This window comes from Micropterus salmoides, unplaced genomic scaffold, assembly GCF_014851395.1.
Source record: "Micropterus salmoides isolate LMB-PRFRI ecotype aquatic unplaced genomic scaffold, ASM1485139v1 Ms_hic_scaffold_2, whole genome shotgun sequence".
In the NCBI taxonomy this organism is placed as follows: Eukaryota; Metazoa; Chordata; class Actinopteri; order Centrarchiformes; family Centrarchidae; genus Micropterus; species Micropterus salmoides.
Genome location: NW_024041150.1, coordinates 37,085,876 through 37,289,840, shown reverse-complemented (window position 1 = coordinate 37,289,840; position 203,965 = coordinate 37,085,876). Strand labels below are relative to the sequence as shown.

Here is a 203,965-nt window from a genome sequence, read left to right as displayed (position 1 = left end):
TGTTATCATTAACACTACTATAAATATCTGTACCATTTTTCATTTAGTCTATAGCAACATCACCTTTACTGTCTGTACCTCTGTGTGTATATTGTGTAGGCTGCCTCCCTCCCCTCTCTCTCCTTCCATCCCTCTCTTTTTCTCTCTGTTCCTCTCCCCTCTCTCTCTCTCTCTCTCTCTCCGTGAAGGAGAGACCGGCGGTTTTATTTTGATTTAATACTTTTGTGTCGCTATTTTCCTCTCTCTTTCTCTCTAAATGAGACCAAACTTTACCAAAGGAACATCATGCTGTGTTGAAAAGGACGTGAAACTGATGACTGAGATCATAAAGGAAAGTGTTTACTGACGGAATTAGTCAGGTGAGAAGTAGCCTCATTTTACGATTACTTCAAATTGAACTTCTTTTTCAAGAATGCAGGACTAATCTGCACTCAATTGCTCTTCCTGTACGACCTTGAAGCGTCTTTGAAACAAGATCTTGTGGACTGAAATGAAAATGAGAGAGACGAAATTGAGAGAAATGAAAGTGAAGGTATATAAAGAGTTGCATTTATAGTGAAGCTCAAATTCAGTTTCATTTATGAGATGATATCTGGCTGAAAACAAAAGCAAGATAAATATATGCAGGAATGCTACAGTACGAGTAATCGTAACTCTCTTCATGGTTATAGATCAGAACAAAAACTTTTTAGCTCCTCCCTCTTTCTCTTCTTTTGTTCCACTGAACAACCAAACCAGTGTGGATGTCTCTAAACTTGTGAATGACTAAATACAGGCCTGACAACTTTTAAATTTAGTTTGAAGTGAGATTCTGTCACGCTCTGCCGGTTGGCCATCCTTTGTGTTTACTTTTGAGTTTGGTATCTGCCTTGGTATGTTGAGTTTTGGGTTCTGTCCTGTCTAGTGTCCAGTATCTGTTATATAGTCTGCTTGTCATGTCTAGTCTCTCTGTTTTCCTCTGCTCTCTCTCTCTGCCTCGTTAGTCTCATGTCTTTCACCTGTGTTGCTCCCGCCCTGCTCGTTAGTCCCTGTGTATATATACCTGGTGTTTCTGTCTTGTCCTTGTCCGGTCATTGTTCATGTTACCCCCCAGTCTGTCGTGTGTGTACTCTCTGCCTGTAACCAGCCTTGCTTGTCTCGTCTTGTCTCGTCTTGTCTCGTCTCCCGGTACTTTTGGATTTTGGATTTCAGTTATTCGGCCACTCACCTGTAAGTGTGCTCGCTTTTGTTTGTTTATTAAAACCCTTCGTTGTACCATACCTGCCCCGCTCTGTGTCCTGCGTTTGGGTTCTCCAACCTGCCTCCACACCACGATCGTGACAGAATGACCGGACCAATTAAGAGCCCAGCAGACACTCTGAGGAACAGACTGACGTGCTGAGGGAGCTTATGGTGCTGAGGAATATGTGGTATGGGGCTAGTCATGTTAGCCATAAGGCAGCTATTGTGTCCCTTGCCTGGAAGAGCCTGGCTGCTCAGCCAGGAGCAGCAGACTCTCTCCCTGGGTGGGTTTGTGACTTCCTCCACACCTCAGCCAATCCCCCAGCCAAGTCCTCATCAGATCCTCAATCTGTTAGCCTGGAAATGGCTAACACCCGGACCGCTAGCCTCCGGCCGTCATCTCTCCGGCCTGCTAGCCCTCTGCCTGTCCTGCCTGTTACCTGTTTGGCTGGCGCCGCTAGCCCTCCGCCTGTCCTGCCTGTTACCTGTTTGGCTAGCGCCGCTAGCCCTCCACCTGTCCTGCCTGTTATCTGTTCGGCTGGCGCTGCTAGCCCTCCGCCTGTCCTGCCTGTTGTCTCTTCGGCTGGCGCTGCTAGCCCTCCGCCTGTCCTGCCTGTATCCTGCTCGCCTAGCACCGCTAGCCCTCCGCCTGTCCTGCCTGTATCCTGCTCGGTTAGCGCCGCTAGTCCTCCGCCTAGCCTGTCCGTCCGCCTGCCTGCCCTACCTACCAAGGACTCAGGGACTATGACTCTCCTGGCCTACCTGACCATGAAGGCCAGGGAGTCAGAGGCAGCACGGGCAGCTAGGCTATGGCCTGATAGCCTGGAGGCTAGGCTTTCCCTGGAGTCGTCTTTTGAAGGGAGTCGCCTAGCCATCTTTTCGGGTTCCCGTGGTGGTCATCGGAGGCGACGAGGTCACCATCAGCGACCCGTCGGCAACAAACCTGTACCCTGGCTTGCTAAAACGGCTAGCCGCCTGCCTGATCCCCGGCCCGCTAGCGCTGCTAGCTCCACATCAGACCTGCCTGATCCCCGGCCTGCTAGCGCTGCTAGCCGCCTGCCTGATCCCTGGCCTACTCCTGCTCCCAGGTCTCACTCGGTCGTCCTACCGACACCTGTTACTGGTCCCTCATCGAAGGTCCGACTGACACCAGTTCCAAGGTCTCCGTCGGTGGCCAGACCGGTTCCCATTCCTCGTGCTCCGTCGGTGGTCCGACCGGCACCTGCTTCGCCGGTGGCCCAGCTTACTCCTGTTCCCTCGTCGGTCGTCCGACCAACACCAGCTTCGTTGGTGGCCCAGCCGACTCCCATTCCTCGTGCTCCGTCGGTGGTCCGACCGGCACCTGCTTCGCCGGTGGCCCAGCTGACTCCTGTTCCCTCGTCGGTGGTCCGACCAACACCAGCTCCGTTGGTGGCCCAGCCGACTCCCATTCCTCGTGCTCCGTCGGTGGTCCGACCAACACCAGCTTCGTTGGTGGCCCAGCCGACTCCTGTTCCTCATGCTCAGTCGGTGGTCCGACCGGCACCTGCTTCGCCGGTGGCCCGACCGGCACCTGCTTCGCCGGTGGCCCAGCCGACTCCTGTTCCCTCGTCGGTGGTCCGACCAACACCAGCTCCGTTGGTGGCCCAGCCGACTCCTGTTCTCCCGTCAGTGGTCTGACCAACACCAGCTCCGTTGGTGGCCCAGCCTGTTCCTCGTGTTCTGTCGGCAGACGGACCGGCTTCAGCCCCGCCGGTGGTCCGGCCGACCCCTGTTCCTCGTGTTCTGTCAGCGGATGGACCGGCTTCAGCCCCGCCGGTGGTCCGGCCGACCCCTGCTCCTCGTGTCCTGTCGGCGGATGGACCGGCTTCAGCCCCGCCGGTGGTCAGGCCGACCCCTGCTCCTCGTGTTCGGTCCATGGTCCCCAGCCCAGCTGTCCAGTCGGTGGTCAGGCCGACCCCTGCTCCTCGTGTCCGGTCCATGGTCTCCAGCCCAGCTGTCCAGTCGGTGGTCAGGCCGACTCCAGCTCCTCGTGTCCGGTCCATGGTCTCCAGCCCAGCTGTCCAGTCGGTGGTCAGGCCGACTCCAGCTCCTCGTGTCCGGTCCATGGTTCCCAGCCCAGCTGTCCAGTCGGTGGTCAGGCCGACTCCAGCTCCTCATGTCCGGTCCATGGTTCCCAGCCCAGCTCTCTCGCCGGTGGTCCTCAGCCCAGCTGTGCCTCCAGAGCACCCAAGCTTTGGGTGCCGACCTCCGGAGAGGTCTTGCCGTAGGCCTCCTGCTCGGCCCCCAGTGGGGTTGCTGCCTCACTGTTGGCCGTCCTGCCAACCCCTTGAACTCTGTGGCCCCCTTGTTCTGCCCTGCCTCATGGGTCGTCCCACGGGACGCCCACCTGAACTGTTTTGCCCTCCTGGTCTACTCGGTCGACCTCCGGGTCTGCCTCCTGAACTTTTGTTCACCTCTGGCCACCCGGGACGGCCTCCTGAACTGTGTTTACCCCCTGATTTGCCCGGCCTGTCGGGTCATCCCCCGGGACGACCTCCTGTACTCCGTGATCTCTTTGGTCTGCACGGCCTCCTGGGTCGCCCTCCAGGACGGCCTCCTGAACAGTGTTTTCCCCCTGATTTGCTCGGCCTTTCGGGTCATCCCCCGGGACGGCCTCCTGAACTCCGTGATCCCTTTGGTCTGCACGGCCTCCTGAGTCGCCCTCCGGGACGGCCTCCTGAACTGTTCTGTCTCTCTGCCCTGCCCTGCATGTTAGGCCAAGTGCCTTACCTGCCCTGTTTCCTGGGCATGATCTGCCTGTTGGGTGGTTCCCCCGGACTGTTTTGTCCCCTTGGCCTGCTTGTGCGACCTCCCGAACTCTGTCGCTCCCTTGCCTTGCCCTCTGGCCACCCTCCTGAGAGTTCCTGGTCTGGCCCTCCTCCTATCCTCCCTCTGCCCACCCTGGCTCGACTTGCCCTCCTCCTGTCCTCCCTCCGCCCACCCTGGGCCGGCTTGTGCCTTGATTTTGTGCTGTTTTGGGTTTTGTTGACCGTCTGGAGACGCTCGTCGGGGGGGGGGGGTACTGTCACGCTCTGCCGGTTGGCCATCCTTTGTGTTTACTTTTGAGTTTGGTATCTGCCTTGGTATGTTGAGTTTTGGGTTCTGTCCTGTCTAGTGTCCAGTATCTGTTATATAGTCTGCTTGTCATGTCTAGTCTCTCTGTTTTCCTCTGCTCTCTCTCTCTGCCTCGTTAGTCTCATGTCTTTCACCTGTGTTGCTCCCGCCCTGCTCGTTAGTCCCTGTGTGTGTGTATATATACCTGGTGTTTCTGTCTTGTCCTTGTCCGGTCATTGTTCATGTTACCCCCCAGTCTGTCGTGTGTGTACTCTCTGCCTGTAACCAGCCTTGCTTGTCTCGTCTTGTCTCGTCTCCCGGTACTTTTGGATTTTGGATTTCAGTTATTCGGCCACTCACCTGTAAGTGTGCTCGCTTTTGTTTGTTTATTAAAACCCTTCGTTGTACCATACCTGCCCCGCTCTGTGTCCTGCGTTTGGGTTCTCCAACCTGCCTCCACACCACGATCGTGACAGATTCAGTATTTGCTGAGGTCGTTGCATTTTATGACTAGCATTCTTGCCAACTTCCAGACATCAAAGCCTAAACTGGGAGACAAACCTAACCTGGTCTCTAAGAATATATAACAAATATAATATAAATATAAAATACATACAGAATATAATGTAGTATCATATATAAGACTTTCAAGCATTATGTATTTCTTTCTTTCATGATTTAGTATTCCCTCCTCTTTTGTGTCTTTTATTTGGGGAAGTAGCCTCTTTAAACACGATTGTGGCATCTTTTCACCTCAATGATGAATTAATTGACTCCACGACTTTAATAGCTTCTGCTCATGCTCAGGTTTTCTGCTCATGTTCAAAATGTGTTTGTTGTCATGTTGAGAAAAGTCATAATATTACATAACTAACATTCTCATTGAATGAAATTCATAATACGTGGTTGCTCCACCTGTAGGATCCCCTTCAGACCGTCTGGCAGACACAGAACCCCGTTTGGGACTGGACTTAGTAGGCTAAGAAAAAATTGGTTTCTGCATTGCAGTGTTTTAAACCCAACCATTTTGGCGTGCCGTTAATTGTCCACTTAACCAGCAGCAGCTCTAGCACAGGAAGCTTTTTTCTATAATATCAAGCAGGAGAGCCTCAGGCGCGTCCCAGTGTCTCGCATGCACCAAACATGACATCTAGACTTTTCTCAAAGAACATAAAAGTTGAGTCCGTCACAGTACAGCCACAGTCCGTTAGACCTGTAGACTGCCATTCTTTTTTGTAGTAGTAGTAGTATTATTATGATTGTCAAGTGTCTCATATACAGGATATATGTCCCTCTTTATATCCTCCTGGTTGTTGTTTCTTTGTGTTTTGTCCCTTCTCAATCTGGTTCCTTGGCCCTCAAATCAGGATCTACATACAAGCTTTTTCTAAAGCTTTCTACTGTAGCACACAGTCTTTCTCAAACGACTATTTCCAAGGTCAAGCATTAAAGTGATTAAAGTAAGACTGTGTCAATCATGAAAGAAAAAATTAATTTCTTGTTGAACTCTTGCTCAGTTCAACACACTCAGGTTCTTTGCTGCCTTTTGCAGCATTCAGACCAACAGCGAATGTTCTCCTCGCGACGCTTTCCTCGCGTGAGTACATTTGCTGCAAGTGTTCACACACAACGCGAGAAGGCGATTTTAACGCGACAATGTCAACAAACACAACTTGCCATTACTACAGCTGTATGAACCCAAAGTAAACATTTTGCTGTGATTAAATAGCAATAAACGGATTAAACTGATGCCAAAATAACTACAACACGATGCAGATTTGTTAAACATATGAATTCATGCTTTGTCAGATCTGTCAGCAAGACAGCAGGACAACAACTTCTAAAATGTTTGTTTTCTGAATGGAGTTTGGATCGATCAGGGCTATGCTATGCTAACTTGGTCACAGTAAAGTACAACGATGGCTGTAATAAAGTTACACACACATGTTTTCTGAACTCACCAGGTAGTTCAACTTCCTCACTTTCTTTTCTCCAAGTAATGTCCAGTTTTGTCCGTATTTTTGCGCATGCGTAAGACCCACAAGCGTGGTCTGTTTCCACGCCCATAAATCTGTGCAACTTTGCTGTTAGGAATGCCGTCGAGACAGTGGCTGATCGTCAGTATCATCAAAAAACAAAAAAGTCATCACAATACGCTACCCTTGATATCTTAAATAAAGATGTTATAATATAGTATTTCAACATGCTCCCCATCTCTTTACAGTACACATGGAGTGAGTAGTGGTGCAATATAAAATTTTTCTGTAATGGAATACGCTACCCCTGAAATAATGTTATAATATAATCAAAAAACAGAATATGTCATAATACTGTGAGAGTTATAACTTTATGGGATTGGAAAAGGGAACACATAAGGTAGCATTTTTCGATAGGGCAGCATAGATCGTCAGAACACCGGCCAGCAGATTTTTAATCCCCCGCTCTGCCCGGCCCTCTCCACACAACACACTGAAGCCGTTGGTTATGTACGGACAATCTCAGCACTGAGCTATTGTGACTCAGCGTCATGCGACTTCTTCGCTTGAGTTGAAAATATTCAACTCATGTGAATTCCTTCGCATTGCCTTCACGTTGCCTTCGCGTCGCTTCACACAGCACGACAGGAAATCGCGGCTCTACGTGTCTTTGCATTGACTTTGTATGTAAACTCACCGCCCCGAAAGGGTCTGAAAGAACCATTACTTCGTCTGGTATGGTGGCTAGTCAGTGAGATCTAATTGTGTCACACCCACACAGTCTGATGAAACTGATTACTATCTTAAGAAATCATCAATAAATTTAATAATATTATTATTATACATTAATAAATGTAAATTATAGATATTTTACTAATTTTTACTCAGGTTATCAAGAAATACTACAATTTCTAGGTCTTTAATCAATATTGAGGTAATTTGCGACAACTTCAAAGAATAACTTTGGTAAACCTTTATTGTTTTTATGCAATAACAGACAAAAAGCAGATTCACACACAACCCTCTGAATCAGAACATTACAGAGTCCTCCAATCAAAGAAGTTTTGATTAATTATAGACACCTCCATCAGAGACACGTGTGATGACATATCAGAGATCAGCATTTACAAACACACTCCACACTGCATGTCGGTCTGGCCTTGTTGGTCTCACAACCATCTGTGCTGGATGGGGTTGTTGGTCTAGCTGTGCTGGTATCACAAGATGCGGGTGTGGGTGTGGGTGTGGGTGTGATTGTGGGTGTGGGTGTGGGTGTGTCTGTTTGTGTGGTTGGTGGTGCTGCTGTTGTTGTTAGTGCAGCCGTGGTGGTTCTGGTTGTTGGTGCAGCCGTGGTGGTTCTGGTTGTTGGTGCAGCCGTGGTGGTTCTGGTTGTGGTCTGTGCGTTGCCAGAGGCTGTTTTGTGCGGAAAATGTCAAATCAGATTTACATTAAGTCTCGAGGCAAGTTTAGATCTTTATTTGGAATGAAAGTTTCTCTTACCAACAAACAGAAGAAGGACGACACAAATCTTTGCAATCATGGTGATGCAGTGATAGTTTCTCCTGTGTGGTGACTGAAAAATATAATTGGTAAATTTAAAAAGTAAATTAAAAGCTGAAAATGGTTATTTGCATTTTAAACAGGAGGAAAAATTGACTTAAATTGTTTGCTCATATTTTTGGCACACCTGTCTTTCACTGAAATACCAAATAAAATAAAACCTTAAAGCTTCTGAATCAGTAATTAAAAGAAACACAACAAATAAAACGTCTCCAACCTCTCCTGGTTCTGCCCTGCTAGATAACAGTTAAGGAATGACTATTATCGTTTCCTCTTTGGCTGACTATTAATTTAATTTATTGCCAAATATCTTTACAAAAAGGTATCTGCAGCAGCTTTCGATAACTTTATAATAATTTGAATGCTCTGAACACAAATTAAATTGTTTACAAGATAAACTAAAGTTATAATAGCTGTGAACACCTGTACTTGTATTTCAATGTGTGTTGAAACATGTAACTTACCTTTTACAATATTATAAATGTATTTTATTTTAAAACAATCTACAAGTTCCCTTCCTATCCCGACAGATTTCTCAAAAGTATTTACATTTTTTGATAAATAAAAAGTTGTGTTTAAATAATAATACTATAGTATTATGGCAAACTGTATTTGTATAGCACTTTTCATGCATTCGATGTGGCTCAGTGTTTCATATAAAATTGTGTTAAAACTTCTAATCTAACTAAACTTACTAAACAGTACTAATAATAACTCGGTACCGAGTAATAATAACTTTCTTCATTGTTAAAGGTGAGCACAAAAACATGTTTCTCTACTCATGTTCCACCCAACCGGTGTGGATTTCTCAGAATTTGTCATTTTACATTTAATTCATTCACACCAGTGTCTGCATTCCAGTGCATTAAACCCAACCTATCCTCATACCATAAAGACAGATAGGTTGATTGCCAGTTAATCTTAAACAAAACTGGCAATTAAAAAGTTCCAGTGACAGGCGTGCCAGACCTTATGTTACGTGTCTTGTTTTATATAAACATGTTTGGCCAGAAGCAGTGTTGTAACCCCACCATGCCACTCTCAGACACATTGTATAACAGGGTTCTTGCAACTTTCAGTCAAATTCAGACCTTTTAAGACCTCAACAAAATACTTTAAGACCCCAAAATGTTCAAACAATTTCTTTGAAAGAAAAGAAATGCGCAATACATCTCTTTTAAAGGTGACCTATTATTCTGCATGTATGTTAACTTGGCATGATTCAAAGTTCATAATTTTCTATCCTATACTGGCCCTTCTTACAGACCATTGTTGCAAAAACTCCACATGGCGGCGCCCTATCAGCCAAACTCAAGGTTTCAAAACGGCAGCCCACAAACCAACGGGTGACGTCACGATGGCTACGTCCATTTCTTACATACAGTTTATGGTATGAACAGGCTGTAGATGTTCCTGTAGGTCTCCTTTAAAACATATCAGCTTTGACTTTCTTCCACACAGGACTCAAATGTCGGTCTCATTTGTGAAAGTCCTGAGTTTACTTGACAAATCCATCCATCCCACCCTCCTAGTCACACTTACTACATACTATGTCCCCTGACTTCCTCTGCCAATGTGATATTATGGGATTCCATGTCAACAGATTTTAAGCTTTTCGCGTGTGATTTAACGGCATTAAGTCCCCACAGACCGCAGCAACAGAAAGGACCTAAATGCTACTCAAAACAAAATGGTTTGGGTTACAATTATGGCGTCACTTAACTTACGCAACCTAAATAAATCTAGTCTTTTTGTTTTATTTTTATTTCAAATGGCATCCGAACGCCTGTCTCTTGGGTCAAAGTCTGGTTTATTATTCACCTAAATCACCTTTCCCAAGCTTTGTCTGAGGGGAGACCCCCCTGGTCTACCACAAAAGAAAAGAAATCGTTGTATGGTGACACCAGGCTGCCTCTGCCACTAGAGGTTGTGGCCTAACAAAAAGTCTAAATATGGGTTGTAATTAGCCATTCAATATTCAACCTTTGCAGTTTTTCTGGTGAGGGCTGGCTGTGATTACAATACGGCACCAAACAAACCAACAAACAGTACGTTAATAAAGCCGAACATCTTTTTGTTTGTTTCTTTCTGCATTAATGAGCAGACTACTGACAGAAGTGTACTTTCTCTCACACACTTCCCAAGCACTTTATTGGTTTGTGTGCGGCATTTCGACAAAAAGGAAGTGGATAAAATATTTACCACCAGTGATATGTAGAGAGCTGCTGTCTTCTCTGCTCCACTTCAAAAACTGGAAGTGCAACAACGTGAGTATAACTGACTCTCTCCTACTGATGATCCACCACTGACTGGTAGCACCGCTGGATACGACTGATTATAATCAATATTTTTTACCTAACACAGGACTGTAAAGAGTAGTATTAGCAGTAGACTGTTGTAGTAATACCAGTGGTAGAAGTAATAGTAGTAATTAACCATAGTACTTCAAGCAGTAACAGCAGTAAAAGTAATATGAGTAACAGTTACATGAATTGTATGGTAGTAGTAGGCCTATTACTTTTGATAACATTGCAGTACAGGCAGCAGAAGTAGTAGTATTGCCTTGGGACAAAGAGTATTATATCAGTATGAGTTGTTTCGCTAATATAAAAGTGTAATGTTACAATTTGGTTGTATAACTAAAATTCATGATCATATCACTATGATCAGAAAACTGAAATCATATAAAAGAAGTTTCCAATTCTGAGAAATCCTGAGTAATTAGCATCTGTTTGTTTTTTCAGAAATACAGTTATTCGCCGTGTATATCAATCAGCTGACTAGGCTTTCACCAAAGTTCACCCATACACCTTCTTTGTTTTATGTGTACACAAACATACAGGTAAAAATTGAAATGCGAAATTGTGTTGTCAGTGGGATCCACAGGCGCAGGCTGATTTCCTCCGCTAAGCTTATGCTAAGCTAAGCTAGTCGCCTCCTGGTCTCAGCTCAATTCTTAAGGCAACGGATAGGTGGTATCTTTTAGTCTAGCTCTCTAAAAAAGGCAAAAAAGCATAGTTCATCAAATATTGAACAATATCTTTAAATTAATGTATGTAGTATTGTGACACCCCTCTGTGGTCTGCGCAAAATATAGCCTCCAAGTTTATTCATGTATTTAAGGAAATGGCTTAAAAAGAGTTAAAACAAGGCTGCAGCTAAGAAAGCTAAAAGTCTCCGGGTCAATTAAATTAAAAAAAGAATCAGTCTCTTTGTGGCTGGGTCTGCTCAACTTTGTTTCCCTGTGTGTGGCGAAACGAAACAACACGACAAGGACTGGTGTGCTGCCGTTGGTCACACAGGCTGGTCGGTTGTGGCCTCCTCACTGTTTGGGGCCTCTGGTAACTCCACTAAGTGGCTGTTGCTCTACACCATGCAACTCTACAGACTGCTACCCAGCCGTGTGCCACACTTTCTGGGATCTAAATTAAATCTGTGTTAAGGTGTGTTAAAAACTACACCTGACTGAAAGCAAAGGCAAGATAAATATGCGCAGGAACGGTTACTTTATTAATGGTAACAGGTGAGAGCGAAAACATTTTAATTCCTCTCTCTGCTTTTGTTCCACTGATCAACCCAACCAGTGTGGATGAGAACCTTCAGACATTATAGCCTAAATTGGGAGAGCAAACCTAACCGGTTACTAGGAAACGCAAAATTCATACAGTAGGTGGTCAAAATATAAAATAACAGAATATAATGTAGTAGCCTATACAAGGCTTTCAAGCATTCTGTATTTCTTTATTTCATGGTTTATTATTCCCACCTCTTTTGCTTTAAACATGATTGTGGCACCTTTTCACCTCATTGATTAATACATTTATTTATAAACTCCAGGACTTTAAAAGCTCTGCTTCAACAGGTTTTCTGTTCATGTTCAAAACATGTTTGTTCTCTGACATGGTGAGAAAAAAGTCATAATATTACAAGACTGACATCCTCATTAAATGGAGTTCATGATATTTTTTAAAAGTCTATCTGCCCTACAGTTGGCTGTGCATTATGTTGTTGCTCCGCTGGTAGGATCCCCTTGAGACCATCTGGCAGACACAGAACCCCGTTTGGGACTGGAACGTTACTGGATGATGATGTTAACTTCAGCAGCTCCAATAAAGTGCAGCTCACAGTCCCAGACACAGCAAGGTTGCACTTTAGTTTTATCAGCATCAGCTGGGTGGAGTTGATTCGCAGTTATCAGTTATACATTTCCACTTTGTGAAACCCAACCTGACCTCATACCCACTATTGGACTGGCTGTCGGAAGCACCAGAAGATTTCTTGGTGGCTTGAGCGCTGTTTTGGCCTGCCATTCCAACTTGACCAACTATACCATAGTGAGCTGTTTTATTTAATATTAAGAAGGAGAGCCTCAGACACGTCTCACTCTCTTGGTGCATGCAAGTGGAAGTGCACTTGACTTACTCTTGAAAGTGAGCTTGAATTGTTTTAGCTATTTGTGCTTTTTAAACTGAAAGTAAAATCCATGTTACATTTCATAAACAGAAAATATTTCAACCAAATGCTTAAAGTATACTTGGTCTATTGTGAAAGTGGAGATTAGTCTGGACTGTTGTTAGACTCCTGGCCTTAATTATTATCTCAGTCTGCCCCTTCTCATACCTAAAAAAACAGACAGGTCGAGTGCCAATGACTCCCAAAACAACATTGGCAGTTTTCCAGCAACAGGCAACAAGTCCCTGCAACAGGCATACCAGACATTATGTTACATAACATGACATAAATGTAATAAATGTAAATAGATGTTTTATTTATCAGCTTATCAAGAAAGACTACAATATCTACCAAAGGTCTTTAGCAAGTAATTTGCTAAACTTTAAAGAATAACTTTGGTAAACCTTTATTGTAGATCATCTTTTTTATGTAATTACAGACAAAAAGCAGATTCACTCGCAATCCTCTGAACCAGAACATTACAGAATCCTCCAATCACAGACAGTTTGATTATTTCCATCAGGGACACATGTGATGACATATCAGAGATTAACATTTACAAACACACTCCACGCTACATGTTGGCCTAGCCGTGCTGGTATCACAACCAGCCGTGCTGGTTGTAGTTGGTGGTGGTCCAGCCGTGCTGGTATCACAACCAGCCGTGCTGGTTGTAGTTGGTGGTGGTCCAGCCGTGCTGGTTGTAGTTGGTGGTGGTCCAGCCGTGCTGGTTGTAGTTGGTGGTGGTCCAGCCGTGCTGGTATCACAACCAGCCGTGCTGGTTGTGGTTGTTGCTTCAGTAGTGGTTGCGGATGTGGTTGTTGCTTCAGTAGTGGTTGCGGATGTGGTTGTTGCTTCAGTAGTGGTTGCGGATGTGGTTGCTACTGTATTAGTGGCTGCGGCTCTGGTTGTTGGTGCAGTAGCGGGTGCGGATGAGGTTGTTGGTGCAGTAGCGGCTGCGGATGAGGTTGTTGGTGCAGTAGCGGCTGCGGATGTGGTTGCTACTGTAGTAGTGGCTGCGGCTGTGGTTTCTGCTACAGTAGTGGCTGCGGCTCTGGTTGTTGCTGCAGTAGCGGCTGTGGATGTGGTTGCTACTGTAGTAGTGGCTGCGGCTGCGGCTCTGGTTGTTGCTGCAGTAGTGGCTGCGGCTCTGGTTGTTGCTGCAGTAGTGGCTGCGGCTCTGGTTGTTGCTGCAGTAGTGGCTGTGGATATGGGTGCTACTGTAGTAGTGGCTGCGGCTCTGGTTGTTGCTGCAGTAGTGGCTGTGGATATGGGTGCTACTGTAGTAGTGGCTGCGGCTGCGGCTCTGGTTGTTGCTGCAGTAGTGGCTGCGGCTCTGGTTGTTGCTGCAGTAGTGGCTGCGGCTCTGGTTGTTGCTGCAGTAGCGGCTGTGGATGTGGTTGCTACTGTAGTAGTGGCTGCGGCTGCGGCTCTGGTTGTTGCTGCAGTAGTGGCTGTGGATATGGGTGCTACTGTAGTAGTGGCTGCGGCTCTGGTTTCTGCTGTAGTAGTGGCTGCGGCTCTGGTTGTTGCTGCAGTAGTGGCTGCGAATGTGGTTGGTGCAGCCGTGGTGGTTCTGGTTGTGGTCTGTGCGTTGCCAGAGGCTGTTTTGAGCGGTAAATGTCAAATCAGATTTACATTAAGTCTCACATTCCAAACTGATTTTAGGCAAGATGAGGCAAGTTTAGATGTTTATTTGGAATGAAAGTTTCTCTTACCAACAAACAGAACAAGGACGACACAAATCTTTGCAATCATGGTGATGCAGTGATAGTTTCTCCTCTGTGCTCACTGAAAAATAAAATTTGTGATTTTCAGCAAGTAAATGAAAAGCTGGAAATGGTTATTTGCATTTTAAACAGAGGAGTGAAAGCTGTATTAAATTGTTTGCTCATATTTTCAGCACACCTGTCTTTCACTGAACTGCCAAATAAAATAAATAAATAAATAAAACCTTAAAGCTTCTGAACCAGTACATAAAAGAAACACAACAATTAAAACGCCTTCAACCTCTCTGGTTCTGCCCTGCTAGATAACAGTTGAGGAATGACTATTGACTATGTAATTTCTTCTTTGGCTGACCAAATATCACTACAAAAAGGTATCTACAGCAGCTTTCTGATAACTTCAGAAATATTGTCAACAATAACTAAAATTGTTTACACCTGTACTTGTATGTTTGTTGAACCATTTATCTTACCTTTTACAATATTATAAATGTATTTTTAATTTTAGAACAGTCTACACCCTAAAAGGTTCACTTACTGCCCCGTTCTCAGAAGTATTTGCATTTTTTGATAAATAAAAAGTCATTTTTTAAATGAAAGTTTAAATAATAATACTATAGTATTATGGTAAACTCAGTGCTTGAAGTGGTACGCAGTACTGGCACCTCAACATTTTACTCTTTGGCACAGCCTACCGGGCCATTTTCTTGCATACCGGGACTTCTCCCAAGCTGCCGGTACTCTCCTCTGCCCTCTCCATATCAGGTTCTCTGGGCGCTACGTGACGCTCACCTGTTCACGTTCTCGCTTGCCTGCTAAACTCTGTCGGCGGAAAGAGATGAGGGAGAAGAGAAGCTTGGGTGCCTTTCAAGTAGCAGTATGCTGAATATAGCTCGTCAATGTCACTTGTCGTGAATCGACCAATCACAGCCTGGATGGGGTGGGACATTTAAAAGTTTTGACAGATGGTGTCACTTACACTGATGACACTGAGGAAAGGTCAGAATCAGAATGTCTCCATCACTTTTTCAAAGGGGGTGGGTACAGGCACCTATTTGTTTCCACTTCAAGCACTGGGTAAACTGTATTTGTATAGCACTTTTCATACATTCGATGTGGCTCAGTGCTTCATATAAAATTGTGTGAAAACTTCTAAACCAGCTAAACATCAAACTTGCCTTGAGGACATAAAAACCTGGATGACCTGCATTTTCTGATGTTAAACTCAGACAAAAGTGAAGTTATTACGCCTGGCGTCAAACATTTCTAAAATACATTATCTAAAGATATAGTACTCTAGATGAGAATTTAAATTCTTGCAAAAACAAGCAAATTACATTGCTTTATAGTAAAGTAATATAAGTAGTACTTACATGTTATTCTCTTATGTAATATTCTCTGTGTAAATGTTGTTCACTGCTGTGAATGAAGCTGTGATCTTTCTTATTTCAGGTCCTTTATATAAGCATGTTCGAGATGACATCAGACTGAAAACAAAGGCAAAAAAAATTGTGCAGGAATGCTACAGTACGAGTAATAATAACTCTCTTCATTGTTAAAGCTGAGAGGAAAAACATTTGAATTACTTCTCTTTGTCTCCTTCTGTTCCACTGATACAAGCAACCCAACCGGTGTGGATTTCTCAGAACTTGTCAACTTACTATTAATTATGTAGTGAACCAGCCAGTGTTGGTGTTAATTATTTTATATCAAAAATGGTTAATCCAGAATCTCTCTTTGTCTCTTCCTCTCTTGGACCATAAAACCGACCACCTCCGGTGAAGTTGAGATCACAGAATCTATGCATGAGTATCAAAATGACAATATTAACCTTGTCCAGAGACTAACCTCATCCTGAACTAGACTATCAGGACCTCTTCGGACAGGGGTCATGAAACTCTATACTGCCTCTCCTTAATTTAAATTACTCTGTGTTTTATTGTTTGTAATCTGATGCCATGTCCTTCTAACTTTCTTATAAATTTTCTAAGTAAGAATGTTTAACAATCAGTATTCACCTGGAAGTTAAGTTTAGTTAAGATGCTCCTATGAAATATTTTTAACTGGTAACTATCATAATTGTTATGGACGATTAACAATAACTTTCCTTTTCCTTTTATCAGATGCTTAAAATTAAGAACTTGAAGAGTTGATTATGGAAAGGTATTAAGGTAGTAGACTTTAAGAACTTATTAAATTAAGACACAGAAGTCTCCGGGGAAACAAAGCCCTCCCCCTTCGAACACGCCCCAGGCAACAAAAACATTGGCATTGTCCATCAAATTTTCTTTGTCTTCCAGCAACGTAGCCATATTCATGCGAGCCTTTGTTGAATTTACTTTTTTGTGTTTTGTTTGTTAAGAGTTATCAGACCGTTTAAGCCACGCAACTTTGAATCCAGGTACAACCAAGTTCCCTTTTTAAGCGTTATATCAGTCGAATTAACTTCTGCTGCTCCCACCAAAGCTCGGACCCAGCCACTTGGGTTAGTTACGCTAGCTGTAACACTGAGGACACCAACACGTGCAGTAAGGCCAGAACAAACTACATTCTGTGTATGGTTTAAATCAGAGGCACTGGACGGAGGATTCACAACTTTGATATGAGAATGACTGATTGATTAAACTGATTCAAAATGATTGGCAATTATTAACTAAGAAAGAAAATTAGAAAATTGATGACTACAGCTGACGTGGCTACTGTGCTACAGGACTTTGTGGAACCCTGCAAAGTAGTGTTATATTTTATTCTTCTGTTAATTACGTGCAAGGCAATGTAACTTTTGAACTTGCAACTAATGTCCGTTGTTTGTTTGTTTTTAAAGGCGGACCAGGCCAGCCCCTGTTTTCTATTGTTTTATCTTTTGTTTCTTATTTTCCAGTCCAGTGTTAAGATGTCTGTTGTCGGGTTGCCCCACTGTAATTGGAATTGATGTTCCATACTGTCCATCTACTGGGGTTCATAGTTTGGATGGTGGTTTAAACACAGGTTGCTCTCCTCTCTCTGTATATCCACAGCTTGACTCTGTACAAGGGTGTCAGCACACTGCATCCCTTTCTGTGGTGAGACTGCACTGGGTGACATTCTGTAGTGGTGTTTATACTCAACTTCGACACTGCATGGTATTTTGTAGTGAATAGTATAGATTCTGAGTGTCTAGTGACTAGTATAGATGTTAAGTGTATAGTGCATGTACTTGTTGCTACTGAACATAGACTGTTTCTGCTGCTCCCTGATAAAAGAAAAATGTTTCTGCTGATACCTGCTCAGAAAAAATCCAGAGAAAACTGGACTCTGATGGTAACTTGTTTTAACAAGCTAGATACAGTAAAAGGTAATTCCCTGGCAGTGGCAAATAGCTTTGGTTTAATATTTGATTTGATTACATTAATGTTTAAGTTACAAGAAATATTTTATTGCTACTGTGTAAAGGGAATACTGCTGGTAAATGTGTTTGCAAACCACATGTTATTGCACTTTTGTGTATATAGCAGTACATTTAAATCAAAAGTGCGCAATACACCACTTTAGAATTCATTATTCAATTTTGTGCGTAACAATGCGATTAATCGTGATTAAAAATTTTAATAGTTGCCCAGCACTACTAATTTTTAAAGCTATACCCAAGGAGTCCTAAAGCCTTGGGCGGACAGCAAATTTTAGGTGGTGCCCCAAAACGAGTGTTTACGAGTGCAAAAATAATATTTCCAAATATTATTCATAACTTTTTTATCAGTAAGTAGTTTTGCTACAATTAATTCACACCGGTTTCTGCATTCCAATGCATTAAACCCAACCAGTCCTCATACCATAAGGCCCGTGTCCACCATGTGGACTTTTATGATGCCAGCGTCTTTTTAAATTCATTACAATGGGAACGCCGCATTTTTAGAATATGGTAAAAATGTCAGCAGCGTGACGAGGCGCTAAGCGTCTTTTCCCGGTCCCTGTCACTTTTTCCAATCACAGTGCAGGAGGGGTGGGACAAACACCACACTGAGCACATCCGATCTTGAACAAAATGATGTACCTACTCGCCGAGGAGTTTCCTCGCCCGCGAAATCTCGTGGACACACGTAAGCAGAGTCTGTCCCCTCATGTTTTAGTCTTTCAGCCTGCCCTGCTTTGTGGTGACATTTTCTACACAGTAAAATTAGGTAACCTACTTGCAACACATCATCTCCACGGAAATCATAGCAACCACAGCACCTCGAAAAAAATGCTGCGCCTCCAAAGCGCACCCTAGCGCTCCCAGCTAGGCGTTTTCAGTACAGCAGCTGGCGTTTTCAGCTGGTAAAAAACACTTTGGTGGACACAGTGCCTAAAGACATCGATTGGGGGGGGGGGCTAAGAACACTACAACAATAATATAATATGTCACATAAAGGTGGATCAAACATAGCTAATCTCAAATGTTAAATGGGGTACAGACGAGCGTAGTATTTATTTTCATTCTTACACAAGACGAATAGGGTATGCAGACAGTGGAAAAAAATGTTATTTACATTTACTCATTTGGCAGACGCTTTTATCCAAAGCGACTTACATTTGAGGAACAACATACAAGCATGAGCTAATAGCACATATGACAACAATGGGGTAAATACCTAGGGAAAGAAGTTATCCTGCTACACAGTAATACCAGGTGTGGGCAGTAATAAAAGTATCCACTGTTCTCCCATGCTCTATAATCACACATCAATATATATACTGCTCTCCCATTCTTACTCTTTACACATAAACAATAAAGAGGCATGTAATATATATATATATTTATATACAGTGCCTTGCGAAAGTATTCGGCCCCCTTGAACTTTTCGACCTTTTGCCACATTGCAGGCTTCAAACATAAAGATATAAAACTAATTTTTTGTGAAGAACCAACAACAAGTGGGACACAATCATGAAGTGGAACGAAAGTTATTGGATATTTCAAACTTTTTAACAAATAAAAAACTGAAAAATTGGGCGTGCAAAATTATCGCCGATCAAAGGAGTTAACTTTCCATCTTAGACGAGTTCAATCTCAAAACGTTTTGTAGGGGCTGAACTCGGTATGTCCAAAACAAAGAAAGCGGAAAAAGAAATGTGAGGTGCCGAAAAACTAAGAATTAAGGAGAAAAATTGTTGGCACAAGAGGCAGCTAAATGCGCCAAATTAGCCAACCTCTTCCTTGGTGAAAGGTGCTGTGGCAGCACAGGTGAGGCAAGACCCAGTACAGAGACAGGTGCACGAGTAATGCATTTATTACCTAAATGATTTATATATGCATTTATGTATAGTCATATGGGCTATATTATATATGATAAACAGCAATGTGTTATCACACATTGACAACATTGTTCTGTAAGTGAGGAATCTCTTTGTATGTATATTAGCTGTTAAGGTCAGTGGAGGTGATGCAGACAGAGAGGGTGATAATGACCAGAGTCATGTTGATGAGGAGGGAAAGAACAGGAACAGGAGGATCGGGAGGAGCTGCAAGACAAGGAGGAGCAGCAGGAGGAGGAGGTCAATGGAACCAGACAAAACAGTGACAGGTACAGAGACAGTGTGCAGGGATGGGTAGGCATTCATATTATGCATAGATAGAATTAGAAAATGGATTACATTTACATTTACACGTTTACATTCACTCATTTGGCAGACGCTTTTATCCAAAGCAACTTACATTTGAGGAACAACATACAAGCATCAACAGAGCATCAACTACAGATCTACAACTGACAATACATACTAGTAAGAGCAGCAATAAATACTAGTAAGAGCTCACAGTACATATCACATCAATGGGGTAGATACCTAGGGAAGGAAGTAAGAGTTAACAGAAAGTGCAATCAAAACAAGATCATTGTAGGGGATAGAAGAAGAAGAGCACAGGAAGTGCATGTTAGAGGTGAATTATTGTTAGTTATATTTATTACTGATGTTCTTGTACATATGTAGCTGGACAATCAATACAAACAGAGTGGGATTCAGCATAAAGGAATCTGAGCCAGAGATAGGCCTTCTCAGAGCTGAAGATGAGGGATTTGATTTTTATGCACACACACTGCTCTTTTTTATGGGACTGCATTGTTTTGATTATATTTGAGTATTTTAGCACTGTGAATGACTCAGGCTTGCCTGACCTGGTCTTGTTCGGTGCAGTGGTGCCTTGTTTATACAAACTGAGGAAGTTTGTATAAACAATACCAGGTTTGTAATCTTTTCGCATAAAAGGCTGAATTTCAGTCCCATTAGATCCCTGGAAACATTAATCGCCTCTGTCCGTCTCTCTCACCCACTAGTACAGCCATTCTTGTTCACACACTTGTTACATCCTGCATTGATTATAGTTATTCTCCTCTCTTTGGTCTCACTCTCAAATTCATACATTAACTTCAACTGGTTCAGAACTCTGCAGCCCGTATCATCACCAGAACACCCTATAGTAATCATATCACTCCTGTCCTTCAGCAGTTTCATTGGCTCCCAGTTAAATACCGCATTGATTTCAAGACTCTGCTCTTTTGAAATCCCACCTGAAAACACATCTATATCTAACACAATCACTGTTTATCTGGGCACAGCAATCTTTTGTTTCCAGTTGTTTATGTACCCTGATTTTATTTTCATGTTTTGTTAGGTGACCATGAGTGTTCTGAAATGCGCCTATAAATAAAATGTATTATTATTATTACAACGTTGATTTATCTTCACTCGAGCTTCTCAGAAGGAAGCTTCCCTGTTGGACTATTACTTATAATTATATCAAAACTGGAATTTACTTGGAGAAAAGAAAGCGAGGATGTTGAACTACCTGGTGAGTTCTGAAAATATGTGTCCGTTACTTTATTCCAGCTGTTGTTGTACTTTACATGAATTCATTTAGCTGACACTTTTATTCAAAGCAACTGAGCAAAATTCTGCTATGGGGCCGTAGTAGCTGACTTGTGAGCAATATAAACTATTTGCCATTGTTGCACACCTCACTACAATCCTCCCTCCTTTAAAACAGCCTGAATGGAAACCTCTTCTAGAAAAGCTTTGAACAGACCTCTGCGCACCAACATAATCTTCATAAAGTCTGTTAAGACTGGGGGCCAATCTGCTGGGTCATTTGGTGGAGCATCAACTGTTCTATGAGAGTCCGAGCTGCTTGTGTCTGATGCTGCCCGTACATCTCTGGCTGTGCTCGTTCTGGCTGAGGCTGCCTGTGTTTCACCTGGGTCTGTGTGACCTGCTAAAGACGTCTAGACTGGGTCTGTGCTTGTACTGGCTGATGTTCCAGCATCTAATCTACTGACAAACTTAAGCATAGCCCCTGTAAACTATGGATAACAATACTAGATATTAATATTAATTAATTTATAAATTCCAAGCTGCAGTTTATAAACACTGTTGCCCGTCAGCAGTCATCAAACGTAATAAATAATTGTAATTCTCTCAACCATTGTTCAAAAACAAAATCTGGCAAGAGAGAGACTCACTGCAAGCTAGCACAAACCTTTGCTGACATCAGACTTTGAAAGGAGAAGAGGGAAGAGGCTGAGGAGAGAGCACAAATTTTACCTGATTCATGTTGCCGAAAGTCAGTCGAGTTTTTTTCACTTCTCATGACCAGAAGGAGAGTCCCTCTTCATCCTCTCATTAAAATTGCTTCATACTTCCTTTAGGCAATATTATCAGGAAATATTCCATAAACTTTCATTGTTATGCAGATGATACTCGGTTATATCTATCAATCAAGCCAGATGAAACTCATCAGTTAGCTAAACTTCAAATGTGCCTTCAGGATGTTAAAACCTGGATGACCTGTAATTTTCTAATGTTAAACTCAGATAAAACTGAAGTTATTGTTCTGGGCCCTAAGCACCTCCGTGACGCATTATCTAAAGATATAGTTTCCCTGGATGGCATCGCCCTGGCCTCCAGCACCACTGTGAGGAATCTTGGAGTCTATTGTTATTATAACATTACGATTGTTATCATTAACACTATAACACATTAACACTACATTTTACGATTACTTCAAATGGAACTTCTTTTTCGTCTTTGAAACAAGATCTTGTGGACTGAAATGAAAATGAGAGAGACGAAATTGAGAGAAATGAAAGTGAAGGTATATAAAGAGTTGCATTTATAGTGAAGCTCAAATTCAGTTTCATTTATGAGATGATATCTGGCTGAAAACAAAAGCAAGATAAATATATGCAGGAATGCTACAGTACAAGTAATCGTAACTCTCTTCATGGTTATAGATCAGAACAAAAACTTTTTAGCTCCTCCCTCTTTCTCTTCTTTTGTTCCACTGAACAACCAAACCAGTGTGGATGTCTCTAAACTTGTGAATGACTAAATACAGGCCTGACAACTTTTAAATTTAGTTTGAAGTGAGATTCAGTATTTGCTGAGGTCGTTGCATTTTATGACTAGCATTCTTGCCAACTTCCAGACATCAAAGCCTAAACTGGGAGACAAACCTAACCTGGTCTCTAAGAATATATAACAATATAATATAAATATAAAATATATAATATAACAAAATATAACATAACAGAATATAATGTAGTATCATATATAAGACTTTCAAACATTATGTATTTCTTTCTTTCATGATTTAGTATTCCCTCCTCTTTTGTGTCTTTTATTTGGGGAAGTAGCCTCTTTAAACATGATTGTGGCATCTTTTCACCTCAATGATGAATTAATTGACTCCAGGACTTTAATAGCTTCTGCTCATGCTCAGGTTTTCTGCTCATGTTCAAAATGTGTTTGTTGTCATGTTGAGAAAAAAGTCATAATATTACATAACTAACGTTCTCATTGAATGAAATTCATAATACGTGGTTGCTCCACCTGTAGGATCCCCTTCAGACCGTCTGGCAGACACAGAACCCCGTTTGGGACTGGACTTATAAATAGTAGGCTAAGAAAAAATTGGTTTCTGCATTGCAGTGTTTTAAACCCAACCATTTTGGCGTGCCGTTAATTGTCCACTTAACCAGCAGCAGCTCTAGCACAGGAAGCTTTTTTCTATAATATCAAGCAGGAGAGCCTCAGGCGCGTCCCAGTGTCTCGCATGCACCAAACATGACATCTAGACTTTTCTCAAAGAACATAAAAGTTGAGTCCGTCACAGTACAGCCACAGTCCGTTAGACCTGTAGACTGCCATTCTTTTTTGTAGTAGTAGTAGTATTATTGTGTTTTATTGTGACATGTATTATGTCAAGTGTCTCATATACAGGATATATGTCCCTCTTTATATCCTCCTGGTTGTTGTTTCTTTGTGTTTTGTCCCTTCTCAATCTGGTTCCTTGGCCCTCAAATCAGGATCTACATACAAGCTTTTTCTAAAGCTTTCTACTGTAGCACACAGTCTTTCTCAAACGACTATTTCCAAGGTCAAGCATTAAAGTGATTAAAGTAAGACTGTGTCAATCATGAAAGAAAAAATTAATTTCTTGTCCTCTTACAAAAGTTGAACTCTTGCTCAGTTCAACACACTCAGGTTCTTTGCTGCCTTTTGCAGCATTCAGACCAACAGCGAATGTTCTCCTCGCGACGCTTTCCTCGCGTGAGTACATTCGCTGCAAGTGTTCACACACAACGCGAGAAGGCGATTTTAACGCGACAATGTCAACAAACACAACTTGCCATTACTACAGCTGTATGAACCCAAAGTAAACATTTTGCTGTGATTAAATAGCAATAAACAGATTAAACTGATGCCAAAATAACTACAACACGATGCAGATTTGTTAAACATATGAATTCATGCTTTGTCAGGTCTGTCAGCAAGACAGCAACTTCTAAAATGTTTGTTTTCTGAATGGAGTTTGGATCGATCAGGGCTATGCTATGCTAACTTGGTCACAGTAAAGTACAACGATGGCTGTAATAAAGTTACACACACATGTTTTCTGAACTCACCAGGTAGTTCAACTTCCTCACTTTCTTTTCTCCAAGTAATGTCCAGTTTTGTCCGTATTTTTGCGCATGCGTAAGACCCACAAGCGTGGTCTGTTTCCACGCCCATAAATCTGTGCAACCTTGCTGTTAGGAATGCCGTCGAGACAGTGGCTCATCGTCAGTATCATAAAAAAACAAAAAGTCATCACAATACGCTACCCTTGATATCTTAAATAAAGATGTTATAATATAGTATTTCAACATGCTCCCCATCTCTTTACAGTACACATGGAGTGAGTAGTGGTGCAATATAAAATTTTTCTGTAATGGAATACGCTACCCCTGAAATAATGTTATAATATAATCAAAAAACAGAATATGTCATAATACTGTGAGAGTTATAACTTTATGGGATTGGAAAAGGGAACACATAAGGTAGCATTTTTCGATAGGGCAGCATAGATCGTCAGAACACCGGCCAGCAGATTTTTAATCCCCCGCTCTGCCCGGCCCTCTCCACACAACGCACTGAAGCCGTTGGTTATGTACGGACAATCTCAGCACTGAGCTATTGTGACTCAGCGTCATGCGACTTCTTCGCTTGAGTTGAAAATATTCAACTCATGTGAATTCCTTTGCATTGCCTTCACGTTGCCTTCGTGTTGCCCACGCCCCGCCCCCTTCGCGTCGCTTCACACAGCACGACAGGAAATCGCGGCTCTACGTGTCTTTGCATTGACTTTGTATGTAAACTCACCGCCCCGAAAGGGTCTGAAAGAACCATTACTTCGTCTGGTATGGTGGCTAGTCAGTGAGATCTAATTGTGTCACACCCACACAGTCTGATGAAACTGATTACTATCTTATGAAATCATCAATAAATTTAATAATATTATTATTATACATTAATAAATGTAAATTATAGATATTTTAATAATTTTTACTCAGGTTATCAAGAAATACTACAATTTCTAGGTCTTTAATCAATATTGAGGTAATTTGCAACAACTTCAAAGAATAACTTTGGTAAACCTTTATTGTTTTTATGCAATAACAGACAAAAAGCAGATTCACACACAACCCTTTGAATCAGAACATTACAGAGTCCTCCAATCACAGAAGTTTTGATTAATTATAGACACCTCCATCAGAGACACGTGTGATGACATATCAGAGATCAGCATTTACAAACACACTCCACACTACATGTCGGTCTAGCCTTGTTGGTCTCACAACCAGCTGTGCTGGATGGGGTTGTTGGTCTAGCTGTGCTGGTATCACAAGATGCGGGTGTGGGTGTGGGTGTGGATGTGATTGTGGGTGTGGGTGTGGGTGTGGGTGTGGGTGTGGGTGTGGATGTGGATGTGGATGTGATTGTGGGTGTGGGTGTGGGTGTGGGTGTGGGTGTCGGTGTGATTGTGGGTGTGGGTGTGGGTGGGGCTGTTTGTGTGGTTGGTGGTGCTGCTGTTGTTGTTAGTGCAGCCGTGGTGGTTCTGGTTGTTTGAGCCGTGGTGGTTCTGGTTGTTGGTGCAGCCGTTGTGGTTCTGGTTGTTTGAGCCGTGGTGGTTCTGGTTGTTGGTGCAGCCGTGGTGGTTCTGGTTGTTGGTGCAGCCGTGGTGGTTCTGGTTGTGATCTGTGCGTTGCCAGAGGCTGTTTTGTGCGGAAAATGTCAAATCAGATTTACATTAAGTCTCGAGGCAAGTTTAGATCTTTATTTGGAATGAAAGTTTCTCTTACCAACAAACAGAAGAAGGACGACACAAATCTTTGCAATCATGGTGATGCAGTGATAGTTTCTCCTGTGTGGTGACTGAAAAATATAATTGGTAAATTTAAAAAGTAAATTAAAAGCTGAAAATGGTTATTTGCATTTTAAACAGGAGGAAAAATTTACTTAAATTGTTTGCTCATATTTTCTGCAAACCTGTCTTTCACTGAAATACCAAATAAAATAAAACCTTAAAGCTTCTGAACCAGTAAATAAAAGAAAGACAACAAATAAAACGTCTCCAACCTCTCCTGGTTCTGCCCTGCTAGATAACAGTTAAGGAATGACTATTATCGTTTCTTCTTTGGCTGACTATTAATTTAATTTATTGCATATCTTTACAAAAAGGTATCTACAGCAAAAAGTTATGTTTAAATAATAATACTATACTATTACGGTAAACTGTATTTGTATAGCACTTTTCATACATTCGATGCGGCTCAGTGCTTCATGTCAAATTGTGTGAAAACTTCTAAACTAGCTGAATATCAGGCTTGCCTTGAGGACATAATAACCTGGATGACCTGCGATTTTCTGATGTTAAACTCAGACAAAACTGAGTTATTACAAAGTCATTATACCTGGCGCCAAACATTTCTGAAGCACATTCTCTAAAGATATGGTACTCTACATGACAATTCTAAATTCTTGCAAAAGCAAATTGGATTGCTTTATAGTGAAGTAATATTAGAAGTACTTACATATTATTATTCTCTGCTTAAATGTTGTTCGCTGCTGTGAATGAAGCTGTGATCTCTCTGGTTTCAGCTCCTCTATATAAGCATGTTCGAGATGACATCAAAATCTTTTTGTTCTCACCTTTAACAATGAAGAGAGTCATCGTTACTCGTACTGTAGCATTCCTGCACAGTTTTTTTTACCTTTATTTGTGTAATGATGTGTAACTCTCTTCATTGTTGAAGGTGAGAACAAAAAACACTTTGATTCCGCTCTCTTTCTCTGCTTTTGTTCCACTAATACAACCAACCCAACCGGTGTGGATTTCTCGAAACTTGTCAACTTACTATTAATTCATTCACACCGGTTTCTACATTCCAGTGCATTAAGCCCAACCTGTCCTCATACCTAAAAGACAGATATGTTGCTTGCCAATGAATTGTGAAATAGTTGTAGTTTGGTTTGGTCTGGGAAGAAAACAACTCGGTTGGGTTGAGGAAAATATTGTGGTTTGGGTTAGAATCAAACCAAATTTATTATGTAAGTTCAAACTTAACTTTCACATGGAACACAAACCCCAATCTATTGGGGGAAATTCCTGTGTTTTCCATTCACCCCATCTAACTTCTTACAAAGACTTTTGCACTCTTCATTGTCACCTGTCTTCCTCCTTTGCTCCCGTCAAACAAAATATGCTTGTTGCAATGTTGACCTATACAGTTGTTTTTTTGATGAGGACAGGCTTGTTAAACCTGATGACTCTTCCTGGTTTTCTGATGTCTCAGTTTTACCACAACACAGCAACTTCACAGACACATCATGTCAGTAAGATAAGACACAAAACTAGATGGCCATAAGTGTTGTTGTAACCCCACCATGCAACACTCGTTCAAATTAGATGACCTGCTATTTTTTGACGATCAAGTCAGACAAAGCTGAAGTTATTATGCCTGGCACCAAACATCTCTGAAACACATTATCTAAAGACATCTTACTCTAGATGACAGTTTTTGCAATGCTCATTGCAAATAAAAAAATCTAATCCAAAACAAATTTAATTGCTTCATAGTGATATAACAACCTTTACTTATTCAGAGAATAAGACTGAGACCAGGGTCTCTTTTACAGCTGAGCTGTGTATAGAGCAAACAAACAGATACAGATATTATAAAAAATTATCTAAATATATATAATAAAAAAAACACAGAATTTACAGGTAATAATTACATTACACAGTTATGAAAAAAATATAAATATCTAGGTTAACCTTGTACCTGTTATTTCTTCTAAGAATGAGCAGCGTTGTATTCAAAGGCACAATCTTTAGGACTAACCAATCTTTGGAACAATTCTGCCGACTTTCCCATTTATTTTAGAGGATAGATAGCTGAGAGGTTTAAGCATTATAGCCTTATGGATAAATAATAACCTGTCCCTGGTACTCCCGACGAACAAAGAATCCCACCCCACTAGAGGTGGAGCTGGCCCTACACCTTCAGGACCCTAAATCAAAATTTGCCGTGCGTACTCCCTACATCTGGCAAAGAAACATCACATCTCTTGTTGTAAGTATGACCTGAAGAATCTTTCTTATATTTTTCAACCTGCCATGTTTATTATTTAGCACCAAAACACCAAACCAAATTGCTTAAACCTACATGGCAACAAATCTGATTCCTAGAAAAACAATAACTAGACTATACTCTGTATTATTATATCTATTATGTTTGATGTCAAACAGGTCAATTTTAATATGCTACTGAGCTGAACTGCAGCTCAAGACACACTGATGATGAACTTAGCTCTGAATACACAGACTGATAACGTGATTATGACTGACCCAAGATAAATCTTTCACAACAGACGAACAAGAGTTTGAGACATAAACTACAAAACAGTAGACTGCAAACATTCTTTGAATATGTCAACAAACTTTCTTATGTGTGAACTGAACATGTAATGATGATGATCCTCATGGGACTCTTTCTGGTTTGGAACCCATACATCTTTTTTATTACAGCCAACTACTGACGAAACTACGCTTGCTGTAGCCTGGTTTATTCGCTCCAAAGCAGCTGATGGAAACGCACCATCTTTCACATTTACTTTCTTTTTTGTTTTCATTTTTGCAACATTTCAAAAGTCTGCTTAAAATTTACATGACACTTAGATGGAAACATGGCAAGTGTAGTATAAAAGGAAATGATCTCCATCTACACCAACGTTCAGCTGCGGATCAGAATTGATCTCCATCTATATTAAAATGACAGAAAAGAAACATCTAGTGCCGTTCACGTATACTGAGCATGCGCGAGCCGGTTTAAACAGGAAGCAGATTGTCTGCTCTGCAGTTGTAGAAGATTCAGCGAAAGTAGAAAGTCCTACTACAGACGAATGAAGAATTGCAATGGCTAAGAACCACACTAGAGATGTTTGTGCATTGACAAACAAAGAGGTGGAACTATTACTGAAAGTATCACGGCAGTACAAAGCATCTATGGCCTATAAACTAGGTGTGTATTAAATTGATTTTCATATGTTCTTTGTACCATTTTAATTTTATGTTAACTTTTCAAAACGTCCACAAGAGGAAGTTAATTTGTTAACTTAGGTTCGGGAGCGGGACCACACCTCATCCACGCCTCCAATCACCTGTCAAGGCTACATATAACCCCCCCCATGCTTCCCTCATCCCATCATCCCCCATCCCTTCCTATTCAATCAGCGCACAGCTCTCTCATGTCTCATGAGATGCCAACCGTCTGGGGGGGCTTGAAATAGGCTCAGGCGAAAACACTTCCGAGACGGAACCCCGACACTGACAACCAAATTAAAAACTAGTGTGCTGATGATGCATAATATAGAGACAGAGCCAGGCCTGACCTCCTAAGCAAAACTCTGCTATTGGGTCCTCCCACCTGACTCGTGAGCCATTGCTGCATTCACACCTGACAACCCAGTGCTCTCACTACCATTCTCTCTCCTTTAATACAGTCTGTAAATGTTCCATACTTGTATAGCACCTTTCTAGTCTTTCTGACCACTCAAAGCGCTTTTACACTACATCTACATTCATCTACACCATTCCCACACTGAGCCTAAGTGCTCAAACAGAAACTAACATGGCGGAACAGCCGCCAGGGGCAATTCGGGGTTCAGTATCTTGCCCAAGGACACTTGGGGGAGCCGGGATTGAACCGCCGACCTTCCAATTAACGGCTAACCCGCTCTACCTGAGCCACAGCCGCCCGTTCTGTCTGTGATAAGCCTGAATGAAACTTTTCTAGAGAAATCCTGTGCTGGTTTGAATGGACCTCTGCGTACTGACTCAGTCTTCATAAAGTCTGTTAAGACTGGGGGCCAATCTGCTGGGCCATTTGGTGGAGCAGCAACTGTTCAGGGGGTCTGAGCTGCTTGTATCTGAAGCTGGCTGTACATCTCTAGCTGAGGCTGCCTGTGTTTCACTTGGGTCTGTGATGTGGTAAAGATGTCTGTACAGGGTCTGTACCCGTACTGGCTGATGATCCAGCATCTGCCGTACTGGCTGATGATCCAGCATCTGCTGTACTGACAAATGTCAGCATAGCCCCTGTAAATTCACCTGCTAGATATTAGTCTGGTGTTGTTACTAAACCTTGACTGAGAGACAGATCATCATTGTCTGGTTTTAAAATGAGGAGGGCCATGAAGCCCACACATTGTCTGGACTATTATTCAAAGAGATTTTCATCAGATGTGCATATATACACATGTTCACGCACAACGCAATTTTATTTTCCAAGCTGCAGTTTATAAACTGTTGCCCATCAGCGGTTATCATCTCATCCATCCATCCATCGTCAACCGATCCTGCGTACAGGGTTGCGGGCTGCTGGGGCTAATCCCAGTTTACATTGGGGTACACCCTGGACAGGTCACCAGTCCATCGCAGCAGCGGTTATCAAACGTAATAAAAAGTTGTATTTCACTCTAACATTGTTCAGACACAAAGTCTGGCAAGAGACTGCAAACTAGCACAAACGTCACGTTAGTTGTTTTCTGACATCAGACTTTGAAAGGAGCACAAATATACCAGATTTTTATTAATTTTGTGACTATATTGTCTATTTTCCTCTAAATTACACCAAAATTTACTAAAGGAACATCATGCTGTGTTGAAAAGGACGTGAAGCTGACGACTGAGATCATAGGTTGCTGACGTTGCTGACGTACTGCGGTAAGCGTGTTGACTCATTTCCGTTTCCGGTGCTTGTGTTTTGGTACCGTGTTGTGCTGCTCTCGCTAAATACCAGTTACATTTGTTAGATTACAGCGGCCAACTGTCTGCTAAACACTTATTCTTACAGTAATTTTGCCTAAGCACTCACAGTTCTTTCCATCTTTTAGTGACTGCTATTCAATCTCATAGTTGTTTAAAAGTTTTTGTAGCTAATGCTACAGTACTTTAGCTTAGCTGGTAGCGACATTAACTTAGCAGCTAGCGATGGCTTCTCCCTCTCACACTCCTACTTTCTCCTGCTCGGTGTATCAGATGTTTAGTTACTCCTCTGCCTTCTTTAGCGGTAATGGTACGTGTAATAACTGTAGTTTATTTTTAGACATGGAGGTGAGGCTCATTGATTTAGAAGTCCGGCTCCGCACCTTGGTAGATCAGACTTTAGCTACTGTAGCTAGCCAGTCCCCGGTAGTCGGTGCGGAACGGCCTGAGTTAGCCTCTGGTAGCCGTCCCCCGGCATCCCCTGTGCAGCCAGGAAGGTGTGGCTGGGTGACTGTCCGAAGGAGGAATAGTCGTAAGCATTCAAAGCCAACGGGGCACCATCAACCTGTTCACATCTGTAGCACCCTGCTAAATATATAGATTGTTTCCTTTGTGTTCTGCTAATAGAATTACAGTATATCCTGAAATATGGGCCAGTTCAATTGTCCCTGGTGTGTAATACATTTTTGTATTAATATGTATTAATTAAGTTATGATATCCAGCTATATCCTATGTTGTGAGTAGCCCTTGAACCTCCCAGGTCATTTTCTTTTGTATTGGGTGGCCAGGTGTCAGTTTTGTTCATTATCCAATCAGTGCCAATCACAAAGCAGTTTTGCAGCCTACCGGGCTTTGAGGGGGCGGGACTAAAAAAAGGGAAAAATGGAAAAGAAACGGGGACGGGAAAAAATAAAAAGACGAAGACGAGGAAAGAACACAGATACGCTCAGAGCTGTAAGAGGTTGTAAATTCCGTAGGATTAATAATATTACTTGTCCTACAAGTTAAGAGCCAGGAGATTTTTTTGTCAGTGTGAAACCTGTTAACGCGGGAGAGTGAGCTGTGTTTTGGAGCTGGTTAAATCGGATTCTACTGAAGTGGAGCTAACGCCATAGCCACGTGCAAACTGCTACTACATAGCCAGAAACCTATTCTTGTCGCCGAGTTTCTGAGTGAGTCAGGACATTGCGAATTGTAATGGAATTGACATGTTATAGATATACTAAAGCTCATTAGCGTTTGTGAATTTCTGGCCAGTGTGTGTCGGATGCTGCCACCCATGCCGCTGCAGTAGATTTGCTCAGGACTTGCCGTTGCAGGGCGGAGGTGTCTGTGTTTTGCGCACTGACGGAGCCTCAGGACGGGTTTCTTCTTTGTGCATCTCTCCACTGGACAGAAGGGTTCGGAAGGACTGTCATTATAAGCTTTCTGTTACCAAGGAGTAACAGTGAGTTAGAGGCTCACTACAGAAAAGTGAGTACAGACAGTATCTTTCTGGGAGGTTGCAACTGAGCTCCAACAATCGCGCCAACGTTGTGGTACCACAAACTGAGAAAAAACCTGGGTATTGTTAAGTCATTTCATTTGGACCATGGGGACATTTTGAAAGGAGGACATTATACAACATCTGAAATCCTCCTCATGCTGCCTTAATATTCTGCCAACAGGTTTTTTCAAAAATGTTTCTAAATGCATGGCCTCAGATCTACTACAAATTGTCAACATGTCTCTCCTCTCAGGTTTTTTCCCACAGGCCCCGAAAACTGCAGTCATTAGGTCACTCTTAAAAAAGAGCAATCTTGACAGGTCACTAATGAGCAATTATAGGCCCATATTAAATCTCCCATTTTTAAGTAAAATCATTGAAAAGGCTGTTTTTCAACAGCTTAGTGCTTTCTTGACACTAAATAACTGTTTTGATGTCTTCCAGTCAGGTTTTCGACCACACCACAGCACTGAGACAGCTCTTGTTAAGGTCTTCAATGACATCCATTTAAACACAGAAAGTGGCAGAATTTCAGTCTTAGTATTATTGGATCTCAGTGCTGCATTCAACACGGTCGACCACAACATATTACTAGACAGAGTTGAAAACTGGGTTGGACTTTCTGGCACAGTACTAAACTGGTTTGAATCCTACTTAAAGGACAGGGACTACTTTGTGTCTATAGGTAATCAAAAAATTACATGCGGAGTTCCCCAAGGCTCCATTCTGGGACCTCTTTTGTTTTACATGCTTCCACTGGCTCAGATTCTGAAAAACCACAAAATATATTACCATAATTATGCAGATGACACACAGATTTACATAACCATTTCACCAGGGGTCTATGATCCCATACAGGCGCTGAGTAACTGTATTGAGCAGGTCAACGGCTGGATGTGCCGGAATTTTCTTCAATTGAACAAAGATAAAACTGAAGTTATTGTTTTTGGAGCCAGGGAGGAATGATTGAAAGTCGACTTCAATCAGTAATGTTAAGAACCACAAATCAAGCCAGAAATCTTGGTGTAGTCATGGACTCTCTCATTAAGACAATTACAAAGTCAGCATACTATCACCTGAAGAATATATCACGGATTAAAGGACTTATGTCTCAGCAAGACCTGGAAAAACTTATCCATGCATTTATCTTCAGTTGACTCGACTACTGTAACAGCGTCCTTACAGGTCTCCCTAAGAAATCCATCAGACAGCTGCAGCTGATTCAGAATGCTGCTGCACGAGTCCTCACTAAGACCAAAAAGGTGGATCACATCACTCCAGTTCTGAGGTCTTTACATTGGCTTCCTGTATGTCAAAGAATTGATTTCAAAATCCAACTGTTAGTTTATCAAGCACTAAATGGTTTAGGGCCAAAATACATTTCTGATCTTCTGCTTTGTTACGAACCATCCAGACCTCTCAGGTCGTCTTGGGCAGGTTTGCTTCTTGTCCGATGATGGTATGTAATACTTATTTTGGCCAGCTCAGGTTACATGAGGAAAGCTTAGATTAATCCAAAACAACCTTTCCTTAGGAACTGGGGAATTTAGTTATCCAGCCTTAAATTCAAGCTTGACAATTAATTAAGTATAGTATGACATTTCTTTATCATCATTTCTAAAGGAATTGTGTGAGAAAGTATTGTGAACAAGTATTGGTTACACATAAGATGAAGGAGTGTCCTCAATCTTGCTGAAAATAAAAACACTGCAAAAGTAACTTATTTAGATTCTTTTCAGCAATAATAACAACAGATAGCAACAACATGGTAACATAACTACTCAAATAGAGGAAAACGTAATCAAGTAACTAAAAGATTTAATTAAACAGTTAATGCTTTGGGGTCTTTTTGGGTTTATTTAAAGTTCGGCTGTCACAAGTGGGTGTGACAAGGGGTATCCCTTTGATGGGGTAATGAAACACAAAGCAAGGCCAGTTGCCACGGTTACGTGTGTGTGTGGGGGGGCAGTTTAGGATTTCCTGCCCCCCTCCAAGAAGAGTTCCGATAGTTTGTAATCTCTGGTTAATTTCCCTTTTGTCAGTTTAACAGTCAGGCGCCGCGTTATCAGGCTGTAGAATCAAAAGGTGCCAGTTTTACGATCAACTGCTCATGAATAGCACTTAGAGAAAGCAACTTTTCCACCCCCCCTTCCGTTGAGGTCTCTTCAGCAGTCTGTTGAAAGTTGATCTTTAACCCCCCTGCTCCTCTCTGGGAGAGGAAAAGAGGAACTTGGAGTAGCTCCAAATTTATTCAATATAAAATGCACAAATCCACACTGTTGCCTCCCTCCCCTCTCTCTCCTTCCATCCCTCTTTTTTTCTCTCTGTGCCTCTCTTGCCCTCTCTCTTTCTCGCCCTCTCTCTCTCTCCTTCACCCCCAACCGGTAGAGGCAGATGGCCGCCCACCCTGAGCCATGGTTCTGCTCGAGGTTTCTGCCTCTTAAAGGAAGTTTTTCCTTGCCTCTGTCGCCTAGTGCTTGCTCTTGGTGGGAATTGTAGGGCTTCTGTAAATAACATCATAGAGTACGGTCTAGACCTGCTCTTTTATGAAAAGCGCTATGAGTTGTTGTGATTTGGTGCTATATAAATAAAATTTAATTGAATAAACTCACATGGAAAGTGTTTACTGAAGGAATTAGTCAGGTGAGAAGTAGGCTCATTTTACCATTACTTCTAATAGAACCGGACTTCTTTTTGCAGTGGAGAATGCAGGACTAATCTGCACTCAATTGCTCTTAAAAGAAGAAGATATACTTTATTATACTCTTCCTGAAAGTGTCTTTCAAACAGAATCTTGTGGACTGAAATGAAAATGAGAGAAACAAAATTGAATTGAGAGAAACGAAATTGAAGGTATATAAAGAGTTGCATTTATAGTGAAGCTCAAATTCAGTTTAATTTATGAGATGATATCTGGCTGAAAACAAAAGCAAGATAAATATATGCAGGAATGCTACAGTACAAGTAATCGTAACTCTCTTCATGGTTATAGATCAGAACAAAAACTTTTTAGCTCCTCCCTCTTTCTCTTGTTTTGTTCCACTGAACAACCAAACCAGTGTGGAATGCTCCGAATGACTAAATACAGGCCTGACAACTTTTCAATTTAGTTTTGAGTGAGATTCGGTATTTGCCGAGGTCGTTGCATTTTCTGAGTAGGCCTTCTTTGACAATACTTACCGCAGGGGTCGGGTCATCACTCTTTAATCCTCACAAATGTTGTTTAAAAACTTCAGCAGCCACCCTCACAATTATTAAGTGTGTAAATTGGGAGACCAAACCTAACCTGGTGACTGGGAAACACAAAATTCAGACAGCAGGTGAATTCAAAATATTACATAACAGAATATAATGTAGTAGCCTATATAAGGCTTTCAAGCATTCTGTATTTCTTTATTTCATGATTTAGTATTCCCTCCTCTTTTGTGTCTTTTGTTTGGGGAAGTAGACTCTTTAAAAATGATTGTGGCACCTTTTCACCTCAATGATAAATTAAATTTACTTAATTTATAAACTCCTGGACTTTAATAGCTTCCTTGTTTCAACAGGTTTTCTGCCCACATTGAAAAAACACGAGCCAATGTTAACAATTATATTTGTTTTGTACTACATGAGAAAACTGATGGTGTGAGAGCATGTGAAAAATGTCAATTGTGCAAGTCATGCTCAATGCGTGAAAAGTTGGCAGCTCTGATAAATAAATAAGATAACATTTAACCTGATGGTATGATCTCGGTCTGTCATCACACACAACCGGCCGCATGTGTATACACATTAACACAACGTTCAGTCAGTGAATGACTGTGAGTGGTCGACCAGTGGGGAGAAAAAATGCACAGGAGAATGAGAGAAAGGTAAGACGACGCATTAATAGTATAAAAACCAGAAGGAAAGTGCTCCTAAATGCTACAATTACATATTCACGAGTAAGGGACATGGTGTTTTGAAAAGACAAAACATAGGCTTCTAGCAGTGGCTGCCCTCATATCACACCATACCAGGGCATCCTTGTAAAAGAGATTAAAAATCTCAATGGATTTCTTTCCTGGTAAAATAAAGGTAAAATAAAATAAAAATCACAAGTTAGCAGAGCTTCATGATGACAGTCCAGTCAGAGCTCTGAAGAAATTGAGGTGCAAAACAAACCCTCCAAAAGTGAGCACAAATTTTAGGCCTATGTAAATATTTTAATCATGTTACCCTAATCGTGCAAGTGCACTTCACTAACTCTTGAAAGTGAAGACTCTTGACTTACTTTAGCTATTTGTGTTTTTTAAACTAAAAGTAAAATGATGTTACATGTCATAAACAGAAAATATTTCAACCAAACACTTACAGTATACTTATTCTGTTGTGAATGAAGTAATGTCCTGGTATGAATTGTTATCATACCTAAAGGACAGATAGGTTGATTCCCAAAACAACACTGGCAGCAAGTCCCAGCGACAGGCATAGCAGACCTTATGTTGTGTAACGTGACATGAAACATGTAGTCAATGTTGTGAAACAGTTGTAGTTTGGTTAGTTTAGGCAAGAAAAACCTTGTGGTTAGTTTGAGGTAAATATTGTGGACTGGGTTTACATCAAATTACAGTTTTTCTCACTTACTTTGGTACATTTCTCGAATCATTCCCAACATTTGCAAAACAGTAAGTGCATTTCTTGAAACATATCAAACAAACAGCACAGCATAGTGGATTTCCTGCAAATGCCCATAACTTGCTCAAAATCCTTAGACTAGCTCTCAAAAGCTAGTCTTTATGTCACTGAACATGTCACAACAAAAGAGCGACACGACGTCGCTCACTCTTTGTACAAACTGAAATCGATATGATAAATAGGACGGTTCCTTTAATGCAAATGAAATATTCCAGTCTTTGCAATAGGATCTGATAGTCAATGGTATCAAATGCAGCACTAAGATCTAATAAAACCAGTACAGACAGCAGTGACAGCAATTGTTTACGAAGATAGTCAAAATGTTTAGTCATGTTATCATTGTAACATTGTACTCTAGTGTTTTCTGATGTAAACTATGGCCAAAGTTTTGATGACAGTGATTGAAAATGCACAAGGCTGCACTTTTTGAATATGGTATATCAATTTCAACAGTATAAAGTTATACATTGCAAGAGATTGGACAGGGATTCAAAGTTACGTTTTTACTGTTTATATATATATGTATATATATATATATATATTCTGCATCACAATGACATGTTGACAGACCAAGAAAAAGACAAGACGGTTTTACAGCACTGCACAGCACAACGGAAGAAATTACAAAATTAGAAATGTAAGCATGTGAAACCCTGCTTAGGCTGATGTTCCTGTCAGGTCACAGATTTTTATCCACATCACAACGAATATCTTCAGAGATTACAGTAAGGAGACATTTACAAAAAAGTTAGACTTTATTTAACTTTGATTTTGACAACGTGTTCAGCCATTTTGCGCGTAGTGACTTTTGCAATGAACTTGTGCCCAAGTGTTTTAGGGGATAAGACTATTAAACAGAGAACCGGTATAATTCATTGTGATCAGCATAACATAACCAACTGATGATGTAGGAAACAGCAGACAATCGTACATAAACATCAATATGTCAAAGCATTTGCAATTTGTTCTAAACAATGAGAAATTGCTTTTATGATGTGCACAAGTGATGAGATGAGGTTGAACAAGTAGTTTTGAGAATTTCAATTCTGATCTGGGAAATGCGAGTGAGAAAAACTGTAAAATGATCATTTAACTTAAAACTTCAAATATATATGGGAGATGTCATGCCCCAATAACAACAGCCCTTACGGGATAGAATCACTTAACACAATGGCAACTGACCTACAATTGAAGATCATAACCAAGCTGGACCCCCAAGATTGCCAAGGCTAAGTGACAAAGAACCCTCTGAAAGTCTGCTAGAAAATGCAGCACTACATGCTATACTACCTAATAAAGCCATACCCAAGACTAATGTTATGTACGCCACAGAAACAGTGAACAGTGAATTACTCCATGAACACTTGGCAGCACAAATGAACCTAGCTGATGGATGGGACCCACGCAGAATGGTTAACCCAAGGACGTACAGTCCTGATCATGAAGGATCCCCAGAAGGGAACAATCCCATCCAACTGCTGGCCAATAACCTGCCTCTGCACAACATGGAAGCTCCTGTCAGGCATCATAGCCACTAAGATGAGTAGGCACATGCAGGGCAGGACTAGGACAAAAAATCGGCCCTGGCATTTGTGGCCCAGGCAGCCCACCAAAATCGGTCGTACACCCCTTACCAATAAACCATGCTTTCATTTAATGGCTCAGATTAGGGGTGTGAAGAAACACTTAGCCCATGAGACGTAACATTGCACAAGATTGGGGCCATGAGAGCAAGACAAGAATATATTTTAATAGGCCTGCTATTTAGGAACAAAAATTGTATTAATGAAATAGGTAGCTGATAGGGGGGTCTGGGGGTCCTCCCCAAAGATATTGAGCATTAAACACTTAATTTCCTTCATTCTGGAGACACTATCTGCACCAAGAAAGCACAAAATTCAGGTGGCAGTTGACATATATGATATATATATATATATCAGAATATAAAGATATAATACAATATAATGTAGTAATCAGTAGCTTATTATTGTTTTGTTCGGACAGCACAGAGTTTTCTTCTATATTGACATTACACTGCAGGCTTATTGTGCAAATAAGCGTAATGAGAGAAGAGTGGGTGGGGGCCAGTAAGAGATCTGATTGAACCGGCCCAGTGCCAGTATAGAAAATTACCCAATGGGCCCATTGTTCATGCTTTATGGGCTGGTTGTTGGCCCATTTTTTAAAAACAGTAATATAAATCAATTATTTACATTACACTGGCCCCAAAGGTGCATCGGCCCACTCTGTATGCTAGATTACCAGTCCAGCCCTGGGCATATGGCTCAATACATTGACAGGGCCCAGGAGGGAATGGCCTGTAATACCAGGGGAGCCAGGCACCAGCTAGTGGTCGATAGAGCAGATAGAGACTGCAAGACCAGGCAGACCAATCTGTGCATCGCCTGGATTGACTACAAGAAAGCCTACTCCTCAATGCCACATACATGGATACTGGAATCCTTGGAAATGTAGAAGATCAACAGGACACTAGTGCCTTCATCAAGAACTCAGTGGGGCTGTGGAAAACAAGTCTGGAAGCCAACTCAAAGCCAATTGCTGAAGTCGCCATCAAGTGCGGCATATACCAAGGTGATGAACTATCCCCGCTGCTGTTCAGCATAGGCTTGAACCCCTGAACCTCTGTGTTTTGTCCTTTCTCACTCTGGTTCCTTGGCCCTCAAACAGGATCTACATACAAGCTTTCCCTAGACCTTTCTACTGTAGCACATAGTCTTTGTTAAACTGCTATTTCCAAGGTCAAGCATTGGTGATTAAAGTAAGACTGTGTCACTCATGAAAGAAGAAATAAATTCTTTGTCCTTTTACAAATGAAAAGTTCTATAAATGAAAAAGATCTGATTGTGCCACACCCACACAGTCTGATGAAGCTGATTAGCTGAGTTTTTCAGTATTAATATCTTAAGAAATGTTCATTAATAAATAAATAAATTTTTTAATTGCTATTGTATATTTTTTTACTCATGTTATGATGAAACACAAACAATTTTTAACAAAGGTCCTTAACAAATAAGTAATTTGTAAAAAGAAAAAGAATAACTTTGGTAAACCTTTATTGTAGATCATCTTTTTCATGCAATTACAGACAAAAAGCAGATTCACTCACAAGCCTCTGAACCAGAACATTCCTCCAATCACAGACAGTTTGATTAATTACAGACACCTCCTTCAGTGATACATGTGATAACATATCAGAGATTAACATTTACAAACACACTCCACGCTACATGTTGGTTCAGCCTTGCTGATATCATAACCAGCAGCTGGTGGTGGTCCAAACGTGCTGGTTTTGGTTGTTGGAGCAGCTGTGTTGTTTTGGAAATGTTGATCATGCCTTGCTGTTTGGGGATTTTGGTCCAGCTGTGCTGTCTGGAAATGGTGGTCCAGCAGTGATGTTTGGGAATGTTGGTGCAGCCGTGGTGGTTGTGGTTTTTGGTGCAGCCTTAGTGGTTGTGGTTTTTGGTGCAGCCGTGCTGGTTCTGGTTGTTCGCGCAACAGTGCTGGTTCTGGTTGTTGGTGCAGCTGTGCTGGTTCTGGTTGTTGGTGCAGCTGTGCTGGTTCTAGTTGTTCGCGCAACAGTGCTGGTTCTGGTTGTTCGTGCAACAGTGCTGGTTCTGGTTGTTCGCGCAACAGTGCTGGTTCTGGTTGTTGGTGCAGCTGTGCTGGTTCTAGTTGTTCGTGCAGCTGTGCTGGTTCTAGTTGTTGGTGCAGCCGTGCTGTTTGGGACTGTTGGTCCAGCAGTGCTGGTTCTGGTTGTTGGTGCAGCCGTGCTGTGTGGGAATGTTGGTCCAGCAGTGCTGGTTCTGGTTGTTGGTACAGCCGTGCTGTGTGGGAATGTTGGTCCAGCCGTGGCTGTGGTCTCTGCGTTGCCAGAGGCTGTTTTGAGCAGAAAATCTCACATCAGTTTTATATTAAGTCTCACATTTCAAACTAATTTTAGGCAAGACGAGGCAAGTACAGATCTTTATTTGGTATGAAAGTTTCTCTTACCAACAAACAGAAGAAGGACGACACAAATCTTTGCAATCATGGTGATGCAGTGATAGTTTCTCTTCTGTGTTCACTGAAAAATAAAATTGGTTATTTTCAAAAAATGAAAAGCTAGAAATGGTTATTTGCATTTAACAGAAGAGTAAAAGCTGACTTCAATTGTTTGCTCATATTTGAAGCACACCTGTCCTTCACTGAACTGCCAAATAAAATAAAACCTTAAAGCTGCTCAACCAGTAATTAAAAGAAAGACATCAAATATGTGTTTGTGTATGTTGTCAATTATGGTTCTTAAAAAGTTAGAAAATCGGAATCATCCAAAATCAGTATCGGCAGGTCAGACCTTTAAAAAGTTGGTAATTGTAAATTAGAATTGTCCAGGAAAAATGCAATCAGTGCATCTCTAAATAAGACAAAGCCAAGTCTCCTAACCTAGGAGTCTAAGGTTCTCTTAAAATTTTGATAAATGTCATTAAAAAGGAATGTTAAAATAATAAAAACACTTTTTCATACATTCAGTATACTGCACCCAAACATCTCTGAAATGCGTATAAAGATATAAGATGACAACTCTGAATTTTTGCAAAGAAAAACAATTTGCATTGATTTATAGTGAAGTGATATAACAACACAGAAGTACTCACAAGTTAATATTATCTGCTTAAATGATGTCCAGTGCTGTGGATGAAGCTGTGATCTCTCTGATTTCGGCTCCTCTATATAAGCATGTATCAGATGATATCAGACTGAAAACAAAAGTAAGATAAATATGTGCAAGAATGCTACAGTACTAGTAATGATAATTCTCGTCATGGTTGGGCAGGCGAGAGCAAAAGAATTTTAATTCCTCGCTCTTTCTCTGTTTTTGTTTCACTGATAAGATCAACCCAACCAGTGTGGATATCTCCGTACTTATCTTTCTATTAATATACTTTCTGCATTCCAGTGTGTTAAACCTTTCCTCATACCTAAAAGTCTGATAGGTCACGCAATGTGATGTCAAACACGTCAAAGTTGTGAAATTCTTTGGTTTTGGTAAGGTTTAGGCAAGAAAACTCCTTGGCTAGGTTGAGAAAAATATTTTGGTTTGGGTTTAAATCAAATTAAAATTATTATGTAACCTAACACTTCAAACCATCCCCACCCATCCATCTTCCATCCACCCCATCTAACTTCTAACGTAAACTTTCTCACTCTTTAATAGGGACCTGACTTCCTCCTTTGCTCCTGTCATAATTGCACAATACATCTACCAATCATTGTAAAAATGCTACTTACACAGTCAATCTACACTGCCATTATGTTCTCGTTGACGGGCTGGTTAAACCTAATGACTTTACTTGGTTTTTTGACTTCTCAGTTTAACCACAACACAGCGATTCTCCACACAGTGTGTTTATCAGGTTTTTTTGCCTCTCACACCCTGTTGTTTTTTTCAGGTTTGTAACAAGCAGCCGGGCAACTGAGCACAAAAAGGTCCCAAAGACTGACTCAGGGGTATAGCACAAAATTCTGGGCCATAGATATAAGCTGTCTCTGTGGACCCCCTTCCTGTCATCTCATGATCCATGTCACGCATCTTTTGAAAAATGTTTACAAATAATTGAGCGAACACATGACACATGAATCCGTAATGCTGATTAGTATTAGTATTACTATTAGGGATGTCACACTACCAGAAATATAGTAGCCGATATTGATACCTGTGAAATTTCTCGATCCTTGATACCCAATTCGATACCACAGTAAAAAACAAAATATTAAATCCCTTGAATTTCAACATACGCTCCTTTAATAAAAGTCCTTTAACATTTCAAAGAACAACTAACAGCTGTAAAAGTTGTGAGAGGATGTCCAGGACAGATGAGGGGTGATTTAATATATAAATAAATGAGCGAGCTATTGAAATTACAACCTTGCAATGTGTGTGAATTAGTAATTAATTAATTTTCTTAACTTTTCTTTACAAACACACATTTGTGAAATGTTTAAACATGGTCACTATATGTATTAGCATTGGTTTGAGATTTCTGTTGACGATTGAAATGGATTGTATTGCACTTTCAGTCAGAGAGATCACAGCTTCATTCACAGCAGTGGACAACATTTAAGCAGAGAATATTAACTTATAAGTTATTATTCACTGTTCTTCACTATGGTGATATACTGTATATGCATGCTTCAGCTGCAGTGCTGAGGCCTCTTGATGCAGTTTAAACAGCTGTACATCATCGATGTAAAACACAGAGTCCCCCTTCTCTCTTGGTGCACATGTGGACGCCTTGATCTGGAATGTTGATAAGCAGGCCTCTGTAAAGATGTAGGCACAGCAGTGATTTACATTTCTTGGCAAACCTGAGTCCCATTTTTTCCAGACCGGACTAGCCAATCAAAAGCAGAGTAGGGAGGATCCTGATAAGCAACGTAATGTGATCCAAAACAATGCTGTTTCAGTCAGTAACTGTGACTTTGGTTCAGCTGTACGGTCCTGAAACAAAGGCAAAACAACCCCAACCGGCTTTGCAACCTAGACTGGAGCGAGACATTTTAGTGGTAAGTTATTAATTTGTATCAAATTTATCTTCCATATGTGAGGGTTGAGCTCAGCACAGTGCTTCATCACAGGGACCACCTGCTACCGTGTCATTTAAACCAAGTTTACATGACCCCAGACTCACTCCACTCAAGTCCACTGAGTCTGTCTGCGTCGCTGATTGCACTAGAAGCACTGCAGTGCGTCCCAGAAGCCTCCCAGCGCAAAGCAGCACATATCAGTTGAACCAGGCAGAAAGTCAGACTTAAGATCGTATATCAACAATAAACACAGGGCACACAAGCTTCTACGTGCTCTCTCTCCACCGACAGAGATTAGATGGCAGGCGAGAACAGGAACAGGTGAGTGTCACATAGACACAGAGGACCTGATATGGAGAGGGAAGAGAAGAGGACCGGCAGCTTGTAAGAAGTGAAGCCGCACGCGCTTGCACACGTGGGGCCCCTAGCCTGAAGCCTAGGCCAGTGTATGCGTTAATCCACGCTTGCATGCAGGCCTGTCAGACATAGGGGGTTAAACTACGCAGGGGTAATATGAATATGTGTCCTTTTGCATAGTTTTATTATTTTCTTTCTCAACTAGTCTGCCACAGCGGGCGTCTTCCTGCAGCATCCCAGAATCCCTCCTCTCCTCTTCTTCCTCTTCATCTTATACCTTCTGAGACTGCTGTTGGAGCAGATGGACTTCCTCAGAGTAGTAATGTGTTTCTCCTGCTCCCGAATCTTTGACTCCAGGTGGGACTGGATCGCTGTACCCAGGCACTCCAGGTCCACGGAGGCACCGTACACCTCCCATGTCATCCCCTGTTTGTCCCACGCCACCTCCTGTGGCTTCACTATCTCCTCCCCTTCCTCTTCCTCCTCGTTTTGGTCCCTTGTTCCTTTGTCATCCCCTTTCCCCTCCTCGTCCTCCCAGATGCTTTCACCAGTTACGTCTTTGTCTTGGTTTTGTCCGAGTTGTAACTCTGACATTAGAGCAGAGCTCTGCTGGAAGCTGTAAGTACGCAGACAGGCAGGGAGGGAACTAGCCCTGTCAGTCACAACAGAGGGATGCCCTGACTGGCTGCGCAACTCGATGTCGATCTTGCAGATATGCTGTAAAGGCGGCTGGCCAGCAGGGACACAGCGCAGTGATGGGACCGTTGGCGATGTCGAAGTACCTGACTGAAAGCTGGGAGAGCCAATGAGGCTGGAGCTGCTGGAAGCCGAGCGTTCGACCACGTCCACCTCCACTTGAATTCCCACCTCCCTCCGTTCCCCTTCCCGCAGATGGAGCCTCTCACTGTGGTCGGTCATGGTTGCTGTCTCCCTTACAGTCTTGGAATTCGCAGGATGAGTGGAAGGCTGAGGAAGATGATGGAGAGGAGATGAGGGAGAGAGAGAAGAACTCCCTAGACCATTTTTCTGTTTTCCCAGCTTCTTCTTCTCTTCCTTCTTACTCTCCACACCCGTTGCCCTTGACAATGGGATGTCGCTACCAGCAGTGATGGCATTTGCATCTCCCAGGTGACTTGGTTTGCTCAGTGGTGTGCCAGGTGACCGCCCAGCGTTGTCAGTCACACCTACCCCTTGCACAGCCCCCTTGGATACCACCGGTTCTTGTACAGCTGTCACTTTGGTCTCCGGAGGTTTCAAATGCTCTTCCTTGTGGGCACCGCCTGTTTTCACTGAAGTCTTAGTGATAGAATCAAAGGTGAGACCCTGAGTTAGACTAGTTTCATGGGGTGTGCTGCTGGGGTTCGTTTCCACTGCTACAGATCCAACTGCAACAGTAGTTCTGGTTTTGGGGCTGGAGGTGGCCAGAGGAACCAGTGGGCCTGAAACCACAACAAGAAACAACTTTTAGCAAATAGACAAGCTAGCAGCATAATTTATTCTGCTCATCATACATTTTATTTAGTCTTTCCTGTGATTCTCTCAATAACTCTGTATGTCTTTAAATGTGGAAGTCTTTCTTATGCAGCATTCAGACCAAACACGAATTTAATCCACTCAATGCTCTCCTCGCGGGAGATATATCGCTGGACAACTGCCGAGTGTTCACACACAATGCTATAATGCAAATAAACACCACTCGCCATTTCTTCAGCTGTATGAACCCAAAGTAAACATTTTGCTGTGATTAAATAGCAATAAACGGATCAAACTGATGCCGAAATAACTACAATATGATGCAGATTTGTTAAACATATGAATTCATGCTTTGTTAGGTATAGCAGATTTTCAATCTCCTGCTCTGCCCTCTCCACACAACACTCTGAAGCCGACGTAGGGACAATCTCAACGTTGATAGGCTATCGCAACTCAGCTCAGAGTTTAAAATATTCAACTCGCGTGAATTCCTTCGCTTCGCCGACACCGTCCCCTTTGTGTCACTTCATGCCGCCCGACAAGAAATCGCGGCTCTTTGCATTGACTTTATATGTAAAATCACCGCCCCGAACGCTCGCTTCGCTTTTGGTCTGAAAACACCATTAGTCTGAATCTTATGACAAACCAAAATTTTTTGGCCTGGATTTTATATGGTTCGTATTTACACTATCTACTGTAACTACAGAGGAAGGAAACTCTGATGTTCAGTCACAGCCGTTCATCCATCAACTTTTCACGTATTACTGAGGACCCAATGGAGTACTGTGTCAAATTTGGTTCAATTTGGCCACACGGTGGCGCCATAACAACAAACATTACATTTTGTATTGTCATGAAACGGTCGCAGTTTGGTTAGATTTCGACAACAAAACTACTTGGTCAGGTTTAGGAAAACATTGTGGTTTGGGTTAAAGTAAGTAAATCACGTAAATCTTCTGACAAAAGTCACGGAAGTCATGTTACAGAAGTCAGTAACATAAGTTCCTAGTCCCTAATGCTATTTAAGTTAAAACTCAAAATTACCATCCAACAAATCCATCCTACCTCTTTGCATGGACTTTCTCGCTATTTATAATGTGTCACCCAGCGTCCTCAATTGCTACAGTTGTACAGCCACTAGAGGTCACTGCCACAACAAACCTAATAAACCTAACAATAAGGTAATAAGGCGTTTCAGGTTAACAGCGCCACAGTGGGCAGGTGATGGGTGTGTTTAAAGTCTTTCTGTTCTCTGAAAGGCGTCCTGGCACACGTATACAGTCACAACCGACGGGCTGTAAGCCTAGCATGCTAATACAACATAAACACATGAGATATATGAGAATGGTGTTACCCTAGGACCTTACAAATAAACTTGCAACAACTGATTAGACTCTGTGAATGATATTACCTGTAGCAGAACCAGGACTCTTCTGGACCTCCCTGTTTGGCCCAGCCAAAGAAGAACCAAGACCTTTGCCAAGACCAGACACAGGACTCCTACTTGCAGGTCTAGGAGAGAGCTTCAAGGACGAAGACAAATCCGCCAGAGCTGATTTTGAGCTAGACCGAACTGGTCCAGGCTTTGAAGAATCTGAACCAGTTTTAAGATCTGGACTGGGTTTAGCACTGGAGCTTGCAGCCTTGAGGTTGTTGTCTTTGTACCCAGATAGACCAGTTCTTGAGGATGACGAGGAGACAACAAGGTCCATCTTAGAACCAGAGGCCGCCAGAGAAGGTTTAGGAGTCATACATGTCGGACTGGGTTTACAACTCAAAAAGACATCAGAATTAGATCCTGGTGTAGAACTTGGACTAGTTTTTAGATCCAAACTGGCTTTAGGATCCAGGTCGTCCTTTGACCACACAACTGTCTTTGAACCTAGGCCGGTTTTGCTTGCATTAAGTTCAATTGAAGGTTTAGAATCAAGGCTATCTCTGGAACCCATTCCTGACTTACCATTGGGACTGGCTTTGGAATTTGTCCCAGTTTTAGAGTCCAAGCTGTCCTTTGATCCCCAACTGCTTTTGGAAGCAGAACCACTTTTAGTATCCAGGCTATCTTTGGACCCCATTGGGGTTTTACATTTGTGACCGGCTTTGGAATCAGAGCCAGTTTTAGAATCCAGCCTGTCCTTGGTCGCTGTCATGGCTTCAGGATTTGAACTGGATTTTGAACTGGTTTTGGATCCAGAACAAACTCTTGAATTTTTATCATCAAGATTCTCCTTGGACCCTGAGGAGGAAGTGTTTCTAGTCCCAGAGGATTTCCTATGTGTAGATGGTTTGGGACTTAAAGAACTCTGTTGAGGAGTATTGGTACTGAGCATTGCCATTTCAGCCCTTTGATTTTGTGATTTTGGTCCTATAGGGGGCGTGTCAGAACTATGACTTATTGAGTCATGTCTGGGCTGCTCCTTTGACCTTGTAGTCATGCTTGCTGGCTCTGGTTTTTGGGTTTTGGCCGTTATTGTTGGAGTTCGATTGGTCAGTTTTGGACTGATAACATTTAAATCTTCTTTCTGACTGTGGACTCTTGGGCTTACAGGAAGGTGAAGTGTTTTTGGTGACTGTGTCTCCAGGCTAATTTCTTTTCCACAATCTTCCTTCTTATTTGTTTGCATTTTTAGACTACCTTTGTTTGTAGTCTTTGTTAGTTCAGATGTAATATGTGTTTGTGTTTTTACTCTTTCGGTCGTTCTCGGGCTGCTAGCAATCATCGTTTGTTCCACCTGGTGGGGTTTTGAAATTGCTGCCATTTTGCCGTGTGTGTGCATCTTGGGGCTGACGGTAGGAGTATGTTTGGGGTTTGGGGATTTCAGTCTTTGCTCACCTCTGCTGTTCACAAACGCCTCAGCTGTTGGTGAGCGAGACAAAGCTGGAATTTTGCTTTTTTGTTTCGATGGATCATCTCTCTCCACACTGGTTGTCAGGGTGCTTGCTGACTTGTCAGTTTCCATACTAACTGCCCCTTTTGATCCAGGTTTCCCACCTCCTTTATTCCCATTGTGCTTTTTGTTACCTCCATGCAGCTTTGAGGTCTCTGTGGCTGAGTGAGGGTTTCTTGGTGAAGTCAGATTGAGGTTGAGGTTAAAGTTAGGCTCCGCCCCCCAGTTGGCCTTGGAATTTGTGTTGGCGGGGACATCTGCAAGCCCTGCCTCCCCTGGAATCAGGCATTCTGATTGGACGACGTCCTCATCACATTTAGAAACATTTGGTGAGGTTTCCATGGTGAACGTATCTTGTCAGCACCTGATTGGACAAATTAATACAAACTATAATTCCCAAACCATATACCATTCATAAACCAGAGGAAAATGATGCACTTATTTTATTCAAATTAAATTGATGAAATTATATTATGTACAAAATGTTTTAACAGTTAATATTCAACAGAATTTATCCCTCTGTCATGGAACCATTAGTTAATATATTCTTTTCTGTGATGCCGTTTGAAAGTAATAAATATATTTATAAAATATAAAATATTTTCCAAGCTGCTTAATATCAACTCAATAATTGACAATTCTGTTCTTTCCGACAGCTATTTTCTGTCAAACAGATAAATCCTCTCGGGATCAGATTTTGCTCATTTGCTTTTCCTCTGCTGTGCCTGACAGACAACCACATTCATGACTTGTAAAATGTCAGTAATGTAACACATGTTTTAAATTTTCTGAATCAAGGGTGTAAGGATGAAAGATAACTATATGATGCACAAATTGTAAAGCCAACATTGCAAGGGCAACACAAAAAACCTGATTTAAATTTATTAAGATTCATTTATTTTATAACATTACTACACATGCATAGCATCAAACATCACTAAGTTGATCTCAGTATACAACCCTATGTTGTAAAATGACAAATACTCTAGCATTAATTGCAATTCCCCTTTGGGATTTAAAAAGCATATCTATCCATCCATTTATATCCTTAATGAAATGTCAGCAATACACCTATTAATCACCATAAACACACTACGTCATTATAGGAGTATAATAGGAATGTTTAAGTATTTTAATAAGAGATAAAATACCATTAAGCATGACACATTATAAATCTCTAAATTAATATCATAGGATTAATGGGAATGTATTAGTAAAAATCCCATAGGAGAATAAAGTATAGTAACTTATTTACAAATCAGCATTGAGTCAGTAAGAGTATTATATTATGATAATTCACTAAAGGAATATTATATCATATCTCAAAGTTATTATGTTTCACTGATTCCCCTCCTCTCTATCTCTACATACCTATTCAGGGTCCATGGACACCAGCGTCGGTCGACAGAGACACAGTCCTTGGAGGAAATCTCATCACGGTGTCCTACGAATGCCAGCTGAGTAAAAGAGGAAAGCTTCGGCAGCTCACTCACTCGTCCCCCCTATGTGCTCTACCAGAAAATGCATTATGAATAAATAGAAGGAGGAGGGAGAGAGGGAGGAGATTTTCATCATCATGTTTTCCCTACTCCTTTCCCTTCTTTCTCCCTCCTTTGTATGCCTTCCTCTTCATCTGCTCTCCATTTTCTTTTTTCTCCTCCTCCTGAATCTTTCCCTTTATTCTGTTTGTATCTATCTTCTATTCTTTGTTCTCTCCCTGTCAATCGTCCTCTTGTTTTCCGCCTACTACTTGTTGTTTGTCTTCATAAAAAGAATGGATGGGATATTGAGCATGCTTACAGATTTTAAAAGAGACTTGTGACATGAGCGCCAAAAACAACAACAAAAAAACATGCAGGGTTGTCTTGCAAAAAATGCAGTAAGGTTGTTGGCCATTCAAATGGCACATGCCTGGACTTAGTAACATTAATGAAGTATTAAATAAGCAGTCTGTTCTCATGCCAGGGCGTCCCCAGCTTTGTGTGTTGGTATTTGACACACAAGATACCCTTCAGCAACTGTATGAGACACTCTGGGCTTTTAAGTAACTCCAACGTAACCCATCTACCGACCAACCAATTGTAAATTCCAAAACGTTACATACATGACTTATGTCACATATTGTACTTACTTCAAACCAAACCATGATCTTTAGCTGGACCTAACCAAGAAGTCTTGGTGCCTAAACCTAACCAAACTAAGACCATTTGACAACGTTAACCCCATATTAAAAAGGTGTCGCAAACGGACAGTGAGAGGTACCTCATGCGTCAAATAGTCTACTGATGCTTTCTTGCGTTTTGCCAAAATGCCGGAATATAACGCTCTGGGATGAGGACATGCTGAAATAAAATTATTGTCACTGTCAGAAATTGCCATAGTTGATAAACTGTGTCTCAGGGTTGTTAATTTGTCATTATACAGGTTGCAAACCAAAACAAAATTTGTCCTTAGCCCTTACATGCTACACACAAAGAACTTGACATATAATTATGTATTTTAAGGCCTATTAAAATATGGTAACATAAAAAAACAATATCTGCAGTTATTCATATACGTATATACATATACTGTACGTATACACCCCAAACCTTCCACTGTGCATTTTTTGAATTTGCATCTGGGAAAATGTAAACAGCAGCAACAAGATGATAATATTGTTTCATCTTCACAATAAAAGTCTAACATTTGGAAAATAGTGTCCACTTTGACTGTCTTCGAGTCCACCTCCCTCATCTTGCCAGAGTCATGAGCTGACAGCTCAGAACACAGACCAATATTGTAAATATTGTAAAAATTGCACATTTAGTCATTTCACTTTATTTTGGTCTTCTCAAAATAAAAGAGACACAGCTCTTCCACATTTCACCTTGCAACATCTGTCAGTCTGTGTTAGCTGATATTTTGGCTGAATTGTCCTTTTCAGTCATCAAACTGATGAGAAAGTAGCTGGTAAATTAATCTATATGGTCCAAACATTTTTAATTTACATACATTTAAGATTCTTTAATTGAAAGGTAAAATAACTTTTGTTTTGTAAAAATACGATTGTTTGTTTTGTTTATATTTTTCACAATTTGACCAATTTGATTTCAACCACCAACCAGATCGGAGATTGCTTTGAACCATCAGGATGTTTTAGAGAACATTGCTCCATGTGACCTGAAGGTACCCTAAACAATGTTTAATTTTAGTTTAATATTTAAATCCTTTTCTTAAGTAAAAGCAGTAATACAGCAATTCAAAAATATGCCAGTATAAGGAGAAGTTCTGCATTCAAAATCTTTCGTAGCTAAGTAAGAAAGTAAGTGAAGTAAGAGAAGTGGACATACAGTACTCATTATGCATGAAAATAGCACTCCATGACTGTAACATATTATATAGTAAGTCAAAACTAGCTGTAGAGAACATGAAATTGTGTAAAAAGTAGGGCTGGGCGTTATTATCGCCGACAATTATTTTATTGCACGTTAACGCAGTTTTTATTTTATTATTATTAGTTTGAAAGTCCCTTGCTCACTGGCTCTGGATACACATACAGTCAAACCATGGGTCACAGGAGGGGCGGGATGTCGATCATCCTGTAAATCACCCACCCTGTTTCTGCTGCTCCCTGATAAAAGATACCTGATGCTGATACCTGTTCAGAAAAAAAACAACTAGAAAACTGGACTCTGATGGTAACTTGTTTTAACAAGCTAGATAAAAAGGTAATGCCCTGGCAGTGGCAAATAGCTTTGGTTTAATATTTGATTTGATTACATTAATGTTTAAGTTTAGATTTACAAGAAATATTTTATTGCTACTGTGTAAAGGGAATACTGCTGGTAAAAAGCACCTTATTTGTTTAAAGTGTTTGCACTTTTGTGTATAGAGCAGTACATTTAAATTAAAATTGTGCAATACACTACTTTATAATTCATTATTCAATTTTACACGTAACAATGCGATTAATCACAATTAATCATGCAATTGATCCCGATTAAAAATTTTAATCGTTGCCCAGCACTAGTAAAAAGTACAAGATTTCAGTATTAGTATTAGTATATTTATACTCATTTATTACTAGCATTTAGATTTACTTAGCATTAAAATTCTTACTCACAAGAGGTCAAAGTGAGATTTGTCCTTGAGCAAGATTTCTGTTACAAATCAAAATTTTTAACTCGTGTTTCAGTTTATAAACTAAGATGCTGTGTCCTAGATTTAACTACTTATAAATAAATAAATAAATAAATACAGCATAATATAATGAAATAACACAAACAAATATTGAATTCATGACTTTTACTTTTAATGTGGTATCCCTACTTTCAAATAAGTACAATTGAATAGTTCCTCTTACTGAACCTGTTGTGTGAGTTCCTTGTTGCATTGTACAGATCTCCTGTGTGATTACAGATACCATGTGTTTCTGCACAGACTCCTTTTCCTCCTTCTCCCCTCTGCACTGACAACAACAACATTTTATAGATTTTATAGATTTTTTTTTACAAGAATCCTATTATACATTGGTGGCCCTGCGATGGACTGGCGACCTGTCCAGGGTGTACCCCACCTTTCACCCGTAAACTGGGATTGGCTCCAGCCCCCCGCGACCCTGTACACAGGATAAGCGGTTGACGATGGATGGATATTATACATTGTGGATACTTCAGCAGTATACAGTTGAGTTTGGTAGCCAGGGGCAGATTGGAACAAAAAAATGGCCCGGTCAGCCCACTCAGCGCTCAGGGTCTTTAGATGCTTTTATTCCTAAATTCTTAAAAATTTTATGCAAGTACAACACCTCACAAAAAAGCACATAAAGCACGTAATTTTCAAAACTAAAAACACCTATCTAGCTCTCCTAAATAAATAAGCCATATCATCATCAATGTTAACAAATCTCTGGTGCTTTGGGCTTTGCAGGCTTTAACCTTGTTTTGCTATTGCCCTCATCTCTGCTGTCTGTCTCATGTTCGCCCATGTCGGTGCTAGTACTGGGGGTGCCAGCCAGTGGTGGGTAGAGTACTGAAAGGCTTTACTCATGTAAAAGTACGCTTACTCTTTGACAAACCTACTCAAGTGAAACTATAAAAGTACTTGATTAAAAAGCTACTCAAAGTACAAGTTACTTTGGCTGTACTGCCTACTACATAGGCTACTACTGGCAACCGCAGTCTGCAGTATGTCATATGTAATATGACAACTGTTAAATTGATTTATTTTGCAGTATGGTAGGCCAGTCTTAGCCAGTTTCTGGTTATCAAAATCAGAAAACAATAGGAGGAATATCTAATAATCTTATAATATCTAAGTAACACTTGCATATATAATGCATTACCTTATCAGTGTTTCCCATTAATTAACGAGACCATGGCAGCCCGCCATAGTCTAATTTGCTACGCCATAGTTTCAAAATGAACCGAAAAATATTTTTACATCTCATAATATATTGCAGATCTCTAACGTTGTGTTTTGTGGGCGCTGCTCCGCACTACTGTAAGCTCACACTTTGGCCTCCGACTCGAGACAACCACTTTTCTTTTGAGGTAACTACGGTAACCTTAACGGCCTGTTTCTGTTACTCATTAACAAGGCTAAGAAGCAAGAGCATGCTAACATGCTCACCAGGACATGCTGATGTTAAGCAGGTATAATTTTTACCGTGTTCCCCATCAGGGCCGTGCAGAGACCTTTTGAAGGGCAGGTGCTCAAAGTATAAAAAGGAGACATGGAACAAGGATTTAAATAGGGCTGTTCTCAAAATATCGATACAGAAATTTATCGTTATGTATTCCTTGATTATATGCATATACAGATGCTTCTGTATCGATACTTCAGCAAATGCTGAGACACAGTTTTGAAAAAGAAATACAGGGAATACCTACTTCTAGCATTAGAACACTGTGGGCTGACATAATTTACAGGGAACAGTTGCTGTTGAGGGGTGGCTGGGGATGCTGCTGCCGTTGTTGTTGTTACTGCTGATACTACTGGAGGTGATCTGTGACTAGAGATATTAAAACAAACATAGGATATATATTAGCTGATTAAACAATTATGTGACCATGAAAAGATGTAAAGATTGTTGAGTGTTTGGGACCTGCTCACAGTGACTGAAGGCTGACTGCTACGAGAAAATAAGAGGGAGATGCTCACAGAGACTGCTGCACACCAAGAGCTGCGGGGAGAGGAAATAAGATACCAGGTTTAAAAAAAAGTGTAGGAAAAAATCTGAGAAGGAAACATTATTGGGGGAAAGGATGAGGGTGGCAGGGATAAGAGTGAGACAGACAAATCTTGCTTGCATGTGTGCCTACAATATGCAATATTGTGATAATCCATCACAATACTGCCATCTGTAGTGGCTGGAGAGAGCTCTTCTCCCAATTGATTACACACTCCAGGTTGTTGAAGTGCAAAATCAACTGGGCTGTGTGGAAAATCACCCAAGGTTTCGATCTGGCCATGACAGTATGTAGTTGTCTAAGTAGAAAAAGACCCTCATGCTGTGCTCGCGCAGCGGTTGTAGGTCCACACATGCTGAATGTGAAGGAGGGCAGCGAATAGCCGAAGGGGAGCTGTTGTATTCAAAGGCTACTCCCTGAAAGGCGAAGCGCAGGACGTTCCTGTGTTACCAGGCCACCTCGACACTAAAGTAGAAGTCATTCATGTCGATGGTGGTGAACCAGTCACAGGGCTGCACCAGCTCCAGCAGTTTCTTGAGCGCCAGCATATGGAGCGGTGTCTTTCCGATATGTTAGTTCAAGTAGCAGAGATCCAGGATGGGTCTTAAACCTCCTGTTTTTGGGGGGGACCAAAAAGTATGCAGATAAGGGACTAAATATCAAACAAATTTACACAGAAAAAAGTTTTTATTACTTTTTTGTGTAAAAAAGGGATTTCTTAAACAACATGATGGTCAGTTTCCAGAACATTTATGAAGTGTCTTGTCTTCGTTGCTGTTGTTTTCATAGGTAAGCCCATCGTAGAAAACATTACAGACGCCATCTATGGCAGCAGGAAGACCATCTGCGTGATCAGCTGGCACTACCTGCAGAGTGAGTGGTGCTCCAGAGAGATCCAGAGAGAGAAGGATGTGTTGATCCTGTTTTTGGAGGACATCCCTGCCCAGCAGCTGTCTTCGTACTACTAAATGAGGAATCTAGTGAAGAAACGCACTTACCTGAGCTGGCCGCAAGCCGTTCAACACAATGGAGTCTTCTGGCAGAGCGTACGGCAAGCTCTGAGTTCAGCTGAAAGTGCCACTGAGCACACACCCGTCCTCCCTGGACACCCGATCTCCATTTAGTGAGATTTCCTTCACAACCAGAATTGAAGGGGAAAAACATTATTTGATTCTGAGATCCAAAAATTACAAATGAAAATCATATTTTTGTTGCCGGCAGCAAACCCTGCTATTGCTGAATGACTGAAGCTAAGCAGGTTTGGGCTTGGCTAGTACCTGGATGGGAAAACTAAGTTGCTGCTGGAAGAGGTGTTGGTGGGACAGTAGGGGGCAGTCTTCCCTCTGGTCCCAATAATAAGATCCCAATGCCCCAGTGCAATGATGTGAACACTGTGCTGTAGGAGCTGCCGTCCTTCGGATGAGATGTTAAACCGACTCATTGTGGTCATTAAAGATCCCATGGCACTTGTCGCAAAGAGCAGGGGGTTCCCCGGTATCATGGCAAAATTCCCAACCTGGCTTTCACCATCTGGCCATTTGATCATCCCACATAGTAACTGGCTCAATGCCCCCCCCCCCTCTCTGCCTCAAGCTGATGTGTGGTGAGCGTTCTGGCGCTAAGTGGCTGCTGTGCATCACCCAGGTGGGTGCTACACATTGGTGGTGGTTGAGGTGAGTCGTCATCGTCCCCCCCCCCACTTCACTGAAGCGCTTTGAGTTTCAATGATAAAGCGGTATATAAATGTAATGCATTATTACTATTATTATTTAGAATGTCATTAAGATCAGATTTACATTTAAAATGGGATTTAATGATGAAACTTCAACCTGTAAAGGTATTTTAATTGTCCAAAAGGCCTTCAACACAAAGTAAAGGTTGGTTGAACATTTAATCAAAGATGTAAAATTTTCCTGAGGCAAACGAATCCCCCTGTGGAGCAAAGTGACTTGCTTTACCATTCAAGACTTTTAAAACGTCACAACAATTTCCAGGCATGAATTTACCGTCTAATGGCCACGTGAACACGAGGCTCATCAGGACAATTGGATTAACAAAACCACTCTGAGAGGGGTAAAGAGCCATACATGTGTGTCTCCAAATGGGCTACCACACACACCCTACTGAGAACTGATGTGAATCTCCAGACCTCTCAAGGGCCTGTCCCTGGAAAAAGAAACTGACCCATGTCTTCTCTTTTTTTCAGTGCTTAAAACTTCCTTGTAACCAACTTGCAAATGTGACAACAGTTAAATAATCATGTACAGAATGTGATCTAGCTACAAATAATAAGCTGTTTTCATAAAGCAAAAGTTGAAGATGCCAACAAATTTGTGCACAAGTTTAAATTCCACCATGGAATCACAGTGCCCTCTAGAGGACACTATAAACTATCAAACTTACAGCTTTCACAGATGCAAAAAATGTTTTTATATTAACCTGTGTAATCCGTCTGGCACCGTGTTCAGCTAATATTTCCTGTATAGATTAAGCAAGAATGACAATTACCTAATGTGACCACATGACACAATGAAATTTTGTGTTTGTTCTGCTTTTTCTTATTCTCATGTTTTGTCAGTAGAAGTTATGTTTGAAGAACATAATTGGTAGGCAGGAAGGTAAGGAGAAGTAATCGTCTTGTGTTCTCCTTCATACATGTTAATAACTACCTCTCTAACCAAATGACACTTTGAGGATATTCTACGTAATCTCCTTTAGATAACTATTAGCCATTTTTTACTTACATTCACTGAACCTACACTGTAACAGTTTAGAGCCACCCTGCGAGGGGCCGCCTCCTACTTTGAAAACCTCTGCACTACAACTTGGTCAGCGTGATGTCCATTTATAGATTTCACTTCCTTTATTTCAAAGGTCAAAATAAGAGACACAGCTCTTCTACATTCACACTCTGTCTGTGTTAGCTGATACTTTGCATGAATTGTCCTTTGCTGACATCAAAATCACACCAGATTGGACCTTGGACAGCATTGCTCCGTGTGACCTGAAGTACGTAAATAATGTTTGAAGAAATATTTAGATCCTTTACTTAAGCAAAAGCAGCGACACAGCAATTAAATCAGAAGCATGTCATTACAAGGAGTTCTGCATTGAAAATCTTAAGTAAGTAGATATACATTTACATTACTACATTTAGCTGACAGTTTTCTCCAAAGCAACTTAAAACTGTTATGTAGAAGTCTGGAGCAACTAGGGGTTAAGTGTCTTGTTCAGGGACACATTGGTGGATGTGTCACAGTGAGAACTAGACCCAGATCTCCCGCTCCACGTCAAAGGTATGTGTCTTGTCCACTGCCCCACTGGTGCATATAGGCTAGTTGTGCACATATTGTGAAAGCAGACTTTTTAAAAATTTGGAATTGGACATAAAATCATTGTCATTTTCTGGTGATACGGTTTTACAATATATTTTTGTCTGACATTCATTTGTTTACTCGTACCGTTATATTGTTATAAATTTAGCTCACAATGTTACTTAAAGAGCTACAGAATTTCATTCAGAAAAGAGAGTAAATGTCGATAAGCAGTCTAACCATTGATCCTTGAAAGTGGTAGCCTGGGGACTGTACTCCGAAGCAGGATTTGAGGCTAGTGTCCTACGACAGCGCTTTACTTCTTACTCACAAAGCTCGTGACAAACTGAGGTGTCGTTTTCAAGTGTATTTATTAATATTTTACATTTGGAAATCCTAAAGTCGATCAAATTGCCATTCCTAGCATTATTTGGAAATGCACTGTACAGTAATGTTTTATTTCTTCTTTCATCCTCCTCAGATGTGAAGTGCTGAACCAAAATATTCTCCACCTCCAACAAGCTTCTCGAGAAAGTGAACAAAACAGTGCTGCTCCCAGAGATCAACATGCAAGCTATGGGAAGTTGGTCTCTGTTCCTTGTCTATCTTCTGTCTTGCCTGCTTCATTACAATCCCTTACTGGCTTTTTCACTTAAAAACTGTACGTTGGCCCATTCTGAAAATGCTAAAAGTCTGTGGGTTACTTGCACAGCTCGAGACCTCACTGCTATTCCCGATGACATTCCCAGAAATGCGACATCACTGGATCTCAGCTCAAATCAACTTTTAAACATCAACCGGACAGATTTAAGATGTTTATCAAAGCTCATTGATGTACAACTTCAATATAATCTGATTTCACACATTGATGATGGAGCTTTTGCAGACTTGGTAGAATTAAGGTTCCTTATTATGGATGACAATGAACTAACAAACCTGACAGACAACATGTTTCAGGGGCTGTCCAAATTAGTCTTCCTGTCGCTTGACAGCAACAAAATCTTATTTATCTCCCCTGTATCCTTTGAGTCCCTGGTCAGCATAGAGACAGTATATCTGGGTGCCAATTTGCTACAACAAATTACAGACATTGCTCCCATCTTAAAACTATCAACTTTAAAGAGATTTCACCTTTCGTATAACAAGTTTGACTCTTTTCAATCAGACGACCTGCCTTTAAACGTCTCAAACCTCGAGGTACTGCAGCTAAGTATGAACCCACTGAGAAAGTTCAGCATTACTACAGATATATTTCCTTATCTGTACTCTCTCGACTTGTCTAAGTGTAGCTGTGACATTGAGTGGGATGTAGCAAACAAGATGTTTCTGAGGAGCCTAACTATTTTGTTATTTAGTGGAATGTATATTAGCTTTGAGACGTACAGAGCGATACTGCAGACCGCTGACTCACTACAAAAACTTTCGCTGTTGATGATGGAGAAGCCGATAGTTGAAGGTCTCATAGACGTCGCCTGCCGAATTCCTTCTCTCAGATCTCTAGATGTAGAGGTTTGCAAAATTGGTACCGTGGACGATGACATGCTGAGGTCTTGTTCTCTGCTCAATAATCTCACTTTGTCCAGTAATGACCTGTCCAAGTTGTCCGAGCATTCATTCAGATCAATGACACAGCTCAGGCTTCTGGCACTGGACGGTAACCAACTGTCTAAACTGCCACTCGCGCTCCGAGGACTCTCCACACTGGAAATCTTGGATCTAAGCTCCAACTTCATCAGTGAGCTTGACTGCCTCGACTTCCTGAATTTGACAAGATTAACAAACCTTAATCTCAACCACAATCGTATTTCAAAACTTCAAGGCTGTGTTTTTCAAAACTTAATCAACTTGGAAGTCCTCGATATTGGAGAAAATGCTTTTTACACTTTTGACAAGACCTTCAGCGTTAACTTGTGGAAACTAGAATCTTTGAATTTGCACAACAATGGCCCCTTTCAGCTCATGCAAGGAGACTTTAGGAATCTGTCTTCCCTCAGGGTTTTGGATTTAGAGTCAGACCAACATCACAATGTGAATGACGGGGCTTTCGAAGGACTCGATAATCTCCAAACTCTTAGTCTTTCTCTTAGTAATTTCCTAAAGGAGGTTTTCAGAGGATTACCACAATTAGCAAATCTGACACTACATCTTACTTTTAACTGGAATCAGAAGAGTTCTCAACAAAATGACGAGCCACCTTTCTTAAAGTTAACCAATTTGAAGAAGCTTGTGCTTAAAGTTTACGACACATTTAGAACTGAGATTTCATCAGATCTGCTCAAGGGTCTGATATCTTTAGAGTACCTCATGACTGAGAGATTTTTCATGAAGTCTTTGCACCCAGACACGTTTAAATACACTCCCCAACTGAAGGGTCTTCAGATAATCCACAGTGATCTGTCAGATTTAACCCCTGAACTGTTCTGGCCAATCCCAAACCTGCAGACGCTCGACCTCTCCAACAATAAATTCAGGTCTTTAGATTTCCTGGCCAGGGCCAACCTGCGTTCTCTCAGCTGGCTGAAACTCAGTGAGAATGCATTGTCCATCATCAATGAGACAGTCTTTCAGTCCCTCCCGGCCTTGACATATCTGGACCTGACTGATAACCCTCTGACATGCGAATGCTCTAATTCTGGTTTTAACCAATGGGTGCAGAGCACCAACCAGACACAGGTTGTTAATGGCCACCAGTATACTTGTGCCTTTCCTGTGAGCCAACAGGGAAATATGTTCCTGGACTTTGACATTGAATCCTGTTGGATAGACGCCGGCTTCCTCTGCTTCATTTCTAGCGCTAGTCTCACTGTGCTCACTCTCCTCACAACATTCATCTACCACTTCATGAGGTGGCACCTAGTCTACGCCTACTACCTCTTCCTGGCCTTCCTCTATGATAAGAAGAGGGGAAAGAAGGGCACTCGTCACCACTATGATGCTTTTGTGTCCTACAACGTTCACGATGAGGCCTGGGTCTACAGAGAGATGCTTCCAGTGCTGGAAGGAGAGCAAGGCTGGAGGCTGTGTCTGCACCACAGAGACTTCGAACCAGGTACAGACGCTCTGTTTGTCCTCAAACTCTTTCTATCAATCTGGCATCAAGCATCAACAAACATTTGATTATCTCTGCTTCCTCTTTCACTGTCATCTGTGATTGAGTCTTCTTCCTGTCAGAGTTGTTTGAAATGTTTGACTCTGTTTTTAAAGAACCTGCATTTATGACAATAATGAATTTCACATCCTCATTTGGGCCAATGTCATAATCAAATAATGAGTATTCAGGTCACTTTTGTTTGTAGTCTAACTGAGCCTTCACATCAAAAACAGAACTGCCTTTAAGACATGCAAATGGCTGCGTTGGTGTGGGTTGTTTCTTCAGATACTAGTGAGATCAGGAAATGCGATCTGTGTGTGTGAAGACATACTAGACACCCAAACACTGTACATCAATCCATAAAACCATGAGACAGGATTTAAGTACTCTACTGTAGAAAGTTTTCATGTAAAATGTAGAGGAAACACAGAAGAATGTCTGCTTGTACGTTTTTGATTAGCCATCACAGGGTGTTCCCGGCTGACTTTGCATTATGTGGTGAAAAATTGGGAGCGAGATTCAGCTTTTCGACAAACAACAGTACATTTTCTTTGCTAGAGTTCACCTCCAAAGTGTTAAGGTGGCTGTATTTTTTATTTTCAATGCAGTGCTTATGTTGGTATGAACAAGGCCTTAGTGGGTCACACTCCAGAGACAAATCAAGTGAGTAAAGATACAGTTGGTTAACATTAAATTCCCTCCTTATGTTTCCATGTTTAGCTGCAGTGGAAAGATAGTAACACATATTTGGAATTTTGTCTTAAAGAGACAATGTTTTGCAACATTTCCACTTCAATTGTCTAACTCATATTAATTTTAGACAAACTTAGCAACATGTTTTTTCACAGAACAAGGTCCATTTAAATAGTTAAATATATATTTTTTCAAGAGAGACTTGGATGTGATGTGAGAGAAGCTTTGTCCAAATCTAGGGTCTGGATCTTTCACAGGACGTAGGGAGCAAGGTGCTTTTGTCAGAGTAGGCTACATAAAAAATTTTATTTGTGTCTCACAAAGACCAAAACTAATGTTGCATTCAACGAGTATCTCTACAGATATGCCCATTTTCATGATTCAAATTTCTGCGTAGAAAAAAGTAAATTACTATTTGTGGAAAAAAGGGATTTCTTAAACAACATGATGGTCAGTTTGAATGAAGTGCCTTGTCTGCATGGCTGATGTTTTCATAGGTAAGCCCATCGTAGAAAACATTACAGACGCAATCTATGGCAGCAGGAAGACCATCTGTGTGATCAGCCGGCACTACCTGCAGAGTGAGTGGTGCTCCAGAGAGATCCAGATGGCCAGGTGAGGGCGCTGCCTCTCTTTCCATGCATTAAATGCTCTTATCTCACCTGTTCCCAAATTCATTCAAGCGTCCTTTGTGTGGTTTCTACAGCTACCGTCTGTTTGACGAGCAGAAGGATGTGTTGATCCTGCTGTTTTTGGAGCACATCCCCCCCCAGCAGCTGTCTGCGTACTACCAAATGAGAAGTATGGTGAAGAAACGCACCTACCTGAGCTGGCCGCAAGCCGTTCAACACACTGGAGTCTTCTGGCAGAGCTTACAGCGAGCTATGAGTTCTGGTGAAAGTGCTACTGAGCACACACCCCTCCTCAATGGACACCTAAGCTCTATTCACTGAGATTTCCTTTTACAACCAGAAATGAGGGGAAAGAATAATCATTATTTGATTTTGAAATCCAAAACTTACGAATGAAAATTGTTTAGAATGTCATTAAGAGGGGTATACTTCTACTTCACTAAAATAATTGTGGTTTTTTGTACCCTGCTTTCATTTCACAGTTGTAGTTAAGTTAGTTATTTTTCAAATGGAGATTTACCGAAAACAATATATGACATGCTTATAAAATAAAACGCATTGTTGAAAAACCAGCAGGTACTTGTTCATCTCCAGTGAGATGTCTCTCATACCTTCTTTATGAACCCTTAGATTTATCTTGTGACCCTTTGCAGGGGCCCGACTCCTAGGTTGGGAAACACTAGACAAAACAGGCTAAATGCACATAAAGAAGTACAATGATGCATCAGTATTAACAATCTAGTAAAGTGATGTATAATATCAGTTACAGGAGACATTTTACTCCAGAACAAGTACTTGTACTTTTTATACTTTAAATACGTTCTGCTGATTATACTTTTGTACTTTTACTTTTTTCAATGCAGGACTTTCTTTTGTAGTGGAGTACTTATATTGTGGTACTGGTACTTCTTGAAGTGAAGGGTCTGACAAAAAAAGACTATCAACCTGCATTATGGGAAATTTATTATGCTTTTGAAGCTTGACCCATACTAGAAAATAAAAGTTTGAAGTAAGTTGATGTTTACTTGTTTTTAAATCATGAACCTCTTTCTTTTCACATTCCTAAAACAAAAAATTTAATTGTATTTTTCTTCTTTTTCTGTCAGGTTTTACAGTTTAGACAATATTCACATAGTATGATATCAAGGTGGACATATATATTTCTAATACTGTCATTTCTAATCAAATGGGATGCTAATTGTAATACACATGCTTTTATTCCGTACATGTCATGAAATAAAAATTTTTTTGATGATTTCGTCTCATTTCATTCACCATAGCTCACTGCTGGTTACTTGGAAACTGTTGCTGTCTGTCACTGCCACCTGAGGGCCGTTTGTGTGTTTGTGTCAAACAAAGACGCTGCATTTTAAATTGTCTCATCAAATACACAAAAACTGGAGTTATAAAACAAACATGGTGTTTAAAGTTTAAAGAATGTTTTTTCTTTTGAGTAAAAACTGAAACAAATATCTGAGATTAAAAATATAGCTTGATCTTTCAAAAGAGATGCAACAAACAGTTTTGCATGTACAACATAAAATATCTGAATTTGTGAGCTTTTGTATTTACTAATAAAATTATTAATAAATAATTGTGTACCGTCTTTCTCTGGCATTATCAGCGAGAACACTTGCAGCAAGTGTCAACATCTTCACATTACAACTCTGGAGATATGAATGCCGTCCACAGGTTAAATAATGTAATAATTAGTAGTGTGAAACTAAAAATAAAAAATACAAACCACAAATTATTATCAAAATACCATACATCTGACAAATGTTTAAATATAAGATCGTTATCATATCAAATTATCAGATAAATTAATACATACAGACGATGCCTTGAACCAATAACGATAAAGGCAGATGCAGGTGGATTGTCAGCAACATAATAAGCTCCCAATACAACACCAAATGTCCTGATTCAACTATTTGAAACCAAACTCAGAATCAACCACTAGGGGGCAGAAAAACACACAATGTTATGGCTGTAACAGCACAAGTTGAAAGGCCTGAACATTTAACAGTGATTTTTTTAACTTTTGTTGGCCCTTAAGGCCATCTTTTTAGGTCCGCATTTCTCAGGAGAGCAGCAAGAAGAAAACAGTTAAATCTTTAAATGAACTATATTTAAATTGATGGTCGCATCATTCATTTTTTTTAATTAAATTTAATGCTTTATCTTTAGTTAGTTATTACTTGTTGTGCTTTTCCTGCTTTGACAAGTCAAAATTTAGTTTTTAAGGATCCATCCAAAACCTCATTCAGACATCAACATCTAATCAAACTGGGTGAAATCAGTATGTTTATTCGAGGAGAGGAGAGGATCTCTGTTCCCCAAAACACAGAGGCCTGAACTGTGTTGATGATTATGCATCCCTTAAGCCTACCTAGGCGGCAGGTCTCTGGACCAGCTGATTTTCTGTTGTAGTACTTCCTTTTCATTATCTTTCATTAGTAAATTCTTCAAAGACAACGGTTTGTTGTAACTCAATAATTTGCTCAATCCCTTACCAGCAACATACAATTTCCACAACAGTAACTTTGAAGATGGATGACACTCCTAAATGAAACGCAGCAGTAATTAATGTTTTTAGTTACACTCGTGTTTGACGAGTCAAATGTCTGTGTGAGGATGTGTGTGGGTCTGCTGACAAACTTAGCTTCGACACGTGGAGGCTGTTTAAATCCACCTTTTCATACCACGGACATTACCACGGACTGCTAAATGGAAATTAGAGATTACGAATGTTTTGACTTGCATCTGTGGTTGACAAGTTAACAACTGTCTACGTGAGATTGAGCTGCTGACCGTCAAAACTAGGACATATAGAGATTGGATGTTCAGGTGTAACTAATACCCTCAATGAGTGCCAGTTACTGGGGCCAGTTACTGTGTATGCCGGCTCATGGCATTGTTTTCTGGAACACTTAAACGTTTTCATTATAAATGTTATTATTTACACCTGCTTTTCCTAATTTGACAAGACAAAATGTCCACCAATGAACTAATGTTAGCCAACTAACTAAGTGCCTCTGAAAAACCATCACAGAGTTGACCCTTTAACATTGGCCCCTAGTAATTCTGTTTTATTGAAATAGTTTAAGGGAATGTTTTAGTGGTGTTAAGGGATTTATGTTTCTTGTTATACTCCGATGTTGGATGTTCTCTCCGATGGGAGATTTGCATTGGCACACCAGTTAAAGTATGAAGACCAGAGATGAGAGCTGTTCAACAGTTTATTGTTCTTTAAAATATTCCACTTAAATAGTTAACTGGCAGATGATTGTACAGTCAATTATTGCATCTGGTACACAGTCCACTGGAAAAGTTTAGCAATATCTTGTGCTGACCCACGTGCTGAAGCAAACAAATGGAGAGACTGAGCAGGCCCTCATCAGGCCTCTTATCAGTAAAGGTGTGGCCTGACAGTTTGAAGCTAAGCCCTGCCCCCCCAGGACTGGGCAGGAAGAGGATTTTATACAGCCACCCCTCAAATGTGGTGTGATGTGTTTTTTTTTTTAATCCAAAGCAGCAAATACATTGACTAGACACTGACGGACAACAGTGGTTAAATGTTACGATCAAAGTTATTGCTAGGGATAATTCAGTCGTTGCTGAGAAGCCCTGAAGCTGGTCTCTTTTCAAATTTTTTGTACTGTGCCCCAGATGGCTTTTGCCTTTTCATTTAGGACTGCAGTTCTTTTACGACAGCGCCATCTAGTGGATTGGTGGTGGTAATGCACAGCAACACGAAGGACGTTAACCCTGTCTACTAGCACGTCGGCCCTGACGCCAGTGTTCGCAGCTGTAGGGTTATCCGGTCGACATGCATACAAGCAATAACTTAGGTTTAGGCACACACTGTGATGGTTAGGGTAAGGGTAATTGGTTTCAGGGAGCTGTCAAGAATAACATAGCTAGTCATCTAGCTAGCTGGCAGTATCAAAGTAAACCAGGGTCCTACAAATGCAGTTCCACTCCTACGATTGCGGTCCTGAAACTGCAGCCTCGGCTACTGCAGCTACTACTCCCCTAGGGATGGCACCCTAAAGGGCTGCTTATGTCGCCTTTAGAAAGCGCTATTTGTATTAATTTGTGTTTTTTAGGAGCAATGACAATCACACAGACAACCAGATTCTGTTAATAAATTAAATTGAGTGATCTTAGATATTTATACAGTGTGTAGTCTACATTTCTTCAACAATGACTAAACATGCTTTATTGTGCCAATAATAGAAATTTCTGTCTGACTTGTGAAAGACAACACAGAAACGAATTCAATGGCATTTCAGCCTCAGGGTTTTTAGTACTAATCTGTCTGTACCTGTTTCCTGCATGTGACACCAGTTTAACAAAGTACACTGCAGAAGGTGAGGCAGCCCTCTTTTCTAGTGGAGGTATTTCTATGGGATTAGGACCCCCACAACATACACTAACAGGATGTAGGCTACAGCAGCTATATCCACCTCCCTCCAGGATCTGATACCTTATTTCTTGCCCTCTGTCTCCCTTTGCCTCTCTATAATTGTGATACATAACTGCAAGGAGTTTTGCTGAATTACTGTTTTTGTGAGAGGCAGAATGTAGTCAAACTTGAATATCACCTTCCACCCCAGAACGTCTCAAGCAGTCGTAGATGACAGAGGTAGTCTAGCAGGAGAAATAGCTTCCCATGTAGCCTACCTACATGGCATTTTTTTGGTAACCTGTTTATTTAGGACCCTAATGGTGTCTAGTTAAGAGTTCCCTCCTCCAGCTTGACTTGATTTCCACACAAGTTGCGAAACAAAGGCCAATCGAAACCTGGAATCAAAAGGTCATTGACATGCTACAATGCTACAATCACTCTTCAGTCACATAACACATAACAAAATAAACCAATATCAATTTTTCTATTTTGTTTTGCAATAGTTTCCTGCGACAGCCAAATGAAACTAGTTTATTGTCATATCAATTATATCAGTAGCAATGTTTTTAAATGGATGTCAATTACTCTTAAATCCTGTCTTTTTGAAATCAAGATAAGCTAATCAAGATCAAGAAGAGGATGAGGTGGAGATTTATGATGAGACGGATGACTTTGTCTTTAAAGTGGCACAAAATGGCATTGGTGGAAAGTAACTAAATGCATTTATTCAAGTACTGTGCTTAAGTACAAATTTGAGGAACCTGTCACTTTACTTTATGCTTTATAGTTCTACTCCACTACATTTGAGAAGCAAATATTATACTTTTTACTCATGTTTCAGTAAAAAAAACTATGACACTGTCATAGATTTAACAATCAATAAAGCATTTAAAATTAGCTCCATTACTCCAAAACATTAAAGTGCTATTTACATGGTAATTCATCATTAGAAATGGTCAAGTAATGTAATGATATAACTGACAAATTGAATGAATGACTTGAATTGAGTAATGTGTAGTTTGGTTTCCGTACCTTTACTTAAGTAAATGATTTGAATTCCTCTTCTACCACTGCCTGTCATCTTTCCGAGAAAGGTTCCTCTAACTGAACCTGTTGAGTGAACCGGAGTTCCTTGTTGTGTTGTGCGCAGATCCCCTATATGATTACATAGACCTTGGGTTTCTGAACAGACTCTACTCTTCCCCTCTTCACTGACAGCAACATCACTTTACAAGAATACTATAATACTGTGGATACTTGAAGGTTCAGTTTGGGAACCAATCCAGAGCGTACAGGTAGGTTTTCTCTTTAATGTTTCAGAGGGTAGACTGAGTATAAATTCAATAAAAAAATGTATTTATGTCATGTGACGTGGGTTACGTGATTTATTTAACGTAGGTTGGGTAGGGAAACAGAGTTCAAAATCTACATTTTCGGAGGCATTGGCAAACGCTATTGTGGGATATGCTCATATGAGTCATAACTGAAAGTTGGTTAAAACGACCTATGTTGTCTTTCAGGTTGGAGGACTTATTGGAATTAAGCCTACGAAGAAAATGCCCTCACAGTAACCACAATCATTCTCTGACCTTACAATGCTTAACTGATCTCATTTTTTTGTTGCCTAACCCGAACCTATAGTTTATTTCTTATTAGCACGAACCTTTCCTAATCAGGCTAGTTGTGCACAAATGTTGCAGAAAGCAGACTCTTTAAAGTTTGCAATGGACATAAAAATCCATGTCAATGTCTTGTGATATGCTTCAATCAGGATACAAAAAAATATTGTATCCTTATTAATCAGGGAAAATACTTGAGATGACATGCATACATGGTTACCAAATGTTATGCATAAATACTGCTATATATATATATATATATATATATAATACTGATATACATTGCTTATACTTTTCAATTATAACATCAGTTCCTGAACAGATGTCGTTATAATAGTTTAGCTTATGAAATCCTAAAATTACATATCTGCTATCACGAAATCCTGTGGTTGGTTTGTTTGCTTTCACATTTTAAGTGTACCGCACCAGGGTTCGTTTTAACTGAACCAAGCAGGTTTGATGTGAAGCACCTCTCTTCCCAGAGTTTCCCTTTAGCATGATTAGAAATGCACTGTACAGTAATGTTTTATTTCTTCTTTCATCCTCCTCAGATGTGAAGTGCTGAACCAAAATATTCTCCACCTCCAACAAGCTTCTCGAGAAAGTGAACAAAACAGTGCTGCTCCCAGAGATCAACATGCAAGCTATGGGAAGTTGGTCTCTGTTCCTTGTCTATCTTCTGTCTTGCCTGCTTCATTACAATCCCTTACTGGCTTTTTCACTTAAAAACTGTACGTTGGCCCATTCTGAAAATGCAAAACGTCTGTGGGTTACTTGCACAGCTCGAGACCTCACTGCTATTCCCGATGACATTCCCAGAAATGCGACATCACTGGATCTCAGCTCAAATCAAATTTTAAACATCAACCGGACAGATTTAAGATGTTTATCAAAGCTCATTGATGTACTACTTCAATATAATCTGATTTCACACATTGATGATGGAGCTTTTGCAGACTTGGTAGAATTAAGGTTCCTTATTATGGATGACAATGAACTAACAAACCTGACAGACAACATGTTTCAGGGGCTGTCCAAATTAGTCTTCCTGTCTCTGTACAACAACAAAATCTCATTTATCTCCCCTGTATCCTTTGAGTCCCTGGTCAGCATAGAGACAGTATATCTGGGTGCCAATCTGCTACAACAAATTACAGACATTGCTCCAATCTTAAAACTATCAACTTTAAAGGGTTTGTATCTTGCGTATAACAAGTTTGACTCTTTTCAATCAGACGACCTGCCTTTAAACGTCTCAAACCTCGAGGTACTGCAGCTAAGTATGAACCCACTGAGAAAGTTCAGCATTACTACAGATATATTTCCTTATCTGGTCTCTCTCGACTTGTCTAAGTGTAGCTGTGACATTGAGTGGGATGTAGCAAACAAGATGTTTCTGAGGAGCCTAACTAGTTTGTTCTTTAGTGGAATGTATATTAGCTTTGAGACGTACAGAGCGATACTGCAGACCGCTGACTCACTACAAAAACTTTCGCTGTTGATGATGGAGAAGCCGATAGTTGAAGGTCTCATAGACGTCGCCTGCCGAATTCCTTCTCTCAGATCTCTAGATGTAGAGGTTTGCAAAATTGGTACCATGGACGATGACATGCTGAGGTCTTGTTCTCTGCTCAATAATCTCACTTTGTCCCATAATGACCTGTCCAAGTTGTCCGAGCATTCGTTCAGATCAATGACACAGCTCAGGCTTCTGGCACTGGACGGTAACCACTTGTCTAAACTGCCACTCGCGCTCCGAGGACTCTCCACACTGGAAATCTTGGATCTAAGCTCCAACTTCATCAGTGAGCTTGACTGCCTCGACTTCCTGAATTTGACAAGATTAACAAACCTTAATCTCAACCACAATCGTATTTCAAAACTTCAAGGCTGTGTTTTTCAAAACTTAATCAACTTGGAAGTCCTCGATATTGGAGAAAATGCTTTTTTCACTTTTGACAAGACCTTCAGCGTTAACTTGTGGAAACTAGAATCTTTGAATTTGCACAACAATGGCCCCTTACAGCTCATGCAAGGAGACTTTAGGAATCTGTCTTCCCTCAGGGTTTTGGATTTAGAGTCAGACCAACATCACAATGTGAATGACGGGGCTTTCGAAGGACTCGATAATCTCCAAACTCTTAGTCTTTCTCTTAGTAATTTCCTAAAGGAGGTTTTCAGAGGATTACCACAATTAGCAAATCTGACACTACATCTTACTTTTAACTGGAATCAGAAGAGTTCTCAACAAAATGACGAGCCACCTTTCTTAAAGTTAACCAATTTGAAGAAGCTTGTGCTTAAAGTTTACGACACATTTATAACTGAGATTTCATCAGATCTGCTCAAGGGTCTGATATCTTTAGAGTACCTCATGACTGAGAGATTTTTCATGAAGTCTTTGCACCCAGACACGTTTAAATACACTCCCCAACTGAAGGGTCTTCAGATAATCCACAGTGATCTGTCAGATTTAACCCCTGAACTGTTCTGGCCAATCCCAAACCTGCAGACGCTCGACCTCTCCAACAATAAATTCAGGTCTTTAGATTTCCTGGCCAGGGCCAACCTGCGGGCTCTCAGCTGGCTGAAACTCAGTGAGAATGCATTGTCCATCATCAATGAGACAGTCTTTCAGTCCCTCCCGGCCTTGACATATCTGGACCTGACTGATAACCCTCTGACATGCGAATGCTCTAATTCTGGTTTTAACCAATGGGTGCAGAGCACCAACCAGACACAGGTTGTTAATGGCCACCAGTATACTTGTGCCTTTCCTGTGAGCCAACAGGGAAATATGTTCCTGGACTTTGACATTGAATCCTGTTGGATAGACGCCGGCTTCCTCTGCTTCATTTCTAGCGCTAGTCTCACTGTGCTCACTCTCCTCACAACATTCATCTACCACTTCATGAGGTGGCACCTAGTCTACGCCTACTACCTCTTCCTGGCCTTCCTCTATGATAAGAAGAGGGGAAAGAAGGGCACTCGTCACCACTATGATGCTTTTGTGTCCTACAACGTTCACGATGAGGCCTGGGTCTACAGAGAGATGCTTCCAGTGCTGGAAGGAGAGCAAGGCTGGAGGCTGTGTCTGCACCACAGAGACTTCGAACCAGGTACAGACGCTCTGTTTGTCCTCAAACTCTTTCTATCAATCTGGCATCAAACATCAACAAAAATTCTAACTACATAGGCTCTTATGATTCTCTCTGCTTCCTCTTTCACTGTCGTCTGTAATCAAGTCTTCTTCCTGTCAGAGTTTGAAAAGTCTGACTGAGGTGGGGTCTATTTTTAAAAAACTTGCTTTCATGGAATGGATTTCACATCCTCATTTGGGTCAATCTTATCGATAGACAGCACCTGTTCACTTCACTTTTTTGGCAGCTTGTGGTCTTATCGAGCCTTCAGATCAAAAACAGGACTTCCTTTAAGACATGCAAATGCAACAGTGTGTGTTGTTCTTTCAGATACTGGTGTGAGCAGGAAATGCAATCTGTGAGTGAACGACTGAAATGTGAAACAAATGAAACACAGCGATTTCTCCGAGCTTATACAAGTCTGATGTGCCAAAGTACCTCAGCACATACAGTCCATAGTACTTACCAGAACCACAAAAAATCATGTGGATACATCACACATTCACGGAGTTATACGGAAAACTCAGTGAATTTACTTTCCGTGATTAAAAACACTTCTTTGAATCGTTGAGACACATTCAGACGCCATTCTACCCTATTTAGATACTGCAGGAGGGGGGCAGAGTCCACCAGGCTGCAGGCTAAACCTACAGGATACTCACAGCTAAATAATAAGGTCTTCACAGTGGACCAGGAAAACAGGCTGCAGATGACCATAAAAAAGTCAGCCAAGATCTAATCTGAAATGCGCATTAACTCTTTGATATTCTAAAAGAAAAAGAACATAATATGTTTGCAATTACATATTAAAAAGGACACTGTCAAGCATTTTAAATAAAAAACAAGAATAACATAAACAACCTCTGTGTTTCATCCATCCGGCCCATTCAAGGCAAGGCAAGTTTATTTGTATGGCACATTTCAACAACAAGGCAATTCAAAGTGCTTTACACAAAACATAAAAGCAACAAAGGGAAATTGAAAAAATAAAACACATTATAAAAACAGGATAACAAACAGGGTAAAAGTTATGGTGCAGTGTACAATCAGGGCTCTGAAAATCTAAAAACAAAGAAAATGAAAACCGGATGTTACGGTGCAGTGGCTTTAATGTAATTTAAGTTCATTCACTGAGACTCGTGAGAGGGCAGGTGTCGAGGAGAAAGCCTCAATACATTTTTCACTAGTGTTTTCAGTGATATGCCGTTTTGTGATCACCTCTGTTTGTACATTTGTGTGCACGCAGAGAGCACTCAGTATTCAAATTAGTAGAAAAACAACATTACTTTTTGTGGGAAAAATGGGATTTCTTAAACAACATGATGGTCAGTTTGAATGAAGTGCCTTGTCTGCATGGCTGATGTTTTCATAGGTAAGCCCATCGTAGAAAACATTACAGACGCAATCTATGGCAGCAGGAAGACCATCTGTGTGATCAGCCGGCACTACCTGCAGAGTGAGTGGTGCTCCAGAGAGATCCAGATGGCCAGGTGAGGGCGCTGCCTCTCTTTCCGTACACTTACTGGTCTTACCTCACCTGTTCCCCAACTGATTCAAGCTCCTGTCCTGTGTGTGGTTTCTACAGCTACCGTCTGTTTGACGAGCAGAAGGATGTGTTGATCCTGCTGTTTTTGGAGCACATCCCCCCCCAGCAGCTGTCTGCGTACTACCAAATGAGGAGTCTGGTGAAGAAACGCACTTACCTGAGCTGGCCGCAAGCCGTTCAACACACTGGAGTCTTCTGGCAGAGCTTACAGCGAGCTCTGAGTTCAGATGAAAGTGCCACTGAGCACACACCCCTCCTCAATGGACACCTAAGCTCTATTCACTGAGATTTTCTTTTACAACCAGAAATGAGGGGAAATTAATCATTAGTTGATTTTGAAATCCGAAAATTACAAAATAAGAATGTCCTTAAGAGCAGATTTAAATTTAAAAGGGAATTTATTGGGGAACGTTCTACCTGTAAAGGTAATTTATTCATAGTCATAGTCATAGTTTAGTCATTTGGAGTAAAACACAGCCTGTACAAACTATATACTATATATACTATAATACTGTTTTCTGCGGCTTTGGAGGAGCTTTCAAGACAAGACATCACCCAGGTATCTGGGCTTTGAGATTACAAATTTTCAAATCCTGCATTACAAACTGGGGTGTACTGTACTTAAGTACAATATTGAGGTACTTGTGCATGTACTGCTACTTTATACTCCTACTTCACTAAAATAATTTTGGGATTTTTACCCTGCTACTTTCATTTTACCGCTTATTTTTCAAATGGAGATTTTACCTAAAACAAAATATGATATGGTTATAAATTAAGAACCAGCAGGTAGTTACTGATTTCTAACACATACTAATAGTTTGTATTGAGTTGATGTTTACTTTTTTAAATCATAAACCTCTTTATTGTTTTTCATTGTCCTAAAACAAACAAAAAAAATTGTAATGAAGCAGCTATGAAACTGTATTATAATTCTTTTGAGTTTAACAGTTTAGACACACAATATGATATCAACAGTATTACTAATACTGCCATTTCTAATCAAATGGGATGCTAACTGTAATACACACACTTGTATTATGGCTGAACTTTTCACAAAAGCTCACTGCTGGTTACCTGGAAACTGTTGCTGTCTGTCACTGCCACCTGAGGGCTGTTTGTTTGTCAAAGAGAGAGAACCATTTTGCATCTACAACACATAAATTATCTGACATTTTGAGCTTTTGTATCCACTAATAGGTCTGCTGAATAAACTACAATGAGGAACCTTTAAGGACCACATTTCTCAGGCGAGTGGGACAAGAAAACAGTGAAATCTTTTATCTTAAAGAGCATTCGAAATTATAATACAGCCGTGAGCGGCAATGATCGGGATCCAAGCAAGTTGCGAAAAAAACAACATTTGAAATTTTCAGAGGAGAAGAACAGACGCAGACAATTTAAGAGATTAAAGTGATGAAAGAAATGCAAACTTGATTTTTACGGCATCACCTTGAGTGTCACTATATGTACCTGACTACTGGTGAAATGTTCGACCCACCTGCGACATTTTGTGTTTCAAAGATTTAAAGTTTAAGCTGCACAAACACTTTTAGGCAGAGAAAAATCAGAAGAAATTGTCAAGGGATCCAAATAATATAGAGAACTTAAACCAACTATGATCTGAACACCCCTTATTGTCAGCAAGTCTGGCTCAGTCACCTGGGGATTTGAACCCTGGCACTTCAGATCGCCAGTGTAGGTGACTTACTGACTAAGCTACTGGTGAGAGGCTATTTTCACAAACCTTCTCCCAAGTCAAGGTAGTGACATCAGTTTAAACTTGAAAAGCTTATAACTGTCATAATGTTGGTGAGAAAATTCTGATAAAAATCACGCATCTTTCTGGGTTTGTTGTGAATTATTTTGGTGGCATTTGATCCAAAACTGAGTTAAAAAGAAAATGTTGTTCATACTGTACAAGTTACAGCAAGATACTGAATATCACTGCAGACTCACCGTTTGACCGATCTGAAAACACTTTGAAACACTTGATATCAGCCATCTGGAGAACGACTCTATGGAGTTTGGTAGTATTTGAAGAAAGACTTGTGGAGAGATGTTAATTGACTTAGCATATTCTGAAAAATACAGTGTGACTGACTTCTAAATTGACCACAGGTTGCAGTGAGGTAAACGTTAGTCACATATCAGCTCTCTAAGACGTACGGATGATTTTCTTAGATTTTTTGAAGTTAGGAATGAGAAATGTCTAGAAATTTACATTTCTTGTAATAAGCCACACCCACTTTGTGCATTTTATACATCTACTGAGTAGTGACCCGAGGTCGTACAAACCGAATTCCGTACAAATCCATCCAGCGAATTACGAGGTATAAACTTTTTGCAAGTGTAACATAATATCCCAGGACTGCTCATCAAAGCTTGAGCCGAGCATCTGAACAGATGCGTCAAGTTTGGTTACAATAGCTTAAGCCAATTTTGATTTACGGGCATTTATGTGAGACACCATGAGGTCTATGAGGGCCACTTTTTCTTACCTGAGTAGTGAGTGGAATTTGCAACCTACATGCCAATCTTGGTGAGTTTCTTTCCAGCAGTTTTTGCTGCCCAAACACTTTTAGCGGAGAAAAAGAAGAAAGAAAGAAAGAAAGAAAGAAGAATCAGAACAAAAACATTTTTTTTTGATAAATTGATGGTCGTTTGATTAGATGTTTTGGGTGTTATAAAACAATGACATGGTTTACTGAACATCCAAGCAGGTCAGCGCCATGATAAATGGGTGTTAAAATTTTATTTAATCCTTTAGTTAGTTATTAGTTACTGTGCTTTTCCTGCTTTGACATGTCAGATGACTGTTTTTAGATTCCATTCAAAACCTCATTCAGAAACTCAACAACTCATCAAACTGGATGATAACAGTAAACCTTTCTCATAGGGGAAATTTTGACATGTCGTAGCTGGAAAAGCACAGATGTAACTAGTAACTTTAAAGATGGCTGGCACTCCTAAATGAAATGCAGCAATTATCAATGTATGTTCATCACAAATGTTATTATTTACTCCTGCTTTTCCTAATATGACGAGTCAAAATGTCCAACATTGGACAAATGTTAGTAGCTTGTCCTCCCCAGAAAAACGACCCTATACGACCCTTATTTACATTTCCACCGCCGGAACAACTACGAAACTAGGAACCTTTGGAGGAACACTGCATTTCCATTGCAGGGAAGGTCAAAATTGAGTTCCGAGGTCTTTATTTGACCCCCAAAAAAATCTGTACTCGGGGGGTAGTACTTTCCCAAAGTGCTGGTATTTTTGGGAAAGTACGTTGAATGTTTGAGTAGAGGCTACTCGTTTTAACTTGAGCATGTTGGGTGTTTTGCTTCTACTGCTCATCCCTTCTATGGAGAGATTATTGGATCAGAATTAAATCTAAAAGTCTAACTCAAAAATGCATTTGGCCATTTAAGACTGGGCATTTGGTATTTAGGATTTGGCATTTGGTATTTAGGATTGAGCATTTGTTATTTAGGATTGGGCATTTAGGATTTAGATTTGGGGCGTGTATGCAAATAAGTGGGCGTGTTCTAAATACTGGAGGCTGGGTTTGAAACAGCTGGTGCACTGTAGTTATAAAGTCTCACAGTTCTTACTGCAGAGCAGCATGATTCTCTCTGTAGCTGTTAGCCTACCTATTTAAAGTGGTGGTGTTATGCTCATTTTCAGGTTCAAAATCTTAATTAGGGGTTGTACCAGAACAGGTTTACATGGTTTAATTTTCAAAAAACACCATATTTTTCTCATACTGCACATTGCTGCAGCTCCTCTTTTCACGCTGTGTGTTGTTCGCTCCGCTACAGAGTGATGCATCTTACTTGTACAAAATCTATGTTGGGAGTTGCACATGCGCAGTTCCCAGGTAAGGACTACTAGCCAATCAGAAGCAGAGAAGGGCGGGCCGTAAGAAACAAGGTAGTGTGATCCAAATCAAAGCCGCTTCAGGTTCAGGATACAGGTACAACATTTCTACAATGGAAACCCAAACAAAGGCGAGTCGAGCCAAAGGGCCTCCGTTCATACTAGCTTGGTTTGAGGGCGTGCCTGACTCCTGCTAGCTGCTTGGCAAGCTTCATGACACGTTTTCATTGTGACGTCACAAGTAAAGGAAGTGAGGGGCTGGACTACAAACGAGCTGTTTTCAAGCGGTTCAGAGCAGAGCTTTCTGTGGGAGACGGGAACTCCCTTTGGGCTGGACTTTGGGCTTTTTCACTTTGCAAACCTGTTACATGCACAAAAAAGATATATAACTAAATAAAGGAGAGGGAAAAAGCCAAAAAGCATAATACCACCTCTTTAACAAACACATGAATAGCCTAAATATAGATTACTGTATGTCATGCTTAGAGCCACCGGATCATTTCTACTGGCACAATGCTTAGGCTACATTATCTACATTTATATTTACTGATTCTGATCGTGAATTTGTTATTGGATAACCCAGAACTTCTTGGGATTTATTAGGCTAAATGTTTAAGGGAAATTGAAATGTAACTCAAATCAAAGTCGACGCTCAGTTATAGGCTTTCCGTTTAGTTCCTCTTCTCATATCCTTTAACACTACTGCATACATTTTATTTGACATCAGATACATACATACATACATGCAGTAGGTGAGATGGCTGGATGTGCAGGCTTGATTTTCCTTTGCTTGCTTCATTAGAGACTTTAGTGCAGTTTAGTAACTTGTCCAGCTCCTTTTATTGTCATCTATTTGGACTAAACACAGGAATGATCTGCCTGACTGAATAGAAATGACAATAAATTATGTAAAACGTGTTTCTTGCTGACAGAGTCTCCGAATCTCTGACTTTAATTGTCTCCATAATAAAAGTTGATGGGAGAATTAAAAGAAAGAAAAATCTTTCCAATAAATGAAGAAAGGTGTGTGTGGGGCTTTTGTTCAGACCTACAATGAACATAGATTTTAACTAGACAGTCAGTCATAAAACATTGATGCCCTTTTCAATGTGTCAGTCAAGCAAATAGGAGTGCATAGTTTCATATAGCCTATTGTTATTGCCAAATGCTGTGCGCCAGTGTGTGGATGTGATGCGCTGCTTGTAAAAACACATTATGGAAAATAAAACACTATTTTATTGTCATTTTTTATTTGTCATCTTCGCAGGTCTTTTGATGCCCACAACAGTGGGCTGAAGGAACCTTCTAGTTTCTTGAAAAGTAGATCCTGGGACTAAAATTCTCGGGTACTTTTGTTGGAAACAGTTGGAGGACTGCTTGAATGTTAAGCCCTGGATATACTTGTTTTTTAACAATGCATAGGCACAGACAGGCGTTGTGACGCAAACAACTTTGTTCACATACTTGCCTGCATACTTTGAGTGTACCTGGTGGATTAAACCTGAATCCACTAAGGGGCAAACCAGGACCGGATCATCCCTCGCCAACACCGGATTATCTTCCTTGACAACTTCCAAATTTGCACATTGTAAACAAACCAAACATAGTGAACCTCGAGCTGGTTGTGATTTTAATGAGACATCATAACGATCTCAGTAATTGCGGACTAGCTCCAGGAGTTTTACTGTAAACATCCCGCCATAAATCCCCTTTTCTAAAATCTGCTGCAGAACTTCTTCTTTTGCATTTAATGGCAGTTGGCAAACCAACTGCATACCTCCACCACCTGGCCTGGTATGTGGAACAATAGATGCTGCTGACCTGCCCGTCAGATCGACATACTACCCCCACGTTCATGTGCTGAATTGCATCTTTCGGAAGCAAAGTGTTAATTCCTGGGAACATGCACAACCTACGCTCCAATGCAGTATATACGTGGCAGCCATCTTGCATACACGAACGCGTAGTTAAAATCAAGTATATCCAGGGCTTTAGCCAACTAACAAGTGCCACTGAAAACCCAGAGCACAGTTTTCCTCTTAATTTTGGACCGCAATTATCTTTCTTTCACTGGAATACTTTAAAGACAGGTTTTGATGGTGTTAAGAGATTTCTGTTTCTTTTAACACTCCGATGTTTATATTCCAAACAAGCAATCAGGTGATTAACAGCAGACACTTGTGTATTTCATGATGGTCGAGCTTGTCTTTTGTGCTAGCTTTTGGTTTATAGCTCGTCTTGTATAGAAAAACAGTAGCACAAAAAAGGTGTAAATTATAATGTTTATGATGGAACCTTTTGATTTATGTAGATATAAAGCCATGTACTGTATGTGAGCCAGTGTACAGGCATACTGGCTTTGGTTCCACTGAATGGAATGTAACCATTACTGACCGTAAAAAGTTACACCTGTGTTTGTGGCTTACAAATGTAAAAAGCATGAGAGAATGAGCATTAGATCTCAATGAAAGTGAGGTTTTTCTGTGTCTCACTTGGCTGGTAGAGATATGATGCACCATCAACTACCAGAAACTTCTCCTAAGTTCACTACTGACTGCAGATTAGTGACGTAACTGAAGTCTCTGAAGTTTGGATTCTCAGCTGTCTATCTTCTTACCTGCCACGACCACTTCAGCTGTCTCAGCCAATAGGACACTGCGAGAGTGATGCTACCTGACAACAGCAGCTGACTAGTTATTGTCCTATACTGTCCTACTGTTGTTTCTACCAGCAGTCAGCTTTGTAATTTGGTCGATGGAAGTGCTATACGGCATCCAGGAAGAGGAGCAGCTCTTTCTGTATAGTGCTTATTACGGAAAATCAGCTTAATTACCTGACACACAAACATAAATACACCAGATTGAAGATAACCATCTGTCATTTGGACGTCTTCCTGCTGAAACGCAACATGTGGGAGGAGAACTTAGACACAGAGCAGTAAGTCACCTTTCCAAAACACTGGAAAACTTTTATATCTCATGTTCAGGCAGATTAGTGACAACAGAAACTCAAATAAAACATTTAAATGGAACTTAATTAAAAATGTTGAGGCTTTAACTGAGTAACTGCACAAAGATTTCTCTGAGACTCAATTTATACTTAGAAAAAGCTTAAATAAAAGGTGAACGTTGACTTTTAATCTTCCTTCTTGTTTTTTGAAGGACAAGTTGTCAACACTGTGTCCAGATGTTGCCTCTAGCCCTGGCTAGTTTATTTCTCAAAGGAAGCAAACAACGAATTCAAGTTACTTCTTCAAAATGCAGTTAGCTCGACAGTTTGATTCACAAACCATTTGAAGACACATCTCCATTGCTGGAAGTAGGTTGTGCTACTTTGCTTGTCAAACATACAGTGCTCCCAGGGTCCTATGTTCCCCAGCTCTATGGCCTCTAAATATGACGCTTTAATGAGACCATTCAAAGGGTTTTATATTCTCAGCAATGTTTTTCATTAGGTCAAATGTTCAATGTATGTTTTCCTGGATCAATATGTTGAAATAACCCATCTACATCTTGTAGTATTGATGTTATACTCCTTGAAACCTGCGCTCAAAGTTGTGGGACAGATAGTTTTCTTGACTTTAGACAATGACATCTCCGCAGTGGCTAAAATACCATTGAAAGTGCATTTAAAAAAGATCTATCTCCCTTCATTCGTTTGCAATTGAAAGAACTGTGAAGATAGCCCTTACCAATATCTTACAATCAAGAAACACACATGCTCATTGGACCCTGGGAACATAGGGATGACCCCCAATCTAGGAAGGCACGGAAGCTAGGGTGGCTAGGACTAGGACAGGAACTTTAGCTAATATATTTGCTTCTGGTTTTGTATTGGGGAAAAAATCCAAATTAAAATTGTTTGCTTTCTTCCAATTAATTAGCAAATAACATGTCATTATGTTCATTTTTAGCTGCTAGTTTCTGGTTTATATGGAGACAGTTGGGAATCATGGTGGTGCTCTTCTGCTAGCTAAGCAACTGTAGACTGATGTTTAGGAAAGAGAATTAGAAACAAGCTAAAATTATAGAGCATCATGCTCTGCTACTAAGAGGGGGGAAAATGTAGTAACTACTCATAGTTATGAGTTAGCTAATTAGCCTAGCTGACACTTCACATTTATACTAGCCATACAGGCATTCAGCTAGCATGGTTAGCGAGCAAGCTGACCTTCCAACATAATAAATCTAATGGTATAAGTGGTAAAAGATGTCACTATCATGGATTTAATAATACTTTATACCTGAGTTCCTCTTTTTCCAGTTAACTAACTGGTGCTCCAATAAACGTCTTCAGTAGCTCCACCATCGAGAAATGTTTGCAGAAAGAAGCAAGTTTGTATAGGTAGTATACAGTGTGTGTGTGTGTTTCTGTGTGTGTATATGTCGACCAGTGAGGTTGGCGGTAAGCTAGACTACTCGCCGGTATCCTGGCGGGAGTATTACGATCAGATGGAGGATGTGAGCGTGGGGCTGGCCGACAGTAGGGACATCTTCAGGATTTATAAAGCAGGAAGTGATGGACCACTGCTGGTTCTGCTGCATGGAGGAGGACACTCTGCCCTGTCCTGGGCCGTCTTCACTGTGAGTATTTGTCTGCAAAGTCAGATGGTTGAATGGACTTAATGGACTGATTGGTCTATTGATCGATGTTGGCTACATCCTGAATATCAGCAGTCTCTCTGTGTTTTGTTCTGTGTTGTAGACAGCCATCACCAGCAGAGTGACCTGCAGAGTACTTGCCATGGACCTCAGGGGTCATGGTGAGGCAATATAATGTTTATAAAAAAGGTTTTGGTTATGACTTGAGTAAACTTCATCTTCCAAGACAACTTAGGGGGAAATACATATGCATGAACGTATGTGCATTAATGTATATGCTGCAACGTATGTGAATTAACGTATATGCTGTATCGTATATATGCTGTGACATATATGTAGTAACGTATATGCTGTAACATATATAAATTAATGTATATGTAGTAACAGATATGCAGTAACGGATATGCAGTAACGGTTATGCTGTAATATATATAAATTAATGTATATGTAGTAACGTATATGTAGTAACGTATAGGCAGTAACGTATATGCTGTAATGTATATGTAGTAACGTATATGCAGTAACGTATAGTAAGGTATATGCTATGACATATATGTAGTAACGTATATGCTGTAACATATATAAATTAATGTATATGTAGTAACGGATATGCTGTAATATATATAAATTAATGTATATGTAGTAACGTATACGCAGTAACGTATAGTAAGGTATATGTAGTAACGTATATGTAGTAACGTATATGCTGTAATGTATATGTAGTAACGTATATGCTGTAATGCATATGAAGTAACGTATATGCAGTAACGTATAGTATTGTATATTTAGTAACGTATATGCTGTAATGTATATGTAGTAACGTATATGTAGTAACGTATAGTATCGTATATTTAGTAATGTATATGCTGTAATGCATATGAAGTAACGTATATGCAGTAACGTATAGTATCGTATATTTAGTAACGTACATGCTGTAATGTATATGTACTAACGTATATGTAGTAACGTATATGCAGTAACGTATAGTAACGTATAAGTAGTAACGTATATGTAGTAACATATATGCTGTAACATATATTTAGTAACGTATATAAATTAACGTATATGTAGTAACGTATATGCTGTAACGTATATGTAGTAACATATATGTAGTAACATATATGCTGTAACGTATATGTAGTAACATATATGCTGTAACGTATATGTAGTAACGTATATGTAGTAACATATATGCTGTAACGTATATGTAGTAACATATATGCAGTAACGTATAGTATCGTATATTTAGTAACGTATATGCTGTAATGTATATGTAGTAACGTATATGTAGTAACGTATATGCAGTAACGTATAGTAACGTATAAGTAGTAACGTATATGTAGTAACATATATGCTGTAACGTATATTTAGTAACGTATACAAAATTAACGTATATGTAGTAACATATATGCTGTAACGTATATGTAGTAACATATATGCAGTAACGTATAGTAACGTATGTGCTGTATTGTATATATGCTGTAACGTATATGTAGTAACCAGGCATGTGATTGGCAAAGGGCAAAAAAGCAGGAAAATATACTGTGATCAAGCCAGCGGCGGCTCTAGCTAAGTGTCTAATCCACTGCTCCATCGCAACCTCTCTATAATACAACAGCTAAATGTGCAACATGCAACATGAAATAACTGAGTCTATAAATAAATAATATAACTACTAATTTTCAAATTAGTTCAGTAGAAGTTAATGGATTATTTTTAATGAATAAGAGACAGCAGCAAAGGTTGTCTCCTTTTTAAGACCTGGTGGCCTAAAGATACAGTTATATTATTCAGGAAACTCGGATCAAACAGCAGATCAGTCTGTCTGTTGATAAACTGTAGGAAAAAGTTTGACATTTCAACTCTGGCAGTGGGCGTGAGACGAGAACGACCGCGACAGTTTCACGGGATCGCTCCAGCTACACAGAGGCCGTTGCCAAGGTTACCTCGTGGAGTGCTTGTTTGCCTGCCTGTTGGTGAGGAGTGCAAAGCGACCCCGCGGATCAAAGCCTTATGAAAAGGCCTTGTAAACCCCGTCACAACCATTCACAAGAAATTAATTTATAACGTGCCAAAACCTTTAACATAAGGACATAAAGACTTAAAAAGCAACCATTCATACAGCAAAGTGTATACAGGCTATATGAGTGATCAATCAACAACAAAGTCAAAATAAACATTAGATAGCCTATAACAAGCAATAATCAAAACATACCCAATTTATCCGATCCTTATTGTCAACTCAGTGTTGAGCAAGTTTCTCAGAAATAATACAGGTACTTACTAGTTACTTAGCATATACTCCTTAAAAAAGTAATATTAGCTACTCTACATTTTACTTGGTGAGGTAACGCAACTCTCTCCCGCCGAGTCCAAGCATCAGTGGCAGCAGCGGCCGGAGTTTCACGTTGCTGCTTCAGCTGATGTTTTAATTAAGTAAAGATGTAGAATTGTTTGCGTTGAAAGCTTTTTGCTGGTCGCACAAAGTTTACAACGGACGACAATGTTCTTTGCATCTTAGACGGTGACACAGTAATGGCAATAACATTACTTCAAAAATACCTGTCTCCCTGTTCTCCTGTCTTCCTTTTGCTTTTTGGCTAACAGCTGACTTGAACAACATAAGGTCCGCTGACCTGCAGCGCGGTCGCACATTTACATCAGGGATGGTGCGTTCAGTAGCGCAGCGTTACTTCGATTACTAACTGTTTAGGAAATAGTAATCCGTTACATTAGTCTTTACTGGGAAAAGTAATATTACAGTATTACTTCCCAACACCACTGATACCACTGATGCGCGAGAGCGACTGTGGTACACACACACACACACACACACATATACATATATATACATACACACACACACACACATATATATAGGTATACAATATGTAGTAACGTATATGTAGTAACGTATAGTAAAGTATATGCTGTAACGTATATAAATGAACATATATGTAGTAACGTATATGCTGTATTGTATATATGCAGTAACGTATATGCTGTATCATATATATGTAGTAATGTAGCCACAGAGCTTCTACCAGTGCGATGCAAATAACGCCAACAGGTCTATGTCCATATGTGACGACGAGTTGTTAATATCAGTGTTGAATCCAAGTTTCTCTGCCATTGAATAGGTGAGGAGAGTTAATAAAGAATTTGCATTATTAGTCTGGTTTCAGTGGTTCAGTCTCAAGTTTTAGTGCTTTTATATTTTCAGCTTCTATTAATAACTCTGCTGTTTTCTTAATTATTACTGTAAGGCACTTTGAGTTGAGAGACAATTTGTTCTTTGTCAAGGTGCCACCCTGGTTCGCCAATCAGACGACTTCTCAACTCAAACTATGTCCAGGTAATGCAATAATAATGCTATGCCTTCTACTATTGCCACTCCATTGACCAGCACTGTTACTATCTGCTACTATCACTGTTTGCTCCACCCCTTCAGCGACGTAGCCAATGTGATTGGAGTCTGCTACGGTGAGACTCCTCCCCCCATTGTCCTGATTGGCCATGGCGTTGGCGGAGCAATCGCAGTGCATACAGCCAGCAACATGCTGGTACCAACCACTGTGGGCCTGGTGGCTATAGACGTTGTGGAAGGTGCAATAATCAAAGATACAAAATCACAGTTTTACACTATTTTTCCTTGATTTTTTATTTGGGATATTTTTATGTCATATGTTATGCACAAATAGTCTTATCCTCCTGTAGGTAGTGCAATGGAGGCACTCCATAGCATACAGAACTTCCTGAAGGGTAGACCCAAGTCCTTCAAGTCCATGGACCACGCAATAGAGTGGAGGTGAGCATTTAAAGCCCAATTTACACTTGAAATAAAATACAGATAAAACATTATACCCTCTCAATCAGTCCAGAGTGTTGTGGTAATGCACCTAGGACTGTTTTGTTAACTGGCAGCACCACCAGAAGAATATGGTATGCAATTTAGCAGTTAAAAACTGGGTAGGCAATTTATTTCAGAAGCATTTTTTGAGAGCTGGGATTTTTTCAGTTGGATACTTTCAAAATCCAGCTCTCTCTTGATAGTTCTTCTAATGTTGCCTACCCCAGCTTTAACACAATAACAGCTAGCTGGCTAACTGCTATCTGTAAACTAACACAAACAGAGTCGCAGTTATGAACTAAGAGCTAGACAAAAGTTGTATCGTTTCACAAGCTGTCACTCACTCCTTCACCTTCTCACCCGCACAACTCATTCACCAAGTGCAGTGGTTTGAGCAATCACATTTGAATCTTGTGGTGTCCGAACGATAATGCTGCGATGATGTGTTGAGAAGAAATCCGCTTGACACTGTTCTTGGTTATAAAAGTTTATTACATCAAAGAATTCAGCATCAATTACAAGCTCTGCAGCAGCTTGGAGAGTGACCCAGCCCGATGACCACTCTGTCTCTCTGTACATCAAACACAGCTTATATAGGACATGTTTAGGTCTCTGCTAAAAACCATATAAGGGCACGGTGCTGTAGAATAAATGTAACCATCTATTAGACACCACAGAAGGGTACAGTCCCTTCATACACACTAATCTCTTTATACCTAATCTCTACTTCCCCTAACACTGCACCCATCAATCATTACTTCCCCATAAGGGTTCACGGTCCCTCTCACCAGCTGCAGAGCATTATGTTAAACTGTAATGGCCGGATACACGTATGTTATACACCACAATCTCTCTCAAATGCTTCATGTGACTCAGTGTAAAATGGGTTTAAGAAGTCTTGTGGTACGTCAGAGCCTGCCAAGTGTTCAATGATATTCTACAACTCAGGCTCAACTCAAACTTGTGTCCCGCAAACCTGAACAAGGCTGAGATCATAATGTCCTATTGTACAGCTACATTCAGAAACACTCGTTATTAACTGGACCTCCATCTTTAATCGCAGCACAACCATTGGCTGCACTCACAAAGGTCAGCTCTGGCCCAATGGTGAATAAACTGGAGCACTAATTTGACTTTTTTCCGCCGTGTTCTCCTTTTAGCGTCAAGAGCGGGCAAATCCGGAACCTGGAATCTGCCAGAGTCTCAATGGTTGGTCAGATCAAAAGGTAGGCTGGCTCTGATTGGTCAGTTAGAGACACAACCTCAAAATTGACTGGCTTAATTGGAAGAAGACAACAGATAATAGTTTTTTTCCCTGTATTTATCTAAGTAAACTATGTTGAAACTATGGTACACTGTATTGCCAAAATCAAAAATATTGCTCTTAATAATTGAATTCACGTGTTCCAGTCACTTCCATGGCCACAGGTGTATAAAATCAAGCGTGGGCATGCAGACTGTTTCTACAAACATTTGTGAAAGAATGGGTCACTCTCAGGAGCTCAGTGAATATGAGCTTGGCACCGTGATAGGTTGCCTCTTGTGCAATAAGTCCATTTGTGAAATTTCCTCACTACTAAATATTCCATGGTCAACTGTTAGTGGAAGCTATTGGGAACAACAGAAACTCCGCCACGAAGCGGTAGGCCACATAAAATCACAGAGCAGGGTCAGCTCATGCTGAGGCGCACAGTGCGCAGAAGTCGCCAACTTTCTGCAGAGTCAGGTGTTGGGCTTGGCCGCTTAGTTCCAGTGAAAGGAACTGCTAATGCTTCAGCATACCAAGACATTTTAGGCAATTTCATGCTCCCTACTTTGTGGAAACAGGCATTGTCATTAAAATTCATGTGCATGTAAGAGTGGGCGTCCTTAAACTTTTGGCAATATAGTGTATTTTACACATTAGGGTCTCTATCCACAAGACTGTGCTAAACTAAACTCATCCTGACTTGATGATAACTTCCTCTTTCGTCTCACTTCCTGTCTGTTAGATGTGAGGTTGAAGACGCTGACACTCAGGAGCAGGCCAGCCCAGTGACTGACGTGGTCGTTGAGCGTAACGAAGAATTCTACGATCAGAGCTACGTCAATGACAAAGAAAATGCCACCTCAGAGGTGAGCCTCAGCGAAGGCCAGGTATGAAAACGACCGCACAGAAACACTGATGGTAAAGTAACATTTATTATTAACCAGTATCCTACTTTCACCTTTATTAACACTTCATGGTAATCTGTGTCTTATAATGTGCGTTGTATGCTTTCAGTGATGTATAACATTCATTACCAAAGCCCTTATTTTTCAAGGTTTGACACTGTAGGCCGTTTTATTGTGGAACTCCTAATTTTCACATTAACCCCCACTATTAATATAGCAAACACAAACACAAATACTCATCCACATGTCATTTGCAATTGCAAAATGACATCATTGACCTACATTAATTTGCCAAGTCAAACCTTATTTCTAAATCACAGATGCGTTGCCTTACTTGCGCAGACCCACCATTGATTTACATTTAGTTCAACCGCTCAACATTTATAACAGCACTTCTGGTGACTTTCATCCCTAAACATTGAAACCTAACCACAAACTCCTTTCCTCATAAATTTAAACTTACACATCAACATGAATAAAATAAAATAAAAATAATAATAATAATCATTTCCTGGTTGTAGACGTGTCTGTATATATATGAATATAAATAACTGTATTGGCCTGTATTTTTTTATTTGTTTTACCCGATTGTAATATACATTTAAATAGCTGTTAAGTTCTGTGTGTGTAGCATGGAGGGACTACAAACTAACATTTCATTGTACAACCTTGTGTTGTAAAATGATAAATATATGACCTTGATCATTCTTAATGTGACATATGATTCTATTGACTTACATTTATTTACCAATGCTCACCACTTACCCCTAACACAGGGAGACATGCGGTATAACTTGATTTGTTCAATAAACTGTTCTTTCATTTCCTGGATTTCAAATGCATGCACACACAAATGTCTTGTTTTCTTCCTGCTATTGCTCATATTATTATGAATATTAACCAATCACTGTGTGTTTCTGTGTGTATGCACGCCAGAGTGTGTACAAGTGGCGTATAGACCTGTCAAAGTCAGAAAAGTATTGGGACGGCTGGTTTAGAGGAACCTCCAACCTCTTTCTTGCTTGCAACCTGCCCAAACTCCTGCTATTGGCTGGTGTGTAAACCTCTATAAGTCCTTTTTACGGTATGAAAGTACCTTGGAGATATATTTTAGATTTACTTCCAAATTATTTTTGTCATTCCAGGAATAGACCGTCTGGACAGAGATCTGACTATCGGCCAGATGCAAGGTGAGACGCTGACCAAACAAATGCAGTAGTAGCCATGGTAATCCTTCAGTTTTGGTTTAATAAGTTGACATTCTACAAACAGTCATTTATATGCTGCCCTCACTGTTCCTGTACATGATTTAGCCAGTCGGCGCAGGTCTTGAAAACGCATAAAGAAATACCACAAAGGAACATTATAGTTCCTGCAAAGGTTCAAAAACTTCCTGAGACTTGTGGTTTCAAAGGCAGAAGAACCAATCATATTTAAAGACACGAAAGTAGTAAAGCACACTTTGTACACGATCAGAGAAATCTTGTAGCACTTTGTTTGCTGACAGTGAATTTGGTAACATATAAAAAGTTGGAAAAGGCAGGAGCCTTTGTCATGTCGGACTCAGAGAATATGACTATTTACTGGAGGCAGTAGTTACCATTGTGGACCCGATACAAATCAAACCCAAAAAACCATCAGCTGTGGTAGAATGTAACTAAGTACTTTTGCTCAAGTACTGTACCTAAGTACAAATTAGAGGTACTTCCCAGTTTCCATCATTATAAAACACCATTTTGATCAAGTTTCAGATCAAATGTTGTCCCACATTTAATCTTCAGGTCAGTCAGTTTGTCAGTTAATTCAGTTAGCTAACAGTTACACCTGGCAGCCGCTGGTTATAATAATTAGTAACAGCCACAGGTGGAATGTGACTAAGTACATTTACTCAAGTAAGGTACAAACTTTACTTGAATATTCCCATGTTATTCAACTCTATACTTCTAGTCCACCACATCTCAGGGACAAATATTGTAGTTTTTACTCCACTACAGTTATCTGACACCTTTAGTTTACAACTTTTACCCTTCCTGTCCAGTGAAAACCATGTATCTCCTGATGTAGTGATTTTGAATGTGCTCCTGAGAAAGTCTCCTTCTTCAGCTAAATAAACTACGTCAGCATCGTCACAAAGCTGAAAACAGGGCTGTTTCTCTGAGCGCATGAAAAATTGACTAGTTAGAGATACCTGGTTCTCACAGGACAGTGACACTCCTCAACACAAACACATGATGATCTTATAGACCATGATGCATTGCTGTAGATTAAACTACCCAACAGGATGCAAAACATCTACAGCAGTAAAATGCAACATACACATTAATGCAGCAGGAATATTAATCCAGAAACATCAGAAATAGTGAAACACTGACAGGGAACATTTTCCTGTTCTTTTATTTTACTTATATAAGGAGGTTTTGAAATGCGGGACTTGTAGTGGAGTATAATAACAGTGTGGTACCAGTACTTTTTAGTGAAAGTTCTTCTTCCACCTCTGATCAACAGTAGAAAAAAATGTTTTTGTCACTGATGACGGGGAGTGTTGTTCTTCTATCAAAACTAAAACTATCACCCCCAATATGTCGGCCCTCAGCAAACAGGAGGGAGGAATAAAGTTAACAGAGCTGACGGGAAAAGTAGTCTTAGAAACACTAATGCTACACAAATGTCAGCTCTTCCCTGTGATATTGGGAATAGTAGACATTCTTTTCATGTTGTGTTTCTACACTAACTGTGAGGGAAAAGGTGAAGGACGTCTTCACTGCTGCAGAGACGTCTCTAAGGACACACACACACCTTGAGGCGGCAGTTCTTCTCCAGAGACAGCTGGTCCTGTCAGTCAACAACCACGCTGTCAGTGACAGCCCAGGAGTGTGTTGTCTGTGATAAAATAGCATCAAAGATACATATGTGTGTGGGAGTCAGATTGTGCACCTGTCTCGCTGTTTGTCTCCAGGTAAATTCATGATGCAGGTGCTGCCCCCTTGTGGCCACGCGGTGCAGGAAGACAAACCAGACAAAGTAAGACAACTGTATATGTCTGTCTTCATCAGTGGTGGAATGTAAACCAAGTACATTTACTCAAGTTCTGTACTTACAAAACAATCTTGAGACACTTCAACTTTACTTGTGTTTTTCCATTTTCTGCTACTTTATACTTCTGCTTCACTTCATCTCAGAGACAAATATGGTATTGTTGTCACTAATACTATAATCAAAGGGCCATTTGGCATAATGACAACTTAAAGGTTAACTTCTGGATTTTTAAGCCTGGACCCTATTTTGCCATGTTTTAGTGTCTGTGTGACAATTTCTTAAAATGAATCCAATACTGAATGAGCTCAGGCTGCAACGCATGCCTAATCTTAGCATGCAATTGCGCTTCGTCAAAGTACATCCACTAAAGAGCTTGTTTTTTTTGCCACTGACAGGCTCAGGCTGTTATGTCTGACAACATTTTGGAAAAGATCCCTGAAAGAGAGAGTAAGATCCTTTTTGTTTAACCAGAAACAGTCGCTATATCGTTCTCGTCAAAGCCACCAGAATTTAACTTTGCAGACCGCAGGAGCTGCTGGTCTACCGCTACGTAGTTTGTGTTTTAAAGGGTTAAAAACATCAAAGTCACACAATAACACAAACTAACTGATTGAGGCACCAGCAGGTAAAGTGACTATTTTTGTCAGTGGAGTCTGGTGGCTTTGACAAGCGTGCTATTATGACTGTTTCTGTTCTTCTTCTTTTTTTTTTAAGGTCTCTCTCTGTAAGGACCCTTTCCATAATGTCGACAGACACTTGTAACAGTCTGAGCCTGTCAAGCAAAAACAAGCACTTTACTGGATCGATTGCAGAACGTTCCCAATTAGTCACAAATAGGGTTGAAAAATACCAAAGTTACCCTATCAGAGAGGTTCGTGAGGTGTTTTAGTTACAACTTCACTCAGAGCCAAGTGAGCTGAACTATAAAAATAACCATTTTATAATCAGCAACCATTTTGATGATGGATATTAAGCAAAAATGGCCTGCTTCCAACCGCTCAGATGTTACTGTTTGTTAGCCTTCTATGAAACAAGTTACCCTTTAAATATGAACACAATGTTTTTTCTGCATTTGTGTGAGTAGGTTGCTGAAGCTGTGGCTGCTTTCCTGTTGAGGCACAAGTTTGCTGAACCCAGAAGAGAAACCAGGAGGTAAAAAATTCAGATAACTGACAAAAGCACCCCAAAAAAAAGAGTCAACTCTGTCTGGTTGTTCAGCAATATCCTCGTCCTTTTACAAAAAACATACACCTGAAAGATGTTCTCCATTTTCTCTCCAGCGCCAACTCTTTCACACGATGAGGTCTGCAGGTAAGACGTTATTTAAACACCTGTTTTTTAGTTTGGTACAGTCCTCACATCACTGTACTACTGCATTATACACATTAAATTATCAGTAGTAGTAAAAAGGTGATACATTTGCAGAATGAGGAAAAATATTATTAGGCAAAATCTAACCTTTCTGACCGACTAAAAACATTTTTCTTTGCTCCAAAATCAGCCATTTACAGCACACTGCTGGTAAATAGAGGCTGTAACAAAATACTGCAGTGTCTCACTTTTTAAAACACTTTCTCTCTTTCAGACCAGCAATAAAAGCAGCTCCAGGTTTAGAGACGACTGCTTCCACATTTACCTGAAGACCCGTAAAGGCCTCCATTTTTATTTTGCGCCTTCATCAGAAGCTGCTGATGTCTCGTGTTGCTAAACTTGAAAGTTTCTCAAGTAAATCTAACAGTAGCCATGAAGCATTTGTGACTGCTGTTGTGTGGTTTCTGTTCTGCTCACATCATCACAACAGTCAAACAACAAGACAAACATCCCAAAGTACATTTGCTATGACTTCCTCTCTCCCAGCATACATAAATCTGATACATGACTAAACTAATAAACTACATACACTATGTGTGTCGGCCATCTCCCTTCCTTCTCATCTCTGTGAGTTACACATGTGCAGCACCGATCGGGCAGGAAGTTTATGAATGTAGCGTCACCCTCAATCATATCTTTGTAAATTCTGACCACACTAGCTTATCTGGCTCTTGACTGTCACAAGAAGGGAAGCGATCTACTGAAAAATGTCTGTCAACCCTAAAACGCAAAATTGACAGTGAAAACTGTCAGTTTAACCCTGCCTGGACTGGTTTATCTTTTCTTCATCTCCAAACACCAAACCACTGTGTTCAATTCGCAATGAGTGCGAACACCTAACTTTTCGGACAAATTTTCCCAGGAGATTCACAGGACATGGAATCTGAAGTTTAGCCGCTTTCATACAGAGATAATAAATCGTGGAAAATATATCCGCCAATATGCCGCATTCGTTCATTCGTACTGAACAAAGTACAGCGGCATAATCATGCAACCATGTGTGCTTTCACATAGTGATCCGGCTTAGACCGAGAAAAAGAAGGTGACTTGTAACACATGCCAGATGTGCATTTTTACACAGACAGACTCTGTTACTACCAAAATTCCTGTCTCAGAGGTGGATCAAATCTAATCCCATTTCCAGCTCCGTACCTTTCACACAGCACAGCGAGCCGGCATATTGGTGTAATACTCGAATGTACGGAGCTTTGAGATTATATTTTCTATCCTGTGTGCACAAGTTAAAAAAATTCATCTTATGAGACTTCAGGGGCTCCGCAAGTAAAAATGTGTTATTACCAAAAGCAAAATAAAGGTTTTAAATAGGCTGCTAAAAAATGTCTGGCCCATCTACATGTCCTCGATTTAAAATCTGGACCCACTGAATTGGCTTTGTTATGTCCTTTGGTGTCTGGTGCCAACGTACATGGGACTCTTCAGCATCATAGTTCAACACTCAACGTAGGTCTAGAATAAATGAAAGCAAAGTCAGAGTAAGGAGTTGGTTGTGGTGGGTCAGAAACTGGACATTCACCCAGGAGACCAGTGTTTGTTTCCTGTGTGAAACAAAAGCCAACATTGGATTGTTTTTAGTTAAGTTAAATTACTTATCTTACGTAATTTTACTCACGTGTAAGTAACATACTTATTTTAACTCAAACCACAACGTTTTACTTAACCTAGCCAAGTAGTTTTGTTGCCTAAAGCTGACCAAACTGTGACTTGTCACAAAGTTAACCACTCATTTTATTTTGAAAGTCTAACCGTTCAGTTGATGTTTTATGGCATTAGACAAAGTATTTACATGTGACATTCCCAACCTTGTTAGCAGTCTTCTGTCTTATTTGAGTTCAGGGAGGCAGTGGATGTGAACCAAAGTGCCGCTCAAATTGTGATACAAGCCATAGACGTAGATGGACAGTGAAAATAAAAAAATCAATTGTCAAAGATAATCAGAGGAGTGTGTAACTTCATTTGCTTTCAGGAGAATGAATGAAGAAATGTTTTGATTATGTGACCATTAACATTGCAGTTAAACATGCTAACGTTAGCAAGAAAGTAAAGTAAAAGTATTTTTTCCCTCTGATTTGTCAGCGTTAAGACATTCGTGGATGTACCTGTAGTTTACATACAGTGTGTAGTGTTAGCGCCTATTCAGCCGTGTCAGTAGATGAATGTGTTTGTTGTTCAGTAAAAAGTTCACTGTAATTTATCTCTGTCTTTTTGTGTCTTCATTTTCTCATTAGTGACATTTTCTTCACAGGAAATGTTTTATGTTTGATTTGGATTTAAAAGAAGAGAAAATGGGTGGTTAGCATAAGCAACAATAAACCACCATGGAACAAAGAACTAACAACCAGAGGTGGCACCAAGTCATTGTTTTACATGTCACAAGTAACTCAAGTCTCAAGTCAAAAGGCTCTCTTCTAAGTCACGAGTCATTGGTGTTAAAGTCAAAGTCGAGTTGCAAGTCTTTTTTTTTAAATTTTGTCAATTTAAGTCTAAAGTCATCATATTTCAAGTCTCTGCTAAACTTACCCAAGTGAATTAAATTCAATGAATTAAATTAACTAACTTACAGAATAAAAATATTGAAAAAACATCCAATAATTACAAGTTCCTTTTCTTGTAATCACAAGTTAAACATCTTGTATATGATACTGTTCTAGTAATAACTTAGATACTAAGTTATAATTATAAGATACTGCCTCTTTGTTGGTGTAGAAAAAGGTAGTAAGTTAGTGTCAAACCAAAGTCATGGTTCAGTTTTACAACTAAATTGCTGCCCACAATATACATCAGTTCTTGTTTTTCCTTCCTCCAATTTAAAGTTTTCAAAAAAGATTTTAACTCAAATATTTGTTGAAATTTGAAAAGTGATCCATTGTTTGGCATGAAGTGTTTGTGTTCTGGCCATAAAGAGTAGTTTAATTAGCCTTTAAATCGGAAATTGACATTTATTGTGCTAATTATCAATATCAAATGATTTGATTTGTTTTTTTTATTGTAATAACATTTTTATGACTGAAACCTCTTGAAATCTTCCTTGAATTATAAAAAAAACAAAAAAACAAAATGCACGAGCATCAATGTGGTATTCTTTGGTGAAAAACAGATTTTTTGTAAACAAATTTACATTTACGTTCACATTTATTCATTTAGCTGACCCTTTGATCCAAAGCGACTTACAGTTGCTATACATGTCAGAGGTCGCACGCCTCTGGAGCAACAAGGGGTTAAGTGTCTTGCTCAGGGACACAATGGTGATTGAACCCGGGTCTCTCACACCAAAGGCATGTGTCTTATCCACTGCTCCATCACCACTCCAAACATTTGTTTTCACCTACAAAAGCAGCAAAATACACACACAAGCAAATGTAGACTGTTCAGCTTATATTTAATTTGCATATCTGGGAACGCTGCGATGGACTGGCGACCTGTCCTGGGTGTACCCTGCCTTTGGCCCATGTCAGCTGGGACTGGCTCCAGCCCCTCTGTACGCAGGATAAGCGGTTGACGATGGATGAATGGATATCTGGGAACAAAAAATAGCCACGGATTCATAGTGTTTTTTTTGTTTGTTTGTTTTAAAGATGACACAAACACAATGCTGGAAAACAGAAACTTGCGATAAAAGTTTATTTAAATTTCTGTCCTGAAACAGAACACGTGCAACAACTGAAACACAGAAACAACATGGCGTCATGCCACCTTGTATTTACACGTGTATGTAGTATTTTTGTGTTTGCGTGCACAGGACAACCACACAAACAGACGCTCTGTAAAACAATTAACAACTGTAGAAACACACAACACCGTTATCATGGTAGCAGAGGGGTTAACGTGGCTACTAACGCATTGTCTCTCTGGAAGGATCTGAAATTTTATTTTCCTTCTTTTACTTTCTTTTCTTTGCCGTTGATTTCCTCTTCTATAACCGTGATTAAATGCTAATGCAACACTAGCACAACTGCTGAAATGTATTCAAATCTATCCATAAGCAGGCTGTGTGTCAGCTTTGTATGTTCTCCTTTCTTAGCCAGATGACAGAAATTTAGGATTAAAACATATAATCCCAGTGGGATTATGGGCTCCGCTGCTTTAGGATCAGAAACTACAACACAAATTACAATGTATGGCAAAATATATGGCATTGGATCTACAAATATGAACTATTTGTAGTTTAATATGGAGCATGAACTTTTTTCCCCCCTCTCTCAATCCAATTCACAACATTTTCAACACAGTCTAAACAATCCTAGACAGTTCCAACACAGAAATCCTCAGGGAAGATTAGGGAAAATACAAAAAGAAAAAGAATTTTAAAAAAACTGTAAAGGGAACAAAAACCGAAGCGGAAAAGATGACCAGAGAAAAGAGGAGAGTGGAGAGCGGGGAAAGAGTAGAAGGGAAAACAAAAGTAAAATTGCAAATGCAAAGTATGAAGGGAATGCGAGAGACGAGAAGAGACTTCGTCTAGAGAAACAGAATTAAAGTGCATCAACAAAAGAGGCCGAGCAACACAGCGTCCAGGGAAAACAGCCACTGAAAAAAAACAAAGAACCAATCAGACGACATTACAGGCAGTGACACGAGGGTCCCACGTGAAATTTACGAAAATTGATTATTACTAACGAAGACTCTACGGCTAAACCTTGGGTCGTTACTTTTAGTGTCCGTTTTTCAGCTTCGTAAAGACAATCTTAAAAAACTGGCGTGTTCAAGTGTTAAAAGGTTTCCCAGTTTCCTTTCACTTTCATCTGAAGATGACAGCAATAAACTTCTCCAAAAGAACGCTAGGAGAACAGGCTCCAGTCACCGTGCCTTCTAATTACTTCCTGCATGATAACTAACATGTTAAAACAGCTTAAAGTTATGAAGGAAGAGCAGGAATACATCAAGAGTCATTTATGTATTTTTTTAAATCTGTGCAGTAGATGGCTTCAGCCGGCAGTGACTGCAACGTATTCCTTCAGGGCAATTTTGCCTGTCCAGATGGCGTCAACAAAATGTACTTTTTTGCCGCAACAGGCTCAGACTGTTACACCATGTGTCTGAAAACATCATGGAAAGAATATCTACGCATGATTCTTTGATTTTTTAGCCACAAACTGAAGTCTCGCTCAAGGAAAGTTCTGGCTCTGAAATCTCGTGAGAGGCGAGTTGTTGCAGGAGGACGCCAGAGGAAAGGTAAGTTAGGAACATTAATGTTTGGGAATAAAGTCTTGCGAGCAGTTCCCCCTCTCCCTCGTCTTCTTGCAACAACTCGCCTCTCACGAGATTTCAGAGCGAGAATTGTCCTTGAGGAGACTTTGTTAAAAACAAAAGGGTGTCACCAGGAGTCACTTGTAGGGATCCTTTCCATGATGTTGTCAGACACTTCGTATAACAGCCCGAGCCTGTCGGTGGCACAAAGCACAACTTTCTGCCATTTTGACAGGCGCTGTTGGCCCGAAGGAATACCTCAGTAAGGTTTGCGGCTGCTGGCTGCACGGATTCTAGCGATTACTTTCATCATCGATTGAAATCAGACCATTTGGAGGCCATTCTTTAAAATTAGGACTATCGACGATCAAAATAGTTGGTGATTCATTCAACAATTGTTCTAACTGATTCCAAAACGTTTTGTACTTTTCATTTCAACACAGAAATGTGAGAAAATAGGGCCCAGGTTTAAAAATACCGAAACTTAACCTTTAACTCGCCTGCCCAAAAGGTTCATCATTGGCCTACACTGAGATTTGTTTGAAATGTTTCGCCACTAACTGATATGATACATGAGTTTTAGTACCAATGCCAAAGAAATTCTTTGTCTTGACATATAACTTAATCTTCTCAATTGTTAAAGGTTTGTCAAAATAAAGCAGCCTGAAACATTGATTAGGAGAACGTACAGAAATTATGAATATGACCAGACATTCAATGACAGCGTTCTGCATTTGACAGTTTTTGACACTTGTAGTTACGGACACATTTCTGCTGGTAACTAAACAGCGTTTGGAGGACCGACATGCCACAGCAACCTCAGTCTCTACTAACAGAACAACAGAAATGGATTCTGGAGGGGTGAGTTCAGTTCACTTTCATTACTGCAGCAGAAGAATTGCAGCCACATTTAAAAAGAAAGAGAATGAAACAGTGCAAATGTGAAAATAACATTATACTCAATTAAATCCCTTGAAAATAAAGCTTATAAACACAAAAGGAAGTGACTTTAACTAAAACACTGTTCACTGGAAATTGGCCAAGACAAGGCATACAAATACACACAATCTTCATATATTATAGCAAATAATGCTCGCCACCAATTTACCAGTTCAGTTTAAATCAACTAGTGTTTGTCAAATATTTAGTAACTTGGCTGTTTCTCAGTCCTGAAACTGAAATGCAAGTAGAGAGGAAAGATAAGGAAACTTAAAGAAGAAGAAACTTAAAAATGCTTCTCGGCTCTCGAGTACTGCGCCGAACTCTTCACAGTTTGGTACCAATGTGAATATTTTAAAGGCTAAGTGTACGATTTGCTTTGCTTTGCATGTCCAGCACTTTTGTTTTAATCTGAAAAACAATGCTATGTACATGCAAGGCCATTAAACAGTCTTGAACACATTGAATATATTGTTTTATGTCCACTTTCAGAAGTCAAATGTTGTGATTTGTATGCTGTTAACAGACATTAGTACCAAAAGAGAGAGATGGGAAACAGCACAGCGTTCGTTCTCCAGTTCCTTCACTTGGGTTCAATTCTCAGGTTTCGGCAAGTTACACAAACAATCAGATCCCAAATGTTTGCGGACCGATTTACAATAGTTTAGGTTCATATTGTCAAGGTCCTTTTTACGTTCTGTGCGTACATTTACACAAATAAACAACATTTACATCCACCTGATCAATACTCAGTCGCACTGAGACCCACCAGGCCGTGGGTCATGAGGGGAGGGAATCAGTCTTTGCTACGTCGTTACAAAAATAAACGTCTCCTCTGGTATCAAAATAGACGACAATCTTTATCTCTCTTAGTGTCAGGATGCTCGTGGCGCCGGCAATGCCACGATGCGACCTCAGCCCTATGCAGTCTGCACGCCAGTTTGGCAATGTCACGTGGTGTGGTAGAACTTGTAGAATATACATTTTATAGTTACATGCTTTGAGCTTAACTACACTCACTGAAGCAGGGAAGGAGTCATGGCTAAACCCAGTCTGTCCACAGCTCTGAATGTGTTTCTGCGTCTCAGTAACTTGGGCGCCTTTTTTGTCCGGCTCTCACAGCTCAGTTTGCTCAGCGTTAATTTAAAGTCTGGAAATGGTAATGGCAGCTCACATCTTTCTTAGGTTTGCTCAGAGAAAAGATCCCTGACTGGCAAGTAAAAGGTCAGATCCTTGATTGTCAGGGTTAAAACGGTAAATATGCTTTTTCAAAAAAGGCAGCATGAGGCCACGGTAACGGACACGTGTGGTCAGGCAGACGAACAGTAGAACAGAACAAGGCAGCACTATGGACAGGGTTCCTACATGGCATTTTAACGGAGGACACGTGAGAACACTTACCGAACGTTACGACTCAGGAGAGACGCCCACGATGGAAGACTGATTTCTATCCTGTAAACCAGGCAGACGCTGGACCCATTAAGCACGATTTTTACCCTAAATTGGTAACCCCAGACTCATTTCAACTCGTTTTAATATTACTGTTGTGGCTAAAGCTGAAGTCTTAAAACTGTACAGAACAGAAAGGCCAGACTATCTATATTCTTACTTCCTGTTCAGAGTAGAAATCGCTGCTTATCTCTCTTTATGTTAAAATTGTTTAGGACTTCTATGCTTCTTCGTCGAGTCTATGAACTTGCCGACTGCGTAAGCCATGTCCCGTCGTGAGTATTTATACTTGTGCGTTGGTGTCTGCGGCACTCTGCAATTATACCATCTGTTTTTTAATGTTCTGCTGTGTTGAGCTGCTTCTTCTTCTTCTTCTTCTTCTTCTTCGTTGGTGTAGGATACTACAAACAATGGCGACTGAAACTGAGATGATCAGCAGTTACTTTTAGTGAAATTACTAAAACGCAGAAAAGAGACAAGGCGTCGAAGGAGATGGTATGCATGACCCTTGAAGAAGCGGGACAAGCCGGAAATGCAACGCTACAGAGCCGACCAATCACACTTCTTGCGGCAGCGGCAGATGTGGAGTTTTGGGGGAGGGGCACATCAAGACTATGGCGTAGATTAAACACAGAAATATAAATTAGCCTCAAGTCTTCTGGTTTGTATAAACTTTACTGGAACTGTCGCTGGACAAAACCGACTGGGGGCGAGCAGGAAGGGCAATTAAAACATGTAATGTGACTTAACAAAATGTACAAGATGAATAAAAACATGCAGTCTCTGCCCAACGTTACGGATGCTTTTATCTATAGAGAAACAAGTTAGTTTAAAAATAGTTTGTTTTAAGACCCAAGCTGCATGATTTTCCACAAATTTTATACCTAAAGTCAACCTTTCTTATACCTTATAGTATAGTGTACACCCCTGCAAACAGTCATTTCTAATTGTCACTATTTTCCAGACACACATAAGAACCCTGTTTGGAACTAAATCCAAGGACAGAAATGATTCAAAGCAAATACTGAGTACTGAAAAGATAAAGGAACCTTGAACTACACAAACCGGAAAAAAGAGAAAAGAAAATACTGTGTGTAGTTGCGATTTAATACTGCAGTTAAAGTGTAGTTGTAATACTGTCACGACGAGTCCACCGATTCAGCAGAAACAATAGAAAAAGGAAAAAAAAAAAAAAAAGCCAGTGTAGCTGGTCTGTCCTTTCAAAGTAGAAGTCTTCCAGCTAATCACTACAGACATCACACACATCAAGAAGCAGCACCTGGCAAATCAAAATGAGCTAAAAATAAACCAGAGAGTACGAATCCAGACCAGGACACGCAGCACAGACACAGTTTCTAGATCTCTACCTGGAAAAACCAGGTAACAGAATATTCCACAAGGGTCCCGAGATGAAAGCAATCCTTACTGAAGTAGAAACAGGCAGATCTACATTCCTGATGGAGGAGAATATTGACCTTTGAGGAGCGCCTTTTCTTTTGGCAGCTGGCTTTCTCAGGTTCTACCCTGTTTCACACGAGCAACGAGGAGACTTTCAGATCATCCTCGTGTTCTCCGAGTATAAATGTGTCTTGTGGAGGACTCTGTCTGAATCCCATCTGCCCTTCGACAGTCCAAGAGGAAACAGATGTCGACGAGACGAGTTTCACAAGATTTGAAAGTCTGTCAGGAACAATGAAAGGTGGGCAGGACCAAAGGAAGCCTCGTCTATTTCTAGCAACAGCGTGAACTGAGACAGATGTGGGCTGATTAAGACATCTGCAGGAAGCGACGACAGACAGGCAGATGGAGTTATATCCCAGTTTAACGTTAGAAAAAACGCCTGGTCGAACCGAGGAGAGCCGAGGGGGTCAGACCAACGTAAACACGCCGGGTAACATCCATGTTGGCCCAGGTCGGGTCCTGGGTTCAACCTCACCAAGTGTCCAAGAGGAGGCCGGAAACAAAGCCAAACCAGGTCAGTCAGTTTCCTGATCAAAACCAACACGCATGTTTATATTCCACTACGTCAAAGCAAAGTCTAGATCCTGCTTTTAGCTGGGCTCGAGTGCACCTAGGGGTGCAGGCAAGTTGGTTTGGTTCAGATCTGGTTTCAGTCAGGTCGTTCTTCGGGAGCTTCAGGTCCACAGACAAATCCAAAGCTGAGCGGAGTCAGTTTTGACCCGGGTTGTGGTCTGGCTCTGTTAGGCTCCTCTCAGGACTTGTCCGCCAGCTGAGACTGTTCCATGGACCCCTCCTCGTCTGAGAGACCCGTTTCCACCGTGATGACCAAGGATGCCGCCGAGGCGCTGCTCGCCATTGGCAGTAGCTCACCTGAAAGAGAGGGCGGGGTTAGACTCAAGTCTAACGGTTTACTGTGACTTTTCTTTTTAGGGCAGCTCTAAGAGGATTGTTTTGTTTTTTTTTCTCTTTTTATTTATAAACCAAAAACTCGTGACTTCAGCTGCTCAACGAACACTAGAAGACAAGATCACATCAGTCCTCTCCTGGCCTCCCTTTACTGGTTATCTGCAAGTTTTAGAATTTATTTTAAGATTTTGCCTTTAGAGCTCTTCATGGCTCTGCTCCCAGCTACACTGCTGAGCTGATGCTCTCCTGTGAGCCAGAATGCAGCCTCAGATCCTCAGGCAGGACTCTGTTAGCTGTTCCTAAGTCCCGGCTCAAGACCATAGGGGACCGGCATTTGCAGTCAGGGTCCCTCAGCTCTGGAACGCCCTGCTCGAGAACCTGAGGCTTACAGATTCAGTGACGTATTTTAAAATCACTCCTCAAGACGTATCTTTACAAAACAGCCTTTTGTCAATTTTCTTTTGGTCAAAAACTTTATATCATTTAAAATTGCTTGATTTTATTTGCCTGACTCCGCTGCTCTTATAACAGCATCTGTCATGTAACCGTCTTTTGATGAATGAGGAGATGAAGCTAGCAAAGCGTGATTTACTGTGCTCACACAGTGTGCGGGTGAAAATCATTTGTTCTGCATTGATATTAAATAACTGTGAAAGTTTAGTAGCAGTGGTCATAATTCAGCAGTGGATGTACTGAATATAGGGGACCCATGTCTTGGTAATGTGCACGTCAACCTCACCTTATTAATTAACATTTAGATAATGGACAAACATTGTCAGGAAAATATGAGAGCAAAGAAACAACAAAAAACAACATTCAAAAACAAAATAATCGTTCAGTAATCATAATGGAGGAGAAATGTTCATTATCATTAATTGTGATTTCGATTTTAGGTGACATCGTCCAGCCCTACTGAGGAACTAATTAACAAGCTTTAGATTTTAGAAGATTAGCAGTGTTTCATGTGGTGAAACAGTAAAAATTATTGTGGCTCTGAAGTCACAATGAAAACATAAAATGAGCTAGTGAAAATAATAATCTATTTTACAATAAAGCTTACCATTTCTTGTAGTTCTTAAACTCCAGTTAACGCTCCTCCTTTGAAAGGGTGAATCTTTAACCTGACTCTGTAGCAGAACGTGAAAATAAAGATCATTCCCTCCCTGGTTTCTCCTTCAGTGAAACAGAGAGACAAACTCTTCCTTCCTTCACTGCTACCCGTCTCACGCAGCAGGAGAAAGCAGCAGTGATGAATGTGCCGTCAATGTGACTTTCAGAACGTTATGTAGCAGAAACACCACAGGGTGTCAGTATAACACCGCTCACCTGGTCACTGAATAACAAGGGCCCTAAAACCTGATCCCTCAGAGTTAGATGTCGTCACCTGGTAAGTGTGAGAGGCTGCGAGGGCCCGAAGTGGTTTAATGGGACAGCATCCCACTTACCACGTTACCTTTACTACGCTAAAACAATTGTGGGTTTGAGGCTTTCTTCACGGCCGAGACAGTGAAGGGACGGATTTGCCTCAAAGGCTTTGAGCCCGTGAGACTGAGATTCAGCCGAACATACAGTGTGTGTGTGTTACCTGTGTGTGTGTTACCTGTGTGTGTGTCGGTGGTGGCCGTCACAGGGCTGTCTCTCAGGGTGTCGGGGTCCTGGTAGTCCTGTGGGAGGCCCACCCGTCGCACGCCGGGATCCAGCACCACAGAGGAGCCGCCTTCGCTCAGCGTGCCGTCACTGGAGGCCCCGGACACCACAGCCTCCAGGGCCAGTGCCCCGACGCCACCCACCCCACCTACGCCGCCTAGGGCCAGGTCGTAGTCCAGCGTCAGGTCGTCCAGGCAGTCTGCGTTCAGCTGGAGCGAAGAGAGAGAGAGAAAACACGTCAGGAAACGTGGTTCGTTAATAGTTTAACATCAAAACATTGTTGAAATCAGTGTATAACAAAAACAACAGCTCAAGAACTTAATGACAAAAACATGATTTGAATGAGAAAATATCTGATCAAAGTAAACAAAACATTTACAGTTTGTTTAAAAAATAAAATTAACAAATGAAGGAGTTTTGTTCATTGTTTCACTGTTGGGTCAGCCGATCACAAGCTGGTATGTTTCCTTCTTTCATGACAAGATTACATAAATAAAGCTTCTGATGGTGTATTAACAGGCTGTTCCAACTATGTTTTTGCTTCAGCTTTCAAGGCTTCGTTTACTTCCATTGCTGCAGAATTACTTGTTGTAAACTGATTACTTGATTCCTGAAACCTGTTTATCTCTGAAATTAAGTAATTTCTCAGTTTTGCTGATCTAAACTTTGTCTTTAACTACTTTGGTTATTCTGCAGCCTGTTAATTCACCCTCAGAAGCTTTATTTATACAATATAGTAACTAAAACTACAGTTAATGAGGGAAGTGAAAGAAGCTGGTCATCGGTTGATCCTACAGTTAAATTATGAACAAAACTCTTTAACTTAATTGCTGATTTTATATCTGAAAATGTCGCTGATCTGGTGACGTAAACGTGTTTTCTTTTTTTTTTTTTACATTTGCAGTTTGCGGCTTACTTTTGTACCATTTAAAGGTTTTTAACATTTTGACAGGTAGTGTAAATCAATTTGTGACAGGAATAAATACATCAGGTTTGTCTGTATTGTCTTGATTCTAACTAACTGACTCTATAAACACATTCTCAGTTTTTGAGGCTGCACATCCCGCTCAGCTGCCTCGCCGAACGCCTCTCCTGGTTAAAACAAATCCAGTGTTAAAGCCCGTCCCTTGACTTACGGCGATGCCCAGGGCTTTGAGGATGTTCATCTTGCACATGGGGCACGTGCGATGATCCAACAGCCACGGATCCACACAGCTCTTATGGAACAAATGTCTGCAAAGAGGAGAAACGGTGGAGCCAGTTATTCTGCCTTCCTTTTCTGCAGTCACACAAAGAAAGAAACTCGTACTATTTGTTATCTCATCTAACTCATTTCATAATCTGAGTCTGTCTTTGGGGAAAACAATCCGTCTCTGTAGTCACAACCTCGTCTTTCTGCACAACCCTGATCACAAGAAAACCGATTGCCCCGAGTTAAATTTCATCCAAACAGCTTCCATCATCACAAGTGTGAAGAACAAGAAACACAGAAAATAAAATTAAAAAATGTAATTTTTTTAAAGCCCATTAAGAGCAAAGTAAATAAAGTACACTAATACAAAAAGGGACACCAGACAATAAACCCTATTTCTTGTTAATATACATTAGGGGTTGTTTTAATATCTTTGCTTATGGAACACTTTACACAGCGTGACTGCATTTGAAAGTTTAATGTTTACTCAATAAGGTGAATTCACAGCAGCTGAAAGCAACACCACAGAAACATCCTCAGTCTGAATCTCTCAATCCTATCTTATCTCAGGTGCATTTAGGAGGAAATCCTATCTTTTTTATTTAGATATTAGAGATTCGTCCTGACTGAAGTCCTCCGGTCCAAAGGAAGGCAAAATTTCTACTAACTATTCTTTGTCACCTGTGAAAGTTCCTGCAGTGGAAAGGCTCTTTAATCATTCTTGGCTTTTTCACATGTTTCTTTTCTCTTGTAACACATTTTCAACACCCTTCTGTGTCTTATTGTAGGGCTCCGCAGTCAAGTTAGCGTCAATAAATATGCAACGTCTGGTTACACTTTCAAAATAAAACTAATGGTTAACGTTGCGAAATGTTGCAATTTTGGCTGAGTTTATGCACCCAGACTCCTCGTCCCTAGGTTTAGGAAAACATCACGGTTTGGGTTAAAATATCTAGTTCCTTATGTGACTTAACTTCCATAAGTTAAATAACGATAACTTATGTAGCTTATGTAAGCTACGACATCAGTCATCTGGGCTCCTCAACCACCTCCTTACTGACTTGTTATTTACCATACAGCTGCTTTTAGCTTTCATAAATGACGCTACAGATCTTGCCTAACAGCACTGAATTATAGCGTGTGCGTTACAAACCGATGCCAGCGGGTCTTGGGAGTGAGAACTGGTTCTCTCTTACTATGTTTATTGCGACCGTAAAGCACCAAAATATCACGCCACATATCCTGTGTGTGAAAACCCAGTTTCTGGTTCTCTCTGTATCTGCGCGTTTACCTGCAGGGCAGAATGCGGACCACGTCGTTGGCCTTGTAGCCCTCGATGCAGACGGCGCAGTTGTCGAAGTCGGCCTCCGTCTCCTGGTCGCCCTTCCTGATGGTGCGAACCTGCAGTTTACTGATGGCCTTCTTCGCCGCATCACCAAGACGACGCTGTGGGGAAGAGACGTTCGGATTAAAGCACTTCCATGGTCATTTATTATTACACGGTATTCTGTCCAGAACCGGTTTCTAATCACTTCAGCTGTTCATTCAGTATTTAAGGAACCAGGTTACTGTTGTCTTTCTCCAGTAATTTATTCTCTGACACATCATGTAAACGTCACCGTTTCCTGTATTTGGGGTAAAGGAAGTAGAGAAACCGGATTTCTCCTGGGGAATGGAGATTTAATGGCAATGTAAATTTTTTTATCTTATTATTATAGTGCTACATTAGATCATTGAAGCATATCTTGAAAATCTTAATCAGGGGTCAGATAAATGTAGCAGAAAATGTACTGAAATATAGTTGAGTCAAAGTAGAAAGAAATATTTTTAGAAAATATTTAAAAGGGTTACTTTGTTATTTATACCAAACCCTCCCATGTCTTTGTGTCAATGTGACTAACTGGGACAACATCTTTTAAAGTTGGTCCAGTATTGAGCGAGCGCGCTGCAGTCACAACAGGGCTGCAGCACAAGGCTTGCTGGCAATTCTGCCCCTTTCAAAGTACGTCCACTAAAGTGTTTGTTTTTACCACTTAGAGGCTCAGCTTGTTCATATAAGCGTCTGACAACATTGTGGAAATGATCCCTGCAGAAATAAGGTCCTTGTTGTTTAGCCAGAAACAGCAGCTGTAGACCGGTATGAGCCATACAAGATGAGCCGAGGAATGATGATTTTTTATTTGTCCTCTGCAGATCCAACCCTTTAAACCTGCTCCACGTTCATGCAGTGACTTGAAGCACCATTTCCAAATCACACGGCCCAAACTGTGTAGGTTTTTGGTGGCAAAAATGTGGCCCCTCAATCAACGTAGTAGAAATTAAAATGGTTAAGGCCACTGCTCTGAAAGCTCAAATTATTGTGTTTCTCCAGCTGAATATTTGACAATCTGTCTGTCTGACTAGCCTCAATCTGCTGAGACAGACACCAATAAAAGTGAGAAAACAGTGTCTTCTGTCACAAATACATTTAAAATAATTAAGCAAAGATTCCAAAATAAGGTCAAGGCTAAATTGTAAATGGTCTGTACTTTCTGCACCTTTCTACTCGACCACTCAAGCGCTTTACACTACATCTCATTCACACACAGATGAGCAGCAGCTACGGTAACAACTGCTCATCAGAAACAGAAATTAACACATCGTTCACATTCCCGCACCGATGGCGATGCCACTGGGAGCAATTTGTGGTTCAGTATCTTGCCTAATACACTATATAGAAAGTACTGGGACACCTCCACATTACCTTTATGTGAGCTTCGTCTCATAAAGACAGTGTTTCCCACAGATAGACTTCATTTGAGCGAGCCGTCCAGGTACATCACAAGATGCAAACATGGTGGATATTTTACAAGCAGGGACCAGGTAAAGCAACAGTGAACACCCGGTGCAGTTGTCATTCAGTACCACGCATGCACCTGCTGCAGTGAAAACGGATCGCAGGGTGTAAAAATCCGGAAAGAAGAAGAGTTATGTGTCTTTTCGGCGACTTCATAAAACATACTGCTGACAGAGAAAGTCAGCAGACACGGAGAGGCGGGGAAAGCAAGTTTGCAGTAAGAGACTCGAGGTGTAGTTGAGGGAGTGTGGGGATATGAGAAGTCCGAGGCTGGAGCAGAGCAGGTAGATTTAAAATAAGAATTATTGGTGTGTGCGCGTGTACCTGGTTCCTGTCCCGTGCGTTGGCGTATCTGAACCTCTGGATGTAGTAGAAGACGAGCCAGGCGAGGGAGATGATCATCAGCACGATGAAGGAGATGGACACGAACACCACCGACGTCCTGCTGACGTACTTCTGCAGGTTCCTCGTCCCGATGGTGATCGTCATGGTGACCGTCACATTACGCTCCAGCAGTGACGCCACCTCGCGGCCTTTTGGCTCCGGGATCATGATGGCGACCACCTCACCTGTATCTGAGGAGGGGACGCACGCTGTACATTAGTGTGACTGCTGTAACTAACAATGGCAACTGAGCGGATCATGTTGGAGTTGGAGCTCATTGATGTTCAACAGCAGTTATTTAAGTGAATTAACACAAAACGAGAGAAGGCGTCGGAGGAGATGGTTTGTACGACCCTTGAGGCAGAAGAAGAAGGATAGTGCTACCAAGCCGACCAATCAAAGCTCTTGCGGTCTGCGTCGCCACTATGTGTTTTTATATTTTTGGTGGGGCGTGCGTAAGGCTACGGCAGAACTTACAGGTTAGAAGTATAAACTGGCCTCAGTACTGAACACATTGACTCCTCCTGCGTTACTCCCTTAGACCAACTTGGGGGAACAGTTACTGTTAGGGCTGCACCGGTCGATTAATCGAACATTATTTCTTTGTCAGTTAATCTAACCTACTAATTTATCGATTATTCCAAAGATTTGTTTTATTACTCAATCAATTTAACAATTTCTCCAAAATAAATATCAAAAACTCCAACATTTTATTCACACATCCTTTAGCGCTCCATGGTCAAGTTAGCAACAATAAATATGCAATGTCCGGTTAGACTTTTAAAATAAAGGTACTTGTTGACATTGCAAAACGTTGCAGTTGTGAAACACCACGTTGTTAATGAGAAACTTCGCAATTTGATTAGGTTTAGGTAACAAAAGTACCTGGTTACAGAAAACATCATGGTTTGGGTTAAAAAAAAAAGTATGTTACGTGCATCTTTCACTGGGGAAACAACAAACACTGGTGGAGGTCAAGCTTCTGGCGCTCCGTCCACCCAAACCACCTCCTTATGACTTTTGTCTTAAATATCCTCCACCTGTCTTTAGTGTTCAAAATGGATGCTACGGGGCTTACCCCCCCAGCGTGTTTTATCATCTTAATTCCCACTTTACTGCTGTGTTGTGATATTATTACAGTGATGATAACAACAACAGACGCTATTTGTCAGATGCCGAATCAGAAAAATACTGGAATTTAAATTCAAAAGGATTGCTGTGACATTGATTAACTTAATCACTGTGTGTCGAAATTTCCCTGAACTGGAGAATCAGTATTTTTACTCAAGTACTTAAAATGATTGTGAGCTGGATGTATTTCATCGCTGCAGTAGTAATATACAGTAAGAGAATCACTGGCAAATGTATTTTCCTCCCATCAGTGTGAGGCAAAGAAACTACTCAGATTATAGATCATAAGATGTAAAACTAGGAAAAGAAGCCAATATCATGGGAAGGTCTGACAAAATATACACAATTTGAAAAGCAGAAATGTTTCCTGTCTTTAATAAATCTTCAATCATTTTGACACCCCTCAGATTTCTCTTGCAAACACACTAAACAAACAGACTCTTTCACCTTTTAGAAATAAGCTCTAACAGATTGTACTCTGTCGCCAGTTCATTAAACCAATGACCCCCCCCCCAATCACTATGACGACCAGCTCCTCACCGCCCACCAGAGACAGCCGCTCTAAAAATAAACACTATACCCCGACATGGTGGAGGACGTGTCGTACAGGCTGGCTTCATCTGAGTGTATGATATGAAGGTTATATAAGTGACTGCAGGATAATAACCTCTTCGTCTTATCATCAGAGACACTTGAACACGATTTCAGGGCAGTGGCTGACGTTTTCATGACTTAACTCTCTGTCTTTTCATTGTTCTTGATGTATACCACTAATATTTCAGTTTTATAGTTATTTTGAGGAGCTTAATTTACTGCGACAAATCTTGTTGATGAGCTGGAAAACGTGTTCCTATTAACATCTTTTAATGGTTTTCCATTATGTTGGTTTTGTTATTTTTGCTTATTTAAAACTTAAGTGTTGCTAGTAAATGGCTTGTTTTTTTATGTGGTGAAATATAATTAAAATGCGAGTCTCCAGCCACGCTAGCAGCTCAGTTAGCTCTGAGCTAAATGCTTGTAGGTATGATATTCGATATTGTTTAGCATCATATGCCATCTTTGGATAACTATGACCTGGCTGACTGAATCTTCACAGCCGTTCACCATCTTAGTTTAGCATGTTCGCAGGCTAACATTTGCTAATTAGCACTAAACACCAAGTACAGCTGAGGCTGAAAGGACTGTCATTAGTCGGTCATAAAACTTTACTGACGACCTGAACCTTTGATCAGATGGCGGCGCTAGATCAAAAGTCTCAGGATCACCAAAGTTATTACAAATCATCCTGAGGGTGACATGATTGTCTGAACCAAATTTAGACAATCCATCTAATATTTGTCGAGATATTTGATGCCAAACCACAAATGTGAACCCCATGGTGGCGCTAGATGAGAACTCAACGCATCACCAAAGTCGGTAGGGTTCGTCCTCTGGGGAACATGAAAATTTCACGACAATCCATCCAATAGTGGTTGTGATATTTCAATGTGGACCGACTAACATTGTCATCCCAAAAGCAACCCTGCTTTATGGATAACAAAAAATAGAAATTATCAAATCTTGTAGCACAATCTTAAAGGGTAACTTCAGTAACACTGATTTCACGTTTTTTTGTCTACGTGACCAATTGGGACGAAGCGTTAACGTATATCATGACTGCTAGTTGAGCTGAAGGATAATAAAGGTAAGGCACAATTCTTAGCTGTAAATGTATAATATATTCTCCGACTGGTTAGTCTGTGAGGTTGGGTTGTAACGTTACAGTGATGTGTGTTACACAGCTGATCCCGGTACCAGGGGGCGCCAAGCAAAAGTATTTCTTATGCAATTGCTCGATGAAATAATCCGTAGAATACTGCATCACTAAAATAATCGTCAGCTGCAGCCCTAGTTGTTGATCCGTTGAATCTCTTGTGTAAACATGTTTGGATGAACTGAAACCTGGACGACCTGTTCAGCAGACAAAGTAATGACCAGTTGTTATCCAGTGAAGAGTAGTCAGGTGTGAATGGTTCAGACCGTTTTGTTAAAAAAAATAAAAATATATATATATATCTCTCAGGTTTGTCTCTGAGAATGAGCTGCTGAAAGTGACAAATTTAGAGTGTAGAGCAGGAAGACGAAAGCAGAAGCAGAGGTTTCTGAGTCTCAAACATCCCGTGCTCCTCCATAGAGGTAACCAGAGGTCAAAGTGTGCAGCTGGGAGTGACTGCTCAAGGACACTTCAGCAGCGTTCAACAGCTGCTTGGTTCTGAGGCTGCACAACACACAGTATCTGTATTTGTGAAGAAGACAAGTATGAACACAACTCCTTCAGCCCTGCAGGTGTGAGGAGGAAAAATGTGTGCGCGCTACTTCCAGGCTGCTTTGATTCAATTTTAGTTGTCCTTGTGACTGAGGCCTGACTAACACACCCTCAAATAACCCACGAAAGGTCGACACAAACACTCGGCTCAGTTCCACAGTGAGACACAACTGCAGTTACAACAGTTTAATTTCCATATCAGTATCAGCACTGAATATATAGGTCTATATTGTTTTGTTCATAGTGTGTATATCAGTGTTGTCTATTCTGTAGTTTGTATCTGATTTTATTTTATTATTGTGTTATGGTATTATTGTATAAGTAAGCACATCGTGAGCAATGTACAATCCTGAGTCAAATTCCTCGTATGGGTACAGATACCTGGCAATAAAACTGATTCTGATTCTGAATACTTGAAGATGTGCAGCAAATTCCTCAAACGGTTACAGATGGATCCCAGAGCAGCCGTGAATGCTCCACCATGTCGACACAAGTTTAAAAGAAATTAGTCACGCAAGCACAGAGATGCTTAAGCTGACAAGCTGGTGACGAACTATGAGAAAACGCTGAAGGAAGTAAAATCTGATGGGAGAGTTTGTAGAAAAACCTTCACAGTAACTGACAGAAAGTGGCAGGGACAGATCGGCTGCTGGAGCTGAATCAGGATCCTCATTCATTCACATGTGAACTGTCTGACTGGTATTCTGCAGCGGTGGAAGAAGTATTTAGACCCTTTACTTAAAGGAGACCTATTATACTGCATTTCCAGCAGTTCTATATTGTTGTTCTGTTCAAGTTTAAAAAATAATAATTTTCTATCTTATAGTGGATCTTCATGCAGGCACTCATTTTAGTCTCTGTCTGTCGCCCCTAACAAGCTTAATTTTCCTTCACAACCTAAAAAGCTCTTGGCGACATATTAAACACACAGATGTCATTTACACTGGGGACACCGGGGACCCGTCCCCACCACTTTTTGAAAGCATCATTTGTTAAAAATGTTCTGAAAAACAGCTTGCAACAAGAAATGTTAAGTAACAAATGAAATGATTTGAGGAAGGTTCATTTGCACAATAACAAAACATGCAATTAAAATATAAAGGGGGAAGAAATGTGCATTGTCCAGAAAAAAGTAACTTCAGCTTTGTGTTCTCTCCCTGTGAAAGAGGAGAGAAGACCAAATCATGCCTGCTTGTGTGTTGCCTCAGCAGGGATGACATTACATCTGAAAGCAACACAGAATACCTGAGAACCTCACTGAATTATATTCTGTTCGAGTTTTATATTTTGAATTGTCACCTGCTGCCTGGTTGTTGTGTTTTCCTTTACATAAATTAAAACATTTCCACCATAAATTGATGCAGAACGCAGGAAATTAAGTGTTTAATGCTCAGAAATCTACCCCCTCTTTTATTTCGCAAATGAAGATTTTCGAAATAAAAGAAGAAACTGTTCTATTATCTTTTAATCTAATTATTGCGAAGCCAATATCATGTATCATCACGTCTCGTAACGGTTCTGTGGAAACTGAGTCGTAACCTTTGCGTGTGTGCTCAGAAGTTCATGAACTTGCTGTGTGTGCAGTTTGGCCAGCACTGAACTCACATCAACCCCCGAAACACAACCACAAAATCGATCAGTGTCTGACTAAAAATACACCCCTGGGATCAATGTCCACACACACACACACACACACACACACACTTTTTCAAGCTTCTCCGTCCACACCAGAGTTTTAGCTGCGTATCAGAATTGATCTCTGTTTATATTAAAACAGCTGAAATCAACCATCCAGTGGCCGTTCATGAACAGTAGGCATGTGCGTGCCAGTGTAAACAGGAAGTAGCTGGTCTACTCCGCAGTTGCAGGAGATTCAGTAAAAGAAAAAAGTACTACTAGAGACAAAGAACAGTACAAGTGAATAAGTGTTATTTACACAGTACAAAAAATATTTAAATAACAAATACCAAAAACCTATTTTAAAAAATGATTAAATACTTTTTACTGTTGTTTTTCATGCAAAAATGCCAAATGTTTGATATTTTTAGCTTCTCGACTGAGAGGATGTGCTGCTTTTATCTGGTAGTCCAGTAAAGTGAAGACCTTTGGCACTGGAAACTTTTATAGGGTTAGTGCTCCGATCGTTTTAGGCTTTTATCAATAAAAAAACCCACTCAAAACATTTGTTGGTTCCAGTAACTCAAACGTGAAGCTTTGCTGCTTTTCTTTGTCTTATATGATAATAAACGGTGCATTTTTGGGTTTTACACTGATTATCGGATTAAAAACAAGGAATCTGAAGAGGAATCAACCTTTTTCACTATTTTCTGACGATTAGGCCTAGTCAAGAAAATAATCACTAGTTGCAGACATGGATCACAATTTAATAAGACACAGAATTATTAAAAAGAATCCTAATCTGGATCCCAGCGGGTAAAAACACGGTAAACTAAAGTATCTGAATAACACGCCATCTTTCTGTTTTTAGGGAGATAATTTAACGTTTCCAAGAAAGACTCGCAGTAAAGTTCAGCAGGGTTAGGGGGGAAACTGCCAGATCTACTGCAAAATGAGCAAACGCCACGAGAAAAATGATTTAAAGTCAGTGTCTCCCGTTTTATTAGCGACCCCTGAAGGAGCCTCTAGCCGACAGAGAAACAGCTGTGAGTCTGTTATTTAAGCCAGCAGCACTGACAGAGGGTAGAAAAACAAGTCTGGACTGGAAGACCCTCTCTCTGCTACTACAGCACTGCAACACAACTGCTGACAGACGTCACGCTGACTGAATTAGAAGCGCGTGTTTTCTATAAATCAGCTGATGTGGCTATAGTCGGCCTCTTTTTATTATTGTGTATGAAACAGGCAGAATGTGCATCACTGATAGAGATCAATGAGGCATTTAATACAGAAATAACTCTGATGCTATCACAACCGCCCCCCCCGCTGTATTGTTGTCGTCAAAACCACCAGACTCCCTTGACAAAAACGAGCTGACTTCTGGTTCCCACGCTTCAAAGATCCCACAAGTCAAACCCAATAGATACAAACACTCCTGCAGCCATTTCACTGCTAAACTCCCATAGTAAAAGGTGATTTCAGCGGTACAGAATATATACATGTATTCAGTGTTTTGGTATTGTGTGTGTGTATTGTTGTACGTGTGTATGTATTGTTGTACATGTGTGTTCCTACCGTTTCTTACTGGGGACAAATAAAGTTCCCCTTGACTAGTTTGTGTTCCTGTGTGGTTGTGGTTTGTTTTAAATGATTGAAAAACACCACAATTACGCAAACTAACCAATTGAGGCAGTGGTGGACCAGAGTGCGAAAATTACTGTTTTTGTCAATGCAGTCTCAAGAGTGACACAGCAGCTGGTTAAACAAAAAGCATCTTACTATTACCAAAGTTACAGTTGAAATTGATCAACCTTCAGAGCGTCATCTTCAAATGTCTTGTTTTGTCCAACTAAAAGGCCAAAATTCTAAAGATAATTAGTTCACACTTACAAAAAAAACAGAGAAAAGCAGTTGGATAAGTTGGAATTTTATCTTTAAAAAACATGAGTTGTTAATCAATTATCAGAAAAGCTGCAGAGAAAACTTTCCTGTTCAATCAATTAACCTGATTAATAGATTAGTCTGTTACAATACTCTTTTAAAAGCAGACTAAAACATATCTTCTCTCATGATACTATGGTCACACCTGAAGTGCTTGGTCAGCTAGTTTTCTTATTTCCTTTAACTGTAATACCCTCCTATTTTATGTGCTTTCACTTCTTATCCTGTTGTTATGTTGATGCTTATTTCTGACGTTTTTATGCTTTTGATTCCTTTCTTGTTGTTGTTGTTGTTGTTGTTATTAATATTTTATGTACATATTATATTCTCCTAGCTCAAATTTCTATTCAGGATTAGTGTTGTGGTATACTTTTGTTATCTTTTTGTAAAGCACATTGACTCTACACTTGTTGCATGAAATGTGCTGCACAAATAAACTTGACTCAATCTCTTAATCGTTTCAGCTCCACTTCTAAAATACTAAGAAAATCAGCTGTTGAGTGAGTTTGGCTGCATCCTTAAGAGTTTCAGGAGGAACCTAAAGTTGATAACTAATTCCACTGTGATCAAACACCAGCTTTCTGTTGATAACGTGATATGGACTTTTACAAACACAGTGAGGTATTGATCTGTGTAATGTGTGCTGGACTTAAGGGAGTTCAGCAAGTTAAAAAAGTTATCTTTATAATCCTGCACCGAAGACACAATAGTTATAACAGCACACGTTAGGAAACAGTTTATATTAAACAATAAAACCTCTACTTCTTGATTTAAAAACATGTTTAACGGCGCATTTATGAAAATAAGTTACACCAGTGTATTACCTGAATGAGGCATCGTGATGGTCTCGTTAGCATTAGCAGACCCCACGTTGAAGATGACCACGGCCGAGGCGTTCAGGGCTGCTGCGTGGCGGATCTTGTCCTTGTAGGTGCAGTTTCCCTGTGCGATCAGCGCCACCCAGGCCCCGGGCTGTGCGGGAATCGCGAACCGGGTGTTGGGGTCGCAGGCCTGGCGGTCGTGCGGGGCCACAGGCTGAACCACGAACCCCTTGGCGTCCCGCTTCGGGGAGTGCTCCCCGTACCGCCCGCACTCCGTCTTCTCGGTGCGCAGCTCCGAGGTGGCCGGGTCCACGTAGGTGATGTTGACGAAGGCGGTGTACCACTCCTCCCGCTCGGCCACGGTGAAGTCCAGGCACAGCAGGTGGACGAAGCAGAAGGAGAGCAGCCACGTAGAAAGGGCCAGGCTGCGGCAGGCCGCCACCAGAGAGCCCGGGGCCATGGTGAACCTCCCCGGTGAGAGCGAACCGTCGTCGCTGGAGCCCGAGAGCTTCGACGCCTACTCCACCATGCTACCGACCAGGAGGTTATTTAATCCGCCTCCGTCTTTAACTTCGACCCCCGCTCCTCTTCTAACGTTACCTTTGCTCAGCCTCTCCCGAGCAACTGACGCCCGTTAGCCGTTTACATCTCCAACCGCCACCGAGAGCAAAACAACACCCACCTCTGGGGGGGAAGAGGAGGCTTCACCGTGGACAAAACTGACCGCGGGGGCGATTAAACCTCGGCCAAATGAAAACACCAGGCGGCGATTTTTCCCCACGCTTCGCAGTTTGTTTTCAGTGTTTAAAGCTAAACGCGACAGGCCACTTCCACTGCTTTGTTTTGACTGGGCCTGAGCGGACCACGGTTAAACTGGCGCGAATGCGAAACGCCAGTTCCGGTTGTTTAATCTAAAATAAAAGCCGTAGAACTCATAGTAAAAAGCTTGTATTGTTACATCTTTACATCTTTAACCACTCACAGAGTAATAGTTGTATTACGTAACTGTTAAAATATGTTATTTAAGACGTTTTAATAACTAAAATGTCACAAGTCATGGACCGTTCTCGCCCGTATTTTGTAGGATAACACGTCTCGTTTCCGGTGTGATTTATGTCTGACTTGACGCAGCTGTGTGCGCAGTGATCCTGAGCAGCGCCACCCAGCGGCTCGGCAGACAAACCGCTGCTGGACACCCAAACACCGATCCACCGGACATTCACGGGATCTGATTGTCCAGGATTAAACAGTTCACTTTAATTTTAATGCACTTTTTAAAAAAAATATTTTTTCCCCACAAATATGAATGGAAAAACCGCATCATTACTAAACCCTCACTGTGCATATTACTAACAACATACTATAAAATAACAGTACCGCTGTGTAAAAATACTGTTACAAAGATATGTCCTATATCCAAACGCTTTACATAAGTAAAATTGCATAAGTATTAAAATCATAATAAAGTACCACAACTCACTTTAATGTTGCAACTGGTAAAAGTTGAGCTAGTTTTAATGACTTTATATCTTGCTCTGTAGCTTAAGCTTAATACTGTATCATCATTTATTAGTTGATTTTATATTTGGTATTAATAATCTAAATCTGTAACTATTAACAAAAGTTCTTTAATAAATGTAGTGGAGTATAAAGTACATATTATATAACCTATTTGACTTAATACAGGTATAAAGTAGAGTAAAATGGAAATACTGAAGAGATGAAGTACCTCAACTCCGGTAAATGTACTGGACTGAATGAATCCCACAATCGGTTATGATATAACATTAGAGCTGGGACAATTAGTTGATTAATTGATTAACATGAATAACAAATCAAGTCATTTAAAATGCAAGTTGTTTCAAATGTGTTCTGATTTTGGTGGCCAAATAAAACTACTCACTAATAACTACTCACTACTAGTATATTAGTATTAGTATACTACAGTATTTTTTGACTCTGGATAAGACGAAATAAACTTATATAAATATTCAATTCTGTCACTGCTTTATTTCAGTTCCTCCTTTAGTGTTAAGTCGGCTTAAGGGGTCCCAGACCCCCGTCTGATTTACTACAAATGTGCACAATTAAATCTGAAATAGTGCCTAATGTGGCTCCTGCATTTCTACCCAGCCTTGATGTCTTCTAGAGCGACCGCGTGTCAAAATGTAGTTTTAATACTTCAGCAGATATTGTACCTCTATTTTTAAACAGATGTGTGTTTAATCAGACATCATCACAAGCTAACTGATGCTCAACAACCCTGTGGCACAAATTGGGGGATGTGTGTCTGTGTGGGGGCCCCCTAGAGGTTTAATCCAGCCCTGCATCATTAAGCATCTTTATCCATTTGTTTAATTAATTCGACAGAAATAAATGAAGTATTCATTTATTGCAGAAATATGTTTGTAAATCAAACACCTGCAGCCACAGTGAACAGCACAGAGGGTCAATATCAACATAAAAATACAATTTACATAAATATACAACACAACACGCACTTTACATGATAAAACAAACCATCTTAATGATTAAAAACATTTGTACAGAAATAATAAAAATGTCAATGTGTTTATCCATAGCTGCCGTCTGGAGGTCTGTACAGTTTGGGGAAGGTGAGGAGCTGGACGCCGCTGAAGGCGAACTTCCTGCAGCCCACATTCTTCTGCACGTTCTCCATCCTGCAACCATCTCTGTGCACACACACACATCGCAGAAACACACGGATTAACAGTGATGTATGGATGTCTACACACACACACACACACACACACACACACACACACACACACACACACACACACACACACACACACACACACACACACACACACACACACACACACACACACACACACACAGCTCCTTCATTCTGTCACCTGGCACTTCATTCAAAACATTTTGTTTAATCCAAAAATGACAGCTAAAACACAGACAAGCACAATAAATTAAATTATAACAATAAAAGCGTGAATAAATAAACATTTTCCAGAACAGTAAAGAAACAACAATATTGGGTCTCATGCGGGAACCACTTGCAGGAACAGATTCGTTCTGAAGCGTCACGTACGAGTGATTTATTATGCTCATTTTCAGGCTCATCATTTTATTTAGGGGCTGTAGCGGAACAGGTTTACATGCTTTTGAAAAAACACCATATTTCTGTGGTACTGCACATTGCTGCAGCTCCTCTTTTCACCCTGTGTGTTGAACGCTCCGTTTCCAGAGTGAAGCATCTCATTTCAATTTGTTGGGAGTTGTACATGCGCAATTCCTAGTTAAGGACTACTAGCCAATTAGAAGCAGAGTAGGGCGGGTCAGAGAGAAGCAAACACGGCTTCGGTTCAGCTGTATATATGAGTGGTGAGTTATTAATCTGTAACACATTGATCTTTCATATGTGAAGTTTTAACTGTGCAAGATGATACAGAGGAAATTTCCCCTCGCACTGACAAAAACAGGTGTCTCCCACCAACACGCACAAAAAGAGGTATATAACTCAATAAAGGGGAGGGAAAGGCCAAAAAGCATAATATGACCTCTTTTTTTAACAAACTAAATTTTTTATTTATCCGGACCTGTCGCACCGGGAAAAACACTACTAATAACCTTAATCTGAATCCATTTAGAGTTTAGTTATGCTACAGAAACTGAGCTGAAACAAACCATATCATCATCATCATCATCTTCAGTTTACTGGGATATTTCTGAACTTTTATGATTTTATTTCAGTAGGTGTCACTCCGCCAGCTGCCCCCGAGTCTTTACAGCTCTTTTCATTTTAAAAACAGATATATTTCTCATATTTATTGTAAAATGTATATTTCTGTGACTCTTGTTTTTTTTCAACCACTTACTATATTTATCGTTATAATTAATATTTAATAATTGTCTTCTGATAATGGCGCTGCTGAATTTTTTACGTTGTTGTCTGCTGATTTCTGCTTACAGCAAACTCAAAGCTTTGAAGCATGAAATTTAGCGATTTAGTATTTTTCCATTCTATTTTTAATCTGATATGTATATGTATATTTTTCTATCTGTTGTGTCTGGAGCTGCTGGAGCAAGTGAATTTTTCCAGTGTTGGATCGATAAAGTCTATCTAACAGGTGACTGGAATCTGATTTACAGAGTTTGAAAGTAATAAAGATTTAGGAGAATGTGAAAATGTTCCTTTTTTAAAACAGCCTTCAGTTTCATCCATGTGGTCCACTTTGTGTTCCCAGTGTTCCCAGTCTGCGCTGGTCTACTAGTATTTGGCCAGCATTATAACCAGGCTGAGGATGAGCCACAGAACCAGCAGGTGAGAGGTCACCAGGAGGAAGGCCACCGGGTACAGGTGTCGTCTGGGAGCTTTAGGGGCCAAACACTGCGGGAGCCAGGAGCTCTGGAGACCGGAGGGACGCTCCCCGGTGTCTAACCCACAGACAGTGAGCTGGGCATAACAGCCCAGCATCTGCCCCCAGGACAGACGGGACCTGGAGGACATGTGTGTGTGTGTGTGTGTGTGTGTGTGTGTGTTAGTGTGTGAGTGTGTGATGAAGAAAAAGAGAAATGGAGAACAATGGAGGATGATGATCCCGTAAGAAAGGAAGATGAAGGTGATGAAGAGAAAACGTGGAAATAAGATGTGAGAATAAAAGAAAAGAAGAAATACAAACAGAAAGGTTAAACTGAAAATGTTGTGTGACATAAAAATACAGAGGAAAGGAAAAGAGGCAAAGGAAACCAAAGGAGGAAGGAGATGGGCGAAAACGAACCTCCTCATGCAGTCGAGTGCGGTGCTGAAGTGCTGCTGGCTGAGTGTGTGTCGCTCTCTCAGTAGCGCACACTGCTCCAGCGTCACCGACATCGCCGTGCGGTCCTTCGCGCTCTTACAGCTCGTCAGACGCACGCCGTTCACCGTTCGACACACCTGAGCGCGCGCGCGCGCACACACACACACACACACACACACACACACACACACACACACACACACACACACACACACACAGTTTATTTGAAGACATTTAAACCTGCAACAATTGATTTTCTTGGTCACTGAGGGGGCAACACAACATAAACCCTTTAAGAACGGATGCGACATCATTTATTTAAATTTTCTTTGTTTATGATTCTTTGAAAAATATGAATGAAGACTAGGGCAAATGCAAAACCTAAACAGCGAGCTGAGACTCACTGTGAAGCTACAGATTCAGCAGTGGGTTCATCATGACACCCTTCATGCTGTCACATTGTTTTTTTATAAAGATTCGTTAGAGCCGCTTAAAGGACTTAAAACTCACACACCAAAGAAGGAAGCAGCTTCCTAACTGAGTTCACAAACTCTCAGACATCAGATCCTCTGACTTTTCCTTTAGTGCCACCACGAGGTTCACACCCAACAGAGGACCAACATTCATGGAGTTTGTGACTCTATTTTATACACAATTTATTTAAAACTGGGCTTTTCTTTGAGTTTTTCAAGTGGAAAGATGTGATCTGATCAGTTTTTACTGGCAGCAAAGATTTTCCCATTATTTGAAAATTACTTGTGACTTTTTTATTGTGACACCACCCTCTGGCCAATTATTACATTTATTTCACAACTGCTTCAGATCACAGTTTGGTTTTCTTTACAGTGAGCTTCAGCGCCTCACAGAGCTGCGAGCTGCAGACTCGCAGAGCGTCTTACCGCAGCAGCGATCCACAGGACCTCCACGTTCTTCCTCTTCCTGGTTTCCACACTGTGATCCAGAGAGGACAGCAGGTCTGGCAGGGACTGGAGACCAGCTGAGAGACAGAGCGACAGGTTCAGTGTGTTTGTAGCGTCTGTCAGATGGTGACTACAGTTCCTGTTGTCTGTTTATACTCTGGCTTCCTGCATCAGAGGAGCTCACTGTGCTGGTTTCTCATGAAGACAATAAGGTAACAAATCTGCTGTCTCAGAGAGTCTTACCCGTGTCGGGCTGTCGGTCTCTCAGCGTGTTACAGTAAGTTTTGAGACGCTCACAGCTCTGCTGGTTCACTCTCTCCTGCAGCGAGCTGTCACCAAACCTGAAACAATCATTATAAGAATTCACTCATTCGTTCAACAGGGACACCAACACCTACAGCTGCCTGAGCTACAAGGCCGTCCTTTTTTTTACTTTAGATACACAAAAATATTAAATCTACAGTTAGTCAATTATTGGGGATTCTGATCAATACTAATACTCAACTGATCTGTGTGTGTGTGTGTGTGTGTGTGTGTGTGTGTGTGTGTGTGTGTGTTACCGCTCAGCCAGACTCTGCTGCTGGTTGATTCCAATGTTAAAGAGAACTGGATGAAGTCGTATCAAACGCCCCTCTTTCAGCTCCCGTGGCAACGACCCAAATGTCTCCGGAGGCAACGGGACCTCGACGACCAAACTGCCCCTGAAAGGAGACGAACACACACGGTGCTTAGCGGGCTCTGTGTGTGCGTGCATGTGTGTATGTGTGTGTGTGTCCCACCCACCATCCTCCGCTGAGCGTCGGCAGCAGGTCGTCCGGTTGTTCTGTTTTAGCCTCAGTGATGGTGAACGTAACTCCACTCAGGTCTGCCACACCCACCTCCATGTCCTCCAGCATCCCCACCTCATCACCTGACACACACACACACACACACACACACACACACCATGTACGTCAACACACAGTGTGTATGGTAGGTTAGTGTGTGTGTGTGTGCGTGTGTGTGTGTGTGTACCGTAGGTGCTGAGCAGCCCTTCAAACTGAGCCAGGACACCGACAGAGTGAAGTTGATGCAGGAACTCAGGGTCTTCAAGACCTCCGTACAGCTTCAACATGAAACCACACACCACTGCTGAGAGCTGACAGAGAGACAGGAAGTGAACAGGAAGTGAACAGGAAGTAAACAGGAAGAGAACAGGAAGTAAACAGGAAATTACAGGACTTTTACAAAGCAGTTTTTTCACAACTTTTTGCATCTATCCAAGTGTGAAAGGTCTCCAGATGGGGGTGGATCTGTGACATCACCCACACGCCAGGAGCATGAGCTTATTGATACACCTGTCAATCAAGACCAACACTTGATTGAACTTTTTGTTCAAACTGTCAGATGTCTACATGATTAGAGCTTCTAAATATTTTCATCATAAGAGCAGAATAACGTCAGACTGATTCATTTATGTCTCGCGTTCTCTCACCGCCTGGCTGAAGACAGCGTGGCGTCTCTGGACGAGCTGTGAAGATCCCTGAGCGACAGTCCTGGCCACCGCCCCCTGCAGGACCACGAAGGTCATGGCGTCTCGAGCCTTCCCCACCGCCTCACGCACACAATCCCTGAGAGTGACCACCAGGGGGAGCAGCTGCTCCTGCCAGGACGACGCAGAGGAGGAGGAGGAGGAGGAGGAAGAAGCTGGAGGACACAGACAAGTTCAACTATAATCAATAAACCAAAGTTGCTCTGGCCCTTTTAAATCATCTAATCAGTGTCATTTAAGAAAATCCCAGAGGAGAAGGTTTGGTAGAAATACAGTCAGCTGCTGATGAGGTGATCTATCCACAACTGAATATACTGATTCCATCATAAGGGAACAATAAAGCAACAAGTGAAGGTCAATTTGATCTTTCCTCGTACAGCAACACACGATTAATTCAAGTAAGCCGATTCCAAATATTGTCAAATTTATACTTTATATCATAAATAAACGTCAGCAGCAGAAACATGAAATAAAGTCCCACCTGTGTTCTGACAGTTTGTGTCACCTGTGGCGTCCTGCTGCTCTGATGATGTCACCTCCTGAGGGCGGTCCTCCCGCCCCTGCAGCCGGTCGCCCATTGCGATGATGCAGCTGAGGATCATGGCAACGTTCGCCCACGCCCTGTCCTACACAAACACACACAAACACACATATAAAAACAAGAACAAAACTATCATAAAGAAATAAACATCTCACAAACACACTCCAACTTGCCCATTCCTCCTCGTCGTACTCCGCACCACGTAGCGAGGTCTGTCCCTCCTGATTGGCTGGCGTTTTGTCACAGAGCAACCCGTTGCTGTGGACGTGACTGCTGGTGCAGTCGGTTGAGCGCTGGGTGTGGATCGCCAGCAGGGCGCTTTTCACCAGCTCGTCTTTCAGCGCGTGAACAAACAGGTCTGTCTGAGCGAGAAGGAAGGAACGCGACAAAACAAGACTTTGCGTCAGATTTCTGTCCGTCCAAAATACGCCACGTTTCTCTTCCGCTCCTCACCTGCTGAGTCAGACTGTCCAGGACCTGCTGCAGCCGGGCGGCGTTCAGCTCCAGAGAGACGGACAGCAGCTCCTCAGCGAGCCCGAAGACCAGAGGCTGCAGCTGGGCCACGCTGGCCAGCAGCTCCCTGGCTCTGCAGCTTTCATCCTGGGAGTAAGAGACAGAGCTGGAGAGAGAGAGAGAGAAAGAAAGATAACGTCAGGAAGAGTAAAAAGTAAATGTAAATGCTCCGTACTTGTATAGCGCCTTTCTAGTCTTTTCGACCACTCAAAGCGCTTTTACACTACATCTGCATTCACCAGTCACACACATTCATACACTGAGCCTAAGTGCTCAGTGTGTGACGGAAACTAACATTCACTCATACACTGGCGGAATAGCCGCCAGGGGCAATTCGGTATTCGGTAATTCAGTATCTTGCCCAAGGACACTTCGACACGCAACTAGGGGGAGCCAGGGATTGAACCGCCGACCTTCCGATTAACGGCCAACCCGCTCTACCTCCTGAGCCACAGCCGCCCCATGCAAGTTTTTTTTTATGTTTCAGCCCATTTACTATGTAAACTCTATGTTGCAACACAGCGACCTGATGTGTTTAATATTTATGTATGTATTTTTCCAAAGCCACTGGTTTCCATTAATTTATTTTGAATGTCCAACAAGCCTCCCATCCCTAAAACTAGGGCTACAGGTGATTCTCACTGAAGATCCTGACGAGTCCAAATAATTCAACAAACTGCAACGTGCTTGTGTTCTAATCTACAAATGCAGCGTCACTAATCCTGACAGAGATTATAGAGTTTAAGCCACAGGAAGCAATATCAAGAGATGAATGGAGTGACGAGGACAGCCGAGTGAAGAGGAACATTTCTGAAACCTGGAGGTGAGGCGTTGTCCTACACACACCTGCCACTGTGGTTTGTGCGTTTGCTCAGCAGTCTCTTCAGTCCTCCATGTTTGAAGGCCTGGTGGTGATCAGCTGGTGCACCAAATGTTATAAACTCATACCACACAGAGAGAGAGAGAGAGAGAGAGAGAGAGAGAGAGAGAGAGAGAGAGAGAGAGAGAGAGAGAGAGAGAGAGATTTAAATTGCACAGAAGAAAAGGAAAGACGAAGAAGACACTTTTTTCACTCTGTTAAAATTGTTATTATACACAAAAACACGACCTCTCCAGCAACCAGTCCACGCTCCGTATCTCTGGTCTGAGCTAGACCGGCGACCCACCGGTTTCCAAGCCAGGACTGAGTTACTGCTACCCGACGAGAAAAAGCAGAAGAAGAAATAAAGTGAAGCGGCTCCTGAATGTACCTGTGCTGTCGGGACTGGTGACCTCCATCCTCTGTGAGTGCAGGTTGGTTGGAATAAACCGAAGGTGTTTCTCTGACTTGCTGCTGCTCGACTTGAAACAGGACGAGGCTGTTTGAAAGACGAAGAAAAAAAATACATCAGCTAAACGCGCTGGCTATATTACCAGCGCAGGAATCCTTTTCCCACAATGCAACAGGGTGGATTCAAAAAGTAGTAAGCTTTAAAGGTGCTGTCTGGTGGACAGAGCCCGGCTAGCTGTTTCCCTCTGCTTTCAGTCGTTATGCTAAGCTAATCTAACCGGCTCCTGGCTCCAGCTTCATATTCACCATATCAAGCTTCTCATCCAACTCTCAGCAAGAACATCAGCAAGCAAGAAAACAACGTCCCAATATGTCATAACAACTATCTGCCCTGTAACTGACTTCACCTGAGAGTTTGTCGAGCTCGGTAAGCGTCTCCTGATAACAGCCAATCAGGTGGTTACAGTGGTTGATGACATCATGGCGGACCCCATCCCAGTGGGGTGAAAGGTCGCCGAGCTCCTTCACTTCCTGGACCCTGAGAGAGAGATAGATACACGCGTGTTTGAGATGAACGTCGCCTGGAAAGTGGTGAAGTTGGACAGTTTCCTGTCTGTACTGGAACGCCATACAGGCAACTTCCAATCTTGTACTCAACACGGACAAGACCAAGGGGCTGGTATTAGTCTACCTGTACGACATTCAAGCTGGAGTGAAACACACTGCCCCCAGTCAAAAACACCTCTGACACTGTGCCTCGAAGTCTTGAATTAAACATTTACATCCCGTTTGCTGAGAATAAAATGTTATTAGACCGATATATTTTGCTTTTGTCTCCAGTAGGCTATAAATAATGTTCTGTGATCATCGTGACAGCATTTAATCTTTAACTTTACAAACCATCTTACATGGACTATTTAAGATAGAAATTCACATAAAGCATCACATCAGTTTGCCTACAGCGAGGCAGCCACTACGCAGCGGTGAGCATGCCGACCACAAACTGTCACGACAATCAAACTTTTCGCCAAAACTTAGTCTGTAAAAATATTATTTTTACATTGTAGTATTTATCAGAGAAACACAGAGTGATTACGTTACTTTCCAAGACTTTCCAAGTTGTTGATCCAACACCTCTTAGATCACGGCTCATTACAAAACAACCTATTATTATAATATTAAACATTCTTAAATACAGTATTTGACCTTCCTGCTTGGATTTCCTATTGATGCAGTTTGAGTTTCTGCTCTGCAACGATGGCTATCAACGCTAACATTAACTACACTGCTGATCCTTTGCCATGTCAGTGTATTCCAAACACACTGGACACAGCGAGTGTGCTAAAGATACATGATGTGAATACTGCCTTCACATAGGAGGAAAATACACACACCTGCTTGTGTGCTCGTTTATGAGCATGCTCAGTAGCTGTTTGGGTAAAGAGAAAGAAAGCGGCGTCTCTGACATCTGTTCCCTGACCAGCAGCCATCTTTGATCCTCCGTCTGAAACCTGTACACCTTACACACCTGAGCACACAGCACTGCACACACACATACACGGGGTAAGGAAGGACAAGTTATATAAATGCATAGAAACATGTATTCATCACTCTGAACTGAAAAATACTGCGTGTGTCTCACCAGCTCTCATCATTGGACTGTTTTCTTTCTCGTGCACGGAGCTATGAAGGCTGTCACACAGCGCAGGACACTGCAGCGAGAGGGAGACGGCTTAAAGTAGGTAAAGGAAGGAAATGCGTCTACGGGGTCGTGAGAAAGTAACCAACTGATACACGTCAACAGAAACCTCAGAGAAAAATGTCAAAGTGACACCTCTGTGGCAGACAGAGGAGAGTCGGGTGAAAGGAAGTACAGAGATGCAGCATTTCCTTCCTCTCTTCTCCTCTACCTTGTGTTCAGGAGGGGTTTTATCCTCACTCTCTCCCTCCATCTGCAGCCGGGACACCTTCACCTCCCCGACCTCGTTCACACCATCCATTGTCCTGATTAAAAGAGTGGACGGAAGAAGGAAAAAGACTTTTGATGTTTGGAAACACAAAAATGTGCGAGTACTAAGGAAGACGTTTAGCTTTAGAAGGACAACAAATTCTCTCCTGTCAAAGTGTTAATTAATCTAACACTTCCTCTCTCTGTGCATCTCTCAGCTCATTTTTGGCAGGTTGGAATAAACTGAAGGTGCGTCATTCTTTGAAACATACTTTTACACAACGCATGAGGAAGATAGGGAAGGGATAGGAAACTTTTCTAGGATAAATATATTTAATATACAAGGATAACCCATTTCTTTTTAAAAACAACCCCTCTTTTCAGAAAAATATTTTTTTGGACAAATAACTAGTAACCAAGCTAACTAGTCTATATAGCCAGAAAGAATAATTACAGAAACTAAGATAGCTAGTTGGCTTAACTAGGGAAGAGATAACCAGAGGTAACTATAACTACTACAAAAAGCTAGCACACTTCAAGATGCAGCTGGCTTAAAAAATACGAATATGAACACAAACCACTGAAAAGCATTACTAACAAGACAAACTAGGTAGCTTGTGCAACTTTGTGAAAGAAAAGCTAACTTCCAAGATGAAGCTAATTAGAAACAGGATAACAAGGTACAGTAATTAACAGAAAGAGGATAGGAGCTTGAGACAAGATAACTAGATCAGCAAAGTAACAAGTTCTTTAAAAAAGGAGCCTAGAAAGACAAATCAGAGTCATACCAAAGAGATAATAAGATATCTGGCTGAGCTAGCTTGGTTATTTGTTGTTATCAAAAATAATTAGAAAGACAAACCATTTAAAGCGTTCAGCAGAAGCTCAAAGCTAACTAACCTCTCTAACTGATAAACATTTAGCAGCAGTACAAGACGCTGTAACTCTGCCAGCCTGTTCCAGTACGTATTATAAATCAGACACACCTGGACATGCCAGCAGAGACACACCTACTGTTTACTCCATGTCTCTCGCTCTTTCTCTCCCTCTGTTTCAGCCTCGTCTCACTCTCTTAAAATCTCTCTTGCTCTGGGCCGTGCACGCTCTGCCACTGTCTCTGAAGACGGCGTGACACAAAAAACAGGAAGACCATTTATTTTTCTTCTCTCTGTGGAGGTGGAGTAGCACATTCGCCACTCACTTCCTCATCTGGTTACAGGTATCCAAGCAACTGCCATTCAGGTAACAACTCCTACACGTCAGTGAAGTTCTTTTGAGGTTAAATGAATGAAATCCAGAGAATGGAGACAATGTGACACAACAATAGGAGCTAGAGGAGGTAAGGTGTGAATTTAAAAGGAACACATGGCTCATAACGGTATCGTACAACGATCTCTGACAGGTGAGGCTGTTTACCTGAGGCTCAGGGAGACGTGAGGCTCCTTGGACTTGAGCAGGTCTCTGATGGAGAAGGAGGTGAAACCCAGAAAGCTCCTCTGAGAGAGAGACAGACAGAGAAGGAGAGATTTGTTTTATGTTTCATTAAGCTGACATTTCAATGATTCAAAAGTCTGTTCTGGCACCTTCTGTACATTTTACTGCTCTAATCCAGCAGTAATCCAGTTCATGGGCTGTTTTCCATTAGCTGCTGGAAACAATCGCTCTGTTCAGCAGCACAGAAGGTGAAGCGTTTTACATTTCTGTTGAATCATCACGTCTGAAACATGTTTCAACAAAGACTGAACATTACAACCCTCAGGATTTATTGCAGGACTGCATTAGTTTTGTCTAGGTGTACCTAATAAACTAGTTAAGCGTATATTGATAATCTGGCAGTATTGTATGAGATATCTGAAAAAGAAATAATGAGCCATTTACTTTAACACCTCTATAAATTCCATCATGAATAAACACAGCATGACATTTATACTCGTTACAGTGACACTAGCTGTACATTAATGTATCGCCTGCCTCCGTGTGTACAGAGACTCGTCCCAACTACTGTACGTTTTCATTCATATTCTAAAATTTATTCTGTTTACAGGAGTTTTCACCTAGCCTTAACTTCTTCCCTTTTGTGAAGATTGGTTTCTACTGGTTAAAGTTCCCCATCATAACTTTTATAGGTTTATAACTGCTCATAATAATTTGTGGGGCTGAGCCAAACCTTGTTCTCTAGCTTTACCTTTGTCAGTACAGAGTAGAAGAATAACACCTTTAAGCAAGGACGGTTAAAATCATGGGCAGCTGGACTTTGTTCGTTACTGCTCCTGGATGTTGTAACGACAGTCATTATGGTCATTAGAGCTAACCGAGGCTAAGTCTGAACAACCATTGTTGGCGTCTTCACCTGAGGCCAAAAGTGATCATTTGCTAGCATTGTAAATGGGGGATAAGTGGTGTTGCAGACCTCCTCTCCTGTTACGTGATGGTTTATCTCCTGTTAAGTGACGGCTTCTCAACTTGGGTGTAAATGGCTTCCTTGACACCTCTTTGAAACCATCTATTCTCTCTGTCTAAAAGGTGCACCTGGTGGTCTAAAGTAGTCTTACAGCCAGGTCCAGAAACGATCCATGCCTACAATCGTTGTTCTGACTTGGCCTCGGTTGTCTCCAACGACCGCGACGACTGTTGTTTTCCAGGAGCACTAAATAAAACCAAGAGGTATCGATCATCTTAACAAATGACTCCACTGAGGTTAAATACTTTCCCTACCAGTGAGTCACAGCTGAAGAATTCTCTTGGATGACGCATGCCTTTGGTGTGAGAGACCCGGGTTCAACTCCCCACTGTGACACGTCCACCAATGTGTCCCTGAGCAAGACACTTAACCCCTAGTTGCTCCAGAGGCGTGCGACCTCTGACATAAATAGCAATTGTAAGTCGCTTTGGATAAGTGTCAGCTAAATGAATAAAGGTAATGTAATGGAAGAGCGACGAAACATCTTCTAGTATCTTCAACCAAGTCCAGTTGCCCTTGATGTTAACCTCGATAACTATGACCTGAGAACCTTCACAGACAACACCGTTAAGCAAACAGTCACATGTCACAGTACACCAATTCCCTAAAAAACATTTCCCCAACAGCCCTTAATTATACGCAGCATGTATCCGGGTTACATAAAGGGCCGTCACACATGGTTTAAGCTTCTTCCTAATGTACTGTGATATCACTTAATAAATGGCCCATTCTGTCCGACACACATAAAATCATCACCACCAAGGTCACGGCCACGCACCAAGAGCTCCCACAGCAATGCCATTAAAATCACTCTGTTGCTATGGATATAATCAGAAAGCTCAGAGGATTACTTTGACGAGTGAAAAGCACTCAAATCACCCAAAACACACACACACACACACACACACACACACACACACACACACACACACACACACACACATCAAACTGAAGTCAAATGAAACTTGTTCTCTTTTCTTTGATATTTCACTGATCTTTCATTCTTGTCTCTGTTCTGTTTAATCACTGTCACATGATACTAACGGAGTATTTAAGATCATTTGATAAACTATGATCGTCTGTCTGTATCCAACCACTGATCTCCTGGAGAGTTTCTCAAATGTGAATATCAGCTGGTTTGTGATAAGAAAATAAATATCTTTGGGCTTTGGAACACAAGTCATTTGAAGATGCCAACTTGGTCTCTGGAAAACTTTGAATGCATATTTGTCTTTATTTTCTGATATTTTACAGAAAAGATTAATTGAGAAAATAATTGGCAAATTAATTGAGAATATAAAAGAAAATAACCATGCTGGGCAGTGCCCAAGAGGTGAACTGGTACCCAGGAGGTGAACTGGTACCTCTCCAGCTACCAGTCCACACTCCATATGACTGGTCCGTGTTGGACGTGTTGGCGACCCTCCTGTACCCACACCAAGTCCCCACAGACTGAGCTACTGCAACCCCAATCAAGGACAACAAGGAGACTATCGAGAAAATGGTCGCTGCACATCGGCGTTAACACCTAATGTTGTCAAATTGTCAGTGAGCTTTATTTATATAGCACATTTAAAAACAACTGGAGTTGACCCAAAGTGCTTTCCAAGAACACAATGCACACAAATGCAAGTATGAACAAACAAAAGAACAAAGAGTATATACCACTGTGTATCAAAATACACAATAAACACTAGTGCACACACTCACACTCACACCTAAGGACAATTTAGGGTCACTACATGTCTTTGGACAGTGGCAGGAAGCTGGAGCACCTTTAGCAGGGCAGATTCAGTACTATGAAGTGCTCTAAAACCGGACTGGAATTTGTCAGAGATGTTAAATGTGTTCAGGAGACCTGGAGGACAACTTTTTCTAAAGAAAATGGTAGCTTGGAGATGAGCCTATAGTTGTTGGGATCACTAGAGTCTAGGCTGGGTTTCTTTAAAAGGGTTTGCATAATTGCATGTTTAAAACTGGAGCGGACAATGCCCTTGGTTAAGGAATTGTTAATTGTCGCCGAATAAGAGGGCGAATTGTGTCAAAAACTTCCTTGAATAGGCATGACGGAATAATGTCTACGGGACAGTAGGTTGGATTCATATGCATGATCACCTCCAGCAGCTGGGAAGATGGCACAGGTGGTAAAATGCTTGGTCTCTAGGGGGTCTGAGTCTGAGAGTAGTAATTTTGTCAATAAAAAAGTTCCTAAACTCCTCACAGTTTTCAGTAGAAGGAGCAGAGGTAGCAGCAGCGGCCAGAGTTAGGAAGGGTTTGATAGTTTTGAACGGTATATTAGGTCTATGGGCATTATTGTAAATTAGTCCAGCATAATATTGAACCTTAGCCGACTTAACAGCACTTTGGTAAAGGTATTTCGTATGAGACCTAGAGTTTGTCTTTTTTCCATTTGCGTTCATTATAAAAGCCAGACTTGGTGCAGTCAGCCGGGCGGGATGTGGGTGCTGTATGTCGGGACCCTTGGTTGAGGAGGCTCATAGCAGTTAAGCGCTTAGCTTGGGCCAAAGCGACTGTTGAAAGCTCCAGAAAGCACTTATTTTTCTCCATGAGTTTGGATCTGAAACTGGCAACATTATCTGTCAACTTTGACACCGTAAGGTGGCAGGAAACACACTCTTCCATCGCTCATATAGATTGTAAGATATTACACTACTACAGGATCCTAGGATGGGAGAAAAGTTGTGTAGTAGAGCTGCTGGCGCGACACCAAATGATAAATATCCATTAAAAATGTATTAAGTCCATGTTGATGCTTAATATATATCTGCAGCAAGTTGGTTTGAACAGAGATGAAGTGAAAACAGTTAAAGCTGAAACTAAGCTTTCATTACTTTTCTTTTATCAAGTACTTTCTTTTTTCAATTAATAAATTAGTAAATTGTGTGACCAACAGTCCAAAAGGAAAAAGATATTGAATTTATGATATAAAACAAAAAACAAGTAAAAAATCCTCCTCACATTCAAGGAGCTGGAGACTTTTTTTGTTATTTACCAGAATAACATTTCGATACATTTTCTGCTCAGTTAACTGCTGATTAAACCAGTTTGTTACAAAAAAACTCATTTTCACAATTCATTTCTTGACTGTATTTTTCAATCCACCAATTAGTTTAGAAAATGTCACAGGACTCACGATGTTATCCTCAAATGTCTTGTATTCTCCGAACAAGTAACTTCTTCAGCATTTTGCTTGATGAAGGTTTAGTCAATTATCAAATGATGTAATTAATTTCCTGCTGATCTATTGATCGACTAATTGTCTAACCACTAATGTTCTCCTGCCTGCACTCATTCAGCATTCATGATCCTAAAAACCAGAACAACTAGCAGAGAGGAAGAAAGAAGGACACAAACAGGATATTGAGACGTTAACTCCACATACACGCAAAGCGTTACCACATTTCCTCGTTTGCAGCTGAATGTGTAGGCAACAACAACACACACACACACACACACACACACACAGCTAATCTGTCTCATTGAGTCCTTCAGCACAACAAAAGGCTTTTAAGATTACATGCTAATCCCATCAAACCAAGACACACACACAGCACAGAGATATACAAACTACACTGACAGACTCATTTACTGTGTGTGTGTGTGTGTGTGTGTGTGTGTGTGTGCGCTCTTCCCTACCTGTCCAGCAGAGGAGCTGTTCTCTCCCGGTGGAGAGAAACATTTGGTGCACGCCGTCATCGCTCTCTGCATCCCCGCAGTTTTAAGATAAAAATGAAAAGCAACCTCTTTCTTCCTGTTTACTTCCTGCTCTGTGGTATTTCCTGTTTTCTTACATTAGCTGCAGACTTTAATAACCTGCTGATGTCAACTTCTTCCCCCCCCATAAAAATAACAACTTAACTTAATAGTTCGAGGCTCACACTCTGCTGCACACCAAAGCTAACCCTAGCAAAATCAAAATAGGCTCTTTCTTCTTCTTATACAGCAGCCTTTAAGCAAAGATTTGCAATGCAAAGTGCTTTTTGTAAGATATTGTAGTGAGAAACAAAGCAAAAATGTCATAAAAAATAGTAATAGAGGTAAAACAGAACCAAAGCTAGTAAGTTGGTATACTATCAAAGACATCTGTTAAGCTACTAAAGTGCTAAACAGCTTTTAAAATGTTATGTGTGCAAGAATGCACACAGAAAAGTAAACAATCATCCCACAAAGTGCAGCTGTGCTTTGAAATTCAAGAACATCCACTTGAAGAAATCTTTCTGTCAACTCTTTTATTGTTTAAATCTATCTCTGTAAAGCTACTTCTACTGTTTCAGGTGCTATGGCCTCTCACCTTTGACCCGCTTTTTATGTTTGTCATGTAAAATAAATTTTCTCCTTAAATGTGTCACCTAAATAAATACTTGAAAGAAGGACGATGAACAGGGCTGGGCATTGTTTTACATTCTTCAGTCTACTAGAACTTGTTTTAAGAAATATATTTCCCCAAAGACATTAAATCTAAACACAAGCTGCCGAACAACAACTCTGACTATGTAACAGCCTAAAATGGTCAATATTTGGATTTAAATCTGGAACTATGTGATCGAAGGATAAAAACACAGATTAGATCAGACTCTCAGTTACATGTCAGTCCAAAGTGACGTTCATTCAAACACAGGTTGAGAGTGAAGTTTACAACAAGAAGTAATCTGATTACTCAGAGTAGCTACAGAATAACACAATACCTCCAACACTGAATGCAACACTTAACCTTTCCACCTGCACCTGAACGCACCACTGAAATTAAAGTTTACTATCTTTTGCACCAAAGAGTCAGAAGACCGACAGAGCAGCAGCTAAAAAACGATCTCTCTTGTTCTCTTCCTGCTACATGATGGATTTACAGACATAAAGAAAAAGAGAGATGAAGAAGAGCGAGAGCATCCACTAAAACAGGAAAAGGAGGCATCCGGATATAATAATCCAAAAAAACGATCTGAAAATCCTGTTTCTGTCCTCGCCTTCGTAAGAACACACTAAAACACACCGGCCGAGTATCTCCCTGCTCCCTCCATCACCTTTTTTTCCCCCTCCTCCTCCTCCTCCTCCTTTTTCGTCATGGCCGACAGGATTACAAACACACCAGCATCATGGGAAATATGCAGATTACTGAAGCGCCCAGCGGACTGGTCAGGGTTGAGTTTGTCAGAAACAGAGAATCAGAAAACAGCCGAAAACGGAAAAAATCTGTTTATCTAAAATCTCACTTTCCCGCTGTGACTGCCCTCGTTTTACTCTCACTCTCTCTCTCTCTCTCGTGTGTGTGTGAGTGACTGAGCGAGATTAACCGAATTCAGAGAGTGTGTGTGTGTGTGTGTGTGTTGCACATTTGCACATCCTTTGCACTAATCCTCTTATACACACAATTTTTCAGACACAACTACACACACATACACTCACAGTGGCATGTGCTGTCGGCTCCTCTGCATGGGAAACGGTGAGTTTGATCCTGCTGTGATGGTAGAGTGGGTAGTCACCACAGAAACACACTGATGTTAGAAACACACTGTCATCCAGTCCCTGAAACACACACACACACACACACTTTTAAATTTCAATACCTCCTGTTTGTGTGTGCGCATGTGTGTGTGTGCGTGGGTGTGTACCTCCACTATCTGACAGCAGCAGTGCTTCCTGACTGTGTGAGTGTGAGTGTCGATCACACAAACTTGTAGCTGGACTCTGGCTGCCACGGAAACCACAATTCGACACTCTGAGAGAGAGAGAGAGAGAGAGAGAGAGAGAGAGAGAGAGAGAGAGAGAGAGAGAGAGAGAGGATGGTGATATTGTAACGTGTCTGTGTATAAAACTATGATATAAATATATGAAGAAACACGCTATTTAACAGAATATAAAATGAAAGCAGTAATTCTGTGCTCTGTGTGTGTGTCACATACCTACAGTCAGGTGCAGCGGAGACACTTTAGCAGCAGCTTCCACTCCACCTTGTGGCCAAGAAACAACATTACATCATGACACATTGAAGACACCACAGACTGAACCTTTAGTTTGCCTGTCGGGTGGTATTTGTCGCCTCCTCCTCATCAATCACATCAAACTAAACGACAAGTCTTTCAATGAAAGCACTAATGTTTTCAGTAAATATTTGAAGTTAGGATCTGCAGGTAAACACAGAATGATGTTTTTGTAAAGTCTCTTATAGATGTGAATTGCCGCAGCGTCACATCGGTTTCACGGTGTGACAATCTGACGTCCCATCATCTGTCCTTACTGAGAAAAACTATGTTCTATCGGAGCCGTGAACGCAACTGCAGCAACGGCTGCAAGGTTGATTTAGGTGAGGTTGGCTTTTGCCAACAGAGCGACAGTGCCAGGGATCTGAGTAATTGGAAGGGAAGTTCAGTTCTCCGGAAAGCAAGTTTACCTGTAATAGATGAGCACAGTCGGGCCAGATTAAAACCTTCGGTCCCAACGTTACAAATTTACAGACGCCACCATGGCAGGAACAAGACGTTATAAATGGACACGACATACAAACTGAATGAAACGCTTTATTCACACGTTTTGAACGGATCTACCTTGTTCAGCTGTGTTTCGGTGAGCTCTTGCTGAACACTTTTTGTTGGACTGAGAAAAGAAACATAAGTGTAAATATCCACAGAGGACAGAGTACTTTGTTTATGTTTCGGTGGACCACGCCCGGTTTTATTTATGTTTCCTGGTGATACATTTGCTTGATAGAAACCAAAACTGATTTCTGTTTGTGTTTTTCTCAAACATAATGGATCATGTTTGTTTGAGGTTGTATGTGTGACACTGGAGCATTATGTACATCCTGTGCGACAGAACAACTTTTGTCAGGAAACCCACGACTGGCACCCAATGTATGACCAAGAAACGGTATACCACTGTATGACTATTGACGGTTATCATATCTGACCTGCAAAGATTTTTATTTATTTTCAAAAGGGACACTTTAAAAAATAATATTTTCTGACATTGTAATAAAGAATTCACTTTTGTTTTAATTAATTTAAGTGTCATTGTAACTGACAATAATAATAACTGTGTAATACACTGAAACCTTGCTATCGTACCATGAAAATCTCAACATTCCTGCAATTACTACGTTACATTAATGCGTATGGGTACTTCAACAGTAATATGTTTCTAAATATTAAACACAGGCATGCTCACCTGCACCTCCAGCATCGCCGCCCCCGGTGAAGTGTGCACTGTGTTCTTGCGTGTGCAGAGTGGTGGCGGTGTGCGTGCTGATGAGCGTGCAGAGCTGTGCGATGCGTCGCCTCAGCGTCTCAGTGTTGGCGTCTCTCAGGAGGACGAGCCACGACGCGCACTCTGCGGTGCTACTGGACTCTAGGAACACGGGACGGTCGCCACTCTCAAAGCCTAAACACACACACATATATTTTTCACTGCTTTCACTTAGCGGCTGTGACAATAATCTAACATGGCTGTATAGAGAGCCAAGGTCCCTCCACTTCCCGTGGACCACAATGGGACGTCAAAGATCTTCCATGTGTAGATGATGTGATGAAAGGACCAGGAGTTGTTGGATTAAACACATCAGGTGAGATACATTTGTGCGTGGAACATAGCTACGTTACCTAGCTAGTAGCAACCAAGCAATGAATGTTAGCTTAGCATTACAGCGCTAACATGTTGGTGACATGTATTGTGCGAGACGTAAGATGTAGATCATTCAGCGGTTTCACACAAAACTAAATGTTACTTTACTGTTTTACGTAAAACTTTTCTTTACTCACAAAATAATGTTTTAAATTGCCAAACATCTAGCAACTACAAATACCAAACATCAATCATATTTTCTTCCGAAATAAGGTCCCATGGGGCTGAAGTTGAAGGTAGGGACCCCATCCACACTACTACGTTTTTGTTTTAAAATGGAGACCTTTTGCTACGTTTGCACCTCCCGTCCAGACTAAAACGGCGAAAATGAAGACCTAAAACAACTCTGGAGAGTTAGCCCGGACAGTCAAAAACGGAGGACTTAAGAAACCATGACGCAGACACTTACGTTGGGCTCTCTGATTGGGTCTTATAAGTCATGCAAAGCAGAAACAGGATGCTTGATTTAGTATTTTTATTAAAATATTTTGTATAGAGCAAATAACACTTAACAGCCTACACTTTACTCTGCATGTCGCGTTTACTTTGCAACGATTCCCAGTCTGTTTGCGCCGCCACAGCCGCTTTCAAGTAACTTTAAGTAACAGTCCCAGCTCCTTCATGGTCCATGCAAAAAAAAAAAAAAAGGTCTGATTCTTCTTCTGCATTACTTTATTCTTTTGCAAAATCTTCTGTAACTACAGAATAGACCATCTGCTTCATGTTTACACCGGCACGCACATGCCCTGTGTACGTGAACGGGCCGTTTAGATCAACTCTGATACGCAGCTAAAACGCTGGTGTGGACGGAGATCGTATTCGTTTTAAAACTCTGTTTTTAAACTAAAACTGAGTAGTGTGGACGGGGCCTTAGGCTATCTATATGTAAAAAGATGAGTGTTACTTACTGACGGCCAGTCGTCTGTCATGGTCTGGAAGCTTCATGACCTCACATCTCTCCAACAGCAGCACCTCCTCTAGCTTACCGCCCTGCAGACACACACATACATATTTCTCTAACGTCCAGATTAAAGAACTAGAATACAGAACATGCTCTGTCTGTCTCTCTCACCTGTGTCTTCAGGACGAACAGTAGGTTTCCTCTCAGCCGACAAAACCTGTCAGTGAGCGCTGAGGCAGAGGAGGGTTGTTAGAGCGCAGAACAAAAAGGAAGACATCTAAGAGAACATCTATACTGCTGAGAGAGATGCAGCTTTATATTCTGTTAAAATGTGGAACCACACCCAGAAGCTGTTGGACACACAGACGTGTGCAGGAAGTAAAGTCAGACTGAGTCAGGGGGACGGAAATAGACGGAGACGACTGCCAAGGAGCAAGACAGCTGTCCTCAGACCACTGAGAGGGAGGGGTCAGAGAGAACACAGGAGAACACAAGATAATAGAACAGAACAGAACGAAAAAAAAGAGGAAAATCGAAAAGAACAAGAATGAAAAAGAACATAAGAGAACACAAAAGAACACAAAAGAACAAAAGCGAGTACAAAGTAGAACGAAACAGAACGTAAGAGACCAGAGGAGAACAGAAAAGAGAACAAGAGAACTCAGAAGATCAAAAGAGAAGAGATGTTTAACAGAACCCGGCTGACCTCTCTCCTGCCGTCCGACTCGCAGTGTCCCTTCTTTCTGGAAGTTTCCAGATGTTTCTTCTCTGGACAGAAACAACAGCTGGCTGTGGTTCATCCTCATCGTCTTCCTCCTCCTCAGAACACATCAACTGTCTGCTCTCCCCTTCTCCATCTTCATCATCAGGGTCTGATCTTCATCACTGTCAACACAAATACACAGAAAAGTATAACTTAAATATATCACAGTATTATGGACATGTGGAAAATGACACGTACTTCGATATTTGGTCACTATCATCTCATATATTCTGTGTTTATTCAAAAATTATTGAAATATTGAATCGTTTCAAAATAAAAAGCTGGTGATGGTTTCTAATGGCTGACAAATTTAAATACGAAGCTACAAAACAAACATATGAACATTAAATAAAGTCAAACAAGTTAATAAGATACAGTATCAAACAACTAGCTTAATTTAAACCTAAATAAAAGTAATTAAACACCGTAAAGTTAACGTTAAAGTTTTTATTAGCCTAACAGCTGGTTTTATCTTCCAACGTTAAGTTAACCTCCCAACCGGTAACGTTGGTTTGTTGACACAGGGAAAACCTTCAAATGAGTACCCTTAAACTTGATAGATCAGCTTTATATGACATAAAGTGTACAGAATCTAACATTTGAACCCGAATAAAAGTATATCTGCATCTTACCAGCACAAAAAGCAGGTTTCTGGGATCAAAAGCAACTTTTCCGACCGCTGTCAGGTTCGTTTTGACTGGAAATCCTGGAGGGAACAAGTATCGCGAGAGCTGCCTGTCCTCTCGGCTGCCGTGCTCACGTTGAACCACAAGGTGTCGCGAGAAAGGCGAAAAAACAAACCACCAATAACGTACTGTACCAAACAAAGCAAACCTTCAGATTAATTATTAGTTTGGGACACAAAGTGTTGCATATTCTGTGAAACTTTAGAGCATTTACATGTGTCTGTATGTTTGGGAACCCTGAAAAGGACCAGTAATCACCAGTATTTAATTACTTTAACATAAAAGTAGGAGATATAATTGGGGAGGGAAAAGTGGAAATGATGAATAACTACTTGTCTGTCTGTCTGTCTGTCTGTCTGTCTGTCTGTTTGTACATGTACAAAAGTATTAACATCAAAATGTACTTCAATTAGGCGTATTATATTATTGGATTTTAATAGTGATGAATTGATGTGTTCATCACCTGGTAAAGGTGAAGCTGATGACTGCTTGCATAAACTGGAAATCCTCACATAACATACCTCCAAATTGTACTTGTAAGTGTAAGTCCAGTACTCTCTCTCTGCACAGGTTGCAGGGCTTCCACCTCTTTCTCTTTTGCTCTCTCTCTCTTTCTCTCTCTCTCAGTCTGTTGCAGGTCAGGATGGAGGTGGCTGCTCTCTCTCTGCTTCTCTGTGAGTAACGTCTATTGTTTTCCTTTTTCAATAAAGGTATTCATTGTTTTATTTTTTTACTGTAGTTACTTTTTAACGGCTGTGTTTGTTTTTCCACATTTCATCACTGAATGATTTGTGCCTCTTCTTAATGTCAGTGAGTTCAGATACACGTCAGATCCTTGTTAGCTTGTTGTCTTTTGCATCCTTTTAAATGCAGTTTTTATTAGACCATTCTGAACTTTGCTCCCCACCATTTAGTTTTATCATCATATTAACAAAAGGATAGAAGTGGAGGAAAAATAGGCCACTGGTACATATTTATTTATGTATACATGTAAAGCACAGATTTATACTGCCTGTATTTTCCTCTCTCTGATTTAGTGCTGAATTGTCTGGATTCTGGTTCTGCTAAAGGTATGATGACGTCAATACATGTTAAATTGTGTGGGAAATTTAATCTCATTGCAAGTAATTACTTCCTTAATCCTTCCATCCCTCCTACAGTTTCTCTGACAGTCACACCTGAGAGATCCCAGTTCTTTAAATTTGATCATTTCTCTGTGAGCTGTGAGGAAGAGGAGCAGACGACTAAATGGAGCGTTATGAAGATGACAGAGGACAGAGAGGTTTGTGTGGAAAAACCTAGTCTACTTGATACATATGGGGTTTTTTGTTGCAAGAATGCATGCCAAAAGAAACCCAGAATTCCCTCTGGTCTGTTCCCCTGCAGGTGCATCAATATCCATCCTCCTGCTCCATCATTGCAGCCTTCCCTACCACAGATACCGGACAGTACTGGTGTAAAACTGGACTGGGAGAAACCAGTGACCCTGTCAACATCACCGTCACTGGTAGACTATAACTTAGTCAGGCACCTTAAAATACTGATCGGCATTGCTGTTTGATTATAGGTCAACCCTGGCACTGATAAAACAATTTGTCAGTCACGGTCATTTACTTTCAAATTAATAGACAGAAATTCAATGGAAAACAATTTTGATAATCAATTATTTGTCATAGAGTAATTTATCAAGCAAAAATGTTAAACAGTCTTTAGTTACAGCTCTTCAAATGTGAAGATTTTCGGGAGATATTTTGGGTTTGGGACTGTTGGTTGGACAAAACAATACATTTTATAATGTTTTCCTGAGCTGATGTGAGACGTTTTTAACTACTGTCGGATATTTTAAAGGCAAAAAGAATCCACAGATTAATCACAAATTAAATAATATGTAGTTGCAGTCATAATACACACAATTTCTCAGTTTCATGAGTATAGTGAGTGTTACAATATGGCACCAAGAATGTCTTTAATCTTGTGCTCATCATACCCAGTATCTTGGAATTTAAATAGATTTGAGTTAAAATAAGTTCAACATCTGTCATGTTTACTTTTCCTTTTTGTGTGGGCCTACCTGTTTAGCAAACTGTACCCAATGCTCATTAAAAAATAATAAAATTCCAGCTTTGAAAATATATTTGCAACCTTGGTGCGTTTATTGCCATGGGAACCACTAGACTAAAAAGTCTACTTAATTTGAAGGTTTTACACAGGTAGGAAAGTTACTACTGCCCTGAATGATAAAAAGTATAACAGTGACTGATCCATCAGATTTGAATAGAGAGTCTAAGTCACTCGCTTCCGGCCTATGGGACCTATGTACGGAAATATATAATATGTACAGATAAAATATGTACGGTAGTCAATGACAGGAGACAACTTATTTTTTGATCCTGTTTGAATAGTTCAAATTGATAAAACCTGTTCAATGAACTACATGTCTCCTCTCGTACAATAAGTAGTAATGCTATTTTACGTTTATTGCTAGGTTTCTGCTAATTAGATAACTTAGCTATGTTCCACGCAGAAATATATCTCACCTAATGTGTTTAATCCAACGACTCCTGATCCTTTTATCACATCATCCAGTCATGTAAGTTTTTTGATGTTAGCTTCAGTCATTGAAAAGTCACAAATGCGAGTTTTGGGTTTGTGGTCTTTGTAATTATGTATTATACTTCAACAGTTTTACATCTAACTGCAACTTTCTTGACTTTGAAATGTATACTTTAATTTGACCATCATCGTATGTGTAATTCAGAGCACAATTGAAACGGGATCAAAAATTTGTTGTCTCTTGCCATTAACTACCATACATATTTTTCCCAAAGTAAGGTCCCATGGTGGTCTGCTGGAAGGGGAGGGACTTAGGCTCTCTATACAAACACAGGATCAGCTCATGATGTGTGATGTATAGTGTCTCTCTGCTTGTCTCACTCAGCTGGCTCTGTGATCCTGGAGAGTCCAGTCCATCCTGTGATGGAGGGAGAAGATGTCACTCTGAGCTGCAGAAGTAAAATCACGCCTGATTACGACCCCTCAGCTGATTTCTATAAAGATGGCCTCCACATCGGGATGAGCGCCACAGGAAACTTGACCCTCTACAGTGTTTCCAGGTCTGATGAAGGGCTCTACAAATGTAACCGGTCTGAAATATCACCAGAGAGCTGGCTGGTTGTCAGAGGTGAGGAAGGTTTCTGGTGACAACAGCAGCTTTCAAATATTCAGCGTTGTCTGTATTGAAAAGAACCACATCATCAGTGTACTTTACTATAAAGTGTCCACGTTGTTCTGTAGAAACAAGGATCTTAAAGCAGCTATGACTGAGATTTTTTTTATTAAATGTGATAATATAAAAAAGGGTAGTGATGAACCTACAGAGAGTTATCACCTGAATCTGCAGCTCCCCTCTGCTTTATAGTAAGTTTTAGCTCATTGCCCGACTGCAACTTTGCTGTTCTGGTTTACTATCAGTGCTCTCATAAAGCTTTAAAAGCCCACCGTATACTAACTGCTCATCAGCAAACAGTAAGTGACGAGCATTTAGCAGCTTAGAGCCAGATATTTCCCTCAAGAGGTGGTGAAGACCAAAAAGAGTGCTAAAAGAGAGAGAATATTGGACTTAAATCAAGTGACATAAACACAACTCCAGAAGAATGATCATGTCGGCTCAGACTGACTTAGACAGGCTGTGAATTAGCAAACCAGCAATGAACTCTTTCACTTAAGTCTCTCTTGCTGCAGCGCCGCCTGCAGGCCAGGATACTCCAGCTTTCCAGCTGCCACTGGTGCGTCACCTGGTGGTGGGAACTCCTTACCTTCTGTCCACCATCATACTGGGACTCATATACAGAGACAGAGTCAAAGGTGAGAATAAAAGCTCAAGGTCCGATTGCTGAATCTGGTGTTTTAGTTCCAAGAGATGTACGACTAAAAAAATACAGCTGAGCCACATCTACTTTGTAGGAGGCTATGTTGCATTTACCAAACCAGAAGGTAAAGGAAATAAAGAAGTCTGAAAATCACATTTTAAATCCACAAAATGCTGTTGGGCAACTTTTAACTTGGGCAACTTTCATGCTAACAAAAAAACTCAAGAAGTTACTGGTCCAGAAAGGGCTTTTACCAGAGCATGCACACATACCTACATCGCCACGCGACCACATGTACACACAAATACTTGTAAAGAATACAGGCTGTGGAATAAAATCCTAAACATAAAAGATCTAACAATCAAAAAATGGATGTTTTTGGTGAACCTCATAAGCATGTCCATATGTTACACACAGTTAAGTGACGTAGTTATTTTAACCCAAACCCTGAAGTTCTCCTGAACCTAACCAAATTGCAACGTTTCACTATGTTAACCAGTAGATTTATTTTGAAAGTCGAACCGGACATTGCGTATTTATTTTTGCAAACTTGTTTCTGCCCTACACTTGCAAAAACAACAAAAAGAGTACAAGGGTGTTAAAAAGCAACACCAAGGCTTCTTGACCATTATTCTGCATGTGCCCCAAAATTGTTGTGCTGTGCCCCAGTAAAAAAGGGTTTGGTGGCCCCCAAGTTTGAGAGATGTTTGTAGGCAGAGTTGGTTACTTTTGGACAGAGCCAGGCTAGCCATTTCCCCAAATATCAAATTAATAATTTATAGATCATCAGACATGAGAAAAATTACTATGTCCTTTAGAGAAACTAGAGTTAAACTAGACTAACAAAAAGTTGTAGACGACAAGGTAAAAGACGAAAAAGCATAATGTGTCAAAACAGAAATTACAAGAATGTCCCTTTTAAGCCCATTTTCTGTTTTTGAACGTTTTTTACAGCGCAACATGCCAGTAAAGCAAGGCGAATGTCTAATGATGTCATAATAGAAATTGCTGCATAGACTCCATTGACATCTAAGAGGGAGGAGCATCTTCACATCTGACTCAGCATAAAGAAGAAAACATTCCAGTTTCTGCTGTTTAATTTCATTTTTATTTATACTGTCATTCTGTAGACGGTACTTGCAGTTGTCTTTCTGAACATTATATTTATGTTTGACCTGATTCCCTGTGATTCAGTTTATTCTGTTTTAGTTTTTTTTTAAGTTTATGTCTGAGTTTGTGTTTTGCTGACATGGAAAATAAACAACTGAATGTCTTTGTTGTTTCACACCTGTTATAAAAAAGTCTGAAACTAACTGAGGCTTTTGGGTGGCTGGTCGCTGGTCGGGGGTTGAAGCGCTTACTGTTTTGACAGGAAGTACAGGCGCCCAAGGTGTGAAAAACAACAAGATTAAAAGAATTAACTTAAAAGAGAAATAAGTTAAACTGAGTAAAATGTTGTGTCAGGGATTTTCCAATGCTCTCTGTCACAAGGTTTCATTTAAGATTGGCGTAATAGCTAAGTGGCCACAAGTCCTCCAACCTAAATGACCACATAGCCAATGACTCACAATACGACCCATATGAGCGTGGCCTGACCTACATCACATGACATAAACACGTGGAGACCACAGCAACACAAAGGACCCTTTCTGCTGCATAAAGTTACGAGGTCAACATGCTTGTCAGCATATGCCTATTTGTGGTGATCAAGTGGTCAGTTAATTAGTTAACATTGATTTTAATTACATATACAATAAAACTAAGCTGGGTCCCAGCCAGACATTTACTTGACACATCCACCACCTCTGACACATCCACTTTCTCGCCATTTATACTACGTCCCCTGACTTCTTCTGCCTCTAAGTCGCAGCCTAACTAAAAATGTGTAATGGGAATTCCAAACATATTGCATGTAACCCTGGACTCATGTGTGATGTGGCACTGAATCTGTGTAAACGTAACAGTCCAAATATCTCTGTTCTCTTTGTTATCCAGACTTTGGGGACAACCTGTCTCTCTGTAAAGCTGGCTAAATAACAGGCTCACTCAGCTGTCCTCATTCATTCGAGCATACATGTATACGGTGTATGTGTGTTGCAGTGAGTCCTTCTGCAGAAGACTTGAATAAAAATTCACAGAAAGACAAGTGTTTGCCTGAGCTATTTATTTGAATTGCCATCACAAACGTAAATATGCGTCGTAATATGCTGCTGAATAATTGATCTAGCTGTTTTCCTGGGAGGACAGGTTGAAAGCAAATGTTTGCTAATTAACACATACAGTCAAACTTAAAATAAAAGTCTAGTCCTAATTAGACGCCACTCCCTTTTACAGGCCCCAGGTGGGGCTACATGTTTTGACAAATAAACGCAGGTCTCAATTAGAAGCCTGGTCTGGTTTTTATAGAAGTTCTTTGGATGTGTGAAACCTCTTGCCAACAGGCCCAACGGGTCAACTACCTGCTTGAGCTACTTCTAAGCTGCTTAGATCGTGCATACCAATCTTCACAATTCACTTCACGGTATACCGTGTGCTCAGGCACAAACAGGTTGGTAGGGCCCAAAATGCAGACACTGGAACAGGCAGGTTCAGTTCTTGAACTTTATTCATCAAAAAGTGAGCAGCCTTACTAAGAATAGCTGAGTCCACACAAATCACAAAGACAGAGGTGAAGTATTCTGTTTGGACTTCACCTTAAAGAAACAAAGTCTCCAAACAAACAAGTCACAAGTCTCCAAAGAAACAGGGTTAGATCCTGGAGGGCAAGCAGGCAGACTTAGAGGCAGGAACACAGAATTGGAACCAACACACTAAACATGGGAGACAGAGCAAATAGCAGCTACAATGACCCAACAGAGAATGAACAGAACAAGCAAACATAAACACCAAGTAACAGGCAGGGCGGGACCAAGACCAGGTGGAGGACATGAGGTATTCATGCTGCATTCCAGGCAACTAGGAACTGGAAAATTTCCAACCTCCAACTAGAAAAAGTACCATGGAAGGCCACTTGAATCAGATTTCCAACTTGTGAACTCGGAGAAAAAATATGTACCCCGACTTCACGAGTAGCAGCCGAATGACGTCACACAACAACGGCAGCTCCCATGGAAGCACAGATTGTAAACTTAATCCTGTTACAATTTTTAAATATTGTAACTGTCTTTGGATACACCTGAGGCCAAGTCTGAATGACAGTCATGAGGCCAAGGATGAGTTCAGCGGAGACAAAACACAGCAAAACGTTGTTTTCAACAGAAATGGTGGTTCCCTGAACACCCTGCTGTGTACACAAGCGCACTGAATTTTCCTGCCTTTTTAACACTGTTGTGTTTACAAACTTGTCGCAGCTGATTGGGTAACCCTTGAGACACGCCCACAAAATGGGAGAAAACATACCTCGAAGCCCGTTGAAGAACGCTGCGCAACGTTTTGTTCAATCCGAAAATGTTGCAACCCGGTGCAAAACGTTTTGAGAACTCGCCCCAAATGTGAGCCTTTGATCACTCTCCTGGGAAGAGATGAAATATTGTTATTATGTTATCATGACCATTTCCTTTTTTTCTGCATTGTGTCATCGAAGCGTAACAGCGTTATCACACACACAAAAAAATCAAACAAATTTAGTCCACTGACATCTTTCTGTACGCTTATTTATGTCACTTTTAACAGCTTAAACAGGCCCCACAGGGTGTTGAGCGTAACATGTGTCCACAGTCTATAAACTTTCTCTCCAGCGTTCTAGGTGATAGGTTATAGTAAATAAAACGGCAGCAGGAACAAAGCAACACCTCTGTCATTGTTTCCCCCCATTCTGCTGTGGTTTGAAGTTTCAATGTGTTAACCTCCTGTTTGACAGGAAACTGCCTTATGTTTAGCAGAAAACCTGCTGACCATCTTTGTCTACCCGCACCCCCCATCTATCTTATCTGTGGGTGGTGAGACATTTGTTTTCTCTTTTTTTTTTTGAATATGAAACACTTTTTTAGATGTAAATTTTATTTTAATTGAAAATGAAAATTGTCACAATCCTGTCTGACTGCTGTCTTAGGCCCCATCCACACTTCTGTGATAGGGTACAAGCGGAGAGTTGAAATGAATACGATCTCTGTCCACACCAGCGTTTTAAAGTTGATCCCCGTCTACATTAAAACGACTGAAAACGCATATCTGTTGTCCGTTCGGGTACACTGGGCATGTGCGTGCCGGTGTAAACATGAAGCAGATGGTCTATTCTGTAGTTACAGAAGATCTGGCGAAAGAATAAAGAAACACAGACGAAGAATCAGACCAGATTTTTTTTTGTTGCATGTACCAATAACGAGCTGGGACTGTTACTGAATGTAACACTGTGGTAGTGGAAAACAGACTGGGAGTCGTCGCAAAGTAAACGGCGGCATGCACAGTACAAGCGTAGGCAGATAAGTGTTATTTGCACGGTACAGAATATTTTAATAAAAATACCAAGTCAAAAACTCTGTCAGTAGCACCGTGTGTCTGCTTTACATGAGTTATGAGACCCAATCAGAGAGCCACGCGTGAGCGTCGGCGTCATCGTTTCTAAAATCCTCCGTTTTTGCCCGTCTTCACTAAAACGGGGTCAGCAGCGTTTCCAAACTTCTCCGTTTTAGGTCTTTGTTTCGCCGTTGTAGTGTGGACGGTGCAAACGTGGCAAAAGGTCTCAAAAACGCAGCAGTGTAGATGGGGCCTTAGTGTGCTTCCTTTGCCTGATGTTATTGGTCATGTGGCCATGATCTGTTTGTTTGCGTTCAGTGTTTTGGAATCTTCCTTATTTCTGATCTGTTCCATGTTTAGTGTAGTCCTGTTTCCTGGCTGGTGCTGTCTCTGTTCCCTGCCCTGTTCTGTAACAGTTGATTCCATGTTTCCTGTTTTGGGGTTTTGTTCCTTGTCTTGTGTTTCCTCTGTTTAGCCTTGTTTACTCCATTGTTTATTTGCATGTTCTGTTTAGCTCACTTAGTACCTGTTCTGTCTGCGTTTAGTTAATGTCTTTGTATTTACTCCTAGTTCTGTGTTTGCATTATTTTGGCTTTCGCCTGGAGGCCCAGTGGTCTAACAGATGCATATGCACATGGTCACATTTGTTTCCCCTCGCTTTACTCTACGATCCAACTGTGCTATTATGAAATTATTTACAAACCTAATTTGTCACAAAAACATATAATTTATTCTGATTCTGACTCCAACAGAAAAAAGGTCACAGCAGGTCACAAAGAGCTGGAGATACATAATATTTTGAAAGACTTTTTGCTAATATAAGACAGTTCTAATGTGGTAATATTATTCCTTTACTGTGAGAAAATAGATGTTTAGATCCAGAACACTTATGGTATTTGACCAATACTATAAATATACATGTTACAAATAGATTTAAGCAGCAAAGGCTTATTAGAAACTTTAAGTAAGAAGAACAAAGTCTGAAGTTGTACACTAGTGGCCTCTGGAGGCTTTCGTGTTCAGTACAAGTATTGGGTGCAAACATAACTTATTTTGCTTTAAATTCTGCCAAACAAAAACACTCAAGAAATCAGATTTTTTTCTGTGTGAGTCTTTCTTACAGGGAAAAGAAACAAACTTTAATTAATTTTATGCTTCTTAAGTGCTAACTTTATTTTATTAAAAAATTTGTAACACTAAGTCAACACTGGTCAAAAAACCTGGCACATTCCAGTTAGTTTTTTTTGGTAAATACTAAATTTTATTTTTCTACAGCTTTAGCTGCTCAAAATAACAGAAAGTCATTAAAACATCAAAAACATACACTCACTAATAGTTTTTACAGTTTTTTACAGAGGGGACAATAAGCTGAATTTTGAACCTTAAAACCTTGAAACCTTGAGAAAGCTGTAAGATCAAAGATGTACACTTGTTTTTCATTATTAACGGTACATATTCAACAAATGAAGCCTTTAAATCATCATTAATAAACTCGGAACAAGAGTCAGGTTGGTTTCCTGTCTGGCCCAGTTCACATCACAGCCCCTCCGGAAGACACAAGAGCGACAGATCGAGCGCCCTCTCTGGAAAGAAACGGCTGTCAAACACTTCCGGGTGTGTCTGACTTTTTTTCCTCGCTTTAACTTCGTAACTTTTTAAACAGAGTTTGGTTTAGTTTTTCAGCTCGGAACCTTTAAATGTGTGGATTTAACCGAAAAACGGCGACGAAGAAGGAAGAAAGTTCACGTTTAGAAGAAGAAGAAGCAGAAGAAGGGGTTTGTTTTTAAAATTGTGAAGGTAAAACTCACCTTTGGGCGTTTGTTTTGCTGTTGACTCGTTAACGGGACAGTTTATTTTGCGGAAACTGGTGATTTGTTACTTAAAAACACAGTTTACTGACTTTATGCGTCGAAACAGTTGATTGTTTACCTGGTAAATAAGGTAACACAACCTCTTCGGTAACGTTAGCTTAAAAACAACAACAAATACAACATTTGCACTTTATGGTCATTTCTGGAAGCTTTGCTGTAGTTTGTAATACTGAGGTGTTTCTATTATTTTGTATTATTGTACTATTATTTACCTTCACTGAATGACAGAATATCATAAACACCATCAACATACTAATTTTAGCCAGGTGTACCTAATAAACTGGCAACTGTGTAATATTGCGTGTATTAAATTATGATTAATGTATATTATTATTATTGAAATCTGTCTTTAATTGATCAGTTTATAAGTCTCCTCAGTATTGATTTTTTTATATTTAATTAAAATCACATTTTTCTGTTATAGATTATCTGTAATATTTTATTCCATATTTTTAATTATTAACTCAAATTTAGGCCATTAAATTATATTAAATGAATTAATTAACATTTATATTCCAGATCTTTATATTATTTATATATTTATTTTTTTACATTATTATTTTTTGCATTTTATTTTAAGATTTATATTTATGTTGGTGTAAGTATAATTTGCTTTTACACTTTTCATTAAAGGATAATTTCACTCAAATCCCCTAATGGTTAAGACAGTTATTTGGGTTGAAATAATCACGATATAAATATTGATATTTTACATTATAGAGACTGCATATTACAAACGTAAAATAATCAAGCTAATTGAACTGCTCTTCAAAATCCAAATCATTAGAACAGAAACAGATCCGTTGAGTATTTTCTCGATTAGGCTAGTTGTTAGTAGTGATAGAAATTTAAACTGTCAATCGATTAGGTTAATCGGGACGATATCTGGTATTTTGAGGTAACGAGCAAGTTAAATGTATAAAGTCTGCAGACACATCTACCAGTGTTAAATGTATATTGTTATACGGTAGAGAATGCAGCTTAATTACGTCACTTCTGACAAACTGTACCCCGCTTAAACACCAGACTCGCTCTGAAATCTACAGCAGAACCAAATCTGTGTTTCTGTTTCATTCATTATAAAGCTTCCATCTAAAACAACACGTCGGCTGATGTATGTTAGATTGTACTCTGCAGACATAATAGGATTATACATGACTTTTCTTTGTTCTAATATCAGCATTAATATGTCCTGCTCTCTAAATATCGTCCATTAAAAAACCCATGAAACGTTTCAATCAGTGTTTCCTGAAGCCCTCTTGACGTCCTCAAATGTCTTGTTTGATTCACAACCTTAAGATATTCAGTTCACAATCATAGAGGAGTAAAGAAACTGAAAAATATTCACATTTAAGAAGCCGGAATCAGAAAAGTTTGGCTTTTTTTCTTTACTCAAACCAGTTATTCAATTATCAAAATAGTTGTTGATTATTATTAATTGAATAATCTCTGCAGCTCTAAAATCACGGGTAGCAGGTGTGACGCCAGCTTTCAGGTGCAGCATCACTTTGTCACGTGGTATCAAGATATACTTTATTACTCCCACAATGGGAAATTCAGTGTTTTCTACATTTCACTCTGTTATTATTGTTAGCATTAAACACACATGCACAAACCCATAGCAACACACGGAGAGATGTCAGTGAGAGGGGGCTACCATCGCACGGCGCTCGGGAACTCGATCCGGCGACCTTCCTGTTTCCAAGCTAAGCCCGAACAGACTGAGCTGTATGTATACAGTTTCCTCAAGTTGTTCCATGCAGAAGTGAAAGTTACTATCTTCCTTTTGACAAGCAGAAGTGGAGAAAACCACATTTTAATATTGTGTGAAAGTAGTTCCAATCATGTTGTCATGTGCAGAAATTAGGGGTCAAACACTTTTTTTAATGTGGCAGAAAACAAGTTCTAGATGTGCCTGTATAATTTACATGGGTGGTGTCTTGTGACAGAGGCCAGCTCACTGTTTTATACCCTTTTACCAGTGGATAAAGTTTAGATGACGTGTTTGTACTTTGCACTTAACTTAAAGTTGTAAGGGAAAAATACTTTATTACTTATGACAAGTGGTAAAGTTCACATCTTGACATTAATCCAAGAATAAACTCAAAGTCTACAATATTCCTGATGACAGTGACTTTTGGTGACTGATGTTTTGTTGTGTTGGACTTTATAGGGGGTATTGTGCCCTGAATAACACAGATGATGTTTGTCAATTTAAAGAGGTGGTATTGTGCTGTTTGCCTTTTTCCCTCTCCTTTATTGAGTTATACTCCTTTTTTGTGCATGTAACAGGTTTGCAAAGCCCAAAGTCCAGCCCAAAGGGAGTTCCCATCTCCCACAGAAAGCTCTGCTCTGAACTGCCTGAAAACAGCTCATTTGTTTCCCTTTCATCCCAGTCACAGTGATGAAAGCTAAATGCGCGTCATATAACACTCGCCAAGCGGCTACTCCGACATGCCCTCAAACATTGGTGGAAAAACACTGAGCTCTCCTCTCCCTTCCAAACACTAGCTACCCTCCAGGCAGTCAGTGGACATAAACTTGTTACTGTGATGTAGAGACAGAGCTCAGTTGAAACTTTATGGATGAAAAATACTTTTGTTACAGGTAAATAACTGACCACTCTGAAACTCTTGCTCCAGTCCATGTTGCTAAGCTGGTAAGGGGATATACAGCTGAACTGAAGCCGTGTTTGCTTCTCACTGACCCGCCCTTCTCTGCTTCTGATTGGCTAGTTGTCCTTAACTAGGAACTGCACATGTGCAACTCCCAACAAAGATCATTTGGAGACAAGATGTATCACTCCGAAGCCTTCAACACAGGGTGAAAAGAGGAGCTGCTGTAATGTACAATATGACAAAAAATAAAACCATGTAAACCTGTTCTGGTACAACCCCTAATTAAGATTTTGAACCTGAAAATTAGCATAATATCACCTCTTTAAAAGTTACTTTTGCAAGTCAAGAAAGTTGCAGTTTGTCGTACACATCAGGTGAAAAACAGAACATAGTTACCTAGCTTAGTAGCAACCAAGAGATAAATGTTAGCTTAGCATTACAGCGCTAACATGTAGGTGATGTATGTTGTGCGACAAAAGAGATGTTGTTCACTGAGCAGAACGTAAATGTTACGTTAATGTTTTACGAAGAACTGCGACTTTCAAAAGAAATTAGTTGTCTGCCACAGGGTTACTACCACTTTCCTGTCATAAGTAATATGTAAGTTTTTTTCCCATAAAACTTTATTAACAGTAAGTGAAAAGTACAAACACCTCATCTAAACTTTATCTACGGGTAACGCAGTATAAAAGAGCTCTGACCTCTGTCACAAACAAGATTTTGCAACAAACCGTGGCTTTCCTGAATAACAAAATTATCTTTTACATTGAAAACCATTGTGTAATTCAGGGCACAATTTGAACAGTAGCAAAAAGTATACATATTTAGGTCCCATGGCGAAGGAAGGGAGGTTAACATTTACAGCTGCCAGTGTGTGCTGTTAGATGGTGTCTTTATTTTCAGGGATAATGCATGTTGATAACATCACTGTTCTTCCACAGAACTGTTGTCCATCTGCCAGATGTTAAAATGAGCCATTAAAACAACTTTAAAACACACAACATGTAAGATTAGAAACAAGAAAAAGAAGCAAACATGAAGCAGACGGAAACTTAGAGGAGCAGGACAATTAACACAGCTTTATTAATCCCCCTAGGGGCAATTATCAATTAGTTAAGAGCAACATGTTTGCAGCGTCACTCGTACTCTGCCAGCGTTCACTGGTAAATAATAATCTAATGTTTAACAGTGATGATGGAAACATTGTGGTGCACAATGCAGAACAAAGGGACTGCTGCGCATGTACCTGCAATCACATGATCAGCACTCAGCCAATCAACACTGATCACGGTTTAAACTCAAACTTATTTTTGCTTTTACTTAATGTGCAATATTGTCTATTCTCTGTACAATACTGTCATTTTTCAGGATTTTGATTTCACCTCAACACTATCAGTACGCATTTTCTGTGCCTCCAGGATTTCGCAGGCCTGTTTAGTGATTGTTGTGGTCTAAAATATCTGAATTTCGCGGCTGCTTTTCTAAAAGATTGAATGTTTTTAGGTGTTTTTTTTTGCGCGATGAAATTGTGGTAGATGTGTTGTTTTTTTTATCTTTAGACTTATAGTTGAATCATTCAAAAATCCCTCCAGGATTTGGAAGCCCTAACCCTAACCATTTTTCCACACTCTTGTTTATATTTTTATATTTATAAATTTATATTTGTATATTTTCTTTATATTTCTACTTACCAACTTTCTTCTATTGTTATTTTGATTCCTTTAATGCCTTGATGTGCAAAGTGAGCAACTATCTCTGATTCTGATATCAAAATAAGAGCGTGCTATTATTCAAGATCATCCAGAGTAAACAAATAAATCCTCAAACTGCTTTCAAAGAGCCAAATTAGCTGCATGAGAAAAAACTGATAACAGCGTTTTAGCCAGAAATGCTTGCTCCATGTTTAAAGAGTCCGGGTAAAAGGATCCCTGCTGCAGAGTGTTGTGCTTCTGCCTTTCCACCACCAGGTGGAACCACACTGTTGTTACACTCCACTGAAACAACACACTGAGCTCTTCCTAAACACTCCTGTTATCCTTAACTTTACTTACGTCTTTTATCCTTGCAATATAAACCTCCAGACAATGATTATATTTAAAGTTGTTACCCAGGTTTATGTTTGTGTGGTACTTTGTTTCTTTGTTGACTACTTAAATAGTCCTTTTAAATAAAACATAACCTCCCTCCCAACCCCTCTTACACATCCAGAATACCTGTTACGCGAGTATGGAAATATATGCAAATTACTATAAAATCTCACTGGTTGACCATTTTGCTGTTTTAATGCCTTGATATTATTTCTAAGTACAGATTTATGTTATCTGTAACAGTTGGAAAGAAAAATAATTTCTGTTATCAAGGACATTACTGTGGGGCAATGGCGCAATGGATAAGACACATGCATTTGGTGTGAGAGACCCGGGTTCAATCCCCCACTGTGACCCATCCACCATTGAGTCCCTGAGCAAGACACTTAACCCTTCGTTGCTCCAGAGGCGTGCGACCTCTGACATGTATATAGCAATTGTAAGTCGCTTTGGATAAAAGCATCAGATAAATGTAAAAAAAACAAACACAATTTCAAACATGTTGAAGGATTTTCTTTTTGAAACCAAACGTTATCATCATCATCATCAGGTCAACACACAAATTAACCCAAAATCTAGGAGGGTTAAGCAGCAGGCAGCTCTCCAGCATATTTAAATATAAGTAAACTCCTTTAAACAGGTTAAATATGAAACAAGGCACTAACCCCAACAGATAACTGTAACTAAGAATATACAGCAGTGATAATCATCATTGTACATGTTGGATATTTAGATTTTTTACCGCATTTTCTGATACAACAACATAAATCTGAACATTGATACAAGAGTTCCAGCTGTTTGAAGTGTTAAACATAACGTGACAATATAGCAAATGAGTGAGGTAAAATAAGTAGCTAGAAACATCTAAAAGAAGTTTTTAATGTTAATTCATCATCATATTAATCCTTTTTAATGCTTAGAAGCAGCCTCATAAGTCAGGACCGTAACCTCAGAGGAACAAGAAACGTTGCAGATTGATGTTTTTCTGTTTTGTCTAAATGAGGAAGTTGGAGGAACTGAAGTGGGCGGAGCAAGATGATGGAGGAGCACAGAGGGGACGTCAGCCTGGCGTCCGGCGCCACAGAGATGGAGACGACTCCTACGGTGAGACGCCATAAAAACCTCTGTATTATCTTCTCTGTTCAGCTAAATCACAACATTTAAAAGCTGCTGAAAGCCAGAATTATGCAGTAGCTTTGCAGCTTTTGGCGCGCACCGTTGTCCAATCCAGAGTTGTAGTAACGTGAGGATTGGTTGTCCAGTGTTAATTCTTCAATCTTAATCAAGCGGCAACCTCTGGATAGCAGGATAGAGGCGACTTGTATCCGCTGCTTTGTGTACATTTTTTTTAATGAATGGCTGTCAGCAGGACGTCATGTTTGAGTCTGTTATGTTTTGTTTTAAATGTAAGTTTTATCTGTGATTACAGTTTGGTTTAGTTTTTTTTATATACAAGATCTATTTAATAACCGATTAAACATGTTAACAGTATAACATAACAAGGAATTTGCCTTGGTGTTAAGGTGCTACACGCAGACAGACATACAGCTGACATAAATAGATGTAGAAATATGTAATAATCAAATGCAAGTTGTATAAGGATAACAAAAGAATATTACGGAGCGACAGTGAACGCACCACTGCAGATGTCACTCACTAACGTTACTTTCGCTTTCAGTCTACATGTGGCGTTCTTGAAAACTGAATCATGGGTGAATTAATTAAACACGGCGACTTGCTGATGGAGAAAGTCAGCCGAGACACATACAAGGAGAGAGACAGAAAGAGGCGTGAGAGACCAGAGATGCCGGCTAGGTGTGTGAGAGTGTGGGGAGAGGAATAGATTCAAGTAGTAAATAAACACTAAAATAAGGTGGAAAATTACCTAAACAACCTGCTTTCAATACTAATTCGATATACACCGCTACTTAATATACAGTCCACTGAACGGGTGTGTCGCGGTTCTGCCTGTCCGATCTGCGACACGAGACCGGGGACTTTTGTGTCGCGATTTCGGTCTCGGTTTCAAAACCGTTACAGCCCCAGGAAACACTGACTCCAGAGACTTTGGAAGGAGAAGTAGTTAACCGGGTCTAATTTGACCATCCTGGTGACAGTTACTTACGATAAAATGCACACACTCCAGATTACTGTGTTTTAGATATTGATACTGTTGCATGAGAATCGATCCTAGAGCAAGAAACTGGGATCAGAAATATCCATCCGCACATCTCTAGCACAAGTGCATTCATACATACACACAGTTGCAGGCTGCAGCTAACCCTGGCTAAGCAGTGAAGCATCTTAACTTCATTTTTCCTCTGACTGAGTGTGTCAACAGCCTATTAAGCACATTTAAAACCGACGTGTGGTTGATGCATTTATTCTTTACAGATACTCCACACACGTTATGCAACCAGTTAAATAAAAGAAAAGGAACAATGTGCAGCGGCTGCCTAACAGATTCTACAATGTTATCAGCAGTTGTGACGACAACAAAAGCAAACTGGGGTGATAAAGAGTGACAGCGAGTGTTTGTACGTCTGATAGGGCGGCCGTTGTTGTGGTTAATAGTAATCGAGTGACGGCAGGTAACAGGAGCTGGTAGCAGGTGACTCACCTGTGTGAAGATCTGTAGTTTTAGAGCAGTTTTTAAAACGTTGAGATGTAATTTTTCTGGTTTCATCGTTTGCTATGATTGTATCTCAAGTTGCAGTTCCTCTAATGGCCACTAGGTGTTGAATGGTACATTTTTAGTTTGTTTTCAATGAACTGTTGCCACCGATCCAAATTGCCTGGATCGGTCCGGAAACAGATCCTTAAGATTTGGCTCTGCACGTCTCTGGCATGTTTAATTGACTGCCAGGTCTGTTACACTGAGACGTGGTTGTTGCTACTTCCACCTTTCCCTTTTAAGCCCTTAATTTTGGTGTAAACCATATCTTCAGGCTTTCAAAATCTCTCTTGAAGTTTGGTTTCGTCTGAGTGAACTGATTAACAGATCCACTGATGCAAAATAAATCTGTTTTTAAAGCAAATGTTCCCTTTTTTTTAAGAGCTCATTGGAGAAACCAGCAACCTTCCTGTCACACACCAGCTTCTCTAACCTTTGGAAAGAGCAAAGGTGGATACTGTGTGTGTGTGTGTGAGTGTAAAACTCTCTTTGCGTCAGTACATGCCTCGCTGTCTCTTCAATGCGACACAACAACTTTGAGCCAAATTCCTCCAGCCCGGTGAGCCCTCCACAGGTGTGTGTATGTGTGTGTGTGTTTTCTGGGAAAAAAAAACCCTGCAAAACTGCACAACATTCCCTGAACATCACTTCCTGGAAACAAATTAAACCATGGAGGAGGAGTGACGGAGGGGGAATATAATGTTGTTACACACATCCTTGTACTTCTATAGTTTTGAGGACCCTCATTGACATAACGCGTTCCCTGGACCTTGTTACCCTAACAATCAAAACTAAAATGCCGACCCTAACCTAAACCTAAAGCTCCGGTCCTCACTATGTGGGAAATACAAGAAGGTAGACACACACACATGTTAACTTCCAGTGTTGATGTTTTTTGTCTGTAACCTGTCTTAACTGTAGACGACAGCCATTTACTGTTCGTGTGTCTTTACCTTTCATCTATATCAGGTGACTATTTCCTGTCTTGAGTGTTATAGCAGTGACCTCTGACCATTTTCCCTGCCCGCCAATAACAACAGGGAACTATCATCTCCGTGGCAACCTCACAACCTTTTGATCTTGGTTCTGATTGGCCCCCATAAGCTCCGGTTCCCACGGTGATACTTCTGAGGATTGTCACGGTGCTTTAACTTCTGGCCTTTGACCTCGTTACGGTAGCTTACTGGTGATGCTCCTGTTGACGCTGCATTCAAGAACTGTTTTTGAAATTTGAAATTCCAGCTTGGAAAGATGCAGCTAGAAATCTTAAATATTTAAGTTAAAGTGCTTCCGGCAGCAGCAGTTGAGTGGGGGGGTGGGGGGGCAAGTTGAGCTCCATAGAGAGGTCAGAGGTGCGTCAGAGGGCTTCACAGGTCCAAGATTTTGGTGTGCATAAATGTACTTCCTATTAAAGAAACCTGGTCTGAAAGGGACCCATGTACAGTCAGAACCAGTCCAAAATAGACAATTGACAAGCAGCAAAAGTTTAAAAGAGCAGCAACTAATATAATGTCATATCCAGATTCTGTGTGATTTCTGAACACTGTATTTTACAATTTATGCAAATTTCTTTCATCAGAAGGTGTGCGTAATCATGTGGTGGATTAATACAATTTCAGCAGTTCAATAAGAAAATATTACTAACTGAATCAATATAAATGAACTTGATGGATCATGCAAATATGCCTTAATAATTATTATTATACTAGTCAAATGCATGTGCAATTATTTATGGGCATTTCACAATACATGTATTACAACAGGATATTAAAATACCGTAATGCTATTTAAAAGGGGACAATTCACAATAAAGGCATTGTTGCAAAACATGATTTGATGTGAATTGTCCCTGATTAAATGCGTTATTCCTTGACTACTGACAATTTCTTAGCCTCCAAATGCTGCTCAAACACTCCATAATTAGTGGGTCTGACGGAGGCAACACTCCTCCTTGTTTACACATGTTGACTGCTTGACTAGGACAACAATGATAATTATTGCAATATAATATTCCTCACTAACAGCATAACAAATGTTCAATAAATTTAATTAATTTGAATTAATGTGTGTGTGTGTGCACGCGCTCGCGTGGAGGCACTGAACCCTGCCCTCCCTCGAGAGAGCAGAGGATAGAAGCAGGGACTGTAAATGACACCAAAACATAGCAGTATAGTTTTTCTGTCCATGTGGCCGTAGTGCTGTGGAAAGAAACACTTCTCTCTCTCCTTTTTAACAGGACGCGAACAGTAACTGCAACCACGCAGACAACGGTGTCACTTCCTGTCCAGCTGAGGCCATGGCAGAGGTCAACATGGAAACAGGGCAGGACAAAGGTAAACAAGTGAAGGAGTAGAAACATTATAAAGGTGTGTGTTTACGCTGTTTTGGTTTCTAACATGTATTGTAAAATGGTTATTTACAGTTGCAGGAAAAAGTACAGTATGTTAACCCTTTGGAATTACATGCACTTCTGCATAAATTGGTCATAAAATGTGATCTGATCTCACAGCAAAAGACAAACACAGTCTGCTTAAACTAATACTACACAAACAACTGAACACACTGTGTAAACATTCAAATAATATGTGTGGTCCACCATTTCCATCCATACCACTACTACTTTTGGATACAAGAGTAACCAGAGTATTGAAGCAGAGAATACTGCACAATATGTCAGGTATTGCACTTGTCATGGTAGCTCTCCGTTAGGGATGAAACGATTGCCGGTTTAATAAACCATAGTAAAATTCCCGACGGTTATTATTACCGCACACATTTTAATTGCAAGGATAACTGAACAATTATAAGCTGATTTTTCAGTACATTTGAATTATTTTCTCCACATTTTTACAATACTGCTGATAACCGTGATTATTTTGGTCACTATAATCGGGAAATGAAATTTTCATACCGTTTCATCCCTACTCTCCATTGACCTTTGACCCCCCCACCTCCAGACCTTCCAGTGTCACCCCAGACACCAGGAAGAGGACCTGTGGTGATTCAAGGCAACAACAAGAACCCAGCCAGTGAGAAGCTGCAAAGAGTCCGCAAGTGGAGCATCAGCGCCTACAAGGTGAGAGGAATCCAACAGGACTTTTTGTTTCTGTTCATTGGTAAAAGATGTTCAATCAGTCTGAGCAATACTGTCTCCCTGCAGTGTACCAGGCAGGCTCTATCAGAGAAGCTCGGCCGTGGATCCCGTACGGTGGACCTGGACCTGGAGCCTCGCCTCGAACTGCTCAAAGACGACCGACAACGCTACGATAACATGACCAAGCTGGCTCAGACACTGGCCAATCAGCTCACTCAGTTCACAGTTACCCAGAAGACCTTGGGGGACGCCTTTGCCGAGCTCAGCCTCAAAACACCAGTGCTGCATGTGAGTCTAAAAATTTTTTTGTTGTACTACTGCTGCTACTGCAAGTACATTTATTACTTTTAACACTGTACGACACAAATACTACAATACTACTACTACTACTACTACAATTACAAATGTCTGTTCTCTAACCTCTCCCCCAAACAGAAATCGTCCAATCGCAGTTTAGCAACTGTAACAATTGCACAGCTTTCAACGAGTTTGGAAAAAAATATATATGAGGGAGAGTGTGAGGAATGGATTTAGCCGCTGTAATGTTAGCTGAAAATTTTTGCATGTCCAGCTAGCTACATTAGTGACCAAGTATTACCTCCAAGGCCACTAGCTGACTAAAGGTTACATAAACAAAATCCCTGTTCATGACTAGCACATGCACTCTGTAGTATTCCCCCTCTTTGTTGAAGCAGGGCCTGGATGCTATCAGAGTTCAGGCAACATTAGCCGGTCATTCCTAAATTTACACTCCAGCAACCTCAGCCAAGCAAATACTTTTGCTTGTTACCCTCAGTAACAGGATCAGCTGTGTAACTCATATCACTGTACGACCCAAACTCACGGACTAACCAGTCGGAGAACAAAAAAAACAAACATGTTTATACATTTACAACTAAGAATTGTGCCTTACCTTTGCTAGCCTTTATCTCAACTAGCAATCATGATTTACGTTCAATGCTAATGTTAACGTTACCTTGTTTCGGGTCCGCTCCGTGGTCTCGATGCATAGACCGGGTGCTTTCTGCTCAGATGCTGAAACACTGTCGTTGTGGTAGGCTAGTTGTGTTTCACAGCACACAGACTAGAAGTTATAGAGTTTTGTTTTCTTTTAGCTTGAAATGATCCCATAGTTTGGACACTTTCTGTATTTGTCACTGGACTGTCTCTTCTTAGTTGCTCGCTATTTTCTCTCTCTTTCGCTATTTTGCAACCCATCCCATCAAATCACTTCATCTTCCCTTGCGCAAAGCGTAAACGTGTTGTGCGACAGTAATAATCGTCTGTACGAAACAGTAAATGCCATTTTAGTAATCGAGTTAATCGAGTTTCAGCCCCAGTCTTCATACTATCTTGTACCACTAGAAGTGGAAATATAATGTTTAAAAAGTAAATGAGTATGTAAGCTAAGCAACCAAACAAGACAACAGTCCATCCTGTCCAGTCAGTCCTATATTTAACATCTGGCTGTAAAATCTGTAAGTCTGTGCACTCAGTTTCACAACTTAATTTTGAAAACTGTTACAAAAAATATGTGAAAAGACAATTTTCAATTATACCTTTTTTCATATTGTTTAGCTTTAATTTTGAAAAAGCTTTGAAATTTAATGTTAGCTTGTAGCATCTTAGCACAAGCAGCCTGAACAAACTGCTTATCGGACTGCTCTAGATTACGAACTACACTCATCAGTATTTCTGATCAGGACATTTGAAGACCTTGGGTGAAGTTATTTCGCATGAGGTGGTCAATCATGGTGTTCTCTCTTTGTCTCTTTGTCAGGTGGACTTTGGTGTAAATGCAGAGGCTCAGAAGTTTCTGTCTAAGAGCGGTGAGACTCTGGCGGCGGCCATTAACGCCTTCACATCCGACATGAACACTCTGATCAACAAAACCATCGAGGACACTATGATCAACGCCAAGCAGTATGAGGCTGCCAGGTGGGTGGAAAACACATTTGCTGTTTCCTGTGAGCCTGAACGTGCTGCTTCCAGCCACACCAGGGTCTACATGTCATATATCTAGATATATTCAGCAGCTCAAATTTGTTTAACATCAGAAAGTGTTTCAACAGTAATACAGCAGAGACTGAGAGGAAGGTTTGGGTTTAAATAATGGACGACCCAGAAGGGCATTCTGGGAAATGTAGGGAAATCACAAGCTGAAGTACACAAAGGAGGTTGTGCATGTCATAAACATGGGAGTGTTTTCCATTTCTGTCATTCACCCCAATAGAAATGAACATGGCAATAGAGACGACATTGGAAGCTATTCTGGGAAATTTAGGAAATCGTAATAGACGTAACCACTGAATAACTGCTACCAGGCCGCAAGAAAACGATAAAAGCTGGACAGTAATTTGTTATTTAATTCGTTGTGACATCCCACCTCTACTGGACCACAAGAATATTATCAAAACAAAAACGGTCCACAAAATGAAACAATTTTTGAGACCTCTTCTTTAGATGACCATGTAAACTTCTCCAACTCCCAGGATCGAGTACGATGCGTACCGAGTCGACCTGGAGGAGCTGAACCTGGGGCCCCGGGACGCCATCACTCTGCCCAAACTGGAGCAGGCCCAGAAAGACTTCCAGAACCAGAGGGAGAAGTACCAGAGGATCAGAGATGACCTGTCCATCAAGGTGAAGCTGCTGGAGGAGAACAAGGTGAGAGGGAGCCGAGATTTCTGGTAAACCTGGAAATGGTCAGCAAGTCATCCTCCATGAATCCTGGAGAGTTCTAGTGTTACATGGACCATCTTTCCACATGTTGCTGATGTGTCTGAACTAACAGAAATAGATGAAGATGACGACATATTGGTGGAATCTGGTGACTTAGTTACAGCAGGTTCTGTCTCCATTTACTTGAAAAACGCATGTTTTTGACATCTTTAATCGTCATCCCACTATTTATATCCTAATATTTCCAAATAAGTCAAAGATAAACATTTTTTAAAACCATGTTCTGAGCATTTTATTCCTTTTTTATTAAGCTGGCCATACACTGTACACAGACAGTTTCGGTTCAGTTTTTGAGCCGCACAAGTAGGGCGGAATTTCAGCTTCGTCTGACGTCGTTTGCCGTGCTGCGTACAGGGAGGGCTGATCACCTGCTCACAGACGGTCAGATGAATTTCTGACATGTCAGAAATCTTGGTCGGCCGTTGTCAAGCTGTCACACAGTTGAAGCAGAGCCACGAGTTGATTCCCCATGATCAGTGCTTTTTTTTTTTCGCCAGAGCGCCTGCACAAAATAGTGAACGGCATCTGAAAGTGCAATGACAACACAACGCTAGCTATGAACTGAACAATCTACACAGTAAAATTAGCTAGCTCACCTCCAATTCTCTCTGCAAAATGGACATGCCATATTGCCCACGTCTTTCTAGTCCATATACACTGGCGCCTCTAAAAAACAAAACAAAAGATTCAGATTCAGGACAGTAGAATAAGTGATCAATCAGTATGTGAGGTGGTTAAATGGTGCTCCGCCTTATAACCGTAAGTGAGAATCAATAAAGAGCATTTGTAAAAAAAAAAGAAAAAAAAAAAAAAGAAAGTCAATGATATATTATACCTGGCAGAAAGTGGTGGATACTTAATATTAATGAAGAAAGGATTAACATTCGTTTGACAAATCTCTCATTTACGCTCTCTGTCTGCAGGTCAAAGTCCTCCATAACCAGCTGTGGCTGCTCCACAGCGCCGTTGCTGCTCACAGTTTATCGTGTCACAGCTTCCTCCAGCAAAACATCCAGCAGGCTGGCGAACTCCTCAACAACCCCAGCGTAGATGCCCCCTCCTGGCTGGAGGAAAGTTGACACAACAACCACCAAAAAAAAATGGCCAGAAATATGTTCGGAAAGATGTTTTGGGATAAATGGACACCATTGTGGGGAAAGTTAGGGAGGGATTGTTTTGGGATTTTTTAATGTTTGGATGGATTTGGGATAGTTTTATACCAGAGTGGAATTGGGAGTTTGTGGGTTTAGGATATATTTCCAGCTTCGCTACAAAAAGAGGCAGTTAGATAGTTTAGAGGGAAATTAATTATTTTGGATTTTGAATGGGTTTCCTGGGTCCTGATATACCTCCTGCAGGCCTGGAAAGGCTTAGAAAAGGGGGAATTTCATCACTTTCCGACTCTTAAACTGTTGTGGAACTGCACAACAAGTGATATTTGGAGTGTTTTCAAAAGGATGTTCATTTTTTTGAACTCTTGAAATGATATTAAGAACAAAGGGGGGGGTCTTAAGAATGATCTTTCTTTCTATACATACAATCATAGACCTATAGTACTTGTGACTTTGGAGCTAATTTCTTGCCTCTGTCTCAGAGAGTTGGGGGGTAAATCCATCTAATCCTCTGTGAGGCACTAAGCTTTTCTTTGAACTTTAAAAAAATCCTGAGCCACTGCAGTCAGAAACTCACAGCGACTAAATGTGCCTCAACACCACTGCAGGAAAACTGCTTCACTGTCTATACGATTCCACAACTCTGCACCTGCTGGCTTCCTATAGACAGTTCTGCTTCGGATCTGCGTCCATGTTGATAAAATGCCAGGACTCTTATTGAATCTAATGTGTTTTGTTCTTTTTTTATTAGCAATAAAAACATTCTGTGAGCTTCTCATATTTTAGCCGGTACTGATGACTGATGACCTTTTGCCGGGTAAAATGATAAACATTGCCTCCAGCAGATCATATTCAGCTGTAGCTAATTAGCGTTAATGCCAGAAGTTATTTACTAGAATTAAACTTGGCTGTTCTCTGCAAGCCGGTGTTTGATCTTGGCCAAGATTATTTAAAAGCAGCACGTTTTAGCATCTGCACTCCACAACTGCAAAAGTGGACTGTTTTTCTAGTTCAATAAGACCAACAGTGTGGTGAGTCTTCTCTAGAGAAACGAAAAGCTGATCTTATCATATTCATTTCATTCATCGGAATCTCCTGGTTAAGTTTCATATTAGTCATTTATGCCTGTCAACTTTTAGAATAACTTTGGCATTTTGTAACCTGGACCCTATTTTCCCATGTTTTTGTGTCTGTTAATAACTGGGAAATCTTTTCAAATGGTCCATTGAGTGAGTGCGCTGCAGTGGAACAAGCCTGCAATTGTACCCCGTCAAAGTACGTCCTGTAAAGTGATTGTTTTTGCCACAGACAGGCTCAGATTGTTATTAAAAGTGTCTGACAACATTGTGGAAAGGATCCCTACAGAGACCTACACCTTTTATTAAGGGAATATGGTGGTTTTGATGAGACTGATATAGTGACTGTTTCTGGTTAAACAAAAACGATCTTACTTTTTTTAAATAGTTTATGTCTGCAGGGATCCTTTACATAAAACTGTCACTTACAATAACAATTTGAGCCTGTCAGTGGCAAACCAAGCACTTGAGGTAACCACAGTCCTGTTTTGCTGCAGCACGCTTTCTCAATACTTTCTCAATACAACAAATGTTGTTCCAATTAGTCATAAAAACCATGGGAAAAAAGGATCCAGGTTGAAAAATACCTAAGCTACCATTTAATCAGAACTCAGGAATTTGAAGCAAGTAGCTGGTGGGGAAAAAAAGAAAGTAGACTGTGTTATTTTAATGTGGCAGATATATTTAATCAACATGCCATATCATCTGTTTCACAGGTTGTGAAAAAAAAAAATTGGAGTGACACTCTAGTCTGTAATCTGTTCTTGAGCCAACAAATGTGCACATTTCAATTTAATCTTCTAGTCACCTTTTATTACAAATGTTGACAGCAGAACCAAAATAAAGGATTGATGAGGGATTCAAAAGGATTCATATTTGATGAGTGGATTCAGAACTGGGTTCAGATTTTCTAAAATGCTATCAAACCCCAGCATCAGCATGCTACACGCTGAGGAGGAGTTTGGACCATAAACTTAACTTTCCAGCTACATAGTTAGCTCCAGCTGCACCTTGCTGGTCATTTCCTTATGATGCTCAGCATCATGTTGAGACCAATACTTTGCTATGAACCCCAAAATGTTGCCTTGTCATTGGTGAAGAATGTCTGGTTTGTTGTAGCCAGTCTGTCTGGCAATGTTTCACCCGTAGCCAAAGTTTCTCTGCTTTACTCTTCACATTGCTACACCAGCGGGTTACACGTTGAGGAAAGATTTAGATGGTTAATGGACCTGTTTGGCTAGCCTGCTAACTACACTTGTCTAGTTGGCTGCTGACATTTCCTTCTCTGGTTTACATGATAAGATGTTCAGCAGCATGTTGACACCAACACTTTGCTATGAACCACAAAATGTTGTTATACGTCAACGATGTTGCTTTGTACCCGTAGCCAAAGTTTCTTTGATGAAACGCTACATTGTCGCTGCTCCTGGGATACAGTGTCTCTGTTCACATTACAGAACCAGCAGATTACACATTTAGGAAATTTATGGATGGCTTGTCGATGCCTACCTGTGCGGCTAACTTTGTTTTGGTTTTTTTCTGTGCGGCTAACTTGCTAGTTTGCCGCACAGCCAGTAACTGGTTGGCTGCTGGTCATTTCCTTCTTTGGTTTACGCGACAAGACGTTCAGCATAATAATAATTTCATCATTTCAGACAAGCCAAAAAATTTTGCTGTATGTTGATGATTTTGCTTTGTTTGTTGGAGAAGAAACATTGGCTGAAGCTGATCTTAGCAAATCAGTAGCCAAAGTTTAGGTGTTTTATGTTTTTGTCTGTCTGAATTAACAATGTGATATGTAACAATATACTCCTTTTTTACACACTAAAATAATGTTTTTGAATAATTTCTTATCATAAAATACTATGTTGTAAAAAAGAGATTATATTCAGTTTATTTGAAAATACTGAATAAATGTGCTGCCTAGTGTATGTTTTTGTTTTTCTTCTGATAGAGCCCAAAGTTTGTATGCTCTCCTGTTCAAATTGATTATAATTTGGTGGACAAAATAATAGAAACACAAAGACAAATTGCCACAACTCAATGCAACAGCCAGATATTTGTGAAGCTCAACCCTTCAGTCTGGTTTTGATTAAATTCTTAAGGCAGTGTTGACTTGAATTGTGTTGTAATGTGAAATGTTGCTGTTATTTTGTCCATCTCCTGAATGTCCTTGTACTCTACCCAGAGTCTTGTTATGTGTGATAAAATGTTCCGTGGATTGACTCCTTTCAGATTGTTTTGTTAAAATGTATGAACGTGTTTTTGTTTGTGTCACTGTACCTCAGGCCTGACAACAACTATGCAATGCTTTGTGCAATAACATCTCAAAAACCTTAAACCTGTACACCGCTAATGACTTTGTTTCCTGTACCACCAGAATAAAATTTGCCTTTAAGGGAAATTCCACTCAATTATAAAAATGGATTAACTGTTCTTGAGACATGCTAGAGGCCAAAAAATAGAGCTTGAACTTTACAGTGTTGTTGGATCAAGAATAAATAAAACAGGGTTTGACTGTAAACTAAAGTCTGTAAGCTAAATTTAGATTTTAAAAAAATGTTATTTCCAGGTGATAAAAAGATTAAAAGCTTTTTGTAATCCCAACATGCTGTAACAAACTGTTTTCAGTTCTTGTTTGTTTGACTGCATTTTTGAACTTGGAAACAGTAACAATGCGAAGATCTTAATTCAATGTCCACTTGTTAGCTTTTTCAAGAACTTACAACAATGTGGTTCTTACCTCCTTTCTCAACACATCGTGGAAGGAAATAGCCAATAAAACAATGTAGCTAAACTCCATCTACTGAGGAAGACTGAGATGTGGTTGTAAGCCCCAGTTTAAATTTTTTTTTTCTTTTGAACTAAGAACGTTTATTTTGTGATCATCACTTCTTATCAAACAAATGATCACTAATGCTATAAGCAAAAGGAATAATTACATCTACTCTGCACGTGCCTCATGGACATCTTATATTTCATATTCTACACCATTTCTTTTTGGGAAAATCCTTGGAAAATCAACAAATGCTTATAAACGGCACAATTACTAGCACCAAATTACATAATTATTTCCACGAACATTTTTTAAAAACAAATTATGACTCCTATATGACTGCTATAAAATATAGTGTTTCTGAATCTTTATTACAACAGAAAACAAGGAAAAATGTACATGATGCAAACGTTCAATGTAGATGATTTGAATTTTTAGACTATTTTTTCAGTTGCGTTTTATTATAAAATTTTCTTATAAAAGAACATCAAGACAAAATATAAAAACATGAAAGATAAGTAGGTGTTGTCTTTTTTCAGGTGTAAATGTGGTTCAGACTTAACACCACAGTTTGGATTAGTATGTCTTTAAATCGAGAGATTTTAGAGTAAGACTCTGGTCTGTTTGTGGTTGTGTTGCTCTGATTACTTTAAAGAGAGGCAATTATTCACCAGGCAACACCAACACACAAACCTGATTCTACTGTTTGTCTTCAAGTGAGTGTGTGTTGATGCATCCGAGCTCATTTCCCCAAACATTTCAACAGCAGAGAGCAGTTTCACCCAACAAAGACTCTCTCACTCCCTCCGTAACTCTGTCCTTTTTTAAGTGGTTCATCTTTGGACCCAAACGCAGTGTAGAAAAGTGTTGATTAACTTGGTATGTGGACTGTATAACTCCTTTTACAGAAGAGAAGGAGGAACTATATTAAAGGTCAGAGGTCAGCTGAGACTAAATCAAGGTTTGTTTGCAGCACACACCAGGATACATTTTGCTTTTTAATACTACTCTATTTAAAACCGTACCTTATGTTTTGAAGTATTGTTTGGTGTCTTTGCTTACTGATAATATTTCAGGTTGGTCTTCCATTTTGATCCAGTATGAAATATCTCAACAGTTATTGGATGGATTGCATAATTTAGTTCAGAATGAGCTATAATACCATAAAACTTCAATTAAAAGCCTAGTCCCAATTTGACGCCTGTCCCTTTTGCTGGTCTGGTATAGCTACATGTTTTGACATCTGTTTTTTTTATAGAAGATGGTACTACACACATTCATGGTTCCCGCAGGATTAATCCTAATGCCGGTAAATTTGGTGACACCTGGTGATCACTAGGTCAAAATTCAAATGTGTCCTAAACTTTGGTTTGTTACCAAAAGTGCTATAAGCATTAGCCTACATGATTAAGATTATACCTGCTTAACGTCAGTATGTTAGCATAGAGAGCCTAGGTTCCCGCCTTCCGCCCCGTGGGACCTTAACGGCGAGAGACAACTAATGTTTTGATCCCATATGAATTCTGCCACAAATCACACACGTGATATTTGTCAATTTAAAAGATAATTTTGTAAGTGAAGAAAGTCACATTTAGTTCTGTGTGAAACCGCTCAATGAACCACATCTCTTGTCTCGCACAATATACGTCTCCAACATGTTAGCGCTGTAATGCTAAGCTAACGTTTATTGCTTGCTTGCTACTAGCTAGGTGACTTGCACTGTTGCTATGTTCCATGCACAGATGTATCTCACCTGATGTGTTTAATCCAACGACTCCTTGTCCTTTCATCACATCATCTACACATGGAAGCTCTTTGACATTAGCTTCAGTAACGTTAGCTTCAGCCATTGAGAAAAACAGTTATGACGTCACATACGTGACATTTGGGTTTGTAGTCTTTGTAATTAAGTATTTTCCCAGTCTTATACTTAAATAGTTTTACGACAAACGGCAACTTTCTTGACTTTCAAAATTATATTTTAAATTGACAAACATCATGTGTGTAATTCAGAGCACAATTAAAACAGGATCAAAAAATTTGTTGCCTCTCGTCGTTGACTACCGTACATTTTTTCTCGATATTAGGTCCCATGGTTTACCGAAAGGGGAGAGGCTTAGGTTCTTTAGGCTAAACTTGTTAGCTTTGCCATATAATCATGACAGCATGTAGACATTAGCATTTAGCTCAAAGAAGTTGTAGCCTGACCAGACCTGCTAAGCTGTAAACTCTTGTTGTAATAGTTTGGTGTCTTTAAATTAATGTGACATGTTTGTATGGATCATTACTTGTTTATTGATGAAATTTGAGTTTAGCTTGTTTAAAAGGAGGAACATAATGTGTGTCTGTGTGTGAGGAGCATGTTGAGGAGGGAAGCTTGACTGTTTAAGGTTTTTTTGCCAAGGGCGGGGCTGGTAGAGCTTATCTGAACCGCGCACACACACACACACACACACACACACACACACATCTTTGCTAAACTCTTAATGTCAAATTAACTAACTTTGTGTGTGTGTGTGTGTGTGTGTGTGTCTTTTCACGTATCCTTGCAAGTGGGCGTGCACGAGAAAAAGCACTTTCTCTTCCACCGGAGTGATCACGCATGCGCATGCTGATCTCTCTCTCTCTCTCTCTCTGCAGCTCACGCACTCGCACGCGCTCACAGTGTGTCCGTCCGTCGGCTGTTCAGCGCGCGCTGCCTGTGGATGCGAACCAGTGAAACGGGAGTCGTCTTAAATGTTGTTTTGCTGTAAATTTTAACATTTTCTAACAGAGGTTCTGTCCAGAGCGTCCGCACCGCTGGAGCCGCTCACTCCGGTAAGTTTAGCTGGGAATTATACTCCACATTTGCTTCTTTTTTAGCCCTGTTGATTTAAGTGTGACAGTCAGTTAATTTTTAATGCTGATCAGAATTACCTCTGCGTGCTAACAGGCTATTTTACGCGTTGACACTTCACACCAACCAGACTACACTCAAATTTCCACAGTATTTTGGAATGAGCCTGGGCTACAACCAGCTTCTTTAATGTTACTGTAGTGGTGGATAGTGTGATGTCTAGTCTCTACAGTATTTCGGCAGTGCAAATGTGATATTTAAAATGACTTTAGGGGGTTAAATCTTCATCTGATCTGTTTGTTTAAAGGTTTATTTTGCTTGTTAATGTTCCTGTGGTTCATCATAGTGCGTTTTTATTCATCTGATGACACTTTAATATCTATTTCTCATCTCTTATGGAAGTACAATAACATTTCTAGAATATTCTTCCAGTTCGTTTTTGATGCATTTAACTCAATAGTGAGTTTATATGATGTTTGTCTTACTCTTGGCTACATAAATATTTATTCAGCGGAAATATCGACTTACTGTATGTTGTTAACTCTCCTGTATTGTTGCAATATTCATACTATTTTCTGCAGTGTGTTTGTGAAATTTATGTCCCATGATATTCCTAAAATATTTATGGTGCTCAGGGACCATATAGAGACATACAGTTTGTCTTTGCAGGTCAGAATTAAGCTTATTCATACTAAGATGTTTACCCTCTATTCCAATAGCGTTTATACTGACTTTATGTTGTTTTCTCTTTATCTAGTATCTCTATAATATTATTCAAATTACTTGTTTTTGGTTGATGCTATAATATTAATGTAAAATTCATTTATTGCATCAGTGGAACTTTGTAGTGTAATTTAGTAGTTTTGTGGCGCTTATCGCTACATTTCCACTGTAGTTTGTTGCCAATACAGTGTGCTGATGGGGCTCCTGCTGAGTCTGTAGTGAATCTGAACACTGTAAAGTGTTTTATCTCTGTGATGTTGTTGTTTTAAAGATGTGTTTTGTCCTTTCTGCCTTGGTGTTGAGAAGGTGTATGACAAGCAGATTCTTCTTCATTGCTAGTTTTATTGGTGATAAGTAGTATTTTTTCACTCTAATACAATAAGTTCTTCTCTTCTCTCCAGAAACGACTGTGACCACACTTAATTAGTCTTCTTTTTGAAATAATAATGATACCAGAAAGCTACCAAATTAAACTTCTTATGTCTGATCAGTTATAATAACAGAAAAGCAAGAATGTTGTTGCATTTGTAATCTTCAAATGTGTTTTTATTTTAAAAAAGTCTACAATAAAAATGCTTATAGATATTTTAACATTTTTTTCTATCAATCTAAACCCTGACTCTGAATTATGAGCTGTATGTAAGCTCTTTGCTCATAACTTTTTATTTTATTTACCCAGGCATTCTGACACTACAACTCTTGAATAACATTATTTAACAGTTTATATTATATATCTTGGCTTCGGACTTCATACTTATGTCACTCATCTTTTATTCGTTCTCTTTTATTCACCAAATCATCCGTTCCTGTGTGTGAGGTTTCTCCAGCAGGCAAACAGGTGTGTGTGTGTGTGTGTGTGTGTGTGGTTGTGTCTCCCGCTGGTTCTTCCCCCAGGCCCTCCCAGCAGACTGTGGCCAGGCTGAAGTGCACCTTCAGCGGGTTGAGTGTTTCGCTTGACCCCCAGACCGGAGCTCCAGTGAAGATACCGCTGGATGACATTTCAGATACAGGATGCTGTGACTGTCTGTATGTCCATCCGTCTTTCGCTTTCTGTCGCCATGTTAACTCCAGAGGCGAGCGATGCTCAGTCACCCATTTGGTTGGCTTGACCCTTCCTGACTGTAAAACACAGCAGTAAACTTAATCTCTCCCTCGCTTCCTCTGTAGAAGAAAGGAACCATCAGTCCATCAGTAGAGCCATGAAAGAGATTTAAAGGGACCTTTCTGCTTTTTTTTAACACTTTTTTGGCACAAGGGAACCCAAAAACTCAGCCAAATCTGATGTGTTTTTCATGCTAATGTTGTTTAAAAAGCAGTTTAGATGTTTTTCTGAGCCACATCAATGTGGGAGGTCCTCACTTGCCCCTTCATCACCATCACAATACGCACACACACACACACACACCTACATGTGTGTTTACTGTTTGTTTGCCTGGTAAATAAGACAGATGCCATTTTCTGCTCAGGGTGTTTTACTGGGGTTTCCAGGGTGACGGCGTGTTTGTGCTCGGTCTGTTGTGTCCAGAACCTGTGATTCTGGATAGTTTTTGGATACACTGGAAATACTTTGTACATAGGTTCTTGGCTATTTCTTGGTGATGTGTGGCCAGAATCTTTGGCTGGTTTATTGGCTATTTATTGGTCATTTCTAGGCAGATTCTTGGATGTTTTTTGGCTATTTATTGGTTATTGGTTATTACAGGGTAGATTCTTGGATGGTTTCCTGGGTGGGTTCTTTAATATTTTTTGGTGATGTCTGGAATAGTTTCTGTAAGGTTTTTAATAGTGATAATTTTTAGGTTTGTCCATTTATTGTTTAGGAGGAGGTATTGATTATTTCTGGGATCCTTGGTATTTATTTTTTTTACAGTTGACCCTTGACCTTGGAAATAATAGATTTGACAATATTATCTTAACTTTGTAATCTTTTTTACTTTTGGAACTGATCTGGACTGGAGTTATTTTCTGGATAGCTGTATACTCTCTCTCTCCAGCCTAAACCTCATATGCTCTGTTTGACAGTGCGGTCTGCTGACCTGCTGCTGCTGTAATCCTCAAACTGAGGCGTTAGGAGATCTGTCTGCTGGAGAAAGTGTGGGAGCTAATCTGTCAGATTGCTGAGCAACAACCAGCCAGCCTGTAACCCCTAAAGAAAACATATTTAAAGCCCGCTGTGACTCACAAGTTTGCTGTCTGGAGCAGTTTCCTCCCTTCAAAGCTCCAGAAACAGCATCACCGCAATGCTGTGAGGTTGTTCTTTTCGGCCTGACAAGCTGTAAATGATGTTATAGTAATAAATTAGCACAGTTTCCTCTAAATATGTTTAATTTCTTTCTGTGACTGTAATTGATGCTTTTCTATTTATAAACACTTCCGATCTTCAAGCTCTTTCAGGAGTGATGCATTTTGTGAAAAAGCTGGTTTGGACATTGATATCCTTTTTTATGAAGCACACTATTGAACTTTTTTTTTCTTCTTTTTTTTACACCTGTCCTGCCCAGCAGCCTGGTATAGAGTATGATGAGCTGGATACCATATTGTGACAGACAGATTTTACTTTAACAAGAGAGTATTAATATACTCCTTTGTCTGTTTTATTATTTATTTAATTATGTATTGATTTGTCACCGGCCGGACAGGGGGGCAGACACAGGGATGGGGAGCACAAACAGACAGCACAGAGAAAGGACAAGACCTGTAAGAGAAGGGGGATGGAGGGTGGGGACAACAGGGAATAGCAGAGGGAAACACCAATTGCAGAAAGCAACGAAACCTGCAATAGAACAGAGAGGGGGGAAGTATCAAACTCAAAATGCACCTTTAAATCATGAAATAGAAAAATACTAAGATGGCAATTTAGTATTCCTAAGAATACACATATTTGGAATAATCCTGAAATAAAAATCCAAAATTTGGAGTTCACACTGACAAATTATTTACAGCAAAAAAATTTAATTATTGACTTTATTTAAAATACATTATCGGCTGAAGCGGCAGCTTATTGTGCCTACACGTTGTACTATAGCCAACACGTCTTATTTCACATTGACTGCCAACAGCAAGCAAAAAACCTGAGGCATCTTGAACCCCATTATACTGATGGCCTTCTGATCCTGCGTTTTTTTCCATACATTCCTTCTAACTGAAATACAATGATTCTTTAAATCTTCACAGTTTGTTTTTCAAACATGTCAATTATTTTTGAATCACATTGTCTTTCCTTCATTTTAAACAACCTTTTGATACTTAAGTAATAAATTGATTTTCAACTTTTATCACTTTGCTATTTGATCATCACTTTATACGTGATGTGAAGTAGTTTTTACGCATATAAGGAATTTGCTGTGGTGAATAGGTGTGTGACAACCACAGGCTGTATATAAGAAGTGAACGTAGTCATGGTGATGTCACCCGTTGGTTTGGGGACTGCCGTTTTGAATCCTCGAGTTTGGCTGATAGGGCTCCGCCATGTTGATTTTTTCCAACCAGCGGCACCGGACGTGACCGTGTTTGGACGAGACGTGGAGCTGATGGCCATGTGTGGAACTAGCTAGCTTGCTTTGCTAGGTGCAACTGTAATTCACGTAATTCACTGTAATTCATTTTAACAGGGCTGATAACAAAAATCTTAAAACTAAATGTACTCACCAGAAAGAAAGTGAACAGCCGACTCCTAATCAGCTTTTTCAACGGCGCTGGTTAAATTTACACAGTGCCGTGGGTAGGAGTCACTCTATCCTGATTGACAGGTTGCCATGGTAACGACTTGTCAATCACAGATAATCCCGCCCTGAAGCATACTCTGCTTTGTGGTCTGTTTCCCTCTAAATGGGACCACAATTTACTAAATGATCATCATGTTGTATTAAAGAAACCAGCGACAGAGACCATAAACTCATTATGAAAGTGTTTACTGAGGTAATAAATCAGCTGAGAAGTAGGGTCATTTTATCATTATTTCTAATGGAGCTGGACTTATTTTTGCAACCAGAAGAGTCGCCCCCTGCTGGTCGTTTGATAGAATGCAGTTTTAAGGGACTTCCGCGTCAGCTTCGCGTCTCAGACTGGAAGCTTCGTAACAACAGACATAACAGTAGGCGAGTTTAAATAGCTGGAAAAGTCTTTAATTTGAACGGTGAGTTTGTTGGTTCGCAATTCTTATGGCTCTCTGAAAAATGGATTTGTGTTTGTTTTATATGTATTTCCAAAGACACAGAAGTTTTATGTGGACAATATATGTACTGTATACCATATGTAGAACATATATATATATATATAATATATGGGCATTTAAATAATTGATGAAATATTATATAAGAGTGTCACCTGCAGAAACTGAAACTGTAGTGGCAGAAAGGGGCAAGACGTCACAGTGATGGAGGATCTGATGCAGCTCTCCGTCCACAGACATGCGTTTCAGGCTGGAAACTATCTGAACTCAACCGCCGAGGATCAGACATGACGGTCCAAGTGTCTCCCTTGTCCTCTTTCCTTCAGCAAAATGTGCTGCAAACCAGCACTTATTTTGTTTTCCCCTCTCACCATTTTGGATCCAAATCTTTCTTGAGTTTCATATTAAAATGCCACAGGCTGTTTTTTTTCCCCGCTGAACTTCAGCTGCTGCATTTTGGAAAAAATCATTAACGTTACTGAAAGTGCAGTCAGCAGTGAATTAATGGTGGTTGTGGTTGTTCTGTATGTTTTAGTCATTTTGCTAGAGGTTGTTTTTGTGCAGGCAAGGTTTCATTGATTACCAAAGTATTTTGGAGAATGTCTACATCCACTCTTTGGACACTCAAGTATGTGTTTGGAGAGGTTTTGTCTACCCGCAGCTCTTTGGTCTAGTTTAACTGGGCTGTTAACTGTACTCACCTTCGTCTGCGTCCGAGACAGGCACACCTGTTGACTGCTGAGTTATCTGAAAATTTATGCAGGTGGCAGTTTTGTGGGCTGTAGCCAAAAGATAACGCTGCTGCTGTCCTTTATTTTTGTTACTGTCCACAATCTGATCTCTCAGTACCCTACTTTCAGACTTCCTTACACTGTGCCTCTCAGCTCCAGTACAGTAGGAGACATTAATATTTTTGTTGTGGTCTTTTAATGGGGTTTGTTAACAATAAAGAAACATACCATATCACCATTGTTTGTGGCAAGAGTCAAGTGATTATGCCCTGTCAGAAGAAGTTGATTGTCAAGTGTCCCAAAACGACAAATACGGCCGCTTTCCAAAATGACACATATGAGCTTTAACTGAATCAGTCCAGCGGCGGGCTTACTGGACGTTACGTAAGTCCCGTGACCTAAGTCATGTGACGTTTAATACATGGAAAACAGTTTAAAAAAGGGTCGTAGTTTGGTCAGGTTGAGGCAATAGAACTACTTGGTTAGGTTTAGGAAAAGATTGTCGTTTGGGTTAAAGTATGAAAATTATATAAGTCAATGAAGTCAGTAAAGGAAGTCACGAGATGGGAAGTCAGTAACGTTAAGCTATCTATCTTAGCTTAAAGCTAAAAATAACTCTAAATTGGGGTGGTGGCGCATTTGGTGTGGGAGACCTGGGTTCAATTCCCACTGTGAGACATCCACCATTGTGTCCCTGAGCAAGACACTTAACTCCTAGTTGGTCCGGAGGCGTGCGACCTCTGACATGGATAGCAATTGTAAGTCGCTTTGGATAAAAGCGTCAGCTAAATGTAACTTTACTTGGTTTCACATCAGTCTCGAACGCCGGTCTCCTGTGTGAAAGTCCTCCTTTACCCTGACATTGTCACTGTTTATAATAAGTCTTCCTTCGTTGCTACTGTCGTATGACTACTATAGGTCACTAAAAATGTAAACATGGGTCATAATAAGCGGTGCAATTATCGACCTATACGGCTGTTTTCTGGTGAGGACGGGCAGGTCAAAAAGTTTGAGCCGCCCCTGTCAAAAGATCTGTTATAAACTGTAGTGAGCTTCTTTTGACATCATAGTAATTTAGAGTTTGTGGCTGAAACTGTAGTTTTGACTGAGACTGAAGAGAAATAAAACTGCAATGGGGTGGTGATGGTGCAGTGGATAAGACGCCTGCCTTTGGTGTTAGAGACTCTGGTTCAATCCCCCACTGTGTCCCCGAGCAAGACACTTAACCCCTCGTTGCTCCAGAGGCGTGCGACCTCTGACGTGTATAGCAATTGTAAGTCGCTTTGGATAAAAGCGTCAACTAAATGAATAAATGTAAATGTGGAACCCCACAGCAGAACAGACAGATCACATTGTTCCCAGCTGTATGTAGCTCCACGTTCTACTTTTGTAGTTTCCTTTCTCTCTTTCAGTCAACATTGTTGAATACACGGCCGTCTTGTTTAAAGAAACTTTATTGGAATTGTCAATGGGGAGTTCCACGTCATAACCCGGTCTTTGATCTGCACAGTGTGAACATAGAAGTCAAACATTATGGACAGTTGGAAAGGAAGATTATTAAAAAAAGAAAAATAAATCCCTTCTCAGCTTATAAAAAAAGGTTTTGTTTTCAAAACACTGTCTTTCTGTCGAAAAAAAGTTAGAAAACCTCCGGGTCACATCACCTCCACTGATCTTCTCTGGTGTAATTATAACATGACAAAAGGGCGTGAGTCCCCGCAGAGCATTAGTCATCTTCAGTCCTGCGCGTGTCATTGAGTGTGAGGTCATGGTGTTTGTTCAGTATTTGTAGTGTAAATATTTGTCAGTGCATTATTTCTCAAACAGGTTTGCAGTGACTTGTGTGTGTGAGTTTTACTGTACACTAACTGGCAGCCATGTTGGCTTCTCAGTCAAGCTTGATGGTTCCCTAAACCCTTAATGCTGAGGTCCCATCACTCAGGAGTTGCCATAAATTACTTAAATGTCAACATCCAGGTGGAAGTTATAGCTGGAGTTTTATGTTTTACTAAAAGCTCAGACATATAAGCAAAAATCAGTCCAAGCCCATTGTTAAAAGGTGGCTGAACCTTAATTAAATGCTACTTTGATCATGGTTTGTTACACGATTTTTGCACCAATAAGTGTGTTTTCTCTCCACCAAAAGTAGAAACGCAGAACACTTTTGAAGAAGTTGAAATAAAGAAAAAGAGCTAAAAGGTTTTTACGCTCGGTTGAAGAGTTTGTTTAGCGATAGAAACAAAATGTGTAAATTGTGAGTAAATCATGACGAACATGAGACTGAACAGCTGAAAGCTGTTGATCTGTGTGACGTGACGAGGAGACTGTGACCTGTCTCACATTAACACGTGAAAAGAACATTTATTTATTGGCTTTAAGAGTTAACTAAGCAGCTATTTTTCATCTGTAGTCTCTGGATAGATGTTACAAAGTCTCTCTAAAATCAGAATATAACTTTAAAATGACAGTTATTGAGGTCATTTATATACCGATCAATAATAAAAACAAAAACAAAATGTTAATGTTAAAGAGATCCTACAGGAGACCTTTATGTTATATTGTCAGGTACTATTTAAAACAAGAAACACAGAGGATCATAATACAGAAAGCAATGAAACATTTATTTACTATTGACTATTGTGCTGCATTATTAATAATTGATGTGATATTTCCATCAAGTTTTTCAATTGTTTGTTTCATCTGATTGTGTCCTCTTTTCTGCGATGGTTTAATAACACCTGCTTGGAGAATTAGCTGAATTAGCGCCACCAGAACATTCTCACGTCCATCTCATCACATATGGACGCTTGGTCAAGACCCCTTGGCGTCAGTTTGTAATCTTCTAAATGTAAATGCTCCGTACTTGTATAGTGCCTTTCTAGTCAAGTCAGAGTAAGCGTAGTTGTCGGATGTTTAGGTCTCTGTGGTCAAGTTAGCAATGATAAATATACAACGTCTGGTTAGACTTTCTAAAAAATTATGCAATTGGGTTAGGTTTAGGCACCAAAACTACTTGGTTAGGTTTTGGAAAAGATAGTGGTTTTGGTTAAAATAACTACGTTACTTAAATGACTTAAGTTACTTTATTACTCACCTAAAAAGAATCAATGTTGACTCTTTGTTTCATTTGGGAAACGAACGCCAGTCTCCTGGGTGAAAGTCCGGTTTTTAGCCCACCCGTCCACTCCAAACACCTTAACCACCTCCTTACTCTGACTTTTCTGTCATTCATACTAGCCCTACTTTTAATATTCAAAATTACGCTAAAGGGCTTCCCCCAGTGCGTTGAAAGACTGACGCCAACAGGTCTTGACCATGCGTCCATACTGTATGTGAAGACTTTGGAGTGAGAAGGGGTTGGCCCAACTGCTTATCTCGATGTACTTAACTTACTAATATGGGTGGCGATGGCGCGATGGATAAGACTATGCCTTTGGTGTGAGAGACCCGGGTTCAATCCCCCACTGTAAGATATCCACCATTGTGTCCCTTAGTTGCTCCAGAGGCGTGCGACCTCTGACATGTAAGTCGCTTTGGATAAAAGCATCAGCTAAATGAATAAATAAATATAAATATTCACACAACTGTAGCCATGTTTCCGTCCAGTTGTAATGCAAATGCGTTTCCATCCGCTGGTGTGGAGCGAATAAATCAGGCTATGGCAACCGTAGTTACGTCAGAAGTTGACGTCATCTCCCATTTAAGCGCATTAACTCTTTTTCGACAAAGGCAAAAACCACCTCAAGTGAACGTAAAAACTTTTCTGCGAAATTAAGGAAGTTTTTTTGAATTTTGCAGTTTCCATCAACCTTTTCTAATTACTACGAAATGCGCATTAAAAAACAGAACTACTGTTGGATGGAAACAAACATTCATTTGTGCTAAATTTAGATGGAAACTCTTCCATCTAATCTAATGATGAAGAACCTTGATTTTTCAGGGATTTATTTTGCCAAAACCCAAACATTCCTTTCTGGTTATTTAATCCATAAACATTTTTTCAAATGATTTTCCAGAAATTCTATCACAATATATTGTCTCTCTTCCTGTGTCCAGGCTTAGAACTAAAGGTGACAGAGCTTTTTGCTGTCAGGGCCCCAAAGGAAACAAGGCTCTCAGAGTCAGTATCTTCTATTAAATCTCTTTTATCTAAAGGCATATTCTGATTTTATCTGAGCTGCCTGGTTAGTTTAAGGTTTTTATTTTAGTTATATAAAGTTGTTAATTATTTTTAATTTAATTTCTCTTACATCTGTTGTACTTTGTTGTATTTTATTTATTATTTATTTGTCCTCGTGCTGTCTTTTGTGAAGCACTTTGTACTTTAGTTTGATAAGTGCTATATAAATAAAGTTATTCTTATAATACGTATCGATATTTTATCCATATTTCTCTCTCCTATAAGAATCCATTGTGAATTTTAATTCCAGCCAAACACCAGAGGTTTGATACCAAAGTGAAGGTTTTAAGTATCACTCTTGCAGTGTAACCTATAAAGCTCATTGTCACCTGCCTGCATGGTGTTATTTGCAGCTGCGCTGACATCGTGTGCTGTTGCTATATACACCTAAAGACAAACCCACAACAGGCTCTGTGCTTATTATTAACAGACTGTTCTCTAATTGTCTCCTCCACATCGGAAACACGGCTGACAGCTTTTCGCACTCACATCTAAACTCTGATGCGCGTGAAGCTGCCAGTCGGCGGACAGTTTGTCAGAAGAATCATTAGAGGAGGACAAAGCAGGAGGAGGAGGGAGGCTCTTCATGCACTGTCACTGTCAGTTACTCATTCACTCTGTCTGTTTTTCCTTTCACCAGTTGTCACTTCATTCTTCTTCTTCTTTGGTGCTCCGAGCCTCTCTGGTCTCTCTCTCAGTATTGAGGTCAGGGCCGACGTTGTAGGAATGTGGAGCAAAGGCAGGAGATGGATGTATGGAGGGACCATAATTGGGTCGGGCCGAGAAAAGCTAACTAACTAAGTGATGCAGTGGTTTGTTCTTCTCAGCAGCACAGCTGAATTAAACGTTTGTCACAGCGGATTGATTTCCCAGCATGCGCTCAGCAGCTGAGCCACATCGCCAGCTGTCGCCGCCGCGTCACACCCGAAAGTGTTGTTGCCAGATGAAAAGTCGTTACAGCGTCTGGAGGTGATGGGAAAAACTCAAGTCAGACCAATCAGGAGCTTTTCTGTTTAACAGTGTGGAGTGGAAGAAGTACTCAGAGCCTTTACTTAAAAGTACCAAAATGTAAAAATACTACAAGTACAAGTCCTGCAATAGTAGTAGTACCAGTTGTAGTAGCGATAGTAATCATATGTTAATACTAGAAGCTGTAGCAATGATAAATAATAATAGTAGCAATAATAGTTAATAGTTGAACCACTCATAAAAATAGAAGTACTAGTGCTTGTTATATCAGCAGCAGCAGTAGTAGTACCAGTAGGAACAGTAGTACAGCAGTAGCTGCAGTGGTAGGCTACTACTGCTACATGTTTTGGTAGTAGATGTTTGTAGTAGTAATAGCCATAGAATAGTACAAATATTACAAATAATTGTTGCAATAGTAATGGTAGTAGTACTAGTAGTAGTACCAGTAATACTAGCAGAGTAGGACTTCTAGTAATATATTAATAGTAGAGTTGTATGTTGTAGCCACAGGAGTATTAGTAATGCCAGTGGAAGTAACAATAGTAGTAATAGCGGTAGAAGTAGTAATAGTAGTACTAGTTACAGTAGTGAAATGGAATATTAAAAATGATTGTTGCAATAATCTTGGTAGTAGTAGTAGAAGTAGTAGTACCAGTACTATTAACAGGTAGGACTACTAGTGTTAGTAGTAGAGGTTGTATGTAGCCACAGTAGTCCTAGTAATGCATGTGGTAGTAGCAATAGTATAAAAGCAGTAGTAGTACTAGTTACAGTTGTTGTGAGTTCAGTGATCAGTTCACACTCATCAACCCCACGACCTCGTTAACCAATCAGAACCCTTTGTGTGAACCGGGTCACCGGTTTGGTCCCGGTCTATTTTTACATTCCGAGTTGCGTGATTGGATGATGACAGTGATGTCACGGTCACTCGAGTTTAAATAGCCCTGAAAGAGAAAGAGAGAGAGAGAGTGAGTCATCTGAACCTTTTGTTTACGGTGAGCCTTTGAAGATGGAGGGATGAGAGAGGGAACAACATGGAGGGAGAGGAACAAGGGGAAAACAGATCAGGAGGAAGTGACTAATGTGTTTAATGTATAAATAAACACACACACACACACACACACACCCCATGACCTCAATTTTGTTGTCGGCCAAGTACACAAACTCATTGTTTGTAAGCTGGTCTGTAACTACGTTGCACACTGACTGGTTACCACGGTAGCACCCAAGCCTTGGCATCTGAAACACACACACACACACTTCTCTTGCACTCCATCTTTACTACAAAGGATAGAATGATGCACCAAACTCCATTGCAAATTCAGCTAATTTAGTGTTTTCTTTTTAGCGAATACATCAAACCTAAAAAAAATTGTTTAGATATTTCTGAAAGGGTTAACGTGCTGGTAAATTCAGCTCAACAAAGTCACCAAATAATATTTAATTATAATTGAAAGACGGATAGTTTTTGAGATGATTCCCATAGCTTGCGCAGTTGTTTTTGTAAACCATAAAGAGAGTAATTAGTATGTATTTAAAGAGTAAAAAAAGAGACAGCATAAAGGGCTAAATCTGTTTTTTTAGTTTATCACTTGTCATTTGCAAGGTGAAAGGAGGATCTTCAATTGAATGCTTATTAGGATCAATAATGTAAACATATATACATATATATATATATATATATATATATATATAAAATATTCAACATTGGGGTTAATCACTGCAGCTCTATTAAAGATGTTTGTCTTGTAAAATGCAAAATACATGTGATTATGTTACCTTTAAAATGTTCAGCCCTGCCTGTACTTTTTGTTAAACAAGAAGTAAAACTGTTTTTAGTGTTAGAGTTCGAGTAAATAAATGAATCAGCAGTAATCAGGTCAGGACCAGGACGGGACGAACGTATACTGTAACTGCAACCAACTACTGCACACACACACACACACACACACACACACACACACACACACACAGGCAGACAGGCACACACACATTGTTAGTATGATTAAGTTGAAAGTTTGACGGAAGAAATCAGTCGATCAAACAGGGATGTGAGATTAAGTTATGTAACACTCTTACACACACACACACACCCTCATCTTTAATTCATCAGCAGGAAGTGTATATCTTTGTTGACATGTATCCAGAACTTCACACGGGGGACTCACACTGTGACTGCGTGTGTGTGTGTGTGTGTGTGTGTGTGTGTGTGTGTGCGTTAAATAATTTAGCATTGCAGGAATTTAGTTCAAATTCCACGTGAGCCAGATATGGACTTCCTGGTACAAGTCTTTTCCTGTAGAGTGGCATAAACGAAGCTGACATGTAGTTATTCGGAGGAAGGTTACTTTAAATGTTGTTATTATTGTGAGAACATTAAAAGGGACAGTAAAAATATCTGCAGAAGCATCATTAGTAGTAAATATTAGCTGACAGAGCTAAAGGCAAGAAGCAGGCTCAATGGGACTTTGTAAGACTTAAAGAGGTCATATGCTCATTTTCAGGTCCAAAATTTTATTTAGAGCTTGTAGAGAACAGGTTTACATGGTTTAATTTTCAAAAAACACCATTTATTTTCATACTGCACATTGTTGCAGCTCCTTTTCACCCTGTGATCTTCATTTTATGGAGTGATACATCTTGTCTCTAAATGATCTTTGTTGGGAGCACATGCGCAGTTTCTAGTTAAGGACTACTAGCCAATCAGAAGCAGAGAAGGGCGGGTCAGTGAGAAGCCGATAAACACGGCTTTGTTTCAGCTGTACATGTTGCCAACCAGCTTGGCAGAAGAAGTAAAACTAAAGTAAAGTTCTCTTCTTCTTCTCTGAATAGACGACAACTGGCTGAAGGTACAGTGAGGAAAATAAGTATTTGAACACCCTGCTATCAGCTAGAATTCTGACTCTCAAAGACCTGTTAGTCTGCCTTCAAAATGTCCTCCACTCCATTTATTATCCTAAATTAGATGCACCTGTTTGAGGTCGTTAGCTGCATAAAGACACCTGTCCACCCCATACAATCAGTAAGAATCCAACTACTAACATGGCCAAGACCAAAGAGCTGTCCAAAGACACTAGAGACAAAATTGTACACCTCCACAAGGCTGGAAAGGGCTACGGGGAAATTGCCAAGCAGCTTGGTGAAAAAAGGTCCACTGTTGGAGCAATCATTAGAAAATGGAAGAAGCTAAACATGACTGTCAATCTCCCTCGGACTGGAGCTCCATGCAAGATCTCACCTCGTGGGGTCTCAATGATCCTAAGAAAGGTGAGAAATCAGCCCAGAACTACACGGGAGGAGCTGGTCAATGACCTGAAAAGAGCTGCGACCACCGTTTCCAAGGTTACTGTTGGTAATACACCAAGACGTCATGGTTTTAAATCATGCATGGCACGGAAGGTTCCCCTGCTTAAACCAGCACATGTCAAGGCCCGTCTTCAGTTTGCCAATGACCATTTGGATGATCCAGAGGAGTCATGGGAGAAAGTCATGTGGTCAGATGAGACCAAAATAGAACTTTTTGGTCATAATTCCACTAACCGTGTTTGGAGGAAGAAGAATGATGAGTACCATCCCAAGAACACCATCCCTACTGTGAAGCATGGGGGTGGTAGCATCATGCTTTGGGGGTGTTTTTCTGCACATGGGACAGGGCGACTGCACTGTATTAAGGAGAGGATGACCGGGGCCATGTATTGCGAGATTTTGGGGAACAACCTCCTTCCCTCAGTTAGAGCATTGAAGATGGGTCGAGGCCGGGTCTTCCAACATGACAATGACCCGAAGCACACAGCCAGGATAACCAAGGAGTGGCTCTGTAAGAAGCATATCAAGGTTCTGGCGTGGCCTAGCCAGTCTCCAGACCTAAACCCAATAGAGAATCTTTGGAGGGAGCTCAAACTCCGTGTTTCTCAGCGACAGCCCAGAAACCTGACTGATCTAGAGAAGATCTGTGTGGAGGAGTGGGCCAAAATCCCTCCTGCAGTGTGTGCAAACCTGGTGAAAATCTACAGGAAACGTTTGACCTCTGTAATTGCAAACAAAGGCTACTGTACCAAATATTAACATTGATTTTCTCAGATGTTCAAATACTTATTTGCAGCTGTATCATACAAATAAATAGTTAAAAAATCATACATTGTGATTTCTGGATTTATTTTTTTTTTTAGATTATGTCTCTCACAGTGGACATGCACCTACGATGACAATTTCAGACCCCTCCATGATTACTAAGTGGGAGAACAAAATAGCAGGGTGTTCAAATACTTATTTTCCTCACTGTATATGTTTTAGGATTTTATTATTTCAGGGTTTTACATTTTCAAAGATAAACCCTGAACAGTGAATGTTCTCCACCCTTTTCCTGCAGCTTTGCTTAAGTAGCTCAAAACTGACATCCTGCCACCGTACAGACAGAAACACCTTTGAACAGCTGGTGGTTTCACATTCAGGTGAGACTCGTGGTGCACAAGGAAGTGTGTGTGTGTGTGTGTGTGTGTGAGGATGATGATGAAGAAGAGCTGTTTGATCAACAAACACATCAAGTTTCAGTGGAGAAAAGAAACAGCACATGAGACAAAAGTAAATGTTTAACATGTAACGTAAAGTTACGAATGTTTAATTAACATTCATTTAATCACAAGACATTTGAAATCGAGACCCACACATTCGCACACACTCTTGAATCAGAATGAATAAAAACAGTGAGTCCAACATGGCGGCGTACCAACTGGATTTTTCATTCAGTCATTCCTCTCTCTGCAGGAGTCTCAGTGTACATTTAGCTGAACAACACAGTTTCTCCTCTGATTCCTCTAACTATATGATCAATATAATCTGCAATATGGCTCAATAATCTTTACCCATAATGAGGTTGATGGTAGCTGAGTGTCCTGGAAAAAGTTTTCAAAGTGCAACAAAATTAAAATCAGGTTACTCACTGCATATTAAGAGGTCAGAAGCTCCATAAATTTACTTTTGATGGATGTTATTTTTGTGTTTTTGTTTCTGCAGCAGCTGAATTTAGCTCAGGTATAAAGTGAGGACGTAATCATATTGAATCCTTTCATCCAGCTCTCACATATTGAAATGCCTAAGCAAGTGCCTACAGGAAGCTACAGGAAGCAGTTTTACTGTGAAAGGCTGTCTGACTTTTAAGTCCCCGGATCTCTTTTCAAGGAAATATAAGGTTCCTTCAGCCCACTTTTGTGTGCGTTTCCACCGTGGTCTAAAGACCTGCGAAGATTAGGTCCTTAGCTGACGTAGGCTGTAGGCCTATACGCCGTACAAAGCGATTCACAGGCATCATTATTTGTAACCACTATCCATGAGCAACATTTATAAATGAAAATTTTTTGTGCGGAAGTATAGTGGAGAGACACACGATAAAGTTTGTTCCACATTTAATAACAAACTGGATAAAACCACCAAGTTCCTAAAATAACTCTAGCAAAGAGAAAGCAACACACAGCAAAAATAAAATCGCAACAACTGCAGCACTCGTCTGTGTCCGCCTGAACGTCGGAGGAACGGGATGTTTAACAAACTTTAATTACCCGCTGTAATCAGCTGCTCCGCTTGTTTTGGAGAAGAGACCGACTTTGACTCTGTGTAAAAACTTCCTGACTCATGAAAACTTAAAACAACAACTTCAGACCCATTATTTTGCATAACTGTAGAGCTGTAAACACACCGCTGCACGCTGACCAAAGTACCGGTATTTTCGGAAAGTACTACCTCCCGAGCAGGGCCTTTTTGGGGGGGTGAAATAAAGACCCACCTTTGGTGGAAACACAGTGAGTTCCTCCATAGGTTCCTAGTTCAGGGGTATAGCTCCATTGGTCGAAACGCAGCTATGGGTACCATCAGCAACACTAAAGGCCAAAGTTGTACTTCTGCATTGAATCTATGGTGTAGCCTGACAGGCACCTCCCCAAAAATGTAACTACATGTTGCAGCAATGTAGAACGGTGGAACTCTTTTTTAGCGCCGCAAAAATCAGAATTCGATCAATTTGGTCCGATAAAATTTGGAACATCGGACCCTTGCGGAGCTTTGAGTACTTGCCTTACGCACCGTCTAAGGCCCGTGAGCGTGTGCTGTGATTGGACAGTTGATTGTATTTCATTTTGGCATTGGTGTCTCCATCTCCATAAAGAAAAAACTGCTGTGCACCTCCTCACGGAGAAAAATGACAGCATGCTTTGCATTTTGTGTCATCATGTCACATTCAAAAACATTTCAGTTATCAGAGGCAAAAAGCTAAATGTTCTTCATTTAATTAGGACGCAGTAAATGCAAACAGAAAGAGGATATTGCTTATAGCAATACATATTCTTTGTTTGATTTGTTTGTATTTAGACATTTTAAATATCAAAATAAAAACTTCTCTTATTGGCTTCATAAATGGATGTGTCGAAAATGAAGAAACATCTGATGTGAATCATTTTATTAATAATTTTAGTATAATTGTATTAATGAGGGTGGGTGGATTTTGTTCCCCTCAGACAAAGCCAGACTACCTGCTTCCCCCTGTTTTCAGTCTTTATGCTAAGCTAAGCTAACAGGTGTCTGGCTGTCCTTCATATTTACACAAATATGTTTACCAAAATGTCTGGTGTTTCTCTCAGTAAATGTTTTTTAAATTTCTCTTCAGCTCTCTCATCTTCTGCCGTTTGATTCTTCAACGATCTCTGATGTTCCTGAAGCATCTTCATCATCTTCATCATCTTCATCATCGTCACCACGCCGCTTGCCATGGTCACCCATCCGCTGGTGACCGATCTGTCTGCCGCCAAACCCTCCGCCTCTTCTCTCTGCTCCCGTCCAACTGGCCGAGGGGATCCATGTGATGGGCAGCGTCTCCCGAGTCATGAACGTTTCGAGGGCGTGGCCATCGGCGTGCCAACGTCTCATCCTCCTCCTCCTCATCCTCCATTAGGATTTTCTGATATTGAGAGCAACGGGACAAACCACCTCCCCCTCTTCTTCCTCCTCCTCTTCCTCCTCCTCCTCCTCCTCCCCAGCTGCCCGTGTTTCCTGGGCTGGGAGACCCTGTAGGAGGAGGCCTGAGGAAGAAGAAGAGGGTGAGGAGTTTCTTTTGGAAAACGATACCAGAGGATCAGGTAGAGTCACCGCTCAGCATAGATCTAGTCTCATTTTTTATATTATGTTGTATTAAAGCACACACGTGTGTGTGTGTGTGTGTGTTGCAGGTGAAGGGGCGGGCCAACCTGTGGACTCAGGGTCGGGTGCAGCAGCAGTACCAGATCGACGTACAAACCATCGAGGAGCTTTTTGGTCAGAACGACTGTCAATCAAACGCCAAGGCCACACCTACCAGGGGAGGGAAGACCAGGAGCTCGTTCAGAGAGGCCAAAGATGAGGTGTGTGTGTGTGTGTGTGTGTGTGTGTGTGTGTGTGTGTGTGTGTGTGTGTGTGTGTGTGTGTGTGTGTGATGCAGGTTGGCGTGTGCTGCTGTTTGTTGAAGGTTTGGAGTAGGTCAAGGTGTGTGTGGACACTTTCCACCTGAGCTCTGTCCTCAATCCTGCTCACCCCTCTCTCTCTCTCTCTCTCCCTGTGTCTGTCTATGTTTCTCTACCAGGTCTCCATTCTAGACTCTAAGCGAGGGATGAACATTGGGATTTTCCTCAAACAGTTCAAGAGGTAAATCTCGTTTTGTGACTCTGACCACAAACACTCACATGTTCCATTGTTGCCTGAAGCAGCGCAAAATGTTTTTCAACAAGTATTTCAAAAATGTATAAAATCCCCGCCAAAAAGAACCAAAATATCTGCGTTCAGTGTGAAAACAGCGCTGTGGCTTTGATCTGTGTTCCTTTAGATATCAGTGAGACGGTAATATATGATCCAGGACACTAACCCTAAACCTAACCAGACCAGTTGTCTCTCAAACACCTAACCGTTAATTAACCTAAGACCTTAAATCAGATAAAAAAAAGTCTAAAAGTCAGATAAAAATGATAAAAAACAAACAAAAGTTCACATGCTAATTGCCACAAGAGAAAAATAAAAAGGTCATGAACAGGTACGCCGCTCTTGGGCCGACACTGGTTAATACCTGTGTTGGTGATCGATCTGATTGGATCAGTTAATCCGGGCTGCGAGTCGCTGCAAGGCATTGACGAACATACGGCACACACACAGTTATGGACAGGAGTTTACATGTTAAAGGATTGAACACGCTTCCAGTAGACTTGAATATCTCTGCTACAGTGTGACAGACAGGGTGTTGGCGTGTGATGGCGTGATGTGTGCCCTCGCCCTCATCCTGGGGTGTTATGGGTAAACAGATGTGGTGATGCTGGCATGTTGTGGAGTGCAGACAGAGCATGTGACTGGTTCCAAGTCAAATTAGAGGACGTCCATCATGATTGTTGAATATATATTTGCCAAAATGAATATCACATCTTATATTTAATATAGCCATGATAATATAAGAGAAGCAAAAGTGCCACAAAGATACAGAAAAAATGCAGAGATGCTAAATACCCCCGGGGATGCAAAACAACCACAAAGAGATGCAAAAAATGCAACAAAAGAACACAAAGGGACACAAATCAACCAGAGAGAGACGCAAAACAACCTTGACCTAAGCAATGAATCAGTTATCACAGTATTCAGTGATTATTAGCTCTCTGTTAATTGACTTATCAATTTATCTGGTACGTAATGTATTAGGCCCACTGTTTACTAAATGTAAATATCTTGCTCCTCCAGGGCCAATCAGGCGATAGTAGATGATATTCGTCATGGCAACAGTGAACCTTATGGGGTGGAGCCTCTGAAAGACCTGCTGAAACTGCTGCCTGAGGAGGAGGAGGTGACACACACACACACACACACACACACACACACACATTAACACCATCATGTTAGTTTCTTCTTCTTCATCATCTGTTTCCTCTCGTAAAGGTGAAGAAGCTGAAGGCGTTCCGAGGCGACGTCTCTAAGCTCCCATTGGCTGATTCCTTTGTGTACCTGCTGATTCAGCTTCCCAGGTGAGGCGCCATAATACATTTTTTTTATTTTTCTGTGTGTTTGTGTGTGTTTTTGATTTTAAGTAGTTTAGCTCCTATTGTGTAGCGGACTGATCTGATAACATTAAACTCAAGTGGATCACTGCAAAGTCTTATATTTGATTTCTTTTATTATTCACTGGCTAGTTAAAATATGTGTTCATTGTAGGCCAGATCAACAAAATCCCCACACACACATTTCTTCATTTATTAGAAAGATTTTCTTTTTCTTTTATTTCCCCCCTCAACTTTTATTATGGAGACAAGTAAAGTCAGAGAGAGTCAGAGAGTCTGTTTGCAAGAAACACGTTTTACATAATTTATCGTCATTTCTATTCAGTCACATGTGAAGCTGTTCAAGGACATCTCATGCCTCTAAAAACATATTTCCTAGTTCCTTCTCTCCTGGCTTGGTTCTCGCTGCCAGTCATCACATATGGATACATGGTCAAGACCTGTTGGCATCAGTTTGTAGCGCACTGGGGAGCCAGTTAGTGTCATAGTTCAACACAGTGTGGAAACCCTGCAGCGTTGTTTATGAACACCAAAGGTAGGTTTAACTTGACCACGGAACCCTACACGTCCAAAAACAATGCTAAAATGGTACCCAGGGCGTTAAAAAGCAATGCCAAGGGGTCTTGACCAGGCGTCAATATGTGACGCGTTGGGAATGAGAATGTGCTGGAGGAAGAAATTACCATAGAAGATGGCACTATTTAATCTAATCGTTTGGCAGTATTTTGCGTACCAGGTAGAAACAATAAACGGCGACAGAGTGACAGTGAAATAAAAGACAATCATATATTTCGTCATTGAAGATTTCATAAAAATAGTTTTAAAATATCATCTCGTCTCATTCTTGTGAACACACTATCACGTAGCCTATCGTCTGGTCTCGTAAGCCATCATCAGTGCTCTCTGATGGACAAATTAAAATTCTTTATCTGTGACTTTCCTCTACTGCAATTTCTTGTTACCTATCAGTCAACACAGATGCAGTTTCTCTGCAATAAGCTAATATAGGAATAGTCTGTATGTATCCAAAAAGTGGCAACAGGGGAAGGATCCTAATTCATACAGAGGCAGCAGGATGACTTAGTGGTTAATTTGATGAGAATAGCTTACAGGCAGGTTCAGGTGACAGAAACTCAAAAGCAAAAAAACACAGGGCAAGACAACAGCATAGCAACTAGGACAAAGTGACAGAGGAACAAAGGATCTTGGCCGGTATGTGTAGAGAGCTGCTGATGAGGTAATGAGACGCAGGTGAGGCGGGGGGCCGGGAAGGCCAGGTGAGGTGAAGGAGGTGACAGCAGGGCAGATGGGAGCGGCAGGATCTGTAACGGCTGGAGAACAAACTCTGAGGGCATCTGGTGGACAAGTAAAGAATAACGTTTGAAGTGGCCTGCGATAGTGGGCGGACATTGTTTGATCAAGTGTTTAGTAATTATTCCAAACAGCGACCGCCCCCAAATGCTGCATGTGCTCCTTTGTATTCCAGTTCAAGCATTAGTTTACCAGAGAGGTTGTTTTTGTTTTTGAGTCTTTTAATGTTTGCCCTTTTATTTGTGAAATCAGTCACATCTTTATCCTTCCAATAACAGTGTGATTTCTTCAAATTGGTGTTTTCATGCGAGTCCCTGCCATTGTGTGAAAGCTAACGGGGATCTTAATAAAGAATAAAGACATAAAAAGAGACTGAAGAGGCTCTTCTTCCAGAACAAATGGAGCTTAAGCTTTCAGGGCTTCGGGTAACAGCAGATGGGACGTGAAGCTTTAGGGCTGATGGCAAATGGGCTTTTAATATGGAGAAACATCAGTGACTAACAGCAACGTCTAACATGCACTTTGGTTTACAGTCATGGTTTTACTTAATACACCGTTACATGTGTACATGAATAGCAAAGAAGGGAGGAAATAAGATGAAAACAATACGGAGGAGAAAATAATAAACAGATAACTAATTCCTTTATTTTTCTCTCCAGCTACTCAGTCCGGATCGAGTGCATGCTGTTGAAAGAGGAGTTTCCTGGGGTGTGTGAGGCCATGAAACGAGACATTAACGTCCTTCGCTCCGCCACTAAAGGTAACAACAGCTCCTGTTTTCTCTTCCGTGTCTGTCAATATTCTATATTTTTTCTTACTGTCGACACCAAAACCAACGCTGAACGTATCCACTTACAAGTGTGTGTATGAAAGCCTGATATATCTTCTTCCTCTGAGCCATAGAGCTCCATTGTTGTCCAAAACTATTAAAACTACATAAATGAGCCTCACTGTTGCACTTGTTCCTTCAGTTCCTTCAGAACACACACATTCATAGTTTCTTTTGACTCAATCCCACGTACACATTCCTTCTGCCGCAAATTGTCCATTCAGAACTCCTATCTCTGTCGCTTCCTTAGGGAGTTTCTTTCTCAGCCTCTGTCTGCTGAGAACTAAAAGATAGCACTTCACACCTGTTGGGAACCGGACGTTCAATCAATTTCACACTAGATACAAAGAGAACAAAGTATCACCCTGTGCACTCCATCAGACAGTCAAACCTAAAGACAGTGCACACAGACAAAACAGTGAAGTGTAATAGAAATGTAAATTACTGTACTGTACAATAAGAAAAATTTAGAATAACATGATCCTGATGTTTTAAAAAAGCAGCGTTCAAGAGTTTGTTTTGTTGTATTTGTCTACATATTTGCTACAAATGATTAATGCATCAACTTCATACGACACTTAATCAAACAGCCTCACACTCTCTCACAATACAAACTAACACCTGGACTATTTTTAGCCGTGTGTGTCAATTGTTAACTAACCCTCCACACTCTGACACTGTCTGCTGCACGAAAGGATTTTAGGATTATAAGCTCCTCGTTGTCTTTATTTTATTGTGTGCGTGAAGATGTTTTCCACTTTATTTATATGTTTATGTCTCTGTTTTTTCCTCACTGTCTCTTCATTCTCTTTAATCTTCTTCCACGTGATGATTTTAAGCCGGTGATGTTTGTTTGTTTGTCTATCCTTTGTGTATTGATGCAAATAAAAATGGATCTTCTTTCTCCTCCAGAGTTAATGTGTTGTGAGGAGCTCCATGCTGTTCTCCACTTGGTGCTGCAGGCTGGAAACATCCTGAATGCTGTGAGTGAAAAAACTGCATTAATGAATAATTAGACAAAGAACAAAGAGGGAGGATGTAGCAAGCTAGACTACAAACTGTTCAGTTAATTTCTTACTGTCTGGCATTATCATTACACTCCTCTTTAAAGCTATGATGTTTAAACTGAGTGAAATATTGAAACCTGATCCCATGTTCTTTATGGCCACTTTATTCCAGCAAATTTAAATATTCTCCATGTGTCCGTCTTTTGCAGTAATTTCCCAAAACTCAGCCTGACATGTTTGGTATCTTTGGAAACTTCATCATCTCCACTATAATTTCCAATAATGTATCAATGTTTGGCTGCCTGGCATGACTTTAATGACCAACCGAAGAGGTTAAGTTTTAAAGAAGCGGGGTACATTTGTAAAATCAGCAAAAATGTATTAAGACTCAAATTTAAAGCCCTCAATCTTATAAGTAAAGTAGACCCGAAATCATGACAGTGTTCTCTGTGTGTGTGTGTGTGTGTGTGTGTGTGTGTTGTGTGGGTTGCAGGGAGGTTATGCAGGAAACGCAGTTGGTTTCAAGCTGTCGTCCCTCCTTTCTCTGGCCGACACCAAGGCCAACAAACCGGGCATGAACCTGCTACACTTTGTCGCTCTGGTCAGTAACCTGTGTGTGTGTGTGTGTGTGTGTGTGTGTGTGTGTGTGTGTGTGTGTGTGTGTGTGTGTGTGTGTGTGTGTGTGTGTGTGTGTGTGTGTGTCAATGACATTCAACAAGACAATGAAATGCTGACATTACAGATCTTAATAATAGATTTAAAAATGACAGAGTCTTCTTTCTCCTTCAGGAAGCACAGAAAAAAGACAAGAAGCTGTTGGAGTTTCCACTGAAGTTGAGTCACGTCCAGCCTGCAGCCAGGTCAAACAGCATTTTCACGTATTAAACATTTAATTCTCCAAATAGAGACTACATTTCAAACCTTCCCTGTTTTTTCCCATCTCTCTCCCTCCAAAGCCTGTGATTCTGACGTGAAGTGCGGAGTAGAAACTGTTATAACTTTAATATTACCTTTAAGCCATTGGCTTCATAGCAGCAGGAGAAAACCGCTGTGTGAATAAAAATATATTGATGAGAAAGAGTTGTCATTTTTCTTGTATTTTCTTGTAGGATCTCCTTGCAAACGCTGGACACTGACTTGCAGTGGCTGATGTCTCGCATGCGCTCAGTAGAGGAGAACGTCCAGAGAGACACAGAGCTGCTCCAACAACTCGACCACTTCCTGCAGGTAAAACACACACCTGTGATGGAGGAAGCATTCGGATCATGTACTTAAGAAAAAGTACGAATACCACATTGTAAAAATACTCAAACAAAGGCAAACATTTAGCCTGGCTCAGTCCAAAATTCAAAAATCCACCATCAAACACCTCCATAGCTCACTAATTAAGACATTTAATCTAATGTTACGTTGTGTGTTACATATGCTTTTCTGTGTTTTCATCATTGTCTTTGTACGTCTCTCAGTCAGCCACCTCGTCTCTGTGTTCGCTGCGTGGAAGTCGGCAGCATCTGAAGAAGGAAGGCAGTGAGCTGATTGACTTCTTCTGTGAAGACAGAGAAACGTTCAGACTGGACGACTGCTTCAGCATCTTCCACACTTTCTGCTCCAGGTTCACTGATGCTGTCAAGGTACGCTCACATACAGGTTCATACACTCAGTTAAATATAAACAACAGCATACGCTAGAAGCTGGCAGATAAGGTATGTTCAGTCTTCTAATATGAAAGTAGGTATTGTCTGGAATATTAATGGTTATTGGTTGAAAATGGTAATCAACAGATTATTGATATTCTTTTATGTTGTTTTCCACGGGTCTGAAATGCTGCAGTACATGCAGAAAATGTGATTAATTTATTTGAAATGATCAATATTAAAATGCTAAAATATAAATTTTTTACAACAACAGTGCCAGGGTATTTGGCCAGAAATAATTAAAATAGAGGATTTTGTCCACATGCAGTATTTAAACTATATAAATATTTCCTGCTGCTGTTATTTCACATTAAATGTTTCTACTGATAAACCACTGGAAGGCTTTTATTATGAAACACCTACAGGAAGTGCAACCTCCTTCAATGCTAAAAAATGGCCATTTTCCACGCTGTTTTGTTGGTGAATCAGTTTTAAATATTGCAAGAAAGCGACAGCTTCAGTGAGTTGGTTTGCTAAAATGAGACACATCACTGAGTTAAGAAAAACACAGTTCCACATGTCACCCTGGCTGGATTTTCTTTATTAATCGTGGAATAAAAGTGATAATAATAAAAGTGATAAATGAGTGTTCAAATGTTTTGTTATTTTATCCAGTTTACATCACAAAATGATTCAGTTTATTTTGTTTTAAGACGATGAAAAGCAGCAAATCACCACATTTAAGAGTCTGAAAACATGAAATGTTTTGGGGATTTTTTCATTAAAAATTACTTAAGTTTGGTAATCAGAAGAGTTGCTGATTTATTTTTTGTAAATTGACAAATTAACTCGTTTATTACTTAATCATGAAAGCTCAAATCTTAAATACTGTTGGGTAGTTTGACTTTTACATGTACATATTAATATAATTTAAAAGGTTTCATGAGCCTCATATGTTTTGTTGCTGTGGATAAATGTTGTGCAGTAAAAAGCACAGTATTTCTCTCTGAATATAAAGTGAATATAAAGTGTATAAAATGAGGCAAAAGTAAAGACACTTCAATTTGTACTTCAGCACAGTACTGGAGTTACTGTACTGGCAGTTGCCATCCCTACAGCCACGTCACTTGCATATTTTAAAACACTCAGCTGACTTCTGCTGCCACCTGGTGTTCAAAGATAGAGATGGTAGTTAAGAAGTGAAATGATGTCTGAAGAGAAATGAAACTATTTAACTACTCACTATTTTCTGTCCCTCTGAAGGAGAACAAGGAGAGGGAGGCTATGGAGGCAGCCCGTTTCCGGCGTTTACAGGAGCTGGGGGATCAGAAGAGCCACTCTTTGCCCAGGAGTGCGGAGGTAAGAAGACACACTCACAACCAAACACTGAAACACAAATACACACAAAGTGCTTGATGAGGATTGAATTGCCACTATGTGATTCTGTCGTAGGTGGGCAGAGCGTTCGGGTTGCGCTGCAGCAGCGAGACGGACATGTCAGCTGCCATGTCACGACACGACGAGGCCGGACAAGGCCGTCCCCGCTCACCACTAAATACCTCCCTCAATCCTCTGGGACGCTCGAGCAGTTTACGGCGGTCCCGACACTCTCCATCCAGTTCGCCGTTTATTGCTGCTGAGCGCGAACTGAGCACGCTCCTGGGGATGGAGACCCCTGAGAACAAATTCGCCCAGCAGAGAGGTGAGGGAGAAGCAAGGACAGCTTTTCCTTCGGCCTCACCTGAACTTAGAGGTCCAAGACTCTCCTCTCAGACTCGGCCGCAAAGTCCAAGGAGCACAACATACAGCTTACCCCAAAACCAGCAGCCTCAAACGGACCACATGGCACCGCAAACCCCCTCCTCATCTCCCAACACCTCTTTGAGTGCACTAAACGCAAACCATACAACCGCCACTTACCTCAGCTATGATGCTACCCAGACTGTAGTAAACACCATCAATCCCACAAATGAAGTTACAATCAAGCCTACCTCTGATCAGAACCACCGATCCGACCACAACAACAATGGAAAAGATCGACTCAGCCTGGGAGTGCTTTCAGACCATCGAACTCAATCTGGTTTGAGGGGGGAACTAGCAAGAATGAACAAAGCTGATCAGAATTTTAATGGACAGATCGCCTGCATTGACAAGACGTTTGAAAGCAGCACTGCTGCTACAGGCAACATGTCTGTGGTTTTAGAGAAATGCACATTGGTGCCTGAGCTGAAGGTGTTCAACAAGGTCACCACCCTGACCAGCCACAACGAGGGGCATCACAAGGACGATATATTAGTCACAGACTTGGAAGAAGAAGGAGTGGACAAATCTCAAATCCAGAAGCTGCAGAATAACTCTCAGATTGGGAATACAGAAAAATCTGAAACAACCTCATCCTCGTCAGGTAGAGAGGAAGAGGATGGACGAGAGGAAAAGGTGATTGTATGGTGCGTGACAGGTGTGTGTGAGGCAGGCGGCGAGCTCACACACGCTGACAGCACACATCCACAAACTGAGAACGATGAGTGTAGGAGTGACAGTCGGGGAGGAAGCCGTCAGACCTCCTCTGCCGCAGCCAATTGCAAGCCTTCAGAACCTCAGCTGGCCAATAAGAAGCTAGTGCCTGTACCTATCAGCAGCCAACCGGTGCCTGTCTCCCGTGGTGACGACCCGTCACATCCTGTCTCTTCCCCCATGTGGCACCCAGCAGAGCTTGCATCAGCCAGTGAAGCAGCTGCTCACACCACAGATGTCTGTGAGGAAGCTAAAGAACCAGCCAATCAAGGGGAAGAAAAACATTGCTTCACCACTGAGAGGAGAGAGGGAGAGGCTGTCACACAACAGTCAACAGATGACAGGAGCAGAAACGAGACTGCTTCCTGTTACACAACCACTGAAAATACAGAAGTGGCTTCCTCCACTAATGGACAGTTAGAACCAACAACTTCGTCCAAACCCTCCACCAAGAACCTCCCAACCTCTAAAACTCGACCCGCTGGGATGAAGCCCGCCACCCTGAACACCGCCTCTGCTGCAAACAAATGCAAGCCTGTCCGCACCCTGACTAACTCCGAGAACCAAGGCATGAGGCGGGTTGTGCCCATCTCCAGGTCCAGCCGAGGTTCTCCGTCTCTGAGCAAACGTTCTGAGAGGCTGTCTGGTAACCACTGGGGCTCCAGCACTGCAGCACCTGCCAGTCCGTCCATCTCTAACCTCAACTGCAACTCCTTCCGACGAGGAGAGAGGCCGTCAACTGCTCCTTCATCCCGACGCTCCAGCATCCAAAAGACACCGGACTCCAAGGATTTGAAAGACCAGAAGGTTTCAGGTACTAATGCATCTGCCCGAGAGCAGAACCAGGAGTTGCAAAGGAAGTCGTCTATCCGAAAGCCTTTATCAAAACCCAAACCCCCGCCAGAGGAGAAAATTTGTCGCTCCACACTGCGGGCGCTCACTCAGGCCGGGGGAGGTGACAGTGTCAGTGCCCCTGCCACTCCGTTGCACAAAGCCACTGCCCCTTCATCATCACCGCTTCCAAGTTTCGCCCGAAACACCGCCTCGTCTTCTTTCAGGCAATCCCACACCACCCTTGCTCGTCCCCATTCACCCCACACTGGCTCGGACTGCTCCCCGAAATCCTCCCCGAAGATCACCAAGACCACCTCCTCCTCTGTTGCCCCACCTGGCGCCTCCTCACCTGTCACCCTAACAGAAGTCTCTGCCCCCTCAAGATCTTCTGTTCCCCTCAACCCACCCTGCCCATCTCCACTGAGAAGGACTCAGAGCATCAGGGTAATACGCTCATCGCTCCACGACTCGCTGGTTCCCCCTAAAGGCACCTTCTCCGACAAGTCAACTAATTCTAGGGACTCAGTCAAGTCCACCAGGCCAAGCTGGAGATAACAGCAGAAATCTGAGGCTGCCTTCCAACATTAAGTCCAAGCAGTGTCAAAAAGTCCTTCCTTCTTTACTGGGGGTGGAGAGGAAGTCAGAGGATGCATTTCAATATTAAGTAAACTTCTATTTATGTATCTCAAGTTTAGCCAACTAAGAAAGGAGGTTACATTCCAGTATGAAGTACAGACACTGTCCACGTTTAAAGGTTTCATTACAATATAAAGATTAATTTGTCTTCTATGCATTCAAATTTAAAGTATTTTTCAGCAGTATTTTCCAATGTTTTAGTTTTGATGTGTCTAATTGGGACACAGTTTTAAAAAAAAGAAAAAAATCGGTCCGGTATTGAGTGAGCGCTTTGCAGTCAGCAGCAGCAAAACAGGGCTGCAACATAATCTTTGTGGGCAATTGTTGTCCCGTGAAAGTATGTTCACCAAAGTGCTTGTTTTTTCCACTGACAGGCTCAGAAGTGTCTGTTGCTATGTTTCTCTTGTCAAAGCCACCAGACATAATTTCACCTTAATGAACACAGGAGCTGCTGGTCGTTTAGTTTGTTTGTTATTGTGTGAACAAACTACCTGACCAGGCAGCAGCAGAACAGAGAGATAATAAATATGGTTTTTGTCAAGGGAATCTGGTGGTTCTGGAGATCACAATATAATGACTGTTTCTGGTTAAACAAAAGGGTCTTTACTCTTTCAAAAGAAGACTCTCTCTGCCGGGATCCTTTCCATGATGTTTTCAGACACTTCTAAAAACAATCTCAGCCTGTCAGTGGCAAAAACAAGCACTTCATTGGACGTACTTTGACAGGGCGCAATTGCCTGCATGGGAAACTAAGGTCCAGGTAGCAAAATACAAAACTTACCCTTTAATCCATGCTGGTGGAAAAACGATGTATTCAGTTTAAAAGCACTACATTATGTACACTATGCTCACTTTATACTGTAAAGTGTTTATAATGTGCTCTGAAAGACCAGAGAGGCTTCATTCCAAGGAAGAATAAAGTGTCTCCAATGAGTACTTTTAAACACTAAAGCTAAGTGGTAATTCATTCCTGAAGCATAATACAGATACTCTCTTGTCCTAAGGAAAGGCTGCATTCTGACAAAAAGCTGAAAAGCACAGCTCTTCTCTTAAGGCCTGCTCATGCCAGTAAGCGGTACAAGGAAATGTATCCTTTCGTGAAATATGTGGTTCCTATGATGTAGGGACTAGTTAGTAAACTTCTGTAGCTTGTAAGCTAACTGCTAACACGTTACACAGCCGGGGTTAGCATCATTCTGTTACAGTAGCACTCTTTTTCGTTTTCTCTGTACTTGGCCGTAATTCCCCAAGCTGGCATTTTCTTCCCAGGACAATTAATTTAATAAAGAGTTGTTGGGGGGGAAAAGGCTGTCTAAGCAAACAAGCTCGCTAACTTAGCCTCTTTTGTGGAGCAGTTTATCTCTGTCAAAGGACGTTAAATAAAACTGAATGGTGCAAAACAGCTAATAAGCTACGACAGTTTCCTCCATTTTGGACTCACTGGCTTTCCATTCCCTCAAAGACCAGCACTGAAAAACTGGCATACTATTAGTCAATGGTGCAACTTTGTATGTCAAAGTTTACTGAAGTTGAACACGAGTTTAAAAGTTTAAAAAATGAATCAATTTCGCTGGTTGTTTTAAATGCTGGTGTGAACAGGCCTTTCACACAAAGCCCCCAAATCCTGTTTGGAGACAGAGGGACCTATTCTAATATGAAATATACTTTACAGATGATGTATAGGCTGCATTCCAATATGACGATGTCTTGAACCCTTAGACCAGGGGTGGCCAAACCAACTGCAGCTGATTTTAAATGCCCCACAGTGGATTTAAAAAACTAACTACAAAACAAAAACTAGAACAAAATGTTAGAATTTGGCCCTATCAATTCTTCTACATCCATTCTACTACGTTTTCATTTTAAAACACAGCACTTTTGCTACATTTGCACCTGCCGTTCAGACTAAAACGGCGTATCTGAAGAGTTTGAAAACTCTGTAGACCGCGTTTTCATTTTAAAACTCCAGGGTAGCCTAGTGCGGATAGGTGAAAACGGAGGACTCACATTTGGCTTCCTGATTGGGTCTTATCGGTCATGGAGTATTCTTCCCTAATTCATCAGGCTCCTGTCACATGACCCATCTCTGGGACAAAACATACATCAGCATGGCGCGAGTTCAGCACCGACAAAACGTAGCAAAACGTTTTTTTCAATGTAAACGGTGGTGCATTGAACACCCTGTTGTGTACGCAAGCGCACTGCATTTTCCTGCCTTTTGTGCTGACTTGTCGCAGCTGATTGGGTGACACGTCTGACACGCCCACCAAATGGGAGAAAAATACCTCATTGCACAACATTTCAAGGAAACATGACGCAAAACGTTTTGAGATTGAACTCGCCCCTGGACTACCAGTAGTGAGGGCATCATGGATAACGTATTACAACCGTTACTGACCTTGATGTCTTTGCTAACAGCTCTTGTATCGTCAAAACTGCAGAGTAGACAATCTGCTTCCTTTTTACACCAGCATGCCCAGTGTATGGACGTGAATGGTCATGATGTGCGTTTTCAGTCATTTTAGTACGGACGGACGGATAAATTCTGATACACAGATAAAATGCTGATGTGTATGGAGATCTTTTTCATGCAAAACTTAGTAATGTGAATGTAGCCTTAGTGTAAGTGGTTTTACAAACTGATAACGGACTTATAAATAGCCACATGAAACACACTCCACCATTTTACTGCTGAAAAAATTTGTCGATTAAACCGGTAATCAGTTGTTAGTTTCGGCCCTAAATCGTTGTTTAGCTGAGTAATTTGCACTCTTACATGAATAATGCCACAGATTCTTGCATTTAACTTTTTGTACTTGCCTTCTGGAAGTAAAGTCAGGTAAAGTACACACAGCCTCTGAACTCATACCTAAATGTTATAAATTTCACCAAGGGCAAGGCCACATTCCAACACTAACAATCTACAGTAAATCTTGCTCTTCTCATTCATTGTGAACTTAACCAAGCCTCCCTTTTCTGTGTTAAACCCCTCCAAGATGCAAACTACATTCTAATACTATCTACACATAATTTCCTTTTCCTACGAGCTTTGTACCAATACGAAGGTCACCAAGCCTCATATTGTTTGGCGAAATGCACTGACACCCAATAATGCAGCATAAAAATGTATTTTCATGACATTCTCGTTCTTGAGAAAAAAAAACATGAAAAACAACTAGACCTGCAAGTACAAATAATTACACACCTGGCTTCATGGGGAACACAAGGTAGTTTTTATTCATGAGTAAAGAAAGGAAATAAATGTCTGCATCTACATATGTGTAATTACAATTATTTTATAACTCTGTAATTTTTCCAATGTTTCTGGTAATTGACATGACTGAATCCCAGCTGGGCATTTCCTAATTTCTTGAAATCACATCATTATAATTACAAACTTAAATTGCTAAATAACTGAGAATCATGAAGTTTTAAAAAGAGTGATTAGTTTAGACGAGGGGATATTTAAAGTGTCTCTGACTCAAACCAACAGTGTCTGCAGTGCCAAGTTTGTAGATATGACATATTTGTATGTTTATGTATCTCTATTTATGTATGAAGTTAATATTTGTTATATATATAATCTAGTATCTGCTACTGAATAAAGTATTATTCCTCCAACACACTGCCATTTGTTTCTGTTTGTCAGAGCCTGAAAATACATGTTGTGCCTGTAATCACCATGTTGGCGTATTGGCAGTTGACACTCACTGTTTACACGTATTTGAGTTGCTGTCACTGTGTTTGGGTTGGGCTACTAACTTCACAGTATACTTTAGACTCACCGCCGCAATCACTTGAGGGATAAGATTTGAGCCTTGCTGCCTGTTTGATGCATACTTTCTACTTAGAAGTTGCATGACAGCGGCGCTAGTAAACCATGAGCTGGAAGGTCACATACCCTGATAGCTCTTGCAAAAATTGGTTAAATGTGGTTTAAAACTTAAAACTCAAATAATTATCCCACCAAAGTTATATAATTATATTATATAACTTATGACCTTTAAACCACTAAAACTGAGATATGCCTGACTTTTGACACCCAGGTCTCAGAGATCGGTTTCACCATCAGGGAAGAAATCTCTACACTTAAGAGACCTATTATGCTTTTCCACATTTTATGACTTATGTACAATGCTTTTTCTACCAACGGCTCCGTTCTAGGACACACGGAGCCAGACGGAGCCGGGTTCCATATATGGTAATTTGCTCCCACAGCAACAGCACAGCAACGCTCAGTCTAGCTGTACCGCCCAACATGCTTCAGGTCTTGGCCAATGAGAAGACAGGGGGCTTTGAGAGGGGGAGCCTTAAAGAGACTGGAGCATCTACAGCTTGTTTCAGACAGAGGCTGAATTGAAGGCCTACATGAAGAGCCAGGCTAAGACAGACAATTATTTTTTTGAACTTTGAATCATGCAAAGCTGCCACACAGGAGTCACAGAAGTACTGTGACAGACTGGAAAAGCAGTATAATAGGTCTCCTTTAAAATAGAGGCACGCCACCCAAGCTTCTGGTAAAGGCCATGGTTATCTCACGCCTCGACTATTGCAATGCCCTCCTAACAGATCTTCCAGCTTGTGCATTAAAACAACTACAAATGGTTCAGAACGCAGCAGTACGTCTGTTTTCTGATCAACCCAAAAGTACTCAGCGACCTCCACTGGCTACCTGAGGCCTCACGAATCAAATTCAAGTTACTAATGCTTGCATACAGAGTGACTACTGGGTCTCCACCCATCTGCCTAAACTACAAGCTTATGTTCCTTCTCGGCCATTGTGTTCCTCAAATGTAAGTCACTTTGGAT

The 203,965-nt window shown here is 40.7% G+C and overlaps 10 protein-coding genes and 1 long non-coding RNA gene across 14 annotated transcripts; 6 read left to right on the top strand and 5 right to left on the bottom strand.

The window, feature by feature from the left end:
* Positions 1–7,221: 7,221 nt before the first annotated feature.
* Positions 7,222–7,920, bottom strand: LOC119913050. Its single transcript, XR_005446348.1, has 2 exons — positions 7,773–7,920; positions 7,222–7,685 (listed from the first exon to the last, which is right to left on the bottom strand). It is a non-coding gene; the product is annotated as an uncharacterized LOC119913050 (long non-coding RNA).
* Positions 7,921–24,925: 17,005 nt separating this feature from the next.
* LOC119913042 (endoglucanase-like) lies at positions 24,926–26,631 on the bottom strand. Its single transcript, XM_038732360.1, has 3 exons — positions 26,377–26,631; positions 25,645–25,717; positions 24,926–25,557 (listed from the first exon to the last, which is right to left on the bottom strand). Exons 2-3 carry the CDS (start codon positions 25,682–25,684, stop codon positions 25,085–25,087), a joined length of 513 nt encoding a protein of 170 aa, XP_038588288.1. The 5' UTR covers positions 25,685–25,717; positions 26,377–26,631; the 3' UTR covers positions 24,926–25,084.
* A 13,183-nt stretch (positions 26,632–39,814) lies between these two features.
* LOC119913040 (integumentary mucin A.1-like) lies at positions 39,815–41,500 on the bottom strand. Its single transcript, XM_038732358.1, has 3 exons — positions 41,413–41,500; positions 40,769–40,841; positions 39,815–40,654 (listed from the first exon to the last, which is right to left on the bottom strand). Exons 2-3 carry the CDS (start codon positions 40,806–40,808, stop codon positions 40,107–40,109), a joined length of 588 nt encoding a protein of 195 aa, XP_038588286.1. The 5' UTR covers positions 40,809–40,841; positions 41,413–41,500; the 3' UTR covers positions 39,815–40,106.
* Positions 41,501–57,121: 15,621 nt separating this feature from the next.
* LOC119912989 (toll-like receptor 13) lies at positions 57,122–63,218 on the top strand. Its single transcript, XM_038732291.1, has 4 exons — positions 57,122–57,242; positions 58,029–60,596; positions 61,829–61,946; positions 62,038–63,218. The coding sequence occupies exons 2-4, from the start codon at positions 58,115–58,117 to the stop codon at positions 62,282–62,284; spliced, it is 2,847 nt and encodes a 948-aa protein (XP_038588219.1). The 5' UTR covers positions 57,122–57,242; positions 58,029–58,114; the 3' UTR covers positions 62,285–63,218.
* A 4,325-nt stretch (positions 63,219–67,543) lies between these two features.
* On the top strand, positions 67,544–74,514 carry LOC119912988 (toll-like receptor 13). 2 transcript variants are annotated; one of them, XM_038732289.1, is made up of 5 exons: positions 67,546–67,672; positions 67,898–67,944; positions 68,548–71,115; positions 72,509–72,626; positions 72,722–74,514. In XM_038732289.1, the coding sequence occupies exons 3-5, from the start codon at positions 68,634–68,636 to the stop codon at positions 72,966–72,968; spliced, it is 2,847 nt and encodes a 948-aa protein (XP_038588217.1). In that variant the 5' UTR covers positions 67,546–67,672; positions 67,898–67,944; positions 68,548–68,633; the 3' UTR covers positions 72,969–74,514. The 2 variants fall into 2 exon arrangements, with proteins under 2 accessions (XP_038588218.1, XP_038588217.1); XM_038732290.1 differs by lacking the exon at positions 67,898–67,944 and having other exon boundaries at positions 67,544–67,672.
* A 5,641-nt stretch (positions 74,515–80,155) lies between these two features.
* Positions 80,156–92,112, top strand: LOC119913002 (protein phosphatase methylesterase 1-like). The gene is made up of 13 exons (XM_038732307.1): positions 80,156–81,147; positions 81,269–81,326; positions 84,469–84,520; positions 84,617–84,771; positions 84,883–84,973; positions 86,176–86,241; positions 87,007–87,151; positions 88,106–88,223; positions 88,315–88,359; positions 90,126–90,190; positions 91,290–91,357; positions 91,486–91,516; positions 91,791–92,112. The coding sequence occupies exons 1-12, from the start codon at positions 80,947–80,949 to the stop codon at positions 91,505–91,507; spliced, it is 1,086 nt and encodes a 361-aa protein (XP_038588235.1). The 5' UTR covers positions 80,156–80,946; the 3' UTR covers positions 91,508–91,516; positions 91,791–92,112.
* A 3,075-nt stretch (positions 92,113–95,187) lies between these two features.
* LOC119912999 (RING finger protein 150-like) lies at positions 95,188–116,290 on the bottom strand. Its single transcript, XM_038732305.1, has 6 exons — positions 115,414–116,290; positions 107,536–107,786; positions 105,667–105,821; positions 104,320–104,416; positions 103,137–103,392; positions 95,188–101,500 (listed from the first exon to the last, which is right to left on the bottom strand). Exons 1-6 carry the CDS (start codon positions 115,868–115,870, stop codon positions 101,382–101,384), a joined length of 1,335 nt encoding a protein of 444 aa, XP_038588233.1. The 5' UTR covers positions 115,871–116,290; the 3' UTR covers positions 95,188–101,381.
* Positions 116,291–117,783: 1,493 nt separating this feature from the next.
* On the bottom strand, positions 117,784–139,441 carry LOC119912986 (type II inositol 3,4-bisphosphate 4-phosphatase-like). 2 transcript variants are annotated; one of them, XM_038732285.1, is made up of 26 exons: positions 139,301–139,441; positions 138,612–138,790; positions 138,077–138,135; positions 137,913–137,994; positions 136,552–136,764; positions 135,291–135,338; positions 135,000–135,106; positions 134,794–134,913; positions 128,328–128,407; positions 126,874–126,967; positions 126,606–126,675; positions 126,358–126,505; positions 125,371–125,501; positions 124,943–125,051; positions 124,540–124,647; positions 123,634–123,799; positions 123,354–123,542; positions 123,121–123,265; positions 122,583–122,794; positions 122,123–122,246; positions 121,892–122,018; positions 121,669–121,809; positions 121,352–121,449; positions 121,088–121,185; positions 120,171–120,325; positions 117,784–118,103 (listed from the first exon to the last, which is right to left on the bottom strand). In XM_038732285.1, exons 2-26 carry the CDS (start codon positions 138,709–138,711, stop codon positions 117,983–117,985), a joined length of 3,045 nt encoding a protein of 1,014 aa, XP_038588213.1. In that variant the 5' UTR covers positions 138,712–138,790; positions 139,301–139,441; the 3' UTR covers positions 117,784–117,982. The 2 variants fall into 2 exon arrangements, with proteins under 2 accessions (XP_038588213.1, XP_038588214.1); XM_038732286.1 differs by lacking the exon at positions 134,794–134,913.
* Positions 139,442–139,915: 474 nt separating this feature from the next.
* LOC119913016 (low affinity immunoglobulin gamma Fc region receptor III-like) lies at positions 139,916–145,369 on the top strand. Its single transcript, XM_038732326.1, has 7 exons — positions 139,916–140,028; positions 140,392–140,424; positions 140,515–140,636; positions 140,741–140,861; positions 142,293–142,535; positions 143,096–143,218; positions 144,178–145,369. Exons 1-7 carry the CDS (start codon positions 139,998–140,000, stop codon positions 144,237–144,239), a joined length of 735 nt encoding a protein of 244 aa, XP_038588254.1. The 5' UTR covers positions 139,916–139,997; the 3' UTR covers positions 144,240–145,369.
* A 3,893-nt stretch (positions 145,370–149,262) lies between these two features.
* Positions 149,263–167,183, top strand: LOC119913008 (arfaptin-1-like). Of its 2 annotated transcripts, none has more exons than XM_038732316.1 (8): positions 149,263–149,475; positions 155,262–155,358; positions 159,165–159,261; positions 159,886–160,004; positions 160,089–160,310; positions 161,803–161,960; positions 162,515–162,689; positions 163,688–167,183. In XM_038732316.1, the coding sequence occupies exons 2-8, from the start codon at positions 155,290–155,292 to the stop codon at positions 163,841–163,843; spliced, it is 996 nt and encodes a 331-aa protein (XP_038588244.1). In that variant the 5' UTR covers positions 149,263–149,475; positions 155,262–155,289; the 3' UTR covers positions 163,844–167,183. The 2 variants fall into 2 exon arrangements, with proteins under 2 accessions (XP_038588244.1, XP_038588245.1); XM_038732317.1 differs by having other exon boundaries at positions 155,258–155,358.
* Positions 167,184–188,209: 21,026 nt separating this feature from the next.
* LOC119911948 (FH2 domain-containing protein 1-like) lies at positions 188,210–202,781 on the top strand. The gene is made up of 14 exons (XM_038730921.1): positions 188,210–188,215; positions 188,298–188,462; positions 188,553–188,723; positions 188,942–189,003; positions 190,078–190,180; positions 190,273–190,358; positions 192,362–192,462; positions 193,444–193,514; positions 194,032–194,139; positions 194,328–194,398; positions 194,648–194,765; positions 195,005–195,169; positions 196,436–196,531; positions 196,625–202,781. Exons 1-14 carry the CDS (start codon positions 188,210–188,212, stop codon positions 199,073–199,075), a joined length of 3,774 nt encoding a protein of 1,257 aa, XP_038586849.1. The 3' UTR covers positions 199,076–202,781.
* Positions 202,782–203,965: the final 1,184 nt, after the last annotated feature.

Coding starts and splice junctions, on each gene's coding strand:
- LOC119913042 (XM_038732360.1), bottom strand. CDS start 25,684: ATGATTGCAAAGATTTGTGTCGTCCTTCTTCTGTTTGTTG. Junction 25,558..25,644: donor CGTCCTTCTTCTGTTTGTTG/GTAAGAGAAACT, acceptor CGCACAAAACAG/CCTCTGGCAACGCACAGATC.
- LOC119913040 (XM_038732358.1), bottom strand. CDS start 40,808: ATGATTGCAAAGATTTGTGTCGTCCTTCTTCTGTTTGTTG. Junction 40,655..40,768: donor CGTCCTTCTTCTGTTTGTTG/GTAAGAGAAACT, acceptor TGCTCAAAACAG/CCTCTGGCAACGCAGAGACC.
- LOC119912989 (XM_038732291.1), top strand. CDS start 58,115: ATGCAAGCTATGGGAAGTTGGTCTCTGTTCCTTGTCTATCTTCTGTCT. Junction 60,597..61,828: donor CCACAGAGACTTCGAACCAG/GTACAGACGCTC, acceptor ATGTTTTCATAG/GTAAGCCCATCGTAGAAAAC. Junction 61,947..62,037: donor AGAGAGATCCAGATGGCCAG/GTGAGGGCGCTG, acceptor TGGTTTCTACAG/CTACCGTCTGTTTGACGAGC.
- LOC119912988 (XM_038732290.1), top strand. CDS start 68,634: ATGCAAGCTATGGGAAGTTGGTCTCTGTTCCTTGTCTATCTTCTGTCT. Junction 71,116..72,508: donor CCACAGAGACTTCGAACCAG/GTACAGACGCTC, acceptor ATGTTTTCATAG/GTAAGCCCATCGTAGAAAAC. Junction 72,627..72,721: donor AGAGAGATCCAGATGGCCAG/GTGAGGGCGCTG, acceptor TGGTTTCTACAG/CTACCGTCTGTTTGACGAGC.
- LOC119913002 (XM_038732307.1), top strand. CDS start 80,947: ATGTCGACCAGTGAGGTTGGCGGTAAGCTAGACTACTCGCCGGTATCC. Junction 81,148..81,268: donor TGTCCTGGGCCGTCTTCACT/GTGAGTATTTGT, acceptor TCTGTGTTGTAG/ACAGCCATCACCAGCAGAGT. Junction 84,772..84,882: donor GGCTATAGACGTTGTGGAAG/GTGCAATAATCA, acceptor ATCCTCCTGTAG/GTAGTGCAATGGAGGCACTC.
- LOC119912999 (XM_038732305.1), bottom strand. CDS start 115,870: ATGGCCCCGGGCTCTCTGGTGGCGGCCTGCCGCAGCCTGGCCCTTTCT. Junction 105,822..107,535: donor ACGCACGGGACAGGAACCAG/GTACACGCGCAC, acceptor TCTTCCCCACAG/CGTCGTCTTGGTGATGCGGC. Junction 104,417..105,666: donor GTCCGCATTCTGCCCTGCAG/GTAAACGCGCAG, acceptor TCCTCTTTGCAG/ACATTTGTTCCATAAGAGCT.
- LOC119912986 (XM_038732285.1), bottom strand. CDS start 138,711: ATGAGGATGAACCACAGCCAGCTGTTGTTTCTGTCCAGAGAAGAAACA. Junction 137,995..138,076: donor TGTTCGTCCTGAAGACACAG/GTGAGAGAGACA, acceptor GTGTGTCTGCAG/GGCGGTAAGCTAGAGGAGGT. Junction 122,247..122,582: donor ACGCTGTCTTCAGCCAGGCG/GTGAGAGAACGC, acceptor TCTCTCTGTCAG/CTCTCAGCAGTGGTGTGTGG.
- LOC119913016 (XM_038732326.1), top strand. CDS start 139,998: ATGGAGGTGGCTGCTCTCTCTCTGCTTCTCT. Junction 140,425..140,514: donor GGATTCTGGTTCTGCTAAAG/GTATGATGACGT, acceptor TCCCTCCTACAG/TTTCTCTGACAGTCACACCT. Junction 140,862..142,292: donor TGTCAACATCACCGTCACTG/GTAGACTATAAC, acceptor TGTCTCACTCAG/CTGGCTCTGTGATCCTGGAG.
- LOC119913008 (XM_038732316.1), top strand. CDS start 155,290: ATGATGGAGGAGCACAGAGGGGACGTCAGCCTGGCGTCCGGCGCCACA. Junction 155,359..159,164: donor AGATGGAGACGACTCCTACG/GTGAGACGCCAT, acceptor CCTTTTTAACAG/GACGCGAACAGTAACTGCAA. Junction 160,311..161,802: donor TCAAAACACCAGTGCTGCAT/GTGAGTCTAAAA, acceptor TCTCTTTGTCAG/GTGGACTTTGGTGTAAATGC.
- LOC119911948 (XM_038730921.1), top strand. Junction 188,463..188,552: donor AAACGATACCAGAGGATCAG/GTAGAGTCACCG, acceptor TGTGTGTTGCAG/GTGAAGGGGCGGGCCAACCT. Junction 192,463..193,443: donor CCTTCGCTCCGCCACTAAAG/GTAACAACAGCT, acceptor TTTCTCCTCCAG/AGTTAATGTGTTGTGAGGAG.